This window comes from Apodemus sylvaticus, chromosome 16, assembly GCF_947179515.1.
Source record: "Apodemus sylvaticus chromosome 16, mApoSyl1.1, whole genome shotgun sequence".
NCBI lineage: Eukaryota > Metazoa > Chordata > Mammalia > Rodentia > Muridae > Apodemus > Apodemus sylvaticus.
In genome coordinates, this window is record NC_067487.1 from 3,327,878 (window position 1) to 3,546,347 (window position 218,470).

The following is a 218,470-nucleotide window of genomic DNA, read 5'->3' on the forward strand; positions in this document are numbered from 1 at the left end:
GGTCCATAGGCCACAGAGGTCAGGCCTGCTGAGAGCATAGGGTTTTCCTATGAAGATCACGCACATATCTGTTGTGCATGGCCCCATGGCTCAGCTCTGGCTACCAGAGTCTCCGTTCTAGGCCACGAAGAGTCCATTGAGGAGGGTCTCTCCAATCAGTCTTCATTGAAGAGATGTCCCCTATCTCCTTCTAGGGTATGGGAAGGAGATGTGGTTGGCCCCAAAGGACATTTGTATGAAGTTGGTCTGATCCTATAGAGAAGGGCACACACCACACAGCATTTGGTAAAATGGACCATCTAGCTACAGTGATGTTAACACTGTGCTGGGGATATAGGCAAAGACCAAGGTGCAGGACAAAACTCAAAGCAGTTGTCTGAAGACTTGAGAAGATCGGGTCCCAGCAAGTTGTTTCTTGCTCTCCCTGATGTAGGGGCATAGAACAGTATATATCAACTCTTGGTACTTTATGCAAGAACCTGCATTTTAGGATTTAGGATTTGTTCCTCACATTTCAAAGGAGACATGGAGATACATAACCTAGACTACAATGATCAACAAGTTCATAAGGCTGGACAGGCTCATGCTGTACCCAGATCATAGCCTTTGTTACAGTTCCTGTCATATGAGGTAGGAGAGTAAAAATGGTTCAGCCTCTTGTTGTGGTTTCTGTACTCCAATACATCCTTGTTTGATTCCTATCTTAACTTTTAGTTCTGTTCCTGCCCTGAGACTCATTTGCCCATGGGACTGGTCAGGCTGATGGTGCTGGGGCTTGGGCTATTCTAGAATGTAGGGGTAACCCCTTTCTTCACTTTATTTACCTGAAGGTTCGTTCAGTGGGTATAGTATGTATATGGCCCTCTGAGGATGTCAGGAAGCATCCTTGGCCTGTTCTCTGGGGCCAGGCCCGGGTGTGGCTTGGAAGTTTCCTGTCTGAGTTGAAAGTTCTTTGCAGATTCAGTGGGATGGCTTGCATTCTGGCCTGCAGCCACTGCTTACCCAACCTCTTTTTTTGAGAATTCCACTGACTGAACCTGTAGCTGGACATATGTTGAGGTCAGCATCTCACAGGCCATCCTGCTCCAGCTCACAACCACTGCTCACCACCCATCTCTCTATCCATCCAAACCCTTCTTCTTCCCATCCTTGCTTTTTTAGGTATTCTCCCCTTCGGCCTGAAGATTTTCCTCTGACCTTATTATTCCTGAAGCTCCCTTTCTTTCTGTGGTTGAGCTGTAGTGGTTTTCTAGGCCCATGTGTGATATGACTTGCCGATGTTTTCTGCAATTTTATGCACTGTCCTTTTACTTTCTTTTTAAGTTAAAACTGCTTTATTTTACATTTTGTGTGGATGAGTGTGTAGTTATTTATGTGCACCACACGCATGCCTGGTGCCCATCAATGGTTATAAGCTACGATGTGGGTACTAGAAACAAAACCTAAGTCCTCTGCAAGAACAGCAAATGCTCTTAACTACTGAGACACTTCTCTCACGCCTCCTTTCTTTCTTGCTAGTGTACTTTGAGAAAAAGTTTTATTTTGGTGAAATCTTATTTAGCTGTTATTTTTTTATTTTGTTACTTGTGTTTTTGATGCCAAAACTAAGGATATTCATGAAGGCTTATATTATTTTTGTTCATTGTAATCCTTTTGTTTCTGAGATGAGAGTGTTGAAGCTTTAGCTCTCACAGTTAGGGCTTTAATGAATACTGAATAATTTTTTTCAAGTGGTGTGAGTTAGGGACCCAGTCTCACTTTTTAGCATGTTGATATACATTTGCCACACCACAAGTTGTTAAAGAGACTGTCTTCCTTATTGGGTAAACTTAGAACTATAGTTGAAAGTCAGCTGACCACAGTATGACTGTTCTTGTGCCACATGTCCTCTCTTCTTAAGATATAAAGTCTTATTTATTTATTTATTTATTTATTTATAGGGGTTTTTTTTATATAGCTCAGATTGGCCTTTATCTCGGGATCCTCCCACCTTAGTCTCTCAAGTACTGGGGTTACAGATTTGCATGACCAGGGCAGTTCCTGTACCTTTTTAAAACTAAGATTTCTCCAGAGCTGAAGTTACATGTGCTTGTAACTTACTTGATGTGGGTGCTGGAGATCAAACTTGGGTCCTCTGCAAGAGTTGTGTGTACTCCTAACCACTCCGCCATTCCTGTGGTCCCTCCTACTCCAACTATTAAGGAAAACATCAAGCCTTTTTTCAACGGTGGGAAGAATTGTAGAATGAGCCCACTTCGCTCATGAGCCAGCGTAGATGGCTAATTATCAGTACTGATAGATATGGCTTCATTTGAGCCTTGTTTTTTCAACCAAGCCATCTAGACTCCATTGTCTTCCTGGACAAATTATATAGAAGTGAATCCATTGTGTTTGTGTGTGTGTGTGTGTGTGTGTTTGTACATATAATCACTTTGACTTAATCTTCAACTTGAATTTGATTAAGTTTAATATTAAGTATTATTTGTAACTGTACTAATTATAAAAGTAACAAGGGAACTCAGAAGAGTATCCTAATATAGAGGAAGAGTGAGTGCTTTAAGGAGGTTTCCTTCACAGAGATGGGGTTCAAGCCTTTTGGGAGTTATGATTTAACCCTCCAAGAGCAGAGGAGGTTGCTGAGTTTTCTAGCATCTGTAGTACTAAGAGAAATTCTTGATTAAGAATAATAAAAAAACAGAGTTCTTTGGAGAAATTCCATTGAGATCTGGTGCATTTTGTATTGCTGGATTCTGTGTGGTAATATTTAATTGAGGATTTCTGTGTCTATGTTCATTAAGGGTACTGACTTAAGATCTTCTTGTTCTGTAATGTCTTTGCTTTGGTAGCAAAACAAGGCTGAACTCACACATGAATATTGTTTAGTTTTTCTCACATAAGCAATGGAGTTAGCAAAGCTATTTTGACGTGAGTTTTCTTTGTTAGGATATAGAGCTATTTATGTTATTTATTTTTCTTGAGTGAGTTTTAATAGTTTGTGTCCTTGAAAGAACTGCTCTATTTCATTTAAGTTGCTGAATTTATGGGGAAATTATTTGTCCTAGTGTGTGCTTGGGTAACCATGGCAAAATATCACAGACTGGGTAGATTAAGAGCAGACCTTCCTTCTCCACAGTTATAGAAGATGGAAGGCCAAGATGCTATTCAACTGTTTCTGATAAGAGTATCTTCCTGGCTTGTGGATAGGCTTGTTTTCCTTTTATCCTCATTAAGTGGTGAGAGAAAGAGCGCTTGTGCCTTTTACTCCTTCCTAGGAGCACAACTCTATGGAACTACAGTATTTACCCAATGACCTCACTTCCTTAGTCACCTCCATTCACACCCCATGTTCATACAGAGAGTTGCAGCTTTAACATATGAATTTTGGGAGACATAATTCAGTTTATAGCAGTATCCTCTTATAGCCTTCCTAATGTCTGTGGGCTCTGTAGCAAGTCCTCCATCATTCTGATTCTGCTAGTCTATATCTTTTATATTTCTGATCATTCTGGATAAAGGTTTATCAATTTTGTTGAACTTTTAAGAATCAATTATGTTTCATTGATTGTTCTTCATTTTTGTTTTAAGTTTCATACCTTCTCTTCCTTGTCCTACTTGATTTAGGTTTATTTTCTATTCTATTTACTTCAGTTAGAAGCTTAGATTATTTATTTAATATTTCTTCCTAATAACTACTTGCTACTCTGTTTCACAAAGTTTGATGTGTTTTTATTTTCATTTTTATTAATTTATAAGTATTTTTTTAAATTATGAGTTCTTTGCTTTCCAGACATTTGGGAGTTTTTTAGATTTCTTTCTAGTTTACTTCAACCACACCAGAGAACGTACTTTGTGTGATTTCTGTCATTTTAGATTTATTAGGGATTATGTACGTCCTACAGTAAAGTCTATCTTGGTGGATATTCCAAATGCACAGAATTAATGTGCACTCTGGTGGTGTTGAAGGGTGTGTTTTGTAGCTCCTCTGAGTTATAGTCAGTATATCGTTTGTGCATGCCAGGTCTGTACTGATTGATCACTGAGAGTGGGTTATCAGTATCTGTGCTGAACCATTTTCTTAACTATGTTAACTGTTGGTAAACATTTAGGATTACCACATTTTCTTAAAAGACTGGCAATTTTGTTAGTTTTTCTTTGTCCCTGGTGACATTCTTTTGTCTTACACCTTGCATGCTTCTCCAGAATGTATGTTAGTGTCTGTGTGGAACATCTATTCTATGAGTTCTCTTTTTCTCTGCTCGCCTCTCTTTATCGTCAAAGGAGATCAATCACATAGTTCTGACACTTTCACAGCCACTTTAGGGGGCAGAAATGGCACCTTTTCCAGATAATATGTAAATGAGGTCAAGTCAGGGATATCCTTTCCATTCTCATGGTACTGGGGAATACAACCAGGGATCTAAGGGAGTCTGTGAAGGTTCGGATGTCTTCAGTACCAGAAATATCAAGATCCTACAATAGGAAAGAGGGTACTTATGTTTTATGAGGGGATGTGAAGTTGCCAACTTTGAAGTACAGGTCCTGGGCTGCTTTGGTGACTTCTGTGAGAAGCATGTGCAGGTGCCTAGTACCACAGGACACTGTCAGCTAGGCTGTAGATGGCTAAGCATGAGTGACCATAGTGGAAGTCCAGCACATAGGACTAAGAAGAAATAATACACAAAAGAGTAGGGACCTGTTAACCCTATGGGCCTGTGGGTGCAGAAGGGACAGGTGGTATGGCTCTGAATGCACCAGCTTTTTGAGGCTCAGTAGCATGCACCCTGCTTCACCAACTATGTAACAATTCTGTTTGGAGTAAAACTATGAGGGGTTCTTATAAACTGTAACCTCGTTCTATATTGTAGGACTATCTATAGTTCTATCTATACTATATATAGTAGTGAGCACTCCAACTTGCAGGGCTGATCTGCATGAGGGCCAGTGGATCTTACTGACCTTCCTGTTTTGGGGTTACTGTAGTAAGCACATGTGGGGATGTTTGGTCTCTTCATGTGATTGACTCAATGCATCCTTTCTCTTTTAGGATCAAAGATGATGATTCCATCAGGAGAGTGCACATATGCCGGTAGGAAGAGAAGAAAACCCATTCAGAAGCGGTAAAGTATCATCCTGATATCCCTGGGAAATAAGGGACATCTTGTGTTTTCGTGAGGAGAGGGAGTTTTTATAGGCAAACATAGTCTAAGGCAGGCTTTGGAGAACCTTCCTGGAAGGCATGGTCATAGTGGCCTTTGTATTTCATGCAAGCATGACTTGTCACTGGCTTTTTTTAGCAGGCAAGATGACTTTAGACAGCTTTTCTGACCAGGATACAAAACACTGGCTGGAATTGCTGGAGATCTCATTTGGGTGAGGGATATGTTATCAATATGTTTGGAGCCCTTGCTCCCTTCAACAGTGAGTCATTCTGTCTGTGTAAAGTGCCCCGGGAATTAGTCCTTACACTCCAAATGACTGAGGCTCTTTGTGGCTCATTATCCTCACCTAAGGGTATCTGAAGGTATAGATGGGAAAACCCAGGGCTCAGACCCATGTCCCTCAGGGACATAATTGTCTGTAGTCTTTTAGTTTGTCCTGGGCTTAACTTGAAATCCTCAGAGCGGTCAGTGAGAAGTGTGTGGTGATTCCAGCAATACCAGGATTTAGTACACCTTCCAGGAAATCAGCTGAGTTATAGCTTCCACAAAAGGCCCATAGGCTGCCTCTGGCTCCTGGTATAAAATCTGGTGTGTGGATCATCAGTTGGGGACTGTGGTGTGTGTGTGTGTGTGTGTGTGTGTGTGTGTGTGTGTGTTGTGTGTGTTGTGTGTGTGAAAGAAAGGGGAGGGAGGAGGGGGAGAGGGAGAGGTTTGTTTGGGATGAGTGTTCTGGGGATGTGATTCAGTGTATGTATGATGCAGCTGCATGTGAGGCTGGAGTGCAGCAGAATGTGAATGGGGCACCCACCAGCAGTTCTTTTTAGGTGTTCTCTTTTTCTATGTGACAGAGCTACCCCTGTTGACTTCTAGGGCTACAAGATTCTGTGTAGATTTATGACCCTGTGGTCCCAAAGACTGGCAAGAACCTCAGGTTGCCCTGAGTGTCAGGCTGGACTTTGAAGGTGATTATTTGGATATTGGAGGCACCACACAGTGAGACTTTAAGGTAGGCTGGGATGTAGGTTTTTGATAAGGGAGGAGTGCTGGAGGGGGAAGCTGAGTGCATTAAGAAGAAGACATAAAGCCCATGAGAGTAAGCATAGAAATGTGCTCCTCTATGACAGAAATTTAGATTTATTTATATAACATTTATCATATAAATAAGAACATAAAATAATGTCACTCAGCTGAAACAGTGGTATCTTATGGACAGTATAGAAGGAAGTGGAGCTGAATTTTTGGTCTTCATAATATTTTTACTCCAATACAAAAGCAAGATCATGTTTGAGACATCAAATACTTACATTTTATTTTATTTCATTTGTTTTTGAGACAGGGTCTCACCATGTAGCCCTGAAGGGCCTGGAATTTACTATATACAGAAGACTAGCCTCAAACTCATAGAGATCTACCTGCTTCTGCCTCTCAACTGCTAAGATTAAAGCCAAACACCATCAAAACCAGCTAGTATTTGATTTCTGGATGCTCTGAAAAGATAGAATGCTTTCCTGGCTCACAACTCAGGGAAATGTCTCCATACTCTGTCCCCTTTCAAAAAGCATCTGGCTTTAGCATTGTCTGTGAATGCTTCCTGAGATGTTCATTCAGTATGTGTTTATTCTCTTTCTATATGTGCTCATGGTGTACACATACTTGTACACTTCAGAGTCTGTGTCATAGCCTGCACTTTCTCTGCGGCACAGTCTGAGCATATGAAATGTACTCTCCAAAGGGTGTTAGCTCAACTCAGTCCTTTGCTGTTCACTAAGCCCTGTGTCCCCCAGCTGCAATGTAGATCTGCAACACACATAAGTCAAGACGTTTCCACCTTCTCCAGGATATGGAGGAAAAGGGATATGGGTAAATGACACAGGCAACCTGATGTCCATGTCACCTGCCATGCTATAAGTAGCAAGTAATTTGAGAATGTTCATTCAGCTATCAAAATTCTCTTCTTTTTTATAACCCTAAGTGTTACCCAGTAGTTATGGGTATTTGTGAATCCACAACTTTCTCCCAGGTGAATGCCTGGTATCACCATCAGCATGCTTGGTGTGCCACATCTTTTTCTCAAGGACCTCAGAGTCTTTACCAGGGACAGTGTCTTCATCTCATGACAGTGTGGAAATTGTAATACTGATTCTTTTAATCTGCTTTTTAATCTTCTTTTTCCCCTCAAAATTGTGTGTGTGTGTATGTGTGTGTGTTTTGAAAGAGGCCTGTGATTACTCAAAAGTCTGAAAGATTCTTGTAAAGTTTTATATTTGGTTTTACATTTGGGTCTGTGATTAATTTAGAGTTTATTCCCTGTCACATAAGTGGTGGCATTTACTGTTTTTATGGTGATCCAGTGGACTGAGCAGCTCTTGAGTTGCCTTAGGATGTTAATAAAGTTAATTGACTTGATGAAGAATAGATAGATGGGTCTATTTGTAGATTCTCTATTCCGCTGCACTGATTCATATTTTTGATTTCCCTAATATGAATCCATCTTAAATATTGGAACTTTATGGAAGGCTTAAAATCAGGAGGTAAGTTCTCCGAGTGTATTCTTTACAATTGGCTATTCTAAGTCCTTTGCTTTTCATGTAAACCTGAGAATTAACTTCCTAATACCTGTTAGCATCGAATCTGTAGGGCAGTTTGGGAAAATACAATATTGTATTTTCCAACCTAAAAACATGATATACTTATGTGCATTGCTTTTTTTTTAACAGCAGTGCTTTTTTGTCCAAGTGTCCTGGACATCTCTTGTTAAATTAATCTATAGTATCCTGTATTGTTGGTGTCAAGGGCTCTTTTGAGACTCTCTCCAGTGGTACTGTCTAATTGCTTCTTACCTCTTGCTATTTCTTGCTTATGTGCTGTTAACCATCTTGGGTAAGACACTACTCCTCTCTTCTTGCTGTTTCTCTCCAAGAAGTCAGTGGGAATTGTACCCTGCCTCCAAATCTGCCCTGGATGTGAACCCACCACAAGTCCAAAGGACTGTTTGCTTTCTAGATAAGCTGCCTCCCTTCCATTATCTATCCTTTCTTGTCCACCTCCTTCGTGGAGCTGATATTTGGAAACACAGTGCAGAGTATAGATAGCATTGACAGGTGTCTATGTGTCCTGGGAGCCAGAGGAGGAAAGCAAAGGTACTGTGGACCTGGCACAACTACTCCATTGGGCAGTGCCTCACCTTGAGTCTAAGTCTAAGAAAGACTTAGAGTGCAAGAGCCCAGCTTACTATAGGCAACACCCTTCATGTACTCTGTATAGAAAGATATAATAGTCATGGCTGGAGCTAGTGTAGGCACCATCATTCATAAAGAGGCAAAGACACTTCTACCTTAGAAAAAAGTAAGCTGGGTTTATGATTTAGAGAGCCCCTGCTCAGCTGAGAACTTCTCAGGACTCAAGAAACTGGAGTTGGAGAGCATGAATGTGAAGGTCCACACCTCAGGCTGAATATATCCTTGGATGGACCTGGGACTATGGTAAAGAGGACAGACCTGACCTCTGAGCACACAATCCCATATGGACCCATCACTAGGTAGACACTATATGGATCAGCTGCCTATACATGTCCCAGATCACCCTGATTCTGCTGTCTCCCTCTCACTAGTCAGATCTTCATGATTCTCTTCCACTCTATAACCCGATCTAACCCTCTCTGCCCATCAGATGTCCCCTTTGTTTTGTGTGAAGTCCTTAGGTATCTGCCATTCATAGAGTGGACCCTTGCCAGGTTGTGAGGTTGTGCTAGGCCTTCTTTGCCAGTCTATTTCAGTTTTGGCTGGCAATGTAAAATAACACTAGAACTAGACAGATAAGGACAACCAATAGAGAAAACATTTACAAATCATGTATCAGATGAAGGCCTAATATACATACAAAGAACTCTTACATCTCAAAACCAAAAGGCTGACCAATTAAAAAATATCACAGGACTTGAGTGCTGTTTTTCAGAGAAAATATATAAGTAAACAAGCACAAGAGAATATTCATAGCATAATAAATGATCAGGAAAGTAAAAATCATAGCTACAAGAAAACACTACCTCATATCCACTGGCTATAATAAAAATAGAACTGTACAGACACAGACAAGCATGTGGAGAAATTGTAGCCCTGTATACTCCTGGTGAATCTGTGAAATGGTGCAATATATATAATGCAGCCTGATTTTGGAATTCCTCAAAATATTAAGCCCCAAATTATTCAGATCCAGCAATTCTGGCCTGGTTGTCTACATTTAAAATACATGTCCAAGCAAACTCTTCCTAGTGGATGCTCAGAGCAGCTATATTTACAACGATTATAAATGGAAAACCACGAGCATTGTTAATTGGTGAAAGATATTTACAACAATTATAAATGGAAAACCACCAGCATTGTTAATTGGTAAAATGTGGTCCATCTATATAGCTGAATGCTATGCAGCCATAAAAAAGAATGAAGAAGCAACCATATACATTGCATATGAATGAGCTGTGGAAGCATCATGTTTTGTGAAAGCAGTTGGGTGCATCATTATTTGTGTTCCTGTACAAACAGATGAAATACTCATAACAAATAAGTTCAATGGGTAGAAAACAGGCCAGCAGTTTCCAACAGCAAAGGAAGCACTTTAGGAGAAAATGTACAATGAGGGCGGAGCTTCTCTTTGGATAATTAAAATCTACACCAGAAAGAGATGTGCAGTGCCTCGATTGGTAAATGAAGGAGGCTGCTCATGTTTAAATGACTGATTATATTGTGTGAGATACATCTTATTTCTAAAAGAAACAGCTCCTCAGTTTGTTACTGCCAGGCACTATTAGACAACTGGGGATTTGGGTCATTAGGCAACTCCTCTAATACTAAGATTCCTTGAGACCCCAGAAAGAGTTGGCCTACTGAATCAGGTGGATGCTTTTTGCAGTTCTGCCAATAATGGGTTGTTTTGTTCTCCTGTCATTTCCAACACTGGATTCACTCTGGCTGCTGCTGTTTCCTCTAGAGGATTAGTGTGGGTGCTGCTGGGAATGAAGAATCAGGAAGGGTCATTTTGTGTCACAATTAAGAGAGTTAGAAGAGCGAGTTCTAAGAAGTTAGATAAAGGGATGTTGATCAGGCATGTAATTGAGGCCAGATGAAATTTTGTATGGATGAGCAGGTTTCCTGAACTATGTAGAATGGTGGGCAAAGATCTTTCTTGATCCTCCAGATGCTGTGGCTCTGGAGGCTTTGATTTTGAGACCTTGTCTGTGCTGTCTGCCAAATCCTGGAGTCCTCTTCTAGGCATTTGGACTCTCGGGCTTCTCATGCCTCTTAGTTACAAATCAAACTGAAATTCATTGTCCTGGGAATGAAAAGGACCAAGAACTGTTTGGATTGCCTGTGAGGTCAGGAAACTGTTACTCTTCTAGCAAGGGAACTTTTATTTTCTTCAAAGAGTTATCTCTAATTCTTAAAAGCACTTTCTGTCTAGGCAGCAGCTAGTGAGGTCATCACAGAGAATGATTTCTTGCTTGTGAAGCCAATGGCTCCTGGTGAGAACCTATATGACTAAGGCCTTCTTCCCACAGGAGGCTTACCATGGGAGCTGAGAAATCAAATCCTTCCAAACGGCACCGGGACCGCCTCAATACAGAGCTGGACCACCTGGCCAGCCTGCTGCCATTTTCACCTGAAATCATCTCCAAGCTGGATAAGCTTTCTGTCCTGCGCCTCAGTGTTAGTTACCTCAGGGTGAAGAGCTTCTTCCAAGGTAGGACTCTCACCTGTGCATTGTGTTCATTTGAGCCTAAGTCTCACTCGTATCACTTGTGTCCATTTGAATTTATCTCTCCTGGTCTAGCTGGATTTCTCTTGTGCTCTTTTGAGCCTTACCTGGGTCCACCTGAATCCAGACAGTTCTGACTTGGACCAAGCTGTGATCAGACATGTTCATAATGTGTTATACTACCATGAAACTCCTTGTCTATGCTAAACTCATCTAGATGGTTGTTGGTTGACCCATCCTTGGGATTCCTCTGGCTCTAGGATAACAGTAACACTCTAGCTTCAGGGTTTCTATCCACTTTTCTAGGATGGACCTGGGTTTTCTAAACGATCAGAGCCAGGACAGCTCTGGGGGATAGGAGCTCCAGGAAATAAGGGGGTCATGCCCAGAGCCAGGATGGCTGGTAGGATATGGGGATTTTAGGAAATAAAGAAATCTGTTCTGAGAGAGAGAGAGAGAGAGAGAGAGAGAGAGAGTAGGATTGCCACAGGCAGGAGGCCTAGTATCCATGGTTAGTCTTCTTTTCTGTATATTGCTACCTTGAGTCCCACAGAGTGCTTCTGGAACAGCTTTGTGTGGCAGCCAGGCTGATCTCCTCCCACCCTTCTCTAGAAAGTTCTTCTGCCCTTTACAACCTGTCAAGCTCTGTCTTCTCATCCACCATAGTTCAGGGATATTTTGCATCTTTCTCCTTGCTGTACTGAATTCTCAGTGGTGGCAGGGTTCTGGCCTTTCCCTGCACAGTGTGGCTTTTGTTATGTGAGAGGATTGTAAAAGGTGGCTGTGAAGGATCGAGGTAGGTGGTAGAGGGTAGAGACAGACCTCTTCTCTGTGTTCACTATGGCTTCTCACACTGAATTGAGAATGATACCTGTGTCCTGCCACACCATATTGTTGCCTTAGATGTCCAGGTTTTGGTTTCCTTTGGACCTTGGATATATGAAAGGCTGAAAAACACACAGAGTTTGAAAACATAGATAGATCTGGGCAGCTTCTGCATTGTGTAGCAGCCAAAGGTGACCGGCTTAAAGAGGTTTGAAATCCAAAGGGTACAGTTTCCAGTTGCTGGCTGCTCAGGTTAGTTTCTGGGTACAGCATGGTTACAGTTCTGATGGGATAAGCAGTACTGCTGAGCTTTGATGGCCACTTTCAGTGTCCTGTAGCAAGAGGAGCCATTCTGGGCAGGTGAGGTATTCTCAGCATGGGGCATTGCTAGCCTTAGCAATCCCCAGAGCCCTAATGAAGCTTTCCATTCCAGTATCAGGAGGATGCCAAGTAGAAGTTCTGCACTGTCTTGACACCCTGCCTAAGGTCTTCCACATACACTTCTAAGTCCTGGCTAGTCCCAGCCTCCTGGAAGTGCACATTGAATACCATGTCACACTGGAGCTGTGACAACACATTTTCATTTCACTCTTTAGGTTGCCCAGTTTTATGCATAAATATATTGCTTTTATGAATTAATTGTTCTCTACCCTAGGGATTCTCCCATAGAACCTCTATCTACCCTGGGAATCCAGACTGGAGCTGCTTTCTGGGAAACTCTCAGTTTGAATGGTGCTACAATCAGATTGCCTTGAGATTTCAGTGCTTTTCCAGGGCATTAAGAGTGGGAAGAAATTGAGATTATCTTTCCAAACATGCTGTGTCATCGTGTTCTTGTGTGGTTGTGGGAAGCTAGGAGAGAATCAAGGCCTCTGTGTTTGTGTTCTGCAAAGTGCCTAAAAGTGAGAAGTGCAACACATTTTCAACTGAGAGTTCTGAATTTTGTGAGTCCCTTTAAGCTGCACGTTAGAGAAGAAATTCTAAAAATTTTCCTGAACTCATTTCCAACTATGTGATTAGGGAAAAAAAGTGAAGCTGCAAAAATTAGATTTTAATTTGTGCTTGTTGGCCCAAATTGGATGAGCTAATTTCATTAAAACTTCCATAAAACATCACCTCTGAAAAAGACATAAACTGTAAAGTCCAACCTCAGAGGGTGACAGTGGTCTGAAAATCTGCTTGGAATATCTAAGGCTGCCTTTAATGAGTTGTTAAAAGGCAGTGGGCTATTTTAATTTCATTTATCTGTTCTGTGTGTGGCAAGGCCTTGCTTTTCACATCTTTCTACTTCCACTATCTTCTGTGGGCAATAGTCAGGGCTGGGATTTTCCACTTTTACAAATTTTGCTCTCCACAAAAGGGGAAACTTTAGTGAAGAAAAAAGGTGGGGAGTGTTTGGAAGAGATAGATGGCCATGTCCTGTTATAGGACAGGGAGCAGAGTTGGGTCTTCCCATGCTTATACTAGGTTGAATCCCTGGATATGTAATACTGAACATGGACTAGGAAACTAAGAACCTTGGCCCCATATAGTCCAGAAGAATCATAGGTTGGCTTGTCCCATGCCTCCCCAGGGACTCTTACTGTCACCAGGACAAGGTCCAGGAAGACCTACCAGGAGTAGATTTTTTTTAGGCATTGATATTAAAGATCATTGTCAGGCCTGCTCTATGGACATCTACCCAGTGAGTCATTAGGATGGGAACAACCATTAGGCAAACAAATGTGGTTCTTATGAAGAACCACTCAGGGAGAGGAGATGGTCTGAAAAACTAAAACATAAGAGTAAAAGAGGCAGAGAGACCTACTTTTATCTCTCACAAAAACCTAGAGCTTTCTCATGGCTATGCTGCTGCTTCCTCCCAATGGCCTGTACTCACCTTGCATGGTGTGGCCTCTTTTGCTCATTTGCTTTGTTCTCAGCCTGCCATACCTACCCACATTCTTCTGGCTATCCTAGAATCCTCACTCAAGGTTATTCCTGCCCCCTTGCTCACTTGAGCTGAACAGACTCCTTTTCTTCATGTTAACCCCAGATGTACAAATATAGACACACCATGACATCATTAGATGTAACCTGGGACACAGAATTTGAGAACACAACATCCATTAGCATGTAAAAATCATGTGTTCCTTGAGAGCATTAATGATTTGGGATACACTGGACTGATGTGTGCAATTACTAAACTATGCTGCATCATATTTCTGTTCTTACCAAAGGATTACATTTTTCCTGGTGGTCTTTGTCTTGATTTAAATATTTGTATCCTCCCAAATTCATATCCTGAAGCCCAAAACTGTTGTGTAATGGCTTTTGAAGATGGACCTCTAAGTAAAGTAATCAAAGTAAAAGAAGAGCCTAAGGTATGGCTGTGATCTTTTAGAATCTCTTATAAGAGGAACACAACCTCCCCACCCCCCAAACACATACCCAGAATAGGCACCTATTTGATGACACAGCAAGGACAGAAAGGCCCCTCAAGGAACCCAAATTGGCCATCATCTCTACCATGACCTTCAGCCTCTAGAACTGTGAGAAGATGAGTTGCTGTGGTCCAACCTGTCTAGCCAATGACATTTTGCTTTCTTATCTGACTAAATACTGAGACGTGGAATACCATTGAGATAAACACTGAGACATGTAAGAGAAGCTTTGGAATTGGATGATGGAGGACGCAGAAAGTGTCCTCTAGGGTGTATGCTGGGAAGAACCAACTGGCTATGGGATGTATTTGCTGTAATATGTCTTTTAAAGGTGATTTTAGAATGTTAAAAAAGAAAGGAGGAGTGTTGAAGAGCAGGCTCTTGATTTCTCATATAATATGTGTTAAACAGAATTTAGTAGAAATCTGAGCATTAATGAATTAGTCTGTTGAGGACTCAGCAGGAACAAAGAGCTGATATTGCAAACCAGAGGAAACAGGATTTTTATTCCTAAGATGGAAAAAAATGCAGCCTGATTGTGCCCCTATTATTTTGTCAAGAACATAACCTGTAAAAGATGAAATGACATTCAATGGAAGAGATTTCTCAGCGGACTACTGAAGGTGCTCCTTGATACTTTTTTCTACTGCTTATAATAAAATGCACTGAGGAATAAATTGAAGAAATTAAAAGGAAACAGAACTTAGAGTTGAAAAATCCTTAGCCTACTCATATTGCAGCAAATGAGAGAGAATGCAGCTGAACAACCACTTGTTAAATAAGCTATGTGATATGAACCACAAATGTAATCAGCCACCACAGAAGGAGGAAGAGAGAAGGGTTATAGAAGTAGATACTTCTATCTCAGCAAAACGAGACTGGACAGTAAAAGAGTTATTCCTCCAACAACCTGCATTCACCCTCTAACAACATGCATCCACCATCAATAAAGGGACAGCATGACCCTGGAGAGCATCTGAAGAGATAGTCCAAGGTTGCTTTGGACCAAGGATGCCCACCCAGAACTTTGAACCCAAGATATTTCTCAATTCCAAGAAATCTGATTTGCCTTACTAGGTTTTAGCCTTTCATGGTAGCAACACCTTTCTTTCTTTTCTTGATGGCTCTCTTTTGAGAGAATCCTTCTCCTAGCCTCTCTGTCACTGTGTCTCAGAAATACAGACCTTGATTTGAGCCACAGGTTCACAACTGGAGGAATCTGCTGGGAGGGATTGTGGAGCATGTCTAGCTGTCTCTCCAAGTGAGTAGATGATGCTGAGATGAAACTTTATTTTAGACTTCAGAGTAGATGTTGATTGACTTAACACTTGAGATCAAAAAGCTTTCCAAATCATATTATTAGTGTATAAAAATATCATCCTGATTGTTTTATGAGTGATTCTATTTTTCTACCTCTTTTCATTGATCTCCAAAGATCAACCTGACCAATTAGAGACAGCCTCAATCAGTTCCTCTATCCTTTTCTCTCTCCAGTCTCTGAATTCTTTTCTAGGACATAAGGATCTAAGGTTTGATTTCCCTTCTTGCTTCCCCAGCAAATCTCCTTTATATATGGTCCTCCTTCTGACTCTGAGAAGATCTGGGAAAGCCTAAGGCATTGCTGGTTACTTCTAGGGAGGATATATTAGTAAGTCTATATGCCCTCCATTAGGCTGTCTGGGCATTTTGTATAATTCTAACAACACAATTAAAACAACATGTCAGGCTGGAAGATGGCTCAGTGGTTAAGAGCACTGACTGCTCTTCCAGAAGTCTTGAGTTTAATTCCCAGAAACCACATGGTGGCTCACAATCATCTGTAATGGGTATCTAATGCTGTCTTCTGGCGTGTCTGAAGACAGAGACAGTGTACCCACATACATGAAATAAATAAATAAATATTTTTTTTAAAAGAAGAGGCTAGTCAAAAAACAAAACAAAAACCCACACAACATGCCTCTTTAGCAAGCAAACCTCAGGTAGGAGACTGGACCCCTAACTCTACTCCTTTACAATGATGCTGGGTTTACTGATCCCCTCAGTAGGAGTAACAAGGGGAAAGTCAAGAAATGCCCCACGTGGTGGCTGACATAGCTATGAGCTGGTACATCAGGCAGGTGTGACACCCAAGAGGGCGCCTAGGATATCATTGGGCGTCTTGAGAGAAAAGCATACTCTGAAAGTGAACACAGGTGATCCTTCTACAACTGGTACCATATGTCTTTCCTTGCCCCAGGTGGAAGATCTTCCTCTTAATGTGGTCTGCTTTCAAGTCTCCTTTTGGGCTAGATTTATACCCCACTATCATAGGCTAGTATACACATAGCATGGTCTACTTGGTCCATAGGGGTTAGACACCTTTGGCTTACTGGCTAAGCAATTCTTTCTACCTGAGACTTGTTGCCTGGCAGGAGCACCCAAAGTCTTTTCCTCTTAGATTTCTAAGTAGAGAAAGAACAGTAGCCTTTAGTGCTACACCGGACCCTGAAGGCACAGTAGCCCCACAGAATCCTTCTGAAGCACCTCTGGCTGGACACAAGAGGAGAAGAAATCCTACTCTTTTTTGGTATGGATGGAAATAGACTTAGAACATGCCCCCTTCCTGAACCTTTAACCAGTACCCTTCCCCTACCATCACTGAATCTCTCTGTGGAGCCTAGGAATAGTTGTCTTGAGGTCTCAGCTACAATTTATATGAGAAGAATTAATTTTTGCATTCTTTATAATGTGAGTGGGAACAGGTGCTATGTGCATGCCTTTTTAACACTTAGAGTATACTGCAGGAAATCTACTTTTAAACAATCTCTTTCATTTTTAGTAGGTAACCAATCTTCTCTTCTGATGATAATAGCCACAAGTAAAGATAAAGCATTTTATGTATTTATTTTTGAGAAAGGGTCATATAATGTAACCTTGTCTGGCTAGAATTCACTATGTAGACCAGTCTATCCTTGAACTCACAGGGATCCACCTACCTCTGCCTTCCAGATGCTCAGATTAAAGTTGTTCACTACTACACCTAACAAGATTTAGTATTATAAAAATAAATTGATGAGCCAGCAAGAAATTAAGTAACATTCAGAGACCAAAAATTAAGAAAAGCCAAGAATCCAGAAATAACAGTATTCAATGAAATTTTGAACATATATACTTTCTATAGAAGAGAGGAAATTCCAGATAAAGAGGAATGAGAAACAAGAGAGTGACTATAGGGAAAAATGAATAATTGATTTAAATGATGATATACAATAAAAACAAAAAGAGAAATGAGTGCATAAAATGTTTGTATTTTAGGCACAGAATTAAAGAGGATGGTTTTAAGTCCGTTCTATGTTTCTTGTATTACATTTGAAGGTTATCTTATTTTTTGTTTGTTTTGTTTTTTGTTTTTTTCAAGACAGAGTTTCTCTATGTAGCCTTGGCTGTCTTGGAACTCACACTGTAGACCAGGCTAGTCTTCAATTCACAGAGATCCACCAGCCTCTGTTTCCTAAGCACCAGGATTAAAAGGAATGCACCATCGTCACCTAGCTGGTTATCTTGTTTGAAGACAGAAATGCGATTTTAAGTTTTAAAAGAGAAAACAGAATGAGAAAATATAACCAAAGAAAAAGACAAGAAAGTAGGAAAGACTCAAATAAGTACAAGAAATAGAAATCATAAAAGTCCAAACATATCGTTAATTATAAGAAATATAAATGGAATAGCCATGCCAACTATATTGGCTGGTTTTGCATGTCAACTTGATGCAAGCTAGAGTTATTAGAGAAGAAGAAGCCTCAGTTGAAAAAAATGCCTCCATGAGATCTGGCTGTAAGGCATTTTTCTCAATTAGTGATATATGGGGAGGGCCCAGCCATTATGGGTGGTAACATCTCTGGGTTAGTGGTCCTGGGTTCTATAAGAGAGCAGGCTGAGCAAGCCAGAGGAAGCAAGCCAGAAAGCAGCATCCTTCTATGGGCTCTATATCAGCCCCTGCCTCCAGGTTCCAGCCCTGCTTGAGTTCCTGTCCTGACTTCCTCCAACGATGGATTGTGATCTGGAAGTGTAAGCCAAATAAACCCTTTCCTCCTCAACTTGTTTTTAGGTCACGGTGTTTTGTCACAGCAATAAAACCCTGACTAATACACTAATTAAAAGATATGTGAAGCTTGATATGCTATTTATAAAGTGCACATTTAAAGTCTAATAGTTTAGAAAGAAAGAGCAAAAAGATTGAAAAACACACTGAAGAAACCCTAACAGAGAGAAGACTTATGCCTCCGAATCAATGTCCAAATTTTTCTTTGAAGTTAAAAAGCACTGGGGAGAGGAAGGGGATGAGTCACTACATAATTATTTAATGATTCATTTAATCAAATGAATAAGATAATTTAAAATTTATGTTTCTAATAACTTCAAAATCTATAAAAATAAACATTGACAGAATTATAAGAAAATACACAAATTCATCATCAGAAAGATATTAAAAGATTTTGTGGAGTAAAATATTAAAGGAATAAAAGTTATAAAAGATGTAAACAAGGCAAAAATAAGATGAATCTAATGGACAAACAAAAAGCACTAGGTTCCAGGATTGCAGAGTCCCAGTATTCTCAAGCCTGCATGTACATGCTAAATGTTGAAATCATATGGCTAATAAATCAAATCACGACAAAAGACAAAAATCATAAAAACTTATAGTGAGGCCCAATTGAAAATTAGCTAGAAATTACCAGTAAAAGATAATCTGAAACCCCTTTTAACTGTAATAACTTTTAGAGCAATGGAGAAAATATGGAATTTAGAAATATTTACAAATGTAAAGGTGTAAATCAATATTCAGAAATAACTAGTCTTGCTTACATATAAATGAAGAAAGACTGAATATTAATGAGTTAAGTAGTGAATTAAATTGTTTTGATAAAGAATAAAACAAAGAATCAAAGGGAGAATGATAAAAGAGAAGATATTGGTAAAATAGAAAAGTACTAAGTAGCATTCTTTTAAATAATCAAATTTACAAATTCTGGTGAGTGATCAAGAAAAAAAGTGTGAGGTGAGTTAAGATACAAATAGAAGACAATTATAGATGCTGTTGAGATTTAAAAGATCATCTAAGGGTATTATGAACAATTTAGTGCTTATATATTTGGAATTTGAAAGTAAAGTAATAAATTCCTTGAAACAAAATCTTATTAAACTGAGTCAGAAGAAGTGAAAAGCTCATATAGTCATATGACTATTGAAGAAACTGAATCAGAGGTTGCAGAGATGACTCAGTAGTTAAGAGCATATGCCATTCTTTCAGAGGAGCCGAATTTGATTCTCAGCACTCATATTAGATGTCAGTCTATAACTCCAGCTCCAGGAAATCTAGTGCCTCTGGCTTCTGGAAGCACCTACACACACACACACACACACACACACACACACACACACACTCTAAATTAAAAGTAAATCTTAAAAAAAAAGAAATTGAATCAGCAGTTTAAAATCTTCCCACAGAGGAATTCTAAGTCTGGGTAGCTTAAAAGCAAGTTTTTCAAACTGTAAATAGAAAAGAAAAAATCTACTCTGTACTGGATCTGTGGTGCTGAACTGGATATGGAGATGTTGGTGTGAACTGGTGACTTTCAATATGTACAGATAGGCCAGGGCATGGTGATAGATGGACATAATTTGCACACAAAAAGGTCTGCTGCCCTATAACAATACACATACTTTGCATTTAGATACTGGCTCTGAATTCCATTCACCACTGCAAGGAGCCAGGGACTTGGGAGCAGGGGTGATACAAGATAATTTTGTTTATGCCTGACAATGAAGGTATGTCATTCAATATAGGATGACTATAAAGAAGGCTCTACTGACAAGCTAGGGATGCTTTCTGCATTAAAATGACTTGTGGTAGTAATGGCTGATAACTACATGAATAAAACAGGATTCTATAAATGTACTCTAGTAAAGAACAAGTTAAATAAACAGTGATAAAATTTCTCTTTATTATATTACTAGACAATAAAGGTAGGAGAGACAAACATAAAAGAGGTGAGCTGAAAGTCAGTGGCCATTGAGCCATTGTTGATTCAAGCAAATAATGAAATAAATACAAAGAGTAATGGTGTGCCGGGTGGTGGTGGCCTGTAATCCCAGCACTTGGGAGGCAGAGGCAGTCAGATTTCTGAGTTCCAGGCCAGCCTGGTCTACAGAGTGAGTTCCAGGACAGTCAGAGCTACACAGAGAAACCCTGTCTCAAAAACCAAAAAAAAAAAAAAAAGTAATGGTGAAAGTGTGGTGAGAAATGGCATTTTTATAGTCTTAAACAAAATAATCTTTTTGTGTCAAGGGGAAAGAACATAAAGGATAGAAATAGTATTCATTATCCTCAGTGATTATATTTGACCTGCTGAGAGCATCTAAGTAGACACCATGTATCACACCGAAAAGCATTTTGGGTTGAGCCCAGCACAACATGATGGTTTTCCTGATAAGACGCATGTTCTTTTTTAATCACGAGGCATCATCAGTCTTCCACTGGCTGATCTGTGGTCTTCATAGAGACCTGACAGACGAAAACTGGACTGTGGGGGCAACCACAGCTCTCCAGCCAATGACTTGACAGTGATCCATTGGTAAACTTCAGAGGAGTCTATGGGAAATTAATTTGGGCATGTTGTGCTGTTCTTAAAAGTTTTTTTTTTTTTTTTGTAAGTTTGACATCTCAAAATAAGTCAATTGGAAGAATCAAGAAAACAGCAAAGGAAGTGGTCCATGAGGCCTGAGTCTGCAGTGTGCCCCAGGACCTCACTGTATGAGGAAACTGTGAGTCCTGGGGAACAAGAGGGGAGGAAAGGGACAAGGGATGGCAGAGCCTGCAAAGAGGCTGTGTTTTCAAGAGTGGATGATGTGCACATATATCTGTGAGAAGCATTTTCCTCACTTCCACTGTCATGACCGTCTTCATCACTAACAGAGATGCAGTTACAGGTATTCAGGGCAGAGGAGTGCACATCAGTGGCTGTGGAAGTTAAGACAAGACAGCCCTAAGCAGTGCTTGAACATGAAATGGGCAGGGAGCAGGTATAAGTGGAGATTTCCTGGCTTATGGAAATATTATTTCTGCAGCCAGAAAACCTGGAAATTATTATCTGCATACCTTTATTTCCTTCAGTTATTTTTACTTTTAAATTTGAACTTTTACTTGGAATATAATATTTGTGATTCTTGATGGAGCAATATGTATATCATACTTATTGAAACATGTATAATGATCAAGCCAGAGTAATTAGCATTTCCCATTTTTGACTTTAGAATTAAGGTATTATATATATAAATACAAAGAGTAATGGTGAAAGTGTGGTGAGAAATGACGTTTTTTATAGTCTTAAACAAAATAATCTTTTTGTTTCAAGGGGAAAGAACATAAAGGATAGAAATAGTATTCATTATCCTCAGTGGTTATATTTGACCTGCTGAGAGCATCTAAGTAGACACTATGTATCACATTATTGAACCATTATTACATTTCTGAAGTGAATCCTATTTAGTTTTCTCTATTTTTGAGATTTGTTTTATGTATATGACTGTTTTTGCCTGTACACACGTCTGTGTACCTCATACATACAGTGCCTACAGATGCCAGAAGAGACCATTGGGTCCTCTGGTATTTGAGTTACAGCTGGCCGTCAAGCACTACATGTGTGCTGGGAACTAAACCCAGGTCTTCTGGAAGAGTAAGCTCTAACTCCAGTCTTCAGAACTACAATCACTGATAAGTGGATATTAATTAGCCCAGAAGCTCTGAATACTCACGACACAATTAGCATATCAAATGATTCCCATGAAGAAGGAAGGAGAGGGCCCTGATCCTAGAAAGGCTTGATCCAGCATTGTAGGGGAGTACCAACCAGGACAGAGAAAAGGGAGGGGGTGGTGATTGGAGAATGAGTGAAGAGAAGAAGGCTTATGGGACATATGGGGAGGGGGGACTGGGAAAGAGGAAAGCATTTGAAATGTAAACAAAAAATATAGAAAATAAAAAAAAAGAACTACTTCCTGCCTCCAACTCTATTTTTGTAGCCATTATCAGCCCTCTATGTTTCTCTTTACACTATCTTTTCTATCTTCATTTTTATTGTTTATTTATTTATGATATGTGAGTACATTGTATCTGTCTTCAGACACCAGAAGAGGCATTAGATTCCATGACAGATGGTTGTGAGCCACCATGTGGGTGTCAGGATTTGAACTCAGGACATTCAGGAGGGCAGTCAGTGCTCTTAACCACTGAGCCATCTCTCCAGCCCCCTTTCCATCTTCTGGATGACCTATTCTCTCTACTTCTGGGTGATGAACATTTTTAGCCTCCACAAATAAATGAGAACATGTGGTAAATTCAATGTTTGGCTCTTCATTTAACATAACAGCACCACTGGGTGCTCACATTTTTCCTATAAACAGTAGCTTTTCATCCTTTTTATGGATGAATAGTATTTTATTATGTTTATTCATCACATTTTCTATATTCATTCATCAGTGAATATCTAGACTGATTCCATGTCTTGATTATTATAATGGTGCTAGAATTAGCACAGATGTCTCTTTGACAAGTTTGTTTTCTTTTGCTGTTCACTCAGAAGTGAGGTGTAGAATTATATTTTTAGTATTAGATTTTTAACTTTTATTTTAAATTTATATTTTATATTATTCTCCCTTTCTCTCCCCAGCCATGGTGTGTGTGTGTGTGTGTGTGTGTGTGTGTGTGTGTGTATGCCATGTGTACCATTTAGATCCTGTAGCAAATTCAGATTGTTAGGTTTGGCAGTAAACATGCTTACCCACTGAGCAATCATGACATTTCCCATTTTCTAAGATCTTGAAATATTTCCCCTGTTTTCTTTTTCTAGTTTCATCATTTGGGAACTTAACATCTGGTTTTAGATTGGATCTGAGTTGATGTTTGTTGATGATGAAGGGTAGGAGTCAAGTCTCAATCTTATAAATATAGGTAATTCCTAGTGGACTCAGCTACAATCTCTGTGAATTCCTCAGTGGTATCATTCAGCAGTGTCTAAGTGTTTCCTGGTTTAGACCCCAGGTATTATAGAAGGAGTTGCTTTGGCAATAGACACAAGATGCCAAAGGATATAAACTCAGGACCCAAGAGACAAGTCCCAGTTGCTAGTCAAACCAACTTCTACTTCTGGAAGTGATAGTGCTTTGTGGGTATAGATTGTGGAGGATATGTCTCTATATCCCACAGGAGGGGCATTCTCAACGGGATTAGGGAGGTGCCCTAGCCTAGGGCAAGAACCATAACTCTTCCATCTTGAGGGAATTCTCTGGCTGTGCTTGAGTTCCTGTCCCTTATTCAGGTGTAGTGGTTTGAATATACTTGGCTCATGGAGTGGCACTATTAGGAGGTGAGGCCTTGTTGGAGTAAGTGTGACCTTGTTGAAGGAAGCCTGGATGCTGCCATGCTCCTGCCTTGATGATACTAGACTGAACCTCTGAACCTGTAAGCCAACCCCAATTAAACATTGTCCTTGTAAGAGTTGCCTTGGTCATGGTGTCTGTTCACAGCAGTAAAACCCTAACTAAGATATCAGGGCACTGCTTGGACCAAGATGCTGCCCCTCTCCCCACACTGAATTGCACAGTTGGCCTAGTTGGGCTGATGAAGCTTCAGCTTTCTGTGCTCCTGTGCTAGATTATCTGTGGACTCATGAAATGGTGATATCCAGGGGCACTGTGTCTGGAGCAGGAAGGACGGAAAGAGTCTCTATTTTCCAGATGGCATATCACGAAAGCAGCCCAGGTTCTGAGGTTGAGAAGATAGGGGCAGTCCATGAAACCAGGTTATGTCATATATCTGTTTTGGCATATATGGCAAGTGTGAGCTCTCTACAGCCAGAGAGACTGGTGTTCAGAGTGCTTCAGACAGAGACTCTGTTCACCCTCTCCTTCCCAGGGAGTGGGGCCATGATCATGTGCTTCATTCCATTTTCATTGCCACCAACTAGTTTCCTGTCCTGAAAGGCTGACATCTCCCAGCCATTCTCCTGGTAATGCAGCTGTCTAGTTGGGGTTCTGGTTCTTCCTTAGGGTTAAGGGCCCCCTTTTCTAGCCATCTTAGGATTGCTTCATCTAGATCTTTCCTCAGAGGCCACCCCTCAGATGATTTATCTGACCTTACACTTTTGACGTCACCCCTCATCCCCAAACCTCAGTAGAACTTCTCTGGTTCCCTGCTCAGTGTTTCTCCTTATGTTTGGCTTGCATATGGTATCTCAATCTCTGCTCTATAAAGTCAGAGATTGGTAATTACATATGATAAAGGTGGAAGCAACTACAGAGAGCAAGTGGGTATGTCTTTATAGAACCTGTGTAACTGAAATTAAGATACCAGGATGTTCTACTAAACTCAGTCCGTATCTATTGATCCCAGTTTACAGCAAAACCATGATAGGAACTGGTGACCTAAATGATGTATAATTTATTTGTGTAAAGATGAAGACTCAGATGATTTCAGGCAAGCTCTACGCTGCTGTTATTTATGAATTTGCTGACAGGTAACTATAGATTTATGAAGTGGAGATCTCTGGTTTCTATGGAGACTCAGTTGTGTCATATGATGTTTTTCTGGAAGTTGTCTGGTGAAAGGGTATGCGATGGAGTGGATGCTTGAGAAGGCATGTTATGTTTGGAAAGGGTATAAATATAACCCCACAGGGGGTGAGAGGATGGTCTTGCATGGGTTTACCTTGCACTGCTCTGCTGGTCTTCATTGATCTTAATTTGTGATTTAGTAGAGAGAAAATTTCCAAAGACTTCTCATGGTATTCCAGCTGCTTCTTGCAGCTTCTGTGGACTTGTGCTGATTTGGTGGAGCCTCAGGATGTCTTCTGAATCAAGCTGCTGTTACTAATTCATGTTTGGTGTTTGCCAATTGTATTATATTGCCACTATTGATTTGTACTTGAAATTGCTCCAAAGAACTTCTGCTAAACAGATCCACATTCCGCCTACCCCCACCCCTATTTCTTATTAACCTTTCTTCTTCCCTACCTTTGGTCAGTAGGCTATAAGGAAGGTTGAAGTGTTTAAGAAGCCTTATTTTTTTTTATTATTTTTTTTATTCAATATATTTTTTATTTACATTTCAAATGATTTCCCCTTTCCTGGCTCCCCACTCCCCAAAATTCCCATAAGCCCTCTTCCCTCCCCCTATTCCCCCATCCACCCCTTCCCACTTCCCTGTTCTGGTATTCCCCTATACTGCTGCACTGAGTCTTTCTAGAAGCAGGGGCCACTCCTCCGCTTTAAGAAGCCTTATTAAAGTAGGTTTTGAATGATCTAAGCCTACAGATTTATTTATGGGTGTTTGTGATGTATGTGTTTGTGTGTGTTTGTGTGTGTGTGTGTGTGTGTATGCACACATGTGTTGCTGAGAATTGAACTTATAGATAACTAAGAGCTCTACTTCTGAGCTTTCATCCTCCACTATGAGATCATTGTCTAAAAATGGAGTATATATTCTTTCTGCTCTCTGAGCAGGACACCCAGTCTGAGTTGCTAGGACAGTGTTTAGCTGTGGGCTGTGGGAGTTTGGTGAGTTCCATATGGTGCCTTACTCATGCTGATATTCACACCTGGGTATCATGAATTTATTAACTTAGTACATTTCTGACTTTAACATATTTTATTTTAAAATATACTTTTTAGTTTTGTTTTTTTTTTAAATTCTTTTGAAGCCTCACTGGCACTGGAGAACTTTCTCTTGCTTGTTTGCTGAATGTTTGAAACATTTCTTGGTAAAACTTCATAATCAATATCTAGTTTTAGCTATACTGGAGGTTTCATATCATAAAAAATATAGATCTGCATTGTGTCTAAATCATGGTCTTTCCTCTTACAATGAGCTAGTTTGGGTTTCATTTTCCACAATGATAGGAAGGTAAGGGTGGAGTTTCTCCTTTGAAGGACACATGCGTGCCTGGAGATACCACAGAGGCTATGGGAAGAAGCAAATGCCTTCAGCAAGTGGTTAGGAAGAGATGAGAACATGGCTACCTTTTGACCAGTCCTCACTGTCTCACAGGAAATGCATGCTTTGTGGTTCTTTGTGAGCTGTTTGGAAGTGTGAAATCTTTAATGAAGGTATTTTGAAAAATCTGGGAATTATATGTCAAAGGCAGCAACTTGCTGTAGTATACAACTTGGACTGTGCTCCAAATTTTTAGTGCCATGTTTGGGTGGGTGTTTATTCATATTCCTGATATCTTTTCTTGGCTGAGGGATTGAGCAATGAAAAGATATTTTTAAATGATAAGTAGTCATTACAGAGATTCCAAAGGCTAGTATCTGGTAAGGTTCCAGGTAAGGCACAGCTAACAGCTAGAGTGGGGTGACAGGAACATAGTCACCCCATTACACTTGTTCAACCTCTTTAGATTGCTGGAGGAGAAAACAGCATAAAAGATGCTGACCTAATATACAGCTTGGAGTCTTGAGATCAGACACAATTTGGAGACTTGTCTCCCATCTGATGCTGAAATATTGGCATTTTACCCCAACCCAGCCTTGGACGTTGTAGTGGTCTAAATATGCCTGGCCCATGGAGTAGCACTATTAGGAGGTGTCCTTGTTGGAGGAAGTGTGTCACTGTGGGGGTGGGCTTTGAGACCCTTCTTCTAGCTGCCTGAAGATGCCAGTCTTCTTTTGTTTGCCTTTGGAAGAAGATGTAGAACTCTCAGATCTTCCTGTGCTATGCTGCCTGGACACTGCCATGATGACAATGGAATGAACCTTAGAACCTGTAAGCTAGCCCCAATTAAATGTTGTTCTTCATAAAAGTTGTCTTGATCATGGTGTCTGTTCATAGCAGTAAAACCCTAACTAAGACGGATGTGTATTTACTAAGACAGACATGTATTTATCAGGGTTCCCTAGAGAAACAGATCAACATGGGCAGGAATTGGGAGGAATTGGTTCATGTGGTCATGGAAGCAGAATCCATGGGAAACCCCAGGGAAATGGGTGTCATGATCCAGCCTAAGTCCAAACTGAGAATCAGGAGCAGATGTAAATGAGATGCTGTCTCAGCTCACCCAGAGGCCAGAGGAAAGGGAAATTTCTCCCTCACCAACTTCCATTCTCTTCATGCCTCAGCTGTTGAGTGTCACCATCCACACTACGGAAGCCTTACCTGCCTCACTGGACCCTGATTCAGATGGTACCCTATATGCAATACTCCCAGACATTGGAGGCAGTGTGATTGGGAAGCTTGAACATGTCAAAGCAACCTTAGCCATGGCCCTGGAGACTGCCCTTGAGTGTGGACTTGCTTACTCAAACATCTGAAGCCAGTCAACAAGGAGGATCAGACTTGTCCTTTCTAAAGACTCCTGAATTTTTCTCTAAATCAATAAGACCCCATGTATGCGACAGAAATCCTCTGCTTTGATCCCTTGCAGGTCCATCAGGGAATCATCAGGCTGCCTTATTCATAGATGAGCACCATGCAACTCATATTTTAGTGAGATTGAGCATCATAGGTGCACAAAAGGGCTCCTTGAGTATATTACAGGATTGTGGAACCAACTCCTGATGACACCGCGGCAGACCCTTCAGTACTAAGACATTCTCAGGGAACCTGTCCATAACTAGGCAACTTCACTTCTGGAGTTTTCTCAAGATAGAGTAGCCAGGAATCTAGAAGTTTTCCTCATGATTATTTGTTCCTACTTTCTGGGATCTTCTGAATGTCCTGCCAGCAAGCCTGACAGCTGTGTACCTTGGGACTGCGGCAATGTTCCTGTAAGTCTGTGGGTCCTTACACCTTTTTCATGTGAAGTAGGATGTGCGACAGGTTTTGACTGGTAGAACCTTGAAACACTACGTGACCTTAGTACAGAACCTGGACAATGTGTCATCTTAAGTCTGTCCAGCCTGGTTCTGCCCTGTTTCTTACTTGGGTCTTCGGTTTATAGTAGACAGTGGTGCTGTAGACTGAGTCTTGATGAAAGACTGTCCTTCCCAGTTCTGGGACTAAAACTGATTGGCTTACTGAAATTCCAGCCAAGCCTCTTCCTTGCCCAGGGGCAAGGAAGATTGCAACTGTCCAGGAGGGCAGTCCAGCTTAATGCCAGGAAAGTCTGGGTGAGTGTTGAGTAGAGGCATCTCATCTACCCCTTCCTCTTCTTTCCATCTCCCTGTTTGCTTCTCTCTCCTATCCTTTTTGTACCCTTCCTTCCTGCTCTGCCTGGGACCTGCGTCTCTATCTACTGACAATCTAAAGTAAACATTAGCTTTAGAAAATACTCAGGAAACCTTAGCCAAAATTCTGTAATATCTCTGCTTCCGTCAGCTTGCTCGGCCTTGTCTTGCTCAGGCTTTGTCTCTGACCATAGCAAGTCCAGGGGGAAAGTAACTATAGAAATGGCTGGCCTGATCAGACACATGGGAATTGACATCACTAATGCATTTTCAGGCGTTACAGCACCACCTGAGAGCAGAGATGGTTCAGACTTCTTGTATCTCCTCCACAGAGAACATTTTGCTAAACTGACACCCAGAAGTCATTAGTTTTGTATGTGTGTAGCATTCACCGATGGGGTCCCACTTGTCTTCTGAGTTGTAGAGAAAGGGAAATATGTTACTAGGAAGCTGGTTGCCTAGGGTAGCCTATACTCCCTGCATTGCTGTGTGTAGCAATTTCAACTGCCTCCATGGTAACTCTTCAAATTCTTGCTGTTTCAAATAAACTACTTCAAGGTTTCAGGAAATACGAAAAGTGAAAGATTTACTGGTTTCAGTTGATTGTGACCAACTGGGGACTCCTTCAAGTGTCCTTGAGAATCTCAAGAGACTAAGTTTCCTGGGGTAGGGACCTACTGGTCCTCCTGCACCTATAGTTGTAGGGAGAAGAACTAGAGTTGACAGGAAACAGTGGGTTTAAGTCGAGCTAGGCACAGTGCATAGGAATCCAGCTCATTTCCGAGTGGCCCCAGTAGATCCCTCTTTTGTCGGTGGCCACAGCAGAGCAGAGCTGGTACAAAATTGTGAGTGATGCCTAGAAAACTTTTCTGCTCACTGGCCTAAAAGCCTGCTGGGGAGGGGAAAGCCTATAGGGGGCCCATGAAGAAAGCAGAGGGAAATAGTGCGCAGACGGGCATGGATCAAGGCACCCACCCCTCTGTTGGCTCTTACACTCTTACTCGCTAGCTCTGTGTGGGGTCCCAGTGACTTCCACAATCCTTAACTCATAGAAAAGACACCCTGCTCCTGCTGACCTGCTTGCTACTGGAGCAAGGCAAGTGCAACAATCCAAAACCCTCCCATCCCAGTCCCACCCAGCCCCCCCACCCCCGCCACACCTTTGTCCCTTTCCCTTGGGTCTAGGCCCCTAACCAATCTACCCCCCCTCCCGCGCCTACCGGGCGGGGCCCCATTCACTTGCACGCAATTGCAGCCATCGCGTGACGCCTGTAGCCGCAGGAGGAAGCCGGAGGCGCCAGGCACGCGATGGGGGTGGCGGAGTACCAGAAGCTCAGCCTAGGCTGGACTTAGCCGCGATTAGAGGCGGAGCTGGTTCTGGGGGCTGGAGTGTGTGTGTGTGTGTGTGTGTGTGTGTGTGTGTGTGTGTGTGTGTGTGTGTGTGTGTGTGTGTGTGTGTTCGTGCGCGCGCGTGCGCGTGTGTCGCGGGGGAGGGGGGAGCTGAGGATTTGGTCAGATTCTGGGTTGTGCTCCAGCGGCTCAGCGGTCTGGCACAACAAGCACACTGGCTCCTTGGCCATCCTAGCTTAAGTCCTCTGGAAGCCTTGTGCAATCTCTGAGGTGCCGGGAATGTTGGTTGCTCCTCTTCAGGGAGACAAGACCATCAGAGAACTCTCCGCGGGGAATCTGCTCGCTCGGCTGGTTCCTTGGTTTATATCGGACCCACAATGGCTGAATCTTCCTGTCCTGTTCTCCTCACCCATCCCTCAACCCCAACCATGTGAAGACAGCAGCTCATTTCACTCTTGCAGTTTCCATGGGACATTTTCCAGGGGATTGGGGATGTCCCCCAAGGGCTCTAGTGCCTCCCTGTGGCTGCTAGTCTCTAAGTTCCCTATTGCCAGAGGGGAAGCAGAACAGATGCGGAAGAAGGAACCTGAAGACACATTTGAACACTCAATGTATTAATGCCTCTGGTGTAGGAGGCCCACACTGGGGAGATAAGTGGTGAAGAAGGATTGGTGGGTAGGCTTCAAGGAGTCTGGTTCCTCTACCCCTCTGCCCTAGAGCAGCGTTTCTCAACCTGTGGTTCATGACCCCTTTGGCAAACCTCTATTCAAAAGTATTTATATTATAATTAATAACAGTAGCAAAATTACAGTTATGAAGTTGCAACAAAAAGAATTTTATTGTTGGAGGATCACTACAACATGAGGAACTGTATTAAAAGGTAACACCAATTAGGAAGGTTGAGAACTTCTGCCTGAGAGGCATCAGAGTCTCAAGTTTCCCAGGAGGGATCTGAGTTCTGACAAAGAAAATGGTGCCTTCTTTTCTTTTCTTTTTCTTTTTCTTTTTCTTTTTCTTTTTTTGTTAGATATTTGCTTTATTTACATTTCAAATGGTATTCCTTTTCCGAGTTACCCCCTCCAAAAATCCCCCTATCTAATCACCCCTCCTTCTGCTGATCTCCCCCACCCCAATTTCCTGACTTACATTCGCCTATTCTGGGGAATCGAGCCTTCTTAGTGTAGTGAACGGAAAACCCAGTCTCACTAGTTGAGAGAGACAAGGGTGAGAAATGATGTCTTTTGAAAATGGGAGAGAAAGAAACCAAGTCCCAAAGTTCATGTCATTGCCATTGGGGTCACAGTCTCGTAGGCTCCCCTGGAGATGGTGGCCTGTTATACAGGGCCCTTTATCCCTGCCAAAACCCTTGCATGTGGGCAGGACTGTCTGACATTTCCATGGGCTTTCTGGGACAGTAGAGGCTGCCAGCCACAGAAACAACAGCTTTGGGTGAAACTAGAAAGGCTAACTCTGAGGATCAGGTGTAGGTCTGTTGTGGGGTAGGGCAGAGTATTAAACAGAATCTGGATCCAGAATAGTAGAGTTGTCTGGGAGCCTGGATAACTACTAAGTTCCAAGGATGCCTTAAACCTCTGGAGATGCTGAGAGCTCCAGAAAGGGGAGAGTTTAGCTTCATGGGATCAGTTGATGGTAGGAGCCACTCAGAAAGAGAGACATGGAGTCACAATGAGGCTCAGATTCTAGACAAAAATTGCCAAATCATACCACCATCCCTGGGCATCAGGGATTGCCAAGGCCAAGCCACGTGACACAAAAATGATAGAACTTTGTTTCAAATGCTACTTCTATTTCTGAATAATATGCACAGCCCAGCAAACCCATCTTTCAGCATGAGGTGGGCTCTGAACAGGCAATGAAATTACTTTTAAGAATGCTGTGCCCCTCAACAATGGAACTTTCTGTCTGGGATTGGGTCTCCTGGATGGTAAAGGGGGAGTCATCTTGCCATAGACTAGAATCTATGCCATAGCTTAGTAAGAGAACCTTGAAATTTCCATCCCAAAGCCATCAAACCAGACTTGGATAGGGGTACCAGGAAGGTGGGTCTCAGGAGCATCTTCATAGGTCTAGGAGTAGCTTTTGGAGTGGGTGGGCATCCTCAGGGGACTTCATTTACCTCCAGGTGAGGGCATTTGGCCTGTTCCCTTCCAGGGGAGATGAGGGTACGGGAGATGGGTGGACTCAAGGAGCCTTGGCCTAGCCTGAAAGCAGATGACAGACTGGCTGTCTTCCAAATGGTAACAACCAGTGTGTTGGGATACAGTGGTATTGGGTCTCAGAAGGTACTTGCAGGGACCCTGGGATTCTTGTTCATAGAGGGGATCTGGCAGGAAGCCATTCTTTGTCTCAAGACTGGGTAGATGGGAAAGCCAAGAGCAGTTTCCAAGATGAAGTAGGATAGTACATGAGTTTGGGTACATTTCTACATTAGGAACCTTTAAGGTCTATGCTGGCCTAGAGCTTCAACTGGCTCTTCCTGTCAATAATACAACTTTCTAGGACTTCATGGTGTTTCTGCATATCCTGTGTAGGACAATAACATAGCCCAAGTCGGACAGCAAAACAAAGGGGTAAAAGTCAGGGAAATACAAGAAACATGCGATTTAAGAACCACCAGCAGGCCTGAGCTCTGCAGAGAGCTTATTTGTTCATTCTTTTCTAACAGCCTTGCAGGAGTCATGTATATGGTCAGCTCCAGCCCTGTCACCTGAAAACCACGCATACAGGGGGTTCCCTGTGCAGGAAGGACGGCTGCTGCTGGAGGTAAGTGCACACTTCACTGAAACACAACACATGAATGCTTTGTGGAGTGTGTGTGTGTGTGTGTGTGTGTGTGTGTGTGTGTTCCTGAGAAGAAGCTTAGTGGCACCAAAATATTTTCATGAGCTGTTTGCCATACTGGTCTAAGGCTGCTTAAGCTGGGATCTGTGGGTAGATCAACTTCATGATGGAGTTGAGGGTTTCATTATCTTTGTGCTAAATCTGAGACTCATTTGCCATCCCACACTCTCTAGTTTCACTCACTGATAAAAGAACATAAATATTAGCCATTTATTTTCCAAATTAAAGGCTAAAAAGAGTCAATGTTGAGTTTCTATGTGGGTCATCTGGGGTCCTGCACAAATAGGGCCTGACAATTCTTGCATTTCAAACTGGCATTCAGGCTTGATGGGAACTTCCATTAGGTGGAATTTTTCTCATTTGAGGTGAACCCCAAGGTTCTTCGGTGTTGGGATTTCTCTGAGCTGTTCAAGCTTTGTCTCTTACATCTCAGGATATTACAGCAGAACATTCTTTGACATAGGGCATGACGTAGGGCACAGTTGTATTCCTATGTCCACCATCCTTACTGGGCTAGGCTCTGGGTGAGTCTCTGCTGGCAGTACAGATGGCAGGAGCTGATAGTTCCTTGCATTCTCTACTAAGTGCTGTGGGAAAGTCTGGCTTTCTGTTCATCACCTGTCAGATTTGAGGCACCATCTCTGTCTGTGCCTGCTTTAGATGAGGGAGGGAAAATATTGAGAGCCCATAGAAGGGGTAGCACCTTTTAGGGCGACACCCTCTCAACTCTTACTTTTAAAAAAATATTAGAAAATCTTATGCACATACACAAGAAGAAGAAGATAATGGGCAGCCAGGTGCCGGGCTCCATCCTTAGAAGGTTGGCTTGGACTTATCAGCCTCCTGTAAGGGCTTTTGCACCCTGTCTGGTGTTTTATATATGCTTTGTATTGGTTCTTCTTGCTTCTTATGCTCTCCTAACTCTGCCATTTTTAGCCAATCCATGTGAACTATGGTTGAAGAACAGTGCTTTGGGTCTATCTTGGCCACAAGCAGCCGTTGTATTCGCAACATTTTCCACAGCATCCATTGGGTTAGACATCCGGGGTGCCTAAGGGAGACAGGGTCTGGGGCTTGAGTGAGGAAGCATCTCTAAGTTCTATTATTTCTAATGAAGAGTTTGCGTTTGATGAATTTATAAACACTACACTTTACAGAGATACACAGGGTAGGCTAAATAGGTGGCTCAGAGGTTAAGAGCACTTGCTATTCCTCCAAAGGACCCTGGTTCAACTCCAAGTACCATATGGCAGCTCACAACTATCTGTAACTCCAGCTTCAGGGAGTCTAACATCCTCATACAGACATACATGTAAGCAAACCACCAATGCACATAAAAATAAAATAAAAAGGAATCATTATGAAAAATTTAAAATACACAGGCGTCGCGTGCTCAAAGGGGCCTACACAGCAAGTTGAGCTCTGCTTGCTCAGAATAACCTGTGATGTTTCAGCTCTTTGTGGCTCAGTGTGGATGGACCCCAGTGGGACTAACATATCTTTGGGGAGCACTGTCTTTCAGTTGAAGAAATGTGCAACTTTATCATTTACCATGATGTGCTATAAAACAAAAAGCACATTTTTAAGCATTATTAATTTTTCTCTGGTATTGATCTTTCGGCCACTGCTAGTAAAATCCGAACTTTAAAGTGTATCCTGGTTTGAATTTTATTCTTACAAAAAGATAATTGGCAACCCCTGTTAAATGTCTTTTCAAAATTAACATTGATTTAAAAAATTCAGACTCAAAAAATCATCCTTAAACTTTCGTACTGAATTGTAAAACACACAGTATACACACAGCACCCAGTATACTTCAGTTGTCTGACCCAAGTCCTAACCAGGGTACGTGTGTCTCTACTGCTCCTGTCCTGTTTCCCTCCTCATGTCTGTACTTCCCTCTATATCTCCCTTTTAGGCCCCACACCTCCACCCACACTCTGACCCCTCACCACCTCCCTCTACTCTATCCAGCTGTGCTTTGTTTGGAACCAGGCATGTTATATGTGTGGATCTTTCTTTCATTTCCAGGACAGGGAATTCAAACTACAAGGCTAAAGATGCTTTCAGAGGGTTCCCACCTCTCCATGTCCTTGAGTTTCCTTGGTGTTATCTCTTTCACTTGAAGTCACTTGGTGTGTGTGTGTGTGCGCGCACGCGCTGGAATCTCATGGCTGAGGGTGCCAAGCATCCTTTCTCTTGCCCATGTATCATATTTACTAGACTGTACAAATCCTTTGCACATATAAAACCATACTTTTTGCCTTCTTACTATTTAGTCTAGAGAGCTCATTCTGGATACCTGTCCTTTGTGAAATTTGTGAAAGTTCTCTCCTAGTATGCAGCTTGTTTTTTCATCCTCTTGACAGAGTGATGTACAGAGTATAAGTGGTTAATTATTAATAAAGTCATTTATTAATTTTTCTTTTTGTTGGTCATGATTTTGGTATCACATGTAGAAACTCTTTATCCCAAGATTACAAGATTTGTCTTTTATGTTTTTCCAAAGTTTTAAGTTATTTTTATATTTATTTATGTAATTTTGTATTTATGTATATATGTATATATGTATGTATGTATGTATGTATGTATGTATTTATTTATTTATGGTGTATGTGTGTGTGTGTGTGTGTGTGTGTGTGTGTGTTGGTGCTTGTTGTCAGGGCACACTTGGGGAGATGAGAGGATAACTTCTGGGAGTCCATTCTTTTCTTCTACTGAGAGTCCTGAGTATCATGCTCAGGTTGTCAAGCCTGGTGGCAAGCGCCTTTACTTGCTGAGCCATCTTACTGATCCACTCTTCAAAGTTTTGTTAAGTTTTACGTTTTGCATTCTCTGAATTTTGTCCGATATATCAACACGACCATACTTCCTAACCCCAGTCGAAGTAAGCAAAATTGTTCTGGACACCAGATGACATGAATTTTTCCAGTTGTGTATTCTTTAAAAACTGTATTGCCAGGATTAGAAAGATGACTCAGTGATTAAGAGCACTTTTAAAAATTTTTCCAGAGTTTCTGAGTTCAATTCCCAGCATCCATATGGCAGCTCACAACCATCTATAGTCGGTAGTTCGTGAGATCCAATGCCTTGTCTGGTGTGCAGACATACACACAGACAAAAACCCATATATGTAAAATGCATAAATATTTATTTATTTATTTATTTATTTATTTATTTATTTATTTATTTATTTATTATATGTAAGAACTCTGTAGTTGTCTTCAGACACACCAGAAGAGGGTGTTAGGTCATTACAGATGGTTGTGAGCCACCATGTGGTTGCTGGGATTTGAACTCAGGACCTTCAGAAGAGCAGTCAGTGCTCTTAACCGCTGAGCCATCTCCCCAGAGATGTAAAATGCATAAATAAATCTTTAAGAAAGATCATCTTGCCTGTTTTAATTTCTTTATCTTTACACATACATTTTAGAATGATCATATTGATGTGCACAAGAATGCCCACTATAGGCTGGAAAGATGGCTCAGTGGTTAAGAGCATTTGCTGCTATTGCAGAGGATATGGCTTTGGTTCCTGGCATGCACATGGCAGCTAAAAACCATTGGTAGCTGAAGTTCCAGGGGATTGATGCCATGTTATGGGCCTCCATGGGTACTTCCTGCACTTTACACACACACATGCAGCAGCAATTTTGACTGCAATTATTAAAACCAAAGTCGATTTGAATTGCCTCCTGAACAGGATGTGTATCTCTGTTTATTTTGGGTCTTTAATAATTTTCAACAGTTTTACCATTTTTCATCTCATGTATCCTGTTTATGTTAGACTTATAATTAGGTATTCAGTGTTTTTTTTTTTGTTGTTGTTGTTGTTTCTATCTATGGGCTTTTTTAACTTCAATTTTTTTTTTTTGTTGGTTGTGGTAAAATATAGAAATGCAGTCTAGTTTTTAGGTTTATATTGTGTCACATGACTAATACATTAGTTAAATAGTTCTGGGAGCTTTTTTCATGGATTTCATGGAGTTCTGCTTTACTTTGGTTATATTGTATGAGGACAGAGATAATCTACATTCAAAATGTTTATCACTTTGGGGTCTGTTGCCTGGGAAAGACTATTTCATTCTCAGCATTCATTAGCTGCATACAGTTCTTTGTCTAGAGTTGAGACCCTATTATCATATTAGCCTGTCTATTGTGTTATCCTTGTGTAGATCTTGTTTAGGCAGCCATATTGATGAGATTTCACAGGTGCAGCTTCTCTGACATTCTAAGAGATGCAACCTCGCAACAAATTTCCTGTTCCTCAGCTCTTACAATCTTTCTACTCCCTCTTCCATAATATTCACTAAATTTTAGCTGTGAGAGTTGTGTTTTAGATGTACCAGTTGGAGCTGGGCAGAAAATGATCACTTTTCTCTTCATTTTGATTGGCTGTGGCTTTCTGTAATCATCTCTATCGTTGCAAGGAGAGGTTTCTTGATGAGTGGTGAGAGTTACACTTATCTATGGGTATAAGGACAAATATTTTTAATACAGTTAAGAATTTATGGAGGCATTTCTTAATTGATGTTACTTCCTCTCAGATGATTTTAGCTTGTGTCAAGTTGACATAAAACTGTCCAGCTCATAAGGCATGTTAAGTGCTCTTTTGAGTTGTTGATCAGGGTTGTCCAAAAGACTCCCAAAACAATATAGGCCCATGTTATTATTCTTAATTGCCTCCAAGAAGTTAAAGGTAAGTCCCTATTGGTGAAGATCATGTACTTTGGACATAGGGCCCTCAGGCTCAGATCTGGTTCTGACCTGAAAACTTCTTCCATGCAAACTAGCTTCCAGAAGGTGCCATACAAGCTTCCAAAAAAGAAAGCAATCAAGAGTCCTACCTAGCTGTGCTGTCTATGAACTAAACCCAGGGAACAGTATCCATAAGAGTGTACTAGTGGCATGGATACCTTGGTGATAACCAATAGTTCCCTAAATTCTTGCTCAACAACAAAGAAGTCTTGCTTGGTACTGGCAACTACCTGGGTAGTTACTAATGTAAAGTCCTGGGTCTTAGAGGAGAACATACAACTACCAGTTGTGTGCTGAATAGTTTTCTGTCAACTCTATATAAGAGAAAGTCATCTGAGAGGAAGTAACCTCAATTAAGAAATGCCTCCATAAAATCAGATTATATGTAGACCTGTAAGGCTTTTTCTTAATTAGTGATTGATAGAGAACAGCTCAACTCATCGTGGCTTAGTGCCATCTACTGGGTCCTGGATTCTATAAGAAAGCAGGTTGAGCAAACTATGATGAGCAAGTCAGTAAGCAGCACCCCTCTGTAGGTGCTTTTGCATCAGATCCTGCCTGTAGGTTTAGGCAGATAATATGATTTCCTATAAATTTTTCAGATATCCTTACTGTTATTTTAGCTCCTTCATCCTTCTGTATTTACCTCCCTCTTGATGCTCTACTTACAAATCTCCTCCCCTTGCTTTTGTTATTTTTCCTTTCAAATCACTTATACCTTGCTATTCCCCTCTTTATTGTTCCCCAGCACTATGGTGCTTATTTAAATTCATAGTTTTAAGTTACTCCAGGTTATACATTCATCTCTGAAGATTTGGAGCTAAACACCACAGATGAGACAGAACATTTAACATGTGTCTCTCTGGGGCAAGATTACCTCACTCAGTATGATCTTTTCTAGTTACATTCATTTACTTGCAAATTTCATGAGTTCAGTTTTCTTTAAAACTGAGTAGAATTCTATAATGTGTATGTGTCACATTTTCACTATTCATTAGTCAGTTGAATGACATTCAAGTTGTTTCTATTTACTAGTTCTTGTGAATAGAGCAGCCATGACCATGGCTGAGCAACTGTCTGTGGAGTAGAATGCCTAGTTCTTTGAGCATATACCAAAGAGTGAAATAGCTGGGTCATTTGTAAGATTTTATTTTATTTTTATTTTTTAGTTTTTTTGTTTTTTCAAGACAGTGTTTCTCTGTGTAGCCCTGGCTGTCCTGGAACTCACTCTGTAGACCAGGCTGGCCTCAAACTCAGAAATTCACCTGCCTCTGCCTCCCAAGTGCTGGGATTAAAGGTGTGTGTCACCACTGCCCGGCATATTTTCAGTTTTTTGAGGGTTCTCCATGCTGTTTTCCAAAGTAGTCGTACCAGTTTGCAGCGCCACCAGCAGTGAATGACAATTCCTCTTTCCCCAATACCCTCTCCAACATTTATTGTCAGATGTCTTGTTGCTCTTTGCCATTCTGACTGGTGTAAAAGGAAGTATCAAATTTTTCTTTGATTTGTATTTTCTTACTTGTATGGACAATAGCATGTAAAGCTATTTCTTAGCTAATTTTTTTCTTTTGAGAATTCCCTATTCAGATTTCAAGCTCATTTTTTGAATGGATTTCCCCGTTTGCTTTATTTTAGTTCTTTATATATTCTGGATATTAATCCCCTGTCAGATGTATAGCTAGCAAAGAGTCTATCTTATTCTGTGGGTTTCCTATTCACTCAACTGAATGTTTCTTCAGTTGTGTAGAAGCTTTTAGTTTTCTAAAGTCTTACTTGTCAATTGATGGTCTCAACTTCTGGGAAAATGGATTCCTATTCAGAAAGTTCTTTCCTATACCAATATCTTATAGGCTACTATGTTTTCTGTTAGCCAGTTTCAGTACATCATATTTCACACTAAGGTATTTGATTCATTAAAAGTTATTTTTTTTGTACAAGGTAAATAATATGGGCCTACTTTTATTCTTTTATCATGAATGCATATTGGCTTTTGTCAAAGTTTTTTTTCTGCATCTATTGAGATGATCATGTAATTTTTGTTTTTAAGTACATTTATCTGATTTACTATATTTATTGATTTGCATATGTTGAACCATCTCAGCATGTCCAAAATAAATCCAACTTGGTCATGGTGGATAATGTTTTTTTGATGTATGTTCAGTTTGCAAGTATTTTATTAAGAAAATTAAATCTATGTTCAGCAAGGATATTGGTCTGTAGTTTTCCAAGTTTTGTGTGTGTTTACCTGGTATTTGATATTAGAGTGATACCAGCTTCTTGGAACGTGGGACTGTTCCTTATATCTCTGCTTTTTTTTTTTCTTTTTACTACTTTAAGAAGTTTTGGTTTAAGTTTTCTTTAAAATTTGCAGAATTCTGTGAATCCATCTGGCTTTGGACTTTGTTTAGTTGAAAGGCTTTTTAATTACTATTTCAAATTGTCTTATTTATTATGGAACTGTTTAGGTCTTGAACTCTTCTTGGTTTAATTTTGGTGACTTGGCTCAATCTAGGAGTTCATCCACTTCTTTTGATTTTTCCAACTTAATAAAGCATAGGTTTTTAAACATTAGCTTATATTATGAATATCCTTGAGGGTATTTTGTAATCTTTCCCTATTCATTCCTGATTATGTTAATTTGGGTCCTCCCTTCCTTCCTTCCTTTTTTTCTTTCTTCCTTTTTTTCTTTCTTTCTTTCTTTCTTTCTTTCTTTCTTTCTTTCTTTCTTTCTTTTTTGGTTAGTTGGGCCCCAAGGGTCTGTAAATCCTGTTTATCTTCTCAAAAAAAAAAACCTCTCAGAATTGTTGATCTTTTGTATTATTTTCTTTCTTTCTGTTTCATTAATTTCAACTCTGATTTTTATTTTTTTATTTTTTTTTTTTTTGGCTTTTTTGGATTTGTTTTTTTTTTTTTTTTTTTTTTTTTGGAGACAGGGTTTCTCTGTATCGCCCTGACTGTCCTGGAACTCACTCTGTAGACCAGGCTGGCCTCAAACTCAGAAATCCACCTGCCTCTGCCTCCCAGAGTGCTGGGATTACAGGCATGCGCCACTACCGTCCCGCTAACTCTGATTTTTATTATTTCTTCCATCTAATGAATTTGGATTTGGTTTGTTTTTGTTTTTACAAAATCTTGGTTACATCATTAAACCATTTGTGTCTTTTTTAATTTTTTTTTTTTTACTGTAGTCAGTACAACTATAAATCTCCTTTGAAGGACCACTTTCAGTATTTCCCAAAGGTTTTGCTGTACTTCATTTTTTTCAGTTCCATAACATTTTGAACTTCCTTCTTGATTTCTTCTTTGACCCATTTATCATTCAGTAATGAGTTGTTTGATCTCCAACAGTTTGTATACTTATTGGCAATTTTTTTTTGCTGTCTATTTTAAGTTTTTGTTGCATTGTGATCAGATAGGATTCATGAAGGGAAAGATCAGACAGACTCTCTAGGAAAATCCTGGTGAAGGATGTGCAGAATCTGTCTTTGTAGAGAGATTAGAATATTGTGTGTGAGAGACCTGGAGGTTGTGGAGGGATGAGCTAATTGAACCAAGGTTGGCCAGGATCTTTGGAGGTCACTGCCATCTATCACAAGTAAGTACCAAGTAGTGTTGGAATTCTGTGCCTAAGCAAAGAAAGAAAGAAAGAAAGAAAGAAAGAAAGAAAGAAAGAAAGAAAGAAAGAAAAAGGAAGGAAGAAAGAAGAAAAGAAAGAAGAAAGAAAGAAGGAAAGAAAGAAGGAAAGAAAGAAGGAAAGAAAGAGAAAGTGGAAGATAGAAAGTCTTAATACAACATAAAAAGATTTTATAATGATATTAATTTTTCATAAAAAATAGGTATTCTAACTGTACAGAAGTTTACTGAAATGTGTGGACATTGAATGAGCTAATTTTAGCATTTTTTATTTGCACTCCTTTCAATTAATTTATTTATTCACTTTGCTTCTGGATCTCAGCACCCTCCCCTTCTCCTTTGATATAGTTCACAAGTGTTTTTTTAAAATATAAACAAGAAAAAGAATGTATGCTAAATATTATATGTGATTTATGATTTTAATCCCAGAACTTAAGAAACTTAGGCAGTAGGACACAGAGTTCAAGGGCAGTCTCAGCTACACTGTGAGTTTGAGGCTGAGTTACATGAGATCCTGTCTCAACAAAACAAAGCAGTGATGAGTGCACCATCATCGACAGGAGGCACTACTGTATTTAGCTCTCTATAATTCATAGTTACTCCTTATGAACAACTTTACTTTCTCTTTGTGTACTATTATGGGAAGCCACATCTCTCATAGCCTGCTCTAGAGGTACTCATTTGGACTGGTTCCTACTGCTAAACTCAACAGAGTCCAAACAGAAGCAGGGCCCACTCTTATCTGCTATGTTGTATCAACTTTCTCAGATCTGACAAGCTCTGGGTCAGTGCTGCAACTGGCCACTGCGGTTCATTAGCCACACCTGCCTCTCCAACAGCTGATGAAAGGAACTTAGGTTAGGTCAAGTTACAGATTCTTGCAAGGAACAAATTTGTTTTACTAAATTTGGACCCAGAGCTTGTCAGATCAGAAAAGTGTGATTCAACTCAAAATATATGGGCATGTCTTTATCCATTCTCTCTTGTTGTAACTGAACTTTATAGATCAAGTGATTTATAAATAATATTTATATAGCTCATGATTCTGTAGACTGAGAGGTGAAAAGTCAAGAAATCACATCTGGCCAAGGGCCTTTTTCCTGGTGGAATCTGTGCAGATATCTGAGAAAGTTCAAGGTATTATTATTTGGAAGGTGGGCAGTTGATCCACTACGGAGATAAAAGGCTTTGTGGTCCATCTCCACTTCCTATTAGCTCCACCTGGTCCTACCTCTACACCAAATTGTAGGATTAAATGTAACTTGGTCCTTTGTGGATATACCTAAACTTAGCACAATTAGTGAGAGAATAAGTTATTAGAAAGTGAAGGACAGTCATTTGCTGACTCCAGGCAGAGAGGTTGTCCAAGGCACTGAAGGGTTCTGAGTCTGTGGGCCCTGGCTCTTCTGGGAAGTCTGTGCTGTTCTACAAGTGTACTGAAGATATTTGGAAGGCTGCGAAGGCTGGTTTTGGACAAATCTGGCATCTTAATGATGAAGTGACTGGATGGGGCTGAAGGAGTCAGAAGCTGCCTGTTATATGAGCACATAATGAGTTTAAGAGAACAAGGGAAGCACAGACCCGTTCTCTGCCGGGCAGGAAATTTAAGTCTGTCTCAGTGGTGACTACTCACCTTCATTGGAGACTTTAGGCTCCACATATCTTTTAAGGTCTTGGACATTTGGCATTTGATTCAGTCTGTCAGATGATAAAATTATGCCTCGGGTTTATTTTGACTCCTCACTTCACAGGGTATCTTTCTGTCCTTTCTATTTATCCTTTTCTAAGTTAGCTTCTTTCAGACAGTGTACCAAAGGACCCTCTTCCTTAAATAAGCTTTATTCTTAGCAGTGACTATACTGCAGTTGTTTCTTATAGGCTGGCTTCTGTTGTCATATCTGCATTTTATTCTCTTTACACTTTCTTTAGTGTCTCTTCTGACACTCCAGTTGACTGCTGAGCCTTCATGTGTGGTTTGTGTACTGTTGCTCTTACCGTACTTTCTATAGGAATTCTCTCAGGTACCCTCTGAGAGCTCTTAGACTTACTGACCCTATCCTGGGCCTCGGGTTGATTTCATGTAGACCACAGATTCTTGTCTTCATTGCTGTGTTGATAGGATCACTGTGAAACCAACCAGAACCTTTGGTCATTTTCCTGTCTCTCTCCATTGCCCAGATCTGCCTCTCTCTAGAAGGCTTCTTTAGAGTGTTAGTACTGTGGTCTTGATATGAAATCTTCTAAGGCAGTCTCAAAGCAAGCCAGAAAGTGCTGTTCTGTGTTATATTTGTATAGCCCTTCAGGTAGATACAGGATTTGAAGTGTAAAATCTTTCCCCTCAACTTTAATAGTACTCTATTCTGTTTGTAGTTTCTGGTGGCCTGAATCCTCCACACTGGTGTGTTTGCTCTTTGAAAGTTTTGTAACATTTTCCTTTGCCTTTGGCATCCTTAAATTTCACTATGATGCATCCTTTTTCCTTATTTACTCTGGTTGTCCCCTCTATCATCTTCAATTCTGAAAGTTTTTGCCTTAATTCCTTGTTCTTTGTTTATTTTTAGGAGTTCTATTATTCAAGGATCATCACTATCCTAGGAGAACATGCAGAATTTCTATTTTTTTTTGCACAGTCACCCTTCCCTATGCACATCTTCCCATCATGTTCAGGTCCACTGTGTGTATATTATCACATTTCATATCTAATATTTTCATTTTTATTACCTAATATATCATTTCTTGTTCTTGTTTTCTTTTGCTAAAGTCTCCCTCATCTCTTTAGTTGTTATTTTTAGTCACCCTTACATCAACTCCTTAGCTTGATCCATACATACCACATAGATTTCTTTGCTTTTTTTTCCTGGGATACCAGACAAAGGACCTAGGTCTGGAGACATTGGCCAGCCCCGGTCTGCTGGAGAGGTTGAAGAAAGTCAGCCAGCTTCCTGAGTGAGTTTATTACCTATAAAAAAGGGGCTTACAAGGGAGTCCTTCTCTGCAAGGGTCCCCTCTGTAGGATGTTTGCACAGTATGTACCATGGAGGCAGCTCTGTAATACCAGCTTTCCCATCTCTTAATCTTGTCCTTGTGGGCAGGTCCCACCAGTCAGGGATGATCTTAAACCCTTTGGAGAGGGGCAGGAACATAACCATTTCCAGGCTCTTCATTGTCAAATTCCCAGTTTACACAGTTGCTTCCCACGCCTCAGTTCTAGATAGCCTCAGGTACCCTTGAACTTTATGGGATGCAGCTTCCTTTGGTATGACTGAACTGAAGGTGCATGTTATATTTTTGTGTTCAAAGGAGGTTGGCACAAATGAAGATAATAAACAGCAGTCTGGCAGACTTTCTGGGTAGGTGAATTTGTATATCAAGACCAAGGCTACCATGGGTCTTTGAAATGAGATAGCAAAAGTCCTCTGGTTGTAAGTGGCTTGTAAAAAGATTTATGGAAATACATGCATAGATGTAGGGAACTTCACAAGCTCCCTGAAAGGGAGAGTCCTGCAGAACCCAGGGCTGTCTGCCAGTTTTTAGCTTTTCTCTGTCCACTCTGCCTCACAATGTAATACAGAAACAGCTGTGGGATAACTATATGTCAGGGAGCCACAGCCATGTGCCAGGCAGAAGTTTTCTGAGCTGCACCACTATGTTCTGTAACTTTTAGAAAAGCTACCACAGACCCTTCAGACTCCTGAAAGGAGGTTCATAAATAGACTCCCAGTTCCTCCAGCACTCCAAGTGTAGTAGTTTGGAGAAAACTATTTTGGACTTGTTCTTCCGAAGAAAGACTTCAAAAACCTACCTTCCCAGTTAGTCTTCCTGGGACCTTATAGGTAGAACTGACATTTGACTCATGTTCCATGTGAGAGACCATGCACTGGTCACTAAGAAGAAGACTGAGGGTTAGAGCCAGAAGAATAAGAATTCCCTTTTTCCTACCTACTTGGCTTCTTGGTACAGTTAGGAGTCCATGGCTAAAAAGAGAAAGTATAAAATTTCAGAGACTCCCAACCAACATTAAGAAACCCCAGAGTACAGAAAAAGGGAACATGGTGAGAAATGGACCATGAGAGTGGGGCAGACCTGCCAGGGTCTGGGAGAACCATGCTTGAAGCTGAGGACCAAGATTAGAGCCTTTCCGCTAATGACTGGGCTGATGATGATGGTTTGTGCCACTTACAACCTTTGGGAATTATGACTGGAGAGGACCTATTTTTTGTGTCCCTGGCTTTAAAAATAGTGGAGAATGAAGTGCACAGGTCAGGAATCTAGGGTAAATATTTGAATGTGACTGGGGTCTGCATTTTGGGGGTCCTGATGCCCATCCTTGTTTCTTGGGACCATTAATAAACAAGTTGCAGAATATGCTAACTTCATCTTCTAGTCCTGAGCTTCTTGCCATTCTGACAGAAAAGCCCATGGTTTATTACTGAGTTGTAATTCCTGGGTCTATTGCTCTCAAATGTTTTGAAGTACTTTTCCTTTCAGGAATTCAACATATACATTATACTATATATATGAATATAGTGTTTTCACCAAGGAGGAACAACCTGCCCCGGAGGTTAGTTTGTTCGTGGATATGGATGGGAAGGCCACCCCAGGGAAACAGATAATCTAAGGGATGCCCACCTCAGAGCAGTTCCCTTTAGCTGAGGCCCTGTCTTATCCTGTCCCACATGCCAGTGAGGCAGTACATTCTGTCATCCAGCAACATCCCTGTTGATTAGGATGCATGGCTTTTGACTTTAACCCAAAGGGTGATTCAGATATCTAGGGGTAGGCTTCATCTCTCTGCTGCTTTTTGACACTCAGGATTCTATACCTCTCTCCCTGTCCAGCATGCCTCTAACTATACACAGTCTGAGATGGCTTCACTGCTCACTCCATTTCTAACCTGCTCTAGGTTAGTTGTGGACTTTTCCACCAGGACAGAACTCAAGGGATTGCTGATAGTGAAGTGAGTGCGGTGCCCCCGGGGCTGTCCACACCTGCTGTCTCTGCAGTCACAGTTAGCATGGTCTCTCAGGAACTGCTTTCAAGTGCTCTAGCTGCTTCATGGAAGAAATTCAAGGCTGAGTTTACTATTTGTGGGATCTATAAACAGCCATTTATTCCACTCCCCCGGCTAGAACAGTGCTCGCACGCACGCAAGTTCCATGCCACAGCCCCTGTGAGTGATCTGGCTCCAGGAAGCTCAGCCAGCTGCCCCAATGCCTGCCCAGTGCTGCTCGCGTGACTAGGGCCTGTTGCTGTGCAGTAACCATGGCAGCAGCTCCCAGTGGGAACGACTTGCTCCAACTTCCCCTAATGCCAAGGGGGAGAAATGAGAGAAGCTGTTGAGAATTGTTCCCTTTTCCCTCTTTTTTTTTTTTTTTTTTTTTTTTTTTTTTTTTTTGCTTTTTCTCTCTGCTTTGACCTTGACGAAAATAATCTTTGAAGTACTTGCTGGCTATTTTCCTGCCATGGGACTGGAAGAAATCAAGATAGCCAGAGTTCGCCAAAGGAAGTACAACTTCTCCAAGTGCTGGCCTCTTTGTGTGCAGAGGGTGTGAGGAGTGCCAGGACAAAGTTGAGGGACCATCAGGCCACTGACCCTTGCCTGGACCCAGTGGCAGGTGCTTCATGTTGTGACTTTTAGTAATTAAATATGGATGACTTTTTTTTTTCCTTAAAAAATGTAGTCTTTAACCTTAGGGCTAAATCCTTTTTTCCACTTGGAAAAGTGATCTCATTTTCCATGTACCGTAGGTTTTTTGTTTTGTTTTGCTTGAAAAAAACTTGTAGGGATAAAAAGAGAATGAAAAGAAAAAAAAAACATTCATGATGCATATTTGAAAGATGGTTCCACATGTGTAAAAGAATTTGGCATGACAATTCTGGACCAGAAAGTCAATCTGATATTGAATCCATATGATCCCACAAACAGCATTTTATAGTCTTAAAAAAATTCTGCCTTGTGAGTTAAAATTAAGATTGTTTTTGCTTGTGACTAATCTCATAAAATCTTTTTTAAGAAGACATTTTATATACTCAAGTCTTGAAATTTTCTTTGGTCTTTGAACTATTATTAGTAGGCCCTTATGAGTACGTGGCAAGCACTGAGCTGGGAAAAACTGTTGCAGGATCTGGAAAGCACAACTGAGCTATGTCTCTGCCCATTGGGCTCAATACTAAGGGCATAAGCTCTGACTTAGCCTCTTACACATCTGCCACTCACCTAAGAGAGAGGGGGATGCCCAACACCATGATAACTGCCTAGAATAGTCATTATATGAGAGGTAAGGGCATACCCCTCCATAGTTCACCTACTTACTGTCCTGTTGGTTTTGTTCTCACATAATAGCCTAAGTTCTCACACAGTATGATGCCTTAGTCACTAACCACTTCTCAGTGCACCTCAGTATTACTCCTATGTCTGTCTGGATAGGGGGTTGCAGCAGCCTATGGGTTGGGTGCTGAATAATAGCCAAGAATGCAAATTGTGGGGATTTTGGTCTCCCAATTCTGGACAAAATGGACTGTTCCTAAAGTACGGACAGGATGGAAATAATAGCTCTAGGAACTGAGCACTAGCCTAGGGTGAGCTTACCAAGTCCACCCTAACCACACTGGCATCAGCTTTCCACCCTTCCATAGCCTCAGCTCTGGTTTCACCCACCCTAGCTGTGCCCAGATCCTGCTGGACAGTAGGTGGAGTATTACAGGGGCTGCCAAACTTAGACATATTCCTCACCAAGGTTAAATGTAAGCAAAACAAAAACTCTGGGATTTCAAGTCAGCACACTTGAGATGTGGGTCAAAAGTACTAGATGGCCCTTTATGAAAAGCATGCCAGTCATGAAGGCAGCAGAGTGGCATTCAAGCCTTACTGCAAGTTTCTAGACCTTCTTTTATCCCACTGGACTGCAGGAAGAGCTAAGTGTCAAATGAACCCTCACTACCCTCTGTACTTGTTTCTCCAATTGGCCTGCACTGCTCACACCCACATTCTCAGAAGCTCTCCTCACCAAGTCAGAAGGAGGAACCACCCAAGTATCTATCAATAAATGAATGGAAAAACAGAGAAACAGGATTTTATCAATCTAAGATCCTCTGCACAGTGAAGGAAACAGTAAATAATGTGAAGGACCACAGAACAAAAGAAAGCATCTGAAAAAGCATACAGCCAGTGAGGGGTTAATGTTTAAAGCATATGAAACTCGACTATCAAGAAGCAAAACAACAAAGCTAACCAACAAACCAACAAAGACAACAGCAACAAAAACCATGGTTAAAATATGCAAAGGAAGTGAGGTGGTAGTGGTGCTTGCTTTTAATCCTAGTACTCTGGAGGCAGAAGCAGGCAAATCTTTGTTCGAGGTCAGCATGGTCTACCTAGCCAGGGCTACCTGGCTTTCAGAGAAACCCCTAACTTGAAAAACCAAGAAAACAAACAAACAAACAAATCAGCAAAGACCTAGATAGACAATTCTTAGAAGAAGATATACAGAAGTATATCTTCTGTATATACTTCTGTATATAAATATGAGTGCTTAGTCACTAATCATCAGGGAGGTACAGATGAAACCCACTTGTGATGTCAGTTCACCTAAGTGATGAAAACATGCATTCAGCCACTGCAGAAAAGAGTATGAATGTTCCTCCAAAAACTAAAAATGTAGCTATCGTATGGCCCAGCAATCCTCCTAAAGGGAGTGTATCAGAAGGAAATGAAATCATTATGTTGAAGAAATATTTATACTCCTATATTTGCTACAGCATTATTCACAATAGCCACAAAATGGAAACAATCCAGTGACCATCAACAGATGACCAGACATTAAAGTGTGGCACATATATACAATAGAATATTAACTCAGCTATAAAAAAAGAAGGCACTCTTGTCATTTGCAATAACTTGAGTGACACTCAAAGACCACTCAGTAAAATAAGCCTGGTAGAAAAAGAAAATCATTGCATGGCCTCATTTTTCTGTGGAATCTGAAAACGTGGAATTTACAGAAGGGGAGACTAGAATGATGGTTGCCAGGGAGCAAGAAATGAATATGACATATACTGCAAGGTAGATGAACTTGAGATTGTTATGCAATAACAATCCATTCACAGATGGACAAATACTATGTGGATTCACTTAAGTGTCCAGAGAAGATCCAGAGTATAGACAAAGGCTAGATGGGATTGCCAAGGCTGGAGGCAGAGAGAGTTGTCATTTAGTAGTGACAGAGCTCAATTTTTAGGGGTACAAGGTACTCGAGGTGAATGATGGTGATCACACACATTGTGAATTGTGCCGAATGCCGAATGCCTTTGTGCTGTGCTGTGCTCTTTTTTTTTTATTTTTTTTATTCAATATATTTTTTATTTACATTTCAAATGATTTCCCCTTTTCTGCTCCCCCCATTCCCCGAAAGTCACATAAGCCCCCTTCCCTCCCCCTGTTCTCCTCCCAACCCTTCCCACTTCCCTGTTCTGGTTTTGCACTATACTGTTACACTGAGTCTTTCCAGAACAAGAGGCCACTCCTCCGTTCTTCTTGTACCTCATTTGATGTGTAGATTATGTGTTGGGTATTCCAGTTTTCTAGGCTAATATCCACTTATTAGTGAGTACATACCATGATTGATCTTTTGAGACTGGGTTACCTCACTTAGTATGATGTTCTCCAGCTCCATCCAATAGTACTCCATTGTGTATATATACCACATTTTTTGTATCCACTCTTCTGTTGAGGGATACCTTGGTTCTTTCCAGCTTCTGGCAATTATAAATAGAGCTGCTGTGAACATAGTGGAGCATGTATCCTTATTGCATGCTGGGGAATCCTCTGGGTATATGCCCAGGAGTGGTATAGCAGGATCTTCCAGAAGTGACGTGCCCAGTTTTCTGAGGAACCGCCAGACTGATTTCCAGAGTGGTTGTACCAATTTGCAACCCCACCAGCAGTGGAGGAGTGTTCCTCTTTCTCCACATCCTCGCCAACACCTGCTGTCACCTTAATTTTTAATCTTAGCCATTCTGACTGGTGTAAGGTGAAATCTCAGGGTTGTTTTGATTTTCATTTCCCTAATGACTAATGAAGTTGAACATTTTTTAAGATGCTTCTCAGCTATCCGAAGTTCTTCAGGTGAGAATTCTTTGTTTAACCCTGTACCCCATTTTTAGTAGGGTCATTTGGTTTTCTGGGATCTAACTTCTTGAATTCTTTGTATATATTGGATATTAGCCCTTTGATGTTAAAATGGTGAGGTTTGATATTTAGTCAAACATTAAAAGATTTTTGAAAGTTAAAAGTATAGCTTTGGAAATATAGCTTAGTAATGGACTACTCATCTCACACATACGTACATAGAGGCTCTGTGTAATTTACTGTCATCAAATACACATGCACACATGCACGAAGTTATTAAAAAACTGTCATTTTTTAAAAAAAGTCCCTAATTTTTGAGGCCAATGAGATAGCTCAGTGGGTAAAGGCTGATTCCCACCAAATCTAATGGCCTGAGTTCAATACTGAGTATGCAGGACCACAGGGTAGAACTGACTCTTGAATTTTGTCCTCAGACTTTCGCATAAGCACCATGATGTACATACAAAATAACTACATACAAATGGAAATATCCAGAGTCTTACATTGCGTTGCTACCCCCACACTGGAATCATGAAACTTAATGTGGAAGCTCAGAAAAATTTACAATAAAAGTGTCTGAATAAAAGGCTTGCTCGGTAACCAAAAATTAATTCAAAACCAGACATGTAAAGAATTTGAGCTGTTTCTGACAGCACCCTCTTCTGCATCTCACAACTCCACAGCAGCCTTGGTTCTGAATACACATTTATACTTTTCAGTGTATATGCTACTTTTTAAGACTATTATGTGTTAAAAAGTACAGTGTTTGTATTATGCATAGAGAATTTTCTGCTCTTACAGAAATGTGATGTTTATTTACAGTAGACAAAATCTTTTGATATTTTCTGACTGTCATTTTTCAGCATGTAAGTAGCAAATCAGTATTGTGGATTGTCACAATGTTTGATTTTTAAAATTGCTGCTCGAGTTGCTGGTTTAAGTTTCACAAAAAGTCATTAAATGAGGTTTTTTTCTTACATAACTTATTTTTTATATTTTTAATAGTTTATTTTTATTCACTTTACATTTTGTTTAGATTTTCCAATTTTCCTGGAGTATAGGCTTTTGAAGTAATACCTAATGAATCTTTGAATTTCCTCAGTGTTTATTGTTATATCTCCCTTTTCATTTCTGATTTTTTAATTTGGGTACTGTCACTCTGTCATTTAGTTAGGCTAAGGTTTTGTCTATCTTGTTGATTTTTCTCAAAGAACCAGCACTTGCTTTTATTGATTATTTGTGTTGTTCTCTTTGTTTCTAATTGCTTGATTTCAGCCTTGAGTTTGATTATTTCCTTCCATCTACTCCTCTTGTGTGTTTGCTTCTTTTTGTTCTACAGCTTTCAGGTGTGCTGTTAAGGTGCTAGTATGCAATTTCCTCAATTTCTTTGTGAAAGCACTCAGTGCTTGGAATTTTCCTGTTAACACTGCTTTCATTGTGTCACATAAAGTTTGGGTATGTTGTGCCTTAATTTTCATTGAATTCTAGAAAGTCTTTGATTCCTTAATTTCTTCTTTGACCCAGAGGTCATTGATTAGAGAGTTGTTCAGTTTCCATGTTTGTAGGCTTTCTGTTGTTTCTTTTGTTGTTAAAGTCCAGCTTGAATCCATGATGATATGATAAGATGCAGGAGGTTATTTCAATCTCCTTGTTTCTGTTGAGACTTATTTTGTGACAGAGCATATGGATAGTTTTGGAGAAGTTTCTATGAGTTGCTGAGAAGAAAGTATATTCTTTGGTGTTTGATGTAGATATCTGTTAGATCCATTTGATACACAACATCTGTTAGTTTCATATTTCTCTGTTTATTTTTCTGTTTTGATAAGCTGTCCATTGGTTAGAGTGGGGTGTTGAAGTCTCCTACTATCAATGTGTGGGGTCCGATCTGTGATTTAAGCTTCAGTAATGTTTCTTTTATGAATGTACATGCCCTTGCATTTGGAGCATATTCAGAATTGAGACGTCATCTTGGTGGATTTTTTTATGCACATGAAGTGTCCTTCTCCATGTCTTTTGATTACTCTTGGTTGTAAGTCTGTTTTATTAGATATTTAAATTGCTACTCCAACTTGTTTCTTGGGTCTGCCTAGTTGGAAAACCTTTTCCTAGTCCTTTATTCTGAGGTAATGTCTATCTTTATTGCTGAGGTATGTCTCTTGTATGCAGCAGAATAATGGATCCTGTTTATGTATCCACTCTGTTAGCCTGTGTCTTTTTATTGGTGAATTGAGCCATCGATGTTGAGAGATATGAATGACCAATGATTGTTAGTTCCTGTTATTTTGATGTTGGTGATATGTGTGTGTGTGTGTGTGTGTGTGTGTGTGTGTGTGTGTGAGACAGACAGAGTGAGAGAGGAGAGAGGGAGTATTCTCTTCTTTTGATTTTGCTGGTATGAAATGAATAATTCCTTGTGTTTTCTTTTGTGTAGTTAACCTCCTTGTAATGGAGTTTCCCATCTATTACCCTCTGTAGGACTGGACTAGTGGAAAGATATTGTTTAAATTTGGTTTTGTCATGGAATATCTTGGTATCTCCATCTATGGTGATTGAAAGTTTTGCTGAGTACAGTAGTCTGAGCTGACATCTGTAGTCTCTTAGGGTCTACAAGACATCTGCCCGGGTCCTTCTGACTTTTAAAATCTCTGTTGAGAAGTCAGGTGTAATTCTAATAGGTCTGCCTTTATATGTTGTTACTTGGCCTTTTTTTCCTTGCAACTTTTAATATTTTTCTTTGTTCTGTACATTTAGTGTTTTGATTATTATGTAGCATGAGGATTTTCTTTTCTGGTCCAATATATTTGGTATTCGGTAAGCTTCTTGTATGATTATGACCATTTCTTTCTTTTAGGTTAGGGAAACTTTCTTCTATGATTTTGTTGAAGATATTTTCTGGGTCTTTAAGCTGGGAATCTTTTCCTTCTATTCCTATTATTTTTAGGTTTGGTCTTTTCATAGTGTCCCAAATTTCCTGGATGTTTTGTGTCATTTTTTTATCTAACATTTTTTTTAGTTGATATATCAATATATTCTATGGTATCTTCTATGCCTGAGATGTTCTCTTCCATCTCTTGTATTTGTTGGTGATTCTTGTGTCTATAGTTCCTGTCCTATTTTGTAGGTTTTCCATCTTTAGGATTGCCTCAGTTTGTGTGTTCTGTATTGCTTCTATTTCAATTTTCAGATCTTAAACTTTTTTTTCATTTTCTTTAACTGTTTGATTGTATTTTCCTGTATTTCTTTATATTTGTTCATTTTCTTTTAAAGGCCTCTACTTCTTTGATTGTATTTTCATGTATTTCTTTAAAGAATTTCTTTTTCTTCTTTAAAGGCCTCTATCATCTTCATATGATTAGATTTAAGGTCATTTTCTTGTTCTTCAGCTATGTTAGGGTATTCAGGGCTTGCTGTAGTAGGATAGCTGGGTTCTCATGGTGCCATATTGCCCTGGCTTTTGTTGTTTGTGTTCTTACATTGGCCTTTAGCCATTTGGTTGACTGGTCTAAAAGTGCCTGATGGCTGATGGCCTCTGGTTACCTTGGGTGGCAGCAGGCCTTCAGGGAAGCAGGCAGAGCTGTAGCCTAAGGAATGAATGTGTCTTACTTGTTCTGCCTCTCTGCTAGGGGCAAGCAGACCAGAGAAGGCAGACCAAAATCTGTAATAGAAAGATGCAAATGTTTTGCCTCCAGACACAGGACCAGAAGGAGAAACAATCTGGGTCTGGGATGAATGCTGTGGTTCTTCTCTTTGGGTACACATGCATTGCTAGTAGTCTGGGGAGGAAGTCAGGAATTAGATTTAAGGTTGGTGATTCACCTTTCCCATCAGAGTGTCTACACTCTAGGCAGAAAGGGAAAGGCAGAGCACTGGACAAGCAGAATCTGGGTCTGATTTGGGGTAGCAAGTGCCAAGTACATGAGCATCTGGAGGAGAGAAAGTTTTCTTTGGGAGTCTTAGGCGTGGCTCTTTCAGGCAAATGCCTTCCCCATGGCAATATTTAATGAAGCAGGTATCTGAGACAATCCTTGCTTATTCATTTTGCTCTGTTGGTGGTGGATGTGAGTGCATATATTTTATTCAGGGTGAACCAGGGATTATATACCTCTTAGGAGAAGGGTGTGAGGATACACAGGAAGGGAAGGTCATTGGCTGAAGGCTTAGGGTACCACTTCATTAGAATGGGGAAGTATTTCAGGAATCTCAGGTGCTAGCTGAACAGGTTTTTCCTGGGAGAAAGGAAGTTAAACCTATACTCTTAACCAAGGCTATGTGACATTCTATAAGTAGAGGTGTGGGGGTTTTTTGAACTCCCCAAACAAGGTCAGAAGAGGACCCCTGCCAATGAAGTAAGACCTTCATATAGTGCCATGCCCCATCTGGTTAATGGCAAGCCCACCTCAGAGTTGCTGGGCTTGCCTGGGGATCCAGCAGGCAGGGATTGGGGATGCCTGCATCTCTGGAGACCTGCAGCCATTCAAGACAACCAGGTGTGGACTGGAAGATAAATGAGGATTTTAAGAGATGCTTTAGTTGATAAGAAAGCTTGCTGTGAAAGCAAGAAAGCCAAATTCAAATCCTTAGTATCCATGTAAAAGCTGTGCATGGCATGTGTGCCTTTAACACTCCCCCACCCCCCAATATTGAGAATGTGGAGATAGTCAGATCCTGGAAGATTTTCTGTCTGGTTAGCCTAGTCAAAATGTTGAGCTTTAGCTTCAAGTTTCACATCTAATGTTCTTCTCTGGCCTCCATATGTGTTCTCCCTCTCCCTTCCTCTCTCTCTCTCTCTCTCTCTTTCTCTCTCTCTCAAACAAAGAAATGTTAAATGCATTTTGGTTTGGGATCGGATCAGGACAGAATTTCCAAAATGCCTCTAAACATAATTTTGCCATTTTATAATACATATTTATGTGAAGCAGTGCTCTTAATATTTATAATGATAACATCAAAATATTAATCAACTCTGAAAAACATTGAAGAAACTTTTACGTTCTTCATTTTCAAATCTTCACCCAAGTCAAGTTAATTCTTTATATAAAAATAAATAAGTACATCTGTCTCATTAGTATGAAAATTCCCTTTAGTCTTAAATTATTAAACTATTAAATAGTAAAATTATAAGCATACCAAGGAATTATTTTAAAATAAATTTATTTATAATTGACAAGTGTTTCTTTATGTGTTCATGGGAGTTCCAATGTTAAAAGTTTGCTATTGTTATTGTATGAATATGATGCGTGGGTGTACACATGCATGGTGATGTGTGTTAGAAGATGACCTTGTAGAATCTGCTATCTCCATCTTTACTAGATGGGTTCTAGAAAACAAACTTGGGTTGACAGACATGCCAGGCAAATTTACCAGCTAAGCCATCTCACCAGCTTGATTTGAAACATTTCAAAGTATACCTTTGCAAGAGAACAAGACTCTAAATTTGGGTTCAAAGTCTACGTCAGCATGTATGGTTTTTCCTCCTGAATTTGGTGCAAGGTCACACCCTCTCTAGGTAGAACACAAAATCTGTGGGTTGAACTGAATCCTGTTGTAGTCTACCTCCCACAAATATCACATCATAGCAGTGGAAGCACAATCTCTGAATGTTTCCTCAGCCAACTGGAGCCAGAAAATCTACTGCAAAGTTAACTGAAAAACAAAGAAAGAAAACCTAGATATAAGAAAGCCTCTGCAGCGTGGATCAGCTCTTCCTGGCTATCTTAGTTAGGATTTTGTTGTTATGAACAGACTCTTTTAAGAACATTTAATTGGGGCTGGCTTACAGGTTTGGAGGTTCAGTCCATTATCATCAAGGTGGGAATATGGCAGTGTCCAGACAGGCATGGTACCGGAGGAACTGAGAGTTTTACATTTTCATCTGAAGGCTTCTAGAAGAAGACTGGCTTCTAGGCAGCTAGGAGGAGGGTTTTAAAACCCATGTCCACATGACACACCTACCCCAAGAAGGCCACACCTGTTAATAGTGCCACTCCCTGGGTCAAGCATATTTAAACCACAACACTGACATTAGAGATAAAAACAGGCTATAGTATAGAGCTGGTGGTTTAGGGAGATGCTAGGGGTACTTATTAGGGTCAAGGACCCAGACTCCTTCCTCTGTTAGCTCCATGGCTCATTCTTGGACCCAGTTGCTCTGGAGCATCCTCTTTCTGAAATTTTTGCAGGAAGGTAGAAGAAAGTAGCACAGGTGGGCTCCTATACCAGGATGCAGGGGTTTCCAGGCTCTGCATCTACCTCTAATTGAGTGGCTCAATAGTTCTGTGTCTACAGCCTTCTTTGCATTGTGTGCAGGAGTACACTCTGTAGAATAGAAATATTTTAAGTTTTAGGACATATACTATCTGAATAAAGTGACTATGGCAATAGTAAGAAAGAGATTCTTTATGTAATTGAGGAATGCACAGATTTTTTGTTGTTTGTTGTTTATTTTTGTTTTGTCAGAAAAATTTGGAAAACTTTTAAGAAACAGTTCATCCATGCCAGGCAAGAAAAAGTATGAGAAGTCAGATAGCTAGTTCTGTATGGTATAGAGAGCACTGGAAGCCAAAGTTAATATAAACAGCCTAAAGGAAAAATTTAGCTTACCTTCACTTGTGACAAACAGCAAAACAATCCAAATAAACTAATGTAACTCAAGCCCCCTATTCAGTGAACCAGTAATGGACAGTTCCAGGAGAAGTTGACAAGTCACCTAAAAAGATGTTTGTCTCTCAGTAACTCAGAAAGTGGGTGCACATGAGGAGGAAACATTAGGAAATCATCCAACTCTGGTAAATTAGCAAAAGGTGACAATAACAAATCTTCCTAATTTGTTCTCTTTATGTATTTAATAAATAAATGCAATCCTCCCAAAACACTATTTAATCAAGCCTAACTTTATCCTGTGACTTGGGATGATATCTTCTTTTTTAGGCTTTTGTTGTCTGTTGTGAACTTGGATATGTGTCAGGATTTCCTGTCTAACTCATTGATTTATCATCTATTTTTAAGCCCCAGAACCAATCTGAAAAAGCCTGTGTGGTATCTTTTCATACTGATGCCTGGACCTATTCTGTCATTATAAGAAAACCTCATTTTTCTAAAGGAAGTAAACAGACATTTTAAAACAAAAAGATTATGTTTGTGGTATATTGCATGTTGTTACATTAGTTTAAATGTCCCTTTCAATAAAGCAGGAAATGATTAAATGTAAAAATTACCAAGAGTGGATTTCTGGGCCCTATGGAGGATGTGTGTCTATGTGTTTGATTCCACGAGAACTGACAGTGTTTTCTGCAATGTCCAGGTGACTCCACTCACACCAAATAATCTCCTACAAGGCCCTGTGTTTTTGTGCTCAGTCTGTTTGAAACTGTCCTTACATGCCGCAGATGGTCCCAGCCAGGAAGATTTAGATCCAAGGGAGAACGTTGGATTTCAGGAAAAAGCATAGGTTCAGAGAGATGACAGACAGACACAACCACACACAGAGGTGGTTTGAATCTGAATGTATTTTTCTGTTTTGAGGCATGAGCCTTTAAGCATGAGGGATTGACATTTACATATCAAAAGATGTATCCATTAAAGCAGGCGCAAGGAACAATTAGCATAACCATTTGGCACAAGGAAGTATAAAATCAACCAGGTAAAAACGTTTTCCCAACACAGACAACATCAATCTTCTTGATATAAACTTTTAAAGAGACTTTAAAGGACATTTTGTCAAACTCCCTGAGTCTAAATGAGTCTCTGTGAGTAATAAGTATGAACTGCATCCTGAATCACACCTGGATAAGTTAAGAATGTTGTTTTGGCCAAAGACCCCCTAGGTGGGGTCTGCAAGACAAAGCAGTTCCCCACAAGCTTCCATTGAGGCAGCTCTGAGCTTTGCACCAACTCAAATGTAAATTCTTTCTAATTTGCCCAACACCCACCTGTTTGGCAAGGATATTGTTTAAGATTCTTCAGATGTAAATATCTTCTAGTCTGGGCCTATTGTTTCAAATCCACCTGTCCTGCAAGGGTGACTATGAGGGTCAAAAAACAAAAGAAACTTATACTTTTCATGTGTCACTGGTTAAACTAACCTCTTCTTAATAACATTATAACTTTTAAATTATGTCCAATGACTTATAAGCCAATATACAATCAAGACACGTGAAATATATTTATACCACTGTGCTAATTAGTGCTTTTCATACCATAGTGTCAGAGCCATATTTAATTTATATGTGGTTGGGAGATAAATGTAATTATGTAAATTACTGGAGTAAAGCTTTGCAGAATTTTCTGACTAGTGACTTACTTTAAGATGGGTTCTTTTACATCTTAATTTGCTTGGTTTATCTTCGTCCCGGCTAATAAGAAGGGGGAGAGTTTAGGAGCAAAGCAAATTGCCAAGTGAGATTTTCGGCTTCTAAATAGAGGTGTTCAGAAAGGCTCCAGGAGACATTTCTCATCTCAGTCTGTAAAACTTTGTCTCACAGAATCTACTGGAGCCACTGCAGCACTGTGAAAAAGTATCTTCATATGATTCTGACTTATATTTCTCTGATGATTAGTAATCCTGAACATATGAGTATCGTAGACCTCACCCTTTCCTTTGTAAAATATTAGCCTAAGTGTTTTTCCCATTTATAATAATTGGGTTTAGGCTCATATTTTTAATTTAGTTTTTCATCTTTTTATTGTTGGTTTGGAAAAGCTGTTTATATATCCTGGGAAAGTTCTTGTCAGTGTGCTGTGAATATTTTTGTGGGTAAGTTTTGATTACAAGTTCATTTGTTTAATCAGTATTAACAGAAGTGGAAATGAAATTAAGTAGTGATAACTTGCCTGGCATGTATAAGGACCTGTGTTGCATTCCTAGCAACCAAAATTAGACAAATAGAAAGTGGATACTCTATTAGTCAGAGTCACAGAACCTATGGGCAGTCTCTATATAGTTAGGGAATTTGTCAATGATTTACAGCCTGTAGTCCAATTCCCCAACAATGGTCAGCAGCAGCTGTGGATGGAAGTCCAAGGATCTAGCAGTTGCTCAGTCCCAGAGGCAAGCCAGCAAGAAAGAGTGAGTCTTCCTTCTTCCAATGTCCTTATATAGGTCTCCAGCAGAGGGTGTGGCCCAGATTAAAGGCTGTAGATCTCCAGCAGAGGGTGTGGCCCAGATTAAAGGCTGTGCCACCTAGCCTTTAAACCCAGATGACCTTGATCTCGGAGATCTCCTTGTCTTAACCTTCTGGAATTCATAACCACTATGCTTCAAGATCTCCATGCCAAGATCCAGGTCAGAAACTTGTACCTCTGAGCCTCCAGATTAAGATCATAGGTGAGAGCTGGGTGGTGGTGGTACATGCCTTTAATCCCAGCATTTGGGAGACAAAGGCGTGGATTTCTGAGTTTGAGGCCAGACTGGTCTACAGAGTAAGTTCCAGAACAGCCAGGGCTACACAGAGAAACCCTGTCTCAAAAAAAAAAAAAAAAAAAAAAAAAAAAAAAAACCCAAAAAAACCGAAAAAAGGATCATAGGTGAGCCCCTCTCCCACCTCCATGTATATGCTCCTCTACCCAGCACACTCCCACCTCCCCCACCCCCACCCCCATTTCCCTTTGTTGGAGTCTCTATTGAGCCTTTACTTGACCAAGGACCATTCCTCCCACTGATGCCCAACAAGGCCTTCCTCTGCCACATTTTTGGCCAGAACAATGTGCCCCTTGGTTGATGGTTCAGTCCCTGGGAGTCTTGGGATGTCTGGGTGGCCAAAATCATTGTTCTTCCCATGGGGCTGTAAACCCCTTCAGCTCCTCTAGACCACCCTCCAGCTCCTCCATTGGGGACCCCATGCCTAGTCCAATAGATGGTTGCTAGCATCTGCCTCTGTATTTGTAAGGCTCAGGCAAGGCCCCTCCGGAGACAACCATGGCATGCTCCTTTTGGTATACACTTCTTGTCGTCCATAGTAGTGTTGAGATTTGGTGACTGTTTATAGGATGAATCCCCAGGTAGGGCAGTCTCTGGGTGGCCTTTACTTCAGTCTCTGCTCCACACATCATCTCCCTTATTTCTCCTATGAGTATTTTGTTCCCTTTATTAGAGGAACCAAAGCACCCTTACTTAAGTCCTCCTTCTTCTTGAGTTTCCTGTGCTGGGTGAATTGTAACTTGTTTATTTTGAGCTTTTGGGTTAACATCTGCTTATTAGTGAGTGCATACCATCTGTGTTCTTTTGTGACTGGGTTGCCTCACTCAGGATGACACGTTCTAGTTCCATCCATTTGCCTAAGAATTTCATGAATTCATTTTTTAATAACTAAATAGTACTCCATTGTGTATATATACCACAGTTTCTGTATCCATTCCTCTGTTGAGGGACATCTGGGTTCTTTCCAGCTTCTGGATATTATAAATAAGGCAGCTATGAACATAGTGGAGTATGTGTCCTTATTACATGTAGGAGCATCTTCTGGGTATGTGCCCAGGAGTGGTATAGCTGGGTTCACAGGTAGTACTATGTCTGATTTTCTAAGGAATCACCAAATTGATTTCCAGAGTGGTTTTACCAGCTTGCAATCCCACCAACAATGGAGAAGTGTTCCTTTTCCTCCACATCCTCTCCAGCATCTGCTGTCCCCTGAGTTTTTCATCTTAGCCATGATCTAGAAAGAGCAATTCTCAAATTCATCTGGAATAACAAAAAACCCAGGATAGCAAAGACTATTCTCCACAACAAAAGATCTTCGGGGGAATCACCATCCCTGACCTCAAGCTCTACTACAGAGCAATAGTGATAAAAACTGTTTGGTACTGGTATGCAGACAGGCAGGAATATCAATGAAATAGAATTGAAGGCCCAGAAAAGAACCCACACATGTACAGTCACTTGATATTTGACAAAGGACCTAAAAACCAGTGGAAAAAAAGACAGCATTTTTAACAAATGGTGCTGGATCAACTGGAGATCTGCATACAGAAAAATGCAAATCAACCCAATCTTATCTCCTTGTACAAAGCTCAAGTCCAAGTGGATCAAGGATGTACACATAAAACCAGACATACTGAAGCTTATAGAGGAGAAAATGGGGCTGAATCTTGAACACATTGGCCCAGGGGAAAAGTTTCTGAACAGAACACCAATGGCTTATGCTCTAAGAACAAGAATCAGCAAATGGGATCTCATAAAACTGCAAAGCTTCTGTAAGGCAAAGGACACAGTCAATAGGACAAAACAGCAACCAACAAATTTGGAAAAGATCTTTATTAATCCTACATCTGATAGAAGGCTAATATCCAATGTATACAAAGAACTCAAGAAGTTAGTCTCCAGAGAGTCAAATAACCCTATTAAAAATGGGGTACAGAGCTAAACAGGGAATTCTCAACTGAGGAAACTCGAATGGCTCTAAAGCCCATAAAGAAATGTTTGGCATCCTTAGTTATCAGGGAAATGCAAATCAAAACAACACTGAGATTCCACCTTACACCAGTCAGAATGGCTAAGAGCCTTCCAATTCTTGATTGTAGTTCCAGATATAGTCAAGTTGACAGCCAGGAATAGCCACTACAGATATTGTACTAATTAGATTTTTTTCTATCACTTTTGTTGTTACGTATTTCAAAATATCACCTGCTTTATTACATTTTTAATTTTCTAAATTTTACACTTAATATCTCCTTAAAAACTGTAAGATTTGTAAATTTCTGATGTTTGAAACTTGCATTTTCCTTGAAGACTCTGGTTGAAGATTATTATACATAAAAATTGTAAAAAAAAAAAAAAAGTGCAATTTTGATATTGTAGGTGACCTCTGTTATTTGCCATAAACCATTTCTTTTCATCTATTCTCATTCATTCATTTACTTTACAGCCCCACTGCAACTTCCCCTCCCTCTTCTTCCACTCCTTCCCCACCTCACCTCCTCTTATTCTCCCTCCATTTTTCCTCAAAGAAGGGGAGGCCTCCCCTAGATATCAATCCATATCAATTTACAGTAGGACTAGGTACATCCCCTGTTGAAGCTAAACAAGGTAGCTAGCTCAGTTAGGGGGAATGGGATTCAAAAGCAGGCAACGGAGTCAGAGATAGTACCTTTTTACACTGTTAAGGAATACCATATGAAGACCAAGCTGCACATCTGTTACATATGTGTAAGAGGACTAGGTCTGTCCTATGTATGCTCTCTGGTTAGTGGTTCAGTCTCTGTGAGACCCTATGGGTCCAGGTTAATTGTTTCTGTAGGTTTTCTTGTGATGGCCTTGACCTCTTTGGCTCATTCAATTCTTTCCCCCCCAACCCTCACCCCCTTCCACAATATTCCTAGAGTTCTAACTAATGTTTGGCTTTGGTACTCTGCATCAATTTCTGTAAGTTGTTGGATGAAGCCTCTCAGATGACAGTTATGCTAGGCCCCTGTCTGCAAGTACAGCAGAATATCATTAATACTGTCAGGGGTGTGTTCTCTTATGGCATGGGTCTCAAGTTGAGCCAGTCATTGGTTGGCCATTCCTTCAAGTTTTGGTAAGATCAACAATAAGTGGGACCACATGAAACTGAAAAGCTTCTGTAAGGCAAAGTATACAATCAATAGGACAAAATGGCAGCCTACAGAATGGGAAAAGATCTTCACCAATCCTACATAAGACGGAGGACTGATATCCAAAATATATAAAGAACTCAAGAAGTTAGATACCAACAAACCAAATAACCCAACTAAAACTTGAGGTACAAAGCTAAACTGAGAATTCTCAACAGAGGAATCTCTAATGACCGAGAAACACTTAAAGAAATGTTCAACATCCTCAGTCATAAGAGAAATACAAATCAAAACAACTCTGAGATTTTATCTTATACTTACTAGAATGGTTAATATAAAAAACTCAATTGACATCTCATACTAGTGAGGATGTGGAGCAAGAGGAACATTCCTCCTTTGCTGGTGGGAGTGCAAACTTGTAATCCACTTGGAAATCAATTTGTGAGTTTCTCAGAAAATTGGGAATAGTTCTACTTCAAGACGCAGCTATACCACTTCTGGGCATATACCCAAAAGATGCTCCCACAAGGACACTTGCTCAACTATGTTCATAGCAGCTTTATTCATAATAGTTAGAAACTGGAAATGACATAGATGTCCCTCAACTGAAGAATGGATAAAGAAAACGTGGTACATTTACACAATGAACTATTATGCAGCTATTAAAATTAAGGACATCATGAAATTTGAAGGCAACTGGATGGACCTAGAAGATAGCATCCTGAGTAGAGTAACCCAGAATCAGAAATAAAAACATATGTACTCACTTAGAAATGAATATTATGCATAAAATACAGGATAACCTTGCCACAATCCAAAGACTCAAAGAAGCTAAGTAACAAGGAGAGCCCAAAGGAGGATGTTTGAATCTCACTGAGAAGGAGAAATAAAATAGACATTTGCATTGGGAGGAGAGAGGGAATGGGGTGAGAGAGAGAGGGGGGGTGGAGAGGGATACTAGAGGGATCAAGTTTAGGGAGGATGAAGGGAGAGAAAACTGGAATTGTGAGGGGAGGGAGAATCTCTGGGAGGAGCTAGAAACCTAGGACAATGGAAACTCCTAGGAGTCTATGAGGTTGATCCTAGCTAAGACTCCTATCAATAGGAGATACAGACCCTGAAATGGCCACCTCCTGTAACCAGGGAAGACTTCCAGTGGAGGAGTGGGGACACCAACCCAGCCAAAAAACATGATTCACAACTTTTTCTGCCTACAAGATATACAGGGATAAAGAGAGACATAAACCATTTCACTGACTTCACTTACTTTTATTTGTTCTTCTTTCTGCTTCTATGAAACACAGTTGGCTTCTCTTCAGGTTTTGAAGTGTGCTTATCCCTTCTTTCTTTTGTAATAAACATTTCAGATTCCTTGGATTCATTGCTGATATTTCTGCAATTACATGCTTCAAGGCTCACCACATCTATTAACATGTGTAAACACTCACAGAGAAATTGGTAGATGACATGCATTTTCCTCCTTTGCCAAGGAGGAAATCCAGCTTATCAATAAATGCATGGAATGTTTTTGATCTTGCTAATAATCAAATAAAAACTATGAAACCAAAATTTATCACCTAACAAACTAACTTGAAAAAAGTGGAGAGTACCTACATTATTAAGAATGAAAGAAAATGTGTTACAAAGAGATGATCCCCAATATCTGTGTTTCAAAGATACACACTGAAACATTTATGCATAACACTGTCTAGGTACTGAACTCAGTTTTCAGATTCTGCACTGCCCAGGTTGGTACAGACTCTTTTGATCTCACAGTGTGAGGTGAGATTAAGATATTCTATGTATTGTGCTTGATGCTAATGAGATAGCCTCCATACTACCTTTTTTCGTGATGATAGAGATAAATAGGTAGATATAGACAACAAATTTATAGATATAGAATAGACAGATAACAGATGAAAGATCTGTTGGACAAATGATAGGCAGGTAGGTAGATAGATGGGTGGATGGATAGATGACAGACACACAAATACTCACTGATGGTGACAGTAAGTGACTCTGGGTATACTGGATACCTTTGTTAGTGATATTTCTGAGAACTACTTTGGCAGAACATAGATTTGCCTTTCAAACAAAAAGAGCTCAACTCACACAGCCATATACTTTGAAGAACCCACAATTGGGGATATAACTGAGATTGAATTATTTTAAACAACGTAATATAGAATTATGCATCCATAAACATACAATAAAAAATTTAAAACTTGAGTAAAATAAAACAATTGAATTGACAAGTGTTAAAATATAGTCCTTTGTGCTTAGCATCTCCCCAAATGTGCCCAAGTTGGATGATTGCTATAGCAAACCAGAATTTAAAGGAATATATTGCTCTTGTCCTAAATAAGTAGGTCAAAATGATGGGAAATGGAACAGATTGATTTTTTTCCCACTAGACACCAAAATTAGGAGAGAATATGAACACAAATTTTTACAAAAGTTGGAAAAAATTCCAAAAGAATATATAAAAGACTGGATAAAGAAGTAGATGGTCCCCATTTTGCTTTCTCTCTCTTTTTTTATTCTATATATTTTTATTTACATTTCAAATGATTTCCCATTTTCTGGCACCCCACTCCCCAAAAGTCCCATAAGTCCTGTCTTCCCTCCCCATGTTCCCCCATCCACCCCTTCCCACTTTCCAGTTCTGGTATTGCCCTATACTGCTGCACTGAGCCTTTCCAGAACCAGGGGCTACTCCTCTGTTCTTCTTGGACATCATTTGATGTGTGGATTATGTCTTGGATATTCCAAGTTTCTAGGCTAATATCCACTTATCAGTGAGTGCATACCATGATTGATTTTTTGAGACTGGGTTACCTCACTTAGTATGATGTTCTCCAGCTCCATCCATTTGTCTAAGAATTTCATGAATTCATTGTTTCTAATGGCTGAATAGTACTCCATTGTGTAGATATACCACATGTTTTTGTATCCATTCTTCCATTGAGGGACACCTGGGTTCTTTCCAGCTTCTGGCTATTAAAAATAGGGCTGCTATGAACATAGTGGAGCACGTATCCTTTTTACATTTTGCTTTCTCTTGTAATGATGCCTTATTATGTCACCCTGATGCTGCTTGTATTTCATTAAATACATTCTATATTCCCCAGAAAGAGATCTGAGCCTTTAGCTTCACAAACCATGGACAACTTCCTCTGTCTCCTGTTAATGGGCACTTATTACAAAAAGGAGATAGAAAGTTGTTGAGAACATTTCTAGAGGTCCTACAAAACAGGAAGAATGTTGGGAATTTATACAGAATTAGCCACCTCTTGTTCTTTTCACTTCACGTGAACCAACTCAATTTTATTTGTTGTTTTTTGTCTCTTAGTCTCTCAATGGCTTTGCTCTGGTAGTGAGTGCTGAAGGGATGATCTTTTATGCATCAGCAACAATTGTGGACTATCTGGGCTTCCATCAGGTAAATTAAGCAAAAATATCTTTTGGTAATTAAATGTATACCAAGTTTCAAGTATATACAAACTTTCAATGTGTATTAAATGTTGGGTTTCATCCAAACTTTTATGTCACACAACACAGCTTTGTCTAAGACAGTGTGTCAGCTTCAGTGGAGCATTGCGGTGCTAAGTGACTGAGTGGGCTGAGACTTCTCATATTTAAAGCACCATCTCATTTAATAACTCCATGACTTAAGCGCCATATATTTAGTATATTCCAGACATAATTTCTTCACGTTCCATTCACCTGTAATTTGACTACCTGGTGTGTGCATGTAGGGACTGACAAAGAACTCCTAGCTCTCTTTAACTTAATCTCTCTTTAACCTAAGTATAAATAAGTTTCTATTCATTATAGAAATATTTTCATTGTCTTTACTTTATGCAAAGTATTTCACAAAAATGTTACAATAGCTTTTTGCTCTCGGAGCATCTTGTATTAAATGCTTTACAAAAATCAAGAGCCAGTCCCTTCCTGAGGCTGCCTGAGTGTACTATCCAGCTCCTCCAGACCAGCACAGCAATAACATCGAAGCCCATGAAGCATGTTCATTCTGGAAACTGCCTACTCCCTTACAGTAACCTGCAGCAGCTGTCCCCAAGTGAACAGTGTTCCAAGTGCGGACAACTATCCATGGCCAGTTAGTAGATGCATACATGCATTTCTCAAGAAGGTAAAAATGACAGCTGCCAGACACATGGATTGTAAAATAAAGGCTTGCCTTTGTGTTGTACTGTACGGCTGTTGTCTTGAAGCTGAAATAAAGACTGCTTCTCTTAGTGACTGCAGTTTCTAGTTTTTTTTGTAATCTTCCTGTCTTCTCATATTTCTTCCCAATACTTCTCTTGGTTTTCCTTTGTGGCACACGCTCTAGGAAGCCCTGAAGGACAAAGGGCCATCATACCTATGGTACTAGTTATTGAAACAGGAATTTGTGTCTTCAGTCTAAAACTATTTCATGCTTTCTTTTAATTGTCCTAGAAATAAATGGCTTTGTTCTGCCCCTCCTTCTGGCTTTGCTGCATCTTCCACTGTTTTGTCTGACCTTTGTTCTGGTTTACTGCAGCTCACATAAACCTGGACACCTCCTTTCACTAGCTAAGGCATGTAGAGATGATAGATGAAACTCTTGGGAGAACAGTGGACAGTAAAAACTATACTCTGATAGTTCTACAAAGCTCAGGGCCACCCCACCACTACCACACACACAAAACAGGTAGAAGAAAATATGTATACTACAGCACCTGCTTGCACCCTCGCTGAAAATCATTGACATCTACTGTGCCTGAACCAGTAGTTCCTCTAATTAAAACCACACCCGGAAAAAGCACCATTTGGGGCTGGAGACATGGTTCAGCACTTAAGCACACCAACTTCTCTTCTAGAGGTCCTGAGTTCAATTTACAGCAACCACATGATAGCTCACAACCATCTGTAATAGAATTCGATGCCCTCTTCTGGTGTGTCTGAAGAGAGCAACTGTGTACTTACATACATAAAATAAATAAATCTGTAAAAAAAAAAAAAAAAAAGAAAGAAAAAGAAAAGAAAGAGAAAGCACTATCTACAAAACCCACCATATTCTTTTTTTTTAATTTGATATATTCTTTATTTTCATTTCAAATGATTTACCCTTTCCTGGATCCCCCCCTCTCCAAAAGTCCTATAAGCCCTCTTCTCCTCCACCCCCACCTCCCACCCCCGTTCCCCAGTCTACCCCTTCCTGCTTCCCTGTCCTGGTATTCCCTTATACTGCTGTACTGAGCCTTTCCAGGACCAGGGGCCTCTCCTTCCTTCTTCTTGGGCATCATTTTATATAACCCACCACGTTCTTTTTTTTTTAATATTTTTATTTTCTATATTCTTTGTTTACATTCCAAATGATTTCCCCTTTCCCAGATCCCCCCTCCCCATATGTCCCATAAACCGTCTTCTCTCCATCCATTCTCCAATCACCTCCCTCCTTTTTCTCTGTCCTTATATTCCCCTCCAATGCTAGATCAATCCTTTCCAGGATCAGGACCCTCTCCATACTTCTTCATGGGAGTCATTTGTTATGTGGTTTTTGCCTTGGGTATTCAGGGCTTCTGGGCTAATTAATATCCACTTATCAGAGATTGCATTCCATGTGTATTCTTTTGTGATTGGGTTACCTCACTTAGGATGATATTTTCCAGATCAAACCATTTGCCTAAAAATTTTGTGAATTCATTGTTTCTAATTGCTGAGTAGTATTCCATTGTGTAAATATACCACATTTTCTGTATCCATTCCTCCTTTGAGGGACATCTGGGTTCTTTTCCACTGCTGGTGGGGCTGTAAGATGGTACAACCACTTTGGAAATCAGTCTGGCGGTTCCTCAGAAAACTGGACATGACACTTCCGGAGGACCCTGCTATACCTCTCCTGGGCATATACCCAAAAGGTTCCCCGGCATGCAATAAAGACACATGCTCCATTATGTTCATAGCAGCCTTATTTATAATAGCCAGAAGCTGGAACCCACCACATTCTAATGATGAAAGTACTCAACAACTTGTGGAACATTCACAGAGAGGAAGATGATGATGATAATAGTAATTTAATTAAATTTAAGACTGTTTTAAATACACAGTGAGATAAGCCTTACCCAGAAGGAAGATTCATTGCAGTCAGAAAGATGTCACCCTTCTCCACATCAAACTACACAGTTAAAGTGATTATAGTGGAAGCAGAGACACTTCTGGTGAACATTGGCACTCTAGTTCTAGAATCTCCATTGACATGCAGTGTAAACCTCTAGTAACATTCTTAGGAGAGGAGGGGATTACCACATGGCAAGAAACAGGTGTTTTAGGGACTAGGCATAGAAGACCAAGTGGGAAAGTGCAATCAGGCAAACCCTCAAACAGCACTGCTCAAATACCAGTGTCTAAGACCTATGAAAACATGGACTCTTGCAGTCAACCAAACCAGGAAATGCCATCTTACCTCCTGCTGTGTACCATACCTAAAGTAAATATGGGGGGGGGGGAGGATGACAGATATCTCTAGAGGTGGCAGGGCAAAGATAGGAGGAAAGAGGCTACATTTTAAAATGACACCAGATAAAAATGATGCTGCCACACAAAATGGGACAAAAGATAGATTCCAAAGAATCCAGTATTCCTTTGGTACCTGATTCAACCTGTTTGTTTAGCCAGAGTCATAATTTAGGGGTGACTAAAGAGGTTCTGACATCATGTTTCCTCAAATGGAGATTTTCAAGTCAACTTCTGCTTGCTTCAGTGTCAGTGTTTCAGTTCAGGTTGCAGGGATTGTGATGGATAAACCTGTAATCTTAGCACTGGAGGGATGGAGGTTAAAGGATCATGAGTTAGAGATAAGCCTGGGCTGCATATTGAGAACATCTTTCTTTTAGAAAAGGCAAGCAAATAAGCTAGTGTGTTTACCTCTGTCACAAATAGATTCCTGTGCCTCAACCCCACAACTGCCTCCAGAGCCCTGACCCTGGACATCACTAACTAGACAGCAGCCATTTCTGACCTACTCTCTGCCTTTTCTCTGGGATATATCTGAACATTCCTTTTTAAAAGGTTCCATCTAGATTGATGGTGTCTGCTACTGAATCAGTGTACATTTATAGCTTCAGCCTTCTGCCACCTCCCAGGGAGAATCTTATTTAATATCTGGGGTGCCACAGAGCTTATCCACAAAGTTACCAACAATGATAAGGCTTTGGGGAAAACAAGAAGGATTTCGTGAACTCTGGGTGAAATTGCTAGTTACATTGTTAAAATATAACATTTTTTTATTACTAAGGGCCATTTCCCTATCTTGGAAAAGAGTATGCTGGATATTATAATCATTCATCTAAATTCATCCTTTCTTAAATGGATAAAACCCAGAAATAGACCTATTATGAGAACCCAGTCCTATAGAGATGCTGCCAGCCTTGATGACTTTAGTAGGCTGGGTTCCCAGTGCAATGAATATGCCAGATTCTTCCTTTTGAGAATAGTAAGGATGACAGGAGACCTCTTCAAGCCTGTCTCTGGCCTTGTCAAAATCTTAATGTCAGCCTTTGCAGGCCAAAGATTCCACTCTGTCCATCAGATGGCTACAAGAGGGTTCCAGTACCTGAAATATTTGGCTTCCTTTCATCTGATTTTCTCCTATGATCTGGTGGGTTCTAGATGCATCGTGGTATGGGTAGGTTGAAGTATATGACACAATTGGCATGAAGTGCCACAGTTGATTTAGGAATGAAAAACCTCTGCCTGAGCAGTCACGACTCTGAGGACATAATAATACCACCACGAAGGCCAGATCCTGGGGGCCACAAAGTGAACATGTCAGGGGTGACATGACCATGGAGACTCATTCTTCCTAGAGGGCTGTTGAAACCTCAAGAGTAAAGGTCTGTCTTTTTCTCAAAGTTCTCTTTCCACATGTAACTTGCTTTTGAACGGTTGATGTGGGGATCCTGTGGTTCACAGCCACCAGAACATGTAAATTCAGAATGAAGCTAAAGCAGCTGCTTCTGTATTTCAGACAGATGTAATGCATCAAAACATTTATGACTATATCCATGTGGATGACCGGCAGGACTTCTGCAGACAGCTACACTGGGCCATGGACCCTCCTCAGGTGGTGTTTGGGCAGTCTCCACATGCTGATACAGGTGAGCCAACTTCATTGGCATCCACATTTTCCTCTATATCCACACAGAATTTTCTCCAGGATTCTGCTCTTTCTTGATCACTATTCTCTACACTCCTCCAGCCTATCCACACTCCCCCAGCCAGCAACTGGTCCATCCCAGGCTCTGTGTGGCCACTGACAGCCTTTACATCATTGTGTTTGCTCCATTCTGCTCTGCTCTCCACTATGACAGATACTTGAGATACTCAGCTCAGAGAGAAAAAGATTATTTTGGGAGGTTTCAATTCATTGACTGTGGATCCTTTGCTTTTAGGCATGTAGTGAAGGCAGCACATTACAGTAGAAGTGTCTGGTGAGGTAAAATCATTATCTGACATCCAACTCAGAGAGGAAAAATAAAAGAGAATCAAGTCCATATTAGTTACTTTAGATGCTGCTTCAACAAAATACTTGATAAAAGCAGCTGAAGAAAGCAAGGGTTTATTTCTGTATAGTGTTGGAAGATGTAGCCCACCATACAGAGAAGGCATGGCAGCGGGAACATGAAACAGCTGGTCACATTGCATGCATAGTTAGGAAACAGACATGCATGCTGGTGCCACTTTTTATTCAGCCTAGGTCATGGAGTTGTGCTACCATATTTCAGGTGGATCTTCCCACCACAATTAACGCAGTCTAGGAACTCCCTCACAAACCTGCCCAAATGTTTATTTCCTGGGCTTTTATAGAGCCTATCAAGTTGACAATCATAATTGATAATTGCCACTCTACCCACTGTCATATTTTGTTTGTTTTTTGAATTTTTCTGTTTTTTTTTCTGAGACAGGGTTTCTCTGTATAGCTCTGGCTGTCCTGGACCTCACTCTGTAGACCAGGCTGGCCCCAAACTCAGAAATCTGCCTGCCTCTGTCTCCCAGAGTGTTGGGATTACAGGCGTGTGCCACCACCGCCTGGCTACCCACTGTCATATTAACACCCAGACACAGCACTTTAAATTGTAGCAGGATCCCATAATATCTCTCAAGGATATAGCCCTAATACCCCTCACTGCCTCTTACAGGTTCTACCACCATAGGCTGGGGTCCATGGGGCTTTGGAGGATACTCTAGATACAGACTCTAGGCTCTGCTATATTTGATATTTTCAACACTGCCTAAGAACCTAAGAACTTGACACTTAAAAAAGACTCTCTTAAGCCTCTTATCTTCCAGGCAGCCCTTTGGGCCAATTTACAGGTAACTGGAAAACAAAATGTTCTACATAGCTATCCTTTGTGCACTAAAATCCTGTAGATCACTCCCCAGCAAATACATTATACCCAACTGATACCCAATTGATGAGGTGTGTATAGAATGTTTCCCATAAGTAGTAGCTAACAGAAGGCTTGGATGATTGGGAATGTGGGTCCTAGATTTTATCCAGGAGTTCATTCAGGTGGTTTCCTAAAATTTAAATAATTCAAAGAAAAATTTCCACCTAACTTCAACATCTAACAGTATAATTCACCTTAGATGGAAAATGGCTACATGTCATGTCATTTCTACAGTTCAAACAACACTAAGCAACTGACCCTTAGTCACACATGCAAGAGTGGTAAAAATCAATGTCAGTCAGCACCAATGAAAACAAAATCCACCAAAGCACTGGAGTTATGGGGAATAACAAAGTCTTGGAGACTCATGGAGAGATGTGCATTCTAGAAAGAATGGTATGTTTCTTACATGCTTTGTGGCAGCCAGTTACATATTCTTCTATATGTGTATTCACTATTTTGATAGCTCTTATCTGTTGTTTCCTAGCCCAATTATCACAATTAATTGACATTATTTGCATTATCTTGTCAGACAATACTGTTCTGGGGAAACTGCTCAGGGCCCAAGAAGGGGGCAAGGGCTTGCCCTCAGAGTACTCGGCCTTCTTGACACGCTGCTTCATTTGTCGTGTTCGCTGCCTGCTGGACAGCACTTCTGGCTTTCTGGTGAGTGGGTGGATGCCAGGGACATGTGGGATACTTTCTACTGTGGTGAATAAAAGGTGGGACAGAATGAACACTGTGTAGAGGCTCCAAACCAGTAAGTTGGTAGAGCTAGACCTTAATATCACTTGTAGGTAGATGGGGGAGGAAATGAGAGAAGATCTAGAGAACTGTGATCTAGATCTAGATAAAATATTTAAAAATTGACAACGATTTTCAACTGAACTTTAGTTGTACATTTATTTAATACTCATTTTAAAAGCCTCTTCTAGCACTGGAGATGTAGTAAATTAGTGAAGTACTTCCCCAGCATGTACAAAGCCCTGGATTTAATCCCCAGTACCACATAAACTATATATGGTAGCTCACACTTAAAATTCTAGCACTTGGAAGGTGGAAGTAGGAGGATCAGAAGTTCAATTATCCAGGCCAGCCTGGGGTGCCTGAGACACTGTCAATAAATAAATAAATAAATAAATAAATAAATAAATAAATAAATAAGGCTGATGAGTTTGGTCAGTGGGTAAATATGCTTGTCAAACCTAATCACCCGAGTTTGATCTTTAGGATTTACGAGGTGCAGGGGGAGAGCCAACTCTTGGACGTTATCCTCTGATCTGCACATGTGTACTACTACATAGTTGAGTCCACAGACCTTTATCCAAGGTTTTGGTTTCAGCCCTTTCCCACCAGAGTACTTGGGTTTTTTTAAGAACATAATATTTTTCCTTATTTTTTATTATTAGATTTATGTTTTATTATTCTACATGAGAGTGGTTTTCCTGCATGTACTTATGTACCATGCTCATGTTTCATGCCCATGGAGATCAGAATAGGGCATCAAATCCCCTGGAATTGGAGTTACAGATTGTTTTGAATCAATGTGGATACTGGGAATTGAACCCAGGTCCCCTACAAGAGCAACATGTGCTCTTAACACTGAGCCATCTTTTTAGCCCCAGGTTTCTACTTTTTACATTTGACTATTTTCTCTTCCACTTCCATATGAAGAGAAGAGGAGGTTATTCTCCAGGGACTTATCAGAGCAAGGAGTTTGGAACCTGCCTACCTTGCCAGGCTACACTGCATTTACCCTGTCAGAACCTTGACTCCTGGTCCCTGCACACACACACACTCTCTCTCTCTCTCTCTCTCTCTCTCTCTCTCTCTCTCTCTCTCTCTCCTTCTCTTCCTCTCTCCCTCTTCTCTTTCCCTCCCTCCCTCTCTCTCTTCCTCTTCTCTTTCCCTCCCTCCCTCCCTCTCTCTCTCTCTCCCTCTCTCCTTCTCTTCCTCTCTCCCTCTTCTCTTTCCCTCTCTCCTTCTCTCCCTCTCTCCCCCTCCCTCCCTCCCTCCCTCCTCTCTCTCTCTCTCTCTCTCTCTCTCTCTCTCTCTCTCTCTCTCTCTCTCTCTCTCTCCTCCCACAATGATCACAGCTGTCTGAGAGCCTCCTGGACACTTCTTGTCAAGTACTCATCTCTGAGTCCTCTGACTGACCTCAGCTCCTAGTGTTTAGGACACTTGGGCTCAGCTTCTTAGACTGATTTGTGGACCCAGGACCGTAAGATCCTGTGACCACTGCATATGGTTCTTCTGACCCACCTAGAACAAGCCTGGCATATGTGTCCTGTCTCTTAATAAATAACCTGGCAAAGTTACCAAGGGGTTCCCATCTCCACAACACAGACTAAGGCTCACGGGGAGGTTGCATCTCCTCCAATTGGACAGTTTCCAGGGAGACGGGGCTATCACCCTCACCTGAACTATGGAGCCCTAGAAGTAAAACCCTGGGACCTGCAAATCCCTACAGACCATCCATCAAAGACTGGGATGACGAATTCCTGTCAGGCTTACTGCACACTTGAGAAAGGCCGGGAAAACCTGTGTGAGGTATGCTTGGAACCTCAGTATACACTTTGTGGAGGTTTTTCTAATTTGTACCAGCTTCACCCAGCTCCTATCCATGGCTCTCTGAGCTCCCCCAAGCTGACGTTTGAGGATCATTCCACACACAGGATAGACAATCTCTCCCTATGTTACTAACTTGGGATACTTGACCCTCCTCCACACACAGTGTTCTCAGTTCTTTCCAGATAACTCACAGGAAAAGGGATTCATACCAGGACTCTTATTTTCATTAACCTTTCCTTGTTCATTGGTTGGTCTTGGGTTTTCATAAAGTTTTTTTAAATAAAGATGCTAATATAATGCCTATAGAAGACCAAATAATGTAACCTTTCCAGTTACACTCAAGCCTATTCTGGACATGCCTGTCACACATGCTTCCAGAGTAGAGCTGCTATGATGGGCAATGGCAGATTCTAGGACCACAGTCCATACCTGAGGCTGTCTTTATCTGGTCCCTTCTGCTTAATCTTTCAAAACTGAGTTCCCACTCTTCTCACTTAAGTGAGTGCACAGTGAAACCACTGAAAAAGATCACTGCTTAAGTGGAAAAAGAAGTTCAAATGGCCAAGACTATCTCTTGGGAGTCAGAGAATAGCAAAAGGTGGGGAAAACCTTGCTGCTTTTACAGTGGGAAAGAACTTGCAAGTTTAAGTAATGGGGAAGAGGTTTGTAGGACATAGGAGCCTAGGGGCTTTGGTATGCATTACAGGTATGTGTTAATAGGATCCTGCCCTTAGTTAGGGTTACTATTGCTATAATGAAGCACCGTGACCAAAAGCAAAATGCAAAGGAAAGGGTTTATTTGACTTCTGCTTCCTCTTCCATATCCTAGTCCATCATTGAAGGAAGTCAGGGCAGAATATACTTACTGAAACAGAACAGGAACCTAGAGGCAGAAGCTGATGTAGAGACCGTGGAGGAGTGCTACTTATTGGCTTGCCCACACCACTTGATCAGCCTGCTTTCTTATAAAACCCAGAATCATCCTCTATGGATGGCCCCACCCACAGTGGGCAAAGCCCTCCCACATCAATTAAGCCTGATGTGGCTTACTTTCTTACTGAAACTCCCTCTTTTCTGATGATTCTAGCTTGTGCAAAGTTAGCATAAAACTAGAAATGCTAAGAGTAAACTTTTGGGGCTGAAGAGATGGCTCAGCAGTTAAGAGTACTGACTGTTCTTCCAGGGGTTCTGAGTTCAATTCCCAGCAACCACATGGTGGCTCACAACCATCTGTAATGGGATCTGATGCCCTCTTCTGGTGTTTCTAAAGATGGCTACAGAGTACTCACATAAAATAAACAAATAAATCTTAAAAAAAGAGTAAACTCTTGTTTATCTCTAGCAATTTTTCTGTTTTCCCTAGAAGAGGAGTATTGAGTGTTTCCCAGTACACCACTGCCTACACTTCCCCACACCATTTATGTGATTGATACTCTGTGTATCCTTGCAGTTTTTGTTTATTCCACAATCTGTGGGGGTTGAAAAAAACCCTGCATAGCAGGGTCTCCCTCCTGGACCCTGGATTAGGCACAATGCACACCCAAACACCTATTTTTTACAGAGAAATCCTTTTTTAAGTAGAGAATAAAAGTAAAAGTGGCTGCTTTCTGACTTAGACAGAAAAACAGCACCAAATGACATTGCAGGTATAAATTTCTCATTAATTAATTTATTCACTCTACACCCTAATATCAGCACCCCTCCTCCAAGTACCTTCTCACACAGATCTTCCCCCATTTCCTCCCCTTCTCCTCTGAGGAGGCGCTCCTTCTGGGTATCACTCTTCCACCCCACCCCAGGTACATCAAGTCATTGCAGGACTGGGCACATCCTCTCCCACTGAGGCCAAACAAGGTGTCCCAATTAGGGGAATGGGATTCACAGGCAGTCAACAGAGTCAGGGACAGCCCCCTCTCCAGTTGTTGGCAGACCTGCATGAAGCCCAAGATACACATCTGCTACATATGTGCAGTTAGCTAAGTCCAACCCATGCTAGCTCTTTGGTTGGTGGTTCAATCTCTGGGATCCCCCAAGGGCCCACGTTAGTTACCTCTGTTGATCTTCCTGTCCTCTTAGGGTCCCCCAATTCTTCCCCCAACATTTTTACAAGACTCTCCAAGCTCCATCTAATGTTTGAATAAGGGTCTCTCTATGCATTGGCTGGTGGGTGGTGCCTCTCAGAAGACAGTTATGCTAGGCTCCTGTCTGCAGGCATAACAGAATGTCATTAATAGTGTCAGAGATTGGTACTTTCTCATGGGATGAGTTTCGATTTGGGCCAGTCAATCATTGGCCATTCTTTACGTCTCTCCTCTATCTTTGTCCCTGCACAGTTTATAGGCAGGACATGTTTTGGATCAAAGGTTTTGTGGGTGAGTTGCTGGCCTTATCCCTCCATTGGGAGTCCTACCTGGCTACAGGAAGTAGCCATTTCAAGATCTATACCCCTTCTACTGCTAGGAGTCTCACCTACAGTCTCCCTCATAATAGATACCCTAGGACCTCCTCCCATCCTAGGTCTCTAGCACAGCCTAGAGATGTGCAAACCCCGACACTGAATTTCTGTTTTCTTTCTCCTGCCATCCCTACATCTGATCCCCCCATCCCCTCCCCACTCTTCTTCCCATCCCATCTCCCACCCAATTTCCTACCTCCATCTACTTCCAATATCTATTTTATTTCCACTTCTGTGAAAGATTAAACCATTCTCTCTTGGTCCCTCCATGTTATTTGGCTTCTTTGGGTCTGTGGATTGTAGTGTGGTTACCCTGTACCTTATGGCTAGTATCCACTTATAAGTGACTACATACCATGCATGTCTTTTTGGGTCTGGGTTATTCATTTAGGATGATATTTTTTAGTTCCACCAATTTGCCTAAAAATTCATGATGTCTTTGTTTTTAATAGCTGAATAGTAGTCCATTGTGTAGATGAACTCTATTTTCTTTATCCATTCTTCAGATGAGGGACATCTAGGTTGTTTCCAGTTTCTGGCTATTATGAATAAAGCTGATATGAACATAGTTTGGCAGGTGTCCTTGTGAGCAGGTATAGCATCTTTTGGGTGTATGTCCAGTGGCATAGTTTGTCCAGTGGTATAGTTTGAGGTAGAACTATTCTCAGTTTTCTGAGAAACCACTAAATTGATTTCCAAAGTGGTTATATAAGTTTGCACTCCTACCAGCAATGGAGGAGAGTTTTCCTTGCTCCTTATTCTTAGCAGCATGTGCTATCCCTTGAGTTTTTGATCTTAGCCATTCTGATAGGTGTAAGGTAGAATCTCAGAGTCATTTTTATTTGTATTTCTTTGATGACTAAGAATGCTGAACATTTCTTTTAAGTATTTCTCAGCCATTAGAGATTCATCTGTTGAGAATTCTCTGTTTAGCACTGTATCTCAATTTTTAATTAGGTTATTTGGTTTATTGGGGTCTAACTTCAATTTTTAAGAAGAAAGAAATGGGAGATCTGTGTTAGAATGAGCTAGGATGATATATGATATATATAATTTGTGTGTGTGTGTGTGTGTGTGTGTGTGTGTGTGTGTGTGTGGTGTTTTTGGTATTTTTTGAGACAGGGTTTCTCTGTGTAGCCCTGGCTGTCCTGGAACTCACTCTGGAGACCAGGCTGGCCTTGAACAGAAATCCGCCTGCCTCTGCCTCCCAGAGTGCTGGGATTACAGGCGTGCGCCACCACCGCCTGGCTGAGGTGGTATATTTTAATTGGGTATCTTATTTAGGTGGCTTTGATTGCTGAATTTTGGTAGTCAGTCTCAGGAATGAGTCTGGAATAAGAAAGTGTCCAAATAAGGGACTACACCTTGATGACTTGTTTTAGAGATGTAAACTATGGTTCACAAGGGAGGGAGAAAGGGAGAAGGGAGAAGGCAAAAGGGGGAAAGGCAAGGCCTGTCAGCACAGTGTTTGTGTAGGGCCTTCTAGGGCCCTTCAGATATATTCAAGCATGATGAGTGGATGGCCTTGAAAGCTGGGAAGAAGGGAAAATGGATGAAGATAAAATGGTTGCATGAAAGGATAGAGAAAGTATGACTTCATACTACTAGATCATTGTAAAGGCAGGAGAATCTCGAAGGAACTTAGGAACTAATTCAGTGATATAGCAGCCTTCCAAACATAAAAATATATTTTATTTTATTATTCTCTTATCACAAATGCCCAGGCTCTATACTGGCATTTAAACACACACTGTATATTCTAGATTAATAAAAATCAAGCTATCCTTATTAAAAGTGAAGAATGCTAATTTGGAAATGAAAAGTTAAGTTTGATCAGATCTCAGGAATAAGTTCTTGGGAACTCCTGCAAAAGATGGCTGATGGCTGTGTATAGGTCAGTGACCACTCAGGTAGATATGTGCTCATGTCTACCTATATAGACACATGGAGGGTCACGTGTCACATGTCAACATGTGCATGGTGAGATTATACTATTCATAAATGGTTATGAGACTGCTAATAAAGGAACTGTAGCCCTAGGGTCCCCTGGAGGTTGAGCCCCACTAACATAGTGGAGGCAGGTGTTTCCTAAAGTTTTAGGATTAGGCCTGCTTAATGGCATTGCTACATAGTTACCTTCACATACTTGTGCCAGCTCTGTAAACAGCATGTTGTCTTTCTGTCTTTAAAACACCAGACTATGCAGTTCCAAGGAAAACTAAAATTCCTGTTTGGACAGAAGAAGAAGACGCCATCAGGAACAGCCCTGCCTCCTCGGCTCTCGTTGTTCTGCATTGTGGCTCCAGTCCTGCCTTCTGTGACTGAGATGAAAATGAAAAGCACATTCTTGAAGGCAAAGCACAGGGCCGACATTGTGGTTACGATGGACTCAAGGTGAGTATGAACTGTCACATCATAACATGGAATCACTACAGCAAAATGCCCCACATGTTGTAATTTTTATATACTTTTCCCCAGTAAATAATAAATATGAAGTTTGATATTTTTAAAACCATTTCCTAATGTACCTGACAATTATTAGGGAAAGGTATCTTTTCAAAATTGGTGCAACCTGTAGCATCACAGTTTCATTGTGCTAAACTGCCCTTAACCTCTAGGCTCAGCCCCCAGAGAGAGGCCAAAATAACATGTCATCTCTATGGAGTTTGTTGGCATTGGGCACAAAACAGATATCTGTCTAGAGGGCACAGCTAAGGTAATTATTGGGACTGTGCCAATTTTCTTGGGCCTGGTCTCACCAGTCTTGTGACATTTTCTCAATTTTTAGGAGTAGAAAACACACCTGGTTTTGTGGGCCATTTCCAGGAGTGATGTAAACTTATTTTCTACATGATATAGTGATCTGGGAGTATAAGGTCAGAGGGAGTTTGGAGACAGCAATACCTCAGTTCTGAATTTGATTCTGTTATACGACACTATTCCTGGAGGGACATGAGAAAATGTCTTCTCACCCAAGATAGTGAACTGATGACAGACCAAAGTATGGAGAACATAAAGTCCAACTTGGTAGACCAATGAGTTTTATTAGGGTTAATTACAGGAATATAAGTGAGGGTTACTCATGGGAGCAGAAATGATTCAGACAGCTGCATCACTAAAACCCATTCCAGCTGGAAACCTGAAGCATTCTATACAGCCTTCAGGCAGATCAATAGGTGGGAGAGTGGCGTTTCCCAGTGGCTCAGTTGGTCTGATCCTTTTCTAAGCATCTCAGCTCATCTGAGGGTCTTATAGGCAGCTTGGCTTGTGAGACTCTCAGCAGTTTTTACTGCTGGTATACTCTTTGGGGGTGCTTAGTGAATCCATTTAGTTTTAGGATCTTCCTGAAGGTATTTTGAGTTATTTTCTTCCTGTTTTAATAATCTTCCCTGCAGGATGGAATGTTTTACCTTCTCTTAGAACATCTTGTTGTTTTCCCTCACCTGTAAAATTCCTGTTGTTAAATATTCCTCTTACATCCTATGTCTTAAGGACTGTCCCTCTGAGATGAAAGGTTTTAATCTAGGAAGAAACTGCTGCACAACAATTTCCCACACAGATTGTAGGCAATACTTTCTCCTGTTCTACTATAGTAATAGTAGCAGTAAAACAAAACAAAACAAAACAAAAACAACTCATTCCCAGTCACTTGTTTGTCCTTTGGTGGCTAAAACAACCAAGCTGCCCATCTCTCTCTCCAGAGCATACTAAGGTCTCAGTCTGAGGTTGTGTTAGTTAAGACAGCAAGGCTTGGGATAAACAGTGGAAGCTGAGATGGGCTATCCATCTATTTAAAATTGAACCATGAGTTTCAGCTATAACCCTGACCCTATTTCGAATCCAAGCCATAGTGTTCTTCTCTTAGAGGCATTGTGAGGTCTTCTCTGGCCTTGGTTGCTGGAAGAGCGCTGGGGAGGGGGCCTAGGCCACGGTCTAGGGCTAAGCCACAGATTGGTCACTCAGCTTTGGCTATAGCAGAGAGGCCACAAAGAATAAAAGAAGGGGTCTGCTGTAGAGCTAACAGGATCTGTTCCCTTTCAGCCAATGACACAGGGAGAGCACAGAGTAGCCTATGGATCAGAAGGGCTCATTAGTGGTGCTGTCCCAGGATGTGGGCCATGACATCCTCAGTTCAGAATGGGGGAGCCTGTAGAATGGGCACTGCCTTCTGAAATGACCTTACAAGACATTTAACTTCCCACATAAAGGCTGTACTGTGGGAAGTGGCACAGCTGATGAGGAAATGGTGATCACAGATGGTTACAGCCTTTCTAGCTGTAAAGTCTGGAATCGCTAATGTTGTGCTCAGAGATGGACTAGGAGAGAGACTTCTAGTGCAATCTTTAATTCCAAAAAAGAAAAATGCAATTTCTGGTACAATTTCACTCTGTCTTGGAGGCATGATGGACACAAGATCGGGCACACAGGCCACCCCCTTCCAAGGAGATACCTAGATGGATTTATAGGATTTCTAAAGGCAGCAGGACCACAGTTCATTTTCTTCAGGGGCAGAGATTATGTTGCCAGGCCCTGAAATCTGACTCTGGGAGCAGTTGTATTGTTATTGCAGGAGCAGCTGCTGTCTCTCATAGCTTTCTTAACAAGACTTTTTGTGTTGGATGTTCCTATTTATTTCTTCAGGCCTGCTACGTTCTTTTATCTGCCTGCCACGTTCTTTTACCTGCCTGCTAAAATTTATTTCAAATCTCCAAATCAGTACTTGCTACAGTTTTGTCATTGCCCCTAGATATACGGTGAGAAAACGTGATTCTCAAAGAGTACATACACATTCCCAGCAATGACTCAGCAGATCACACTTCCCTCTCTCTCAGTCTCACAGCGCCTCACAGATCCCAGGTGCAATGAGATAAGCTATACTGCACAGAGGACTCTGGGGTGAGTTCAGCAGATAGAGTTTGAGGCCCAGTATTGCCACCCAGTAGAGACATCACCCAACAAGACACTTACATTTCTCCTTCAAAAAGCAGAATAGGCCTATCAGGATGACTCAAAATTATTCTAAATAAAATTTAATGGCAAAATTTATGACTCCAGTGTCCCTAGGTGGGCCTGACTTGGCTACTCATCTAAATATGTCCACTAAAGAGACCAATAATGATAAAGGTGGAAAAGAAAGACATTGATCTAATACATAGGAGATAGGAAGATATGAAAAGATCCCATATTTGGAGCATGTGCGTAAGCTTTTGGATTAAACAGAGGCAGAATTGGAGTAGGGGTAAGAGGTATGCTTAATTAAGCAGTTCTAGTCAAGGCATGGTAATCTGGCTAACTATTGAGTCAGTTCTGGTTCTGCAAAGTGGTCTGAAGAAATCCTTATTGCTTGAGAAGATAAACTGGATCTTAGGAAATAGTTAATATTTCTTCAAGTTTTGACTCTACCATAATGAGCAGTCTGTCTTATGAGGCCCCCCCTGTTGCTGGACCCTATGGTGTCTGCAGGTTTGGGGAAATGACTAGAGGACTCTAGTCACCTTCAAGAACATGAAACAGAGCAAGGTGGTGGTGGTGGCATTTGCATCTTAACACTTGTTAGGCAGAGGCAGGCAGATTTCTATGAGTTCAAGGCTAGCATGACCTACAGAGTAAGTCCAGGACAGCCAAGGCTACACAGAAAAACCTTGCCTTTAAAAGGCCATTAAAAAAAAGAATAAAACAGACTGCAGTAAAGAGCTGACAAGCCTCCTCCATTATTCTTACTTTTGTGCCTTAAACCTTTAAGAGGAATGTGATAGTATACTGACTACTTTTTACATCAACCACAAGTTAGAGTTATCTGAAAATGAGGGAACCTCAACTAGGATAATACCTCCATGAAGCCCAACTGTAGGGCCTTTTATTAATTAGTGATTAATGGGGGAAGAGGCACAGCCCATTGTGGATGGTACCATCCCTGGAGTGATGGTCCTTCAGTTCTGTAACTCATCAAGCCATGATGAGTTAGCCAGTAAGCAGAACTCTTCCAGGCCTCTGAGTTAGCTCCTACCTCCAAGTTCCTACCCTATTCCTGCCCTCACTGCTTTCGATGATGAACTGCGAGTGAAATAACCCTCCTTCCCCCATTACCCCCCAAGAAGTTGCTTTTGGTCATGCTGTTTCATCGCAGCAATAATAACCCTAAGACAATAGGATAGGTATCCCTAGTTTCTAGAGCCATGAAGGATTAATGTACCTATGAACATAGGTAAGCAGATAATTTAAAGCAAAGAACACAGATGCAAAGGGAAGGTAGAGACACTGGACTTTCATCCTGCTTTTAGATACTTTATGAGGAGCCCAAGTGAGGAGCTTAGTTTTTAATAAAAGCAGCTTCCAAGTGCCTGTTCTTTCGTCACACCCCACACCCCCATATTTATCCTGTGGACAGTGGCCTTGTGATCACTAATTCGTTGTATAGAACATAACTTCCTTGAATCACAAGAACCAACTTTATTTTTATTCTGGTCTTCTGGAGGGGAGAAAGGTGCAATCTATGTGTCATAAACCTCCAGAAGTAACTAATTAGCTTTGTATTGAACCTTAAAAGTTCTATAAGAAAAAACTCTGAAAAATAAAGATTAAAAGGTGTAAGAGTTAATTTCTATCTTCTTTTGAGCAAGTGATCATGTGTTGTCCTACCTTTGAGCAACCTAGGAATAAAAAGCAGCTCACTTGTTCAGCTTTCTTGTGGCAGACTCTGGCGTGAGTGTGTCAGGAGGTCTGGGCAATGGGGCCTGGGGTCTTGCTGACTCCTTTTAGAAACTTTGTGAGGAACCCAAGTGAGGAGTGTAGTCTCCATTGTCTTATTGTTAACCTACATTAATGTTGTTATCTGGTCTTCACAGGGCAAAAGCTGTTACAAGTCTGTGTGATTCAGAATTGCATCCCAAACTCAATTACTTAGCAGGTACTTCTAAAACTTCATTTTCTTGGCTTTTCTCTATGGCAAGATGTTTTTGTCCCTGAGAGAGATCCCCATGCCCACAGAACTCTGTGTATTCCCCAGAGATTCCATGACCAGCAGAGAATACTACTAATTGTCTGCTGCTGTCACTCCGGTCCTGGTCACTGCTGAGAACAAAACTGCTCATTAGCCCTCATTGTGACATTTTCCCCCTCTCTAAATCTTAACAGGAAGGCGCAATGGAGAAAATGGCATTTCACTGTTCAGGGGACAAACAGATAGGAGCCCCTGGGCCCGGGCTCTAGCCAGGTCTTCATGTCTGTGCCTCAGGGGTGGTCCTGACCTGCTGGACCCCAAGGGGGCTTCAGGGTAAGTGGTAACAGACTGCACAGTTCCAAGTTCTAAGTTAAATCATTGTGGATATCAGAATGAAAGGGGTGGGATAGGCATGGAGAAGAAATATTTGCTGTAGCCCTGACACTGGTTTGTCTGTACACATCCTCTCAGCCTGGGCAGCAAGCAGTCAGGGAGGGGTATGTTTATCCTTGAAATCCTTTCAGGTCATAGCCCTTCTCCCACCTTCCACTTGCCCACCCTCTCACTCTATTCTGACTGTGAGTTTCTTTATCAAAATGCCTATTAGGTAGCACCCTCCTTGTCTCTCATCTCTCATCACACCGGTACTAGTCCTGTAGCCACAAAGTGTCATGTGGTCAACCATAGGATTGTTCTTTTAGTTTGATAGTCCCTACAATATCATATTAGTCATGATCATATGGCTGATGGAGGGCACTCACCCATGCCCAGAGATGCCTTCCTGGAGCAAGAAGAGCAGCATGCTGCCTGGAAACCTAGGAGCTAAGGAAGGCAAGATAGAGCAAGGAAGAATTTTCACTGGTCCCTTGGACTAACAACAGGTGGTTGAAAAGACCAATGTGGTCTGGGAAGATTTGAAGCTGCCTTTGGGATTTAATTGGTATCATAGTAAGTTGCATCCACTGGGGCCCCTAAAGAGGTAAGAGTATTACTTCTGTGCTATGTCCAATGGCTATCTTATCTCTGAAGGGACAGAGAAGAGGAGGACCAGAAGCACATACTAAGGAGACCCCCTGGTACCCGGGGACAGAGAGAGATGCACAAGTACAGTTACAGCTTGGAGACACCAGTACACTTGAGGCACCTGAACTGGAGCACAGAACAGCGAAGTCAGGAGGGCACTACCAAGCTGACTCGGCAGCCCAGTAAGAATGAGCCATCCACATGTCTGGTGCCCCATGGTTCCTGTGTGTCCTACTCTGGAAGCCAGGGCATGTTCAGTGCCAGCAACATGGCTTCTTTCAGAGATTCAATAGACCATCCCACTGGTGCCTACTACAGTCAGATGAACAGACCCTTGCCGGATATCCACCAGGGCCAAGTGGATCCTTCCCCCTGCCACATCCCTCAGGGCAGCCTGGGATCTAGGATCTCACTGCCTGGAATGCAGCGCTTCACAGCTAGGGGATTTTCTACAGAGGATGCAAAATTGCCCAGCCTGCCAGTGACCATAGGCACCCCATGCAACCCAGTATTGTCACTGGAAGTGCCAATCAAGATGGAGAATGAATCTGGGTCCCAGGACATAGTTGAAGCCAGCACAACTAGCTGTGTGTGGCTGGGAACCAGTGACATGGCCAGAAGACATCTGGTCAGTTTCCCTGCCAGGATGCACCTGAAAACAGATCCTGACTGTAGGCAGCAGGTCTGTACCCCACACCTTGGGCATGGTATACTGGGAACTAATCCCCACAGCAGAGATACTGTTGCATCCTGTAGGGAGCATGCTCCTCTTTATTCTGCACATTGCACCTGCCTGGATCCAGAGCCTCCTCATCACCTCTTCATGTGTAGCCACAGTGAGAGCCAGCACCCCTCATTGGACCAAGATTGCAGAGCTCCTATTGTTAAGCGTGAGCCTCTGGACTCACCATCATGGGCTGCTCCTGGTCAGGTACCCAGGATGTTCCCTAAGAGTGCCTCTATAACTGTGATCCCATCCAAAGACTCTGATGGGATTTTCCTACCCTAGAGTTGCTACTCTGCTGAAAATTCAGTCCTTGGATAATGGAACATTATCAGAGATTCTTTTTTTTTTTTTTTATGGTTTTTTGGATTTGGTTTTTTCAAGACAGGATTTCTCTGTATAGCCCTGGCTGTCCTGGAACTTACTCTGTACACCAGGCTGGCCTCAAACTTAGAAATCTGCCTGCCTCTGCCTCCCAGAGAGCTGGGATTACAGGCGTGCACCACCACCACCTGGCTATGATCAGAGATTCTTATAGTGACACTCTTTACAGAACTCAGTGTGTGAGGCTGAGATTCCCTGTGTGCACCTAGCAGTAGAGCATTCTGAATCAGAGGATTTTCATGTATAAACCTCAATCTGTTCAAGTGGACAGCAATTTCACATTGAGAAATTAAAAATGTTTAAGGAAGTATTATATGCTGGCAGGGCTCAACTGATTGTCAAAATAATGTGTTTCTGGTGCCTAAGCTTGCTACACCTCCTGCCTGTATGCAGCAGGAATTCAGAGGCTCTTAACTAGGAACGAAGGCTGTACTTTGCATAATGGTAGTCAGGGAAACACCATGGTGTTTTTGGTGGGTCGCTGAGTATGGCTTATGTACCTGTATCCCTGAGTACATCAAGGCCAGGAACCAGGGAAGCACAACACACAGAAAAAGGTGAAGTCATACTGATGAAGAGGCATTGCACTGGCTGTTGCCTACAGTGCTTCAGGTAAGGGCAACAGTTCCTAGACCAGGGAGACTTAGGGACAAAAAAGCAGCCACTATTTGTTTTGAATTGTAAAGACAATGCACTCTAATGGCAGGAAATGTGGATATAATATAAACAACAGAAAGGAAGAGGCACCAGGAGCCACTGGCAAAATGACTGTGGCTGGGGGGTACAGTTGAGAATGTTCCAAGGAAGGGCTTAGATCAGAAATCCTGCTCCATTAGCACAGGATCCGCTGAACAGGAAAAAGCCTGCTGTGCTCTGCCTGTCTGTTTCATTCAAAGTCTTTTTCGGGGATGAACATCTATCTCTGATGCTACTTCCCCTGAGGTCTTAGGAATGGCAGGATCTTGCTGGAAAGGCCTTGTGGCTAATTCTACTAGATAGTATCTTCAGCATAGATTTTCTTTCCTTTACCTATGGCTCCAGAGTATCATTGCTCAGTCATTGGCTTAGTGACAGAAGCTGTCCAGTGATGCCTATCATCTTATTGAAATCAAGTTGGGTGAGCAGGACTAGGTCTTCTGCCTAGTTTTTGAGCTATTTGGCTCTCAAGAAGACTCACCATGGGATCAAGATACAACTGAAGATCTCCTAGAACTGAGAATACTCACTGTGAGAGCCCAGGCCTTGTGCTCTCTCTGTCCCTAGCCTACAGAGGATTTTCAAACAGCAAGATAGGAGTTGTGCTATCATAGATGTAAGGCATGCTTATACCTCCACTCCAGCTTTCCCATTACCTAAAGTCTGAAGCCAGGATGGTGTCCCAGATCTTCCCCCTATGCCCAGCCACCTGTCTCCCTCCTTTCCTCAAACTGTACCAGTTTATACATTGCTTATACATTTCTGCCAAGCACAGCATACATTGTGGGTATTAATGAATAACAACAGGTAGAATTTGAGTCTTCCTCAACACTTTCTGTTCTAAACACATTCCCAGCTTCTAAGGGCAGGTCATGCTCACACCATTCAAGTGTCTTCCAATCTATTTCTCTCTGAAAATACTTAGTTATGTTCCAATTCTAAACCATACTCATAATCCTATATACTTCCTATACAAGGAGCAGACTTATGTAATAACATAACAACATGGTAGACTGTTATGTTCCAATGTATACAACAGTTACCAAGTGTCCTGGAGCCCATGAAAGAAACCTAGGGAAAGGGACCATGAAGATGGAATTCAGAGACATAATTAGACATGGTGGCATGCATTCCAGCATTTGAGAGATTGAAGCAGAAGATGAGCAGTTCAAGCCTACATCAGACCTTGTCTCAAACAAAATAAAATACATTACTACATATTTACCAATTTTAGCCAGATCACCATCCCCTTACTACGTAATCAAAGAAGAACTGTTTCCCCAGTGAAGTCCATATGTCTTCTGCTCGGGTACTCTGAAACTTTCAGATGTACCTCATCTGCACCCCTGCTGGGATGACTTACCAAATGTGGAGTGTGGGCTGCTCAACCAGGACCTGGGCTTCCCTGAAGGTCAGACTTTGTGGACAATGAGTTCTGCACTTGGATGTCATTTTAGCAGATTTTGTGTTTTGGGGGGACCAGAGCACATGGAAAGCTTGGATACCTGGTGCCAATGCTGTCTAAGGAAGTTCAAATCTCCCAAACCTGCACTTTTGCTCATTCATCACAAGTCTCCAGTCAGCTTGCACAGGAAGTGAACAGAGGTTGTTCCTACTTTAGCATTTTACCATATACACTAACTACATACAGGTTCATGCCTTTTGTGATAGCTTGCTTTTGCCTATATGGCTAAAAAAATATCAAAGATTAAATATAATGAGAGATGGGCTGGGGAGTAATAAATACAAAGTACCCTTATATGTGTGGTTTTTACTGGGGAAAAGTCCTCAAGACCTAGACCCAGTGAACTTTAAGTATACACTACAGTGCAGGTGTCTGTGCTATTTTCCTGGTGCTCTGTTTTAACAGAGAATCCAAATGCATTTCTAATGTGGTGGTTTGTATTACATTTGCAAAACTTGTGTAAAAATAAATCTCATGTTTCCATGTATTTAGTGTGAGATTGTGTGCCTTTTCCTTCAGAGATTATTTTGGATTCATATTCTAGGTCGACAGAAGGGGATAATAAATGTAAAAGTAGAAAGGTTGGATTAAGGGTTGATTTTGGGTCCCCCTCTGTTCTCACTGGGGGGTCAGGACCCTCACATGCCCAAGGACACCCCAGACTCACAGTGCCTGTGAAGAGTGAGGAAGGCATAGCAGAGGAATCTTTTCACTCAATATTTTTATCCTGCAATAGATACATTTTAACCTTTTTTCCTTTATGACTCTTGTACTTTATATTTTCACAATAGTTTCTGTGGCTTTTGACAAAACCTGGGAATTTGATGCTAATGTCACCACCCACAATTTTTTCAGGCTTAATTGGCCATTGTGAGAAAACTCCCTCCACTACTAACCCCTTATGTTTTAATTTTCTCTTATAACAGTTTCACCTTGTTTAATCTGCCTACTTGCACTCATTTGAACATATTTGTACTTCCCACTCGGTTCTCAATTATGCATCATCAGCTCCCTATTCTCACATTCTCTGCTGTCTGAAATCCTCTATGCTCTCTTCCTAGTCTCTGTTCTACTTGTTTGGAAGTTACAATTCTCTTTGGTGCATATTTAATAACATCTACTGTGTAGCTCATCAAGACGTCTGGCTTTTGAGAACATGAACAGGTTTTAGCCACATCAAGACTCACTTCCATTGAGATTGAGGGGGCCCAAAGAGCCCTTCTGGATTTTCTTTTCCAAAGGTTAGGCCTTAGCACTACTCTTCTGGCTGAGGAGGAAGAATCTGTCCCAAGTGCATTGTCTTTGGCAGCCGTCTCTACTCTAGGGCCCAACCTTCTAACCTTCTAGCCATCCCCAGGATAGATCGTTCTGTTGTGTTTTTGGACCCACCTGTTTACCAAGGAAGCTCTGAGGTGATCATGTAGGTTTCTAGAAGGAGTCTCCATCTGCTCTTCACCTACTTGGAACCCATGCCTTCTCTTTTTCTGTGGGTGGGTGTAAAGATGACTCTGGGACCACTCTTCCTACTTTAGGGCAGCAGGACCTTCATTTTTTCTTTCCCTACTTTGGCCGTGTTATTCCTATACTTGTCTATGAACTTACCTGTACATTCAAAAGTATGCTTAGCATATTCATCCAATGACCCTCAAGGGTTTCCTGATTTTGTCAATGTGGTTTGCCAAAAACAAAAATCAAGATTCTTATATTATTTATTCATTATTTATTTTTTTTTAGTTGAAAGGAAACATAAGCTGAGTCATTTACTGAAGCAGTTCACCTCTAACTAGGCTACTTAACTGAATCTGTTAGGGAGCACCATGACTAAACACTCCGCCTCATAGTAGGCAGCAGTAGATTAGGGTAGCAGCAGTAGATAAAAGGTAACCAAAGAAAACTGTAGCTTTGTCTTGGTAGCCGTGCCTCCTGACTTTCCAGTTGAGCATTCATGAAGCTGAAATTCCTCCTTTTTTTGTCATAAACTAAGGGGCCAGGGCACTTTCCCAGTTGCAACTCCTACATGAAGGGAGGGTCTGCATCTTCAAAAGACTGACTTCATCATATAATTTGTATTGTGGTTATGACAGGTTACCTACATTGTTCTTTCATTTACTGAAGATCCGCCCCATCATCCACTGGCTTGGGAGAGTCAGACTTTGTAGTGATGTTATGGGTAGACACACAACTCAACAAATGCATGAAGAAAAAGTGGGGAAAAAAAAAGACCCGTCAGGGCAGAATTGCCATACCAGATGGGTGAGTGGAAGAACCTAAACCCGCAAAAATTTACTAAAAGTTCATACCAGTGTGGGAAAGTCTGTGTGTCTGCGGAGGTAGTAGAACAAAGATTCTGGCTGTTCTAGGTACCGCGGCGACCTGATGCTTCACCGCTTCCTTCAGTTGGAGTAATTGCATCAGCTGCTTTTTTGCTTGTGGTTTTGTTTTCTTCGTAGCTTCTATGTGCTATGTGAGCAGCTATTAGCAGCAGCCCACTCTCTATGGTACTGTCCTGAATATTCGAAATCTACTGTCAGAAACTTCTGGGAGATGAGGGAGAGGACAGCAAGAAGAAACAAATATACGAAATATAAGCAGTGGAATCTTGAACAAAAGACACAGTAAAGAGATGAAGCGGTGTGGAGAGACTAAGGTAGCTAAGGGGAGGAGCTGAGCAAGGGCACACCCAAGAGGTGACTCCGGAGAGAAAGGGTGGGTTCAGCAGGTGTTACTTAAAAATCTTAAGAGGGGCGGCAGAGGGCCAAACGTCAGACTGCAGAGCCAGGCCTGAATCCGTAATCCCTGATCCTGAGTCTGTGTCACCAGGAGCAGGACAAGTACCCTAAGAATCTACTGAACGATCGCCGGCACGGCACTTTCAAGGTTACACAGGTCCCAGTCCTTCCGCCCAGACGCCGGAAACGGAAGTGACCACGTTGGCTGCACACTTCCGGTCCGGCTCCAGGAGGTGGAAGCGGCCGTGCGGACGGTGAGGAAGCTCTACTCTGACAGCCTTGGGTCACTGTTCGGTGGGCGGGGCGCTGGGCCCTCAACTGTGGCACTGTGTACCCCTTAGTGGATTTGTCCTTGGTGAGGGACGACATCGGCCGAGGTTTCTGGCGGGATACGCCCCCCCCGCCCCCCCCCCCGGGTGCGGGTCCCCGGGCGGGTTTGGGTTTGTCCTCGGTGTGCGTCCCTCCCATCCCCTTGGACAGGGCTATTTCTACCGTCAGAGTTCCCTTTTGCCTCTGAGGCCGGAAATCTGACAGTTCTCAAGCTGCCGTTGGAACCAGATTTGGTGGCGATCTTGTATTATTTTTTACTTTTTGATCCTCCGTGTTCAGGTGTATTCTTTCTTGCAAAGGGTTTTTTTTTTGTTTGTTTGTTTGTTTGTTTGTTTGTCAGCTTTCCTTTTGCATCTGGCTTGTAACACTGCCACTGGACTACTGCCTTTCACCTGTCAGCTGGAGTAGGTGACTCCATGACAGCGGGAGTGGTTTGGTATTGAGTTTAATACCTAGCCTTGTAGATAGAATTATACAAGTTTTATTGTTGTTGGGAATGCTGAGGATAACATGTCAAACTAAAGAAAAAAAAAAGAAGAAGAAGAAACAAAACAAAAACCTGCAATGAATTAGTAGTCCTGTTGGAAGTGGTTGTGGAATCCTATTTTTATGGAATGCTCAGATTTTCTATTTGGGTATGTGTAATTTTATAGTCAGAAGATGAAGATAGTGTTTACAGTGCTGTTCCACTGGAATGAAAAATGCAAAGAGAGAAATAACACAGGGAGAAGCTACATAACTGGAAATGCACAATGGGTTTTAGTGGGTTTCTGAGACTATTTGGGAATAGAGAGTAAAAGTTTCCAGAAGGTAGGTCTTTATCACATCTGTGGATGTTGAGTAGCTGAAATCAAAGGGAACAATGTTATTAATTCTCTCATTTTCTGGATAGTCAGCACATAGCCTGTGAAGGTCCAGCATAGTATTGGATCTCAGACTGAAGGTTGATAGACCTAGTACATATGTGCTTAGGGGAAACAAATTGGTCAAGTAAGAACAATATATACCTTTTGCTGTCTTATCTTTGTGTTTAGAGGTGTTTAAAAATAAGAAGTGGAATCTTGGTTTACCCAGAGCAGTGGTTAGGTAGTCATAAGACTCATGTTTGCCCACTGGGCTGTTGAGGTGTATGTAATAGTTGTTGTCTTCCAGTGACTACCCCATGGACATGGGCAGCAGTGGGGTGAGCTCCAGAAATGAAAAGCTGGTCTTTTACAGAGCTAAGAATTGTGTTAGAGATATCTTTGGCATAGTCTAAGTCTCTGTATAAACATTCTCTCTATGTGACTGTCTTACGCCTGTGAGATATCCCTGCTTCTCTCTGTTAAGGTAAAATCTTCTCAGCAATTGAATTCTAAAGATTTGCAGTTTTGTTAAGGAGTTTATGACCCAAGTCCAGCTTTCATTTCTAGTTTACTAATTTAAATGTTATAGAAATTCCTCATTAGTTGCACTGTGATCATAAGACCCGTGCATGGTAAGTGTGGAGTCATCACTTCATTTTAACATACCTTCTCCTTTATGTAGTGTACCTGTGTTATGACATGTGCAAAGATTCTGCCTACCTTTTGACTATGAAGGAGACAGACCTGGAGGCTGTTGCAACAGCAGTCCAAAGGGTTGCTGGGATGCTTCAGCGCCCAGACCAACTGGACAAAGTGGAGCAGTATCGCAGAAGGGAGGCTCGGAAGAAGGCCTCTGTGGAGGCCAGGCTAAAGGTAGGAGACCATAGAAATGATGGAACAGAGCCATTTGTCTTGAGTTTCTGTTCCCCACTACCCTGCTCACCTTCAGTCCTATTTGATGGAAATATTTTCTCAACTGAGGTTGACTCCATCTTGTGTAAGTTGACATAAAATTAGTCAACACAGTATAATATGTATTATGTGTATATAATCTATTTAAATCTAGATTCTGTATATGAAAGGAAACTGGGTACTTTTGTCTTTCTTACTTTTTTCTCTAGTTCTTTCATTTGGACCAGCAATTCTCAATCTGTAGATCATGCCTTTGGGGGTCAAGTGACCCTTTGACAGTGGTCAGTTGCCTAAGGCCATCAGTTCATATCAATACAACATTACAGTTCATAACAATATTAAAAGTACAGTTATGAAGTAGCAAGGAGCAGGGTGATGGTGGCACACTTCTTTAATCCCAGCCCTTGGGAGGCAGAGGCATGTGAATTTTTGTGAGTTCAAGGCCATACTAGTCTTCAAAGCAAATTCCAAGACAGCCAAGACTGTACTAAGAGACTCTGTCTTAAAAACCTAGCAACCTTGATATATATTGGATAATAGCCCTCTATCTGATGTAGGGTTGGTGAAGATCTTTTCCCAATTTGTTGGTTGCTGATTTGTCCTTTTGATGGTGTCCTTTGCCTTACAGAAACTTTGTAATTTTATGAGGTCCTATTTTTCAATTCTTGATCTTAGAGCATACGCTATTGGTGATCTGTTCAGAAACTTTCCCCCTGTACCAATGTCCTCAAGGGTCTTCCCCAGTTTCTTTTCTATTAGTTTCAGAGTGTCTGGCTTTATGTGGAGGTCCTTGATCCATTTGGAGCTGAGCTTAGTACAAGGAGACAAGGATGGATCAATTCGCATTCTTTTGCATGCTGACCTCCAGTTGAACCAGCACCATTTGTTGAAAAGGCTATCTTTTTTCCATTGGATGTTTTCAGCCCCTTTGTCGAGGATCAAGTGGTCATAGGTGTGTGGGTTCATTTCTGGATCTTCAATCCTGTTCCATTGATCCGCCTGCCTGTTACTGTACCAATACCATGCAGTTTTTAACACTATTGCTCTGTAGTATTGCTTAATATATATAAAGAACTCAAGAAGTTAGACTCCAGAAAACCAAATAACCCTATTAAAAAATGGAGTACAGAGTTAAACAAAGAATTTTCACCTAAAGAACTTCGGATGGCGGAGAAGCATCTTAAAAAATGCTCAACTTCATTAGTCATTAGGGAAATGCAAATCAAAACAACCCTGAGATTTCACCTTACACCAGTCAGAATGGCTAAGATTAAAAGTTCAGGAGACAGCAGATGTTGGCGAGGATGTGGAGAAAGAGAAACACTCTTCCACTGCTGGTGGGGTTGCAAATTGGTACAACCACTCTGGAAATCAGTCTGGCGGTTCCTCCGAAAACTGGGCACCTCACTTCCAGAAGATCCTGCTATACCACTCCTGGGCATATACCCAGAAGATTCCCCAGCATGTAATAAGGATACATGTTCCACTGTGTTCATAGCAGCCCTATTTATAATTGCCAGAAGCTGGAAAGAACCCAGGTATCCCTCAACAGAAGAGTGGATGCAAAAAATGTGGTATATCTACACAATGGAGTACTATTCAGCCATTAGAAACAATGAATTCATGAAATTCTTAGGCAAATGGATGGAACTGGAGTATATCATACTAAGTGAGGTAACCCAGACTCAAAAGATGAATCATGGTATGCACTCACTAATAAGTGGATATTAACCTAGAAAACTGGAATACCCAAAACATAATCCACACATCAAATGAGGTACAAGAAGAACGGAGGAGTGGCCCCTTGTTCTGGAAAGACTCAGTGAAGCAGTATAGGGCAAAACCAGAACAGGGAAGTGGGAAGGGTTGGGTGGGAAAACAGGGGGAGGGAAGGGGGCTGATGGGACTTTCAGGGAGTGGGGGGTCTAGAAAAGCGGAAATCATTTGAAATGTAAATAAAAAATAAATTGAATAAAAAAAAAAACCTAGCAACCATCCAACCTACCAAACAAAATAAAGTATTAACAAAAATAATTTTATGGTTGGGGTCACCACACCATGAGGAACGTATTAAAGAGCTGCAGCATTAGTAAGGTTGAGAACCACTGCTCTAGACTTTTTTCTTCACACCTTATAATCTCCTTTAACTTTCATGGTGTGCTTTTCTGTGTGTGTGTACTTAAATCTAGTTTCTACAATTCTGAAAGAAAACTCATAATATTGTATTTGTTTTTATGAGTTTGACTTATTTAATGAAAATGATCTCTAGTTTCATCTATTTTTCTGCAAATGACATAATTTCATCTTTCTTCACAATTGAAAAAAATTCTATTGTGTACTATCTATTCATATGTTGACTGACTTCTAGGCTGGTTCTATGTCCTGGCTCTTGTGAACAGTGCAGCAATAAGCACAGATGTGCTAGTTGTATCTCTTTGGTTTGTGACTTGGACTCTTTTTATATATACCTCGGAGTGATATAGCTAGATTGTATGGTAGTTTTGTTTTGAAGTTACTTCCATACTGATTTCATTGGCTATACCAGTTTACAGTCCAGCCAACAGTGTGTAAAGAAGGTTCCCCTCTCCCCACGTCATTATTATCATTTGTTGACATTTATTTTAGTTAACAAACAACAACAAAAACTTTCCTTTTAGATTCATTTATTTCCTTTTATGTATATGAGTGTTGTGTCTGCAGGTATGCATGTATACCATGTGCCTGTCTGTTGTCGGAAGAAATCAGAAGAGAGCATTAGGTGCCCCAGAAACTGGACTTATGGATGGTTGTGAGCCACCGTGTGGGTGTTGGGAACTGAAGCCAGAACTACAAGGGCAGTAAGTACTCTTGATCACCAAGACATCTCTCCCCCTCCCAGAATGTTTTGTATTTGATTTTTTTAGATGATAGCCATTATGATTGGAGTGAGATAGAATATTAATGCACTTTTGTTTATTCAGCTGTTCTTGCTTGTTTGATTGATTGTTTTGTGTGTGTATGATGATTTTAGATAAGATCTCACCATGCACCTCTGGCTGGCTTTGTACTTCCTATGTGGCCCAAACTGGCTCAAATTCACAGTTGTTCTTTTGCTTTAGAGCTTAAATGCTGACCTTATAGTTGGGTGTCACCACATCCACACTCAGTATAATTTTAATTGCATCTTCCTAAAGGATAATGTTTTTGAACATTTTTTCATGGATCTTATTTTTTGTTTTATGACCATTTGCATTTCTTCTTTTGAGAGCTGTATGTTCAATTTGTTAGCTTGCTAATGGAAATTTGTGGGTTTTGTGTGTGTGTGTGTGTTGAAGTTTTGAGTTTTTTATGGATGGTAGATATTAATCTGTTGGATATAAAGAAGGCAAAAATCTGTTTTGTAGGCTGTCTCTGTACTGTTTTGATTGTATCATTTGCTGTTTAGAAGCTTTTTTATTTTTTGTCCTATTTGTCAGTTCTTAATGATTATTTCTTGACCCTGTGCTTTGCCTGTGCTTATAGTTTACAATGTTTCTGTTTTCCTGTAGCATTTCAGGTCTTATATTAGGGTCTTTGATCCATTTTTTAATTGTTTTTTTTTTTTTTTCTGCAAAGTAAGTGACAGGGATCTGGTTTTATTCTTCTACATGTGAATACTGAGTTTTCACAGCACTGTTTTAAAGAAAGTCTTTTCCAATTATGGTTTTGATACCTTTATCAAAAACTAGATGGTTGTAGTTATAATGTATTTTCTTTCTTCCCTGGATCGTTAGTCTGTTCCATTGGTTTGAGAGTCAGTTTTCATGTAAGCACCATGTTTCATGTAAGCTGTTTTTGTATTTTGGCTTTGTAGTATAATCTGAGAACAAGAATTGTAATGCCTAAAATATTAATTTTCCTGCTTAGAATTGATTTGTCTCTATTTTGAAGTCCTGTGCTTCTATAACAATTTTAGGATTGCTTTTTCTTATTGCTTTGTTTTTACATATTTTTTAGTTCTTTGAAAGTTTTTAGTTGTCTGCAATGTGTTTTAATAATACTCATCTCTTCAACTCTTCCCAGATCCATTTCCATTTCTCTATCCAACCAACTTTGTGTCTTTCTAAAAAAAGAAAAATAACAACCTTCCAAAACCAGTTTGTGCTGCCTAGATATTCTTAGATGTATGGTCTTCTACTGGAGTGTAGTCAACTTACTAGGTGCTAGACTCTTAGAGAAAACTGACCCTTCTTTTTCCAGCTGGTAACAACAATTGCCAATCTTTCTAATACTTGGTATGGGACTGTGTGCCCAGCTCTCAATGCTGGAATTTGGCCTAGTTCGGACTTGCACAGGTGTTGTGTTGTACATGCTGTCAAAATCACTGTGCGTTCTTATGTGCACCTCTATTGTATCCAGATGTGTCCATGTGACCATTCACTGCCTCTGGTCCTTACACATCGTTTGTCACCTCTTCTACAATGTTCCCTGACTGAACTTAGTATTGGAGGGGGAGGTGAGATACAGGAGATATGTTCCCTTTAGAGCTAAGCATTCTACACTTTCTTATTCTCTGCACCATGGCTAGTTGTGAGTTTCCATGTTAAGTATCATCCATTGAAAGTGAAAACTTCTCAGGTGAGGATTGAGGGATCTAACTGTGCAGTGAAAGTCATTAGGAATCAATTTAATACTGTGTTCCTTTAGCAAAATAATAGTAAGTTCTCTTCTGAGGCCTGTGAACTGTTTAGCCATAGGTTCTTGGCTCAACAAAATGATACCAGAGGTGAGTTTTATCTTGTGGAGCTAGGTTTAAATCCAAGCAGAAAGTAGTTGGTTATTCCCTTGGTGTTTGTGCCCTGACTGCACCAATAGATATCTCTTGACAGGCCAATCATTGTTGTAGCTCACAGAGGTTACAACTGAGTATGACTGATAATTTCTTTTCTCTTCTGGTAGCTTGCATGGCACCCTCCAGCACTATAAAGCTGTTCAATAGGGATGAAGCTTCTGGGTCCATAGCAGCCAGATTTTCCCAGGTTCTATCACTCAAGTATGTGATATCTTCAACAATAAGCCTTTCACCATCAAGGACTAGAAACATAACTAAGAACAATGCATTGACCTGTAATGTTTGAGGTCTATGGGACCACTCTGGCCAACAACTCTAAAAGAAATGACCTGTTTATAGCACTGGACTTTTTTATTTGTTAGCTAGTGTCTATTAGGGGCATTGTTGCCCTGTGAAAGGCTTACTTCATGTTTTAGTTAGGGTTGCTGTTGCTGTGCTGAAAAAAAATCATGACCTGGGAAGTAAAGGGTTTATTTGGCTTATACCTTCCACAGCACACTGTTAATCATTGAAGGAAGTCAGGACAGGAACTTAAACAAGACAGAATCCTGGAGGCAGGAGCTAATGCAGAGGCCATGGAGGGGTGCTGTTGACTGACTTGCTCCCATGGCTTTACTCAGCCTGCTCTTATACAAAACCCAGGAATAGCACCACACACCTGGGCTGTTCCTTACCATATCAATCACTAATTTAGAAAATTCCTTACAGCTTTTATGGAGGCATTTTCTCAATTGAGATTCCCTCTTTTCCAATGACTCTAGCTTGCATCAAGTTGACATAAAACTAGTCAGGACACTCCATTTTGACTCTATATTATGTCAGTTTAGGACATTTCTCTAATAGTAGGTGTTTTTATGTCTTTAGTGTTATTTATCCCTTTCCATACTCCTTCTGCTGTACCCTCTGCTTCCTCACCTCAGTTTAATCCTGTCTGTTCTGTTATTTCCTTTTATCCCTTTATACTAGTACATTCTGTTTTTCCTCCTGTGAACTCCTCATGGCTCCTTAGTAATTTCCTGACCTCTATGGGTATTCCAAATAAAATACACTTTTTTTTCCAGTGAAAATTTCTTTGGCTCTTTTGGGTTTTGTGCTTTTATAACAACTTTAGGTTTGTTCTTCTCAATTCTGTGAAGAATGTCATTGAGATTTTAACTAGGATTGCATGAATTTGCTTCTGCTATTCTCACAAAATTAAATGACCATAAGAGGTTTTTTCATCTTTTAGTGTCTTCAATTTCTTTCTGCAGCGTTTTAAAGTTTATATTGTCAAGCTCTTTCTGCTCCTTGCTGATGTTTGTTCCTAGGTATACATTGTTTTTAAGCTATTGTGAGATTTAAGGGAAAATGGTTTCTTTCTTGGCAAGTTAGCTATTAACTGTATAGAAAAGCTACTGATTTTGTATGTGGATATTCTGCTACTTTGCTGAAATAGTTTATCAGGTCTGTGGCTTTTCTGGTGAAGTCTTTAAGGTCTTTTAAATATAGGGCCATGGCATCTGTAAATAGGGGTAATTTTACTTTTTTCTATTTGTATTCCTCTTCTTTCTCTTGGCTCATTGCTCTACCTAAGACTTATAGCACTACAGTAAGAGTGAAGAGAGTAGGCACTTTTGTCTTATTCCTAGTTTTAGAGGAAATGCTTTCAATTTTTACCCATTGGTATAATGTTGGTTACAGGTTTGTCAGAAATACTCTTTATTTTCTTTCTATTTCTAAATTCTTCAGGGATTTTATTGCTAGATACTGAATTTATCTGTGTCTATTGAGATGGGTCATGTGATTTCTTCCTTTCAATCTTATTTATGTGCTGTCTTATGTGTATTGATTTGTGCTTTTAATTATTCTTGCATGCCAGGAATCAAATCAATTTTATTATAATGAACTTCTTGATATGTTCTTGAATTCTGCTTATGAGTATTTTTCTAATAATTTTATTTCTACATTTACCAGGAAAGTTGTTCTACTGCAGTTTTCTTTGTTGTTGTTATTATTGTTGGAACCTTAGACTACTGTTATATCAGGGTAATACTATCTTCATAGATTTTGGTAGGGTTTCTTTTCTGCTTTCTGAAACAGTTTGAGTAATATTGGTATTAGCTCTTCTTTAAAAGTCTTGTAGAGTTTAGTGAAGAATCTGTCTAGCCCAAGCTTTTCCTTGTTTGGAGACTCTATACTATTTCTGTCTTGTGATTTGTTTCAGGTATGTTTAAGTTGTTTATGTTCCTTGATGTAACTTGGATAAGTAATATGCATTTAGAAATTTATTTATTTATTTATTAGATCTTTCTGTTTGGGGCCATAGCATTAAGTTAGTCCCTAACAAGCTTTTGGATTTCCTTGGTATCTATTGTTCCCCTTGTCATCTCTAATTTTTATTAATTTGGGCCTTCATTCCCATCTTGTTTATTTTGTCAATTTTTCTTTTTTTTTTTTTCTTTTTCTTTTTTTCCAAAGAGCTAACTCTTTGGTTGATTCTATGTATTGTCTTTTTAATTTTCATTTTATTAATTTTTGTCCTGATCCTGATCTTTATTTTTTTTTTTCTGTTTGAATTTATCTTGTTCTTGTTTTTCTAAAATCCTGAGTTAGATCCTTAGTTAATTGGTTTGAGGGCTCTGATTTTTTTTTTTTTTATGTAACCTGTGAACTTTTCTTAAGATAGCCTTAGCTATATTCTAAAGGTTCTGATAAACTGTGCTTTTATTTTCACTTACTAAGAATTTTTAAATTTCTACTCTGATTTTTTTGATGACCTACTGATCATTCAAGATTATTTTATGTAGTCTCCCAATTATTTTTATAGATTCTTCAATCTCTCTTGCTATTGATTGCTTATTTTATTCCATTGTGATTTAATAAGATATAAGAAATTATTTGAATTTTTGTATTTGTTAAAACAAACTTATTGTGTAGACTAAAATGCGATTTATATTAGAGAAAGTTCCATACCTTGTATATTATTCAGATGTTGGCTTGAATATCCTCTAGAATCAGGTGTGTATGACCTGTTATTATGTGAAGCTATGAATGCAGCCCAACATAAAATACTAAGGTTAAAACATGAAATTAAAAAGAAAATCCTATTGTGAAATTGAGTGCAAACTTTGTAGGTAACAAATCATTTTGTAGTGTTAATAAGTTAGGCATGCCTATGTATAAATAAATTTTTAAGTCTATTCTGTGGTATAATTTAACGATGAAGTTTCTTTATTGATTTTTAGTCTAGATGACCTATTGATAACAGTGGGGTATTTTTATTGAAGTATCGGGGCTTGTCTGTCCCTTTATATCCAGTAGTATTTCATAAAATCATGAGACCCATTATTTGGTACATATATATTTACAATTGTTGTATCTTTTTGATGGCGTGCTCCTTAATTAATATGCATTGGTCTTTATGTCTTATGACTAGTTTTGGTTTTAAAACTACTTTATTAGATCTCAGAATAATGGCTTAATTTTTGATTGAAGTCTATTTTAGTAAAGCTAAGGATCTTCTTTTCAGCTTTTTTTTTTGTTGTTGTTGTTTTTTGTTTTTGTTTTGGTTTTTGGTTTTTTCGAGACAGGGTTTCTCTGTGTAGCCCTGGCTCTCCTGGAGCTCACTCTGGTAGACCAGGCTGGCCTCGAACTCAGAAATCCGCCTGCCTCTACCTCCCAGAGTGCTAGGATTACAGGCGTGCGCCACCACCGCCCGGCTTCTTTTCAGCTTTTATTTGTTCCAAAGTAAATCAACTTCTGTCCTTCATTCTCAGTCTAAGAATATCCTTTCCTGTAAGGTGTGATTCTTGGAGATAATAGATACTTGGATCTTGATTTGTTTGTTTGTTTTTCCAGTCCAGTCTGTTAGTTTGTATCTTTTAATTGGAGAATGAAGATCACTTTTTATTTAGTTATTGAGAGCAGTTTGCTGGTTACTATAATTTTGGTGGTTATTTTTTTAGTCACGAGGACTGTTTGGTCTTTGCTTTCTCCCCATCCAGAGAGGATTTTTGGTTTACTGAGCTGAATATGATAGAATCTTTGTTCTCCTTTGTTAATCTATTCCTTTTGAAGTTTATTCTTCTCTGTAATCTCCTGAATGAAACTGTCTTTTTCTCTGCTTTCTGCTTATTAGTCTTTTTAAGTATTATTTAAGTTTTAAAATATAACATTGTTCTATTCCCAGGCAGTATTGACAAAAACAAAAAGTTACTGTAGAATCCATTAAATTATTCTCTTATCTTTTTCCCCCCTAAAATTGGGTTTTTTATGTTCTCTTTAAATGGTTCTTTCTGAACTTGATCCTCCCTGGAAAAATGTATTCCTCCAGAAATCATGTATGGCTGTCATTGGCTCTGCTTACCTACATGTTATCTCCTTTAGGCTGCAATCCAGTCTCAACTAGATGGGGTACGCACAGGCCTAAGCCAGCTCCACAATGCGTTGAATGATGTCAAGGATATCCAGCAGTCACTGGCTGATGTCAGCAAGGATTGGAGGCAGAGCATCAACACCATTGAGAGTCTCAAAGATGTAAAAGATGCAGTGGTGCAGCACAGCCAGCTGGCTGCTGCTGTGGAGAACCTCAAGAACATATTCTCTGGTGAGTGGCAGATAGGAGAGGGGAATTGGGGGAGGATTTGGGTGTCTCTAGAACACTCATGATGGTATCTTCCCATATACATACTTGCTTTTCCTTCAAACACTGGGAGCTCTGTGAGATGAGTAGAGGCAGACCAGTGTTTCTTTGCTATATACTTTTAAGGCCTTTCCTTGAGTGCAGTAAACATAATTCTGCCTGCTCATATAACTTCTCTGAACATGAATGGAAAGGGTCAGTTGAGCAAATGTAAATAAGGACCGGTGGAGAACATATTAATCTGTGTCTGGGTGGTATACAGACGTACACTGCAGAGCTATTGTTTTTAGCTGTGGATGAATGACTAGGAGTCTACTGAACAAGAGTAGAAGTAGAAGTACATGTTCTGTTAGAGGGGCAGCTACCTGGGCAGGATGGGAGGCAGGCCCTGAGTCAGAGGATCTGGGAGAAGAGCAGTTCTGAAGCTAGGACAAGTAAGTGCACTGGCCAAGGATCAGGTGAGATGGGAGCCAGGTGGGCAGAACAGAGCAGGTCAGGAGTCTCTCAGTGTGACAGCCAGAGCTTCGAGGACCCTGGAAAAGAGCCAGAGGGCTGACTGACTGGCCAGAGTTTTCTTTTTAGTACTGTGTTATGGAATGCAGAATAGAATGTTCCACAGCTCATTCATGAACAGTGTCACCTGTCTCCATTCATGAACTTTTCAGTATCTAGAAAATCTCAAGAAACACTGGAGCTAGTTCTCTAAATATTTGGCCAATTCATTAATAATGTGACTGGGATAGGGTTTTTCTTTATAGAGAGATCTGTTCAGATTTTCTACTGCTTTGTTTTTCAGTCTGGTAGGTTTTGTTCCCAGGAAGTTTTTTGATCTGGGTTACCTAGTTTCTTGGTGTTCAGTTTTTCACTATTCTCTTTTACAGTTTCTTTTTCAATTTCTGAAGAATTAGTAATGATGTTCCTACTTTCATATTTTAATTAGGATCTTTTTTCTTAGACCATTTGAGCTAAGGGTTTGCTAGCGTCCTTAATCTTTTCAAAGGACCAGGTTCTCTCTATTGGCGTTTATATACTCTTATTGTTTATCTGTATTCTAATTTCTATTATTTCCTTTCTTTTAGCTTTGGATTTACTTTCTTTTTTTTTAAGATTCGTTTATTTTATGTGTCTGAGTGTTTGCCTACATGTATGTATGTGTACCACATTCATGCCTAGGACCTGCAGAAGTCAGAAAAGAGCATTAGAGGCCCTGTAACTGGAATTATAAGTAATTGTGAGCCTCTGTGTGGGTGCTGGGAACTGAATTGGGTTCTCTGTAAGAACAACTAGGGCTCTTTAATCTATCTCCTTTTTTCAGCTCCTTAAGTTGTAAAGTTGGGTTGTTAGTTTGAGAACTTTCTTCTTTTTTTTTTAAATTTTATTTTACTTTTTATTAATTATTTTATTTACATTTTAAATATTGTCCCCCTTCCTGGTCTTCCCTCCACAAGCCCCCACTCCATCCTCCCTCCCCTTTACCTCTAAGAGGATGCTCCCCCCCCCACCCATCTACTCCTCCCTCCAGTATCCTCCTTCTCTAAAGCATCAATCCTTCACAGGTCCAAGTGCATCCCCTTCCACTGAGACCAGACAAAGCAGTCCTATGCTACATATGTAGTGGGGTGTCACGGACTAGCCCATGTATGCTCTTTCGTTAGTGGCTTAGTCTCTGGGAGCTCTGTAGAGTCTGGTTAGCTGAAATGGGGACATTGGGTCCTGGGAGCCTCTCATATCAGGGACTTTCTAGAGGTTTCCCCTGTCCCTCACCCCCCACTGCTGCATATTTCTATTCATTCTCCTGGCCCTCTGGACTTCTCTCTTGTTCCCTGCACCACCCTCCCACCCCCTACCCCTCCTTGCCCCACCCCACCCCACCCCGCCCCATACCTGATCCTGCCACCCTTTTTATCCTCGGCCCTCTGCTCCCCCTCCCCTCTCTCACCCAGATTCCTCCCTCCTTCTGCTTCCCATGATGATTTTGCTCCCTATTCTAAGTGGGATTGAAGCATTCATACTTGGGCCTTCCTTCTTGTTGAGCTTCGTATATGGTCTGTAAGTTCTATCATGGCTATTCTGAACTTTTTGGCTAATACCATTTATCAGTGAGTATATACCATGTATGTCCTTTGGGGGTCTGGGTTATCTCACTCAGGATGATATTTTCTAGTTCCATCTATTTGCCTGCAAAATTCATGATGTCCTCATTTTTTAATAACTGAGTAATATTCTTTTGGGTAAATGAACCACATTTTCTGTATCCATTCTTCTGTTGAGGGACATCTGGGTTGTTACCAGATTATGGCTATTATATATAAGGCTGCTATGAACATAGTGGAGCACATGTCTTTGTGATATGCTGGAAGATCTTTTGGGTATATATATGTATATAGCTGGGTCTTGAGGTAGAACTAGTCCCAGTTTTCTGAGAAACTGTCAAATTGATTTCCAGAGTGGTTGTACAAGTTTGCACTCCCACCAGCAATGGAGGAATGGTCCCTTTGCTACACATCCTCTCCTGCAAAACCTTGAAGTTTTGATTAAGATCAAAATAGCTAAGGCCATTCTGATTGGTTGTAAGGTGGAATCTCAGAGTCGTTTTGATTTGCATTTCCCTGATGACTAAGGATGACTAAGTGTTTCTCAGCCACTAGAGATTTCTCTGTTTAGCGCTGTACCCTATTTCTTTTCTTTTTTAATTTTTTATTGGCTATATTTTTTATTTACATTTCAAATGTTATTACCTTTCCCAGTTTTCCCCCTTCCTGGGTAGCCCCTATCCAATCCTCCCTCCCCCTACTTCTATGAGGGTTTTCCTCCACCCCACCTCTTACCTCCCCACCCTCTATTCCCCTACAATGGGGCATCTGTCAAGCCTTCATAGAACCAAGGACCTCTCCTCCCCTTGACAAGGCAATCCTCTGCTACACATGCAGCTAGAGCCATGTGTACCCCTTGGTTGGTGGCTTAGTCCCTGGGAGCTCTAGAGGGTCTGGTTGTTGCTATTGTTGTTCTTCCTATGAGCTTGCAAACCCCTTTAGCTCCTTTAGTCCTTTCTCTAACTCCTCCACTGGGGACCCTGAGCTCAGTCCAATGGTTGGCTGTGAGCATCTGTCTCTGTATTTGAAAGGCTTTGTCAGGGCCTCTCAGGAGATAGCTATATCAGGCTCCTTTCAGCAAGCATTTCTTGGCATCCACAATAGTGTCGGGGTTTGGTGACTATATATTTTGGATATTAGTTCTCTGTCAGATTGTCATTTTACCTATGGACTGTGACCTTTGCCTTACAGAAGCTTTTCAGTTTCATGAGGTCCCATTTGTTAATTACTGATCTTAGTGTCTAAGCTATGGGTGTTCTGTTCAGAAAGTTGGTTTTGTCATATCTTGGTATCTTCATCTATGGATACTGAAAGTTTTGCTGGGTATAGTAGTCTGGACTGACATCTGTGGGGTTTGCAAGACAGATGCATGAGCCCTTCTGGCTTTTAAAGTCTTTTGAGAAATCAAGTGTAATTAAAATCTGCCTTTTTAAATTATTCCCTAGCAGCTTTTTTCTTTCTTTCTTTCTTTCTTTCTTTCTTTCTTTCTTTCTTTCTTTCTTTCTTTCTTTCTTTCTTTCTTTCTTTCTTTTTTCTGTGCATTTAGTGTTTGGAATGTTATGTGGTGGGAGGATTTTCTCTTTTGGTCTACTCTATTTGGTGCCTGTAAGCTTCTTGAATGTTTATAGGCATGTCTTTCTTTAGGTTGGGGAAACTAACTTTCTTTCTTTCTTTCTTTCTTTCTTTTTTGGTTTTGTTTGTTTGGTGGGGGTGGGGGGACAGGGTTTCTCTGTGTAGCCCTGGCTGTCCTGGAACTCACTCTGTATACCAGGCTGGCCTCGAACTCAGAAATCCGCCTGCCTCTGCCTCCCAAGTGCTAGGATTAAAGGCGTGCACCACCACCACCCAAAATTTTCTTGTATGATTTTTTTGAAGATATTTTCTGGGCCTTTGAATTAGGAATCTTCTTCTATTCCTATTATTCTTAAGTTTGATCTTTTCATAATGTCCTACATTACCCGGGTGTTTTGTGTTAGAAATGTTTTAGTTTTAGCATTTTCTTTGACAGATATATCAATTTCTTCTGTTGTATTTTCTACTTCTGAGATTCTCACTCCCATCTCTTGTATTCTGTTGATGATACTTGTGTCTGTATTTCCTGTTCTCTTTACTATGTTTTCCATCTCCTGGATCCTCTCAGATTATGTTTTCTTTATTGCTTTTATTTTCATTTTCAGGTCTTGAACTGTTTTGTTTATTTCTTTCACCTGTTTGATCATATTTTCCTTTATTTCTGTAAGGGATCTATTAATTTCCTCTTTAAAGGCCTCTGTCATCTTGAAAAGATTAGATTTAAGGGTATTTTCTTCGATTCAGATGTCTTAGAATCTTTGCTGTGGTATAGGATAGCTGGATTCTGGTGGTATTGTATTGTCCAGGCTTTTGTTGATTGTGTTCTTGTACTGGCCTTTAGCTATCTGGTTTTCCATGAAAAGACTCAGAGTTATATCAATAAAATCCACCAAAGCATGGATGCCAGCTTACACAAGCTAGAATTTCAGAACACATTGCACAGCCTTCAGACAGCTCAGCAGGTTAGGGAGTGTCCTTCCAGGTAGTCTTTGTTTCTTCCAGGGACCCTGCTGGTCTTTGTTCCTTCTAGGCAATTCATTAGGTCTCTTCCCATATGGCTGGGCTTGACTGAGAGTCCCTGTGTTTTACTGTATTGCATAGATCCTCAGTTTCTTCACACACCTTCTGCTTGTTTTGTCCTCACTGAGAGAGGAGGTATTGGTCTCCAGTGATCCTTACAGTGCCATGCCTCTCCTTTCAGTTCTGTCAGTTTTTGTTTCATATATTCTTGTAGTCTGTTTGAGATGCAGAAATGACAATAATTGTGATAACTGTGTAACTGTATCATCATGTTAATAGACCCTTCTGTTATATCCTCCTTCAATTTACTGAAAGCTGTTTTGTCTCATGTAATACTGCCTTTGACTCTTTTTTGTTACTATTTACACGGGCAATCTTTCTCTAATATTCTCAGCTTAAGGGTAGACTTTTGTAGACACGTGTGGTTGAATCACTTTTTAAAAATTATATTTATTTTATGTGTATAAGTGTTTTTCCTATTTGTATACATATGCAATGCTTAGTGCTCAAAGAGGTGAAGAGACAGTGCAGGATCCCTTGGAACTAAAGTTATAGATGGTTGTGAGGGTTACAGGATAGTTGATGGGAACTGAATCCAGGTTCTCTGGAACAGCAGCAAGAACTCATAAACACTGAATCGTCTTTCCAGCCCATGATTAAATCACCTTTTAAATAATTTTTTCTGCCATGTATTTTGATTGGAGAGTTTAAACTGCTTATAGTTAAAGTAATTACTAGTAAGAAAGGGTTTTACTGTTAGTTTTTCATATGCTGAAATTTTTTTGTTCCTTATATCATATACTATAATTTTCTATGTTTTTTCTAATGAAACACTTAAGTTTCCGTTTTTCTTTTGTTTTATGTATTTAGATATTTTTTTTGTGGATATTGTTGGCCTGACATCTAATGTGTTGAAATTGTTATCACCTCAATATTGAATTTATACCATCGTGAATTCACCAACATGTAAAAACTTTATTTCTATATAACTTTATCCCACCCCTCTTCACTTTATTCTTTATACTTTGTAAATGTCCAGAAACAAACTGATACTCTATTAGTTTTTCAGACCATATAGAAAACAAAAAGTTGGGTTAAATACTTGGTCTTGTATTTACTTTAATTGAGATTTTTATCCTACTTTGTTTTTGCTTGTTTGAGTTTTATTTTATTCATTTGTGTTGGATTTTTGAGATGGTCTCATGTAACCCAGGCTGGTCATGAACTTGTTATATAGCTAAATATGACTTGAGTTTTTGATTCTCTTTCCTCTACCTGACACGTGCTGGAATTACAGGTGCGTGTCACCATTCCTGGCTGAAATTTCTTCACAACTCCCAGTTATTGTCACAAGCTACTGTCTAATGTCTTTTTTTTTTCCCATAGAAGTCCCTCTAGCATGTCCTACAAACAATCTAATTATAAAGATTTTTCATCTTTCTCTTACTTTGGAATCCTCAATTTCTTTTTTACTTTTGAATGATAGTTTTGCTGGATAAAAGATTCTTGGTAAAAGTGGAGCTTGGTTGCTCACAATTGAAGTTCCAGCATGTGAAGGCTGAGGTACGAAGATTATTGCATGTTTGAGTTCAGTGTGGACTATAGATTGAGACCCTGTCTCAAAGGTGGAGAACAAAGAAAAAAGAGGAAAAGCCATTGCTAGTTGGTAGTAGTTTTTTTTTTTTTTTTTTTTCTTGAGACAGGATTTCTCTGTGTAGCCCTGGCTGTCCTGGAACTCACTCTGTAGACCAGGCTGGCCTTGAACTCAGAAATTCGACTGCCTCTGTCTCCCAAGTGCTAGGATTACAGGCATGCGCCACCACCGCCCAGCTGCTAGTTGGTGGTATTATTTTTAGTACTTTCAGTGTATCTAAAAATACATTTTAATACTAAATACAGGTACATCTGGCATCTAAAATTTCTGATAAGAAGTTTCTAGTGACACTATTTAGGATACCTTTTCTTCTCTTACTGCTGTCACAGTTCCATGACTTAGTATGGGTCCCTTGGCTTACAGGTCATTGCCTTGCTTGCCAAGATATTTGCATGCATGTCATCTATCAAACTTTGGAAGCTTTCAGCCATCCACTCTTTTATCTTCTTCCTTTGAGAGTACTACAGTATTTTTGCTGGTCTGCCTTACAGGTCCATGAGTTCTTCTGGGCTATGTCTACTTTCTTTAGCCTTTTTCTTTATGTTCCTGATAATTGCCATTATCCTCTCCTTAACAACATTTTCTGGTTCCATCTCCTGCCTGCTCAAATTCCCCTGGCACCCACTTTAGATATACAGTTGTTTTAATGTTTATGTCTAAGCAGGCCTACTGATTTTTTTTGAATATTTATTGAATGGGGCATGCTTGTAGTGTTCTTTGTTGTTTTGCTTTAGGCATTTGATTCTAACATGCTAAGCCTGGACCCTGGAATCTGCCTAAGCATATATACATAGTGATTTTTCTGACATATCATATATATATACACACATATACATGCACACACACATATACACACATACACACACACACACACAAATACACACACACACACACAAGTGCTTTTGAATGTTGGACTTCCAAAGGGATAGAAAGAAAATTAGGGAAAAGAAGGTAGCCATTCTCTTTATTTTCTGAAATTCACATTAGCAATAGTGGCTATAAAACAGAAGTAGCAATCAATAATCAGAACACACACATCACCATACTGGAAGCATGTTTTTTTTTTTTTTCATGAAGCCTACTTTAGCTGTGGAACGATGGTGTTCACTGCCTTAGAAAAAGCACATGTAGCTGAATGAAGCATAATTACTCAATTTCCATCAGGCCTTTTTTGGCTAGGCTTATGAAAATTGCCAGCCTTCCATAGACTCCTGAATTCAAAACCATTAAGGTCTGTCAGGGCTTCTGTCCAGATGGGAAGATGGATGCCAGGTACCTCTTACTTTAGCTGCTGTCATCTCTATATATTTTCACTGAGTCAACTTGTACCTTTTTCTAGTGCCTGAGATTGTGAGGGAGACCCAAGATCTCATCGAGCAAGGGGCCCTCCTACAAGCCCACCGGAAGCTAATGGATCTGGAGTGCTCTCGGGATGGGCTAATGTGTGAGCAGTACCGCATGGACAGTGGGAACAAACGGGATATGACCCTCATTCATGGCTACTTTGGTAGCACACAGGGGCTCTCTGATGAGCTGGCTAAGCAGCTGTGGATGGTGCTGCAAAGATCACTGGTCACTGTCCGTCGGGATCCTACCTTGCTGGTCTCTGTGGTCAGAATCATTGAAAGGGAAGAAAAAATTGACAGGCGGATACTTGATCGAAAAAAGCAAACTGGGTTTGTTCCTCCTGGAAGGCCCAAAAACTGGAAAGAAAAAATGTTTGCCATTTTGGACAGAACTGTGACAACTAGAATCGAAGGTACACAGGCAGACACCAGAGAGTCTGACAAGATGTGGCTTGTGCGCCACCTGGAGATCATTAGGAAGTATGTCCTGGATGATCTCATCGTTGCCAAGAACTTGATGGTCCAGTGCTTCCCTCCTCACTATGAGATCTTTAAGAACCTCCTGAGCATGTACCACCAGGCCTTGAGCACTCGGATGCAGGACCTTGCGTCAGAGGACCTTGAGGCCAACGAGATTGTGAGCCTCTTGACATGGGTCCTAAATACCTATACCAGGTAGAAAAATTATGCTGTTTTACAAACAGTCTCATCTATTTTGAACCCATGTCTTTTTCTGGCTTGTGAAGATCTTTCTGTTCTGCCTGTTGGTGACTTATCCTTGAGGATGAGCTAGCCTGTCATGTTGCTACAGTATTTCTACATGGTCTCTCTCATCTTCCTTGAGCACTCAGTTGTATACCATGGTATTGATTATCTTCTGTGCTCACTATGTGCATTCTTGCTTCTTCACAGTGAATTCCTGAGACAGGAATAGTATTGGAACGTTTTTGTAGGTTGGGAGCATATAGCCCTAGGAAATTCATTGACTTTTTCTGAGTCACCAGGTTGGTGAAGAGATCACAGGCTTTGTTTTCCTCACCAGTACACTATAACTGTTAATCATTCAAATACAAACAGTTGTACATTACATTTGTAGTTCCTGAACTCAAGAGACTGAGTAGAAAGATGGTCTGAGAACAGCCTGAACAGATTAGCAGGACCTATCTCAAAAATAAAGAAATAGCAATGAGAATATATAGAAAAGCATGTAAACTATATAGAAAAATCAGTTACTCCTTTTGGATTGCAGCTTGAGACTATTGTTTTATGTGAAGGAACTGAGCCACTTTATGCATGAAGTAGTTAAAGGTGGACTTTGAAAGAAATGTCAGTGGGAGGCTATTGTGAGATGCTTTAAGATTGGGTAATTAAAATGGTTATTAATTTTAACTTTACTTTTATGGATAGAAAATAGTGCTAAATAATATACTGAAATTTCCTTATTTCTACCCTTCTTATTACCATGGAGAAAGCATGATTTTAACAATGAGGTTTATTTTGTGTATATGTGGTTTTAACTGTTTATAATAGAGTGTTTCTATACGTCAACACAGAGAGCTATAAACAAAATGAAATTGTTAGGAATGGATGATGATCATTATTTGATAATTTAAAAAAATATGTATTTTATTCTTAATTATATGGAGGTATGTTTGTGTCTACATATGGTTGTGTATATGTGAATGCAGGTACCTTCAGATGCCAGAGATAGATTCTCTGAAACTAGAATTACAAATGGTTGTGTGCTGTCTGACATGGGTGCTGAGAAATGAACTGAGGTCCTCAAAAGAACAAGAGATGCTCTTAACCACTAAGCTATCTCTCCAGCCCCATTATTTTGTAGCGTTGATATGCTTAAGCCTGGACTTTATGCCTTTATCACTTTATGAAGTCCAAATAATCTCTATTATTCTAGTCTGTAGTCTTTACCATTGTATAGCCTAGACCATAGTATGTCATGTGTCCTAGACTTTTGTGAATCTGGTTGAATGTACACAAGACAGGCGGTAGGTATACTGTGATCACCTCCGTTTGGTAGCTGAAGCACAGAGGGAATAATAATTTTACTTTTTTGACATGGGAGCAAGATTCAAAGCTGGAGTCCGGGTCCTTACCAGTTCTGTATACTGGACTATGATGCGTGTTTATGGAACTTGCACAGCTCTCCGGCTCAGTTGTCTTTCTCTTGAGCCATGCTGAAAGTATCTTTGTACTTAAGAATTCTCTTCACATTGATCATGTATGCTTTATTACACTGGATCCTGGAGAAGTTAAGCCATTTTTCCTCTGTAAAGACAGGGCATTGAGGTTTTAGTGCCAGATAACCAAGATTAAACAAGTAGTCTTTTAATATGTGCAAGTTTTTATGAAGTTCTTTTTCACTCAGAAAGAATGCTATTTTAAATATATATTTGATTATGTAACATAACACTTATCAGTGTTTTGAGTAATGAGTCCTAGACCTTTGTGGGCCCAGTTGCATGCACAAATATATTTTCTATGAAACTTAGCATTTGTTTCCCTGCCTTCTGCACAGTAAAATGAATGTTATCTTTCTTTCATTGAAAACATGTTTCCTTCAGAAACATTTATTTCTTGTCTTAGTCTCACCCTCCTATAAGGATTAGTGACTTTTATGACAGTGGTTAGTGTTCCAAATAACAGTACTTGCCCATTATCTTCTTACTTAATGAAGTGTGATGATTTGACAATTTCTGTTTGTGTGGTCCTAGTCTCAGTTCTAGAGACACAGTGAGTTCAGACAGACAGACCTTTGTAGACTATTTCCTAGCTAATAATTCCTAGGACTATTTGAATGCAAGCTCCCTGTGCATCTGGCACAGTGTGAAGAAGCCATATTGAGATTACATAAGTGGCTGAGTTGCCTGCATGGTGACATCATGGAGTGGCCCCCAAATCCTTGACCTTTCATTCTGTGCTTTACATGCATGTTCTTCCTGATTTTATGGAATTGTAGAAGTGTCAGCATTGAGATCTCTAGGATAATGCATTTACATGTCTAGCCAAACATGTAGATTCACTTGAGAGTATTATTTGAGTATTCTGCTGTAGTTTGTCATTTATACCTGCTTTTCACTGCAGTACAGAGATGATGGGGAATGTGGAGCTAGCCCCAGAGGTGGATGTTAGTGCCCTGGAACCTCTCCTCTCTCCAAATGTCATCTCCGAGCTGCTTGACACATACATGTCAACACTCACGGTGAGTAGAATTGGATTGTAGGCCCCAAAAGTGCTGTGGTGGTTGTTTGTCTGTAATGTGATGAGACATCTGAGCTAACTCTCAGTAAACTAGCTGTTTCTCAAATGGTCTGGGCATGTTCATTTTCTGTAAAAGAATGGATACCTGACTCTGTCCTGGGTTTGGAGCTCATTTGAATGTATTTCACAGATACCTGAGTCTTTTCTGCTGGAGGAGCCAACCTGTACCACCTATTTGACTTGCAAGGCCTTATATCTAAGGGAGCATGAGCCACCTTAGTGGTGTGTTCCAGTGTGTGGTAGCAATTTGGGGACAATATGGGGACAATAGGGCCAGTCTAACATCAGCCTCATAATCATTACACAGTCTCAGAAAGAGGGAAGAGGCAGCAAGATGGCATCTAAGCCACTGCTAAGAGTCCTGGGTTCTGCAGAGCTGTGTTCTGCTGTGGCCTGAGAAGACTGGGCTGCAAAATCTGTTCTCTAATGTCCTGGGCCTAACCATCAGATGCTGGACATCTGGTTTTGTCCTCCAGCATAATGTTTAATAGTTCTCTTAATTCTTTTCCTTTTTATCTATAGTTAGTGTTTTGGTGGTCCACATATGAAAAGACCAGCATGAGCATTGCACACCAGTGAACTGCATATAAAGTGCCTGCTCTAGCAGGCTCTATGTTTGGAAGTAAGGGTTCCTGTGAAAAGCTGTATCTTGTTTGTGTAGCTACATGTGCTGCAGGGAGAATGTTGGATATAACTCAGAGCCTGTTCTTTGCTTTCCCATAATACCAAACTCATAGTCCAACATCATTGCCTGGCTTCGGAAAGCACTGGAAACAGACAAGAAAGACTGGAGCAAGGAGACAGAGCCAGAAGCAGACCAGGATGGCTACTATCAGACTACACTTCCTGCCATTGTATTCCAGGTATAATCACTAAATTTAAAGGTCCCAGGTCCCGTGTGGTTAATAGGATATGTTGGTTTCATAGACAGAAAACACCTTAGAGTTCAAAGTGTAGATGTCAAGAGCATGCTTTCTCTGATATTTCTGTCTCTGCTTTCTGGAGCTAAAGAAACTGAGGCTCAGAATTACACTCACCAGGTAGTGTTACCCAGGATCACTTGAGATTTTCCAGATATTTTTGGGTCCAAACTGGAAGTTAATTATATTGGTTGTACCTGGTGCTCCTGTTCTGTGCTCTTTTATGTTCCATGTTCCATGTTGGTAAGTGGTCAAGACTTGTCTTCAAAATGCCACATAATGGAGTTTAATCTTGCACACAAATGCACACAACCGTCATCATGGCCCCGCCTCTTTGTCAGCTCTCTTGTCACATTTTAGCACCTTATGGTTATAATGAAAGGGTAAATATTTCTCTGTGGTAGAACTCAGGCTAAAGGTAACTAGAAAATCATGTGATGGGCTTTTTTGCCCCCTGGAGAAATTGTTTAACTTCATTGTTTTTCAGATAGTTTTGGTTTTTTTTTTTATTGTGGACTATTCCAACTTCCAGATAATTTTTTTTGTTTGGTTTTTGTTTTGTTTTGTTTTTTGAGACAGGGTATCTCTATGTAGACCAGGATGGCCTTGAACTCAGAAATCCACCTGCCTCTGCCTCCCAAGTGTTGGGATTAAAGGCGTGTGCCACCACTGCCTGGTGATAATTTTTTTTTTTTGGTAATTATATCCTTTTTTTGAGATTATAATTACATCATTTCCTCCTTCCATTTTATCCTTCCAGACTGTTTCATATACCCCTCCTTACTCTTTCAAATTCATGGCCTCTTTTTTTAATTAATTGCTATTATATACATTTATGTGTATGACTATATATATGTGTTTAATGTCATAAATACAACCTTCCTCAGTCTGTATAATGTTACTTGTACGTATGTTTTCAGAGATCACCATATTGGATAACCAGTTGGAGTCTTCTTCCCTAGGAAGACTATTTCTCCTACTCTCAGCATTCCATAATTGCCCCTAGTTTTTTGTCTAGAGTTGAGGCCTTGTGAGTTTTCTCTCTTCCAAGTTAGCATATCTGTTGGTACTGTCCTTGTTCAGGGCATGCTTTGGCAGCCATATTAGTGAGAATTTACTGGTATAGCTTCTGATATTTTGAGACACAGTCTTACAGCAAACTTCCCATTTCTTTGGCTCTTGCAATCTTAACTCTCTTCCACAGTGATCCCTGAGCCTTAGGCAGGAGTTGTGTTGTAGATGTATCAGTTGGGATTGTGCTCCACAACTCTGTGGTTTGAGATTAGTCTTAGTTTTCTGTAATAGTCTCCATCTCTTGCAAGGAGAAGTTTTCTTGAAGAAGGGTGAGGCTTAAACTTACCTGTTTATCTTAGTCACTGTTCTCTTTTGCTGGGAAAAGATACCGTAATGAAGGCAACTCTTATTAAAGAAAGTATTTAATTAAATACTTGCTTATAGTTCAAAGGTTTAGTCCATTTGCATGCTGGGAACTTGGCAGCATGTATAGCTGAGAGCTTTGCATCCTGATTCACAGGTAGGCAGGCAGATACATAGACACTGATGTATGAATGCCGTTACTGCATCTGTACCCTTCAAAGGCTTCATCTAGATCTGTTGAGATGAACATGTGATTTTTGTCTTTAAATCCATTTATGTGGTTTCTTAAATTTATTGACTTGTCTATGTTAAGTATCCCTGTATTTCAGGGATAAATCTAACTTGGTCATCTTTTTGATATATCTGTATTCTCTGAAAATATTGTATTGAGCAGTTTGAATCTATATTCATCAGACATACTGGGCTTTAGTTTGTTGTTGTTGTTGTTGTTGTTGTTGTTGTCATTACTTGGTTTTGGTATTAGAGTGATACTAGCTTGATAGAAGTTCTCCCTCCCTCCCTTCTTCCCTCTCTCCTCTCCTCTCCTTACCCCCTACCTCCCTCAGATTTTTAAAGAATGATTGGCTGTAGAGCTTCCTTGAAAGTCTAATATAATTCATCTGTGAATCCATCTGATCCTAGACTTTTTATTATTATTTCAATTTTCTCATTTGGTATGAGTTGTTGAGTTCTTGATTTACTTTTGATGGTTTTGTTAAATCTAGAAATTAGTTTCTTTTAGGTTTTTAATCTTAATTGAGTACAGATTTTTAAAATATTCCCTTATAATAATCTGAATTTCTTTGGTATCTATTACATTGTTTCCCTGTTCATTTCTGATTCTGTAAGTTTGGATCTTCTCTTTCTTTTTCCTTATTTTTATTGAATTCTGTTTTTCAAGTTCTGAACTGTCTTCAGCATTTCTATCAGCCTTATATTTGTATTTTCTTGGGCATTATTCAGGTATAAGTTCTTTGTACGTAATTTCACTGAGCTGCTTCTTTGTGTCTTTTTTTAAGATCCTTGAATTCTTTGATGAAGTTTATGTGTTCTTTTGAATTCTATTTCCTGAGGTTCATATAGGAAATTCTTATTGACAAACATTTCTAATAAGGTATAGTAGGTTTTGTAGGAGAGATAAAGGTTTGATCTTGCATATTGTTTGTATTTTTGTGACGAGTTCTATGCATGTGGACTTCTTTTGTTAGTTCTGTGTCTGATATGTCAGAGTAGGTTGGGGTTGAAGAAAGGACAAAATACATAGGCAGGTTGGGTCTAGAACCTGGAAATTGCTTGGTAGGAATGAAAGCATGTGACAAAGAGACTGGACTGCTATGAAGGATATGTGTCCTCGTCCAAGCTTGGGGCGTGAGAGTAGATCTGGCTTAGTGAGAGGATGGATATTGTATGGAAGGGGCCTGTGAGTCAAGAGCAGGCAGAGTGGATTATGGGAGATGCTTTGATGTTGTTTGAGATGCAATAGGGGTGACCAGACTAGGCCAGGGGACTATACCAGGACTCCAGGCTAGATCTAGCAGGTTGGAGAGAATGTGTCAAGCAGAAAGAGTCAGGCAGACTAACCAGACCTTGGAGAAGATTGTCCCAGGTAGAATTTTATTAATGGGGACATTATTCTATGCTCTTGTGAGACTGTTTCACAATTCTTAATGCCCTGTTCTTTTATACTGTTGTTTTCCTTCTGTGTTTTCCTTTTTCAATTTTTAGATGTTTGAACAGAATCTTCAAGTTGCTGCTCAAATAAGTGAAGATTTGAAAACAAAGGTATTGGTGTTGTGTCTTCAGCAAATGAATTCTTTCCTAAGTAGGTATGTATTTTTGCCAGTAATCTAAATTATGTGTTACAATTAAGAACAAAATTTGTTTATTCTAGGGTGCTGTTATTAAAAGATTAGCCCCAATTTGTTGTTCAGAAATGCAAAAATATTAAAAAAGAAGAAAATGCAAAAATGAGAAAAGAACATCTTAGGATGGAGCATGTGACATACTGTTTCCCAGTGAGCCTTTTCCCTGTGAATTGTTCAATTGAAGATGTTCAAGTCTAGATAGAAGAATCCCGTGAAATCTGTCTTCCCATCATACTGCCCAAGTCTTCTAGGCCATCCTCACATGCCCTGTTCTCATATTATTGCTCCCTTCTGTGCCTCCCTTCTATCACTGTGATGCCCAGATGTTGCTGTCCATGTCCCAGATTCTCTTTTATAACAACAACATTGGTCATATAGTGGGTATCTGACATCTTATATTAGAGTTCATAGTCTCAACTATGGCAGGTCTGTATGTCACTGTGGTCTAAGTCTGTAGGCTTCTGGATCATGAAGGCTGCTCCTCTCCCTCTTCACCAGGAACTGCTCCAGAGTCTGGCACAGATCTCTTTTTTACTTACCAACACACGTTTTTAACATTAGTGGTCAAATGTCATTATCTTTGACACAGATCAGTTGTCAAACAGGGTCCTCCCTTCCTTAGAATCCCATCTGCTACCCATCTAGGGGGTCATGATTTGATTCCTCTCGGTCACAGGGTCATAACTGATCTCCACATTTCATCCATAGAATTATAGCTGAGCTCCACAGCCCATTTATGGGGTCATTGCCAAAGTATCCTAAGGCGGTCACTTCTCAGAGTCGCTTACAAGTCAGGGATTTTCTATGAAGAGGATTTTTCCTTGGTTGATCTGGAACCACATATAGGCAAAATCAAAATAAATGTGTAAACCTTCCCACTAATCAAGAGTTTGAGGTTAATGTGTCAAAAAATTATACAGAATACAACAGTAGCATCCTAGATGTTGGTTTTCCAGATATTTCAAGACTAGTTATTTTTTGTTTCATTTCTTCATAGTGTTTTGAAAAGGAACATCTTATCAAGTATATGATAATGTTTCTCATGCTATTGAGGGTTTTTTTTTGAGGAATGGAGTGGGGTATTGTGCCATGCTACATGTGAAAAATCAGAGGACAACTTTGTGCAGTTGGTTCTTTCCTTCTACCTTTATGTGAGTTTCAGGGATCTACCTCAGGTAGACAGGCCTTTGTGGCAAGTACCTTTACCTACTGAGTCATCTCTCTAGTCCTGTTATATATGAGTTATGGAGTGAACTGTTCATGAACTACTGAGATACTTTTCTCATTACAGTTATGTGTTTCATAATATCTTCATGTCAGAATACCAAACCATACTTCATAGCCTGCTACAAAAATTATTTTTAAAATTCATTTAACATGATTGACCCTCTCTCCTCTATTATTAATATAGACTATCCAAAAGTGTGTTTGTGTTTAAAGACTCTTCTGGTCCAACAGTGGTGATATGAATTCCCTGACAGGCATGTCTACCTGGCACTGTAGACAGCTTTGGGATTCCTCAATGTGATTTCAGATACAAAGATGAAGCCCAGCTTTACAAAGAAGAGCACCTGAGAAACCGGCAACACCCTCACTGTTATGTGCAATACATGATTGCCATCATCAATAACTGCCAGACCTTCAAGTACGTGCTATGTAAGACAGAGAGGGACAGAGAACATGCAAGCATGTAGCTATTTCCCTGAGCCCTTGATGTTTCCCTGCAGAGAATCTATCATCAGTCTGAAAAGGAAGTACCTAAAAACTGAAGCAGAGGAGGGCCTATGTCTGAGTCAGCCAAGCATGGATGGGATTCTAGACGCCATTGCTAAGGAAGGCTGCAGCAGTCTGCTAGAGGAGGTCTTCCTGGATCTAGAGGTGAGCTTGGCTCTTCCACCCCAGGGGCTAGGGCAGGGGGTTGGGAGGTTGCATGTTCTTTGGACTATACTGTTACCTGCCTCACGTAGCTGCTATATGTGAGCTGGGATGTTCCCTTGCATCTGTACTAAGCTACAATTAGCAACGACTGCCTTGTATGACTACCCGCCTAGGCAAATGTAGATAAAGGCTTCCGGGAAATAATTAGGTGTCAAACAGTAGAAAGTTACATGATAAGTCAAGTATGTGGGAACCAATAACAAAACTCAGCTGAGAGCACACAGGTCACATAAATCAGCCTCACAAAACTCCAATATACAACACACCCAAAATCATTAACAAAACAATTTTCATTCATACCAAAAGCATAGTGCACCATAAACAAATAGGGCCACTTTGGAACACATATACCAGCATAGTTGGCAGGAATCACCATAAATTAAAAAAAAAAAAAAAAAAAAAAAAAAAAAAAAAAAAACTGACCATCTGTGCATCTTGCTGCAAAGTAATCTTGTTCTTTTTTTTTTTTTTTTAAATCATGCCTCACTGAGTTCAGATCCTCAGTACCTATGAGTATGGCCATGAATGCCTGTAATCCCAGAGCTATGGGGAGCAGAGAAAGGACCACTGGGGCTTGCTGAACAGCTAGAGTAGCCAACCTGGTGAACTCCAGGTCCAATGACAGACATGTCTCAAGGAAGTAAGGTGGAGGGTGATGGAACAGGACACATACATCCTCTGGCCTCTTGGTAGGGCACATACATATCAGTTGAGAAAAAGAGGAGACTTGTCTTTGGGATTATTAAAAAAAAAAAAGATTCTAAAAAAATAGACAAAAGGTACAAATGACCTCTGCACAGAAAAAGTATTACTAGAGTCTAAACATGAGCCAGACATCTATCTGTTGTCACTAGAGAAACATGGGTCAATACTTAGTATGAGCTGTTGCTTAGCCTGGTGCCAGGAATTGAAAACACATACCTCTCAGTGGGGGAGCACAGTGCTTGGCTCTGCTCTGTGTAGAACTAATTCTGCAGCTTTTTGAATAAAACTTGGATATATCTATCAGAGTTTTAATTTGCATACTTTTTGTTGTTGTTTTTGGTTTTTTTTGGATTGGGTTTTTTTTCAAGACAGGCTTTCTCTGTATAGCCCCGGCTGTCCTGGAACTCACTCTGTAGACCAGGCTGGCTTCGAACTCAGAAATCTGCCTGCCTCTGCCTCCCAGAGTGCTGGGATTACAGGCATGCACCACCACTGCCTGGCTGTTTGCATACTTTTTGACAGACAAAGTCACTATAACATTATTTATGATCACAAAGTGTGAAAAATATATAAATGTATATCAGAGAATCAAGTGGATAAATTATGACATATTCATATAATATATTGCTATTAAAGTTAAAAACCACTATTTACATCTATAACCTGCTGTTAGTAATAGTTTTTAGGAAGCTTGTATAATATAAAGCTCCTAAATTTAAAGTACAGATTTGCAGATTATGTAAAAGTAGATTTGTTTTTTTTTTTAACCTGAAAATATCACTGCCACAATCAGAAAATCTGTGTGACCCCCCTCCCCCCAGGGAATGACCAATCTGAAGTAGGGGTGATGGGCATGGTGCCAGGTAAAGATTTGCATGATCACCTTGTGCTTTTCAGCAACATCTGAATGAGCTGATGACAAAGAAGTGGCTGTTAGGGTCAAACGCTGTGGACATCATCTGTGTCACTGTAGAAGACTACTTCAACGACTTTGCCAAAATTAAAAAGCCATATAAAAAGGTAAGCAAATGGGGTTTAGTGCACTGGAGCCTACCTCCCATCTGGATTATAATTCAGTGCCAACATAGCTCTCTGCTTATGATCACGTGCCAGCATTGATGTAATCTAAAGAGTGTGAGATTGAAATGTTGTTTTGAGGAGCAATGTTTTGAATGTAGTAAATCTTTACTCCTTTTTATGGTTAATTCTTTTTTTTAATTGGTTATTTTATTTATTTACATTTCAAATGCTATCCCTCTTCATGGTTTCCCTCCACAAACCTCCTATCCCCCCCCACCTCTATGATGGTGTTTCCCCCACCCACTCCCACCTCACCTCCCTAGCATTTCCCTATGCTGGGGCATCGAGCCTTCACAGGACCAAGGGCCTCCCCTACCAGTGGTGCCAGATAAGGCAGCTACATAAGCAGCTGGAGCCATGGGTCCCTCCATGTGTACTTTTTGGTTGGTGGTTTAGTCCCTGGGAGCTCTGGGGGGTGGGGGGCTCTGGTTGGTTGATATTGTTGTTCTTCCTATGGGGTTGCAAACCCCTTAAGCTCTTTAGTCCTTCCCCTAACCCCTCTGTTGGGGTCCCCTGCTCAGTTCAATGGTTGGTAGCAAGCATCCACATCTGTATTTGTCAGGCTCTGGCAGGGCCTCTCTGGAAACAGCTATATCAGGCTCCTGTCAGCAAGCACTTCTTGGCATCAGCAATAGTGTCTGGGTTTAGTGCCTGCATATGGGTTAGATCTCCAGGTGGGGCAGTCTCTGGATGGCCTTTCCTTCAGTCTTTGCTCCACTCTTTGTCCTTGTATTTCCTTTAGACAGGAGCAATTCTGGGTTAATATTTTTGAGATCAGTGGGTGGTCCCATCCCCTAACCACTAGATATGGTCTCTATAGGTTCTCTCTCCCCTTTGTTGGGTATTTCAGCTAATGTCATCCCTGTTGGGTCCTGAGAGCCTCTTGCTTTTCTAGCATCTGGGACTTTCTAGTGGCTACCTCCAGTTCTCACCCCCCACTGCTACACTGTTCAATTTCCTGCCCCCTTTTTCCCTCTCCCTCCTCTCTCCCTCCCAAGTCCCTCCCTCCCTTTACTTCCCATGATTATCTTGTATCCTCTCCTAAGTAGGACTGAAGCATCCACACTTTGGTCTTCCTTCTTCTTGAGTTTCTTATGGTCTGTGAGTTGTACATGGGTATTCCAAACTTTTTTGACTACTCACTTATCAGTGAGTATATTACCATATGTGTTCTTTTGTGACTGGGTTACCTCATTCAGGATGATATTTTCTAATTCCATCTATTTGACTGTGAATTTCATGAAGTCATTGTTACTCCATTATGTAAATGTATCACATTTTCTGGATCCATTCCTCTGTTGAGGAACATCTGGGTTGTTTCCAGCTTCTGGCTATTATAAATAAGGCTGCTATGAAAATAGTGGACCGTGTGTCCTTGTAACATCTTTTGGGTATATGCCAAGGAGTAGTATAGCTGGGTCCTCAGGTAGTATTATTTCCAATTTTCTGAGGAACAGCAACAGTATTTTCCAGCTTGCAATCCCACCAGCAATGGAGGAGTATTCCTCTTTCTCCACATCCTTGCCAGCATCTGCTGTCACTTGAGTTTTTTATCTTAGCCATTCTGACTGGTTTGAGGTAGAATCTCAGGGTCGTTTTGATTTGCATTTCCCTGATGACTTAAGATGTTGAACATTTCTTTAGTTGCTTCTCCACCATTCAAGATTCCTCAGTTGAGAATTTTTTGTTTAGCTCTACCCAATTTTCTAATAGGGTTATTTGGATCTCTGGAGTCTTAATTTCTTGAGTTCTTTGTATATATTGGATATTAGCTCTCTATCAGATGTAGGGTTGGTAAAGATCTTTTCCCAATCTGTAGTTCATGTTTTGTCCTGAGACAGTGTCCTTTGTCTTACAGAACCTTTTCAATTTTATGAGAGCCCATTTGTCTATAGTTGATCTTAGAGCCTGAGCCATTGGTGTTCTGTTCAGGAAAAGAACTAACCAGTTCTTTTTTGGAGGGGAATTATACAGAATCTTTTCTTACCCAAGATCATGAAAATTATTTTGAAATTCAGCTCTAAAAGTAGTCTTAAGGGGCTATAGAGATAGCTTAGTGGTTAAGAGCACTGGTTGTTCTTCCAGAGATACTAAGTTCAATTCCCAGCAACTACATGGTGGCTCACAAACCATCTAGAATGGGATCTGATGTCATGTTCTGACATGGCGATGTATAGAAGACACAGCACTCATCTATATGCATAAATAATTTTTAAAAATTAGGAAATAAAAATGTCTTAGAGATCCACCCACCACAATGCCACATGGTACAGGGTGAGGACTCTCAGCGGCCAGCCTGCATCCAAGCGAATGAGGTGTGGGTGGACAGAGGTATTAGAGGCCCTCCTGCCACCTTGCCATGAGGCTTGGGAGGGGAAGACATCCAGAGACCCACCAGCCGGTCAGCCATGGGAGTCCCCACAATGTGCAAGTATGTGGTGGACAGATGGGAGAGAAAGAAAAGTGAAGAACGTTATAAAGAGAGATGGAACTGGAGGTGTAAGGATGAAGAGGAATAGCCTCTTGTGAGTAGCCAGCCCCACTACTTGAGACTGTGGTAAGTCCCAGCCCGTGCTGCTGCTGAGGGCCCTGTCTGGGTGGCCATGGGTGTCCAGCAGCAGGGGTCATGGGTATTGATGTCTGTGGTTCATATTACCACTAGAGACCAACGGGAAGTACTTGGTCTGGGCAGCTACCTGGAACCATGTAGATGTCCAAGGACTGTGTAAAACTGGGCCCAACCTTCACTGGCTATGACACTCTGGAGAGCTTGTCCCACCTCTCACTGGCTAAAACACTTGGGAGAGCAGGGCAACACAGTGGAGATGGCCCTCATGACAAGGGTGGGGGTGTGAAGGTGGTGATAGAGTGTGGGACATCTGACCCTACAACTTGTCTGCCATGAGGTGGCACAGTTACAGAGGTGGTGCCCCTGTAAAAGTATCTTTTACTTGTCTGATGTAATTATTGTCTCAGAGGTTTACTGCCTGTTCTAGTCTAGGCCTAGTCTTGGAAGCTTCTAGCCTCTGTATAATCTAATCTAGGCCTAGAATGTTAAAGTTTTTTCAGCCTCTGAGACTTACTGATGAATACACTCATCATTTCTAGTTCTTTTTTTTTTTTTTTTTTTTTAATCTCTGGCTGGCTGGTTTAACTCAGCTCTTCTTGCTCAAACTCTTCTCCAAGCTGACTGATTCAAACTGGCTTTTTTTTTTTTTTTAACTTCCGACTTAATTGCTCTGCTTGGCTTCATACTGACTTGGGCAATCTGTTCTAATCTTCTGGGTGTTTTTTGTTTGTTTGTTTGTTTTTTGTTTTGTTTTGTTTTTTTGTTTGTTTGTTTTTTTGTTTTTGTTTTTTAAAACAGGGTTTCTCTGTGTAGCCCTGGCTGTCCTGGAACTCACTCTGTAGACCAGGCTGGCCTCAAAATCAGAAATCCGCCTGCCTCTGCCTCCCACGTGTTGGGATTAAAGGCGTGCGCCACCACGCCCGGCTGTTCTAATCTTCTGGCTCCTTCTCATGCTTTGTCTTGTTCTGTCTTCACCTGTCTCTGTTGTTCTGTCTCTGCCACCTGTCTCTGTACAACTCTCCTGGTAAAACTGCCCCTCACCTCACTCTGCACTGTTCTCTATAAGCCTCAGTTTTCCCTTTATTCTTGTTAGAGTTGGAGATAACCTATTCTTTTTTTTTTTTTAATTTTTTATTCGATATATTTTTTATTTACATTTCAAATGATTTCCCCTTTTCTAGCCCCCCACTCCCGAAAGTCCCATAAGCCCCCTTTTCTCCCCCTGTCCTCCCACCCACCCCTTCCCACTTCCCTGTTCTGGTTTTGCCCTATACTTCTTCACTGAGTCTTTCCAGAACAGGAGATAACCTATTCTATCAAATCTTTCTCTGATTAGTCACTTTGTCTCTCAAAATCAATTTGAAATATGGATGCATCCTTCTACAAACTGACTTTACCTCCATTGTTTGGGATTAAAGGTATGTACTGAGGGTATGTCTGCATTCCAGTTAGGTCACACATAGACCTAAAAGGTCTTTGGATGTGGTCAGAGCAGCCATGTTGCTGGATTAAAATTCCTCAACGTACCCCCTACCCTTACCCCTTGCCACCTGCAGCACTCAGGAGAGCAGAACAGGTCCTGAGTCTCACTTGGGATGCACAGCAAAGCTGACCTGGAGAGGGGGCACAGGTGAGCCACCATGAGGGTGAGAGCAAGGGAAAGCTGGTACCCCACTTGTCTGCCTTGAGATGTTGAGATGATGTGGATATGTGGGTGATTTTACACACACACACACACACACGCACACGCACACGCATACACACACTCGCGCGCGCGCGCGCACACACACACACACACACGCACACACCAGTGGCAGTTGGGAGAGCTGGAGAACTCGCCCTGGTGATATGGGTATGGGAGAGCTAAGTCCCTGAACAACTCAGCTACCATCCAATCCCAGATCCTGGACTTTGAGTTAGCCCACCCCAAAATCTACCTCATTTCTGAACTGCTGGAGCTTGTGAAAGCTGTTCCAAAGCTGCAGGATCTCCATGACACAGGGCAACAGCAAAATAACTGGGAGGAGTCCTAGTAAGGATCCTGTATTGATGGTGTGACAGAAGCTAGAAACATCAAATCATTGCAAGTGACAGTGTGTGGACAGAGGATATACTGTGGGATACACTAACATACTACAGCTTCCATGATGAGATGTTTTCTTTTCTTTTCCTTTTTTTTTTGTTTTTTTTTGTTTGTTTGTTTTTTTGTTTTTTGTTTTTTGATACAGGGTTTCTCTGTGTAGTCCTGGCTGTCCTGGAACTCACTCTGTAGACCAGGCTGGCCTCGAACTCAGAAATCCACCTGCCTCTGCCTCCCAAGTGCTGGAATTAAAGGCGTGCGCCACCACTGCCCTGCAATGAGATGTTTTCTACGCTTGTTTTGTTTTGCTTAGTTTTTGTTTGTTTTTTATTTTATTTGGGGGAGGGTTGCAAGGGCAGAGGGCAGATACAGGGAATAGGGAGATGAGTGGAACTGGGGTGCATGATATGAAACTGGCAGAGAATCATTAAAATTTTTTTAAAAAGTAGCCTTAAACCTGTATGTTCACATTCCAGAAGTTATGTGTTGTTTTTTAAATATAGTAGTTGCTTATTTTTTCCAAATTATCAGATTTTATCTTTTTACTTTGTTTCCTTTAAGCACTTGTGTGTTAGATTTTTAGCAGGGTCTGACAGCCATGGTATAGAGTTTGGGCCTGTTCGTTTCTACCCATGTTAGGGCTTATCCTTGACAGCTGTCGGTTTTTTTTTTGGATTTGGTTTTTCCCAAGACAGGGTTTCTCTGTGTAGCCCTGGCTGTCCTGGAACTCACTCTGTAGACCAGGCTGGCCTTGAACTCAGAAATCTGCCTGCCTCTGCCTCCCAGAGTGCTGAGATTACAGGCGTGCGCCACTACCGCCCGGCACCAGCTGTCTTAATAGCTTATCTCCTAATATGTTTTGGTCTTTGATTTTTATTTCATATGTAGATGATGGGTCTTAAGGAAGGAGGAAATTATATACAATCTCAGTCATATCTTAGCTCCAGTCTCAGCCTGCTTACAGCTTAATTTAGTTAGTAATGTATGTTTCTCTGTCTTTCTTGGAGTCTTATGGGAGTCCAGTGTGCTAGTGTTCCCGCAGGTCCTGTGGTTGTGCATGAGTCTCCATTTGGACCAGGGACAGTTGCCCACCCCACTCATAGGGAGCTGACCCCAAAGCAGAGGCAACAACTAACAGCCATCACATCAGTGGTTATACAATTGAAGGATCTGAAATCTGTCTGATTTTTAGATGGAATATAGGCATCAAGGCTACACAGGTTATGCATGGATCCCTTCCTGCCCTTGTGTGTATGCTGTGCTGCCAGCTGGCCTATCATAACTCCTGTCACCATGTGAAGCCAGGAGAATCCAAAACTTTATGGTGAAATTCAGATATGTGTAATTTAATGTACTTACTTTAAAATCCTACAAAATATATAGCCAGGTGTAGTATTCTAGAGGCTGAAACAGGAGGATTATTGTGAGTTTGGGGCTAGCCTGAACTATATAGCTAGACCATGTCTCAACAGGAAAAGAAAAAATCCAACCAAGTTGTTGGAAATAAGGACATACACCAGCCTGTTTGCAGGTCATCTTAGGTAAGAACATCTGTGTGTACTAGCACTGTGGAATCTGCAACTGACTACATGTTTTTCCACAGAGGATGACAGCTGAGGCACACAGGCGTGTGGTGGTGGAATACCTGAGGGCTGTCATGCAGAAGCGAATTTCCTTTCGGAGTGCTGAAGAGCGCAAGGAAGGTGCTGAGAAGATGGTCAGAGAGGCTGAACAGCTCCGCTTCCTGTTCCGGAAACTGGCATCTGTGAGTATTGAAAGGGACTAAGCTCAGGGGTGGTGCATATCAGGTTACTGAGTTATTTAGTAGCTTTTGGTTCCTATGCCTGGACTGTTTAGGCCAGATAATAGGATCCAGGAACATCAGAAACCATTGGCCAGTTAGTTCTGTCCATCAAGAAGAGAGTCTAGGTCCAGAGCCTGTCCAGCTTCACAGTTGATAAGTGCATTTCCACAGAGGCTGAAACTTTGTTAAGGCAACTCTGAAGGCTTTTCTGGTGGCGGCCCATGTGTAATTTCATGAAGTAATGGATCTCTTCCTGTCCCTCTGTTCTCATCTGTCTGCTCTCGATGATTCTGATTGCCACCCAATAACCTCCGTGACTCAAGTGTCCTCACACCAGGCCTTTCCTCTAGATGGAGACCAAATAGTGACTAACCAAATCACCTCATGAGACTGGCTCCTGATCCTTAGTCAGAATGAATGAATCTTGTGGTGTTTACATAGAAGAGTAAGGTGCCCAGCCTGAAAGCAGGTTTGGAGATGTCAACATCAAATTGGCACTACTGCAAGAAATAGAGTCAAAGGCTGTTCCTTACCCTGCTGCTGTTTTCCAGGGATTTGGTGAGGATGCAGATGGACACTGTGATACAATTGTTGCAGTGGCAGAGGTCATTAAGCTTACAGACCCTTCTCTGCTCTACCTAGAAGTCTCAACTCTGGTCTCCAAATATCCAGACATCAGGTAAAGGCTGAGCATCTTTCCATTATCAAGTAGCACAACAGGCTGTTCCTACTGCTCTTAGGAAGATGAGCTGTGAGCATCAGGAGTCAGACAGGCAGTGGTGGTGCACGCCTTTAATCTCAGCATTTGAGAGGCAGAGGCAGGAGGATTTCTGAGTTCAAGGCAAGCCTGGTCTACAGAGTGAGTTCTAGGATAGCCAGGACTATACAGAGAAACCCTGTCTCAAAAAACCAAAAAAAAGAAAAAACAAACAAACAAAAATAGTTTTGAAAAGGAGTCAGACAGAACATGCATGCCAACTAGATGTGATGAGAAAGGTTGTCAGGGATATGATGGTGAAGGTACAACAAGGAGTCATCTGTGCAGCCTTCCACCAACCCTACCTGATGTTAGCCGAAGGATTGAGTATTACATCTTTGATTTGTGAAGTAGGGAAGGTTGTGACCACTGGAGTGATCTAAACCCCATGATCTAAGGTAGGAAGCTGAGTTGAATGTGGCCAGAACTTTCTCACATATATGTGCATTCAGTATCAGACTGAGGAAAGATATCTAGACTCTAGGCCCTGCCTTTGTGACCTCCATTCCAGGAACCTGCCACATCCTCTAAAGATGAGCATGGCTGAGTTGTCTCATTGCCACTGTTAGAAGTCCTAAACCCTCCAGAGCCTACCCTTCTGTGGTAGGCATTCTTGACACCAGTAGAATTCAGTTAGAGCAGAATTATAGAAGTTTTTTTACATTTTTTCAGGGAAAAAGTAAGATGAAATGTTGGGTATCTCTCTTCTATAAAAGAAGAGATGTCCTTTGTGGCTGTTAGTACCCCACCTTCTGAGTGTCACCTGTGGAGACTGAGGGAGCTGAGAAGATGGAGTTTCATGCTGACTTCTCTCCCACAGAGATGACCACATTGGTGCACTGTTGGCACTGAGAGGAGATGCCAGCCGGGACATGAAACAGACCATCATGGAGACATTGGAGCAGGGCCCCATGCAAGCAAGCCCCAACTATGTACCTATCTTCAAGGAAATTGTTGTGCCTAGTCTGAATGTGGCAAAGCTCCTTAAGTAGCCCTGTCCTCCCTACTGCCCTATGTATCTTTACTGTGTGGCTTTCCTGTTGTCACCATATTAAAACAGCAGTCTGTCTCTAGGTGCTTTGTATGATGTCAGTTACATGTTCTTGTCTTCTGTGGCATCACACTGTTCTCTACTATGAGAAAAAAAGGATGTGTAGTAGGCGTCACTTTTTCTTCCCTGCTGATGTCTTGCTCTGCTTAATTAACACTTTGAACCTCTGCCACTTAATTAAATGAAAAGAAAGCCAGGAAGCTTTTCATTCCTAGTTGTTACTGGTTGTGATACAGCCATGTCCAGAGACTACAGGAGATCATCAGGTCCTAGCTGACCTGGGAGTAGTCCTGAGCAGTCTATGGGGCCAGGATCTGCCCTGGCCTTTCTGTCATTCTGATGTCCATAGCTCTCCTCGTACATGGATGGTTGTCCTTTTGTTCTAGAGCTCCAGGGACTACCTTAAATTAAACAAGGTTGGAGGGCCTGATAGGGGCTGTCCACGTGGCTGTGTACCATATGGCCATCCTTGAATGTGTAGACTAATGAAATATTTTCTTTCTACTCTGTATGACAGTGTTAACATTCTGATTTTATTTCATTCTTACAAAGTGTAAAAAAAAAAAAAAATCACAACCCTTTTTCTAAGTGAAACTAAGTAAAAATTCCTCTGGGACTTAGAACAAACATGAATTTCCTAGAGGGCCTGGCTGGTATTGTTTTGGTCCAGGTCCTGCTCAACAATCCACTCAATGTGAATGACAACTGGACAATGAAATGTACACTGAGAAGTATTGACAAATAGCCATGACCCTTGTGACAAAAGACACTTGTGTCACCACTGAGGTTTCTCATTGTAGGCTGCTGCTGAGTGTGTAGGGTAGACATTAAAATACCCACTGAATGCCCACATGGTTAAGCCCGTTTGGCTCTTGGACCTTAGAGGTCAACAGAGGACGGGAATTGGATAGGCTATTCCAGTGAGTGGATTGTAGCTACATATAACAAAGTTTATAGTGTCTGCTTCCTACAGGCACTATATGGAATGAACAGTGTGGCTGTCATTTGCCAGGCAGGGAAGTGTTTTGAGAGAGAACATAGATCAGGTATTGATTCCATGAAATGAGCTGTTAGCCATGAAAGGGTGTGTTGCAGATTAGCAAAGTCCCTTGATTGTTGACTGCCTTAGTCATATTCTTTTGCTGTGATGAGATACCATAACCAAGGCAACTAGCATTTATAAAGAAAGCATTTAACTGGGGGCTTGCTTACAATTTTAAAGCTTTAGTCCATTATAATCGAGGGAAGCATAACATCATGCAGTCAGGTGATAGAGCAGTAGCTGAGAACTGTTCTGTAGGCACAGACAGACTCTGGGCTTGACATGGGCTTTTGAAACTTCAGAGTTCATCCCTACCTTGTGACATGCTTCTCCAATAAGGCCACACTTTCTAATCCTTTCAAATAGTTCCACTTTGTGGTGACTAAGCATTCAAGTGTGTGAGCCTATGGAGGCCATAGCTGAGTCCAGGATAAGTAGATGTTCCCGGTCATGCTGGATCACCAGTGAGATGAAGAAGTAGCTATGAGATTGATGCTGTATCATTCCCCTTTCCTTATATCTGTGGATGCACAGTTCAGGTTGATGGGTGAGCTCCTTCTAAAGAAGGAATGATGGACATCCTAGACACTTGAGTTCAGGTTGCCAGAACTAGGCCACCTCAACAAAGTCCTTTAATGCATAGTTCAGGGAGAGCCGAACAAGCAGAGCCACATTGGGTCACTTCCTTGTGACTTCTAAAAGGAAAGATTGAGGTCTTAACCTTAGAACCCTGAGTTAGATTTGGATTGAAAGTAGAATCATTGTAGGTGTGATGTAACTCAACGTATTAAGTCACATGAAAATAGTGTGAGTACTTGCATGGAGATGCTAGCAGCCCTTAGAACCAAGAGGAGGCCTGGGAGGACTCCTTTCCTAGCTCCTGAACTTTATTTCTTCCCATAAGGCATGAAGCAGACTTTGTGATTCATGCAGTGTTCTTTGCTAGTTTACCCATTATATCTGCTTTGAGACGACTGTAAACTTAATGGTTGAGATTCCTCCTGTAAACGTTCAATATCTGGGGATTCTGCTTTGATATGCTATTCCAGTGAGTGGGTTGTTTTAAGTAATCTAGAATTAAAATAAAAAATGTGTTGCAGAACCTCTAGAGCTCATGTTTAACAGGCGTTGCCACACACCTCTGCCTTGCACTGTCCTAACCTCGACCTACAGAGACCCTCCTTGGTGCTCTTTCTTGCCATTTCTTCCTATTCGTGCACTTTGATGTTCAGCACCTCAGCCACCTCCTTAGCCATGGTGGGAGCTGTTTCAACCACCCACTGCCCAGTCAGCCACAGGAAGTATCTGATGTGTTTTGTAGCTGAGAGATGCTAAACTGGGGCTTTCCATTGTTGTGTCCAACAGCTTCCCATCCCTGATAGAGTGGCCTCAGAAACACACTCTCTGTTTTATCTTCATTCTAATGCACAATAAACTGCTCCTTAAGTTATCCTGGATAGGATTTTTCCTTCATAAACAAAGTTTGCACCCAAAATGCCTTAAAGTGTTTTTAATAGACATAGACAAGCAGTCACTGCAGTTTTGCTGATGGACTCCTTGTACAGATGCTGCCCAACACATAGAAGGGACATTTTAAGGCACATTTTTCTGTGATCAGAATTAAAATTCAACTATGATTATGTTCACAACATTAATACACAATTTTAACCACTCAAAATATATTTCTAGTTTTGATGAAATTTAAATTTCCTTTCATAAAAAGATTAGTAATACATAGTATATTAAACACTGTAATAAAATTATTTTCAAGAAAATACAGAAGTGGAAATACAAATTTCCTAAATTTGAATACTTTGTAGTACCACAAAGTTGGTCAGAGTTCAGTATTAAATAAATAGAAATTCTCTCCTAATAAAAAAAACTTTTACAACAGTTTTCCTAAGGAAATACATTCATAGGACATTCTGTTACATTCTATTGTACAACAATGACAAGAACAAGAGGGTCCTCAACTATGAAATGTAGCCACTATATCATTTAAGCACAGGAAGTGGGGTTTGTGAATGAGGCTTTCTTGTTAAGACTGATTCCATATGGCTGTGCCCAGTGGTGTGTTTCACACTCAAAGGACATGGCCTGTGCACAGCTAAAACATGGACAGAGTGTCAAAGGGTTCCACGGATTGATCACTCGGCTGTTACCTTTGGTATCTCTGGGTACTGGTGCAAGGTGACAGTTGCTGAGGCAACTGTCTCATCACACTTGGCTTCTAATTCTGCAGTGGGAATTGGACCCTCTGTCCAGCAGATTGGGTGAGGTGTTAAGGCAGTGTCCTGGCACAGGAAGGTATGAGAAACTTATCTACAGAGCAGGGGCTGACAGGTGCCTCGCAGAACACCCCGGTACAGTGGCCAGGTACACTCTGCCTAGGAGGTACTCCAAATGGCAGCTCCAAATAGTCTGGGGAAATTACTGATCCCAGTATTGTACAGTGGCTGGACTTCAATTCAGAAATGGACAAATGCTTCAAGGGCTGTGGAAACCAGATGCTGAGCATCCGATGGCTGAGTCTGAGCTAGCCAGCCAACAGCCTACTGACAGGTTCAGTTGGGGAATGACACTCTGAAGCAGAATGCAGTTATGTTGAACAAACTTGCTTTGTTTTCATTCATTTCTCTCAGCTCTCTTCCTATCCATGAATCAGTTGTAGCATTAATACAAATTGATGGACCTTCCTGTGACTCCTCTGAAGGTAACTGTCAACCTTGTTCCTGAGACTGCTTTTCGTTTCCTGAGCAGAGACCTGAGTGCTTTGTTTCAGAAGTCTCCAGGAAGTCCTTAAGTCCACCTTTAGCCCCATCTCAATCTCCCTTAAGTGATACCCTGTGGTGCAGGCAAAGTTTCCAGTGAGTTGGAAGCAAAACTCATGTGACTCTTCAATACTGGACTTCTGAGGAAAGGTGATAAGGGAGGAGGGCCTGCCCTCTTACCCTTACAGAGGGCCAATGTTCTAAGGCCGAGGCCTTGAAGACCTGGGGGGTAGGACAAAATGTCCAGAGTAGTGGGCTCCTGCATTCCCCTACTCCCAGGTGATGTAGAACCCCTCTATGTCCCCACATCTTCCCTGCCTTTGACAGATGCCAGAGAGCTAGCTATAATTTTGACCAAGGAAGGTTTCCAGTGAACCACTACTAGTGCCTTAGCCTAGCCTGCCTGGCCATCTGCAGTATTCCCAACTTAGGGATAGCTCAGGCCAGACACCTTGTTTGTGATGGCAAGGCCCAGCCTGGGAGGGGCCAGGCAGGGAAAGTCTGAGCTAGAGGAGCCAAATATTTCTGCAGGTGATCACAAGGTGGCAGGGCAGTCTGGAGACCTAACTTGGAAGGGGGTCAAATAGGGCCTCAGGGGTGCATATTTTGGGGGATGCACAAGAACCTGCTGCCTATTTAGAATGAGGTTGATCTGGGCGGTGACACTTCTGCAAATCTCAATTTTTGAGACCTTCGTTTGTACTAGCAGTGATTAAGTCCACCACAGGCCTCTCAGGGATCTTCCTCCTTCTCTTGAGTAAGGGGTGGCAAACACTAACAAGGGCTCGCCTTGGGGTAGGGGTGGGGAGGCAGCACCACAGAGCCCTAGGATCTGAACCAGGGCAAGAAGACGGCAGGAGGCAGTGTGGTATCCTGGGGACACCGTATGGTTTAAAAGGTTCTTCCTAGGGCTAAGCTATGCATTAAGACTTCCAGGGCGCATTGGACCCTAAGATCACTAGTTGGTTGGGGAGCTGGACCACTGGCCAGGCAGCGATCACAGAGGTGTCTCTTCTTGCTCCAGAGCATGCAGCGGCAGTTCTGTAGAGCCCGGAAGAGAAGCGAGTTTTAGCAGAGCTGGGCGTCGGCGTGGACGAGGCCTTTGGAATGAGCGCCTACTGTGTACCCGGCGTGCAGCTGCCGACCGAGCGTGTGCACTGGGTGGGGCCCGGTGCTCTGGCTCTGTCCCAGGTTCACCAGAGGCAAAAGTGACAGTGGAGGTGCGCTCAGATGGGGCGGGGCTTGGGGCACGTGGGTGGGCGAACCCTGTGGGGAGCAAAGGCTGCTGGGCAGCAGCAGATGGCTGACGAGACAAGCGTCCAGTAAGCGATGTGCCAGAGCCTGTGTCACCTGTGGGAAAAAGGAGTGTGAGTGGTTCCCAGACCAGATCAACACTGACCTACAGAAACCTGTACTCAGCCCAAGATTCCCTTCCTCCTGAGTTTGCTGTTCCTCTGTGGCTTGCCCCCAAAAAACTAGGTGTCTGACCATGGAAAGGCTATCTCAGGTTCAAGTGCAATGTAGGATCCCTAACCTTCCACACCAATGGGGAATTTTCTGCTGTACACTACTGTAGAGTTACAAGGAGTTCCAGTCAGTGTCTCTGAACCTTCCTAGGCAGCTGTGCACTGAGCAGATCTGGATCACTCCCCATGTTCTGACACCTTCAAACCTTGCCATTGATTGCAGCCCCCTCTATAATGGGTAGCAGTGCCACATCCACCCCCTGGGTACTACTGCTTGACCCTAGAAATCTATCACAAGCCTCAAGGCACACAAAACTCTTTCAAAGAGCCAGGCCTTTAATCCCAGCACTCAGGAGGCAAAGGCGGGCATATTTCTGAGTTTCAAGACAGCCTGGTTTTCAGAGATAGTTCTAGAACAGCCAGGGCTGCTCAGAGAAACCCTGTCGAAAAGGGGAAGTGGAAGCAAGCCGAGAGGCAGAAGCAAAGAGCAGGTGGAAGAGCACTGAGGACAAGCAGGTTTCCTGTTCCTGCTACAGCATTTCAGAACTGGACTCTCTTAGGAAAGAGAGCCAATGTGTCTGTGTGTGTGTGTGTGTGTAAGAGAGAGTGGGGAGAGAGAGAGAGAGAGAGAGAGAGAGAGAGAGAGAGAGAGAGAGAGAGAGAGAGAGAGAGAGAGAACAGGGCTGGCCAGAATCTCCAATTGTAAAGGATCATGCTTCATCTCATTTCATACTAGACTGATAAAAGGACTCTGCAAATGTCTGAAATGAACCTGAGACACTTCTATGTTGCCCAGGCTGGCCTCAAACTCTTACTTTTCCTATCTTCTGTAAATACTGAAGTTATAGGCATACACCATCATGCCAGGCACTTAAATCTATCTGGATACTACACATTAGCTAGAAAAGCAGACTCAAGTGGAAGTCCTCCATCAGTCTCCTAAGAAATATACAGCTGAATAGATGACCAAGACAGGGTTTACAGAGTGAAGACAGCTGCTGCAAAGTCTGAAAAGGTGCAGGTACTGCAGAGAGGCCTGAAGGCAACATCTGGGAAGAAAGAACGTGTTAGAGGAAGAAACCAGTTACATGTGTGTGGACTCAGGGGAAGCGGGCTGGAGCTGTTCCTCATGGCCATCAGCCAGCAGGAAGGAATCCACTGATTTGTTGCTGAGGCGGAATGGTGTCAGGCGGCGGAAGTTGCTGGGAGAGTTGGGAATCTGGACACGGGCCCTCTGGGAAGGCACCACGGTCTCCCCAGGGGACAGCCAGGGTGGCACCCTGGATAGGATGCTTGGGTCCAGATCCTCGTCAGGGGAGAACACAGGATTATCAATTCCTAAGAGAAAGGGTAGCTGGTCAGCTTCAAAGAAGTACTCTCAGGGGAAATAGGAGGCTGTGTGGATAGGCTCTGTACTGGGTGACTATGTCAACTCCTTCTGGCTACCACCTTCAGAGTAACCTTGATGGTCAAACATATATTTAGCCCTCATCCCACACCTTCCCTCCACATTTGAGACTCAGAACATCTAGGCAATTTCAACACCTCCCTTCTCTCAGGTCTGGCCTGTTCTTCCAGATATACTTGTCATCTGCCCTGGGAAGACATCTAGGTGGAAGAGGTTATACCTCCAAGACCAATACTAAGCCTCCCCAAGCCTTTGGTTCCTCCTTCAATGACCAAGCTCGCTTAGGGCAGCAGGAACATCTCTCCCACTGGTTTCTCCTACATTACCTGCCCCAGAGTCAGAGGCTACATCCTTGGTGACATTGGCCAGAAACTCAATGCCTCCACTGATCTCTTCATAGTTGTTGGGCTCCTCATGCTCTGAAAGTTCCAAATCTAGGTAGCAGAGGAAAAAAAATACTTTGAGTAAGAATGACTCAAGGTCTTGATGGCTGCTAGTGCACTCCCCACCTCCCATCACAGCCTCCCCACGAGTGGGTTTTCATAGCACTTGGGTACCCCAGGGTTCAAGGGTCTGAAGCCAGTTGTGCACAGGCCTGAACCACTCCCACAGGGCTTCCTTTGTGATCCCACTATATTTGTCTTTGGGAAGGTCTATTGAATAGGAATGGCTGAGACCCATTTCTCCTGGGATGGAGAAAGATCATTTATCTTTTAAAGGTGTGTGTGTGTGTGTGTGTGTATGCATGTGCACATGCCTGCTCATGAGTGTGTTTAGTGCCCATGAGGGCCAGAAAAGGGCATTAGATTCCCTGGAACTGGAGTTGCAGGTGGCTTAAGTTGCCTTATGTGAGTGCTAGGAACTGAACTTGTGTCCTCTGGAAGAGCAGTAACCAGTCTTAAAACTGGGATGTCTTTCCATCCCCTAGTGGAAGTGTTCATCTCTGCTGCTGCAGCAGGAATATGGGAGAAGAACACTAAGAGTGTCTGGCCTAGTGGTATCCCACCAAGGAATGCATGGAGGCCCAAGATCAGAATCCCTGGGAACAGCCACAGATACAGGCAGGGGTCCCTCCCTGAATCAAGCACATGCAGAGGAACAGTTCTTACCTTTCTCCTTGATGGTGAAGTTGTGTGCCAGGTTTTCCATAGGCAGCTTCCCATTAGGAATGCTGCTATTCCTCTGTGGACAAGTATAAGCTCTTACAGATATACCCACACCCAGGCCCCTAATTTGCAGGAACTTGGTCTCTGCTCTGGTGAAAGGCTGTTCACCTGGCAGGACCACAGAGAGTCCCCTGACCCTTTCTGGTTCAGTAGCCCACCCTACAACCACTGACCCCACCTTCCCTTACCCGCTTCTGTGCACGCTCCCTCTTGTACAGCTTGGCCGCCTTCTTGTTCTGGTTGATGCCTAGCTTAGCTGACTTAAAGGACTCCAGGCGCTTCCTCATGGTCCTGTGGAAGATTTCCTTGTCCTGCTTTTCATCCTCATTAGGTGTGAGCTCATGCCGACTATAGAGATGCTTGTACTGTGGAAACAACTGGCAGTCAGTTGGGCCAATATGGCCCAGGTAGGTCACAAAATCTCCAGCTTATCCCTTTAGACTCCTTGTCTGAGAAGAAATCAGACACTGCTCTAGGTGTGTGGCTGGGTTCCACCAGCCACATCACATGAGGGGGGTGACAAAGGGATATCCTGTGGGATAGGAAGGCTCTGGGTGGCTTATCCCATGGTACCTACCTCCTGCCGGGGCTTGTACAGGTACTGTTGCAGTGTGTGGTGGGTGACCATGTCCTCAGTGTCACGGATGCTCCTCCGTCTCTGTTCCAAGGACTGCATGTCCAGGCATACAGCACTGACATTTTCCCTCCTGCATGGACCAACACTGAGCCCAGGGGAGTAGCTACACAGACGTCTCCTGCCCTACCTAGGTACTTCATAGTCCCTTCCTGCCTCAGCACTGCTCGGATGGTCTCCCAGAATGCCTTCTAGATTTCTGTGTAAGGTTGAACCCCAGTACCATCAGTTCCCCTCTACAGCCCAACTATGACTCCTGAGGCCCACAGCCTCTCCTACATGCTAGAATAGCCACCATCATAAATACTGACCATTAGCTGCCCAGGGCTAAAGGGCATGCAATGCTGAACCAAGTCAGTCATCTGCTGCTATCTCTTCCTGTCTTCGTCCTTCTCTCTAGTATCAGTGCTTCACACAGTCCTGCTGACTGCTGAATAAAGGTGTGCTTTCACAGACGGGGATGCAGGCATCTTTCTGTACACTTCTCCTAGCCTGGTCTACTTTCACTTTCCTTACTCAGTTGCCTTAGGCCCTGTAGGAGGAACTGATAGGCTTAAGGGTCATAAGAGAGATGCTTTTAAGGAGTACACTTTCCCAGGGAAGTTTATGAACTGGTCACATACAAGAAATAGGAGACAGACGCCTCCACAGTAGATGGGCGGGGTGTGCTGAAGTCCACATTGACCATATTGTCCGTACTTGGGGAGCGAATGAAGGCCAGGGACCCACGACGTTCTCCCTACAAGGAGAACACAGACTCATTAGCACTCAAGGATGACCTTTAAGGGGCACCTTCCTTGTCAAAAGATCCTGTGACCAAGCTCAAGGGAATGAGAACTCTGGCAGGCAGAGATGGAGCTCAAGGAAGATCAGCCTTCCTGGGACTCTGTGTAATACCCTTAGACACTTTGCAGCTCAGCAAGGGCCAAGATACAGAGTAAGAGCTGGGATTGGGTTCATGTAAGGTCATCAAAGCCTCACCTGAGAGGATCAGAGAGAAAAACTGAGCAGGAAAAAACAAAACAAAAAACACTAGGTAAAAACAGAATCTCTTAAAGGACATGAAAATATCTAGGGTATACCACCCTAGCTTGAAGTTTGGGGAGGTGGTTTTTGTCCCCATCAGAGTCTCTGAGTGGCAATGGCCATGGGGTCATGTGTACCTAATTGGGACCTATGTCTATTAATAAAGGATGTCATGAAGCCCAGACAGGAGTGGGTGGGTCAGGAATGAACTGGAAACAAGACAGTCACATCTGTGTCATAGAAGGATTTAATATGAATATGTTCAACATATGTGTCTGTGTTGTAACTATGCATTTATGTGTTCATGATTATGTATGTATGTATGTATTTATGTATGTATGTATTAGTTTACATGCACCTGGGTATGTGTGTATTTATATATATAAATGTGAGCATTATAGTATATTTGGGTATACATGTATCAGCCATGTCTTTGTGTATATATGTACATGTGAGGCTGCTCCTTAAGGTCATCAGTCAGTAGAATATATCTACCAACTTGTTTCTGAGTACAATGTATATGTGTGAATAGGTAGAGGACCTGGACCCATTACCCCTTTCCCAATGTCTTTCATTCTTTTTAGGGAAAATACAAGTATTCATACTCCTCTAGAGCCCAGTCTCCATGATCAAGAGGATTTGGTTTCTACCAAAACCACAGCATCTAGATAGTCACTGTAGCTATGCCTCTGATTCTTGAGTGACAGGGAACTCTGACATTCCTAGAGCACAACTCTACAATTCACAAGAACATTTGCAGTGAACCATTCAAGCATAGCACACAAGGGTCACTCATCACTGCCCTCTTCGGATACCCTAGACCGCATCTGTTGTCTTACTTTAGCCTTCAACTTCAGTGGAGGGATAAATAGGATATTCTGGTACCTCAGCCACATAGCTAATAGCATCCTTCAAATTCAGCTCATGGAAAACATTCAGGATCCGATCTCGAGATTTTTGAGCAGATCTTCTCATGAGGACTTTGCTGAGGAACTTCCTATCAAAATTGGACCACCTGGGGGGACAAAAGATCTCATCAGCACTGGAGTCTGGGGCTGTCTGCCTAACATAAATTAGAATGAGGTAAGAACAGGCAAATGCCTGCCAGAGCTAGTCAACATAGAACCATCCTTTTTTTTTCTTCCTTTTTTTATTTATTGTAACACCCTGAAAGTGAGTTTTAAAGCGAAAGGTCATCATGCCACCTCAGGTCTCATCCTTTGCTGTTTTCCTGTTTTTGTCAGTGGCTGGCAGTGGAACTATATGCCATTTTTTTTTGCCTTTTTTAAAAAGTAACAAAATGGACAGGTTTCCAAGTGGCCATCTGACCCTCCAAGTGTTGTGAGGACTGGGCCAAAATTAAGACAGCAGAAGGCATTGTACCAACTTCTGAGACATTCTTGCCTAGGATGTGTTGCTCAAGTTAACTCTGTAGCCTCACATGGACTCCAGGCAATTATCTCAAAACAGGTAGGTACTAATAAGGATGAGGTAAGTGTTTCTGTCATATAGTCTTAAGTACCACTTTATGTAAAATTTATGTAAAATACAAATGAGTGTTCATGAACAAGATAATTTTAAATACTGACTAACACATCTTTCCCCTGTTAATGAAATAGAGAAGTGATTTGTTTTCCTGGTTTTTAATTCTTACATTATTTAAGGTTAGCATCAATTGGTCAGTAAAGGGGTGTCTCTCTATATGCCTGGGGAGATCGTCAGGAATAAGATTCCGGTCCCCATTTTGTTGGATGTTCTATCCTCTTTGATAGTATTAACTTTGTTTTTCACCTGCTTGTACCTGGAAGTGTGGTACACATTTAAGCCTGGGGATAAGGATTCATGAACCATGACAAAATGTCCATATGTTGTCTATATGTTCATCCTTCTCCCCAGTATAAATTCAGGGGCAGTGTGGTACCCAGACAAGCTGTCTCTGGCTCTTTTAAATAAAGAGGTCCTCCAGAAATTGTGTTCTGTGGTTCTTGAGTTGTGGTATCACATTGATGTGGCCTCCAGTGTTCTTAGTGGCCCTCTCTGCACCTATAGGATCCATTGTTCTATATTTGAGGGGTCACAGGTAGAAGGGGGAATGTTACACCTTAGACTACTTACTTATCTCTGAGGTAATTGTGGCCAATTTGTCCTGAGATGTCCTCAATGGCTGAGAGGATATGGTCGAAAGCCTTCAGAGGAAAAAAAACTTAACTGGCCATCCTTTTTCACTCCCAGCCTACCCCCAGACATTGTCTTCCCAGACCATGTCTTCCCAGGCTTCCCAGGCCGATGCTTTCCCTACCCGGCCATGCAGCTTCTCATTGAGCTTTGGCTCACGATGCTCACTCCTCTTCACCTTCAGCCACTGCACCAGGGGCTTAATAGTCAGGCCCTGAAAGACAGCCTCACTAATTCTAGTGCCAGACAGGATCCCCATAACCCTTAGGGGCCCAAAATCAGACAGACATTAGATGTCTTCTTCCACTGTAGACAGTCCAGGAACTCATGAATTCATTGTCATTGCCCTATAAAAAGGTGCCCCAAAGCCCCTGTGCTGTGGATGTCTATATGGATATCAGAACTTCCAGTGGTCACTTTGGCCAGCCAAATGCAAAGGGCCTGACTAATCAGCATTGCAGATGTAACTAGGTCTGCTCTCACCAGTCCTGGCCAGAAAGTAGCACTTTAAGGACAAATTGTGCTAAGTCCCCTGTGGGGCCACATGAAAACCTACAAAATGCTCCTAATTACTAAAATTACAAAAACCAATTAAAGTGTGGAATCTGGAAACAATCAACCTAAAGGGTCAAGCCCTGTAGGGCCAGCTGCTCTTAGGTGCAATCAAAGTGTGGACACCCCAAGGCACGGCCCTGGGCAAGCTGAGCCACACCTGAAAGATGACTGTGAAGAAGACCACAATGAGAGTGGTGCTGACAAACAGATTTTTCTCCTTGACTTTTTTCTCATCCAGAAGTACCACCAAGGCATAGGCCACTGCACCACGCAGGCCACCATAGGACATGACCACCTGGTCAATGGTCTCTAGCTGCACCATGCGGTAGCGATTCAGGATCCAGGTCTGCAGAACAACACCTGTAGCGAGAGGTCACTCAGCTCCATGGCTGCTTCCCTCAAGGCCACCCTCAGTATTCCCTAAAGCCTTTTGCCCCTTTGGCCCTCAACTGACTATAAAGGATGGACAATGGGTCTATCTCAAGGACACTACTAGTCAGGCCCTCTGTAGGATGAGGCAATAATGCTGCTCTCACCCCAGCTCCCAGCTCCCATTCCTTGATCCCTTGGGGCCACCTTGATCTTCATGCTTCACCTTTAAAGATCTTCATCTTTATGAGGATCAGTGGTTGGACGTATTACTGAGCCACCCTGGGGGCCCCCAAATCTTTGATCTAATTCAGGGTGCCTAGACACTATCGTGAGTGCACCTAGCCCTCACCTATGGCTCGGTATACAGAAATGAAGACCAGCGTCAGCAACACAAAAGCCGTGTTCCATGTCCAGATGAGGGGGTCCACAGCTGAGATGCCCAGGAACATAAAGATAATGGTCTCTGCTCCACTGGCCAGCATCTTCATAGTGTAGCGCACAGTGGTGGCCGATTGCTCTGAGATGTTGGCCTTCACGTACTTCTGACAGCAGATGCCACAAAAGGTGATGCTGGGGGAAGGGCAGTGTGAGGTTTCTCTGCCTCAATTCAAGCAGGCTGATCCCACAGACCAGATGTTTCCAGTCCCAGCTCCTGTCATCTCCCGTTTCTCTGGTGGCATTCATGCCTCTACATCCCAGCAGATATAATCTACAATGGCCAGTCCTATGTTGTATGAACCCTGCTCTTCATGAGGATTAATACACTGAACTGGGTATCATTCTTCAATCATAAGCCACAGCACACACCTACCATGTCCTCTCAGTAGACATCTGTCTAGTCAAGGATAATTCTGAAGACTTATTAACTTCTTAATTTAAAAAAAAATTAGATTGACTTCTTTACCTCTGTCAATGAATTTCTATCTAACTATGAAAGCTGTGGAGGTGGCAGCTACACAATGGCTTGAAATTTGTACTCCAAGGACAAGACAGTATGTAGAAACCAGGCTCACCCTGACAGCCCCTTCACCAGGGAGCAGTAGGCAGGGACCAGGCTCACCCCCACAGATCCTTCACCAGGATGATGGCAAAGAGCCCAAGATACCCTTTGCTCAGAGCGGCACCTTATGCCAGAGTTTGAATGCAGGAGATGTGGCACATCATCATCTAGAAAGCCACCTACCCAGCCCAGCCAACAGCAGAGGGTTGTTTCTTAAGGGGGACTTACGCCAGGATGGCTGACAAGGACAGCATCTCGGAGGTCAGATAAGACAGGTAGGAAATGACAAAGACGAAGCCAGGCTCGATGATACGCACATGCTTGGTGAAACGAGTCACCAAGGACAGCAGGAAGGCGAAGATAACACCCACCAGAGTGCCCCCCAGGCTCACCACGAAGAAGGACACTGTGAGAGAAAGGAATGAATGGTCCTTTGTGGCTGGTGATGTGAGTGAAGCTGACCAAGTTGGCTACTCATTCCTCATGGAAGGCTCCTGGCAACTGCCCACAGCAATGCTGAAAGTTTAGGATATGAGGCAACTTTGTTCTCTATGGATAGAGTGTCTGGTTTCCAAGTTTAGTGCAGGAGGTAGATGACAGAGGCATGGTATACAGGGGACAGCTTCCCATGGTAGAGGGCATTTGCTTGACATCCCTGCAGTGTCCTTATACACTGTCCATCTGGCCTTGCCTAGGGAGACTTGATTGTCCATATCCCTTCGCAGGAGAACACACAGGATCCCCCAGGACCTTCAGTGTTTGTGTGATATTCTGGGAAAGGAACTCCTACCCAGCCCAGCCAACAGCAAGTCCATCTGGCCTTGCCTAGGGAGACCTGAGTTGATTGTCCATATCCCTTCTCAGGAGAACACACAGGATCCCCTAGGGCCTTCAGTGTTTATGTGATATTCTGGGAAAGGAACTCCAGCATGATAGGTAACCAGAACATAAGCTTTAGACCCCAGGACAGCAGGGGCCCCATTCTAGAGAAGAGAAAAGCCTCTGTGTTCTTTGACCACTAGATCTAAGATAAGCCAGGCAGGAACACTCCCAGTACATACCTATGCCTTTCACACAATCCACGCCAGTCACTGCGTCACCACCCAGTGTCACAAAAGACTCAAAAACATTGTACAAGACCTAAGAATACAGAAGACAGGGACATATCTGATCAGCCCTGCATCCACACCAACCCCTCCCTGTCCAGAACCCCCTCTTTTCTAGATTTGGGCCCTAGAGTTGACACCAGAAGCAGCTAAAGACACTTGTAAAGTCAGCACAAGTTAGCAATTGTCAACAGGAAAGGATCAGTAAAAATAGCAGATGAGATGTGCAGACGAGTGTTCCAGAGCCAGGAAAACAGGTACAATCTCTAAGTCTTGTTCTTTATTCTTGCAGACATTTTCAAGAAACATTGAGGTAGCTGTGTAGACTATTTGGGACACAGTCATGGTGAGCACTGAGTCCTTAGCAAGGCCTCTGTGGGGTTGTGCTTCATTATGAGGAACAAGGTGGGAAAGGCACGAGGGCATGAGGGAACCCTTGGCCCACAGGAAGCTCACCCAACTACACACACAGGGAAGTATTCAGGTCCATTGTGGCTCAGGAAGGCTGAGAACTACTTTCTGAGTTTTGGACTAGGTCTCAAATGGACCCAAAGAGTCTCCTACACACAGAAATCTGATACAAGGCATGCTGCAGTTCTACTACACTCCAAGGGAGCATAAGACCCGGGGAATTTCTTAGGAACCACAGGCAATTTCAGAGGGCAGAAGAAACCAAACACACTTCCTCAGGTGTCAGCTGAGTGCTTGGGCCCCATTCTTACCAGTTAATCTTCATCCCCTCCCACAGACCTGAAGTCCATCTGGGGACAGGTTTTGAAATTTCCTTAGGGCTGTACTAAAGCAACAGCAGTGCTCATATTTCCTGAATCTGCTTCTCTCTGCCAGGACAAATGCAACCTCATCTTTGTGGAGACCTTATGCCTACTCCACTGCATGGGTCTGAAAAGTCATCAGGGAGAAGTTGAATGTTTTCCTTTCACTTACATGATGAGTCCTGACCTCAAGACCTCAGAATGAAGCTGTTTGGTAGGACATCTTCAAAGAGAGTAGTTAAGGTTAAAAGTGATAAATAGGGTATGTATGAGATTGTATAAGAAATGATGGATAAAAAGAATGCAGGTCATAGACACACAGAGATGACCATGTGAGCACACAGGGAGAAGATAACATCTGTGGGCTAAGGAAAAGGGCTTCCAGAGCCAGCTGCCATGCTTGGTTCTCAGCCTCCAATCTTCAGCATTGAGACAATAAACTCTCACTGTTTAAGCCGCAGGCTTCTGTAGTAATTGGTTATAGTGGGCCCAGGTGATTAATGCAATTCCTGTAAGACTCTGTTGTTTGTTCATCTGTTTATTTCTTTGGACATAGTGGATAATATCAAGTGTGGGTTCAAAGTTATAGACCTCTGCTCTGCAGGATGTGGATATGGAGATTTCAACAGGGCAGCATTACTGCCAAAGGCAGTAATGAATGGACCTAAGATTGTAAGAGGGAGAAAGTGGATGAAGATGAGTTAGGGAGCCTGAAGAAGGTCAAAGCCTGTGTGTCCCCAACTCTTACCCCAAGGATGCTGAACCAATAAAAATAGACATACTCTGCAAGGGTTGGACATCTTAGGTTACAAACATGGCTTAAAAGGAGGCCATGTACAGATAGTGGCCCTCTTTCTAGCTTATCTATCTGAGACATATTAGTAATGACCAATCGGCAAGGTATCCTAGAACCTCCATGTAAGTGAAATGTTCTGTAGCTACTCCAGGGACCCCCACTATCACTCACCACAGTCACTGCATCATTCAGCAGTGACTCCCCAAAAACAATGATGAACAGGACTTCATTGACATGGACTTCCTCAAACACAGCCAGCACAGCCACTGGGTCCACAGCTGCAATGAGGCTACCAAACAGCAGGAAATCCAGGAGTCCAATCTTCAGCTCACCTGTAAGAGATGCAGACCATGGGATATAGGCTAGCCGCCTGGCTCTTTCTCTCCAAATCCCACATCTCTCAGGTCCCTGGAAGATCAGAGCACCAGGAATAAAGAATAGGTACAACTCTTCCAAGAGCTACCCATTGACAAAGAGATCTCAGAGACTGGAGCTCACAGCTAGATACCCCAGAATATGTAAGACTACACAGTTCCCCCATGTGGTGCTTCCTTCTCTTTTTTGAGCTGGGGTAGAACTTGTCATTCCTTTAGGTCAAGGAGTGAGCATTAGGAAGTAAGAGCCCTAGGTAGCCAGTGTCCCCTGGAAAGTAGAGGGCTCTGGACAGAGTGGTCTTTATAGTTATTTGAACCCCATATGTATGTGATTACTAAATTCCGCTGCCTCTAGCCAGTACCAGAGCTTTCTGGAGTCTCCATTTAGAAGTGGACCACACTCTAAACTGCCACAACATATAAGCCCTACCAAGTTTTCCAGAGTAAACTAACTTTTGGGACAGCCTTGAAATGCCTTAGCAAGGCCAGCCTCTTGGTCTAGAATCTTTACAGAGCCAAAGTGCATTCCAAAACCAAGCTGGATCCCAGCATATGTATAGTCCACTGAATCAGGACTGACCTTCCAGCCTACACAGTGTACACACATTTGCCTGGGACTTAGCTGACCCTCCCAGTAAGGGTAAGCCCCAGCCTTGTACTACTGTCTACAGAGACTGACCACTGCCTGGGCAAATGTGGATACACCAGCAGTCAAAGTCACAGGGAAAAGAGAGCTCATTGGATGAGAACGATCTTTCTGGTCAGCCTTTACCAGCTAGGTCCCAAAGGTGGAGTACAAGCCAACATCCCATATCTATCATGAAAGAGTGACCCTAACTGCAGGCAGTGATGTACAATAATACTTGTTATTAAAAGACAGTAAATGGTATTATGATTCTTCATGGCTATGGCTTAGTAGGAAGGTGGGCCTAGATGTCTCTGGAGATTAAAATGCTCTAGAATTTGATGACCATTGTAATTTCCAGTGTAAGAACACTTGCTAAAGTTCAGTGAACTGTATTTAAAGGCCTATGCTTACACATAAGTCAGCCTGTTACAGGGTTCTCCATCCACCATTAAAACAGCTCCAGAAATATCACATGCTGGAATCTTATGGTTGACAGGGCCATTGAGTGAGGGCCAACATGTCCCTTGAATGGCTTTGGATATTAGATTCAGAAGTCCCCGTTCCATATCCAAGACATCTCTCTAGGCCCAGCCATCTTAAATATGTCCCAATCACATTATGGCATCACCAATGTGACCAGTAGTACCCACCCTAGAGCAGGATGCCTATAGTTTTGGAAGCCAGGAAAGCCTTCATCATTAAGGCCTTTATCTAGTGATGCAGAACATCAGGGACTAAAGGGGGCTCCCTAAAATAAGCTCCCAAGTAATTAATATATCCTGGTTTTACTGTTTGCTATTTCTCCTTGGATTTCAAGGGCCTCATTCACTTAGTGGATGTCCAAAGGGAAAGTCCTGACTCTGAGTCCTCCTGTGAGCATCTACTCTTATCTGTTCAGGCATCACCTGGTATCTCCCAGCTGGACAAAAATCCAGCATGGAATTGTGATGCCCATTTTTAGTTGTTTGTTTGACTCCATCTTGGATGAACTAAACCCACAAATTATGAAGACCTTGTGAAAAGATAAAGAAAGGCTTAAGTCTAAGCATGGTAGTATATGCCTTTAATTTCAGCACTCAGGAGACAGAAGCATGCAGATCTGAGTTCAAAGTCTGTCTACAGAGCAAGTTCCAGGACAGCCAAGCTTAGGCAGTGAAGGAAGTCATCGAAAACAGAAAGTTGCTACTGATGTAATAGAACAAAGGGGCATATCCCAGCCCCAGCAAGCAGAAGAACTCAGCTTCTTCAGTCACATGGCTCAGGCATTAGAGTCAAGAGTAGAAGGGTTACTGGGACAATTGGTACTGTTTGGCTGAAGCTAAGAAATTAGCAGTGATTAAGAAGAGACCAGCATCATCATTGAGGTGAAATCTTCTGGGAAATGTTTTCTGAGAGCACAAAGAAGCTGTGTTTCAGAGATAGGTATCATGCTGGCAGCCAGACTTGGCAATAATATGATTCACCCAAATGGTACTTGTTTGAAGTTATGAAGGGGTCATGGAGAACAGCTGAGGCTTGAGACTGTGAGAGGCCAGGTAAGGCCATTTGTAAAGGTGCAGCCTCAGCTGAAATTGATGCCCCAGGACTGAAGGGGTCATGCAAAGGAGCTGAGACTGGGTACCATGAAGAAACTTCTGAGAGGCTATTGGTGAAGCCTAGTTGCAGCAGAAGATCCCACTGTATTGGAAATTCCAGTGCCATAGGATGATCACCAAGAACATCAGCTAGTGGAGTGGAGTGAAGTCAACCAGAGCCTAAAGTGCTACAGAGGGCAATGCTGGAGAAGTGACCCAAGCCCTTTGGTGGAGCTCAGGAGACTGCATGTGCATCCCAGACATTGGAACAAGAAGCTGTAACATTGAAATCGCCTTGAAGACCCCAAGATGTTATAGATGCCAGACCTGTGGGATACTTGCAGAGGAAAGCTGCTAACAGAGTAGAGCCAGCCCACCATAAAAAATTTTGTTGCAGTCAACAAAGATGAAAGAATATGGAGATATGAAAAGCACTTTGATATCAGACATGGAGATGCAGAGTTTGGAGTTTGCCCACTGGTTTTCAGTTTTTCTTTGGTCTAGTATCTTAGTCAGGGTTTCTATTCCTGCACAAACATCATGACCAAGAAGCAAGTTGGGGAGGAAAGGGTTTATTGAACTTACACTTCCACGTTGCAGTTCATCACTAAAGGAAGTCAGGACTGGAACTCAAGCAAGTCAGGAAGCAGGAGCTGATGCAGAGGCCATGGAGGGATGTTTCTTACTGGCTTCCTTCCCCTGGCTTGCTCAGCCTGCTCTCTTATAGAACCCAAGAGCACCAGCCCAAAGTTGGTACCACCCACAAGGGGCCCTCCCCCCCTTGATCACTAATTGAGAAAATGCCCCACAGCTGGATCTCATGGAGGCACTTCCCCAACTAAAGCTCCTTTCTCTGTGATAACTCCAGCCTGTGTCAAGTTGACACACAAAACTAGCCAGTACAGTCTAGTATTTCCTTGCTATGACATTTCGCAATGGTAAGACATATCCTATGAAGTTGGAATTATGCAATATGCTTTCTGATTTTGATTTTACAGGGGACTACAGTTAAGAGATTATATGAATCTCAAAAGAGACTTTGGATTTGGAGCTTTTAAATATTGTTGAGACTGTGATATACTGTGGAGCTTTTTGAAATCGGACTACATGTGTATTGTAGTATGTTATGGCTAGGTATGGCCCCCGTAGACTCATGTGTTTGAACAAGCCTATCAGGACTAGGGCATACAATGTGGTGGTTTGAATAGGTTTGGCCCTATACATTTGTTTGAATACTTTGGCCACTAGGAGGTGTGGTCTTGTTGGAGGAAGTGTGTCACTGTGTAGGTGGACTCTGAGTGCTCCTGGTACTCAAGCTCTGCCCAGTGTGGAAGAAAGCCTCCTCCTAGCTGCCATCTGATCAAGATGTAGAACTCTTAGGTCTTCCAGTACCATATCTGCCTGGATGCTACCATGCTTTTTACCATGGACTGAACCTCTAAAACTGTAAGCCATCCCCAGTTAAATGTTTTTCTTTATAAGAGTTGCCTTGGTCATGGTGTCTCTTCACAGCAGTAGAAACCCTAACTAATACAAAAAGGATAGGTGTTTCTGGGAGGTAAACAAGGTTAAGTGAAGCAATTGCTATTGTATTTGAGCAGAAATAGCACTAAACTACTCAAGACTTTGAGGTACTCAACTCTGTAATTCACTCACGAGGCTAGGAGCATTCCACTTTCATCTCTTTCTCCCATGGGTGTTGAATAGCTGATTCACACCACTCTGGCAACTATAATAAAAATTAGAACAGTTGCCTATGTACACCTACCCACCCTGCTTGTCTCCTTGGTCACAAATCTGTTCTGAACATGACACAAAAGCCTTAACTTAGAGATGTCCCAAGGAAGCTCATTAAAGATTGAACCTTTTTACACCTACCAGGCTATTTACTTAAGTAGTCCATAGAAACACTGCCTATCATCCTTAGCCCCAACCCTTCTGTATCTAAATTATTACCTTGGCTAAACAAAGTGACTTGAACTCACCCAGAAGACAATGAATAGACTTACCCATCAAGCCACTGAGGAAGACACCATAGAGGGACAATCCTGTGGTAGCTGCATTCCATATAGTGCCAATGACAGCATATAGCAGAATGGTGCCCAGGTTGCCAAAGAAGAGTCGATTGGGCATGAAGTATCCAGCATCCAACACAATAGGAGGCAGCAGGTAGAAGAAGAAGAGTGTGGGTGTGAGTGTGAAGGAGGCGATGTGGTCAGCTGCCCAGACAATGCCGCCCAGCACAAGGCCCAGAACGATGAGCAGAGCACTCTCGGGGACGATACTGGTGACCTTATGGGACAGGTGAAAGACTGTGGGAAGGAAAGAGGGTTAGGCAGGTCAGGGCCCATAAGGGAACACAATGTCAAAAAGAAGATCTGGAGGCAAGGTCCACCAGAGGATTGGGAGGAGTCAGGGGGCCAGGACCCCCCCCCAGCAAGGATCCCCCTGAGATTAGGGTGGTAACTAGTTTCTCGCAAGCTTGAATATCAGGAAGCCAACTAGTTTCCACCTGGGGTTCTAAAGACCCCCACTGTAGAAGCTGCTATCAGCTGTTCTCAATCTGTGGGTTGCAATCCCCAAAAGACTATCAAAAGCATATATTCACAGTAGCAGAATTACAGTTATAAAGTAATAACAAAGATAATTTTATAATTGGGGGCCACCACAACATGAGGAATGGTATTAAAGGATCTCAGCATTAGGAATGTTGAGATCCATTGCACTAGATGGACCCCTTCCTAGGTACCTGGGATAATGATCCTCCTGTTTCTCCAGCCACCCACAGTTAATGGTGGATGAGAGCAATGTTGATAATGAGCAGGTCCCTCTAGAGATGAGTGGTTCCCACCCAAAGCTGGGACACACAGACAGAACCAAGGTCAGGAGCTGGATAGAACTCGGCCACCCAAGTCAGTGTCTCTACCTCCATGTTCACACAAGGGTGATAAAATATAGGCACTGGATGACATAACCTCTCACCATATGATGACTCCACAAGTGGAGGCTACATAGCAATTGAGAGGAAGTAGCCTAAGTTGGGACATACCTTGCCCTCCAGGTGGATGCCCTCCAATTTGTCCTGGCTATTCCTGGCCTGTTACATTTCAGTCACCATTAGGACACTCACGCTCTTCATACTTCCCCATGACCCCTTTGGAGTCATAGCCATCTAGGAGAAGCAGCTACTACAGCCTCATATCCCCCATGACGCTTTTGTTGTCACAAGCCATCTACGAGAAGGAGCTAATACAGATTCATATCCCTTGTGACCCCTTTGGAGTCACAGCCATCTAGGAAAAGGAGCTAACACAGCAAAGGCCTCCACAACTCCAAGCAAAAACTAGTTTGCTTCCTGATATTCATGCTTGTAGGAGACTTTTGACCACCCTCCTCAAGCCCCTCAGGCTCCTCAGCCATCACCAACTCTGTTAGAACCTTGACAGGTGCTTAGCTCTGCCCTATAGAGAACAGCCATTTGACCATAGATTTTGTGTCTGATTTGGACTCAAAAGAAAGGTGATCAGAATTCCCATGCTAAACCTGATTTTAATACAATTGGAATGCTGACAGACTGGGTTGCCTCCCTTGGTTTAAGCAATGTTTTGTACAATCAAATTCATTCAACAAGGCTATTATGTTGATGATATCTCTGAAATTTAAAAAAGGAGGTATGTGTTCTCCCTACTCTGCAGCCCCCCCCCCCATACATCCAAGATTCCTCTCAGGCCAGGGTGGTATGGTAATCCACAGGAGTCTGATCTCAGAAACAGCATTTCCCGGTGGGGCCAATGATAGTGGGGCCTGCAGGATGCTTTTGGGCCCACCCTTCTAAACTGGATAGCCTCGACAGGGCTCCCTGGCTGGTTTCTCCACAGGTAATTGCAGGGATTGCAGGGATTAGGTGGGCTCCCCCACCCAAGGGGTGGAGGTTGCTACTGTCCCTAACCATGACAGTACTGGACTGCAGACAAATGGTGCCTAGGCCCTTTGCAAGCCTGGAGAAAAGCAAGTGTCAGATCAGTTTGGCATCTCACAGTTGTCAACCCTCTAGCATTTCACCAGAAATCATCAGCATAACAGAGACTTTGTCACATCATTCATTACCACCTGTAGTCCCTGTCTAGATTCCGAGCTCCAGGAAGAGTCAGGGTTTAGCTGGCACAGATAGATGGGTTATGCTCTGAGGATTGGAGAGACTGCCTGCCTATGCCCCACAGATGATTTTCCCATCCCAGCACATCATACCAACATGAATTAAGTTTCTCTTATTTCCTCTGAGAGTTTCCACTAATATCATGTAGAGTTAGCCGTGAGGCTCACACTATAATACAAAAGGCCTAGCAAGACCACAAACACAATATAATTTCCAGGCCATGATGGGTGCCTGGGACAAGTATATATGAGAAGGTACCGGATCAGAATGAGTGAAGCTGCTGAAGGAGGGTTGCCAAGGGTATTTTCTTGATTCCTCAGGGCCCTGCACATTGTTATTCAGTCTTTGAGGTACTGGGGCCACCAGAAAATCTCTGGAAGGTCTGTTGGGGTTTACAATACATTCTCTTAGGGGTGCTGTCTCTACTCCAGGGAGAGACCATGATATGGGTGAGAAGATCCTAAATGTTGGCTACCCATAGGGAACTGAGGACAAATATGTATAGCATTACCAGCGCCCCCCCCCCTCCAGAAAGCTTGCATCCTTGCCCTGATGAGCACGGGCAGCCCAAGAATCACAGCATCTTGGCACCCAACTTGAAACCCCAGATTCAACAGTTCCTGAACAATCCCAGGGCTCTGATGCTTTAGACCCAAGGCAGTTGTTCTGAGTTCTTGTGTACCCTGAGAAAAGACTGTAATACCAGAGGAAGTCTAAGAGCCACAGCCTTGGCATCCCTCAGTCAAGATAAGATTCCTGCCTCCTAGTCTTCCCAATGACTATAAATATTGGGCTTCAACTACAAAGGCTGTGTTCAGAAATGTCTGAAGCCAGCAGGACAGTGGTGGCTCAAGCCTTTAATCCCAGCACTTAGGAGGCAGAGGCAGGGAGATTTGTTAGTTCAAGGCCAGCCTGGTCTACAGAGTGAGTTACAGGACAGCCAGGGCTACACAGAGAGAGAAACCTTGTCTCAAAAATAAATAAATAAATAAATAAATAAATAAATAAACAAATAATCAAGGTTAAAAAAAAAAAGAAATGTCTGAAGCCCTTGAGTCCCCAAAGATTTACTGCAACTGTCCCATGACCATAGCACCCATGCGTTCTGGTTGTGGTTCAGCTTCTTTCTAAAGGGTGGAAGCCATGCCTTACCTAGGCTCTGTCCTCCAGTCCCACAAGATCCATGTGCCAGGCTTTCAAGAAGCTATGTGGCAGTCACAGAGTCCATGTGCATTTCTGGCCTTTCTCCACACCCTGAGATGACTCCAGTTGGGGATTTCATTTCTGCTGTGCCCTATGCAGAGTCTAAGTCTGAAATCTGGTGCCCTGTGCCCTTTGGGTCTCTGGAGTGTGCATCTCTTTGAAAAGTCATGAAAAAAGACCAGAAAAACCTCTGAACATTGACCACACCCAAGCTGTGAGGTTGCTTTTTACTCAGGACTTTGGTCTTTTCCTACACCCTTTCTCTATAGAAGAGACAAAAATACCTCACCTCTGTGGAGGTCTCTTTGACAGTCAGGACTAGGGAAGGTACAAGAGCCATTCTTATCTCTGGAACAAGAAGGCGAGCCTGCCCTTTAGACACTATCAGCTAATCCCTTCTGTGTTGCTGGTGACTATAAGATCTCAACAGCTGGACTCTATGTGCATGGAAAACAGGCTAGCTTCAGATAAGCTGCTTTTCCTCAGAAGTAGACCCTGAAAAGTCCCAGGAAAATGATCTCTTCATTTTCACAGACTAACCTTCTACATGTGGTATGGATGGGATGAAGACTGCCTCTGTCCTTTCTCTGTGATAGGACCAACCTTGAACACACATTTCTACACATGAAAGAAGTCAGAAGAATGAAAGGCTACATATTCTTAGGTCCAAAGTGTCCCCTGGAAGAGTGCTTCTGTCCCCTGCATACTTCATAGTCCAATATCTCACTGAGGACTGACCCCAGTTTCTTTTTACTGTTGTACTGCTTGTACTGTGGGTACTGACTATCTTTTCACGTTTAAGATACTTCTGTTCTTGTCTGTGAGATGCTGTTTACAGAATTTGATAGCTTCTTCAATGGGGTGTTAATCCTTGTCATAAACTGAGCAGTAAAATTCTGATTCCTTCCTTGACTGCCCACAGACATTTTTGATTGGCCACAGTATGCTACTGTAACCTTGAGTGGACATTGCTCCTTGTGCTTCAGGAAAGGCTCAGGCAAGCCTGCTCTGATTATTTTATATTTAATACCACAAGTTTGCTGTAAAAGGCACATTTCATCCTTAAGAAGGACCTGAGGGCAGATACTAACATAAATGTCCCACTTTCAGCCTGCGGTTTTTGTTCCATTTCTCGGGGGTCGGTGGAGTTCCTAAACTCCAGAGCAGGGGGGTGGTTCTGCATGCTTTGATAGCTCCCCATGGCCTGGTATAGTGAAGGTACTAGCAGTGTCCCTGTAATTGACTGAAATGGAGCAGCAGGCATCTACACTTGGACTATCCCAGGTTTCCTCCTCTGTCTCTAGCCTTCCATCTCATAGGAAGCTCTCACAGCTTCTTGCTGTTCTTATTTATTTCTCAGGCCTGATGTTTATAAGCTCATGCACCATTTTCAAAGCTCTGAAAATCCCGTCCAGGTTATAATGACTGGCAATGAACTCTAGGCCCTGGAATCTGCCCTCTAACCCTGTATCTCTGGTTAATCTGGGGTTTTGTTCATCTCCCCCTTGGTATGGACTCTTTTCTGATTCATGGTATCACTAGTTGCCACTGAGCAATCTCCATGCATTGTGTTACTGCCTGACTTGAACAGCTTTCCCAGTTACATTAGCCACCTCTTCTTGGGCCTGAGTGTTCTTCTGGGCTGGATGACCCCCCTATTCCCCAGTCTTCGGTAGCTGGGAGTTTTGCCATGACCACAGGGAGAAAAATCTCAAAGAGACCTGGCCCTGAACCTCAGTGACCCTAGGTTAGCAACTGACCATCTGTTAAAGGCTGGGATCATCCTAACTCAGTGAGGGAATACCTGCTGGATTGGGGTCCATGGGACCTGCTTGGCACAGCCTAGAGCAGCCTAGTCTGTGCTGGCTCTTGTGTGTCCCTATGACTAACTCCTGAGCAGCAATCTGCATTGTAATTAGCTACTTTAGCTAGAGGTTCAATTGGCTTTAAGTAGCAATTTGTTAGTAGCTCAGCAATTAGAGCGTAATGGGCATTCTATAAATTCGTAAGCCAACTGCTGTATAACAATCCTACAGTAAGTAGTGCCTGCTTCCTGTTGCTGGAAGGATAAAAACCTGCAGTTGACTACATAGGTCTGGTATGTGTCAGGAGACATTCACACACAGGAATGGCCCAAACATGAATTATGGTGGGTCTGGGCCAGCTTCTTCCCAGGTACTAGGCCTTTCTCCACACCCTGAGATGGCTCCAGTTTGGGGTTTCATTTCTGCTGTGCCCTATGCAGAGTCTAAGTCTGAAAGCTGGTGCCCTGTGCCCTTTGGGTCTCTGGAGTGTGAGTTCACTGTGGTCTTTCTGAGGATGGCAATATAGGTTGCAGGTTACTGTGGTGAAATGTACATTACACACCAGGCCTTTCTTCCTTCCTGTACCTTTTGCCCATATCACCCATATACCCATCATCTGGTACACCCCTCCCATCTGAAAAGTAGGTGCTGCCACCACTGCATTGTGGTTTGAGGAAGTAAGGCAGTTGGACTTAATGAGGAAGTTTCAGTGGTTTGTCACAGTGTTCTTCATCTATGTATGACTGGTCCTTAAGTTGCCCGGAAGCCCAGCCTTGTGAACATGGAAATGTTGGTGCAGCTTGGAAAGAAAATTTCTTCCCCACAGTAGAGAGCCTACTCCCAGCCCATATACTTGCAGAGGACAGGAGCTGGGTGGCTGTGACATGAGAAGCAGGACTTCAGTGTACACCCAAATTCTCAATCCCACTAGTCTGTTAGGGAAAGTATGGCCTATAAGCTACAAAATCTGTGCTGATATTTACATCCTAAACATCCCCAAAGGATATACTATAAAAGCCTGGCTCCCAGGATGGTGCTTTTGTAGGACTTGTAGAAGGTAGAGCTAGGGAGAGTCCTAGAAGGTTAGATTATCTGGCCTTGAAGGAATTTATGACATCCTTCTCTCTTTAGCTTTTTCTCTTTCTTTTTAAAGATTTATTTTTTTATGCTTATGTGTGAAGCTCCCTATGTTTTAATGTGTTGCCCCCATAGAGGTTAGAAGGTACTGAATGCCATGGAACTGAGGTTACAGGAGTTGGCAAGCCACTTGATATGGGTGCTGGAAAAGGAACTTGAGTCCTCTACAAGAGCAATAAGAACTGCTCACCCCTGTGCCATTTGTCTAACCCCCCTCCTTTGTTTCTTTATGCCCCTAGACATGAGGTTAGAGGTTTTGCTTGACCATATGATCCTGTCATGGTGTGTTACCATGGCCTGGAACCTCCAAGGCCATAAACGTAAATAAGTTTTTTTTTATCCTTGTAAGTTGATCATCTCAGACATTTTTTTATAATAATGGAAAGCTGACCAGAACATCAGCAGAGGGTGTCTGAGGCCTTTACATAGAAAGAACAAACGCCCTGTCACACTTATTGTCCTGGGCCAGACAATGCTCCAGAATCCATTAGAATGCGTTCTTCTAGGGTTTGGCTTAGTTGTGTAACCTCCAAAACCAAAACGAAAGCAAATTTCATGGAAATAAGAGTCAATAACAGCAGGAAATGGAGAGGGTCTCTTTAGAAAACAAATAAAATATTCTAAGAACTAGGAAACCAGTGTGGACAGAGTGGGACCCTGATTCTCTGTGTCAGCTAAGGATATTCTAGAGGGCATGTGTGATAGGGCACCCATGCCCACAGGTAACTTATTGCTGAGGCTCACAGTCACAGCTAATTAAGCACAAAATGGTACAACCATCTGATGGTGACAACAGACAGCAAATGCTTTAGTTATAATTACAAACTCTCAGACTGAAGTAAAAGGTCCAAGCATTCATAAGCAGACACTTTGGGACTAGTCACCAGAAAGAGCAGACACTTCTCAGGGAGACACCAGCTGACCCTGACCCCCTGACACCATGGGAATGCAGTTGGGGACAGGCCTTGGTCAGACCCACAGTCAGCCCTACTGCCAAGGATCTTTCAAGGTGACAGGCAGATTTAGCTGAGTCCTTGCAAATGCAGCAGCACAGTAAATCCCTTGGTTTTACTTTAACAGGTACAAGCCTTGGAGAATTAAACTCTGCCTAACAGAGCAACTGGACCGAGCAGTGAAAACCTGTCCAGAGGAAAGAAGGGAAGTGCCTGATACATGGGCCCCTGCTTGTGCAGCAGAGCAGGTCAGGGCCAGACATGAACTCACACATGCATGTGCAGTTTCCTGTGCTCACATGGATACACAGAGACAAACACATAGATGGCATAAGCACACTCACACACCTCAGACACTTGTGGGCACAGAAAGATCCTCAAGTGAACCACCAGAAAAGGGCCAAAGTTTGCAAAGCCAGCAAGTCCAGCCCAGCTGCCTAGCTTATACACAGAAGACCCTATTGTTCTGACCTCAATATTACTTCTGTTCTTAGCTGTGCCCACTGGGCACTTTGCAGAAATTTCAGTAAGTATGTCAGGTATAGATCCAGGGCAAGAGGTAAAGATATTTATAGTCCACCTGGAGTCTAACTGATTCTTCCTCCTGCTTACATCCCACTAGGCAAGTACTTGGAAATTCACACTTGTCAGAGTGGACCTGGTTTCTCCTGTTGTAGGCAGGGAACCCCTCTATGAGCCAGGGCTTCTTTGGGCCTGAATAACTTAGAAAATGTAGGATAACCCTGCTGCTTACAAATGGCAAGGAAACAGTGTTCATTTATAAAACCTAGGCAAACACTGCTAATTTCTAAATTAATAAATTGTTGGTGGCTTCCTGGGAAGTAGTGGCTCCTTCTACTCTACGCCATGGTGAGCCACTGAAGCAAGGTTCTCCTGCAGTCCCAAAGGGCTCCAGGATAATGCAGACAAATGTCTCTGGGCCTGCCACAGCCTTTGTTCCTGACAGACAGGAAACCAGTAGCCTTAATCATTAGCAGGTGGGAAACTCAGATCTCCTTAGGCCTGTTCTTAGAGATGGCTTCAGAGCCTTTCCTGTGTTTGTTTCTCCTCATTGGCTATCAATTATGTAAGTTACTATTTTGGCTTATTTTATATCCTCATTACCACACAACTCTATTTTATATCTACTCAAACTAATATTTTTTGTGGAAGGTTGCTCAGATGGACTGGAGTACAACTCCTTAAAGACCTGCTTCCTGTGCTGACTCCATTGCTCCAGGGTCCTAGCCTGCCAACATGGCAGACACCTACCACGTGGAAGTTGTTTCTAGTGGTATTATGCACAAATGTGTGCCTTAACAGCAACAGGTAACTGCTAATTAAGTATAAGAGTGGGAACAGCTTGGGCCTGTGGTGGTGTCAGAAGCCAGCTAGATATCATCAGTCTTGCTCTTCCTTGTATCTTCCCAGAGGCACCATTCCCCAGCTTACTTTGAGGTCATGCTACTCCTAAAGTTCATCATTCACAAAGCATAAGCTTCCAGGTTTTCTTTATGATTTCACAATTGGCTGTAACTTAAAACTTGAGAGAAGGATTTTAATAATCACATCTAATGATTGGGTATTGGAACAGCTTCTATTGTTCCAATTCACCCACAAGTAACAGTTACAAATTCTGAATGAAATATGCAAGCAACTGACCAAAACTGGAAGGACATTCAAACGTAATAAGGGAATAGCCTGGAGATTTCTCCACCATCCTGAATCCTAAACACAGGCCCCAGCTATAGCTGGGCAACAAGACTAGAAACCTTTATGCCACTGGCTAGAAAGCAGGAAATGAAGATCCAAAAGTTACTAAAAAGAGAACAGCAAATCTCAGGAAAGAAAGAGCTAGAGATGGGATCCCCAAATTCTCAGCGAGAAATATTAACCTTCAGCCAGTTCCTGTAATTTCCTGTGAATCACACAGGAGTACGATGGGTCCCATGCTGTCAACTAGAGCTAAAAGAACAGAATAAATAAATATCTGTCACGATAGGAACAGAGAGTACTTGGAGTTTCAGTCCATACAAAGGTCAATTGCCTAGTAAGACCATCACCTCAGAAAGAAGTATCTCCAGAGGAACATAGTAGCACACAGTTTCTGCAGGGTATAAGTAACAATGTTTTCAATACAGTTCAAAATCATTAGATATGAAGAAGTAGGACCAATCACAGAGCAACTGATAAGGACCACAAAATGATGCAGATGCAAATACTGGAACTATCAAATAAGTACTTTAGCATAGCTGTTAAAACTATTACAAGAAAATGTAATTGTTAATTGAAAAAGATGACCAGTCTAGGAATTGGAGTAGGACATAGGTTAGCAGTTTTTCTCTGAAAGAATAGTAATACACAAGATTAATAGGATATATAATTGATTAGCTCTGCAAAACACTGCTGTATTATACAGAAACAAAAGGGCAAGGCTGTGAAGATTTGTTCTATTAAAACTTTATTTAAATAAATAGATATCTGATCCATGGACCAGTTTCTTAACCCCTAAAATATGTTATCAAAAACAAGAAGTGGTGGCACACACCTTTAATCCCAGAATTTGGGAGGCAGAGGCAATCAAGGCTGATGCACAGATTAAGTTCTAGGACAGCCAAGACTATACAGAAAAACCCTGCCTTGCAAAACAAACAAATAACAAAAAATTCAAATGGAAATTCTGGCATTGAAGAATGCAATATCTGAAATAAAAATTTAGACTGATTTCACAGCATGGAGAAAGTGTGCGAATTAGCAATTTGGTAGAAATGGCACAATCTGAGGCACAAAGAAAAACACATTTTTTTAAAAGTGAGGAAGATGCCATGATCTTCAAGGAAGTATCAAAAGATCTAATGTATGTGTGTAGTGGGGGCTCTAAAATAAGGGGGAAGGTAATCAGTTAGAGAGTTTTGAAAAAAATAGTAGCAGAAAATGACTCCAACTTGGTGGGAGACATACAGAGTTCCAAAATTCTGCTAACTTCAAATAGTAAAGTTTTTAAAATTACACTCTAAAGCACCATTAAGTTCAAATAGTTAAAAAACAAAACTGAGAAGATTGTCAATATGAATAACTGTTTCTTTTTGTTTTACCCTATCAAAGGACAGGAAAGAAACTTGGGTCTGCTGTAAGTCTATCAATGCTTGGCTTCTCTTGTCTCAGAGACCATCTTTCTTCAGGGGCTGGTGACTTGACAAGGGCCTAGAGCCTGTCTCTGTTAAATTTATCCTATGTCCTCAGGACCCTTCTACCGCACTACACTTTTAAAATTATGCTTTTGAAGCAGATGCCATGAATGGTATTCTAACTGATCTCAAATGCTCAGCAATTCTGTTTTTCCTTTGGTTTATCAACAACCACATAGTGCTGTGTTGAAGCTGCAGATGGGCAGGACAAAGTCCCTCATGCGACTTGAATGAAAGGTCATTGCCAGCACATCCTGTAGTGGCCAGACCTCTGACACGGACAGTCTCCACACAAGGTGTACCTGTATCTTCATGATATTACAGAAACATTTTTTATACTTCAAGAACAGTGGTATTTCAGGAAGCTGTGGAGCTGGCAGGGATAGTGTTAGGCACACTGGTGTCATCTGAGGGCAGAAGCAACACCCAGGAAGTATACTTATACTGTCTTGGCTTCTCCTCTAACAGTTGAGCAAATGGCTACCAGGGAGGACCTAAGGAACTGGACACTAACCTTTGGTCCACTAAGATGTCTATGGTAGAAAAGTGGGGCTGTGCCCTCCTAATGTAGCTTCAATTGCTATACACCCACAGAGGAGGCACTTGCAATTAGGTCCTCTGTGGCCTCCACAACTGTAGTCTCTGCCCTCATTCCCATTATAACAGGCCCTCCCTGAGGCCATAGTCCACAAGGAGATCCCTGGTATTTATCATGATGGGCAGAGAGGGCACTGAAGGAATTCTGGGCTATCAAGTAAGAACTGTAGGCAATCCCTGGCTTTCTGAAGCAGGTTCTTTGGGGACCTCAGGCACCTGGACTCCAATCTTTAGTGCTGACTAGGTTGCATATTTTAAATGTAGAGACAGAAAGGCAAGTGGGAGAATCAGCTAGCTAGTAGGCAGTAATGAGACATGGCCAAAACGACTTTTTCCAATGTTCCTTAAATCTAGAGCAGGGCCCTCAGGGAGGTCCCTAACCCTCTTTTCACCCAGATCTCCAAACCTGTCCCATCTGTTCCAGGACCTCACAAACTACGGGTTATCTGGCCATCAGCTCTCTAAGGACAGAACTGACTGACATGGTTCCTGGTAGGAATCTTGGATAGAGAATGCAGTTCCCGGACTTTTATCGTGTGAGACTCAGTCCAGGGCCTTGGGGTTTAAAAGGGAACCCTATTCCAGGCTGGAAATTAGGGGTAAGCAGTGGGCAAGGCACATCAATATTAAGTCAGTACCGCTGCCTAGCTGTAAACAGTGGCACAGAGACAGGGCAACTGAGCCCAGATATGATGGCTGCAACAAACATACATGAGGACTAGAGGAGCAGAGTTTACATCAGAGCCAACAACGGGTGGCCTGTTACCAAAGCATGAAAAATGCCAGAGGCCAGGCAAGCCAGGGACACCTCCTTTTCATCAATTGAGCTTGAAGAACAGTCTGTCATATCACAGGAAACCACTGCAAGAGAAGCAGGGCCCTAAAGGTGAAAAGGCCAAATTGATGTAAAACTCACTAAAGCAAATATTCTTGCATAGGACAGGGCATGAGACGCAAGTGGATGCGCTAAGAGTTCCAAAGAGTTTACAAGCATAATTCCAGTTAATCTTGCTGACCTTCATACCTTCATGTGAAAAATTCCAGCAAGGCATTTTCTCTGAGGACTCCTTTTGTGCAGATAAACTGTATGGCAGTGTCCCAAGGCTGCCGTTCATTGGGCCTGTGCCCACTCACACGGTTATGGCCACTACCACCTGAGAGCTCACGACTTTTCTCCAAAGCCAGGACTTTGTCACCAGTCACTTCCTGGACACAAAGCAGGAACTCATCAGGACTATTGAGCTTTGCTGTTCATATATCACAGGCAGAAGATAAGTTGTAACTCTAAAGATTAAAAAAAAAAGCCATAAAGTGTCCCAGAAGCACAGGCCCTTAGTGAGGGCAGTGTTTGGAGACACAGGGCATTGGTATGTGAAAATGTTGATGGGTTAGTGCCAGGCCCCATGCCAACAGCCCATCCTTCAGCTAACTACTCCTCTGAGATAGATGGTTCAGAGCCCAGAGGGGCCTCCTGAGGGCCCCCACCAATACCTACCTCCCTGGGGCAAGGTGCCCCCGCAAGGTACAAACAGCCTCTATCTGTGGAGCCAGAAGGGCATGGTTCCTGCACACCGGAGGGCTCTCTGTTCCCAGGACTCGCTGGTTCACTTTCTAACAGGCAGTTTTATCTTTGGACTTCATTTCCTGGTGTAAGATGACAATCTCATCTTTTCTGGATGTTGTGAAGATGAAATTACTTTATTCTTGATCCCAAAGAAAATGAAAGGGCAGAGGGCTTATTTATTGTCTTTATTTCCAAGGTTTGGGCCAAAAGGAAGTAAGTACCTGACAACCCTGGTATTCCTGTCTCTCCACAGATACCACAATACTCCTGTTTCAGGTTCCAGTGAGGTTTTGTACCCCCAGAACATGGCCCAGCTCAAGAACTATCTGAGAATCTCAGGGCATAGTAAGAGATGAGTACTCAGCCAGTAAGGGGCTAGACTTGTAGGGAAATGTCAGGCACTAGTACTCTGAAAAGAGGAGTGTTCTCTTAAAAGGAAACTTATGCAGGGATTCAGCACTTCTTGGGATGGGTGTGGTAGTACAGGCCTGTAATCCTAGCATGTAGTAGGGAGGCAGGTGAAGGATCATCAAAGAAAGAGAAAGAGAAGGAAGACAAATGGGAGAAGGAGTGGAAAGAGACCTCTTAAAAGTTAACAGCACAAGAACAGTTCATTTCAAAACTCAGCAGAAGAGATGAAAGATGAAATTCTATCAGAAAATAGAAGAAAGAAAATACATATGTTGATGAGATGTGCTGCTAGACTAGATGGCAGAAAATATGAGTCTATAAGGGAAGTAGATTTGCTATGAAGACATAGTTTTAAACAGAACTGATTCCTCCCCTATGTTATGAAGAGGAATCCCTGTATAAAGAATGCTGACAATGGCTTCCAAGATCAGAAATCAACCATAAAAGAAGCCAAATAATGTCTCAAACTCTAGACTCAAAACTACTTATATCCTGCACCTCTCTACCCCAGAGTGCCCATAACACATCAGTGACCACCAGGTCACCCTAGCCCTGGCCCTTCAGTCCTGAGTCTCAGAAGGCTAAGGAAAAGCTTCCGAAGAAAATACTTTAAAAAGAGGAACCTCAGTACAAAAGCAGAGAATGCAAAGATAGTCCAAGTCAACAGTGTCAAGGAATCAGGCCAAGCTGGGAAAGGAGACTCTTAACCCCTCAAGAAGAAAACAAGAAAACCTCAGGCCTCAAGCAGAGCACAGCAGCATATGGCTTAAGCAAAATTTCCCTGATGAGCACTAGAAAATGATGCCAATAGCACTGGCAAGATGATCAACAAGTAAAAGCACTTCCCACAAAGCCAAGTGAACTCGAACTGAGTTTGATACTTGAGACCCACATCATAGAAAGAGAACACTAATCCCTGAACATGGTCCTTTGGCTATCATACACATTCTATGGCATGAGCACATGCACTTTTACATATAGGTATGCATACATGTAGTGGGTTGGCCTGATGCAGCTTGTATTCTAATGATAATATTGGACCACCAAGATCTGGTTGTCCCAGACAAGAGAGAATCTGCACATAGTATCAAGTGACACTGTGTCGTGTGACCTTGCTACCAAGTTATTTTTGATTGGTGAATAAAAATGCTGACAGCAAATAGCTAAGCAGACAAGACATAGGCAGGGTTAAGGATTCCCAGGCTTTGGATTGGAGGAGAATGACAAGGGGAGAAGAGGTGATAGAAGAGGGAAAAGCCACCATGGGTTAGATGAGTCATGAGAATATGGCCCTGAGGACTGGCCAATTGGAGTTGAGTAACTTGGATGAAACATAGTAAATAATAACTCAGGGTTATCAATAAAAAGTTAGATAACATAGAGCATAGATATCTACCCAGTTCTTGTGCTGATTAAGGCTTACTGTAAATAATAAAGGTTGTGTGTGTCTTTTATCCAGGAACCAATTGATCAAGGTGAGATCATCCTGGGAGAAATCCCAGGATGGTATTAAAATTTTCTACAATACACACATACACACAAAAATTGTATCAATAACAAAAATGGTGCCTAATAACTTCAGGCAAAACAGAAAACTACATGGGCAGGGGAGATGCAATTGCATGTGTCACATGCTGTGGAGAATTTTGCAGTTACAGTAACTACCACCATGGAATGTTATGGTGCCACGGACCACCCCAGCCAGGTATGAGGGTTCAAACTGCCTCTGTGTTTGTTTCTGTTTGTCACCATCTAATCCTTAACCACCTGGCTTCAAGAACCCACATCCCAGGTACCCTGGCTGGGGTGGTCCATGACATTATGGAAGACATCAGACAGCACAATATGAGTTGGGCAGCAGGACAGATTCCAAGATCAACCTGGACAGGAGGACAGCTGAACATGACACTCTGTCCTCTGAGCTTACTTGGTCATCTTGGTCAGTAAGGACAAGGAAATAGTGACTGGGGCTGCCTCTTTCCAAACAGTCCTAGAACTGCTGGAGTCTCAGTGCTGACAACCAAAAGAGAGAAAGATAATATAGCTGCTGTGCTAGCAGCCCTGTGCTAGCTGAAGAGAGTTTGCAGAATGCAGTGTGTTTACTCAGTAACTCTGGGCCCTCTCCTATGCTAAGGACACATGCAGCACAATGAAGACCAAAGCAGGCAATTATGAGTTGAAGGATCAGCTTCCCAGTGGGACACAAGACAAGTGAAACAAATGTGTAGAGCTGAGTAAAGAAAGGCCCAGTAGGGAGGGGGTATAACAAGAGGTCCCATCTGTAGATCATGCCACCTCCTCTGGTAACTACTGCACTCCAAGATTTCCTATGGTTCCCACTGTCCTATATTTGTGTTGCGCATCTGTGACTCTATCACCTGCCACCTTGTGTATTTTTTGACCAGATTCTCTTCCTGTAACTCTGTAACTTCTTATCTCATGGACTTACATCAAAATTCCAGGAAGGAATTTCATTCACTTACTTATTCACATGTGATATTTTGGCCACAAAACACTAAATCACCCAACACACAGCAAAGCCACAGGCCACAGTCAAGTTTCTATAGGCCTTGTTTGCTGGTACCAAGATAGTCACAGACGATATGATTGTCAATGTAGAAGGTCCAAAAAACAAAACAAAAAACCAACCAACCAACCAAACAAACAAACAAACAAAAAAAAAAAACCCACAAGATTTCTGGAACTGGTGAGTGACTGTAGCAAGGTTACAGAATGCAATACTCATACCCAAAGTCCACTGATTTTACTAGCAAAAGTACTATAGCACTTGCAATTTAAAACATCTTCAATATATCTTAGCACAAAACAGATGCATAAATCACCCTTCCCCAAAGTGACAAGATAAGCTTTATGAAAGCCATAAACTTTGATGGAATAAATCAGATAAAAATAAATTAGGATGTGCAATGTTTATGGATTAGCAGTCTAAGTCTTGTCAAAATATTGGTTCTCCCCATTTCATTGTGGATAAGGCGTCCTGGTCTACAGTTCATTTAGAGAGGCAGAAGCCGAGGAATACATGTGCTGTGCTGAAGTAAAACAAGTAAATTGGATGCCACAACTGCAAGATCTGTTGCAGTTGAGCTTTTGGAACTGCCTAGTGCTGGGAAAGCAGACAGATCACTGCCAATGACTGAGAAAGAGAGGCCTTCAAATACAGTGTGGGCAGAGAAGTGTGAAGATTCAACAGAGACAGATTATTTTTCAACAAATAGTACCAAAATAATTGGACATATAGATATGAAAGTATGAATCTAGACACAGATCCTACAACCTTTATTTTTAAAAACCCACAAAACAACTAACTAAATGGACTAAAGGCATGAAAGTAAAAACAGTTTCTTGAAATAATATAATATGGGCAAAAGTATAAATTATCTCAGGTTTAATAATGAATTTTCTTAAGATAAATTAAGAAAATCTTAAAATTTTCTTAAATAACTTAAATTTTATTTAAGAAAATTTATCTTTAGATAAAATACTCAAAGTATGAAACATTAAAAAAATGGATAAATTGGACTTCATTCAATTTAAAACTTTAGAAAGCTAGGGATGTCAGTCATTTAAAAAAAAAAAAAACACTTGCTTAGCATGAATAAAACCTTGAGTTCAATCCCTTGGCACCACTCCAAAATTTATTAATTAAAAAACTTTGGGGAAAGTCTGTAGCTGTTCATCTGACAAAATTAATATCTAGAATATATAAAAAATTAAACACCAAAAGAAAAGTGGTACACGTAGCCAATAAATATTAACACATGAAAAATGTTCAACATCCTTATCACATAAACACAATTAAAACTACATTGAAATTCTATCTTTCTCCTTTCAGCATGGTAATCAAGAAAGCAAGCAATGAATACGGCAGAGGATGGGGGAGGGAAAGACCCTTATACTGCCAGTGGGAATGTAAATTTGGCAGTCACAAAATGTGGAATATAAGCAAATGAAGTTTCATTCATTAAGCACAAAATTATATCAGTTGGAAGAAAATAGAAACAGAGATCCTCACGTCAAACAAAATAAGCCAGACACAGAGAGATAAGTATAGTGTTTTCTCTAACACCTGGTGTGATGCTTAATCTTGATGGTCAACTTAATGGGGTTTAGAATCACCCAGGAGGCAAACCTCTGGGTACATCTGTGAGGGTCTTCGTAGAGAGGTTTAGCCATGGAAGAAAGACCCACCCAAGATGTGTGCAGCACCACCTCGAGGGCTGGAGAAAGTGGGCTGAGTACCAGCATTCATGTCTCTGCTTCCTGACTGTGGATGCAATGGGGCCCACTGCCTTACACTGCCATTGCCAGGCCTTGCCTACAATGGTAGAATGCACCTTCACACTGTGAACCAAAATAAACCCTTCTTCTTCAAGTTGTTTTGGTTTTGTTTTGAGGTATTTTGTAACAACAGTGTGAAAAATAACTCGTACAGATTCTAGAACTATTTTATGACATGAAAGTAAGATCAGTAAGAAGGGGAAAATTGGGTATGGGGGTTGGGGAATACAAAAGATGACAATTGGGAGTAACTTATGTAGAAACCTGAAAATTAAAAACTTTTGTTTTAAAGAGACAGGTTCTTATTACCCATAGCTCAGGCTGGCCTCAAACTCCTCACATTCTTGTTTCAGGTTTCCAAGAGCTAGGATTACAATCATGTGTCAGAGTCTCCAGCTAAAATGAAATACTTTTGTCCTGTAAAAGACACTATTAAAAGTTAACAGAGACTGGAATAAAATATTTGTAAAACACATATTTGATAAAGGCTTCTCTCCAAACTATAAAAAGCACTCTTTAAAACTGATTGGAAAACAAAGAACTCAATTAAAAGTGAGTCAGCTGTCAAGCCAGAAACTTTATCAGAGATATGCAAATGTCAAGCAAAGTATATGAAGAGATATTCCTCCTGGAATAGGGAGAAGAAAAGATACCAAAATCTGGAAGAATGGGAGACAGGGTACCGTGAAACGCTGGCTTCTGGACATGATGTGACTGCTGCACTCAGGAGCTTGTAGCCGTTGTGATCACCTGTGTAAGACCTATACAGGAGAAGTCTGTCAGCATTGCAACTGAAGGGGACAGGGCTCATGAGGATCCACCTACTAACTGAGCACCAACTGGCAATTGGTGGCTGCTGGGGGAAAGGGAGGCATGTTTGGCCACCAGTAAATTGGCCATGTTCTCCTGGATGGTTCTACAACCATGTGTTTGCAGGCAGCACTATCTGGATTTGGTGAGTTATAAATAAAAGGAAATAAAGGCAAGAAGGGAAGTATTAGAGGGTGGAGAAACATGGGAGGGAAGATTTGGGTTGAATACAATCAAGATGCATTGTGTGAGGTGGTCAAGAATAAAAAATTCTGTACAAAAAGGAAAAAGAAAAGATCTTTCACATTGCTTGGTACCAAGAAAGAACTGAAAGTTTCAGCATAAGGGTCCACTGCATACCAACCAGAATTGCAACAGTCCAGATCACTGTCCACTCAATGTTGGCACAGAGATGGGGTGATAGACACTCACCATTGCTGATTCAAAGTAGTGAAGCCACTTGGGAAAGGAGTTGGCTCTTTATTTCAACACTAATTGTATTCATAGCATCTGCTTTTATAACCACCACATTCAAAGAACTTGAAAACTATGTCCACACAAAAAACTTGCACACAGATCTTTATGCTACCTTTATTTAAAACTGTCCAAAGTTTGAATATGTCCTCCAATGGATAAATGAATAATTGTGTATATCTATATAATAGAATAATTGCATGATTAAACTATTAGAGAGGAGCAACCTTAAACATGTGTTATTAAGTACCAGTCTAAAATTTTCACAGACTATCTGGTTCCATTCTGGAAAAGACAAAACTAGAGACAGTAAAAAAAGATGGATGATTGTCAGGAGTTGGGGAGGGAGGGTATGAGTAAATGGGGTCAACATGGGAGTTAAGGCAGGTAAAATACATATCATAAAGGTGGATGCATGTTATGCATTTGTTAGTACCTTAAGTTAAAAATAGACATCAATTTGGTGTGATTGACAAACACTTCTAGTTAAAATTCTTAACCACCAGAGGAGGAATCAGTTTAGACAAGGATAGGATCAGCTGTACCAGCACACTGGTTATTATTCTACAAATCTAAAAATTAAGTATGCTGGCTTTTTGAGAATTAGCCTCACGGAAGTCATGCTGGGTGACTCTGAATAACATAGGCTGTAAAAGGCCAGTTTAGGAGACAGACCACTTCAGAGAGTATATGGGCTAAATGTCCTGCTATTCACCTAAGTGTGAACATAGGGTTGTAATTTCATGCCACCAGAGCTATTTACAGTGACCCCACCATACTAGTAGAGTTTCATATTTTAATAAAATTAGAACAAATAAAAATTCTACTTTTCCACTGGAAAGTAACAGTGGAAAAGGTGTTTGAGCCCAGGTTTCCCCTGCAATCAGAAAGGAAGAGCAAAAACAATATCTGTAGAGCTGTGGGGCTGGTCTACAAGGCAACAGATGAGTGGGAGTAATGCAGTAGTCTTCTCAGACTCTTAGGCCAAAAGACAGCAAATGTACATTGGGTGGCCTGGTGTTGTATGAGCTTGAATATACAGGTATGGTATGGGCAGAGAAAAGCACTCTCCCAAAACCCAACTGCTAGTGGCTCTAATAAACACAAATCCAGGAGAACCTTCTATATTTGTACCAACTCTCATTTCATCTCACTTTGTTATCTTTATACTTTCAGAAAAGGGAACTCTTTCTGGGGTTGAAGATGGCCATAGCACAGCAGCATGCATGCATGCATGTAGAAATCAGATGAGCCACCTACAACTGGATGTCCTTCACTGCTTCCACTTTGTAACAGAGCCACTGGGAACATAGCAGCCTCTCTGAGGATACAGAGCATGGCAGGAACAGAGAGATTAGGTAAATAGTAAGGCCCAAGATCAGCTGCCATATGCACAGAGAAGGCATGCTGTCTGATCCTGCTGTTTAATCTAGCCCAGTAAGGCCTGACCATGGAGTCTCTCATGACCCTAGAAACCACTAATGTCATGAGCATCACCATGACTATAGTGTACTCTCTATAATGCACACGTTTTCCTCCATTGCAAGGCATTTTTTCCATGTACCTTACTACACTCTACCAGATGCCACTCCCAGAGCAGCCACAAATGCATCTCCACAGTATTCATGTGTGTGCATTCTAAGAGGGCTGGGTCCAAGGGCCACCCTAGCAACTCTAGTGGGTGAGACAATGGCAGACTGGCTCCCTTCACCTTCTCTATGATGTTGATGGTGATGGTGCCAGCTTGTACCCATCCTTGTTCCCACGAGAATGTGAATTCATTTTTAAATTTTTTCATGCAATATATTTTGATCATAGTCTTTACCCTCCTGCAACTCCCCAAGATCTTCCCTACCACACAACTTCATGTTCTTTCTCTCTCTCAAAAAAAAAATCAACCAAATAACAACAAAAATATGGTGTCCATTTGTGTTAGCCGATTACCCCTAACCATGAGGCCTGCCCTGAAGTGTAGTTGATACAACCAAGGTTACTCCACTGACACAACTAAGTTTCTCTCTCCAAGCAGCTATTACTTGAAAATAGCTGGTTTAGGTTAAGACTTTGTTCTCACTTCCTCTTTTCCATTCTGGAAATTTGTCTGGCTTGAATTTGTACAGGTCTGTGCATTCTGTCACAGTCTGGGTGAGTTTGTATGTATATCAACCCTGCTGTGTATAGAAAATGCTGTTTCCTTGAAGTCACCCACCACCTCTGCATACTCTTCCGGATAAATCCCTGATCCTGGAGGGGAAGGGTGTGATAAAGTCATTCCAATTAGGGCTGAATGCTCCAAATCATGATGGTGATGAATTCTTAAACATCTCACAATTGAAGCCTATAAAATGGCTCCATGGGTAAAAGTACTGGCCCTGTATGTCTGGTGACTTGAGTTTGATTCCTTGAACACACACTGGAAGGGATTCAACTTCTGAAAGTTGTGCTTCTGTTTCCACAGATGTTCTGTGGTGTGTGTACATGCACCCAGGCCCTGAACACACAAAAACAGACATGCACCCAAGGGTGTGCACGTGTACATGAGCACACACACACGTACACACACACACACACACACACACACACAGAGGGGAAATTTAAAATTTAAAAAGTAACTTTCCCATAGTTGCTGTCAGGATCCCATGCTATGGGACTGTGTTATAAACAGCCAAACACAGCTTTGTGGCTCTCACAGACTGCCCTGCTGGCAAAAGGCCGTTTGTTCTCTGACCCTTCCCTCTGGTAGAACACCAGGGGCTAGTCTGTTCTCACAGTGAGCACTCAAGACATTGAATGACCCCAGTGCACCTAGTGCACCCAGCACCAGCAAAATTTGGGAGATACTGTGCTCTCAGGAACAGACTAAGCTCAAAGCCTACCTGTTCTTTGTGAATAACCACATCCACCTTCAGATCTCAAAGAACAGAATTAAAGACAGAAAGATGGGCTGGTAAGATGGCTGGTAAAATAAAGATGCCTGCTACCAAGCCTGAGAACCTAAGTTCAATTTTGGAGACTCATACACTGGAAGGAAAGAACCAACTCTTGGAAGTTGTTCTCTGTGCACATTCATGCACATATATTGTAAAAAGAACAAAATATTTTATTACATTTATTTGCTCATTGTATATATGAGTGTGTGTGTGTGTGTGTGTGAGAGAGAGAGAGAGAGAGAGAGAGAGAGACAGACAGAGAAAGAGAGAAAGAGAGAGAGAGATGTGTGGTGTGTGTGTGTGTGTGTGTGTGTGTACTAGGGCATGCATGTAGAGGTCTGAAGATAACTTGCAAGAATCAGTTCTTCCACTGTGTGGGAGCCTTCTCACTGTACCTCACTCCACAAAAACTCAGGCAATCAGTCTTTTTAAAAATCAGGCTAGTGAGCAGGTAAAGGTGCTTGCTGCCAAACCTAATGGCCTAAGTTCAATCCCCAGGACCCACATAGTAGAAGAAAAGAACTGACTCCTACAAGTTTTTCTCTGACCGCCACAAATATTCCTCAGCATGAAACACAATGTTCAACTTGGGAATGGTTTTTCTATGTGTGACTTTCGTGGCATTTTTTGTTTATTGTCTGCCATTATGTACTGTAACCCTCTCAGATGCCAGGTACCTTGTAAGTATACCTCATCTGCTGCACCCATTTCTTAACACCTCTCCATAGAGAGATGTAGATGCTGGCTCATCTCCTCTGAAGAGCTTGAAGCACTGGAAAGTTAGAATCTTGTCCCTGCACAGTTAAACCAGGCTGCCATGAGTGCTTTTTAGATGCTGCAATATATACAGGTAAGACCCAGGAGTCTCCTAGCCCAGTTGTGAAAGGAACTTCATTGATGTGTATTTCTAGGAGCCTTGAAGTGCAGGGTCTCCTTGGATAATATACCATTCATCTTCATATATCCCTCCCTGAAATCCTAGAATCTTTCTCCTAGGCCAGTATTTCTCTCAGGATTTCTAATTTTAGAGGTTAGAGTCATCTCCATGGACTAACCTGGATAGGGGAACCACTGGTCTCCTAGATGAGATGAAAAGATGGGGCCCAGAGATAGTACTACCAGGGCAAAGTATGCTTACACACTTCTCCAGCAGAGCATAGGTGTGGGAAAAAAGAACGAGCAGTCTGAGTATGCACATGCAAAATCACCCAGGTGGTGATTCTTATATTCACACAGGTGGCACACACACACACACACACACAGAGGCACACTTCCTAAGAGGGCTATGGACTCCTAGATCCACGCTTCACTGGCTCATCCACATCTACTGCTAGCTTTTTATACCTTTCTTCCCAATTTCCCCAGTCTTCCTTCTATGACTGAGATAAGCTACATTGCTTCCACCCTGCACTTAGGGCTTCCCGAGCTCCAGCTTCCTCACTTTCAAAGGTGTGATTATGCTCACTTCACTGTATCTCCTCCTCAGGCAACTGCCTCTTGGACAGCTTCAACAAAGTTGGAGGCTCAGGAGGCCCAGAGAGGACTAAGAAGAAAGGCTTAGCTAATGCTAACTTCTGTGTGCTCAGGTTGAGGGACAAAAAGCAACCCCAGAAAAGTAGGATAGCTTCCATGGGTCCACATCCCCTGAACGAACCTGGGCCAAATGTAAAAACGAAGCCCTCAGAAACTCCAGTTCTTCAAAAAGTCCATAAAAACAGGCTTTTTAAGTTCCCCCATTTTGCTTGGGAAACTCTTTCCCAGCAAAGAACTCAAATCTAACTGGACTTTGGCACATCAACTCAGCAGGTGGTAAATCCAGCTGGTTTCCTGACTTGTCTGGGACAGGAGAGCGGAACAGACCGCTCCACCTCACTGGAGACTACCCTCTTCAGGGACAGCTTGAAAACCTGACCTGAAAATGATGCTAGTTTGTCTTTATCTAGAGATAGCTCCTTGAGCTGAACTGATTGCTCCACACAAAGTCTTTACGATATATATCTAGGGACAAGAGCCTGGCAGGTGCTCCTAACCATTTCCTTCCCAGGGACCAAGTGTTCTTCAGGGGGCCCCAAAGTCCACACCATTTACCCAACAGCGAGCCTCCTCTATCTGTCCCTCACTATGCCCTCTCCAAGCACTGATGTAGTCCCAATGATCCTAGTTCAAATATTGCTAGAATTTACCCCCATCTGTTCCCACTTCTTGGGCCTCTAGAGCTTAAGCTGGTGTCTGATTCCTTTATTCTAAAGCTCTCCTTACTGTGTCTAAGATGAGTTACACTCTTAGCATTCCTAGCCGCTCTGCAGTCCCTCACTCAGTCTGAACTCTGTCCCCTGTAGCCAGCAATCTGAGGGCTCTCCTTCAGATAAAAGATCCTACTTAGAGAAATGACATTCAGTGATAGTAGACATGGACAATAGGAGCAACCAGCTTGAAGCAAAGGCCAGTCAATGTACACAAGCCTAAGAGACTTCAACTGTCCAGCTCCTAGGCTGGCACTCAGGTGTCACACCCACAGTACTCTAAGCTTACAGGAGCACCTTTTGCCTGCCACACATGAAACTTTGTCACCAGGGATGCCATGCACGGGAAACTGGGTGACAGTTTGGGGAAGAATTTGACTAAGAACTTAGGAATCTCTTCCTTGAACTCAGAATCAAAGTGGTGCTTGGAGCTTAAGGTAGAAGCCATTATGTTTACAACATGACATTTACTCATCCATGTGTGTACGTATGTGAGTATCCAACCAGCTATTCACACCCTGCAGAAGCCTTGGTAGGCACAGACAGGTCAGCCACCAGATACTCAAAAAGAACAGAACCGCACGCTTACTTGAGTCAAAAGAGCTTGGAGTTAGGAAAGGTAGCCTCAAGGGGTGGGGTAGCCTAGTGATTTCTAAGCTGGGAAAGGTAGTGTAATAGAAAGAAGGCTGCACTGGAATCCCGCTCAGAGCCACAAGATACTTACTGATAGCCCTCCCCTTATTCCTTCGTGTCCCTTACTAATGACATTCCTCTGTATTGGCCACTGACTCCCCATGGTAAGGCCAAATTAGGAAGAGTAGAGAACATCCTAAACTCACCAGCATTTGCCCATCTATATTCCTGGCTAAAATCCTGAGAAAAGTAAAGCCTAGAGAAGAGCAGAAGGATAAGGAGAGAGGTTGGGTTAGGGGGTATAAGGGACAGCAGGGTAGGGTGTAGCTCAAGCTGGCAGCTGGGACTGCTTAGTTCTTAACAGTAGTGAGATACATAGGAACTCCCAGCTGCCCACACTGATTAGAGAAGACATACCCACCACAGCTTCAGAAGGGGATGTGGGTACTATTCAGTCTCAGTACTGACATGCTGCACCCTAAAATATGGTGCCCTGAGCCCTAACACCCATGATACAGTGATCTCAAGGACAGCTATATCCTACAACAGAAAAAAAGCCTTTTGCTCAGGGAAGCTCCAAACCCTGGGGCTGAGTGGAGAAAGAATAGGAGAGCTGATCCTAACCTTGCCAGGCTCATTCAAACACACAGAGGACCCATGGGAGACTCAGGACACACAAATACATGGGAACCCTAACTTTAAAGCACCCCAAACTCAGACAACCAAAAGTGGGGACCCAGCACATGACAGCTTATAGGGATAGATCAGATCCCACAGCCATGACACGGCATGAAGCCATCTGAATGGTTAGGTCATCAGGACTCAGAGGTACACTATAGCAGCCTGGCTTGTTATGATGAGCAGTTTGTAGAGGGTTTGCAGGGTGCTTGTGCCTCATAGTGAGGTTGTCCAGGACAACAGTCCTAGAAGACCTAATAGTTCTCTCTAGAAAGCAGCAGAAGGAAAGGGGTGCAAACAGGCAGGGTTAGTCAGGGCTCATCCCTGCAATGCTACGGCACTCCCTAACCTTTGCTCTTTCTCCTCAGGATGCTTCAGCTTCAAATGCAGCATGAATTTTAGGCTCAAGCTGTCCAGGGGTAGCTTCCCAAAATAAGACTCCCAAAATAAGACTTTATACCTTCAGTACCTCTTAATGGATTCTACAGGTTCCCCTCAGCCACATGAGTTCTGCTTCATGACCTCTCTCTCTCTCTCTCTCTCTCTCTCTCTCTGTGTGTGTGTGTGTGTGTGTGTGTCTCTCTCTCCCTCTCTGACCAGTATAGCCCCACACCTGTTCTGTTCTGTTCTAAGAGGCTCCGATTTCCTTACTGATGGGACTCACCTAGTGGTCGGTCACTGTTGGTCACCTAGGGCCTGGATCCCCTTCACAGAGCACCTCTGGAGGGCCTGCAGGACGTCATTTTTGTCCCTTATAATGACCTCCCCTACTCTCCCAATCTCAGTCACCAACCCCTAGTTACCTCTCTGGCTTTAGACAGAAGGTTTGGGTCCTGTGCCCATGAGGCTAAGGAATTGTGAACAGGGATCTGTTCTACAGAGGCACCACAGCACAGTAGCAAGGATCCAAAAGTTGTGTGCTAATAATTCTCCTGTGTATGGGTTCTTCCTCCCAGTAAGTCTGGGCAACCTCCTCACCTCCCTGAAGCCCAGAAGCTCTGACTGTTCTCCCCACAGCCTCTCTGACTTACAACCAAAGCAGTGGTCTGAGAAGTCAGTTGTGATTGAGGCCCATCCTCTACACAACTTCAGCAAGGACCAAAGTCCTCCAAGGCCTGCAGATAAATTGGTTTGGTCTTTCCCTAGCAATGCCTTGACCTCTTCCGGTCTCTTTTCATTCTTTCTTTATTTAGACTTTCCATAAGCTCCCCTTGCCTCTCCTCACCCCTCACCCCCTGTCCTCTTCTAGTCTCCCTTCAACTTCTCCACCAACTCCCCTGGCATCCCTTCAGACTCCCGTCTGTCCCAGCTTTCCCCTATCCCCAACAACATCCTTCAAATTTTTTCCTGTTTTTTTTTTTTTTTTTTTTTTTTTGAAGCAGGGTTTCTCTGTGTAGCCCTGGCTGTCCTGGAACTCACTCTGTAGATCAGGCTGGCCTCAAATCTGCCTGCCTCTCCCTCCCAAGTGCTGGAATTAAAGGCATGAGCCACCACTGCCTGGCTAACAACTTCCTTCTGTATGCTCCTGAAGCTACCTGGATCCACCCTAGGTTGAGTCTTAGTGGATCCTGGGTGGACCTAGACACCTAGGTCCACTTAGTGCTGCCTGTGCTCTGATGTAGGCCCAAATGGGAGTGTGTTGACAAAGAAGAGAACACCTCACACGCCTAGGGTGGACCCTGACATTCCACCATAGACAGTCAGTCCTTTCCAGCCTACCACTTCTGTCCTTAGACAGGCACCCTGGCCTTGACATCCCCATCCTTAGCCTTCCTCAGTCCCCAACTGCAATAATCACACTACATGTGTTCTAGGGTCCATGTGATATTCCCCAGCTAGGTCAAAAATGGCTCAAAAAAGGATGACCTCTTAATCATAAGGATGGGCTGGGAGTTAAAAATAATCAGAGAATAACATAAATCCCATCAGCATAAGACCTTCCCATTCTCTCCTGGAAGGCAGTTCTTGTACAACTTGAGGATGAAGTAGTGTGGACAGTCCTAAGGGCTTTTAAAGTATTAAGGGTTTGAAGAGTAAGAGCCGTGTCTTTTTCTGGGAGCTGCGGAGGTGTCAGGTATACTACCCAAATTTGCACACACATCAGCTATGTGCCCACAGAGCTATTTGTGAGAGTCTGTGAAGGGGCATATGAGCTGACTATACAGGGAGGGAGTCTGAGAGGCTTCTGCAGAACATATCAAGGTCATCAGGGATCTGAATAAATCCAGAGTTCACAGCTGAGGGAAGAGCTGTAAGGTAAGGGCTGGATACCAGAGTCTTTACCACCAAGAGAGTGGTTCTTAAAGTCAGGCAGGGTAGAGCTGAACCTGCAGATTGCTTCTCTCCCTTTCAGTTTCTATAGTGAGTCTTTGGGGAAGATAATTGATTCCTGGTGTAGTCTGATTAGAGTAAGTCTACTTCAGGAGCTAATCCAGGTGAAGATTTTATGCAGCTGCTTATTGTTGAGACTGGAAGAAATGGAACGGAGGGACAGCAACATTGGTCCTTAGAGGAGAGGGTCTTATGGACAGATGGAGTCTGAAAAGTGGGGAGGTGTCTGTTGTAATGCCTGGAGCAAATATCCTTGAAGAACTTCTTGGGTAAAGGACCCCCAGTGTCAGGCTCTTTGCTGAACATGCTGGTAACATTCAGTACAGTGCATGGAGTGGACCAACAAGGGCCAAACCTGTAGGTTTAAGCAAGGAAGGGTGTTCAAGGACAAAGCAGGGGTCTGCTGGAAGTACTTGGCTCTGTGAGAGCCAGACTCAGCCAGGAGGCCTTGGGCAACAGGGAATGACCATCTCCATACTTTCTAGAAGTTGGGAATGCGGTTGGGTTGAATAATAGGGAACACCTGGGTCCACTAAAATATTTAAGACAGAGAAGTCCTTCTGCAGAACTGCCTGTCCACTGGTGATTCTCTTGACTATTATTGGAGAGAGTTAGTGTTGACTCTGGTGGCCAGGCCTTCTTGGGGCAAGTTCACGACCCCCTGAAGACCTGCAGATCTATAACCCTTAGGAATCAGGCTGCCCCTTAGTCAGTGTGCTGGCCCAGCACTGAGCACAGCAGATAGACTTGGCTATTGCTGAATTGAGATACTAAACTTCAAATCTGTGGTCCAAGGGTACAGAGAGAAGCCCCCAGATAACATAGAAGGCACATACTCTCTTCATATACTAGAATGCTGCAGTCCATGGAGAAGCAGATGAGCCTGGTGAAAGGGTGTCCTTGGGACCTCTCTGGCCCTTTCTGAACACTCTGTGACAAGAAGTCAGCACTGTCTAGTCACAGCAACACATAGCACAAATCTTACTGAAAAACCCAAGTCAGACGGTATATACAAGGAGAGTCCAGTGCCAGATCCACACACAGGTTAAATGAATGGGAAGAGGAGGCAGCAAGAAATAAAATTTTTTTAAAAAAGGCCTTTACTAACCAGGCACTTTAAGTCTGAGCTCTGTTAACATTCTCTCCACAGCTTTCCCACCCCATCCTGCTAAAGGGGCATGCTCCCTCCTGGGTCTTGGAAGGCTTCTTCTGCCACTTCTATTCCATAACCTTAAAGGAAACTGGCAGGCTAGGGAATCTCTGTATCTGTTCTTACTCTCCCTGAATAAGGGTCTAATGAATTCCACAGGGACCACATCCTTACCACCTCCACAAAGATAATAAAGCTTTAATCGGCTTAAATTTTTTAAGAGGTCTGACCTTCCTCTCACCTTGCCAGGAGCTCCTTCAATCCTGCTTCCCGGTTTCAATGAGCCAGTTGAGAGAGGAGAATCATCTTCCCCTCCAGACAAGGGGTTATAAGTTTCTCTGGATTAATCATAAGTAATATTTATTTATTTATTTATTTAACTGCTCCGGACCCATACTTCTTTCCAGTCCACGTACAAGTCAGTTCTCTTAATGCAATATGAATTCCCAAGGTATCAAGTAAGGTTGCATCTAGAGGAGGATTTGGTAGAACGGGGCCATGAGCATGAGATCTTAGGGGCAGCTCCTGCCCTGTGGGACCGCTGGATTAGCTGGTGCACTTCTCCAGTCAACAGCGCATCATACTCTTGTGGAATGTGCCTCTTCCCCAGAAAGGGATAGAAAATGCTAGGGCAAAGGCAGGTGGTATAGACTCTAGGCATGGCTAAGACTCAGTCATGGGATACCATGATCCACAAAACCCCAGCCGCTTACCGATCTTGGCCAAGCTGGCCACGAGTATCCAGAGCGCGATGATGTATGGATCCTGGACGTGGTGCCATTTGAAGGTGACCACCTGGAAGCTCGCACCACTGCTCGGTTCCTCCTCAATCCCCCATGCGCCTCGCAGGCTGGTCAGCGCCAGCACCAGCGCCAGCAGCGGCTTCCACCCTGGTCCCAGAGCCCAGTGCCACATCGCTGCTGCTCAGCTGCAGGAGCCGATACGCATACCCTGCTGAGTACCTGCTGCGTCGCAGCCCTCTGCGCGATCCCGGAGCTGGCAGCAGTCAGGTCCCCAGGCCCGCCCGGGTGGCCTTTAATCCCGCTGCCCCCTCCCGCGCCAAGGCGGGGCCTTCCCGCCCCCGCTGCGCACACGTGAATGCAAACAGTCCTGCTGCTTTAGAAACAGCCCTGCCTGTTCTACTCACGCCCGCCTAGCTGGTTGGGCCCCAGCCTAGAAGCCACTCTCTGGGTGCCGCGGACTCCTAAGCCAGCCGCTAGAACCTGTGGATTCGAGGTCCTCGAGATAGCTCCTCCCCAAGGTCGAGTGGCACTTAGTCCACTGGCAGTTGCTTCCTTCCCGGCGGAGCGCAGCGCGAGGCCAGGCATGGACTCTACCCGTTAAATGGGACCTGCTTCTCCCGCCTTGGCTGCTTCAGCAGCTGGATAGTTTCGCTAGTTACGTGTACGCTGCACCCCATTATATACACTCAGCAAGGCCCCTCTCCATTGAGAACCTGGAGTCCTCAGGTAGTGCACCATGGCATCTAACTAAAATGGGGCAGTCAAGAAAGACAGAAAATTAAGGGGACATAGGATGGGAAGAGGCTTCTCATTTCAGTATTCTCAAGCCTCTGGCCAAGTGAGAGTCAAGAATTCCATCACAATTAAAAATTGCTGTGAACTTTGCATACATACAGCATTCTTTTATATGGATTTTAAAAAAAAAATTGTAAATGGCAGTGGACCACGCTTAATTCCTAAGCATATGTGACTTTAATTCCTTTCCCAGATAAAAGCCTGCAGTTTTCTGGGAATCTCACAAATACGCTTATAAAACTTGTTTATAAGAAAATAAAACCAAAAAATTTATTATACCTAATGTGGTGCTGCATGGCTGTAATATCAATATTTGGGAGATGAAGGGAAGAATTCAAAGCAAGCTTTGGCTGTGTAGCAAATAAATATAAGGCCATGAGACCCTGACTCAAACAAGCAACAAAAAGCCATGTTTTAACCCTTGAACAATCTTTGCAATCCATGGTTTTACCTTATCAGCTGAAATCCTCCTTAGTGTACCCTAGAACTCACCCTTTATAGAGAAGAAAGAAAGAAAAAAAAAACCTTACCAATCCTTTAAGATGCAACTTCAGAAGTCACCACCAAAACAATATACATGGCCACTGCAAAAACAAGTCTACCTTCCAAAACTATCCTTCAGCCATGGCCCCTGGCAGCTCCTCTTCCAACCACTCAAGCCTGAAAACCCCTGATTAGACACCCTTTAGCTACCCCTTCTGGACCTCCTATCGGGGTACCCAGAGAATAGATCCCATTCTCCCTGGATTCAGTCCATCTGCAGACCACAGTCCCTTGCTGATGCCCCCATCCCCTACTTGCCCAGGAAGACAACACCTTGCTCTGAGGCTTCCAGACACCCCTCCCCATGTTCACTGCCTAGGTTGCCTGAGATCTTGCTCTAATGTCTAGTGTTGATACTGAAATCCTGACTCCCTGCCAGCTCTGCTCCTCAGTTTAGCTCACTCATCAACTTCTGGACTGTATATGCACAGGCTGTCCTCTATGGAATGTCTACTTTGTAAGTGAGGGGCTGTTGTAATAACACGGCTGATCCCCAAGACTTGGAATAGTGTCTGCTCTACAGTAACATGTATGAAATACTGAATGAGTGGACAGGAGACTGACTGGTAGCTGGACCCAGGATAGGCAGGGTTTCCTTTTGGCATCTAAGCCTAGAGGTGAGAACTCTTAGGAGGGAAGTACTGGACTGAGTGGCTCTAGTCTCACTGTCTTACGCTGATGGGTGTTGGCTTGCATGGCAGGATGGTAGAGCTGGGTAGTTGGGTGATGAGTGTTGGGGAAGAGGATGGGTGGTTAAACTGAGCTGATCACAGGGCCTGGCACAGAACAGAGTATCGTAACTCTGTAATTGGCCACCAGGTTGGCAGTCTTGGTGCTTACTTGGGCATCTTGTATGGTGAGTTGCTGGCATTGCTCCCAGTTCATATGGTCAAACAAAACCTGTTCCTTCCAGTCACATCCTCAGCCTATGTCCCAGAGGAAGGCTAGAAGAATGAGAGCAGTCTTCCTCCTAGTTTAGATGCTCCTGGGTAAAGCCTCAGGTGGGGCATACTTTCTAGAAGCTGTCCTTGTATTCCACAGGAAGGTCAAATCCCATGGCAATAGTGTGTTCATGTCCGGTGGTCCTCCAAAGATTTTATCTATACCTGCCTAACCTGAGAGCCTACAGCTAGGAGCCCACACAATTCAAACGAAGCTGAACAGTATTACAAGGCACAAATAAGAATTCAAGATGAACAGTGGTGCCATCCCTGGCCATTTGCCTGATGTGCCACTCACATTACAAGCTACCTAAGGCAATAGAAAGCATACCTAATGGAGTGAGAGAAAGCCCTTATAATGTCACATAGAAGAGCAAGGCACCCTCATAATTCACTACTCATTGCTCATGTGAGAGCTTGTCTGGGTGGCAGGGGTTGTAGGCACTTGAAAATGAAGGTACTCCTGGGCTTGCTAGAAGGCTCCAGCAATGATTGTTCTACACTCTGGTGACTGAGAGCAGTGAAGCACTGGTCATGGACACCAGCCATGACAGAAGCTGTCATGACAGCTACGTGAAGTTGTGACTCATCAGTGGGCTGGGACCAGAGTACAATCAGCTCTCATAGCCTATTTCTCTTCTGGTTTTAGAAAGCCTGTGCCATCCCCCAAGGCAAGGCACTCACATCTGGAAAACTGTATGAACAGTGAGTGATGCCTGCAGTGATTTGGTAACTGTTGACACCTCCTCCCTCAGCCTGGCATGTGTAGCCTTCCTGACATCTAGACTTTCTAGAGTGGTTGGGCATTTTCCTGTACATACCTGGAGGGCCCATGATTAAACCAATAACTCAAAGATGCTGAGAAGCAGTCCAAAACAGGTTAGTGAACCCACGAGCATCTGAGCTTTAAAATTAAGGAAACAAAAGTGGAAAATATCTAGTTTGACATATTAACTTCTGAGTATGATTATTTGCATCATTTGTGAAAACTTGTGCATAATGTGGCTAATGTTTGCAAATCTGTTGACAATACATGAAAGACAAAATATTACTTTTCAGCCTAAATTCAAGAAATTTAAGGACTTTTTACACATTGCTTAGGGGTTACCACCAGCTATGCTTGGGGAAGAAGGGTTCATTACAGAGCTGACCTGGCTTTCTTTCTTGGGCTGTGAATTGAAGGTGCCCACTGGGTACCAAGCACTTAGAGTTAGAAGAAATTCACCTGGGACCTCTTCCAGGAACCAAAACCAAAATCACCACTCAAGGCAGAGTTATTGTTACTTTTTGGGGGAGTGGATGTTGATAGTATACAACTTGCAAATTACATTTCTCAAAAACAAATGAACATCATGCTTTTCTGTTTCCCTGTTAGTACCTTTGACACTTCATGGTCAAGCCTGTGCCTTTGTCCAGCCTAGAATTTATAGGAGAGTCACTCTGATCACTCAACCTGTATTCTGCTCCAGCCTGAGCAAGCTAGGCCTGCTGCACAGCTCTGCAGCAGATGGGCAGGCCACTATCACAGGGGTGTGTGCTATGGCTCTGGATCCTGGGAAACCTTGGAGCTGATCAGGCTAGGCACATTAGAGTCTAACACAGCAGCAGAACAGGGCAACAGAGTGTCTGTTGTGTTGTCAATCCCAGATGGCTCTCAGTGGGTGGAAGCTGAGGCCAGAGGCTGCTCTGGCTCTACTGCATTACATTCTGAAGTGGGTTAGAGGCAGTAGGCTGTGGGGCCTCAGGGCCACAACTTTCTCAGCTCCTAGCCCTACACTGCTCTTCTTATCACCTGTTCATCTTCCATTTGTCACCTGTCACTCACTTATTCCCACTCCATGAGGATGCATATCTCCTAGGAAGTCTCCTAGTTCTTGATCACCTCCTTGGGGTTTTCAGCTGTTCCTTGCTAGATCCAGGTCCCAGAGGGACTGGGCCATACTTGGTGCCCCAGTACAAGGGTTATTATTATATACTCCATCTTTTTCCTCATGGCCCCTGGGATTGGTTCCCACCTTTCTGCTCCCATGTTCTGAGAGAGCCCCACAGATTCTGCACAAGCCCTGTGATGCAGCCAAGACTCTGAAGGCCTTATAGCAAATGATCACATGGGACTAGAATTCCTATTTCCTAAGCTGATCTCAAGTGTCAGGGTATCCAACCCCAGACAAACCATTATGGGAAAAAACGGGGCTAAAATATTCTGTAGACTGAACTGGGACACAAAGCCACCAAACTGCCTTTAGTAGATTAAAAAAAAACAAACAACAACAACAAAATCTAATAAATGGTGCCCAAGCTGGGCAGGCAGGCAGGACAACTTGCAAACTGTAAAACAAAAATAATTCCTCTAACCTGACAACCGGAAGATGAACTGGTGATTCTAAGCAGCAGAGGAAGCAGGAGAGCAGGGGACATAGAAGTTACCACCAGCCCTTTATGCATCTTGGTATCTCAGTTCAATGGGGAAAAAAACCTACACTTTGAGAATAAAGAAGGGAATAAACCACATTCTGAGGAACTCTCAGGCAAATCGCCTTCATGCAGGCACAATTTTCCCTATATGTAGACCCAATACCTCATAGTCGGGGTCATAGGTTAAATACCTAGTAACCTCAGCTTAGGCTTAATTGGTATGGGCACACTGATGTTTACAGAAGGCCAAATGTCTACCTTCAGCCATCTGGGTTGGCTCTCTTCTCTGCACTGCCATGTTCTTGTTCATACAGAACATGGTGGGAATTGATGTCACACACATGCGTGATCATCCAAACATTCTCCTTTGACTCCCTTCTGGGTCCCTCAGAATCTTTAGAATGTATCCAACCAGATGCAGAACAATCTTGCAGGCTGGGCTTGTGCATCTGCTTCATTCCACAGATCATTTTCTTGTATTTCCCTGGGGTGGAGGAGGTCACTAATCACACTGAAGACTTATCATCTCTTTCAACTGTAGGCTTGGCTGAGACCCAGAACCACCTTGTGGTCCTCAGAGTCGTTAGAAACACATATAATCAAGTGTAGCTGGTGGAAACAAACTGAAGACAAACCGCCCTGATGTCTTAGGGGAAGGGGTATCACAGGAATACCCCACCTCTCTGCATTTCCTATTTCACTCTGTTAAATGAGGGGTCCTTAACTACAATGTCTGCCTGGCAGTTACTATTGAATACCACCCTGTGTGTGGTGTTGCATACTGATTACCAGACTGTGTGGTGTTGCATGGTTAACTTTCTATCTTGGTGGCTTTCAGACAGTTTGAGAGTCCCAGCACTCCATCACTACTACAAGCCAAGCCTTTCTACTCTGGATTATTTCCATAAGTGGAGCACCCATTCAACCAATCTTAGCTTAATTCTTATGCACAGCTCTAACCCTCCTGGAGAAGATCTGAGACCTCCCCTTGACTCCTCTTTGGCATTCCATTTTGAACTAGAAAGGGAGGGCAGTCTCCAGGTACTTCTGAACAGAAGCTTGATATGAAAGATGTGTGCTCTGGGCTTGGCTGGGTTCAGATCCCATTGGTCTTGAACAAGACTTAATTTTATCCACAAACCTCATGGTGTCTGTACTTCATATGTGTGAGCAGCAGCAAGTAGACCCAGAGGCCTTCTCTGCATTGGATTGAAGATCCCCAACAACATAACCATGACCTGTAGCAGGCAGTGTGAGCCCACTACCTGGAGAAGAAAAGACATGAAGACACGCAGCTCCCCCATCAGTCAAGAAGGCTCCAGAGAAGGGAACAAATTCAGGGTTCTGGAAAAATGGGCCGGTCCCCTTGGGCATGAAAAGTGCAGCTGTTCCAGCTGTCAAGGCTCCCCTGCCTTGTCTAGAGATCAATGGTCTTAAGCCTTGAAAAGCCGAATGACAATAGGCCCAGCAGAGGAAGGCTGCTGGACTTTGTCTATGTCTGATATGGTGTATGCTGAAGGATTTAGGATGGCACTGTCCCAGGAGCACCGTGCACGTGAAGAGATCCCATCCTCTGGTCCAAGCAAGGAGCCCTGGCTGTTGGAACAAGCTCTATTTATGGCAAGCAGACACAGTTTTGTTTGCAGAAATACTCCTAGTAGACTTTCTTAAGAATAAAGGGAATTTCCCTGATGAATGACACTGTTGTTCATAGGAACAAGTCCAGATATCCCAATAGCATGCTGTAAAAATGGTCATGCATTTGTCACCAGTGGCATTCTTGAGTACAAGCAGAGGCTAAAGTCTGTCAGCAGGCTTCCACATCATAGGGAACCGAGAGTTAAAGTGAGCCCTATTTAGACCACAGCCCCTGGTACCAGGGAGACTTGTTGGAGTGTAAGGCAATATGTGCCCACTCCCAGGAGCAGGGTGGACCCCACTCCTCTATCAGAAGCTCAAGTAGGAGCCAGGCAGTGGTGGAGGAGCCAGGCAGTGGTGGAGCACGCCTTTAATCCCAGCACTCTGGGAGGCAGAGGCAAGCAGATTTCTGAGTTCAAGGCCGGCCTGGTCTACAGAGTGAGATCCAGGACAGCCAGAGTTATACACAGAAACAATGTCTCAAAAAAAAAAAACCAAAAAAACAAAAACAACAGCAACAACAACAGAAGCTCAAGTAGGGTCTGACTGTAAGCCCTGTTACTTTCACCACCCCTGTTTCATTTTCTTTCTTTTTTTTTATTCTATATATTTTTATTTACATTTCAAATGATTTCCCCTTTCCTGGCTCCTCACTCCCCAAAAGTCCCATAACCCCTTTTCCCTCCCCCTGTTCTCCCATTCCCTCCTTCCCACTTCACTGTTCTGGTATTGCCCTATACTGCTGCACTGAGCCTTTCCAGAACCAGGGGCCACTCCTCCGTTCTTCTTGGATATCATTTGATATATGGATTATGACTTGGGTAATCCAAGTTTCTAGGCTAATATCCGCTTATCAGTGAGTGCATACCATGATTGATCTTTTGAGACTGGGTTACCTCACTTAGTATGATGTTCTCCAGCTCCATCCATTTGTCTAAGAATGTATGCTGATCTGGATTGGTGGGAGCCACCACAGCAAAATGAGGAGTCAGTTGGATGGCTACCAATCCTTAAGCAGTCAGAGTAGTAAGGAATCTGGTCACACACCTGGGCTTGGAGGGCCTCTGAGAACTGGGAAAGGAATTGGAGCCTTTTACCAACAGTCTCTAACCCAGGTCTTCACTACAAAGACCTAACAGAGAACAGCAAAGGGCCTCAGGGGAAACCCCAGGTCTGTGTCCTTGGCCACTACTGTTGAGGGCCCTGTCCACATGGAAGAGAAAAGGCATCACCTAATCTAAAAATAGTTCTGGACCCTGAGAGCAGGGCAGCATCAAAGTTGCTCAGCAGAGGGTGGAAATTTTTCAGAAAAGAATGTCTGCATTTGTGGAAGGATAGGGAATTCCTAGGCAGAGGCCAGAACACAACTCATTTGCACACATTAGCCTTTCAGATTGGAATGTCACTCATGCCAGACCCTGGTAGCACAGAATAGTTTCTGGGGGCAGGACTCCAATGTCCTAGCACGTGAGGGTCCCTTGGCTTCTTCCAACCCCACAGATTCTTCCATTAAATCCATCATCCCATTCAGGCACTATAGACGTGGGACTCCACATACTAGCCCAACTCAAACAGAGAAAGGAGAGGAATGCCAGCTGGGCCAATCATTCCAGGGGACAGCAAGTGGGCTTCCAGCCAGCCAGCCTTCCCTGTGTAGCTGGGCCTGGGAACCCTGTGGGATGTGCACAGCCCAGGCTAGAGCTGGCCCTTCCTGAGACTCTGCTTTGCCCCATTCCCTTGTTTGTTCTCCTCCAGAAGGGGACTTATTCCATAATGAGTGCACCTCTGCAGCCGCACCCAGACCCACCTGAGACCTTGCAGGAGGAGCTCAGCCATACTCTCACCCCAGGTGGGTACAGGCTGTACTGGACCAGCCCTGACTGGGCTTAGGTCAATTGGGTTGTAAAGGAGACATGGTCGTACTGGGCATAAACTCCAACTTCTTCCCAGAACCAGGAGTTGCGGGTTTATAGAGTGTAATCCCAAGGGAGGATTAGGTTGCCAGCAGCATCTGAGTCACCATTTAGTGTCCCTGGAGAGGGTGTGGGAGCCTCTCCTCACTTGGGCAGCCCACCTGGGCAAGAGGAGCCTGGACTGAAAGGAGGAAGCACCCTCTTTCAAGATTTGCTGTGTAAGACATCACTCAGAACTGTACCCCCTGCCTGCCCCCAGCAACTCAAATTGAGGAGAGAGAGGTACCAGTGACCAGATTTGAAGTCTTACTGCCAGGAATACCAGCTGTGAGTTTATATTTCAGGAATAATATTTTCAAAGATCAATCTCACGCTTCCGCTATTTCAGCTTGTGAAAACAAGGGTGTTTTCCTTGGACACGGGTGTGGGGTATGTGCCCCTCCCTGAGTTGTGACCTTTTGGCAGGTTTGGATGTGAGCTGACACATCACTCCTACCCTAGCCATACTGCCCTAATGTCAGTGTCTAAACACGTGTTGCGTGGATTCTGGTTCCCAGCTGGATTGAGGTATGTGGCACTCTAGTTAAGCAGCACCTCCCTGATAAGGATGCCTCTCAGGGTTCTCTTCAGCATCTGTCTGCATGCACACAGCCAGGGTGCCCTGACTGTGCAAGAGATAAGGGACTGCTGGGAAGGAATGTGCCCTCCTTGAGCTGAACACCCACTAGAGCTCCCTGTCTCCCACAGCACTGGTTGCTGTGGGCCCCTGTAGTAGGCCACGTGGATGGCCTTTTGTGCTTGTCTGCACATGAATGCACTCATTGTTCTGTCTCTGAGTTTCCCTATTTAGAGACTGGTATTATACACACAGAAATACAACAACAGCCTCTAGCTGGCACCCCCTTGTATACCCTCACCTGGGTTTCATTTGATACCCCTGGGAAACATGAAGGCAGGCTGGCCTGGGATTCACGTTGTACTCCTAATCCCATTTTAAAGCCAGGAAGCTGAAGGCTGAGTGGCTGGCCTCGGGCTCTAGGGTCCCAGAGCTAGTGCTTTGCACCTACCCAGCCCTGATACCCGCCCTCTACTGATGTCTTGGGTATTCTCACTAAGAGGCATGGATTCTGTCCGTGCCAGAGGGCTATGGAATCTATACCATATCTGACATGTGGGAGAACAACAAGGTTGTAGTTACCTACTCTAGGAAAAAGTCAAGCGTCCAGGCTCAGTGAAATATGGGTAAATGTGTGAGTCCTGTAAGGGTGTTCCATGGGTACAGAGGCTGCTGGTAATGAGTCCAGACAAACCACCTTCCAGGTGCATGGTTCATGTGGAGCTTGGCTAGAACAACACACTCAACCTGGAAGACAAGGGGTGGCAAGCTATTAGAGAAGTTAAGGGTAAAGACAATGAATTGGCTTATTTATTCCAATAGCACTGAGAGCAATGTTCTGCTAGTCAGGCATGGCTTGGTCACAGACTGGTGATTTGAGTAAGAGTGACTCCCATAGGCTCATATGTTTGAATGCTTAATAATCAGGAAGTGACAATATTTGAAAGGATTAGAAGGATTAGATGGTGTGGCTTTGTTGAAGGAAGTGTATCACTGGGGTTATGCCTTGCAGTTTCGAAAGCCCATGTCAAGCCCAGGGTAACTTTTTCTGCCTATGAGTTAGTATGTGATACTCAGCTACTGCTCCAACACCATGCATGCCACCGTGCTCCCTGCCATAATGATAATGGATTAAACTTCTGAAACTGTAAGCAAGCCCTAATTAAGTGCTTTCTTGTCTAATAGTTGCCATGGTCATGGTGTCTCTTCACATAATTAGAACATTGACTAAGACAAAAGTTGGGGCTGGAGAGATGGCTCAGCAGTTAAGAACATTGACTGCTCTTCCAGAGGTCCTGGGTTCAATTCCCAGTAGCCACACAGTGGCTCACAACCATTTGTAATGAGAGCCAAAGCCTCTTCTGGTGTGTCTGAAAACAGCTACAGTGTACGTAAAATAAATACATTTTTTTTAAAAAAAAAAGACAAAAGTTGGTACCAGGGAGTAGTATATTGCTGTGATTGGTCTGACCATGCTTTTGTTTGGAAGAATATGGGAGACTTTAGGACTTTGGACTAGAAAAGTGGTTGAATGCTTTAAGCATGGCTTTAATAGACCATTCTAGTAGGAGGATAGAAAATAGTAAGGCTGATAGTGATGTAAATTATAATAGCCCAGCTCCAGTGATTTCAGAGGGAAGGAATATTAGTAAGTGCCCTAAAAACAATTCTTGTAATATTTTGACAAAGAATGTGGCTGCTTTTGCACTTCATAAAAATCTTCCTGAAAAAAAAAAATGAAGAGTTTGGATTAATGGCATTGGCAGAGAATATTTCAAAAAAGCCTAGTGTTGACACTATTGTGTAGTTATTAGTAAATCATTCTTATGCAGATCTACAATAGAAGGAAGCAAGCTAAACAAAGAGAAATGCAAAATGTACAGTTTGAGGAGAAAAGGAATACCAGGAAAGGTCATCTTGGAGCCAAGTCCTGTGCTCAAGGAAATAAAGTTTAAAGAAAAGTCTGAAGTTAAATGGAATAAAGGAAATGGTGGCCTCAGGGCAAGATCCCACCCAGCTAAGCTTCCAACTTGTGAAGAGGAATTAAAGAAAAGCTTAAGCAGTGAAGGAAACCATCAACAACAGAAAGCTGGTGCAAATCTAATTGAACAAGAGGCAAAGTTCCAGCCCCCATCAAGCAGCAGAACCTGGCAGCTGCAGCTGCATGATTCTGGCTTTGTTGAGAACACAGGAAAGGGATTGTGGACTCTCCCTCCATGGCTAAGGAAAACTGCTGAAGCCAGGTGTGAGACCCAGGTGTCTCTGCATGCAGGCCCAGAAGGGCCATTGCATGAATATGTGAAAGTGAAGCCTAGGTTGTGTTGGAGATCACAAGATGTTAGAGATGCTAGAGTCATGGGATGTCTGCCAAGGAAAGCTTCAGACTAGGTGTAAAACCAACCCAAAGGAAAGAAGTGGGTCGCAGTCAACTAAGCGAAAGAAGTTGGATTTCCAAAGAGCATGTTGACATGAGACATGGAGATGAAGAATTTGGTGTTTTCCCTGCTGGTTTTGGTTTTGCTTTGGTCCAGTGTTTTCTCACTATGCTCCCTTTCCTCCCTTTTAGAATAGCAATGCATAGCCTGGGCTATACATAAAAGTATGTAATCTGCTTTTTATTTTGATTTTACAGACAGTTACAGTTAAGAGATTGCCTTGAGTCTCAGAAAAGACTTTGGACTTTTAAACAATGCCTAGACTGCTATAGACTATGATGGAGGCTATGAAGACTTTGGATAAAAACATTTGCATTATGATATGGCCTGTCAGCATGTCAGAGGCATTACATGGGTGCCCGTTGGGTGTTGGGGTAAGGGTCTAGGAGTTCTGGTTATCCCTGAGCAGCATATGGACATACAAGGAGAGAAGGATCATTGGTCTACCATACACAGCTTTGTGATGTTGCTGGAGTGAAATATGGTGGTTTGAATAAGAATGTTTCCCATAAGCTCATGGATTTGAATGCATAGTTACCAGAGAGTATCACAATATGTGAAAGGATTAGAAGGATTAGAAGGTGTGGGTTTGTTGGAAGAAGTGGATTAATTAGTGGACTTTGAGGTTTCAAAAGCTCTTGCCAAGCCCCAGTCTCTCTCTCTCTCTCTCTCTCTCTCTCTCTCTCTCTCTCTCTCTCTCTCTCTCTCTCTCTCTCTCTCTCTCCACCTGTCAATTAGTATGTAGCTCTTAGCTACTGTTCTAGCACCTGTCTACATGTTCCCATGCTTCCTATCCAGATGATAATAGACTAAATCTCCGAAACTGTAAGCAATCCCCTAATTAAATGTTTTCTCTTCTAATAGTATCTTTGGTCAGAGTGTCTCTTCTCAGAAATAAAACAATGACCAAGACACAGACCATGGTCACTATCCCCAGCCTCAGCACTGAGCCTCAACTCAAGGCTTTCTAGTACCTTTCCATCAGTGGTTCATGCTCCTCAAACCAGTAGTCAGCATGTCAGAGGTATTACATGGTGTGCCCAGTTGGTGTTAGAGTAAGGGTCCAGGAGTCCTGGTTTTCCCTGAGCAGCATTTGGACATACAAGAAGAGAAGAAGGATCATTGGTCTACCACACACACCTTTGTGATGTTGTTGTTGGGGCACAGGCTTGCCCTGCCAGGTGTGTATGGGCAGGAAGACAGCAATACATAGGCCATAGCCTTTTCTGATTTTATTCCAGTTCTGGATGGCCAAGTGACTAAATATTTGCTGAAGAGTAGAGTTGCTTCTCTGTTACTGCCACAAATTTCCCAAGCAACAATATATGTGTCAAGGTTGTGACAAGTATGGTATGGATTGGCTGGTGAATACAGGGCACCAGAATATTTTCTTCTAGGGTTGTTCTCAGGTGCCCCTAAATCTAGGCTCATGAAGCCCATAATATTGCTGCAGTCAACTGGGTCAAATGTCAAAGCATTCAACACCACTGAGGGGTTAGCTGTGTTGTACAGAAGCTTCTCCAGCAGCTTTGGCTACTACTTGAGCACAGGAGATGGAACAGGGTAGGGCAGGGCATAGAGCCAATCCTGTATCTGCAAGGTAACTTTTCTTCACAGGACTAGTTGTCTGAAACACAACCTGTTGTAGCAGCATATGTATGCTGGTGTATGTATGATCTAAGATGTAGACAGAAATTCTGCTTTAACCTCTTCAGCTAAAGGGCCTCAGATAGGAGCTGGCTCTCCAGAGCTCGTGAGCCTATTTTCCTTTTAGTTATTGTTGTTGCCTGAATGTAACTTCCCACTTTCCCCCTCCTTTATCAGCTCACATAGAAAGCAGTGGGCTCAGAGGTGCTACCAGGTGCTCTGTCTGCTTTCCTGAGGAAGGAAGTTACGACTACCTACCTCCTGGACCAAGGACTACTAGTTTAGTACAAAGTGACTTTACCTGTAGAATGATAATGACAAAAGAGCAGAGTTGAAAAGAGTTCCCATCAACTCCTTTTCCTGAGATTAATTCCCCTGTGTCTTTGCAAGGGAGAAAGCCTCTACTATTCTGCTGGCATCTAGGTCTTTCCAGAATATATACACCCACCATAGCACCCTATCATTTTCCATACTTTCAGGACAGGCTGGGAGGGGCCTATATTCCTGCCATAACCTGCCTGCAGAACTGAATAACCATAATGAGAAAAAGAGCTTCATCAGTCAGGAAGACCCTGACTCAGCCTGGGCCCCTGGAGTGACTGCTTCTAAGAATGAGTACCTCACTATAGCCTGAGACTGGGCTGAACAATGGTATGAGATAACATCAGTAGTATAACCCTCAGAGAAATTTCCAATAGAGACAGGTCCAAAGAATCTCAAAGTGGGCCCCCTCAGTGTAGTAGGTGCAGACAGGTGAGGGACAGGGCCTGGGTAACTCCACATCCTCTCCTGGTGTGTTGTCAGAAGTAACTAGCTCCCTTCCCTCATGACCTTGGCATCTCACAATGAGAGAAGGTTCTTATCAGCTTCCCTTCTCCTCATTAAATCCTTATCGAACAATAGCTCTGGCATTGATGAGAAACTGAAGGGTGTGGAATTATATATTAACTTGTGCTAATTAATGTTTATAACACTGGGTGCTGTGTGCCACTAGCCACAACCACAACAAACAGCTTACACTCAAAAGTTGCCAGGACCTCTCTTACCCTCATGGGCCATAGGACTGGCCAGCTTGGAAAGCTGCCTCTGTAGTCCTTTGCCTCCAAGACTGATTGAGGTTCCTGACCAGAGCCCTCCCTCCGTTCCAGTGAAGTTATCCTCAGATGCCTTATCTGTTTCACTTCTAAGCAGTGTTGAGAGGAGATGTCACTACCTTGAACCCAATCATTATCTCAACACTAGAATTACAGTTTAGTTGCTTTCGGTGGAAAGAAAAGCCTCAACCCTTCCTAAGTTCCTTACTTACATCATTTACCATGACTCCAACTACAAATGGTCCCCTCCTCTTTTTATTCAAGTGTTCAGCCTCCAATTTTCCACATCTCTTTGACAGAGGGCCACAAGTTTTGACAAGTTCTCCCAAAGTAGGTTATGTGCAGTTTCCAACTGGAGCAGGATTCCATTGACCTCTGCCTCCTGCTTTGCCTTCCACCCACAATGAAACCAAGGAAGCTTCAGTATCTCTCAGGCCTCAGGTCTTTTTTTGTTGAAGGGTCTCCACTTTCAGAGGTATCCTCTAACCTTTGGACCCTCTCAGCCTCTCTTCTAAATAATGGCTTCTCTCCTGGGCTCCCAGCTTGCAGACTGCTCTGGATTCATCCAGACATGATATTATTTCATCCAAAATAATAAATACAGCAGTCATGTCTGTGGCAAGTAGGTCAGGACAACAGTGAGCTACTAGCAAGAGTGAGCTTGAGAGATTAACACAGAATGCCCCAAGAGAACACAGTGAGGTAAGCTAACAGGCTCTACAGAGTACTGTAGCTTGCTGTAGCTATGCAAGGGCATTTCCAGGAACCCAGACACACTGCAGACCTGAACAGCTTGAGTGGAGAAGGTGCATTCCAGGAAGCCTCAGGGTGACCTTGACTAAGTATGTTGCCAGTTATTACTATGAAGACAGGAATCCCCAGTGTAGGTATGCTAGGCATCAAGTCAGAGGGCCACAATGGGACAGGAACATCACCAGTATAGAAGCTTACACTACCTGGCTCTGGGGACCTTTGGGAACACTAGAACAGAGATGGTTCCAAAGGAGGAAGCCTAGTTTTAGGGACCACCTTTGCTGTCCTAGTTGCTCAGTGTTAGGAAACATGAAGAAGGAATTCTCCAGGAGATGTACTACCTTCACAGATTATGCCTTCTATAATCAGGCCTCCAATTCATCAAAACACAGCTTTTAGTTTCCAAGAGCATGTGGTGTGGGTGGTGCTACTGATGTGTCCAGCTCATGGGGCATTTTTTTCAAAATAGTGAATTTCAAAGTTCTAGCCAGGCCAGTCAGGGAAAGAAGCCTCAAGGTGACACTGCAGAGGCAGTCTGTGATTGAGATTATACTGAATGGCAGTTGGATTATCCCTACCTGTCTGTCACTGAGCCCTCATGAGGTGCCTCTGCTCTTCTCCCACAAGGATTCTTTTCTTTTCCAGTGAACCTTCTTGCAGTATCCCTAGGAAAGGATTCTGTGGTGTCTCATCAGTCTTCCCAAGGATAGAGAGCACATTGTGAATAACACATGTCCTACTGGCTGTTGCCACACTACACCAAAGCAAATCTGGATGTGTGCTCACTTTGCTGGAAGGCTCTCCCATTGACTAGACACAGGCCAGTCAGTGTCTCCAGGAAGGACTAAGACATATTTGAGTTGACCTCTGAGATTGTTGTAATTTGTCTCTAGAGTCAGTCATATATAGGTACTTAAGACAGGGCTAAGACCAGGCTCTCCTATCTTAGTTTCCTGGTATTCTTCCAGCCCATAAGACATACTGAATTTAGACCATCAGATGTGTCAAAGGAAGGAAGGGTCTATAGACCTCATATATACCCATCAAGACAGAGCCAAATCTGGATAGCTTCTTCTTGACAAAACCCCTATCTTTATACTGTGGAGCAACATACATTCCTCCTTGTATGCAGACAGAACTCAGAGGGTGGGACTGTATTCCAGGCTTCTTTTCACTTCATAGGGAATCCAAAAAGGTTTAAGTTTGTGGACAACAGTGTCTTTGCATCTCCATGTAACTACGATCTGTTGTTTGTCCCTACTGAGAATCTGGGACCAAGTTAAGGATCAGTAGCAAACTTCATCTCCTGGATAGCTACATTCTGTGGGATCTAAGGAGATGTTAAGCCCAGAGCCAGGTTCATTCTGGATAGCAGAGCCCTCACTGCCTTGTAGCTCTGGATCCTTCTCCTTCTGTGCCCATGCTCCTTCATAAACAACTTTTCTGGGCTACATCAGGCCTGAAGTTGGAGCCTAGAAGTCCAGGGCTCTTTGAGAATCATCCTCTGTGCTGACTAAGGTATGCATCACTGTTGGCTATAGGTAAGGCAACAAGAACAATGTGAATGTCCCAGGCCACCTTGGTTCTACCCAGTCCTGCTGAGATTGGAGATGACCCAGACTCTCAAATGGTAATTTAGAATCTGTCATCCACCCCGGAGAAGATCTGTTTCCCAATCACAAGACTCTTATGTCTTTAAATCTGGGAAGTCCACAGCCCTAAAGTTGTTGGCAGGTCCCTCAGTTAACATCCTGTACCCCATATCAGTGCAGTTATGCATAGGGAAGTCCAACAATGCTTTTGTCACAAGGATACTCCATTGAGCTGGGTTCAACTGGAGTGGAAAGAGGTATCAAAAGGGCTGAGCTCAGAGTATCAGATTATCCTTCAAGCAAGAAGATAGAGGCTCAGAACTGTGGAAGTGTCTGAGGATGTGGGGTCTGGTGTGTGTGTGTGTGTGTGTGTGTGTGTGTGTGTGTGTTCAGAAGGAAATGTGTTTATGTATGACAACATAGTCATTAGATTATGCAAGGACAAACTCAAGTCCCTGTAAGAAAGGCAAGCAGGTCCTAGGTAGGTATGCCTGGTGAGGATGCAGAGGACAGGAATACTTATTTTTCCAATATCACTTATTGAGGAAAGCCTAACCACAGAGAATGTGGTTCAGTGGTGACTGTTGGAGAGATAAGGTGCCTAGAGAACGCACAAACACAGTTGAAGTATCCTTCCAGGTACAGTGGGGCCTCATGGCATGTAACAAAGGTATCTTATTGAGAGAAACAGGAAGAGTGGGTGTGGGGTAGAGTGGGAGACATGCACAGTGTGGGTGATCCTGTAACCAAGAAGAGGAAAAACACAGTGCCTCTATGAAGGACACCAAGCTTAGGTGAACTGGATGGGAAGCTGAGTAAAGGAGCCAGTCCATCAGAGGAGTGAATCAAGGACCATAGCTTCCAGGATAGTGGAGGCATGAAAGCTGTTCTCCTTCAGGACCCTAATCACAAAGCTCTAGGGATAGTGGCTCTGAATGGTTATTATCACAATGGACATTCTTGGAGCTGAGAGCTATCATCCTAGTGTGCCTTGTTCTTGAGGGAACTCTGGACAATTTCTTTATGACACTATGGCTAGTTCTATTGCTCCCTCCCTAGACCTGAATAATGAAGCTGGGCTATTATTTTTAAAGTGGGCTGGGTCATCTTCCTGTTGTAGTCCTTCAAGAAATGGAAAGTCTACCCTGGCCTTCCCCTTTTGAGGGAGTCATAGCACAGTCTCAGTCGTAAGCATTCTTAGGTTGGTAGAAGCTCAGAGCAGGAGTGTGAGGTAGAAGCTTGTGATTGGAATTGTGATAATTACCCCCCCCCCAAATCCCCTTCTAAGGCTCAGAGGAGACCCACAGCTCCTCCTGTAACCTCTGTAGGCCTCTCAAGGTCTTCTGAGTCCTAATCAGTTAAGGAGAAATGTTTTCCTTCCAGGAACTGGGCCATTCCCAAAAGCTGTGTCCAGCATTACCTGGCTTCCCAGCCGGCAGGACTATTATCAAGAATGCCAGCAGGAAGCTGGACATTATTTCACCACCTCACCTTTAACCACTCTCCTTGACGGGAGAAGGAGAAGGGCCAAGAACTCATCAGGTTTGCCGAATGCAGGCCAGTGCTACACAGAGGTCAAGAGAGGGTGGAGGCCTTCCACTTCCACTTCCTTACCTCATTTAGGTTTATATGCTTTTAAATTACTCAGGTGGAGACAGAGGGTGACGTGCCAGGCAGCTGGACTGAAATCACAAGCTGGGCTTTGGGCCTTTGGGTCTCAGGGAGGAAAGCAAACAGGGACAAGTCCTCTTGGGTATCAGCTTTCTTCTCAACATGCTTTGGTGGTCCTGTGGTCCTTGGGGGGGGGCACAAAGCAGTGAACAGCCATCCAAAGGCTTTTGCTTCTTTCTATGTGATCAAAACTGTGGTAACTGATCCTTCCCAGAGTTCTGTCTGGCTAGGCCATAAGGGGAGTCACAGCTGTCATACAAGCTAGATAGGACCCAAAAGACATCAACGAAGTCTGCCTGCAGGCCAAAGTAGAGGAACCTGTGCTGAGAGCCAACTGGTCCTGCCACTAGACTCTGGGACAAAAAGATTATTGCAGTATTTCCTCAAAGTCTCAAGCCCTCAAACAAACCATAAATGAATAAACAGGCCTTATCTTTCTTTCCTATTTTTTTGTTTGTTTGTTTGTTTGGCTTTTTGATACATGATCTGGCTGTGTAACCTAGGCTGGTCTCAAATTCAATCTTCAGCTTCAGCCTCCCAAGTGTTGAGATTCCAGATACACCTAGCTCTCGACTGTCTTTTTATTTTCCATCTATGTCTCCACCTTCTCTCTTTTTCTAGTGTATTCCATGTGTGTTTGTATAGATGCAAGTGCACCTATGTGTGTGTGCATATTGTGTGGAAACATGAGGTCATGCTCAGCTATCACTTCTCAAAGTCGCCCTTCTTTTTTATTTAATAAAAGACCTCACTACTTGGCCCTATGTTTCACCAAGTACACTTGGCAAGCTGACGAGAGAGCCTCAGGGACCTACCTGTCTCTACCTACCCAGTACTAGGATTATAAGCCCACACAACCACACGTAGTTTTTTACCTGGGTGTTGGGAATAAAACTCAGGTCCCCCTGCTTGCATAGCAAGGACTTTATCAGCTGAGAGCTACCTCCCCAAATCCAAACACTGTCTCTCTAAAAGCGTGGCCACTTGGGCATCCTTGTCAGACTTAATCCCTGGTGGTTAGGAGCCAGGTCAGCTCATTGACCTGCCCTAGTTAGTGAAGGACACTGAAAAGCTCATGGCTAGCTGCCCAGGTGTCTCTTCCATTCATGATATCATCTGTGGGCATGCAAGGTTGCCTTATGGTAAAAGGTTCTGCTTCATGGTGGAGAATTAGCAAGCACTCTGGGTTGGGGCATGTATCAACATGCTTCAAAAATCTGTTCCAATTATCTCTTCAGACTAACAAGTCTTCTACTATCTAGTCCTAAATATTTCTACCCCTTTCCTTGATCATTCACAACCTAGGTCATTACTACTGAAAGCAGTTTTATAGTTCATAGTTTTAGAGTAGCTCAGGAATGTTATAACCAGTGGTCATCACTGACTAGTTGCCGGCCAGAGGGCCTACACTCTGTGGGTAACTTGAGGCTAATATGTGCCTTGTGCTACCTACTAGCAAAACCAATATAACCAGATTACTTCATGCCAGGACTGAGGCATAAGTCTAGCTTTCTATTAAAGCAACATAAGGAGTCTTCTTCCCTCTTGGGACAAGGCCAAGGACTACAACTGTGGCCAAGGCTTCAGGCTCCATGTACTCTGTACTCCCTAGCCCCATGGGAAGTACAGTCATCCATGGAGCTTACTGAGCCTATGCGTGTAGCTTGAACTGGTTTGTAAGACCCTTGTCTAGTAGGCCTAGACCCATAAGTCTATGCTCTGTCCAGGCCTCTGTAGTTCCTGGAAAGCTTGGACAACTTTGGGAGGATACTGGGAAGGAGAAGGTAGAGGAAAGTCACTTTGTTGGCTCCTGCCAAGGCCAGAGCAGCTGCCAGGGGCTTATCAGGAGGAAAGTCCACTCAAGGCTACGCCTATCCTGGTATGACCCTAATGCTGATATTAAAGAAACTATAATTTTGTTTGGGGTCTTAGTCTCAAGTATGGGTGTATCAGTGGGACCACAAGTCATACAGTGACAACATAATAATAGTATCTCAATGGGACCCCTACATCGACAGCTCCAGTCCCAGGGAGCCAGCCTTCAAGGTCTTCCTGATCATTCTTCCCTGTCCTATGCCCTTTTCCCCACAGGAGGCCAAGGCTCAGAGCCTCGTGCACTCAACAGCCTTGCTCTGGGTTGGGACACTGTATGCTCGTGCCTCAATGAGTTTAGGACGGGGTGACCATGTCGGGAGACAGCCACTCCTACTAATAAAGTTCACAGAATTACAAGGCTTGGACTTTGTGACATCTGATTATTCTTGCCGCCCAGACAGCCACATAAACTTCCTGCTCCTGAATAAGGCAGGAAAATTCTCTTGGCAGTGTATCCCAGATCCTCAGGTCCAGGTCCTTTAGATGCTTAGAGCACAGCTCCTGCCTATAGCTGCCCCCATCTAGTAACAGAGTAGGACTTCAGTTGGGGTGGGGTGGAGGCAACAGATTCCCAAGAGTTCAGCTAGAGGCCCTCAGTCCTAAGAGAAACAAAACCAGTTTCGAAGGCAGAAGGGGTATTGCTGTGGGGCCTCCAAATAGCACAGGGCCTAGTCAGGGAAAGAGCTGCCATGAATTAGAGTTCTGGGTATTTCACAGACTACATATTAGAATCACTGATATGAAGCTCCTTTGCGCAGCAGTAAATAAGTGGTAAATAAGGCAGGTCTCACTTTCTTAACACCTTAGAGCCTGTTCATGCCCCAGGCTTAGTATACAACACTGATAGACATCAGTCTGACAGCCACAGCCCAGAGTTATTGGTTACCAGGTGGTAAGACTGAGGTTCAGCAGTAGATAGACCTCTACTTTGATGGTGGTGGAGACTAGATATAAAAGATGGAGTACACACTCTGGAAAAGCTTCTGCTCAATGTTCCTATAGTCCAGGAACATATTAACTTGATGCAGCACTTGCCCAGACAGTAGGAGCTCTCAAAAATCCCAAAGATTGGGTGCCCCAACTCAGATGTATCCTCTGGAGGGAATAAGTTGTTAAGTAAAGGAGACAGAAAGACCATCCTGCCAATCTAATGACTATACACATATCTATCACCATATAGTGTACCTCGACAGAAAAAACTGGAGTGTGGTCCCTGCCTAATCTTTTCTGACTGGTAAACTGACAACCACGCTATCTTAAGGAGAATAGTCCAATTTCCACAGATCTATGGTGCCACTTCAGTGACACGCTGGTCATCTATTTCTGGAAGTTCAGCTCCTTCCTGACCTACTTTCACATTAGCTCAGTACTTATCATGTACCTGAATTCGGTTAGTCAGCGTGGGCCCTTATGTGAATCCAGAAAATAAAGTTATAAATAAGCAATGCTATAACAGAATTTTAAGGATATGGAAAACTATGTGATGTCGGAAGAAAAAAAACCTCAGAGACATATACACTGTGATTGTCATTAATTTGAATAGTAATATAGGTGTGTGCAAAAAAGTTTCTGGTCAGTCACTTAAGTCTGCCTTACTGTACACTGGAAGCTGAGATTTAGGATACTTGTACTAATTTTAATTAACTTTTACTTTTTTATATTAAGCTTCACGTTTTCTTTTTACATTGAACACAGATGACACCAGATATCCATCCAGCAGCCAGCATGGAGGAGGCAACCAGCACAGATGAGACCTGCCCTGCAGCTCAGAGTATTGTATTTTAAAAGGTTATTTTTTAACAACTATTTTAGTTGAGGCCCCTTCCAAGTAAGAAGCAAGTAGGACCAGGATTACACTCCAGTGGTCTGAACCAAATAAAGACTTAGAAATAAGACATGAAGCAAAGCTTTCAAGACTCTAGACATTAGGCATTGTGTGTTGTCATCTTTTAGATATGGGAAGCAAATTATTACTGCATAGTAAATAGTATTACAGCATATGTAGGAAAGTGTATGTCAGAAATAGCTCAAAGGCCATGAGGGAAGAAGCAGAAAACACAGTTCTAAGTCCTGTAGTTCAGTGTTGTCACTTTAAGGTAGACTATGAGAATACAGACATTCATCGGAGATTCTTAGATAACAAATAAAACTAAACACCAAAGGAAATAAAACGAAATCATAGAAGAAAAAGAAAATTAAATAAAGGAGAACAAGGAGTGGATAGAACAAATAGAAAACAAAAATAGACTGTTTAAACTCTATCTTTCACAATCACATTAAATATAGATGGTCTAAACACTACAATTAAAATGTTTTTTAAAAGTGTTTCAAAAAAAAGAAAAAAAGAATTTAAAAAATTTTCTGAAACAAACAAACAAAAAGAATAAAAGGAAATTGCCACAAAAAAAGTGTTTCAGATTGGGGCATCTAAGGTCCAGTTATCTGCTTCTTACAAAACAAAACAAAAAACAAACAAAACCTTTAAATATAAAGAAAAAAGTTAAGCTAAAACAATGTGGAGGAAAACCACATTGTGTTGGTCATAATCAAAGAAAGTGAGGGTGGCTAAAGTAATGTCAAAGTTGGAAAGAATTCAAGTGAGCACCATAACTAAAGGTTATGGTTCACTTATACAATGGAATACAACTAGCCTGTGAACAGGACTAAGGCTATGCCTCAGATCAGAGCTGAGTCTCAGAATAACTCTTCTGAATGAAGGCAGAAAGACAAAAGGTTAAAAGTCACAGTGTATAATCACATTTCTGAAAGAGTTCTAGACGATGAAAACTGGCTATCCTGTCAGGGTGAGCCAGGTTGGCTGTACTAAGATGGGTCATGGACAGGGAGGGAACTTCAAGGGACACAAGGACCTATGGGTGATGGAAAAATCTCTTATCTTGTTTATGGTGGTATTTTCTCCAGTAGAGACACATGTCAGAACATAGAATTGATGCTTTATAAGGTTGATTGTATGTCAATTGCCCCTCACTAAAGCTGTTAAATAAAACGTAGGCGAGTGAGGAACTTTATATTAGTTCTTACATTAAAAAAAAAAGTGACTTCCACAGCCCAGAGCTATGCAGCTCCAGTGACCCTTGCCAGAATAAGTGTCCAATCATTCCTGTCCTAGTGCAAGGTCCAGTCTTCACATATTTCCTCCTACTTTACGTATCCAAGAGGAAAAGAATCCACTATGAAAAGAAGAGACTAGGCTCTGGAAGGGAAACCACAGAATAAGCCTGATGGTAATTAGTAAAGGCCTCATCTGGGGAGGTGGACACTGCCCTGAGCATCATTCCCTCTGGGATTTCTGTTCATTCTTCACATGGCTAAGCAGAAACTGGCTAGACACACCAAAAGAAGAATGGGAAGCCAGACAGCAGGGGTATCTATCCTTGCTCTAGTCTTCCTACTCTTCTCCCACTTTGAGTTTTATATGCAAATCAGCGAGTGCTGATTCCACCTCTCTCCGGGACATCTCCCAGATTGTCAACTCTTGCTTCACTCAGATTGTAGAGCATTTTTATGACAGGGGAAATAAACGAATATAGCCTTTCACCAAATCACAGGGCACCTTATCTATTTAGGGTGTACACCCCTACCTACTTCCCAGAGGAATTTCAATCAGGTTATAAAATTATCCTCAACATAGAACAAGATAACTATAAATAGAAAAGAAACTCAGCACCCAATCTCTTCTAGGGTGCCTGGGAGGTTACAGAAGTCAAATACTGGAGTGGGCTCTGAGATGGGGTGTGGCCATCTCACTGGGTGACCTTGCACTTCTATGAGGTTCTGCTTCTGAATGCAAGAACAACACTGCCTCCACACACTGCTATCTCCTAAATAATCAGCACAATAATTCCAGTTAGCACAGGGCAGGTATGGCAACTGGGTAATCTGCTTTCAGGAGCCCTATCCTAACTGGAAGCAGCTGGGGAAGTTGGTGGCTTACCCCTAGAAAATGAAACCCTTAGGGAAATTCCTCTTCCCTTCAGGAGAATGAACTGGTAGTGCTTCTGGGAGAACTTGCATCCACTGACTGCTTGGGAAACAGAGGCAAGATCTTCTGTCTTGATGCCCAGCCATTCTGAAACAATCCCTGGCTACAAGGCTCCTGAATCTGACCCTTAGGTATGAATCCTTAAAGTTCCCCCCAAACCTCTACCCACAACCAATGATAGGGGTTTGCCCATACACAGAACTGTGCCATCAGTGGCAACTCCCCTTATATGACAAGTTTAATATAAGGTAATTTATGTGTTAGAAAGGCCAAGTTCAACTGAGCATGGCTCCTAGATGTGTACCCATGCAGGACCATGGGGAAGCATAGAATCTGACTTGTGGTTGTAGTTGTTTCTGGCTCAAACAAATGGTATGGCTAATATGCTAGCATGTTCCTGTAATCCCAATACCTAGGAGTCAGTGAGTATTACCACAAGTCTGAGATTAGCCTGGACTATACAGTGAGTCTGAGGCCAGCTAGAGCTACAAAGCAAGACTGTGTCTCAAAAGAACCGAAATCCAGGAGCCTAGGAGATGGCTCATTTAGTAAACCCCTTGCCTTGGCAGGCATGAGTAGTTCAGCTCAGATCCTCAGCACCGACATGAAAGCTGATTGTATTGGCATGAGCCTGTAATCACAGTACTCAGGAGTTCAGGCAGAGTCAATCAGACTCACTGACCAGCCAGTCCAGCCAATGAACCTGAATCTCCAGGTTCATTGAGAGACCCTGTCTCAAAAACTAAAAGAGAGAGAGAGAGAGAGAGAGAGAGAGAGAGAGAGAGAGAGAGAGAGAGAGAGAGAGAGAAGAGAGCACAAATATAACCTCATAATTTCTGGCTTCCATACATGTCTGTGTATACATATACACACATTCACACATTCATACACACACACACACACACACACACACACACACACACACACACACACTCTAAATCAATGATCAAAAACCAAGAACAAAAACTCAAAATAACAACAAAATCCCTCAAGAAGTGAAGGTAAAAACAGTTGCTGGATCAGTAGTGAGAAATAGCCTCAGGCCTAAGGAACCCAGCCACCTCCTGGACTGGGCTTGGCCTGGGACACTGGGGAAATAACCTGTGGTGGGGACAGCCTTCTCTCTGCCAAGTTCCTGGGCCACCAGAAAATGAGGATCCCAACCTCTTAGATCCCTTTAGACCTGGTAGGATGACTAGGGTAGGAGTAGGAATGAGCACAAGATTGAACTTCACACCATTGTGAACATAGTCCCTGTTGCTGCCATATTCTATAGTGGAGCTATAGCGGGGGAGGGGGCAGAGCAAATCTGAGTGTACTAACTTGCCCCTGGGCTGAGGCTCGAACCATAGGGGTCTTAGAAAGGCTAGTGCTTGTTAGCCTTAGAGGAACAGGAGCCATGAGGGAGTCACAGCTTGCTGCTGTGCTGGTATACTAAGCCATGAGCCATTCTGCTTCTCCACCATCTCTGACACTAACCTAGAAACTTGAAATAGTGCTAGAACGATCTCCAACATCTGAGTAATGTTAAAAAGTTGTACAAGACCTCAGATACTGACAGAAGATGAGCCTCCACCTCAGCGTGGCACCTAGAAGTGCATCCTCTCTGAGCCCTGACAGAGAAGCCAGGAGATAGCACAGCCCAGGAAGTTACCCTGGTGTCTGAAGCCACATTCATGTGGGTTTATGTGAGGGTCAGGGACCACAGAGACAGATGTATAGAGAAGGCTTGGCTCCTAATGTTTCCTCTTCGCAGAGCAGTGGGGAAGGGAGGGAAGGCTGAGGAGACAGCAGGCTCTCTAATCTGTCCCACCTTTTCCAAGGGTGATTTCTTTTTTTAGCTATGGTTTCTGATTTTTAATCATTATTTCTGATAAAAATTAAATAGAAAAAAAAATGAGTAGAGTCCCCCTGAGCTCTCTGCTGGTGGCCCTGAAGAGGTGACTGCCTGCCCCCTGCTGGCTGTGGAATGGTAAAGGTCCTTGCAGGGAAAGTCTTTGCCCACATGAGCTCACAAGTAGTTCAAGATACAATGGACAGCCTTGCTGAGAATATGACAGGCTGGATGTGTATGTTGAGATAAATCTCTATTCCAGATCCAGCACATCTAAACTCCACTATTTACAAACCATAGACTCAGCCTTGTCTAGACTCCAGGCTTGAACAGATACCACCCCTATTTAAGTATTAGTCACACAGATCCAAGCTCTACACAGATCCCATCACACATAAGTCCAAGCTTTGCACAAACACCAGCCCAAAACAACATTCTTAGCCTGACTCCAGCCCTATGTAGATATCAATCATGCATATACCTCAGGCCTGTGTAAATCCCAGCTATGCTCATAGACTAGGCCTATAAGACCTCTGATTATATCTCAGCCTTGAACAGACACTATTTTCATGCACATTAAGTCACATGAAAGCCAAGTCTTTCTGCAATGTTTTGAGTCCTGAATAAGATCACACCCACCTGACAGAATTTTCTCACAAGTAGTTTGAGCAGACCCTATTACCCAGTGTCAATCCATTTTTCTCTCATCTAGAAGCTCCTAGACCTTGTAAAATGCATTTACTTTTTACTTAGCAGGCTTGTGTAGGCCAGGACTCTGCAGATCTGGTAGCTCCAGGCCCCAGAATAACTGGACGAGTCTTTGAGCCACCCACATTCTTCTGGCACTGTCCCCAGGTCATGGCTGAATTCTAGAAAAGAAACAGAATTCAAGCACAAAGCCACAGGAGTTCTGAGCGTGGTGGAACACATGATTATCAGTGTTTCCCCTATGTCTATACAACCTAGAATATTGACACAGATGTTTCTGCTCTATGGACACTTTTCTGATGGTCAGAGAGGCAGGGCTTTTAATTTAGGGAAATATGAGTTTACATCTTGTTGAATGGCAGTTATATTTTTCCAGAAAGTTCTCTCTATCTCTATATATCTATCATGCTACCCTTCCAAGTATTGATTCTGGACTTTATCCCTTTATATTTTTTGTTGCAATTTTGTGTATTCTATTTTCAGAAAACTAACCCTTAGTGCTATTTTTTCTCTCCACTGTCTTCTATTTCCTTTTCCTCTATAGCTCTCTCCTTTCCCATCCCCCCAATCCACTCTCTCCCTCTCCCTTCATGTGTCTTCTATGTTCCAAGTGCTGTCCTAGGCTCAAAAATAACAAATTTCTGTCTTGTGATGTTTAAGTGTTAGTGCATTTTATCTGCAATGTTTCTTTGCATTTCTGTATTTGACCTTGGTCTAACTTCCTCAGATGAGTTAGTGTTAACTGAGCTCTTGTCTTCTAATATATGCATCAAGACTGAGCATCCTTGCACTGACACTGAATTCCAATGAGTGGACTCCATAACTTTGTAGTGGTTTAGGAGGATCTGACCTGAAAGAGTCTCCTCAGAATGGATAGGACTACATTTCTCAGTTCACTTAGAGTTTCAAAGAATGAATATTTTATAGATACCAAGTCTTAAAAGTAGAAAAAAATGTATGAATTAGTTTCTTAAATTTCTTCCCTCTGAGCTTTTAAAGAAAGCAGGGAAGTGGCCTGGAGAAACAGTTTAATGGTTAAGCAAATGACTTTTCTTCCAAACACTCTTGCTTGATTTCTAGAACTCACATCAGGACACTTGCTGTCACCATCATTTCAGCTCAAGAGGGATCCAGTGCCTCTAGCCTCCATAGCTACATGCACGAATCTTCACACATAATTAAAAATAAATCTTTTTTTTAAAAAGGAAGTGAACTAAGGACTGATGAGATGGCTCAGTGGTTAAAATGTTTTCTGTGTGAAAGTGAACACCTGAGTTTGTATCATTGACATGTACATAAAAGCCAAGCACAGCAGCATGCACCTGTAATCCCAGCATAGGGACTGGGGCAGAAACAGGACGATCTCAAGGTCTCACTGGCCAGCCAATCTAACTAAAACAGTGAGGTCCAGGCTCAATGAAAGAACCTGTCTCAAAAAATAATTTGGAGAATGATAGGGCAAGATACTCAAAATCAATCTCTGGCACACACACACACACACACACACACACACACACACACACACACCATATGGGTGGTGGCAGATAAATAATTCTGAATGTAGAAAAGATAAGAGAAGAAGCCTCTACCTTTGCCTCTTCATCATTATGCATGATATGTAAGGTTTGGAATGTATTATAGTTTATTCGACTGTTCCTTGAGCCATGGTGGGCACCATGACAGACATTGTCTTTTCTTAGTCACTGTCTGGTCCCATGTATATGCTGCTGCGTTTCTGGGCTGGGCATTTCTGGAACCCGTAGCTTTCTGAAGCAGAAATGATAGGCTTTCTTTGTGGACTGGCCCCATGTGGCACACAGTCCCATAGGAGTCTATGAGCTGAGGGGTGGCAGTGCTGTCCTCTCATAAATTCTGAACTTAGAACATATGTTTCATTTTTGCCCAAACTTTTCTTTAAAATATATTATCATATTCATCTTAATTTCACTAGATTTTTAAAGTGTTACAACAAAAATTCTTTGAAGACATCTTTTCCACACTGGGGTGGCATGGCATCTCCTTGTAGCCTTGACTTGCATTTTCCTAGTGACTAATAATCTTAAGTGTTTTTCATATATTTATTGGCCAGTTGTGTTTCTTCTTTAGAGAAGTGTCTATTCAGCTTATCTACTTCCTAATTTAGACTGCTTGATTTGTGAGTTTTTCTGTGTTCTTTATACAGTCTGGATGTTAATCTCCGTTGTCAGATGAATACTTGACAAAAATTCACATCCTTCTCCAAATTGTTTTTAGTGTAGGTACAATTCCATCTTCAATTCTTGCTTCAATTCCATTGCTCTACATAAATATTTCAAAACTTTTTCCTATGTTTTCCTCTAGTGATTACAGAGTTCTGCTACTTCTTCTCCACCCTTCCTCCTCCTCCTCCTCCTCCTCCTCCTCCTCCTCCTCCTCCTCCCCCTCCTCCTCCTCCTCTTCCTTCATCTTCTTCCAGTGTTAGGAATAGAATGCAAGACTTATCATATGTTAGGCAGCTACTCTTCCAGATATATCTTGTGCCCTAAGTTTTAAGTCTTCATTTAGGTATTTCATTCATTGCTTGCATGTTTGTTTATTTGTTTGTTTGATCTGATGAGAGATAGAGTTTAAATTTCAAACTTCTACATGTGGATACGCAGTTTCTCAGCATCACTTGTTGAAGAGGCTGTTTTACCATGTTGGATGTTTTGTTGAGATTCAGTTGGCTATAGCTTGGTAGGTTTATTTCTGGGTTCTCTGCTCTGTTCTATCAGTCTACATGTCTATTTTCATACTACAGCACACAGGTTTTGTCACTCTTTCTCTGTTATGTAGTTTGAGATTAGGTATTGTGATATCTCCAGCACTGCTGTTCTTACTCAGGATTGACAGTTTTGGCTATTCTGACTCTGAATATTTTTATGAATTTTAAGACCTGTTTTTTCTAGCTTTGTGAAAAACATCTTTGGTGCTTTGATGCAGGAGTATATTGGATATGCAGATTGCTTTCTAGTGTGTATATTTTAGTAATGGCGTTGTCTCTAATCCACTAGCACAGGAGGCTTTTTCACTCTTTAGTTTCTTTTCTTTCATTGGAATTCTATAATTGCCACTGTAAAGGTCTTTCACATCCTTGGTTTATTTTACTTTTGGTTTACTTGGTTTATTCTTGGTTTTATTTTACTTATTTTTATGGTTATAGTAAGTATGTTGTTATGATTTCTTTCTTAGAAAGTTTGTTATTGACATATAAAAACCATACTGGAGAGGGTGTGGAGACTGAATTCACACACAGGGTTTCCCCGAATGTAAACAAGTACAGTCACCAGAGGACATTATGGAGGCCCCCTAAAAATACACACACAAAAATAGAACTACCATATGATTTTACTCTCTGCCTACATATCCAAAGGAAATCAAATCATTGTACTACAGAAACACTGAGTACCTGCATTTATTGTTGTCCTGTTCTCAAGAGCCAAGATATGGAATAAACATAGGTAGGTGTCCATCAATAGAAAAATAGATAAATGAAATGTGGTTGGTATAAATATATGTGTGTGTGTATATATATATATGTATGTATCAATATATATAATGATAATGAATATCATTAAGCCATAAGTAAAGATAATATATTGTCATTTTCAGTAAAATACATAAAGTTGCAAGACATGTTAACAGGAGAGGATCATGTGCTACCTATTTTTGCTTATGTGGAGCCTACAATATGTCAACCTGGACGTGGGAAAGTGTTTATTAGAGATTGGTGCAAAGGAAAAAGAATGAAGTGAGGCTGGGCTGGTCAGTGCATACTGTGTACATGCGCAGAAATATCGCACAAAATGCCACCAATGTGTATATCTAAACATGTCAAAAAAGAAAACCAAAATATCTTAAAGGGATTGTGTAGGCAAGAAGAGTTGCTTCATGTTCTCAGGGCCTCTGAGGATCTCAAGAAAATGTAGGTGAGCAAGAGCCCTTAGAGAAGTCCCATTCTTCAAACCCAGTTCATCCTCTCTAGTGGGGAAGTAGGGGTAGGGGTGGGAGCAGACTTAGACCCACCAGTGGATGCTAGTCTCTGGAGTCTTTCTGATACTCCAGGCTGTTCCCAACTGTTGGTGTTCAGTTGGCTTAAAGGGTATGATGAGGAAGAGAAAGTGAATACTCACTTTCATATACACTCAAGGGCAGAGTTCTCTCTGAGGAGAAAGAGCCCAGGAGGCCAAATACTAAAAGGTAGAAAGGGTGTAAGCCCCAGAGCACACACACCCTTAGCAGGTATAATATACCCTCCCTTTACTTCCCCTGGCCATACAAGACACCCCACAGCACACTTGTGGCTGTGATTGGCAGCTCTGGGCTGATAGGGGAGTGAGCACTACCCTGCCTGCATCCTTCACCATAGTCACCTCCTGTATTGAGTGGTCCTATGCCAAGCACAGTTCTTTATATACATATGAGCTCCCTGAGTACACTCGCAGCTGTTATTAGTAATATTGTAGGCCAACAAGCCCAGTTCTGTGATCCTCTATGGTCCTACACTTCCCCCAAAATAGCACAGAGTGCTGGGCAGTCCTGGGTCCCTGACATGGTTGGAGGGAAACAAGGTCCTCCAAGGACATCATTCCACATATTTTAAAATTACCTGCTAGCTTATCATTAATGAAGCAAACATATGCATACTTGCTAAAACAACAGCTTAGTAAGAACAGTGTGGGCTTCAGGGGAGGTAGGTTAGTGGAAAAGTACCATTGAACCATGAAAAGAATTAAAGGAAAAGTCTCACAGCAAATTAATTTCATGTTTTAATACATTTCTTAAAGAAAACATTTTTTAAAAAGTAAACAAAAGCTTCTGAGCAGGAGAAGTTGAGCACAGTTCAGAAAACTGACCAAAGATTTATAGACAGGGAGTGAAGTTCTATAAGGACATACTATGATTCCCTGCTACTCTCGAGCCAGTGCTGCACGGTTCCTCACAAATTTCACCTTTCTGTGTAAATTTCAGTCCAACTGGCTAATTTATATTCAGAAGCCCTTACAATGATCGGAACTGCATTAAGTTTATAAGTAACTTCTGAAATTTATCTCTAAAAAAGTCACAAGGAATTTACAGGTCACGTTCAAAGAACTGTGTTCTGGCTACTTTTTTTGTCAATTTGATACAAGCTAGTCACTTGGGAAGAGGGGCTCTTAATTGAGAAAATGCCTCCATAAGACTGACTGATAGGCAAGTCTGTTGGGCATTTCCTTGATTAATGATTGATGTGAGAGGGCCCAGATCACGATGGGTGATCCCGCCTAGAAAGGTGGTCCTGACATGAAGCTCAAGAAGAAGGAAGACCAAAGTGTGAATACTTTGGTCCTTCTTAGAAGGGAGATCAAAATACTCATGGCTCATAGCCAACCAATGGACTGAGCATAGGGTCCCTAATTAAGGAGCTAGAGAAAAGACCCAAGGAGCTGAAGAGGTTTGCAGCCCCATAGGAAGAACAATAATATGTACCAACCAATACCCCCAGAGCTCCCAGGGACTAAACCACCAACCAAAGAGTACACATGGAGGGACCCATGACTCCAGCTACATATGTAGCAAAGGATGGCCTTTTCAGCCATCAGTGAGAGGAGAGGCCATTGGTCCTGTGAAGAGTCAATGCCCCAGTGTAGGGGAATGCCAGGTCAGAAAAGTGGGAGGGGGGTTGGTAAGCAAGTGGAGGGGAATGGGATAGTGGTTTTCAGAGGGATAATACGGAAAGGGGATAACATTTGAAATGTAAACAAAGCAAATATCTAATAAAATTTTTAAAAAGAAACTCACAAAAAAAATAAAAAGGAAGGAAGGAAGGAAGGAAGGAAGGAAGGAAGGAAGGAAGGAAGGAAGGAAGGAAGGAAGGAAGGAAGGAAGGAAGAAACAAAGAAAGAAAAAGAAAGAAAGGCGGTGGTCCTGGATGCTACAGGAAAGCAAACTGAGAAAGTCATGAGGAGAAAGCTAGTGCAGAACACTCTTCCATGGCTTCTGCTTCAGTTTCTGCCTCTAGGTTCCTTGCCCCAAGTTCCCTAGATGATAGATTACAAGCTGTAAGATGAAGTAAACCCTTTCTTTTCTGAGTTGTTTCTATCACAGTGTTTATTGTGTATGTGCAAATACATATGTGCATATATGAATGTGGAGGAGGCCATAGGTCAACTTTGGGTATTGATCCTTAGAGAGTACCCACCTTTTTGGGGGACAAAGTCTCGCACTGGAGCATAGAGCTTTCCAATTAGGTTAGGCTGGCTGATTTATGAGCCCCAGAGATCTGCCTGTCTCCATCCCTCCAGCACTGCTTTTGCAAGAGCACATTAACTTTTTATATGGGTTTTGTGGGTCAGACTTAGGTCTTCATGCTTGCTCAGTAAAGGCTTTACTAATTGAGTTCTCTCTCCAGAATAAAATGGGGATTACTTTTGAAAAGGAGCTCTGCTGACTTTGGACCTTGTTCCTGCTAGTAACGTCCTGCCACTGTAAAGGGGAGATGAAGTTTCTGAGGAGTCAGTGTAGATCCACTGCAAACACAATAGAGTCTCTTTGGGCAGAAGATAATACAATGGAAGCTCAGTGTAGGAGATTGGTGTAGGAGGAAGTGAGGTTGAATAACAACAGGGGCAGGAGCCGAGTCTCATTGCATCAGAAGTAATGTGCATAGGACAGAGAAGGGAGGGAGCTTGTCCTGTGATAAAAGACACCCACCGGGAGATGGATGATACGTAGCTAGATGCCATCAACAATTCTCCATTCAAGTTAGGTAAAATCAGTCAGTTTTCACAACTGAAACTTGTAGAGGTTTTTGTTATTTATAACTTAACTAGGAAAACTTATGTTTGGTTTAGTTTTTTGTTTTGTTTTTGTTGTCTGTCTGTCTGACTGTCTGTCTGAGACAGGGATTCTCTGTGCTGCCTAGACTATCCTGGAACTCACTCTGTAGACCAGACTGGCTGGCCTTGAACTCAGAGACTTACCTGTCTCTGCCTCCCAAAACTAAACTCAGTTGGATAAACAGAAGTTAAATGATACATTTTGGCCCTGTAACTTCTCCTGGAGAGAGGAACATGACAGAGAACTAGATGGTGCTCCAGAGTGAGGCCTGTTCCCTTCACACACACACACCCCATCTACTCCTAAGAAATGAAGCTTTCCTGCCGGAGATGAGACAAGAAGGAAAGCTGTTAGTAGGGTGATTAGTCTGAAGGCCTTGCATTCCAGCAGGGGCCTCACTTGGTGCAAACTGTGCAAGGTTCTTGGAAGGGAAGATGTGATAGTGCAAGAGCAAGTTCACCAGTGGATTCAGTGCACTATCAGTTGGTCTGAACCACACTAGGGGAATGCATCCCAAACAGTATACAGAGTTGCACATGCCCCTTGTAATAATCCAGAAGACTCTAGAAATCAAGAAGGTCAGGAATGTGCAGCTCCTTGAGAACTTGCAATATTACAGAGTAGGATACACAATTCAGCATTAAAAAAGAATGAGCACAGGAGAGTGGCAAACCACACAAGATCACATGGGGATGGGCATAATGAAGAACTCATTCTAGAAGGGTGGAGAACCAACACAAAGGAGGTAGGACAATTGTGCATCTGTCTGGAAGGAAAATTACACAATCATTGGAAAAATTTCTTAAATTGAACACAAATGAATTCAACACAAAGAAAAAGGGTAAGTTTGCATTAAAGTAAAAATTCCTGTTTAATCAAAAACATGAACTTAGGATTCTGACAGACATCCAGACTTGGATAGTAATGTGTCCATACCTCAGTGACAAGATTCAAGTCACATCAAGAGTTCCCTAATAAAGGAGGAAGAAAGTGACCCAAAGACTCAAAGAGATGTGCCACAGCATTGAAACCACCAAAGGTTAATAAAGACAACAATCAGTTCACCTCAATAGGAAGTGCAAACTATACTCAAGTGAGATGCCACTTGAAGATCCACAGCTCAAAGGCTTGGTGACTTCAGGAATACCTGGTGATGTGGGTTTAGGGAGAATCCCATGGCATGGAAAGATTTGGTGAGACTTTTCCAGTTGGGCAATTCCTACACAAGTCCAGTGTCCACATGTTTAATGAGAGATTCACTCACTATAGCCTTACTGTTTGAGCAGATTCCTGCAATGCTCAGCATGGCTTTGTAGGAGTGCAGTAGCTAGCATTACTGAAGCAGACTCAGTAGGATGCAGTAAATATCTAGTCAAATACCCATTACAGATTGCCTCTGAAGGATGTTCTCCACAAGGGGTAAGGAAAGCAAAGTACCTGGCCTTTCTTTCACATAGCATGACAGAGACCTAAGTTCACACTTCCAATGCCAGTGAGACTGGCTCTACTCTCCATCCCTGAGAGCACAGACATCACCCGCTGCCGTGGTCTGGGCAGCTTAGCTGACCAGTGCTGGGGGAATATCAAGCTCTAAGGTCAGAGCCGGGCGGTGGTGGTGGTGGTGGTGGTGGTGGCGGCGGCGGCGGCGGTGGTGGTGGTGGCAGTGGTGGTGGCGGCAGTGGCGGTGGATTTCTGAGTTTGAGGCCAGCCTGTTCTACAAAGAGAGTTCCAGGACAGCCAGGGCTATGCAGAGAAACCCTGTCTTAAAAAAAAAAAAAAAAAAAAAAAAAAAAAAAAAGGAAAAAAAGCTCTAAGGTCAGGAGGCTTGGCAGACAGGTTTACCCAAGATCTTATCTCCCCCCATTCCATGTAATCTATAGGGACTGTTCATAGCTGAGGAGGTACCCTATCTAGGAAAAAGACACTCCCACCATTTCCCTTATTTCTCTTCTGGATAAATTATCCAGGGTTCCTCTGTGTGTGTGTGTGTGTGTGTGTGTGTGTGTGTGTCTCCAGCTATGTCAGTTCCCAGAGCGACACAGGTCACATCTCAGTTCGCACTGTGGCACCCTCAGGGCACAGTTTCTCCCTTCTCCTCCTCTTCCTTGTCCTCCTCCTCCTGACCTGTTTACTTTCCTGCTGCTTCTAGACAATATTTCATCCCTGTTCCATAAAACCCAAGGTCAAATGATATCATCCCTAGCAAGTTACCATCATTCCTCTGAAAAGTTCACTGTGATCTGTCTGTCTGATCTGGCGGTTTGAAACTTACATAGAACTCTTAACCTTGGCTTCACAGCCCCAGAACTCTGTAGGGTCCTTGTAGCCTACCCTGTGGCCTCTCCTTAATGTCCAGGCTTTTCTTACTACTTTGTGTTTCTGGTCCACTTCCTCTATAACTTCACCTGATACCCGTGTTCCTGAAAACACCACCATTTTCTACTTCACCCTCTTAACACCTCACCACAGATTGTTCCTCCTCTACATGGACCATGGATACTCTACATGCTCTGTGCACCCAACTTCACTAGAGAGATTCCCCAAGACCTTCAATCACTCATCTGATCTGGGGACCTACATCCTCCTTTCAGGCAAGATCAGAGTATTATTCCCACCCAACCCACAAGTCACTTCAGCTGCAAACTCACTGCTCCCTCCCCTGGACCTCCACTCCTTTCCACATTTCACCTCCTCACCTGTAGATGACCCCTACAACTTACGAATTTCCATGACATCCTTCCATCTCAGAACAAGCTGGAGATCAATGTCATCTCCCTAACTCCTCTGAGTATTTTTGCACAGTATCTTTCCCCTAACATAGAGAATTTAATTCATGGAGACCAGAGGTGACCTCAGGAGCTCCTCTACACCTCTCTATCTATGCCTATACTCTCCAGCCTCCTCTACCCAAGGCCTTAGCAGCCCAGATAGCCTTCCCTTGGGCTAGACAGCGGCTCAGTTGCTTCTCGTTCTTTACCAGCTGCCCACATGCCAGAAACTTCTACCACAGGCCTGTTTTCTCTCAAAGTAGTCAACAGCTATTCATTTTTCCAGAGCATACAGGGACCCTGGAAGTATGAAATCTTAGTAAACAGGGACCACAAAAGGGCAGTGAGTCTTGGCATACAGAGACCTTGGGAAAGGCCTAAGACCTTGGCACAATGAAAACCTGAGAAGAGCATGAGACATTGGCACATGCAAAGCATGGGAGGGGTGTGAGAACATGGCACAAGGGAAACATGGAGGAGTGTCCATACTGGAAGATGGATTCTTGTGCCAAGCATCCACTTTCCTAAGAACCAGTGCATCTCAGCTCTAGCCTGTGTATCTTTCTGGCTTCCCACCTCAGGGGATCAAGGTCTACCCTCTTATAATTCTCTTCAGCTCTTCCTGTAAGTGCTCTGCTGAGGGAATACTTCACTGGATATTAACTCCAGAATCCCCAATACAACTTGTAAGTCCTGACACATATCACTGGTACCAGTAGCCACTAAGACACCAGGAGACCACTTGCTCACTTGAGAGTATTCACAGCAAATGAGAAGTAAAGACAGCAGTAGCTCACCCAGGATTTGCACCCAAGCTATGAGAAACTGTTCAGGGTTGTTAGGTATCAAAGGGGCATATAAGGAATGAGCATGGCCTAGGCTTTTTTCCATTGTTGTTATGGTAGATGATGCTCACTTATTCATATGGAAGTCCAAAAGGATGGAGAGCCATGGCCCCAGTAGTGGAACATCCTATCTTCTAAGGAAGGGAATGTTTATAGTGGGCAGGAATGGAGAAGGGCTGCCCCAGTCATGGGGATAACTTTTTTTTGTTAAGGAGTTATGGTCTCAGTCAGGCTTCCAGGTCAGGCTTCTACCTGACATGTCATTTCTTCACATACTCCTTAATCTGTATCAACGGCCCTATTGGCCAAGTGGGACTGGACCAGCCCTGCATCTACTGCCAATAAAAATGACCAGCACTGACTTCCCAGAAAGGTCTCAATTCAGTGGATCCTCCTAACAAAGATATTTTTTCTTCTTCATCTTGATTTGCTCACTTCTGGATAGTGATCAGTTATTTAATTGAATACAATAACCCCAGATCAGATTTGGCCTTGGGGATGAGTTATCAATTCTATGTAGTTTTACCCATTGAGTATATTGTTTGGTACAGACAATGATGTTAAATCTCAATCCCATTTTACGGGTAGCATAACATCTAAGGAAGATGCCAAGAACTTAGATGGGACATCTGACTACATGCAAGGGACATGTCCCTCTCTGTGAAGTTTGTACACAGATGGAAAACAGCAGGAGGCACAGGGGACCTCCCCAGTTGTAGATAAGGGATTCTTGTACACCATCTGAATGTACTCAGGGTTTACTCAACCCAGTGAAGCCAGAACCAAATTCAACCCAGTGTCCCCTCAAAATTCAACAGTCTTCAAAATACAACTTCTTTTTTCTGACAAGCTGAGAGAGTCTGTAGACCAAGAGCCCAGAGTGAATCTGGCTCTCTGTGAACACTTAGGAAGATCACTGAATGATTAGGACCAATAGATGCATACCAGGGCTTTGGAGACCATTCCTGAATGGAACAAGGAGGCTACTAGATTAATCATGATGCCTAGAAAGTAGGACATGAAATAGAAAAGTCTCTTCTAATGAACATAGAACAACAACAACAACAGCAACAACAACAACAAAAAACCCTCAAGCCAATACAGGCTGCTTACCTAGGACAGAGAAAAGAGCCACCAATGTCCATGCAGTGGTGAGGAAGGGAACCCGCACAGACAGCCACTGTAGACTGACCACTGAGAAGCCACTGCTGTTACAAGATTGGAGAAGCTCTGGCCCAAGGCCTGGACCAGAAAGTGCCTGGGAGTAAGCAATATCACCAAACCAGGCCAGCAGAACAAGGGTGCGCAGACCATCAGACTCCCATGTCCACATGTTGGGGAGTGTGCTTCCACAAAGCTGAGTTTCTATCTGAACTTCTCAACAAGCAATACTGATCTGGGAAGGCATATACCCAGCTGTTCTACAGCTATTAGAGGAATAGCTGGCTCTCCCTCTTCTGCCCAGACCCTCCTTTTTACTGACTACAGGCCCAGTCTTGTTCTGGGCAGCCCCTGTCTCCTGCCATGTCAGACATCTCCCTACAAAACAGCAGGCCACTTCCTCCAGGCAGGAGTTCAAAGCCTTCATCCACTTCCCTGTCCTGGGAGATAAAAGGCCACCTGTCTACAGAGATTACTTACTGCTGTCACATAAAATATCAGTGGATGAAGAAGCAGGGTTTAATTGGCTCTTTATCGAGGGTTTTGGCCTC

At 42.4% G+C, this 218,470-nt stretch overlaps 3 protein-coding genes across 7 annotated transcripts; 2 read left to right on the plus strand and 1 right to left on the minus strand.

Moving 5' to 3' along the window:
* The first annotated feature begins 5,052 nt into the window (after positions 1-5,052).
* Ahrr (aryl hydrocarbon receptor repressor) lies at positions 5,053-86,131 on the plus strand. Its single transcript, XM_052159716.1, has 10 exons — positions 5,053-5,117; positions 10,714-10,895; positions 32,394-32,491; positions 65,965-66,054; positions 70,627-70,756; positions 72,582-72,715; positions 79,273-79,469; positions 83,921-83,982; positions 84,210-84,348; positions 85,045-86,131. The coding sequence occupies exons 1-10, from the start codon at positions 5,053-5,055 to the stop codon at positions 86,045-86,047; spliced, it is 2,100 nt and encodes a 699-aa protein (XP_052015676.1). The 3' UTR covers positions 86,048-86,131.
* Positions 86,132-91,238: 5,107 nt separating this feature from the next.
* Positions 91,239-130,247, plus strand: Exoc3 (exocyst complex component 3). Of its 4 annotated transcripts, none has more exons than XM_052159478.1 (13): positions 91,239-91,290; positions 92,894-93,084; positions 102,299-102,518; positions 110,233-110,914; positions 113,342-113,459; positions 114,256-114,381; positions 117,541-117,641; positions 119,215-119,325; positions 119,408-119,558; positions 121,221-121,343; positions 127,656-127,817; positions 128,408-128,535; positions 129,434-130,247. In XM_052159478.1, exons 2-13 carry the CDS (start codon positions 92,911-92,913, stop codon positions 129,603-129,605), a joined length of 2,268 nt encoding a protein of 755 aa, XP_052015438.1. In that variant the 5' UTR covers positions 91,239-91,290; positions 92,894-92,910; the 3' UTR covers positions 129,606-130,247. The 4 variants fall into 4 exon arrangements, with proteins under 4 accessions (XP_052015438.1, XP_052015437.1, XP_052015440.1 ...); XM_052159477.1 differs by lacking the exon at positions 91,239-91,290 and adding an exon at positions 91,297-91,391; XM_052159480.1 differs by lacking the exon at positions 91,239-91,290 and adding an exon at positions 91,311-91,413.
* Positions 130,248-132,220: 1,973 nt separating this feature from the next.
* Slc9a3 (solute carrier family 9 member A3) lies at positions 132,221-180,131 on the minus strand. Of its 2 annotated transcripts, XM_052159476.1 has the most exons (17): positions 179,806-180,131; positions 150,540-150,842; positions 146,126-146,286; positions 144,341-144,419; positions 143,508-143,685; positions 142,629-142,849; positions 142,065-142,267; positions 141,477-141,566; positions 141,293-141,363; positions 140,063-140,192; positions 138,775-138,890; positions 138,095-138,224; positions 137,706-137,882; positions 137,461-137,533; positions 136,678-136,785; positions 136,032-136,281; positions 132,221-134,827 (listed from the first exon to the last, which is right to left on the minus strand). In XM_052159476.1, the coding sequence occupies exons 1-17, from the start codon at positions 180,005-180,007 to the stop codon at positions 134,824-134,826; spliced, it is 2,496 nt and encodes an 831-aa protein (XP_052015436.1). In that variant the 5' UTR covers positions 180,008-180,131; the 3' UTR covers positions 132,221-134,823. The 2 variants fall into 2 exon arrangements, with proteins under 2 accessions (XP_052015436.1, XP_052015435.1); XM_052159475.1 differs by lacking the exon at positions 132,221-134,827 and having other exon boundaries at positions 135,651-136,281.
* Between the last annotated feature and the right edge of the window lie 38,339 nt (positions 180,132-218,470).

Excerpts from the sequence above, each read along its gene's own strand:
- Slc9a3 (XM_052159476.1), bottom strand. The coding sequence starts at position 180,007 with ATGTGGCACTGGGCTCTGGGACCAGGGTGGAAGCCGCTGCTGGCGCTG. Across the intron at positions 150,843-179,805 it reads GGCCAGCTTGGCCAAGATCG|TCTTTCACCTGTCCCATAAG; the intron begins GTAAGCGGCTGG and ends TCCTTCCCACAG. Across the intron at positions 137,534-137,705 it reads GGGAGCGTGCACAGAAGCGG|AGGAATAGCAGCATTCCTAA; the intron begins GTAAGGGAAGGT and ends ACTTGTCCACAG.
- Exoc3 (XM_052159478.1), top strand. The coding sequence starts at position 92,911 with ATGTGCAAAGATTCTGCCTACCTTTTGACTATGAAGGAGACAGACCTG. Across the intron at positions 110,915-113,341 it reads GTCCTAAATACCTATACCAG|TACAGAGATGATGGGGAATG; the intron begins GTAGAAAAATTA and ends TTTTCACTGCAG. Across the intron at positions 127,818-128,407 it reads TGTTCCGGAAACTGGCATCT|GGATTTGGTGAGGATGCAGA; the intron begins GTGAGTATTGAA and ends GCTGTTTTCCAG.
- Ahrr (XM_052159716.1), top strand. The coding sequence starts at position 5,053 with ATGATGATTCCATCAGGAGAGTGCACATATGCCGGTAGGAAGAGAAGA. Across the intron at positions 79,470-83,920 it reads GTGGTTACGATGGACTCAAG|GGCAAAAGCTGTTACAAGTC; the intron begins GTGAGTATGAAC and ends TGGTCTTCACAG. Across the intron at positions 83,983-84,209 it reads CAAACTCAATTACTTAGCAG|GAAGGCGCAATGGAGAAAAT; the intron begins GTACTTCTAAAA and ends AAATCTTAACAG.